General features: G+C 39.3%; 6 protein-coding genes and 1 long non-coding RNA gene across 11 annotated transcripts; 3 read left to right on the forward strand and 4 right to left on the reverse strand.

The window, feature by feature from the left end:
• Positions 1–15,684: 15,684 nt before the first annotated feature.
• LOC109419320 (cardioactive peptide) lies at positions 15,685–28,777 on the forward strand. 2 transcript variants are annotated; one of them, XM_029871802.2, is made up of 3 exons: positions 15,685–15,818; positions 27,715–27,861; positions 28,053–28,777. In XM_029871802.2, exons 2-3 carry the CDS (start codon positions 27,766–27,768, stop codon positions 28,425–28,427), a joined length of 471 nt encoding a protein of 156 aa, XP_029727662.1. In that variant the 5' UTR covers positions 15,685–15,818; positions 27,715–27,765; the 3' UTR covers positions 28,428–28,777. The 2 variants fall into 2 exon arrangements, with proteins under 2 accessions (XP_029727662.1, XP_029727660.1); XM_029871800.2 differs by having other exon boundaries at positions 15,687–15,818; positions 27,710–27,861.
• A 28,463-nt stretch (positions 28,778–57,240) lies between these two features.
• LOC109621667 (neither inactivation nor afterpotential protein C) lies at positions 57,241–94,994 on the reverse strand. The gene is made up of 13 exons (XM_029871362.2): positions 94,933–94,994; positions 82,463–82,830; positions 82,095–82,398; positions 81,751–82,031; positions 81,411–81,686; positions 66,618–67,006; positions 65,445–65,993; positions 65,234–65,384; positions 59,037–60,048; positions 58,730–58,974; positions 58,302–58,675; positions 57,855–58,248; positions 57,241–57,776 (listed from the first exon to the last, which is right to left on the reverse strand). The coding sequence occupies exons 2-13, from the start codon at positions 82,751–82,753 to the stop codon at positions 57,318–57,320; spliced, it is 4,725 nt and encodes a 1,574-aa protein (XP_029727222.1). The 5' UTR covers positions 82,754–82,830; positions 94,933–94,994; the 3' UTR covers positions 57,241–57,317.
• A 14,689-nt stretch (positions 94,995–109,683) lies between these two features.
• Positions 109,684–211,464, reverse strand: LOC109621623 (protein Wnt-10a). Of its 4 annotated transcripts, none has more exons than XM_062849761.1 (6): positions 210,776–211,464; positions 174,208–175,140; positions 151,585–151,811; positions 111,937–112,316; positions 110,685–111,063; positions 109,684–110,618 (listed from the first exon to the last, which is right to left on the reverse strand). In XM_062849761.1, exons 2-6 carry the CDS (start codon positions 174,270–174,272, stop codon positions 110,431–110,433), a joined length of 1,239 nt encoding a protein of 412 aa, XP_062705745.1. In that variant the 5' UTR covers positions 174,273–175,140; positions 210,776–211,464; the 3' UTR covers positions 109,684–110,430. The 4 variants fall into 4 exon arrangements, with proteins under 4 accessions (XP_062705745.1, XP_062705744.1, XP_062705743.1 ...); XM_062849760.1 differs by having other exon boundaries at positions 174,208–175,064; positions 210,709–211,464; XM_062849759.1 differs by having other exon boundaries at positions 210,709–211,464.
• Positions 180,975–196,170, forward strand: LOC115265856 (uncharacterized). The gene is made up of 3 exons (XR_003896954.2): positions 180,975–181,278; positions 195,053–195,306; positions 195,368–196,170. It is a non-coding gene; the product is annotated as an uncharacterized LOC115265856 (long non-coding RNA).
• Positions 188,543–192,051, forward strand: LOC115256994 (uncharacterized). The gene is made up of 2 exons (XM_062854140.1): positions 188,543–189,772; positions 190,518–192,051. Exons 1-2 carry the CDS (start codon positions 189,280–189,282, stop codon positions 190,649–190,651), a joined length of 627 nt encoding a protein of 208 aa, XP_062710124.1. The 5' UTR covers positions 188,543–189,279; the 3' UTR covers positions 190,652–192,051.
• A 24,867-nt stretch (positions 211,465–236,331) lies between the features above and the next one.
• Positions 236,332–237,492, reverse strand: LOC134286066 (uncharacterized). Its single transcript, XM_062847633.1, has one exon. The coding sequence runs from the start codon at positions 237,490–237,492 to the stop codon at positions 236,332–236,334; it is 1,161 nt and encodes a 386-aa protein (XP_062703617.1).
• Positions 237,493–255,337: 17,845 nt separating this feature from the next.
• LOC134288943 (uncharacterized) lies at positions 255,338–258,499 on the reverse strand. The gene is made up of 2 exons (XM_062854874.1): positions 258,148–258,499; positions 255,338–257,917 (listed from the first exon to the last, which is right to left on the reverse strand). The coding sequence occupies exons 1-2, from the start codon at positions 258,401–258,403 to the stop codon at positions 256,101–256,103; spliced, it is 2,073 nt and encodes a 690-aa protein (XP_062710858.1). The 5' UTR covers positions 258,404–258,499; the 3' UTR covers positions 255,338–256,100.
• Between the last annotated feature and the right edge of the window lie 29,859 nt (positions 258,500–288,358).

Consider the following 288,358-nt stretch of genomic DNA (forward strand, 5'->3'; position numbering starts at 1 on the left):
CCCTTCATGTTTTCTAATTCAATTTAAGAAAACAAAGAAAACTACTAACGGAGAATGGTTACTACACAGCAAAATTACTGAAAATTATACCCGACGAGAAAAAATTGACATGCGAATTTCTATATTTAATTTAATTTTACATCAAATAATTTCTTGTATGAAATGTTGAACGCAAGCTTCATACTGAGAGCAAGCTGTAAATTTATAAACTAATGGAAAAATGTGTGCGATACGACGAGGTCCTTTTATTACAGGTTAAATTAAATAGCAATTTTAACTATGTAAGCAACAAAAATGCTTAGTTGTGAAGTATTTTTCGATTATAATTCTTTTGTTTCGTTCAGAAATAAAGAAAGCATTCTAGAAATTTTCAAACATATAGATCAGGATCCAATACTGCTCCATGGAGCTTCGTAAATGCACAGTATAGCATAGCATAGCATAGCATAGCCGACCGTACACATCCTGGCTGTCGATAGAGACGTTTAATGCGCCAGAAAAGTTGCCTGGGACTTGACAAACCTCTCATTTAACGAACTCTCGACACCTGGCCAGGTCCTTACGATCAGCGGGGATGGGGAGGAAATATTGGTTAGATATCTACTCAGAATGTGTCCAAGAACTTGGCCCACTTCATAGATATCTGGAGTTGGAAATTGGATAGGGTTTAATGGGGTGCTTTCCTTGGCGAAAAAGCGTATAAGAAATTGTTATGGTTTAATCATTTACCTGGGTGTAGTGTTCAAACTACTATTATTATGAATATTGTGTGCATAAATCTTAGAGTGCTTGCTGTCACCTACAAGTAGTGGATACATATGTAAATAAATAAGTCAGTTCTATTCAGACCAACGTCGAGTGTACACGTCTCTCTCTGTGATGCATCCAAAAGCCATCTCCCGACACTACATTTGGCTTCGAGGATGAATTTTTTTTTCTACTTTGTGATGAAATCGTACCGGCTTGTTTATTAATTTCGCGTTGCAATAGATTATAGTCGTTTAAAGGACGAATGAATGCAGGCGGTCGAGTGTTCAGTTCAGCGGTTGTGATTTTGTGAAATTTCAAAGCAACGGCGGTGTTTATGGGAGAGTAGAGAACATGCGAACAATCATGGCAAGAAACAGTGCAAGAAAAAAAGGACGAGAGAGTGATGTGTGTGCGATGCTGCTTAGCTTGTTTACCGTCAGCTACGGTCGATTTGGTTGGAATTGTTTTGGTTATGATTGCTTTGTGATCTAGTGGGCGGAAAAGGATAAAAATCACGTATGTGGCAGCCCTAATCCCACCTAATGCATCTGACAGGAGCCAACATCTATCGTGTATCCACAACGGATTCCTTTGTGGATACACAAATGTTTACATACAAGATGTTGGATTCTTAAAAATGGCGGCCTCGCACCCTGGAGATAAAAATCAGGCCAAACATGTCTAAAAGTCCTATCTGCAGAAGAGAGGCTCTCTTTGGTTTCCCTCTCTTTCGTTGATATCTCAGCTGTTTATTTGTATTATGATTGTCTCCTTGCATTGAACGATGGTCAAAACAATCATCTTTTGATTTGTATTGCAAAAATAGTTGAAAAGTGGACCATTACATTTCATTAATTGAAAGAGAAAGTGAACAAAGAGAGCCTCTCAAATGCAGATAGGACCTATTGAAATGTTTGGCCTGAAATATATTATGTTTGGCTTCATAGATGGGGGAGTGAGAGCAGGCATATACGGATAGCGATTTCTGTGTGCACGATGAGGCGAGGGTATCCAAAATTTACGCTTAATGTCCTTTTTGGTTTGTATTGAAAGTGTTTCCCAATGCGTTATGCATTGCGGAATATATTTGTTTGTGGAATGGATGATTTGAGCTAACTTTTCGGACACTTGCCGCGCCAAAAGAAAATAGGCTCAACCGTAATTGAACACACCATAATTGGATACACCAGGCGAAGTATTGAGTCAACGGCCAACTGTAAGTAAATATTTTGTTGATAATAATTACGAATGAAATCACGTTACTTGAAGGTACATGCGTTTGTTTTATTTATAGAGGTTTATGTTGAGTTGCGTTTGATTTATTTTTTTAAAGTGGTGTGTGAAGGGGGTAGCACACCATTTGAACAGTAGTTCACATTGCTAATTTTTACCAGGTACCAGGTTCACTACTTGAGTGCATTGGAGACAGAAATGTGAATGGATGCAGTGAAATGGGTCGAGCACCGGATTCACTTCTGATGAAAAAAATGATGATTCTAGATTGGTTGATTAAAACAAATGAAATGGGTTGTATACCTGATTCATTATAACTAGGTGCATTGTATGAGATGAAAACAAATGCGGTGAAATGAGTCGAGTACTGGATTCACCGGTAGTTAAAAAAAATTGTTGAGGTGAGTTTGTTACTGGGATATATTTAGAAATAGACTCAAATAAGAGACTCAAATATAAAACAATACAGTGAAATGGGCCGGATTCACTGATAATTCTAGGTTATTTGATTGTGGAGCTGATACTTCTAGATTGGTCGATTGAACGAAGTGAAATGGGTTGTATACCGGATTCACTAAGGGTAAAAGAATATAATGCACCCCACCGGGGCAAAACGCCTCGCTTCATTTTCTAGCGATTCAAGCGCTTTTCGCATGCGTGATCGATTAGAAATCTTAAATATTGAAGAATAATTTCCATCAAGCTGGTCCGTTAGCTGATTGGTACAGAAAAGCAATAAAAATATCAAAAAGTCTGAAATCGAGGCTTTTGGCGTAATATTTTACATCTTGTAAGCTGACTTCATTGTAAACGAAGCAAGTCCTGTTCGCTTGTGTTATTTTGCAACTTGTATTCAGTTAAACACTCGTTAAAAGATCCTTCCTAGGATAAGCATGTGGTAAAATTATCCCCTGGGACAGTTTTATCACGGGGCTGGACGTTTTTCTTTTGATGGGGCGTATTGTCCCGTTTGTTTTGAAAAGGTAAATTTTGGAATATTTTCGAAAAACGTTTCAAAGCTTCCATAGCCGCCCCTCCAAAAGCAAAGTTCGCATGCAACACTTCACTGACTTTAGGAACAGCGATTTGCAGTGGACAATAGATGGAATAAGGCGCCAGTTTGAGATATATTGCCATCGCTTGTTTTCGAATAGGATGAATATGGGAGCGTGAGATAACTGATGGCACACATACCCTACATGGTGAAATGAGTCGAGAACTGGATTCACCGGCAGTCTTAAAAAAAAAATAATTGAAGAGGAGTCTTGGATTAATACTTGGATGCATTGTAAATCAGAGGATCCGCAAGCGGTAGGGTAGGCCTACTGCTCATCTTTTGCGAGTGTTTAGTGTCGACTGTCAGCGCAACCTGGGGCCTGGTCGAGTCCTGCTTGGAGGTCGGTTTGTGTTGCTCATTGGGATGGCCCGCCAGGTCGCATTGTGTTATTTGGGAAAGCCCGCTCGATGCATGTTGGGTTAGATTGTTGGAGTTTGACGTGCCTGCACCCTCTCTGTTGTAAATAGCCGAACAGGATAGTGAAATAGTGAAAACAGTGAAATGGGGTCGAGAACCGGATTCACCGGAATATCGTATTCATTAACAAAATGCATTGGATGTGATGAAAATAAATGCGATGGAATGAGTCGTGTACTAGATTCACTAAGTTTAGAAGAGTTCAATAAGGGGAGTGAAGTGAATAGTTATTGAACATAAAAATAATGGATTCAAAGTGCAACAGCGAATACGGAGTAGTGCACAGTGCACTGGATTTCCTGAAGATTGCCTCAAAAATATGGGACTGTTTGAACCGCTCAGGAAGAGAATTGTATGTAGCTGATAGAATCAACAATATTTTTGATTATTGATTTATTGAAGTAATCGTAGAAGTTGGTATGTAGTAAAATTGAGTTTTGAATTGTAGTGACTTTGAAAACAAAATCTTCGCTATTGAATCCTTGGCGTAATTCGTCTTGAAAATGTCTTTGGACCAGATCAGTCAAATATTATTCTAATGTGGATTGACGCCAACATGGATGGACTCATGTGTAGCTTGAAAAATTGTGATGGTCGGCTTTTCAGTTTGAGAGTGAATGATATTAAATATGGTTTTGTTGTAGGACTTTGATGCTCGTAGCGAATTAGAATAGCTTTATTAGATTCATTTTTTTTAGTTCAAAATATCTTAGAAGTGAGAGATTAAATTTGCAGCACATAGTGGTCCAGATTTGAAAATACCTTGCAAAAAATTGCCAAAGCATAGTAGTCTGCTAGTTTTAGTCTAAATGAATGTAGTGGAACATGATTTAGTGCTCTTTTTTTATGTTAAGGTAATTTTCATTATTTGTCGATTTCTTCGAACAAAATCTGAACAAAATGGATGATTTTCATACAATTTGACTGAGCGATTCCACGAACAAGTGGAAAATTTTTCCAGTTTTTATTTTTTGTATTTTTTGATTTGCATGGAACCTTGCATACAAGTTTTTGGGGAACAAAAACGCCGTTTTGCATACTTGGTTCGCCATTTTTAATCTAGCCTTACTTATGAGAAGGGCCTATGAAAAATGCACATGATATCTTCAAAAAATTGTATCTCGAAAACGGTTTGTCCGATCGGTTTGGTGTCTTCGGCGAAGTTTTAGACAATTGTTGGTGCTATATGGAAAAAATATGCACGGTAAAAAAATATGTTTGGTTTTTGTGATTTTAACTAAAATATAGATTTTCCCTCAAAAGTGACATGTCAATATTTTTTTTATTATCCTTATGTTATAGCTGACTGAAAATGCTACCTAGTGCACAGTGGGTTGTTCTGGAGAAAAATAGGTTACAATGAAAAAAAAATGTTTTAAAAAATTACGGTTTTCAAAAAAAGCTATTAAGTAAAGTCAAAAAAGTTTGTCGCCCTAATTTTATGAAAGTACATCAAATTTGCAAGAAAAAAGTACTTCGGTAACATTTTTCTAAGATGCACCGTTTAGAAGATATTACTAATTTAATATTGATTTTTTTGATAACTTAATAAGTTTTAGCCCTTTTCGAATGTACTCCGTGTTTCTCCAGTTTCAAAAGTATTTTTTTCGGAAAGATTGGAAAATTTTGAGTTAAAATGACACTGACAGCTTAAAGATTTGAGTGAAATTCTCTGCCTTAAAAGTATTTTGAAAATCCCACTATGAGGAACAATGATTTCTTCCAGTGGTTTTTGGTGTATTGTGTTGAAAATGTGCATTCAACTCTTGCATATCGCAAGCTCCTCAATTAGCAAGATTGAAAAGAGCGAATAAGGCTTATTTTTCAGGGGTGGTATTTGTGCGCAATAAAAAATAACATTATACTTTGTACATCAGTTTATTTTTATTCCTGTATTTTTATCAAATTATTGTTTACACAACTTTCTTAACAATATCGAATATTTTGGCATCATTGTCAGGGCAGTTTGAATAAAGCTTTGCCTTTATTGTATTTTCTGATAGAGGAAGAAATGAGTGGAATTTTTGAGTTCCTTGAATTGTTTTTGCATTATTATATTGATTATTTAGCTGCAAAGACATATTTTCGTATTCTTCTGTAGTAGAATTTTTTTTTTAATTTCTTTGTATTTGTGAATTTTAACTTATTGCTAATTCTTCACAACTGTAGTAGAATAACAAAATGACAACTTTGTAAGTTCTTCTTCTTTTCGTTTGATTGCCCAATTAAACAACTCTCTTGCAGTCTTTATCGGGTGTTCGCGTTCTTTGGCTAAACTTGCTCTGGTAGCCATGCGTTTTATCGTACCTCCAATAGCATCGCATGGACCTTTTCCGTGCGATGTTGCGAAGAAATGCCATTCAGCGTCAATACCATACTTTGACTTAAACTTACAAAGGCTAGAAAAGTTTTTTCGGTTTTTATACTGTGAAGCAGCACCATCTGACATAAAATAAATTTTTTTCATGTTTTTATTTTGATCAATTTGTAAAAAGTTCATCATTTTATCAATAAACAAATTAACAGCGACTGAATCATGTCTTAGTTCTTCTGAAATTATAATGAAGCTAAAATGTTTAATTTGCCTATTTTCAGTATAATATATTACGAAAGGATGGATTGTGGCCTGTTGCACGTTCCAATGGTGTGATTGAACTTCATCCTGCAAAACGAAGCTGTAATTTTCAGAAAAGTCACAAATAGCCAAAAATTCACCATCTTGCAAGTTTTGTTTTGTAGTTTTCAAAAAATTGGATTGTTCGGTTTTTACAAAATCATGCGGAATCAAACTTTCTAATTTTGAGCTGAAAAATGTAACAAAGTCATCGGTTTGCTTTACAATAGTTTCTAAATCACATCTGTCAGTGGTAACCCATTGTTCGAATGAAAGCTTTTCAACAAAGTTTTCTTCCAGTTGTTTCAATAAACTGTCTTCTAAAACTGAGGTATCTGGGCAGTTTTTACATCTTCGTAGATGGCAATGAGTTGTCTTATTTTCGCAAAGTAATCTATTCGTTAATGTTTTTAGATCATTCAAGACATTGTATTTTTTTAAGCTATGTAGAATTAAATTGACATTTTCATGCGTAGTGCAAACGCAAACATTATGTGTTCCTGTGATAGTCAATAGTTTACATTGCCTTGGCCGGAGGCTTGCAAATAATGAAAACCCTATTTTTACATTGACGTACACTTCATTAAAGCGATTAAAAGCTTCTCTTAATGTCATCATTAACAATCTTTTCTGAACAGCTAATCTCTTATTTCCTGTCTTTACGCTAACAAAATCTCTTTGGCCTGGCATTGCACGGCTTATATCATCGTCCTCAAAAAAAATCAAAACCAGTTCTTTTGTTTCATTACTCAAAGCTTTTCCAGAGCTTGAACCTTGAGATGAATCTAATACATTATTTTTTTTCCTTTCTTGCATCTGATGCCATATTTCTACTAGTTTTAAATTCGTCTACAATTTTTTGATTTTGGTAACAATGATAAAATTGATAGTTTTTCTTGCCTTGTGGCTGAATTTAAAAATTTAATTTTCATATTTTCTATGACTTCATTAAACTCGTTTGCTTTTTCTGTTTTAGCGTCTAATTTAAAAAGATTTCTTCGTACACCTTCGACGATTTCAGCGCACTTTTTTTCAGGATAGTGAACATTTTTAACCTTACCTAAATCTATAGGCGAAACACGAATAGCTGCTATTCCTCGGTTGAATATTTCGACGTCTACAGGCATCGTCATTTGTCATTTGATTGAATTGTGCTTAGCGTTGACGCTGATGGTATCGTGACCAAATTTTCATAGCTTTGCGAATCAGGTACAACAGGTATGGTCTGAACAGTTGGCATCCTTGAGCCACCGGCTACGCTTTGTTCTTCGTTTTGGGTGAGGTGAGCTCTTGAATCAATATGTAGACGGCAAGACGAACAAATACGAAAATCCTTGGTGTTCAGTGTGGATACCTTGGAAAATCCAATTGACTTTAGTTTTTGGATGATACCATCCGTGAGATATCGCAGCTCTTTCGAACACTGAATGTCTTTGAATGGACGAATACATCTGATTTTACTCATTTTGTAATCTGTAACATAGAAAATATTTTCCAATTGTTAGTTTTGAACGAAAATATCACAACACATATAATTAAAATGTGTATTTAAAACTTACCTTTGCACCAAAACGTGTTACACTTTCCTTTACAATTATTATGTTATCAAACAACACTGGATCTAGTTCAAAAACACTGGATTATTAGCTGAAATTACTATGAAATCACTATGCTTCTAGCAACCTTTCTGCATTTACTGTTTGGTTTTCCCTAGTAGATACTGGATGAATTCAGAACCGAGTCAGACATTATTATACAGCTCACGGGTATAAATCATAGAATGCTGGGTAAAGACTGCTGGAAGATAGGTAGAGTTGAACGCTCAGGTATCGTCAGGTACGAGTTTGGAGAGTTGGAGCGAGGTAGATTTGCTGGCGTAGGTATATTGTTATTGAAGAAGATTGTAAATTGTATATACCTGGAATGAATAAAGAGTGCGGCGGTTGTTGATTGAGGTATCAGTCGGCAGCCGTCTAGTTTGATGGAAGGTGACTAATATTATACTAATATTATACCAATTTTAATCAAAATTGGCTGAAATCTTGCGAAAAGCTGGAATTATACTAATGTCATCGTGTCAGACTACGTTGATTTGATCCACTTTTTTGTTTATTGATCTTTGTTCTGCCGCTTGTGTTGTGTGTAAGAGGTAGCGGTCGCGTTCGAATGAAATAAAGCAAGCTGACACCCGACCGCGACAACGAAACGAAGGCAGTGAAAAGTGTCGAATGTTTACAAGCCTGGGCCAGCGTGGCCATGGTGGACTAGTTCCAACAAAGACCATGTTTACAATCACCAACTGTACGTAGTACAGCTAACTGGTATCTAATTACCTGTATCTGTACTTATTAGCACGTTTTCAGCAGAAGGCAATAAAAACCACTGGAAGAAATCATTGTTCTTGATAGTGGGATTTTGTAACTTGTTTCAAAAGACTTCTAAGGCAGAGAATTTCACTCAAATCTTTAAGCTGTCAGTGTCATTTTAACTCAAAATTTTCCAATCTTTCCGAAAAAAATACTTTTGAAACTGGAGAAACACGGAGTACATCCGAAAAGGGCTAAAACTTATTAAGTTATCAAAAAAATCAATATTAAATTAGTAATATCTTCTAAACGGTGCATCTTAGAAAAATGTTACCGAAGTACTTTTTTCTTGCAAATTTGATGTACTTTCATAAAATTAGGGCGACAAACTTTTTTGACTTTACTTAATAGCTTTTTTTGAAAACCGTAATTTTTTAAAACATTTTTTTTTCATTGTAACCTATTTTTTCCAGAACAACCCACTGTGCACTAGGTAGCATTTTCAGTCAGCTATAACATAAGGATAATAAAAAAAAAATTGACATGTCACTTTTGAGGGAAAATCTATATTTTAGTTAAAATCACAAAAACCAAACATATTTTTTTACCGTGCATATTTTTTCCATATAGCACCAACAATTGTCTAAAACTTCGCCGAAGACACCAAACCGATCGGACAAACCGTTTTCGAGATACAATTTTTTGAAGATATCATGTGCATTTTTCATAGGCCCTTCTCATAAGTAAGGCTAGATTCAAAATGGCGAACCAAGTATGCAAAACGGCGTTTTTCTCCCCCAAAGACTTGTATGCAAGGTTTCATCCAAATAAAGATATATGAAAATTACTCGTTGCTGAAATGATATGGAACCGCTCTATACACATATCATCATGGCGCTATTGTTTTGGCAGCTCTTGGCAGTTGCATTTTTCTTTAACCGATTCTACATACATACACGTGCATTTGAACGAAATATCCCCGCGGGGAGTAGAGGGGAGCGTTTTGTAAGACACTTTGAAATCGAATTGTAAAAATTTCTCATACAAATGACATGTAATGTCAATTTTGAAGCCAAAAGTGTTATTTTGATCTCTTGCTCCATTGCAGATGTCTGATATACATAATAACTTACAAATAAACTTTTGGAAGCAATTGAATTACTTATATTAACAGTCTTCTGTAGTGGTTGAACTTGTTTGTGTTCTTTATCAAAAATTCAGTAAATTTTCCATCAGCAACTATTCAGTGCTGTAACAGGATACAAAATCAATATTTCCAATTTTTTTAAAGGCCAGTCCGTGTTCCTGGTATTATAGATGAATGCTTAATATACTGTATCCCATTAAAGACATGTTCAAAAATTGAGTTTCTGCCAGCTTTTTTCAAAATTGGACCTCTGTGCGGCACGCCAGAAATATATTCTTCAATCAGAAAAGACTTGCACTTATTACTATTGGTTTAGTCTGCCTGAGCAAAGGTGATATGGAGATATAAGTTCTAAAGGGCGTTTCATGGAATGAAACGTGAAAGAAGAGATCTAGTGACGAAGCAGTTGCCGGGACTTCCACGAAACGGGCTTCTAAGAAGTGTGCATTTAAATCATGGGGAGGAGAATCATAAAGGATGAAAAAGAGGATAACTGTGTTTTAAGGAAGGCTTTCTAATAGTTATGTTAGTTATAAGTGATTAAGTATTAAGCATTTGTCATTAGGCTGTGTATTTTACTTTTTGACAGTTATTATAAATATAAATGTTGATAGAGTATTAAAACCCATAAGCGAACAGCGAATAATATTAAGTGCTGCAGTTAACGTGATTTCTGGTTATGTTTTGTAATGGTCATAAGTCAGTTGGAATAAAATCAGTCTTTAATGTAAATATGAATCAAAACTAAGAAGGATTAGTCTACGTATCCTGACCCTGGGATGTGAGCCTAGCAGACATTACACGAAGTGGTTGAAGAAGCGATGAAGCTAATGCGGTTCTTGCTGATGTTTTTTGAAAGCCTAATTTAGCTTAAGTCATACCAACAGATAATAAAAGTATAATAAAAATAAATACCCCATTTTCACATATACAGACTGGGGATAAGGCAGGTGGTTTTAACAGTATAATACGTTAAGGTCAAAGTCGATTCAGATTGATTTCAGTTTGTTTAACATATCGAGTCTAGAGTTCTTATTTAGATGCCTGTAGAAAAATTGTGAACTCCTAACAGCAAAAGCACCATCAATTTCTGTTACAGCTGAAAATGAAGTAATCATGGTTACACTATATATTTATAATTACGGTTTAATCGTATGCATTTGTTTGTGTAATCAGGCCGATGCTATTGAATGTGAGTTTATTTGGTATACAATTGATGTTGTGAGGTTAACTTATGAAGCTAGTGTGAAAACTATTGCGAATGGGGTTATAGAGGGGGTTATTATAGGTAGAGTCAGGAAAATACGGAGTATGTATTTCATGTGGAGCGACCCTTGCTCCTCCTGGACTGTGGTACTTACAAGGCTGTAAAATATCTCAATTGAAAATCATAATATAGGGATGAGTTTGACGTTTTAGGAAATTCAAACTAGAGTAGAGTCAAAAGTAGACAGTAATATCCTTGCAGATGTTAAATACATATTATGAATCAATCAAGCAATTGAGTTCGATAACAACGACGTAGGGACTATATTCAGCGAAAAACAGGTCAGTTTATTTCACAATTATCAATGCCTAAACAACAAACGACAGGCTTTAACATTGTGACATCAGTCGAGTTATGTCAAAAACACAAGGCTACGGTGGCGCTATCTGTTCATTTCACAGCGGCCGTTTTAGTTATTTTAATGTTTCATTGGGGCAAAATTGTAAATTTTGTGTGAACGGATTTTGACAGGAAAAGTTCTACATTAAGTTATGTAAAAGGCAGATGGAACAATTGAATCGTTAACTTATAGGCGATTCAAAGTATGACACTGTAGGCTCAAATTTCAGTTGGAAATTAGTAGTGATCCATTAACGATTATCAAGAATTGTACCACATTGTACTGTCCTCATGCATAATGTGACCAAGTATGAAGAGATTAGCCGTGAAGTAATATCATATCGTTCCTTCTACTGGAAGGTGTTGCGTACCATCTACGGCGGAGTGCATATGGAAGAAGGGACTTGGAGAATGCTGAGAGAACCAACCATCGTCCACACCGTGAAAATAGGGAGGCTACGGTGAGCGGGTCACGTCATCAGGATGTCGGATAGCAATCCGACCAAAATGGTTCTCTATAGTCGTCCGACCGGTACAAGAAGACGTGGTGCACAGCGAGCTAGGTGGGTCGATCAAGCGGAGGACAATTAACGGACCCTTCGCAGAGTGCGAAGCTGGAGACACACAGCCATGGACCGAGTAGAATGGAGACGTACAGCAGAGGACATTCAGGCCTTAGTCTGACCGATGATGATGATGATGAAGTATTACCAAACACGATCGGGACGGGAAATTCGGTTGTCTAATAGGAAAAGTGGTAGAAAATATGGACAATCAACTGTTGGAAGATGGCGAATTGGATGAGGAACTAGATGTAGATATGGAAAAGATGGAAAACTTAATGCGCATAGTAAACAATGAGCAGAGGACGTTACAAGCTTAACAGACTTAATCGATTGAGAGGAGTCAGTAGATGTATACCGTGTAGCATAACGTAGATTAAAGCAGCATGCAAGATTACGGAGAACCATCAAGCAATTAAAACATTCAAGTGATTACAATGTAAAAATTAAAAAAAAATCTTATATGTATACAAAGAACTTATATGTGAGTCTTGAATGTGGAGAAATGATTCGAAGAACGGATAGCATTGTTTTCAAATAAATAACTCTAAACAATGTAAAGAAAAGGAGGAATGTAGTGTTCAAACTACTATTATTATGAATATTGTGTGCATAAATCTTAGAGTGCTTGCTGTCACCTACAAGTAGTGGATACATATGTAAATAAATAAGTCAGTTCTATTCAGACCAACGTCGAGTGTACACGTCTCTCTCTGTGATGCATCCAAAAGCCATCTCCCGACACTACACTGGGTACCACTGAAAAAGTAAACATTAGCATTAAGCAAGTCGCACAAGTTTCGTAGGCAGTACAGCCCTAGACCATAGTTATGAGGATTGCCTCCTTCCCGTCGGATACCAAAAAAAACAAAGATTGGAGACTTATCTCTGACTCCTGGACAAGACTGACACAATTCTACAACAGCCGAGAGTTGTCCTGGCCTCGTCCTTGCGACTGCTGAGAAATATTTAAGGATGGTTAGTTGGACACCTAAGAAAGATGTAGAAAGTTCTACGACCTCTCAGGCCTAGGTGTCAAGGGGATATGGGTGTTGTTCTAGGTGTAGTTAGTGGAAGGGTACTCCAAAGGATGCGGTAGACCAAGAGCAGTGGATGTCCAGAATTGGTCCACAAGCACTCTTCATTTTGTCACGGACGGTTGAATCACTGTGAAACACTTCCCGGACGTGCGGTTGCGAAGCACACTTTCGGCAGATTTCGTAAATGCACAGTATGTGAATAAAAATGAGGGTGTTAGAGGGTTTCTTGAAATTAAACATTTACTCGGCATCTTGAAGCATTCAACAATTTTAGACAATTTTTTAATCATTTGAACTGTGCACCGATTCATTGGTTGATTCAAATATATCATGGCTAGTAAGAAAAGTTGTCACTCGAGTAGATTGTGTCGTTTATGTTCTGGTTTGACGTTTGTATAATACCGTCATGTAGTTCATGATTGACCAAACATTGCCTCATAGATTGAAGTTTTTTACCAAATTTTTAATAGATAAAGATACTAAAGTCTACGCCAATCAATTTGTTTGTCAACAAAAGTGATAAATTGATCTTACATTTCATTGTTTTTTTTTATTATTAAATGTCAAAACTTACTTTAATGGTAATGATCTATCCTCGAGTGTACCGGACTGCCTCAATTGTTGTCAACTCAAAAGCTCTATACCGAGCTCTGTATTTATCTTTATGTGACCATTGGTAAACATAATGATCGTCACTGTTGGAATTGTGTTGCCTCTTAGAACAGGATAAGCTTGGTTTAAAGCAATAATCTTTTATCAGCGCGTTAAGAAATTGTGGGCATGGTAAACTCTTGGTTTTAATTTATTGCTCGTACTAATTAGTACATGTTTGTTCCTCTTATCTATGGTATATATCTATTAAAGCTCTGTTAAGTTTTAAATAAGTGCTTCTTCTAAAGCACATTATAAAACATCATTTGTGCTTTTGGTATTCTTGCCTAAGATTGGAGCAAAGTTAACTCCCCGGCTTTGTTCCGAAAAGCAATCCGAGCAAGATTAGCAAAAGGTACATGAATGTTGTTAGTGTTCAATCTACGAAGTATACCGTAATCACGATAACGCTAACGCTAAAGCACATTATACAAACACATTATGCACAGATCATGCTACTAAATATAGGAAAATGATCTCTTTTAGTGTATAGAAGAATCCACATAACAATGAAATTTTAAGCAGCCCAAACACTATAAAATTAAAGCAAAGCTTTATATGTGTAAAGAGATCTTATAGTTACCTGATATCCACTTACCTCTAACGGTTTGCATATGATAGCTTTGATGGAAATGGAAAAAAAATGTTGAAATATGCGTTTGCTCGTTGTAAACTTATCATTTGCAACGCTTTTTAATTACAAATCAATTAATTTCAAAATTTGATAAGTTATTGCATTTAAAAGCAATAACATGTCATAGCTGTGCTGTCAGTCATGCTGGCAGTGTACTGCAATGATCGTGGCAAAGCAAATATGTTGCAATAAGTGAACGGCCGCTGTTGTATATGGCTTCGTATGAAAATATAGCGACTGGCCGTTGGTTTTTCGGCTATATCTCTAAAACGTTAAGAGATTCCATTTTGGCGTCAAAGAATGAAAGGAAGAACATTAGTTTTTGCACCTACAAAAATTTTGTTGAAAATAATCTATGATACAGACGGTACTTTTATCAGCATTTTTAGACGTTTTTTCTCTATGGTGAAAAATTTTCTGAGGAACTTTTTTCTCTGTGTATTTTTATTGGATTGCTGAGGTAATTTGGCGTCAGTTTGTTCTACGATGTATAGTTTTTGAGATATGATTTTTTGAAGTTTAGGGTGTTTAACAAAATTTTGAAAAATCGTGAAATTTCATCTATTTTATGGGCTTCAAGATATGTGCGTTTGGTCTAATCACTCCTCTGAAATATATAATAACAATTCTGGTCCTTCTCGTGCATGTTACTGACAGTGTTCATTTAACACATCAAAATATTTGGGTTTCAGAGCTGGAGGGTCGATTCAATAAGTTTTCAGATTGAAAGCGGTCGGCCCGTGTAGCGCGGATATACGGCAAAACCATTGTGAGAGCTTCAACTCAGTTCAGACACTTGTCGTAATAAAAATTCCAAATGCACTATAAATGTTGTGCTTGCCACATGATATACGAAAGCATAACTGATAGATGGTAAAGAAAGCTCTCAGTTACTTCTAATTACTAGGATTGCTGATACTGAGAATTATGCCCTGTCTAAGTGAGGTCACTACAACAAAGAAGAAGAAGAAGAAGCTTAAACTCTTTCAATTTACCATTATAGAAATCAATCATAACTGAATTACGTCACACAACTTCTTTTGCTTTGAATATTCCAGATCTCTTACTTGTACAAATTGTGAAATAAGTTGGTTATCTTCATTATGAACTTGGATAACCGCAATACGAATAACCATATGCTCCACTGGGTTTGACATAAGAAAGCCTCAGTCAGCAGCACGCATCCTGACATGAACTTGGTACTAGTCTCAGCTGTTTGCAAACTACCAGAAACACATTCCATCGGGCGTGCATTTGCGCGCGAGCCATGTGCAGTGACATTTGTGCAACCAGTCAGTTGCATCTCGTGGCACACGACATGCTTACTGCCAGATGGAGTGGAGCGGGAAGATATCCTCTACAAATCAGAAAAACCGATTGAGTTTCACTCATCTAGCGGAACACAAAATGGGGGAAAGGGACATCCACCCCCTCCAGGAAATTTATGCAAAAAAGTCATTTATGCATTTATATAATAATAACAAGCCCTCTCAGGATAACCGTTGTCGTCGCTTCGCCATTCCTCACCACCCACCAATCCGGGCACATCGTTGATCGGCCAATCGACAAGAAAACCGCGCGCTAGGAGGTCTCAACCCCACACGACGACGGCAATTCTAAGCGTTGTTGTATAAAAGCACCCGGATCAGGACGAAGGGTGTTCAGTGTCGATTGTTCATCCAACCACCCATCCATCGGACCGGTGCTGATAAGAAACAAGTGAAATTCGCGTGCTAATCGCGGAAGAATTGGATTGTAGAACGCAACCGTTTGGAGGAAATTTGCGCCAAGCTAAAGAAGGTGAGAATCGAGGAGCTGGAATGCATTCGTCGACGGTTCGGAATGTTTCGCGATGTGGAGTGCGAATTGGACTTCTAGGGGAATATGGTTGATTACGGTAGCTGGGAATGTGGAAGGATGTGTGGAAGCAGTTGGTGAAATATTCGGCGGATTACTGGCGAAGCATGTTAATTAATTGCATACCAGTTCAAAGCGCGTGTTATACTAGTGGAAGATCGTTTTATTCTAACGGATTTGTACATATAGATGCATGCCGATTTAAGTTGATAGAACTAAAGTGAAATCATTTTACCACTAGTTGTACCTTTATACACGAAGAGAGGAGTTTAATCTGTGAGTCCTCGAACTTCAAATAAGAACTAGTTATGCTGTGAAGACGTAAAGGATAACGGTGTACCACTTTTTAAGATTTTGCTTGCACAGTTTAGTACTCCGGGAGCAAAGTCTAAAGAGAAAACTTGACATAATGCAATCAATAACGAACCAAATTTCACAAAACTACGAATGATACAGTGAATTGGTAGTTCAGATAAGCACTTGACGTTGATTGTGATAACTCCAATACAAACTGAAAGCAATAGCCTGTACTAGGGAGTAATTTTCGAAAATAGTGACAAATATGTCCCCAATTTGGTGTAATACGGAAAAGATAAAATAGTTCGAACATGTGATTTATATCGAAAGTCCTGGATATTCCTTCGGGAACAACTTCAAGAATTTTTTTTGCCGATTTTTAGTGCATTTGTCTGAACATTTCTTTTGAAATTTCATTGCCAATTTATTTAGGAAGTTTATTTGGCAAGTCTGCTCAAAATACGTTTGGTTTCCTTTGAGAATTTTTTTTTATGATTCTTCGGAAACTTCTTCGGCTTTTTCTTCAGGAATCCATTCTGTGTTCCTTTCGGGAATTCTTTTAACAATTCCTGTGGAATTTCATTTGGCAATTTATGGAGCAATTTAGTTTTTTAATCCTTTCGGCAATTCCACATGAAACTTGCAACTCTGAGTTTTCTTGCCGCAATTCCTTATTATTTCTTCGGTATTTTCTGTGAGAATTGATCTGGAATTTTTATTTTCCGAAAACTCATGCCGTAGTTCCGTTGAGAAGATTTGCTTTTATTATTTTTTTTGGAATTCATTCGGTAATTGCTTTTGAAACTCCTTACTATTTTATGTACACATTTATTTGGAAATTCTCTCACAATTTCTTTGGTAATTAATTCGGTAATTTATACGAATATTTTCTCCGCAATTCTTTTGATAATTCATTCCGGAATTCCTTTCGAAACTTCTCTGATAATTCATCTACTTCTGTAGCTTCTTTGAGAATTCGCTCAGAATTCCTGTGGAAGTTTTTTTCTGGAAATTCCTTTAGTGGCGATTGGAATTGCTTCTGTAATTTTTCATTGGCGTAGTTGGGGAGGCACTAGAGAGCCAGCACCCAGCACAAAATCAGTGATTACCACTCCTTCCTCCAATTATTATTATAACGATGGCAAATATCGGTAAACTAGAACCTTTTTATTATGCCATGAGCTGAGCCATGGAATAAATAAAAAATAGGAAATTTTAGCCTTAATTAAGTCAAGGCTTTAATAAAGACCCAAGTAACAATGAATGCTGAACAGTGAGAGTATTAGTTGAACATTGGCTGGTTAATATCGGCAGTAGCTGAATACAATGACAGTTGAATGTTGGTCTGAAGTATTACTTGTTCAACCTCTTTAATCAGCAATACATAGAAGGCTGAATATCAAGTTGAATAGAATATTATCCATCTCTGTAATCAGCTTTGAAATGTACACCAACATGCAGAATTCATCATCTGTTGTTCAACCTTTAATCAAATGTTTTTTGACAGCTGACCCAAACAGTGTTTTCGTAGAGTCCGCAAAGCTTCTTCAGCCTCATCACAGATTTAGTTTATTTTATGTTCTTGATTGTTCAGATACAACTAGTATTGTTCTCGTTTTCGAGGATATGCATACAATTGTGTGTGGTGTAGGTGAAAAGGAGAGTGATTATAAATCAGGAGTTCCGAGTTCAATTCCCAGTTTTTCCGTAGATTAATTTAAACATTCCTAAATATCTCTTCTGGAAATGGAAAGCCGCAAATGGTGAAAATAAGCTTAAAAAAGTTTTTTTTTAATTTTTACCTAAAATCAATAAATTTAATTGATTGCTGACTAAATGTATATTAAGCCTTAAATTAGCCTTCCAATGAGCCTCAAATCAGCTTAAGGTTGAATAAAATCACCAAAAAATAGAGAGCTCGAGAGAGCTCAAAAAATGGAATCCCAAGATGCTTCAGGTGCGTTTCAGGAGTTTGTTTGAGGGGATTCCAGGAGTCTTTCAATGGCGTTCCGACAGCTATCGTTGGCGTTTCAACGGGATTACGGGAACTTCAGGGGCGTTTCAATACTATTGCGTACGGGGGTTTCAGAAACGCTTCCAGACACTTTATGTGCAATTCAAGGGGGAGAGCCCTTAAATTGCATTACTTGGGGTTTCAGGAGGGGGGGCATTTCAAGGTATTCCAGAGAGGTTCAGAGGGTTTCAGGATCGTTTTAATTGCGTTTGATATCATTTCAGAGGTGCTACATGGGGTTTTCAGCTGCATTCCAGAGGGTTTCTGGAGCCTTTTAAAAGTGTCACAAGGCATTTCAGGAATGCTTTAAGGGGTTTTCTGGGTCGTGTCAGGGAAATTTCAGGAACCTTTTAAGAGTGTTCCAAGGGATTTCAGGCAGTGTTGCAAAAACCATCTCATTCGTTTGAATTGAATCTTTTTAGTTATGTTTGCTGCTAGTCATGCATTAAACAGTTTTGATCAACCACAGCACTCTTCCAATACGAAGCGATTTTTTTTCATGTAAATGGATTTTCATGCTGGATCGAAACACGAAAAACCCTTAAAAAATCCGCCAGACTAAAAAGCTATCGGATGTCGGGTAAACTTGCATCGGATAACTTTTTAGGTCTATGTAGGATTTGGTGGCCAAAATAAAAACAGGTCAATGATAGGTTTATGTCAGGTCATACGTCATATTCCAATGGTAAAAATAAATAATAGCTGTTGCCCATCTCAACTTCAGCTTAAATGTCGGTTGATATTGATAATTCGCAACACTGGTTGCAGGGGTATTTCAAATGAATTACGGTGATTTCAAGGGCTGTTTCATGGGATTATGAAGGTTTCAAGGGCATTTAATGGCGTTTCAGGAAAATTTCAAAGATTTTCAAAGTTTTCTTTTTATAGAGGGCTCTCAATAAATTAGGGGCATTCAGGGGTATTTCAAAGGGCTTACGGGCATTTTAGAAGCGTTCAATAGCATGAAGCGCCCCAAAGACCGCCTGAACCCCTTTGTAATCCCATGAGACTCCTCGAAAGCCTCGAAGAGAGCCTCTGATACGCCCCTGAGACCACCAGGAATACCACCTGAGACTCCCTGAAACGCTCCTGAGAGATATCCCGAAAAATCTTCTGATTCCCCTTTGAACGGGCTTGAGATACTCTTAAGTACCCCTGAGATCCCCTTAAATCCCCCTAAGACCTCTAAGACACCCCTGAGATCCTCTGAAACGCCTCTGAGATACCCTGGGACTCTCTGGAATGCCCCTGGAACCCATTTAGACCCCTAGAGTGCTCTTGAGACCCCCTGAAGCAAAAGTGAGAAACCCTGGAGCCATCTGGAATCCCACGGAATTCCTTCAGGCGACCATGAGGCCCCCTAGACGTCCCTGAGGCATCCTGGTACTTCTTGAAACCCTTTGGGTCGAAGAGATTGGAGTGTACATAATAAGAGTTTTTTTTTTTAATTTTTACTGGCTCTCGAAGTTTAGGGGATCAAAATGGTTGGTTTTGTTCTGCTCGACGTTTCGGCACTTTGTATTTGGACTTTTTCAAGGGTGGAGCTGTCTACCATTCGTCGTTAGTGTCTGCTGCCGTTTTGTATATTTGGAGCTACTTGTATGCAGTTTTTAACATTTATAAATTATTGGTAGAAAGGGGGGCACTATCTTAACGACCTGCTCTACACTACACAGTGGTCCACGAACCAGATTTACGAGGAAAGATGCATTCAACGCCTTCAAATGAGTTTTTAGGCAAATATGGTCTTCTACAAAGTTGTCCCTAATAATAAGGCCCTCTCTAAAATGTGCATGAAAATTATGGTGGTCCATATTTTCAAAGAAATTGGTAACCAAACTTTTTTATTTGCAAAAATCACTGTATACATTCTCAAAGTTGTCTAAGAACCATTTTTAGAGCTTCCAAAAACGCACATTTTCGTGCACTAAAAATGTTGCTACGTCATTCCGTTTAAAAGTTATTGATGATGTTGTAGAAAAAATAGGCACTTTTCAAGTATTTTTCACTTGGGTTACAAAAATAACACCCCTGTAATTCTTTGATATGTTTTATAACAACATTTCTTTTTTTGAATGCGGGCAAAAGATATTTTTTATGTTTGCCCCAACCCGTCATAACACCTTTTTAAAAAACTATGATTTTTTTAAGAAAAATGCCTGTAACTTTGGAACCAAAAGAGATAACGACCATCTCAGCGCACGAAACGACGCATCTTCAAATGCTCTACAAGTGTTTCTCGTGAGACTTTGATGAAAAATCGAAACTGAAAAGTTAACGCCAAAAAACAGATTTTTCTTGAACCACCCTAAGTTTATTCACAAAAATACCTCTAAATCGGTCAATTTTAAAGCTACATAAAAAGTGCCTTCAGCAAACTTGCTCAAAATTGATAGATCTACAACTACCCCAAGTGGAGCGAATCTGGTGTGGTGGTTAGAACACTTGACTATCACGCCGAGGACCTGGGATCGAATCCCACTCCTGACAAACTCGCAAAATGTGAGTTCTTCCTTCGGAAGGGAAGTAAAGCGTGGGTCCCGAGATGAACTAGCCTAGGGCTAAAAATCTCGTTAATACAGATAAAAAAAAACAACTACCCTGAAGAATGTATATAGTTATTCTTGCAAATAAAAAAGTTTGGTTCCCAATTTCTTTGAAAATATGGACCACCCTAATTTTAATATATATTGAAAAGAGGGCCTTATTTTTAGGAACAACTTTGTAGAAGACCATATTAATCTAAAAAATCATTTGAAGGCGTTGAATGCATCTTTCCTCGTAACAGATTTGGACCATTGTGCATTTAGCTATCGCTATGGGTTGAAAAGCGCTGGTCAAAGAAGAGCAAATTAGCCTTTGTTTGGGGAAAAACGGTTTATTTTCCATTACTGTAATGCATACAGACAAACTATTGACTTAATTTTAGGCCCACAGCTTGTTTATGTTTTAAAATTTCTGTAGAAGCCTTTTGGTAAGATTGCAGCTTTTTTGTTTTTTTTTTTACATTAAATTTCTGCAGAAACTCTTTCGCAGTATTCTTTAAAAATTAGAACATTAAACTCTTCACAGCTTCCATGTACAACATCGGCCAAAAAAATACCAAATTAACACAAATTTCTCAAGTCTTTATTTCTTTTTTACAAACTCCTCCACAAACACAAATATCTTTGAGATTTCTCAAAAGAAAGAGTTACTCCATATGTAACATGTCTGAATAGACTCAGATTCTTTGGGTAGTTCCTTGGTGAATTGATTCGGCAACAGTCCTCCGCCAATTTCATCGACAATTCTTTAAGCAATTTTGGTAACAAAAACCTTTCTGTTATTTTTATAGACATGCCTTAAATAATTGCTTTGCAAAATAATTCGCAATTAATTCATCAAAATATTTGAAAATTCCTACAAGTCCTTTCAAAACTAGTTTGGGTATTACTTTACATTTCTCGAAAAGCTCTTCGTTATTTGTTGACTGAAGTTCCTTCTGAATTTCTTTCAAAAAATACTTAAGCAATTCCTCTGGAAATTCTTTCAGCAATTTCTAGGAAACTCTATCGATAATTATTTTGGAAATCCCTCCAGCAGTTCATAAAGACCTTTTATCAAAAAAAAAAAAATCAAATCCAAGTGTATCACCTCAAGTATCACCCGTATAGTAATAAATAAATCATGAATAACTTTTAAATTGATAGACAAACGGCATGCATTCGACAACATTATTTAAAAAAAAAAATAGTAAGCTAGGATACTTTTTTATCAAGCCTAGTAAGATGTTGGGGTAAATATGACCCATACAGGCACGCAGGACGTGCATTACGGCAGCGTGCAGCGCCGAACCTCACATCCTCGGATGGTGAAATCTGCTGGTGTGTTAGATACATGTGAATTTTAAGAAAAAAAAAAATCACGTAACATGTTGCTACTTTTTTCCAATGTAGCAAGCTCTCAAAATCATGAAGAAAGTTGGAAAATATTGCCTTTAAAAAAAAAACGCCGAAGCATTGTCTTGAGAATCACATGATTTTTTTTACATTTCTCCCGACGTTTCGTCCATGGGATGTGGCATTTTTCAAGAGATAAACTATATTTCGAGAAAAGCTTAAGTCCAAGAGGTTACAGTGAGATTACAGGAGGTTACAGGATTCTTTAAGTAGTCTTATTTGATCTATCGTTTTCGTCTTTAGTTGCTTATTTTTGTGGTTGTTTGTTTATGGCATTACATCTACCGCAATTTCTCGGCTGCCTTACATTCGATTGAGCAAATTTTGTGTGTGAAATTGAGGTATATAATAAGCTAATCAACTTCTTAAAATCTACTGAATTAGTTGAAAGATAACAAAGTAATTGGCGGGTGACGTAAAGTGAGGGGCACCGTGTGAACGAAACGCATCTTTAGCAAAGTGCTCCCAATTTCATCTTATCTAAAACGAAGCTAGTAAGCGCTTTTTGTTTTCTTATTTATTTTTGTATTTTTGCCTTTCTCGTACACCAAGGTGTACCGAAAGGCTATATGTTCACTCCAAAAATGAAATTTTGATAGAGCCCCCGGAGGGGCAAGTTTCATATACCAATCGACTCAGCTCGACGAGTTGGGATGATGTCTGTGTGTGTGTATGTGTGTGTGTGTGTATGTATGTGTGTGTGTATGTGTACAAAAAAAGGTCACCTCACTTTTAGATAGTAAATATCAACCGATTTTAACGACCGACGGCTCATTCGACGCGGAATCTGGTCCCATTGTTTCCTATTGAAAATGGTTCGGATCGGTCCAGCCGTTCCGGAGTTATGGCCATTTAGGTGTTCCGGATCGGTACCCCTGGAAGGGGCCAGACATGAAAATGCACCAAACTCATGCATACGACCCATCAAACCACGGCATTCACGATAATCTGATGAACGGTAAGCAGGAAAATACTCTCAGACTATAACTGAACCGGTAGTGTTCCAGAACCGGTTCTGGATGTCCCGCCGGAAGTGGCCAAATATCAAATTAAACATAACTCATGCATGCGACACATCAAACAGCGGCTTTTTCGATAATCTGATGAACGGTTAGCAGGAAAACAGTATCAGACCACATCTGAACCGGTAGTGTTCCGGAACCGGTTCCGGATGTCCCACCGGAAGTGACCAAATATAAAAGAGTACCAAACCCAAGCGACACATCAAACAGCGGCATTTTCGATAACCTGATGAACGGTTAGCAGGAAAACAATATCAGACTATATCTGAACCAGTAGTGTTCCGGAACCGGTTCCGGGGGTCCCGACGGATGTGACCAAATTTAACAGAGTACCAAACCCATGCATGCGACACATCAAACAGTGGCATTTTCGATATCCTGATGAACGGTAAGCAGGAAAACAGTATCAGGCCATATCTGAACCGATAGTGTTCCGGAACCGGTTCCGGATGTTCCGCCGGAAGTGGCCAAATATAAACGAGTACCAAACCGATGCATGCGACACATCAAATAGCGGCATTTTAGATAATCTTATGAGCGGTAAGCAGAAAAACAGTATCAGACCATATCTGAACCGGTAGTGTTCCAGAACCGGTTCCGGATGTCCCACCGGAAGTGGTCAAATATAAAAGTGAACCAAACCCATGCATGCGGATGCGACACATCAACAGCGGTATTTTCGATAACCTGGTGAACGGTTAGCAGGAAAACAGTATCAGACCATATTTGAACCGGTAGTTGTCCGGAACCGGTTCCGGGGGTCCCGACGGATGTGACCAAATATAAAAGAGTACCAAACCCATGCATGCGATACAACAAATAACGGATTTTCTGATAACCTGATGACTGGTTATCAAAGAAATAGGTTAGGACCACATTACGGACAGCCGGTAGTGCCGTAACCAGTTCCGGGTGTCCCTCCGAAAGCTGCTAAATATAAAATTGCACTGAACCTATGTATGCGACACAGCAAAGCTAGGATTTTTTGATAACCAAGCAAACAGACTGGTGAAAAAATGTTTTACGTATATGGTCAAATCTCAACCATTACCTAGTAATTGAACTTTACATGTTTTTGACTTTGCTTGTCTTAAACTGGCTATAACTTGAAAATGGTCAAACTTATCGCATTTGAAAGATTATTCAATTTGCTACCAAAAAGATCTTGGAATCTATTGGTTTAGTTAGATAACTAAAGCAAAAAAGCTCTAAAGCAGTGTTTTGCCTTTCTCGTACACTTAGTGTACTAAAAAACTATACGTTCACTCAAAAAACGATTTTTCGAAAAAAAGGCTCTGTGTTTCAAGTCGCATATATCAATAAACTAAGTTCAACGAATTGAGATTATGTCTGTATGTGTGTATGCATGTATGTATGTGCGCAAAAAAAGTTCACTCGCTTTTAAGGCACTTCCCATTGGCCAATTTTTCGGATTATAGCCTGAATCGAACCGGAATTGTTTGCTATCAAAAATGGTCCAGATCAGCCAAGGCGTTCCGGAGTTATGGCCATTTCAGTGATCCGGACCAGCACCGGTAGAACTGGCCGTATATAAAACTGAACTAGCCCCATCATGCGATACATCAAACTGCGGCGATTTTTGTAACCTTTAGCATGGTTGACGAGTTTTGTGCGGAAATCAACACTGAAGACCAGAAGCTCTACGGTGTCGGCTGTTTAATAGATATTTAGGCTCTTAAAGCACGCTATATGGGAATATGTATTTCATATGGGGAATATGTCTGGACTCCTTAAATGGCGACTAGAATATCCAAGATGGCGGTCTGAAATCCAAGATGGTGGCTTCAAATTCAAGATGGCGTCTTTTTAAAAAAGTTTTAGGCTCTAAAACCATGCAATATTGGTATATTTGGTATGAGGAAGACTTCCAGAGTCCAAAAAGGCGATCAGGATATCCAAGATGGCGATCTAAAATTTAAGATGGCGGCTCCGAATTCAATATCGCGGTTGTTTAATGGAGTTTTGAAATTTTTATTGGTATATTTGGTATGGGGATGATGTCTGGATTCCAAAACTGGCAACTAGAATATCCAAGATGGTGGTCCAAAATCCAAGATGGCGGCTCTTAATTCAAGATGGTGGCTGTTTAATGAAGTATATTTATCGTAGGGAAGATGCCTGGACGCCAAAAATGGCGACCAGAACATCCAAGATGGCAAACTTAAATCCTAAATGGCGGCTTCATATTCAAGATAGCGTCTTTTTCTTAAGAGTTTGAGGCTCAAACATTAAAAGGCAGAATAACGATATGATTTCTGATATCATGAAATGGATTTCTGTTAATTGTATGAAAATGCGATTTACATCAACATTTCGCTTTAGTTTTATTGAAATGGGGTTTCCAAGGCACGAGAAAGGCGCCATCACCGCTAGGTGGATTAATTCGGGTTTTTTTAATGAGCATGCATGGTAAAAACAAAAAAAAAGAAAATATAAAAAAAAAACAAAAAAAAAGTATATTCTCACAAAATTAACACGTACAAGTACACACACAAAAACGAAAACTGTTTGCTACTGAATGGCTTTCTATGCGAATAAAGATGTAAAGTAGAAATCAGGAACCCTGATTTCCAACACGCATTGACAACGTTTTGGCGGTCAGACCGAAACTTTTTTTGGGATTGTGAAATTTTAGGACATCGTAATATACAGCCTACGAGTTAAACAGTGCATGATCTAAAAATCTTCTTGTTTTTTTTCTACGGAAATTTATAATCAAAAACAATGACCATTGTAAGACGCTTCACTAAAAGTTTCTATTCAAATCTCTCCGAAATTTCGAGAAATTCTAGACTGTTCTGCCAGTAATCAGTTCTTTTTCCTAATCCTGAGCCCCCTAATTTCCATCGTTGCTTTTTGGCACCAAAGGATTTCAACAATCTCGGAATGAATGGAATTTTATTTGAAAGTGTTTAACTTAGTTAGGTGGATTGAAACTTAGAAAGAATTCGGAAATAATTTGAGTGATCTAACTTAATTGATTCCCATGCCATGATTGTTTTGTCTACCATGGGGTAGACATTCCTATCGCATGATTGCCATATGTCTCAGGCACGACACGAATTTTTCGTACCCCTTCTGGCAAGTTAATATGATTTTAATTAATTAATAGGTTGACAATCATTTTATAATCTATATATATATAAATGCAGCGGCATACGTGGGACCGCGCATAACTTGCGAACGGGTGGTCCGATTTGGGTCGTCTAAGTTTTGTTCTGTTAGTTTTCACCCAAGGAAGGTTTATGAAGCCTAAAACATGGGAAAATTGAGAGTTTTTGAAAATTGGGTTTTCATACATTTTGAACGGGGACTTGGGCGCTTGGCTAGGGACTCGAAACGTCAAAAAACGCAGTAGGCAAGACAAAGTTTGCCGGGTACAGCTAGTGATTAATAAAATTAACGATACCCGAGAGGTCAACGACTGAATTTTTCAGCCGCTGAGTTCATATAGCCAGGCACCAAAATTTTCCCTCACTCACGCGAGTAACGATCTATCACACAGCGATATTATCCGGATAAAGCAGCCTGTGATATTTTCCTTGCACCCGTAGACGATTGAAAAGGCTCTCACTCCGGTGTCTTGGCGTGATAAAAGTATGCTCTCTCCAACTAGCGCTCATTCACAAATCGTTTGTTGTCGCAGGAGAAATTGGTTGCTAAGTCTGCACCAACCCATGTTTCCACCCGGTTGACGTCTGAGCGGTTCCGTGTTATCTAGATGGCCATGAAAACAAGAACAATTAATGTAAACACGGCTGTATCAAACGTCAAAACGTGCATCGGTGGAGACGGTATGTGACTCGGAGACGGAGTGAAAAATTTGATGCTTTGTTGTTTATCCGTGAGTTGTACATGGAGAGAAAGAGAATTATCGCGAGCGCTGGAGTGAGCAACTTTTATTTTTCACCCCATGCAGTGAAAAATCATGATCGCGGAGGTGGATAAATCCGAGGAATCCGATCACGTGAGTGAGAAATTTGATGCCTGTTTATAGCTCAACCATAAAAAGGCGAAAGAATCTGAAAGGAAAAACTTCGTCACCATTTAAGAGCTAAGCGAGCATCTCGATCAAAGTTTTGTGTCAAATCACAGCATCACTGCTCCAGAACAAACCAAAGAATGACGAGAAGAAAACACAACAAATCCTAAATGACACACAGTTTTCCACTAGCCCATTTTCCGAAACATGCTATTTCACTTCCAGGTTCGCGCCGGGATTCCATGTCACAACACTTGTTATCAATTACAGCAACATATCTCTCGTCCCCAACTCAGCTCAGCTCAGCGCTCAGCCAGACGGCGATGGAGCCATTATGGTGGCTGACGGCACCAAAGGCATTTCCTGGTTTCTTCCTTGCTTTACTCAAGATTGATTTCTCGTTTGAATCCTGCTAGTAGTGGAAGCCTTTCATGTTTCCGGGTCGGGACCTTGAATTTTATTCGTGTGGGAAAAATGCGAATGCATGTGATGGATCGGTGTCTAGATGGGCCTCGTAATTAATCCAGTGTCTCAACTGTTTATTCTCCCGATTGCAGAGCAGCCGCGCAACTGATCCACCAGGACGTCGGGAAGAAATACAACGACGACGACAATGATGAATTCCTCCGCAGCCATCTCCATCCTGTTGGCGTTGGCTGTTGCGATGCTCTGTTTGGCGCATGTGATAGATGGCGGTGTTGTGGATAGGGTAGGTATCTGTGATTCTTTCTTAGTTATCCAAGACTCGATTGCTTTCAACTATTTCTCGGAAAAAAGGTTTTCGAAACAATTGATGAGCAATTATGTCTTGCTTCTGTCTTGATGACTTGCCTCTGTCTTCATGTTGAACAAATTTTATTCCCTTTAAATTTCCCTAACACCGAATTACCTAACCTCCAGGAGCCACGTGCCTACAAGCAGTACAACAACGAACCACCTCCAGCTAAACGACCGTTCTGCAACGCATTCACCGGCTGCGGAAAAAAGCGGTCCAGTGTTGTGCCCGTTACGCCCGTTAACATGCACCATCGGCTGGCGCTCACTTCCGAACAGAACCGACCCAAGGTAACGGAAGGATTCGACCCCAACGAGGACTCGCTGGCCAACTTGATCGACCTGAACACGGAACCTGCTGTCGAGGATCTTATGAGGCAAATCATGTCCGAAGCCAAACTGTGGGAAGCCATCCAGGAAGCTAACCGGGAGATCTACCTCCAGAAGCAGGGCCAGAAATCGGACGGGAACTCGTTTCCGGTTTCGTTCAGTACGCAGTGAGATGGGGGGACCCGGGGGAAACATTTTTTGATTTAGGATTTCGGTTAGGATTAGTCTCTCTCACATGTGTGAACTTTAATAATACTCCTTTTGATTGGAACTAGCTTGAATTACGACGAAGGGAAACGGTTGCTGTCCAGAATCACCCTTGCTCCAATGAAAATCCTGTTGCCAAAGATTACCGCCATTCATATACATAGTAATGTGTCTATTGTTCGCTTCAGAATCGTGGAACACTTTTAAAATTAAGGTCTCTCTCTGTAAATAGTGCTCTGATACGAAGTTTCATAAATTTCCAGTTGTCATTCACTTGAGATTGTTGCAATAAAATTTGATTATTAACAGTGTAAGTCAGTGGTTTTATTCTTTTTATATCGTGCATCCCTCATTGATATATGACTTGGGTAAGTCCTCAAAAAATGACCGTTTTAATTACTCCTAGCTTTTTTAATTACAGTCCTAGCCAAAATTCAGTAGGTACTTAGTACAACATACCACCTCTATCTGGTTTTTTCTTCCGAACAGAGTTTTGGAATCATCTTTGAATATCTTGTAGCAGCTCTACGATTAGTGTCACATTTATTAAGACAAATTGAATGTTCAAATCACGTTCAATGATCCGATCACAGTTAGTGATTGCCCTGTGTATCAATCCGTAAGCACCCGGGACGATCTTCTTTTGGTAGGAGGTAGAGGTCAAGTACTGACGATCAAAACTTTATACTGGTATGATTGATTATTATTAATATTTATTAAAGACACTTTACCACTTATGTGGCATTCGTGTCTGAGGTATGATTGAGATAAGAGGTAAAAGTACTGAAAATAATATCAAAAAATTGTTCTTAATCCATCTGACCTATAACAAAATTGGATATTTGAAGACCAATTAAAAAGCTCACTGCTATTAGTCAGGAGCTCAATGTGCCATGATGACAATGTTCCAGGAGTAAATTTCAGCTTTCGTTTTGTACACTTTCACCTCTTATTCATTCATTTATTTAGTTAACATCAAATTCATGATAATACTGAATCAACCATTTGCCGCCATAATACTCGATTTGCAGCTGCAGCTCTCCAACGTCGGTCACGCCCAATACTCGCCAGATCACGCTCGACCTGGTCCACCCATCGTGCTCTCTGCGCTCCACGCCTTCTTGTATCAACCGAATGGTTAGCAAACACCAACTTTGCAGGGTCGTTGTCCGGCATTCTTGCAACATGCCCTGCCCACCGTATTCTATCCCACCGTATTTACCTCTTATCTCAAACAAATAAATATCACATTTTGATCTCCGTAGCCACATATCACAGAACAGATGTGTATCTTCGAACAAATGTGAAGTTTCGAGGTGGAAGTCTTGAAATTGTCACTTGGAAAACTAGATTGGAATGAATTTCCATGGGAAAATAAAAAATCATCAAAGCGTGCTACGCCGCCTCCCTATGCTCGCTGCAGGTTAAAGCTTGACTTCCACCACCAGGTTCGCTAGTGTTGAGCTAACAAACGGGCAGTGCTTTTCGTGACGAAGATTCACCCCCGTGCACATATGCTATTGCTGAACTTTTTTCTTTTACTCGAGATTGCAATACCTTTTTCGTTATCAAATATGTTATCCTGGAGTCTGTTTTATAGTAAAGCGGAATTGTTGTACTAAAAAGTACAGGGTATTTCCCCCATTTGTACCCTTCCCCTTTTGCTGGTAACCACAAATACGTATCTTTTTTGTATTTTTACGAGCTCTACATGTTTAGGCAGCATCCATTTATTACGTAACGCTAAAATCGGCATTTTTTGACCCCCCCTCCCCCCTCCGTAACGCTTTTTTGTATGAAAACCCTAAAATTTTTGTATGGACCGTAACGCGCGGCCGGACTCCCCCCCCCCCCTCCCCCTATAGCGTTACGTAATTTGTGGACGGCGCCTTAGGCTCAAATTTCATCATTTTTCTATTCATCAATGGTTTTCACTGAACCTTGGCATACGATGTATCACTAATCATAATGTTGAAGTTTTCATCCCTGAACTATTCTAAGGCCTTCAAAATATTCTCAAGTTTTAAAAGACACGGACACCGTCTTCAGCCAGAGGCTGCACAGATTGAACGAAACTTAACACTAGACAACGGACCCCGAGCAGAGGAAAAAAGCTCAATAATTGCATATTTTGATACGGAGATCAAAAATTGATATTTGTTTGTTTGAGATAACAGGTAAAAGTACTAAAAACAATATCTCAAATATACTTCTGGAACATCGTCATTATTGCACATTTAGCTCTTGGTAAGATCTAACCAATAACAGTGTGCTATTTGATTGATCTTCTAATATCAAATTTTGCTATTCTTGCATTGCTAAATTTGCATTGCTTCTGTAGCAATGCCCGAAGAAACTCTTAAAGGATGTCTTGGAGGAAATCCTCGGATTTCCCGAAGGACCTTCTAGAGTTCCCGGAGGAACTCTTAGCGGAATGCTTGGCGAAATCCTCAAAAGAGTTGCAGGAGAAATTTCATCTCTTTTGGAGATGAACACAACAACATTTTTTAAGAATCATCAGCATTTTCTTCAATCTTCGGAATCCCTAGATTCTTTTTTCAGCCATCAGTTATCTTCAGGAACCCCCGGTATCTTTGTAAACTCGTTTTAATTCGAAGTACAAACTCTTTCACTTTTTTTGATCTGAGCGATTCCAAGCAACAGCATCAAAATTAAGGAAACTTTTTAATTCATGATTTTCTATTGAACTGAAACTTTGCACAGTTTTTAAGTTCCATCTAAATCGCGATTTTCCAATATCAATTTTTTATTTTGAATCACGACTAACTTTTCAAAAGGGTGTATGTGAAAATGGTTCAAAAATATTCAAAAATCTGCACAGCCAAAATGGTTCGTTCGATTGCTATGAATTTTTCAGCAAAGTTAGATAACTAAATGGCGATTCCTAAGAAAATATACACTGTGAAAAAACATCTTTTTCAACATTAAAAAATATCATTTTTGTCACAAAAACTCAAATATCTCAAAACCCTATCTTTTTACCAACGTATTTTTTTTAGGGAAGACGTTCCATTGTATTAGCAATCTACCATAAAAATTTGGTGATGGTAAACTAATAAACAAAAAAGTTATAACATTTCAAACATTTCACAATTTTCACATTTGGTAAATATTTTTTTCTGTGTAAATTATTTCGGTCAGAAATCGCAGTTTGATGCTGATTTTATTGTTCAGCAAAGTTAGATAACTAAATGGTGATTCATAAGAAAATATACACTGTGAAAAAAATCTTTTTTTAACATTAAAAAATATCATTTTTGTCACAAAAACTCAAATATCTCAAAACCCTATCTTTTTACCAATGTAATTTTTTTAGGGAAAACGGTCCATTGTATAAGCAATCTACCATAAAAATTTGGTGATGATAAACTAATAAACAAAAAAGTTATGACAATTCAAACATTTCACAATTTTCACATTTAGTAATAATTTTTTTTAGTGTAAACTAGCTGTCCCGGCAAACGTCGTACTGCCTGCCTACTGTGTTTTTTGACATGCAGCTCCATAGGGACGTCCCCCGCGAAGTCATCTGTATGGGAGCCCCCCGTTCCAGAGACCGGAGAGGCCTCACACCAGGCTAAAAACCTTCCCCGGTCCCAAACATACCCGCATACAAAATTTGAAGCCGATCGGTTCAGTAGTTCCCGAATCCATAGCGGTCAGACAGACAGACAGACAGAAATTAATTTATATACATATAGATTATTTCGGCCGGAAAGCGCAGTTTGATGCTGATTTTATTGTTAATGGCCTTGCGTGAGTAAAACAATCTGTTTTTATTATGTATTATGTATATTATATGTACAGTACTGTTCCGATTTTATCACGCCCTCCGCGCATTAGTCGTTTATTCATTAATTTGCTGTTAAAAATATTGAAATGGGTATAAATGTTGAAGTATATTTTAAAGCATTTTTGAAAAGGGGCGTGATTAAATTGTTTAAACAGATGTCGCTGATGGTACGGTGGCATGACTCTCTGCACTTATTTCTCAGTTGTTTTCGTTTTCGAACTTCCTGCGCCCTGCTTTACCGATGATATACAGATGGCTCGTTTGTCAAAGTCTAGTCGGCAGGACGTGCAAATGCGTAAATTTGTATTTAATTTGGGCATAACCAGTCTCTTTCAGTTTATCTATGGTGCTTTCGGTGAGATTTCGTAACTCTTTTGAACATTTTTTTTCCACAAACGGTCTACAAGAGAGCGTCGAGTTGAAGACCTTTGAGAAAGCGACTGTTCATGTTGTTCGTTAGATTATAATAAACAAAATCATTTATTAGTTTTAACTGACTAGTTTGGTGTTGTTTGCTAAGACGAAGAAAAAATTTACTATAAAATTTTTAATATCCATAGCGGTAGTATTTTTTTTTTTTGCTTTTTCGTGAGCATTGTCATGGTATGTATACAGACAAACAAACGTAACACTGACGAAATTTTCATTGACCACGCCTTTAACGATCATTTTGAATCTTGGTTGTGGCTTTCATAACCAGAAGAGTGCCCATCGTTTTTCTTTGCGTTTGACGTTTCACACTAGCGCCTTCTGATGACGATATTGCATAACGCAGTGTTTCGTGAAACATTTCCACCAGGTGGTGGTAGTGTGAACTGGGCGATGGATTTTCACGAAAATTGTTCTAGGCGTTTCGTCTGTTTGTCTGTGGTATGTACCTCTCATGCATTTGTTGTTGTTGAAGTAACTCGCATTCTTCCGATCATAAAGTCTGTTCTCTAAGAGGTATTTTTTTTTGCAGGTCAACTAGACGTATACGCGTATATATAAAACTTTTATTATGCAGCTTTCGTCTTCAAAATAAGTTTAATTCCATTTTTCTTATGATCAACAGCTTTTCAACACTATCAAGGGATTTTTTCACCAGTCACGTACAATAAAAAGTATGACACTCTCAATATTTTTGATCACAACACTGGATCGCGTCTAAGGTTCAAATAGATACTATAGTAATTATGAATAATCAAACAAAAATATCATGAAAACAACTTGTTTAATTCAGGCGGTAGCCTTTACAATAAAATCAGCATCAAAATATAATTCTCGAAATAATTTACACAGAAAAAAAAATTTTTTTGTTACTAAATGTAAAAATTGTGAAATGTTTGAAATGTCATAACTTTTTTGTTTATCAGTTTACCATCACCAAAATTTTGTGGTAGATAGCTGATATAATGGGTCATTTTCCCTAAAAAATTGACGTTGGTAAAAAGATAGGGTTTTGAGATATTTGAGTTTTTGTGACAAAGATCATATTTTTTTAAAGTAAAAAAATAAATTTTTTACAGTGTATATTTTCTAAGGAATCATCATTTAGTTTTCTAACTTTGCTGAAAAATTCATAACAATCGAACTATCCGTTTTTGCTGTACAGCTTTTAGAATATTTTTGAACTATTTTCGCATACACCCTTTTGAAAAGTTAGTCGTGAGTGAATATTTTTTTTTTTTTTTTTACTTATTCGTTTATTTGGAAGGCTCGGGCGCCACATGGGCATAACTGAGCCGAAATCTTTTGTTTTTTTTTACAATGGTTATACATTTTACAATTTATTACTGCCTTAAAACTACAGTGTATCAAACAATTGTCCGTACAGCAATTTTTTTGTCAAAATAATTTTTCATTCAAATGTTCATAACTTTTTTATACGTCAATCAAAAACGCTGAAATTTTCACCAATTATTAATCTTATATTAAAGCTCCATTGGTAAAATTTTGAGCGAGACCGAATAAGTTTTATGAAAGTTATAGAACCTTTATAAAAACTTATAAGATTTTTGAACACATTTTTAAAACATTATATCTCAGTATGTACTCGATGCAACATTTTCAATTTTTTTTGTGTTACAGCTGATACCTAAAGCTTTTATATGCAGCTACATTAGAGGTTTTGTATTCACTACAAAATATATGAAAAATGTGCTTATGTAGTTGACGATGTTTAAAAATTTACCATTTTTTGCACATATAATCTGCCAAACGTTTTCCTCCAATAAAAGTGCATAACCTGAATGAAAAATACGTGGGACCTACTATTCATATGTAGTTTTGTAGGTCCTGTATAAAAATATTATATTAAGATAGTTTAAAAACGTTGAAAACACTTGGCACCTTTATGGATCAAAATATGATAAATTTCCAAATGACACTCTGAAGATATACAAATTTTTCATATTTTTTGTAGTGAATATAAAACCTCAAACGAAGCTGCATATGGAAGCCTCAGGTATAAGATGTATCACATAAAAAATTGAAAAAGTTTCATCGAGTACATATTAAGATATAATGTTTTAAAAATGTGTTCAAAAATCTTACGAGTTTTACTAAAAGTACTATAACTTTAAGAAAACCTATTCGATCTCGCTCAAAATTTTACCAATGGAGCTTTGATATATGGTTCATGATTGATCAAAATTTCAGCGTATTTGATTGATGTATAAAAATGTTATGATCATTTGAATGAAAATTTATTTTGACCCAAAAATTGCTGTACGGACAATTGTTTGATACACTGTATGTTAGTTTGGGAAGCCGAAGTACTCGCGGCTGTTTCGAGGTTAAGGATTGAAGAAAAAAAAATGGGAAGGACGGATTTATGGGTTTGAAACTAAATTATTTGCTAACTTATACTAAAACTTTGATGGGACAAATTGTCCATATCTGTAACGGAACCAAAAAGAAAGGACTTTATCGGTAGAAAACGACAAGAAGAGGACAAACGGAAGGGGGTGACGACAGACAGGGGCGAACAACAAAACCAAAAGGCGGACAACGAAAACAAGGAACGTACTACATCAAACTCTGACATCAACACGTTTCAAAAACTGGTAAATCAGGTTCATGTATTCCAAATCAAGTCCTGCCAACACTTCTCTAACGGGTTTCTGTTGTTTTCCTCGGACCCGGAGAATTTCATGTAGCTCAGATCTGACCTCACGATACTCATTGCATCCCCACACGACATGTTCGATATCCTGGTAAGCCACGCCACAGACACAGAGATTGCTTTCTGAGAGCCCAACACGGAAGGTATGTGCGTTCAACAAATAGTGGTTGGACATCAACCGACACATTACACGAATGAAATCGCGGCTCAAATCCAACCCTTTGAACCATGGCTTCTTCGACACCTGTGGAATGATGGAGTGCAACCATCTACCCATCTCTCCATCTCTCCATTTGTGTTGCCAGCTGATCAAGGTCTCCTGACGGGCCAATTCAAAAAATTCGTCGAAGGCGATTTGACGCTCATAAATATCGCCTTCGCTAGCGCCCACCTTAGCCAGAGAGTCCGCTTTCTCATTGCCCGGAATTGAGCAATGTGAAGGGACCCAAGCTATGGTGATGATGTATGAGCGTTTGGACAAAGCACTCAAGACTTGGCGTATTCCTTTCAGGAAGTACGCTGAGTGCTTCATCGGTTTCATTGACCGAACAGCCTCCAGAGAGCTTAGACTGTCGGTAAAAATGAAGTAGTGCTCAGGTGGGAGAGTGCGAATGTACTCTAAGGTGTAGTATATAGCCGCTAGCTCAGCAATATATACCGAACATGGCTTTTGAAGCATAAAGGTGGCGCTATGAAATTCGTTGTAGACACCGAATCCAGTCGAATCATCGGTTTTGGAACCATCTGTGAAGAACTGTCTGGCCCCGCTAACATGCCCGAACTTACTTGCAAAAATTTGTGGAATACCTATGGAACGAAAAGATTCCGGTATACCGGTGATCTCATCCTTCATAGAGAGATCAAAATCCACAGAGGAGCTGTCGAAGTCTGAGAAGTTGTCACGATTGGTGTTAACCGGAGATGGGCTTACCTCCAGCGTCATGTACCAGTAGTACACACTCATAAAACGAGTTTGGGGATTCTGTTCGAGCAGCTTTTCGAAGTTTTCTATGACCAACGGATTCACAACCTCGCATCGGATGAGGAACCGGAACGACAACTCCGTAAAGCGGTCTGTCAGAGGCTGTACACCAGCAAGTACCTCTAAACTCATTGTGTGAGTCGAGTTCATGCAACCTAACGCGATCCGAAGGCAACGGTACTGAACCCGTTGAAGCTTCAGCAAGTGTGTTTTCGCCGCGGATTGAAAACAGAAGCTACCGTATTCTAAAACTGATAGAATGGTTGTTTGGTACAGCCTGATCAGATCTTCCGGGTGTGCTCCCCACCATGTTCCGGTAATAGTTCGCATAAAGTTGATTCGTTTTTGGCATTTCTGTATCAGATACACAATGTGCTTCCCCCAGGTGCATTTGGAGTCGAACCAGACGCCGAGGTATTGTGAAGACATGCTATGAGTGATTGTCTTACCCATCAGAACGAGCGGAAACTTTGCCGGTTTGTGTTTTTTAGAAAAGACAACCATCTCAGTTTTCTCCGGAGAGAACTCGATACCCAGCTTGAGAGCCCAAGTAGACAAATTGTCCAAAGTATCCTGTAGTGGTCCTTGCAGATCGACTGCTATTGATCCCGTTACAGAGACAACACAGTCATCCGCAAGCTGCCTTAACGTGCAGTTTTCCATGAGACAATCATCTATGTCTCTAACATAAAAGTTGTAAAGAAGGGGGCTTAGACATGAACCCTGGGGGAGGCCCATGTAGCTAATTCGTGAAACTGTCAAGTCACCATGAGCGAAACTCATCTGCTTCTCAAACAGCAAATTATACAAAAAGTTGTTAAGAATTGGGGAAAGGCCACAGTCGTGTAGTTTGTCGGAAAGAACATCGACACAAACTGAATCAAAAGCACCCTTAATATCCAAAAACACTGAGCCCATTTGCTGCTTTTGAGCAAAGGCAAGCTGAATTTCTGAAGAAAGCAACGCAAGACAGTCGTTCGTCCCTTTGCCTCTGCGGAAACCAAACTGTGTATCTGACAACATGCCATTCGATTCAACCCATTTGTCCAGTCGAAAGAGAATCATCTTCTCCAACAGCTTCCGTAGACAAGACAACATCGCGATTGGACGGTACGAATTATGATCCGACGCGGGTTTCCCGGGTTTTTGAACAGCTATCACCCTCACTTGTCTCCAATCATCCGGAACGATGTTGTTATCCAGGAACTGATTGAACAAGTTCAACAAGCGCCTCTTAGCGACGTCGGGGAGGTTTTTAAGCAAGTTGAACTTGATTCGATCCATTCGTGGAGCGGAATTGTTACATGAAAGAAGAGCAAGTGAGAATTCAATCATTGAAAACGGCCTATCCATGTCGTCCCTATCGTCGGAAACATCACGAATTATTCGCTCCACGGGCACGGAATCTGGACAAACTTTTTTTGCGAACTTGAGGATCCATCGAGGAGAGCTTTCTCGATCCTCGTTGACCGACGACGCGTTACGCATTCTTCTACCGACGTTCCAAAGAGTTCTCATCGAAGTCTCGCGCGACAAACCCTCGACGAACCGACGCCAGTAACCGCTTTTCTTCGCCTTGATCAAGTTCTTGAACTTGCTTTCAAGGGAAGCGAACCGCTTGAAATTTTCGACCGAACCGCGTTTCCGAAACTCTTTGAACGCCGCGGATTTCTCGCGATATATTTCTGTACACTCACTATCCCACCACGGATTGGGGGGTTTCCTGCGAACCGACGGACCTGGCACTGGTCGACGTTGTGCCTGACGCGCACTACTGATGATCAGTTCTGATAGAAACTGATACTCTTCCCGCGGTGGAAGGACTTCTACCGATTGTTCACCGTCGATAATTGCTTCTGCGTACTTCTCCCAGTCAATGTGCTTGGTGAGATCGTAGGCGATGTCGATAGATGGAGGTTGATGTGACCCATTGGAAATAGAAACAACAATCGGCAGATGATCACTACCATGAGGATCCTGGATAACCTTCCATGTACACTCCAGCGATAGTGAGCTCGAACAGATTGAGAGGTCTAATCGGCTGTTTCTAGGGCTGCCATCTTGAGCTGGAGGTGCCACTCGTGTAACTTCTCCGGAATTCAAAATTGTCATGTTGAAGTCGTCGCAGAGGTCATATATCAACGTTGAACGGCTGTCATCGTACAGTTCCCCCCAGCCTGTACCATGGGAGTTGAAATCTCCCATGAGCAGCCGAGGCTCGGGCATAACCGAGCAGATGTGGGCGAGATCCCTGCGAAATATTGCAGTTCTCGGTGGAAGATATATGGAGGCAACACTGAGGGTTTTACCTCGGATAGTCACCTCACATGCGACGGCTTCAATGCCTGTCATCGGATGAAAATCGACTCTGTAAAATGAGTGCTGCTTCTTGATCCCTAGAAGCACCCCTCCGTAAGAGTCGGATCGATCAAGGCGAATGATATTATAATCGGGAAAAGGTAAGGTTACATCAGGTGTCAGCCATGTTTCGGATAGTGCAAAAACATCGCATTGTAAATTGTAAACTAAAAATTTAAAAACGTCTAATTTCGGTGTAATACTACGACAGTTCCAGTGTAGAACCGAAATCGTATCTTCGACCTCGGTGGTTAAATTAGCCATCGAAAGATACGATTGTCGCAAGGAGGGGCATTTTAGAAGCCAACTGCTTCAAAAGAGGGGTCACGCAAGGAAGAAGTCCTTTTACAATGTTCTTCACGGAGTCTGAAGCATTGAAGAAGCTGAGGATGATGTCTACAATGCCAGAGAGCGTAAACAATGGCGCACCCTGAGGTTGCTCCTGGTGCTCCGAATGCTGTCTTTCCGGTTGAGAATTCGAAAAACGTGGGACATCTGGGATTTTAGATGTTCCCGGGAGTGATGGAAAGTCTCGTTCGTCCTGGATTTTGAATCCCGGAGGGGAACGTTTTGTGGCTTTCTTACCACTCTTCAAATTTGTCATGGTGGGTTGGGGGTCGCTGCTAGGCAGATTCCGAGGTTTTTTGGTGGGTCTCTGGAGCCTCATCCGTTTCCTCGTTTCACCCTTGAAAACAAAGGGAACCCCGTCCCCGACCTCAGAGTCAGAGCCCTGATCATCGAGAGATAAAGACGAGTAGATGTTACGGGATTCAACGGTCGGGGCAGCTTTTTTCAGCATTTCGGCGTAGCTTCGCCGTGATCGCTGCTGCAGCGATCGTTTTTGATGTTTTTTCTGCTGTATGTACCTTGGGCAATCAATCAGATCATGTGGACGGTCGCTGCCACAATAAACACACTTGGGCGGCGTTTTACACGCACCGTCCACATGTCTCTCCCCGCATGTTGCACAGCGAGGTTTATTGCTGCAGTACTGGGCGGTGTGGCCCAGCTGCTTGCAATTGATGCAATTCATTACCTTCGGTACATACAGCCTCACAGGTAGCCGAAGTTTGCCAATCACCAGCAGATCTGGTAATGCAGATCCGGAGAAGGTCACAGAAAATTCTTCAGATGGTGTGTAAACCTTCTTCTCGCCCTCCTGGGACACCGAATGCAGTTGCCGGCAATCCAGTATCTGGACAGGAGGGAGAGAAGGGTTATGGAAACGACCACAGCCTTGCATGATCGTTTCGCAGGTCAAAGATGCGTCGGCGACCTTCCCCGAAATCTCTATCGACGCGCTTGGTAGGTAAACGAAGTACTCAAGTGTAAACAACTCGCAGGCCACAATCTCATTAGCGTGTTTTCGGTCGCCTACTGTCACCCGAAGCTTAGCTGTACCGACCATGTCAATGGAGACAACGGAAGAATACCGCTTAGTCAGATCCTTGCTGATTTGAACGGTGTTCAAACGTTTGCCTTTGGGTCGGAAGAAAACAACATATGGCCCGCCAAAGTCGGGAGGGTAGGCCTTGAGGCGGGGGGACGTCGAAACAGATTTACTGTTGGTGTCCATTGCAGAAGCACCAGGGTGAAGGGAGACAAAGGGATTAGCATTTACATCGCCTTGTTGGCTCGAGCAGTCCGATGCCAATAACGAAGCTTCGTTGATGCGGTACGATGTTCCCCCGCCATCATCATCATCGCCCATTGTGGTAGCTAACTACCACCACGGGTCACTCAAAAATCTTAAACTACCACTATCACAGGGACGAGAAATAATCAAAAAACAAGGGACAAAATTAACGCTACAGGAAAAGTGAGAAAAAACTGCTTATGTACCAAATTAAATCTAATCAAAGAGTCAGTGGAGAGGGGGGAACAACGAGAGGTAACTTTATGTACTTATCTTTGTGCACTCTGTTTAGCCACAGGCTCGACGACGACAGGTCCAAGCGATCGGATGGCCCGCACAGGGAGGAAGCGAGCTGCTGCTGAGCGCCCGACGCTGCGCTGGTGTGCGGCGGTTGAACGCTCTCTGCTCTTCTCTCGGTGGGCTGCTGCTGTCGACGACGATGAGCTTGGGTACTCACTGGAAGAAGCCGATCACGGCCGCGCGAGCGGCGCGGTGTGCGGGGGGTGCTGCACTGATGTGCTCGATAATCGGTCAATGCGCCACGTGATAAAATGAAAACTGAACTTTACTCAAACTAAACGAACTTTTGCGGCAAAAATTGTGGCCTAGCCAACCGCACGCGTCCCACTAGGGATTTTCACTTCAACACTTGATCACTCGGAAAACTAGCACTGGAAAAAGCCACCGAACTGGATAGTATCGGGAGACAAACCGGACGAACGAAAAGTTGCGACTGTCTCGCACGAACGCTCGCCAAAGAGTGTCGTGAGTGAATATGAAGGTTTGATATCGAAAAATGGCGATTTAGATGAAATTGAAAAACTGTGCAAAGTTTCAGATATTTTTGAAATGGTCGCTCAGGATCGACTGACATGACTCCGTGGAATTCCTCATCTGTTATAAATTTGGACCAAAAAAATAGACTGTCGGAAACATTCGTTGAATTCACAATAAAACACTACACAAGCTTTTAATTATTTTTTTTTCATTTATTAACTTCACACTTCGCCACAGACACAACATCTTTTCATAACATCATTCTCAAAACTGATCTCTTTTTCTCAATGTACATACTCACACCAACCATTTTTTCTTTCTCTCTCTTCCCTTCTAATCTAATCTTATCTAATCTAATACAAACGCAGCCAGTACAAGAAAGCATCCTGGAAAATAATCAAGTTAGATTTAGCTCGATTATTTTTCTTGTCAATATTGAAGCTTATGGCATATCAAGGATATGACACAAGCGTCAAAGTGGCCAGGCCTACTGCGCAGTATTTGCCGCAAAGATGATTCTTGGAAATGCCTCGACTTTTGAATGTCAAATCAAGCATTGAAACAATTCTAGAATCTACAGGGGTTGAGGGATGCGTGGACATACCGTACCAAACGCTCCGTATGGGACCGTCCATTAATTTACTGAAACAAAATCAGCAAACTTTGAGTTTACTGAAAAAACAGCAATCCGGGTTAGTTAGCTGAAAATCAGCAAACTCGCCTGGATTGCTGAAATTTCAGCAAGTTTTTCCAATGCCTCGCCGGCTCGGATGGTCAACTGTCAAAACAAAAGAAAAAATACAAAAAATAACTTTGTGCTTCGCTTGCGTTTTCCCCGTCATCAATTCCAGTTTTAAAAATCATTTTTAATTATACTGTACGTGTTTGAACCCGAAATTTCTGCGACACCTTTATAGAACAGGTTGGTATCAAAAGAAAACAGTGTTATTATTCCACATCCGAGTTTTTTCAACGGTAAATACATGTCGAATTTTACCACTTTCAGATGCTATACAGAGTACTTTCCCAGGGTCCAAACGTTCGACAAACGACTGCTAGATGCAATGGCTTTCTTGATGGATTTCTGCAGGATTATTGTCAATTCCAGTCGATGCTGTAGTTATATATGTTGCATACAATAAAGCCATGAAAATAAAAAAAAAGTATCTAAAAGCAAAACTCGAAGGCTGATTTTTATTTTTTTCCGTATAGTTTACGTAAAAATTGCCTTACGTAATAAATGGACGGCCCCTATGTGCAGTTGAATATGTGTGAAATATAAATATAATTGCAAATATAATTGAGTAATCTATGCTGGAACAATCTCACCCATCTGTTGAGTAATGCTTGTTGTCCAAAGGTATGTCAACGAGCCGGGGACTTTGTGATTTTACTGAATGGGTACACTGGACGAAACTGTTATGTTTCTTCGTAATGTTATCTAAACCTAATTTATTTTTTCATATTATCAAGAGCCCTATTTCTACATAGACCACCCCTGAAAACGACCTTACAAATGCTATGTATGCAGATGACTCCATTACTTGAAATATTGTAATGAAATAAATCAAGAAATTTATCAATGCGTTTTTGAGATTGGCGTAGAAAATTGGAGTTCGGCGGCGTAAGCGGTGAACCGAAAATACGCTGCGGCGCCGGCGTGGCGCGGCGGCGCACACCTCTAATAGTAGCTCAAAGTTGGCTATTGAATAATTATACCTTTTTCTCGAATCTTTATAACTACGTGCAGAATAGCCCTATCTCTTTCAAATTTACTTCAAATTTAATTTTTAACTTCAACTTACAGCGAAAATTTGAAATATATTTCGAAAATTTACAGCTAGTTGAACATTTTTTGAAAAGTGAACATTTTGCCTGTCCCGATCATTTTGTATTGTCTATCCCTTGTTTAATCTTTTTTTTTCTATTAGCTTTCAACTGCCTTCAACTGCTTAAGGTCCCATTAGACGTGACAAATAGTTGACCAAACAAGGAGTCAATTGGAAGGATCTTTGAACGAATTTTTGAAGGTATTCTCGTAAAAGCATTTGGACTATCACTCGAGTTGTTCCTGTGTGAATTCCTGATTCTTAAAGAATTTCCTACAGATATTTCAGAAAAGAGAAGGGAATCCCTAAATAAATAGTACCGTAAAACGGGGTAAATATGATAGCGCGGCAGGTATTGTATAGTTTATCTTATAACTATGATTCCTTCAACCAGTTAATAAAAAGGCAAACGTAGATCAATTCTTTACATATGAAAGTTTATCTTAGACGTATTTCCATAAAACTTAGTTTAAATATAACTTTTTGAAAAAAAACCTTAATTAATCCACCTAGCGGTGATGGCGCCTTTCTCGTGCCTTCGAAAACACATTTAAACACAACTCAAGTGACATGTTGATGAATATCGCACTTTCATACGTATAACAGAAATCAATTTCATGGCATCAGAGATCATATCGTTTGTCTGGTTTTTGATTTTTGAGCCGCAATCTTGATGTTTAAGCCGCCATTTAGGATTAAAGTGCGCAGCTTGGAAATTCTGGACGCTATTTTGAGCCCAAAACAGCCGCCATTTTGAATGTTGAGACGCCTTCTTGGATATTCTGGTAGCTATTTTGATCTCCGGTTGTCTTCCCCATACCAAATATACCCATATTGAACGGTTTTAGAGCCTAAATCTTCATAAAACAGCTGCCATCTTGAAGTTTATTATGTTATTTTTGGAGCCCAGATTTCTTCCCCATATCAAATATACCCATATTGCATGGTTTCAAGTCCTAAAACCCCCATTAAACAGTCGCCATCTTGAATTTTGAGACTCGATCTCGGATATTTTGGTCGCCATCTTGAATATTTTAATCGTCATTTTTGGACTCCAGACATCTTTCCAATACCAAATGTACATATATTGCATGGTTTTAGAGCCTGAAACTCCATTAAACAGCCGTCCATATTGAATGTTGAACCGCCATCTTGGATATTCTGGTCGCCATTTTTGGAGTCCAGACTTCTTCCTCATACCAAATATACCCGACCAGAAGCTCCTAACAAGATTATAACAAAATTATTACAACCGTTGTTAGAAATAACACAATTTGATATAATTTTGTTGGAAGGATTCGTACATGTGAATAATAATAACAAAATTGTAACAAAATTTGTTATTATTTTAAAAACAAAACTATAACAAAACTTGTATTATTTATTCAAACAGATATATAACAGCATTTGTTACATTATGCATATCAAAAAAATTGCCTATAACAAAATATAGTAACACATTCATTGTAGTATTTGCTACATTTTTTGTAACAAAATAATTTCAAAATGTGTCAGGTTTTTAATATTGACGCGAAATTGTTTGATCATTTTTGTAATACTGACCACTCGAGTCAAAAGCCATAAAACAAAACTTATAGCATTCATTTAGAACGCAACGCTAAAATCGTCATATTTAACAACTCCCCCTCTTCCGTTACACTTTTTTGTATGAAAGTCCTAAAATTTTTGTATGAACCGTAACGTTCGGTTGTACTTTTCCCTCTCCCTTGAGCGACGCGTAATTTGGGGACGGCGTCATATTTGTTTGAAAATAAAATTGCAACAGAGTTATCATTAAGTTATAATCTGCCAAATTCTTCCCAAACCAGCAGTGCTTTGTAGCGTTTTTAAGAACATACTTTCTGCTGGAAGCTGTGGCGAAGAACCTGATGACGCAACAGCACAGTATTTTCTAGAATCTAGATGATGTTGGGTTAGTTTTGTGGCACAATTTTCAAGTCTTGTCTGGTGTGAAACAAAACAAGTAAACATTGACAATCTTCCCCTTCATCAGACCATTAGCTTTTCTTTCTTCTATGTTAACCTTAGCTTTGTATTCTTCTCTCAATATGTAAGAAGATTCGCTATTTTCATGAGTTAATCGATGCTCCATCAACAACAATATGTTATTTCCAACACATTTGTATACCCAAAAACAATCACTCACTTGATTAGACGAACAGTTCGAAAGTTACAGGGGATAGACAAAATGATCGGGACAGGCAAAATTTTCACTTTTCAAAAAATGTTCAATTAGCTGTAACTTTTCGAAAAGTGCATCAAATATTTTCAAATTTTTACTGTAAGTTCCTCAACTAGTTGTGTATCAGTGGCCAAAATTGGGAAAGATCGGAATTCTTCACGAAGTTATAAATATTTTTGAAAAAGGTAAAATTATCCGATAGCCAACTTTGAGCTGTTATATCTCCGGATTCAATGAACCGAATGCAATGAAATTTTGACCATTTATGACTTATATAATGAGCTATGAAAAACCATTGACTTAACTTAATATTCTTAACACGGAAGAAAATTATAACGATTAGATTATTTTTCCAATAAAACACCAAATTATCCAAAACATCAACATTGTTTCAAAATTCAAGATGCAAATTATAGTTCATTTAGTTTCCCTCTAATTGAATTATACATAAATGCGTTTTGAAGGAAAGTAACAGCATAGCCTCCAATAAATTGAAAAAGTAATGGGATGCATATTAAAAATAGACCAATTTACTAAACAATCGTGAAAAAAATAAAATCGCTATAACTTTTTCGCTTGTTAAAAATTTCAAGTTAAGTCAAATGTTTTCCAGAGTTCATTATATAAGTCATGAATGGTCAAAATTTCATTACAATCGGTTCATTGAATCCGGAGATATAACAGCTCAAAGTTGGCTATCGGATAATTTTATCTTTTTCAAAAGTCTTTATAACTTCGTGAAGAATTGTCCGATCTTTCCCAAATTTTGTCCACTGATTTTGGAAAGTGATAATTTTGCCTGTCCCGATCATTTTGTCTATCCCCTGTATAGGAAGATTGTGAACTTCAATTTGTAGAAACGATTGAAGTTTCTAACGTGGAATGATGATAATGGGTTGTTTTTATCGATAAACTCTAAGTAAGAACAAGGAAATACAACTTTGGAATATGTGAATTCGCAGTTTGTCAATCAATCATGCGTTTTATTGCCTTAAACAAGCGTCATTTCTGCGTGAGCATCTTTATCAATCAGGTTCGGATTTCCTTTATAGTGCTTTATCTGACGATAGTGTTCGCCATCGATTTCCATCGATATCGAAAATCTCTCACTGGTTGACCGGGATGTTTCAGGCAATTTGGCCGATAAAACCCTCAAAACGAATAGAACAATCCTGTCGATAATACCCAAAGTCATCCTATCTAAAACGATGGATATTGCATGTGTTGCAATTTGCGACCGGACGAACAATGTTTCCGTTACATGGAACTACGTTTTGTATGCCTTCCAATACTTTTGAGATGAATTTTACAGTATCTAAACAAAAAAGCAAGCAAAGTAAGCAAAAGTGGAACTAAATAATTATAACATGGAATTTGTTTATTCTACCTATTTTGCTTCGACCTTAGGGAGCATCTATTAAGTACGGCACGATAAAGTAGGAAATTTTCAACCCTCCCTGCCTCCTCTAAAAGTGACGATAAAGTTAATGGATGACCCCTTATGTGATAGATTCCATTTCATTGCTTAAAATAAAAAAAAATAAAAATGTGGCATATAACTAAATTATATCTACAGCTGTTATCATATCTGCATATGATATAATTGTGATATATTAAAACAAAATCACTAACGACAAATCAAGTCTATTATACGTCAACGAGCTCAATGTGACGTCATACTACCCCGCTCGTGTGCGTCTGATACACAAGCATTTGAATGAGGAAACTGGAAATACGTAGAACCAGTAAAGCTTCTATCACCGCTCTCTTGAAGTGTTGTGATGGCCTCATTGTCAAAGGCGTCAGATTCCTACCGATGGTAGGTGTCTTGGTTCAAATCCCGTTCGGATCCGAAAATTTTATAAAGTACTGGAAACTATTTTTTTATGTTATCTACTTTTTCTAAAAATAGAATAACACACTTAAAAATATTTACCCAAAAAATGAGTATAAAATTCAGTTTTTACCCTAAAAGGGCGCCAAGAAATTGTAACACAATTTGTTATAATTTTGTTAAATTCTATCATATTTCATGGAACAAGTTTTGTAATATTTTTGTTATGATCATAACAAAAGTTATTACATGTTTGTTCTTTTCTTGTGGGAATTTTGTTAGAATTTTTGTTATTTTAACTACTAACGGTACATGTTTTATAACAACCCTTGTTATAAAAATTTATTGTAACAAAATAACACAGTTTGTTATAATTTTGTAATGTCCATCTAGTCGGGTACCCATATTGTATGGTGTCAGGTCCTTTAACTCCATTAAACATTCGCCATCTTGAATTTGGAGCCGCCATCTTGAATATCAGGCTGTCATCTTGAATGTTGGACCGAAATCATGGAATTTCTGGTGTCCAGTGTTCGTTTCCGCATAGAATTCGTAAACCATGCTAAAGGTTACAAAAATCGCCGCAGTTTAATGTGTGATGGGGCTTGGTTCAGTTTTATATACGGCCAGTTCCACCGGTGCTGGTCCGAATCACTGAAATGGCCATAACTCCGGAACGCCTCGACCTATCCGAACCATTTTTAGTAGCAAACAATGCGGTAAAACTCCGGTTCGACTCGAGCTTTAATCCGAAACAAAACATGTAAAGTTCAATTACTACGTAACGGTTGAGATTTGACCATATGCGTACACATTTTTTTTCACCATTTATGATCCCCTATGACTCCTTAAAAAGTTTGCATTCATCCATCGTGACCCCCGGAACCGGTTCCGGAACACTACCGGTTCAGATATGGTCTGATACTGTTTTCCTGCTAACCGTTCATCGGGTTACCGAAAATGTCGTTGTTAGATGTGTCATATGCATGGGTTTGGTTCACTTTTATATTTGGCAAATTTCGGCGGGACATCCGGAACCGTTTCCGGAACACTATCGGTTCTGATATGGTCTCAGAGTATTTTCCTGCTTACCGTTCATCAGATTATCGAAAATGCCGTGGTTTGATGTGTCGCATGCATGGTTTGGTTCTCATTTATATTTGACCACTTTCGGCAGGACATCCGGAACCGGTTCCGGAACACTACCGGTTCAGATATGGTCTGAGACTATTTTCCTGCTTATCGTTCATCAGGTTATCGAAAATGCAGCTGTTTGATGTGTCGCATGCATGGGTTTGGTTCTCTGTTATATTTGGCCATTTCCGGCGGGACATCCGGAACCGGTTCCGGGACACTACCGGTTCATATATGGTCTGATACTATTTTCCTGCTAACCGTTCATCAGGTTACCGAAAATGACGCTGTTTGATGTGTCGCATTAATGAGTTATTTTCAATTTTATATTTGGTCACTTCCGGCGGGACACCCACAATCGGTTCCGACACACTACCGGTTCAGATATGGTCTTATACTGTTTTTATGCTAACCGTTCATCAGGCTATCGAAAATACCGCTGTTTGATATGTCGCATGCATGGGTTTGGTTCTCTTTTATATTTGGCAACTTCCGGCGGGACATCCGGAACCGGTTCCGGAACACTACCGGTTCTGATATGGTCTGAGACTATTTTCCTGCTTACCGTTCATCAGATCATCAAAAATGCCGTGGTTTGATATGTCGCATGCATGGGTTTGTTGCATTTTCATGTCTGACCCCTCCCAGGGGTACCGGTCCGGAACACCTAAATGGCCATAACTCCGGAACGGCTGGACCGATCCGAACCATTTTCAATAGCAAACAACGGGACTATATGCCGCGTCGAATGAACCGTCGGTCATTAGAATCGGTTGAGGTTTACTGCCAAAAAGTGATGTGAGTTTTTTGTACACACACATACACACACACGCACACACACACACATACACACATACACACATACACACACACACAGACATCACCTCAATTCGTCGAGCTGAGTCGATTGGTATATGTGACTCGACTCTCCGGGCCTTCTATCAAAAAGTCATTTTTGGAGTGAACATATAGCCTTTCCAGTACACTTAGTGTACGAGAAAGGCAAAAAAGAAATCTCTGCAGGTACTCTCGTGAAATCCATAGAAGATATAAGGCTTCTTATATCGTGAAATCCATGAAGGAATCATGGAGATACACGTGTCTCTGCTGCCAGGCATATACCAATTTGCTGGTACGACTTTACGTACTGGGAAAAACTTGAAAATAAGAAGACACGGAACGTTGATTATTTGGCAAATTGAGTGATAAAATTTTAAAAATAACGCGTTCTGATGGGATTCAAACCCACGACTCTGTATTTGATAGACGGATGATTTAACCAACTAAGCCACAGAACAGGTAACGATTGTGCGGATCAAAAAGGCAAACTGACTCCAAGCCCACACCATGAAAACTTCTAATTTCACATTCTATCTCTCTTTCGGCTTGGATGCCAACCTATCGATACGTTCGCGGTCGTGCCATCTAATTATATTCCTCATTACACCAACAACGCTAGCCATGAAAATGTTTGACAATTCTCAGGTCATTTTGACAGACCACACACATGCACGAAAAAGATGGATCATATATTCTACTTTATCGATCATGTTGCCGTCTTTTTCATGCTTATGTTAAATCTGTCAAAATGACCTGAGAATTGTCAGTCATTTTGAGGTTAGGTTCGTTGGTGTAATAAAGAATTAGCGAGAGCAAATTGTTTCCACATACCTAGGCACCGAACAGTGTTGCCGGTGTCTATTTAGTATGCGTCGAGGGCTCGGTGTGGGCTCGGAGTAAGTTAGGCTTTCTATTCTGCAGAATCGTTACCTGTTGTGCGGCTTAGTTGGTTAAAGCATTGGTCTAGGGAATACGGAGACGTGGGTTCGAATCCCTCCAGAACGTGGTTTTTTTTTCCACTATTTCGTCTCTCAACTTGCCAATTAATCAACATTCTGTTGCTTCTAATTTGTATGTTTTTCCCAGTACGCTTCGACGTACCAGCAAATTGGTACATGTTTGTGAAGATTAACATAGACATATGCAGTGTCTTAATTTATCAAATTACAGTCAGCCCAACCGACGCCCAGAGGCTCTTGCGTAGTAGATTTGTTTTTGTTTTGATTATTGCCTCGACAACCCCTGCGCCACTCTCTGAAGTTCAAGCGATAAAAAATTCATTACCTCGCTGTCTGCTGAATTTTTACCACGGACTGATATTCAAAGTCAGCATATTCATCTTCAATTGGCTTCTTTAGCGGTGTTGAGATAATTCCATATTCTGAATCTGCATGCCAAACTGGGCCGAAATCCAAATTTTCATGAATTTTGGTGGCCGGGAACCTATTTGAAAATCAATTTGAAGTTTGTATAGGAGCGATTTGTTGAATCACCCCTCGTCGCATTTTGTACTGGGCGGAGCTGCCAAGCAGTTGCTCAGCTGTCAAAGGGTGACTTCAAAAAATATCTTTGAAATTGATTTTAGCTATCAAAATAAAGTTCAAAAAATCTGAAAAAAATCATAGTGGCTCATAAAAAGGTGCTCTTTCGTTTAAGAATAAACAATCGATGAATTTTTCTAAATTAAAAAACCCAATTGATTTTTTTGGTTTAAGCACGATTTAAAAGCAAAAAGTGCTGCTGGTGCATACCATTCACTTAAAGCAAGCATAATTACTAGAATTAGGGCAACATATCGACATTTGCGTGCCTTAAATAGCCTAAAATCACAAAAAGTCATTTCCAAATTAAAAAAATCATATTCATATTCACCGAGCTCGGACTGAAGATCAAAACAGAACTTCAGCTACAGTTGATTACACTACGAGGCGTCGCTCTCATTGTCTTGCTTTCTCTTTGTCATGTTCATTCTCTGTGTCATGTTGGTGAGAGACTGCATTTGTTTATTTGTGTGCGTTTTCGCACTGATTGAACATCATTGGGCTGAATTTTTTAGGTACTGGACATATGTACGCTAGTTGCGTTTCATCGGCGCAGTTGGTCATTTAAGCACATCTTATGTGCACATGTCTGACTAATTTTCTTAAAAAAATGCTATCAAAGTTTCAATCAGAAATTGTTCTGAAATTCCAGAACGAGAAGAAAGTTTCCAAATAAATCACGAAACAATGTTTTTGGTGGTACGAGTAGTGGAGTTACTGGTGAAACATGTTTTCCCAAACTGTGGGTCGCGAAGGACGGTAAAATATTTACTGTTTACGGTTATAACGTTTTTATTTGAAAAATGATATGCTCTGATGTGCTATAGAGCAGGTTAGGGGTCCTCCATGAATGACGTAGCTTTTTTTGAGCGATTTTTAATACCTCCCTCCCCCCTCGTAGCATTTCGTCACATATTAAGAAACCCCCCTCTATAAATGACGTAGCTTCTTAACCCTCTCTTTCCCATGGTAGCACAGGTGATCCACTACTTTGCATTGTTCATACAAATAAAGGATAAGTTAGATCATTTCCATTTTTACGTCAGATGTTTGTAAACGTTTAATGAACTATTATGCAAAGTTTGGTCAAAATTTCTCTGCTCGTTTTTGTTCTAGAGGTAAATGATTTAGCGAAAGTCGGTATTTTTTCTATTTTAATTCAAACAATATTTGAATATTCAATATTCCGAAACATGAACATTATTTTCAACGGAAAAAAATACTAGCATGCCCTACAGTATGTATATTAGCACAATAAAATACCGTTTCACAAACAAGTTTACGATAAAACACTAATTTTATGAACAAACATGTGGATCATCAGTGATCCATTGGGAACATAACGACATTTTTATCCTTCCTGATCTAACCTGTTCCTTGTTAGCATGTTTGTTTACATCCAAGACATTTGCCATTATTAATAGTGTATTATGTAAAAATGTCATTATTTTATATAATGTAATCTATTTAGCGCGGCAATAAGTCGCAGGTGAATCCAGGAGGGTTTATATGGTACGAGGAGAGAAGCCATAAATTCGAAGAGGACCATGTCCGAATACCTAACTACTTATGATAACTGCAAGAAGTCCCAAAAGCTTCAATAAATTTTACAGAAGGGCTTGATAAGAATCTCGAGATAAATTCAAGGTGTAATAGACGATTTATAAATATATAGTTTTGAAAAAAAAAAACAATATACAAAAAAAAACAAAATTCATATATGTGCCTTCAGTGCATCCATCTTCCCAATGGATCACAGGCAGGGACGTGCAATTTCGAAAGGAAAACATGACGCACGAAAGCTGTAGCAAATCGTTTCCCATGCGACGGGACTGCTGTGATGCTTCATCTCTCACCCAGCAACACACTCGTTCGTTGCTGCTACAGAAACAAGTGTGTATGAAACATGGAATGATACACTTGGATTTTCGTTTCATTTATGAGTCATTGAAATACTTCAACATGCTAAAAACACTATTTAAACCACATTTTTAAATAGTGGTGCACGCCAATAGAATGATAATTATGTTTTATGAAAGAGGATAACAAATTCGACCACTTAAATCCAATTAACCGGCGCCCGTAACCATTGAGAGACTAGCGCGCACCAGTGAGACACTAATGCTCTGACGGGTGAAGCACAAGCAATGCGACCGGGTGGGAGACTACCGAGTGCTACGATGAGTGGAAAAGTTTTTTTTAACGACCGAGTCATTAGAAAAATGTATGAAACACTTGAAGTGACTCATTCAAATGTTGCATGAAAGTGTATCATTGAAACGAAATTGTACGCCCCTGATCACAGGTGATCCACCCCAAAAATCAAATTTTTCATTTCTAACAATATTTTGGAGTAAAACTATACATCTTTTGTTCTGGTGATTTGTTCAGAAACCATTTTATCTATTTTTAAATGTCAAAAAACCTTGTGGGAAAGAAAGGGTTAAACAACCCCCCCCCTGAAAAAAAAAACATGTCAAAAAAAATACTCAAATTTAGCTCTGATTTCAATTCTAACTTGTATGTTTGTAGAATATTATGAAAAAATAACAGTAGCAAAAACATTGCCGACTGCCAGGATCAGATCGCCGACATAAAGGCCATAGGTGCAACCAGTGGAGATCAACACCAAAGCTAGTGACTCAATAAACCACCCATCGTTCTGCTTGATGCCGAAGAACAGGAAATTGATGCTCCCAATATAGTTACATGCCATATTAGCCAGAGCTCTTCCGAAGATATTAGTTTGCTCACTAGTAAATCTCTTCAGAATTGTAATTATCAAATTGGTTTTATTTAAATTAAATTCACCGCGACATTTGAAGGACCCCGCAGGAGTTTCTTTTAAAATTCTTACAGCAGTTCATTTTTGAATTCCTCAAGGAGTTTCTGAAAATTCCTCCTTATTGTATTCCTTCAGGGGTTCCTTCAGAGATCCCTCCAAAATTTCCTTCCGGCGTTCCTTCTTAGATTCCTCCAAAAGTTCCTTCTGATATTTCTCCAGGATTTTAACCGGAATTTCTTTTGAGATTCCATCAGAACTTCTTTCTGTGTTTCCCAAAGAAGTTCCTTTCGGGATTCCTCCAGGAATTCCTTCTTGATTTCCTTCAGGAGTTCACTCAGATATTCATTCGGAGATCTCGGCAGGAAACCCCACCGGCATTATTTAAAAGCCCTCCCAGAAATTGCTGCTGGGATTCCTCCAGCAGTTTTTTTTTATTCCTTTTGGAATTCCTTCCTGGATTCTTCTGGAATTCCTCGAGGACTTCCTTCTAAGATTTATCCAGGATTTTTTTTCCGGCATTCCTCCATTCTCTTAGAATTCCGCGAGGAATGCCTTTACGGATTGTTCCCATTGTTCATTCTGGAATTCCTCCAGGCTTTCTTTCTTAGATTTAATCAAGAGTTACATCCAGATAATCTTCCGGATTTCCTTTAAGTTACTTTCGGGATTCCTTCAGAGATTCCTTCCAGGATCCTTTCAAAAATTTCTTTCGTGTTTTTTTTTCAGAAGTTGAACCAGGAGTTCCTTCTGAGAATCTAAAAATATCTCCTTCTGAGACTATTCCAGGAGTTAATTCAAGATTTCCCCGAATGGTCCATCTAGAATTGCTCAAGGAACTCTTCACGGAGTTTCTTTTGAAATTTCTCTGATTTCCTTTCAAAATTCCTCCAGGAGTTCCTTCTGAAATTCTTCTGGAAGTTCCTTCTGAGATTCCTTCAAATCCTTTTGGAATGTTTTTTTTTTCTGGTATTGCTAGTAGGAGTTTCTGTGGAAATGTTATCCTTCTTCTGTTGGGGAAACCTATAATGAACGCCATCCCAAGCAACACACATGGTTACAAAACAGTGACGGCAGCGTATGTAAGGGTTGCACAGAAGTTGCTGTGACTTACTGCGCAACCCTTTCATACGCTGCCGTCACTGTTTTGTAACCATATGTGTTGCTTGGGATGAGAAATTCCTCACAAAGCTTAAGAAATTGTTGGAGGAATTCTTCGAGGAAGTACAGTAGAAAAGAACTATAATGCCAAAAATTTAGAGAAATTTCATTTGCAACCTTAGCGGCGTGCAGTGCTCTATAGCAAGCAACAATCTATTGGTCGTGAGAAGCATTTGAGCGATATTGATTTTTGTCTGCAAACTCAATACATTATTCTTTACGCAGGGTTTCAACTTTTTCTCTCAGATACAGTTGTTGCGTCCGATAGCTGCATGTCTTATGAAATGAGGCTGCCTTAAATCTCTATTATTGGTTATTTAGGGTCTGGGACCATTTGGGCAGGAGCACCTATTTTGGGCACTTGCTGCTATAACTTAGTCAATTTTGAACCGATTGACCTGATTTTTGAAACACGATCAGATACGCACATTATCCAGCCATGTGCAAAAATTCAAGTCAATCGGTTTGAAATTGACTGAGGTATAGCAGCAAGTGCCCAAAATAGGTGCTCCTGCCCAAATGGTCCCAGACCCTACATTGATGTGAATGGAAAAAAAATAATAATTCATGCAATATACAGTTTTTTTTATCGATTTTGGCAACACCCGTTTTTGTCTACTCCCGATTTTGGCAACATTTCCTTCCCAATTTTGGCAACAATTTCTTACCGATTTTGGCAACACCCGATTTTGGCAACAATTTTTTACCGATTTTGGCAACAAAAAATTTTGACCAAACATTTTTACCGAAAAATCGTTTGTATTTGTAAATGTATTTATATTTTAGCTTTACTCTTCTTCAAAAAATCAAAATTCATTAAATTTTCCAAAATCAATAATTTTACAAATCATGACGTAATATATGAACGTCACCTACAGGGATCGTTTTATAACTTGTGAATAGTCCATATTTAAAATATACGCCAAACTGACGTATAAAAGTTGAAAATAGTCCACAAAAAAATTACCGATTTTGGCAACACCCTAATTTGGCAACATAAAATTCACCTCGTGTTGCCAAAATCGGTAAGAAACTGTGTATATATTTTTTTTTATTTACTGGATAATGATACTTAATGCAAGTAAAAATTTTATTAATTACGAAATACTTTTTTCAATAGGCTTAGTAGAAAGCTACGTAGCATATCATAAACCCCTACCCCCCTATCGTCACACTTCGTCACAAAATAACAAACACCCCCCTCCCCCCTAAAAAGCTACGTCATTTATGGACGTCCCCTTAGTTGGATACCATGTGTATAAAGAGATGATTTTTTTTTCAAGCAATGAAAGCAACGGTAGTTAACGTTGGGCTCACTGGCGTAGCCACGGGGGGGGTTTTAGGGTTAAAACCCCCCCCAGAGCCAAAATTTCTGGAACAAATTTTCAGTATAAAACGCTTTTTGGTGAAAAAAATTTTCGGCTGCGCCGCTATTTTAAACCTATGTATCAAATTCAGTGTTTATTTTTACGAAATGTGAGTGTCAAATAAAAAATGGCAATATTGAACATCGAAAACCCCTCCCAGAGCAAATTTCTGGCTACGCCACTGGTTGGGCTGGTCATGCAGCACGGATGCTAGAAGAACTATAAAGTGAAGATAATACTCAGTGGAGAGCAAGAGAGACACCGGCGACCGCGTGACAGGTTGTTTGGTAGTACCGCGCATACGATGGTAGTTTGCGGTTTAAGAGGGCATAAGAATAGGGGAGACTGGGGAGACTTGATCCCTTTTTCTTAATTTGCCTGTAACATTAAAAAAAACACAAAACTAGATCCATTTTTCGTACAGAATGGCAGGTAAACATCTATTGCAAGTTTATTCACAACAGAAGAACTTTAAATTATTGTTAAAGTTTTCAAAACTGTATTTTTATGGAGGCATGTCTTATGATGTATTTTAAAAAAATGGGTCACAATTGATCCCCTTTTGAGCACATGTTTAATTTAAAGGGAAAATAACTCCAGAAGCTTCCTGTTCATTTTCTTTTCAAGTTTTCTTACATTTTTGATGAATATGGTGTATTTGAAATTTTAAGATTTCCTTAAATTGTTAAGGATATGCCGTATTTTGAAAATGGGGAGACTTGATCCCCCTTTTAATGGTGTGTAATAAAATAATAATTATCTGACACGTTTTATCATTGAATATACTAGAATTCCGAGTAAATAGAGGCTTCCAAATAGAATTTTATTTTTCACATGTATAATGTGTGTGTAATCCTCGAGGAATCAAGTCTCCCCATGTCACTGTTGTATACACTAAGCTACATTAATTGAAATATTTATATAACAACCTTATTTGGATAAATACATTTGATAGTATTTTATTTATACTATGTGCTGTGAAATTTTCACACGATTTGATTCAATTTTCACAAAGTTATTGAGATTTTTCGGAATCGCCTAAAAGATTTCTGAAGGACTGAAAACAAACCATCAGCCATTAAAAAATAATGCAATACACAATTAAAATCAATTGTAGCCAAAACATTGTCGTCTGTCCAGATGTTGTTTTGGAAAAAATATGCTAGAAGAAAACTGTTTTTGATTCCGAGAAAATATGGGGGGAACAAGTCTCCCGTGGGATCAAGTCTCCTCAGTCTCCCCTACTTAACGTCTAGGTCAAGAGTGACTAGAAATAATTAGATTCCACAACCGGATCCAATAGATAATATTATTCATCCGGCATAGATTCAACGGAACAAATTGTAGATCAAAAAGCAACAAGTGAATATGTGGATTTCTTTACTATCCGTTCCGAGAACAATCTCTCGATGGTGAAACACATAAGGAGCTTTAATCTTGCAGAATAGAATCAATCAACAGTTAAAACGGACTTAGAGGAACACCTATCCCTAGATATCCTCAACGTACCCCTCCATGAATATCCCCGGAGCGATTTCCTCCTGGATATAGTTGTTTTTGTTCTCATCGAACGGAGTTGACGAACGGCTACGGGACGGCCCAGCAACAGCGGCGGCGGCGGCGGCGGCACCTTCGTTGCTCATCATCGCATCGTGCGACAGCGAGTATTTCCGTGGCATCGGCGAGGTTGTTCCGTTGTTGTCATTATCCAAGCCCCCACAGGATTTGGGGCGGTTATCGCCGAATTTACTCTGATAGACCACGTTGGAATCTGACCGGTTGAAACTGTCCATGTACGAGTTGTTGTTGTTGTTCGAATCGTCAAAGTCAATGTTGGATAGGGACATCCGTTGGTTGTCATTCGCGCGTTTCATCGAGGCTCGGTTGTAGTTGGTTTTACGTAGCATACCTTGGAAGTTGAAAGGTGGTTCGTCATCCATGTTATCGTTCTGAAACGAAGTGGTAGTTCTTTTGATAAGTAAAATTTAATAGTCTCTGAGGAAACTCTTTTCTGAAGGCCTTCTTACCTCATCGGCGCTGTTCTTCCTTCCTATCAACTGCATTTCCTTTATGGGGTTGACCTTGCTAGGGGTAACTCTCGGTTCGTAGCTGTATTCCGCACCGGACCTGGGCTCCCACTGTCTGGTTGGCTGTGGAGCAGGACGCTTCTTGTAGTTTCTGTTTTCGATCGGCGGAGACGGTTCCTTATCCATCATGATCGGGGCCTTCGGTGCCGGACGTTTCTTGTAGACAGCTGATTTTAGCATTGGGTCCTCGATGGTCGTTGCGTCGAACTTGTTACGAATGTCGTCGATGCTTTGGCGAGCATACGGAACCGGAGAGTAAACCGAAGACATGTTCACCGGAACGTGGACCGGAGATTTCCGAACCGGGTAGTCGGCGTTGTGTCGAGGCGATAGTCTGCAAAGAGAAGAATTAGAGTCGTAGCTTGAACATAGACATTTAATCAGTACTTCCTAATCGGTAAACTGGGGTCTCGATGAAATGGTTCATTGGCCATGCCGTAGTCCATCTGATCGTTGGGATTGCCACGTTGCGCGGATCTGGTGATTTCTGACGACAGGTTCTTCCTTCGCCGCAATGGAGCATCCCAGTCTTCGGTGTCAGAATCATTTCCTGTGTACATGTAGGATGCAGCTGACGGGTCGCACATGTACGTAGTATCGAAGAACGGAATTTCATCCCATCTAAAGCGTAGTTTCCAAACTGTTGGACGAATCGGTCCAAGTATTGCCCGGTTTCGTTGTGATGGATCGATTTTATCTAATAGAATACAGTTGCTACAAGTTGTAGTGCCCGCTACAACTCGTTGATTGTAGATATGAACCTGGTGAAACATTATTATTTCAATTCACGAGAATACAGCAATAAAACCAATTACCTGTTGCGAGAAGTTAACCAGATCCTGGTAACGGGCGGCACGATACTGTAGCAATATTTGATACATCGATTTCTTTCTCCAACGATAGGCGAAAGGTTTCAAAAACTCCGCCGTTTCACTGTCCAGTTTCCCAGTGCGTTCATTTATCAGCGGACAATACTTTTTCCTGGCAATATGTCCTCGAAACGCAGTTTGAATCCTCAAGGCTGCTTTATCCGGATTTTCGGCTGTCTGCCGCTTTCGAGCTTTGAAAATATAAAACGTTCTTTGTTAACTATTCTTTATAGCCCTGAAAACAACTTCTTACCTGATGCTCTGTGAAGATTCTTCAGCTTTGAAGCGATGTTTCGCTTCGCAAGGAACGCTCGCATCATCGCTTGAACCTTGATGATCTTTTTAACCTGCGTCTCGTACAAGTGTGACAAGTACTCCACGTTGTAGTACTTCAGGAACACCTTCGTTTTTCCAATGACCCATCCTTCCAGCTTCAGCCGAATCAACAGCAACCGACAGTTATCTCTCGTCATCTCGACATTTTCATCGAACTCGAAAGCCAAGAACTGATACCGACGCAGAAACTCCTGGAACGGGATCCTATGCGAAAACCCTTTCTGTCGAGCTTTAACCGTATCCAGTACGGCCATCGCCCGGACCTGTTGTCGAACCATTTCCTTGGATAACCCATTCGGTTGGTACTCCAGGTCAGACCTAATACACCGAACGAAATGCGTCCCGCCACTGTTCGGTCCGATGGCCAGTGTGCGAATCAACTCCAAACAAGTAGCCCGGTACACGTTGGCTATCGTGCGCATCTTGTGAACCTGCGAGTACTGACCCCGGGACAAAGTGTTCATCATTTTCTTGGCTTTGCTCTTCTCGGCTACCAAGGCCGCTCCCCAGCGTTTCTTCTTGTTGGGCTTTTGCGTTTGTTTGCCCAGGGCTTCCTCGGCTGCCATCGTCAGATTCCCGGTCCTCGACAGTGGGTTCGAGAACATGATCGTAACCACGGGTTCACCGGAGTTCCGCAGCGTTTCAATCATCTCCGGTGGGATAAAGTCTCGATTCTTGTCGGCCATGCCCCGGGCGTCATATGTGATACGTCCCGTGTAGTGAGCGATACTGAACTCATGGCCGCTGGCTCGTTTTATGAAGGGGCTATTGTTGGTGTGGATGGAATCGATAATGTAGTTCTGACCGTGGCGACCTCGACTGGCGTCATCGATGAAGCTGAATAAGCCTTTCGGTTTGTTCATCAGATGGTCCACCGCTAGCTTGTTGTCGTAAAAGTGTAACTGGACAACCGGGATTTGTTCCTCTTCCTATGAATAGAAAAAGAAAATATAAATTTGCTATCGAGGCGAACCACATGTTGTGCATTTGAAGTTCTACAAACATCAATCAATTGTTGATCACGGGTATGACTCTTCATGCCCTTGAGTTTTCTCAAGCAAATTGTTCGAATTCGCGGGTATAACATACCGTAATCCGGGGTAACGTAGATATTTTTTTTTTCGGTTTTTCATATTTGATTGTTTCCTTGCACAAGCAAATGTTACATGATTTAATGTTGGTGGCACGACTGGTGTTGTTGTTTGTAGACATTTTCCAGCATTACAGTAAAATAAACCTCGCGTTGATTCTTTTAAATCTTTGCCGACGTTTCGACCCTTTTTGGGACCTTCTTCAAGGCCTAAACTTTATTCGTTATTAATTTTGCAAGGACATTTCAAGAGATACTTTTACAAAATTTCTAAAATTTAACTTACTCGATCCAAATCAACAAATCAAACATGTTTTCTTCAAACAGAAAAGGTAATAGATGGGAAGCGATTTGAGTGTGATGTCTGTTTCTCTGTGGTATTACTATAGGCGAATTTCTCTAGCCAAGACTGCTTGCGTGGGTTTGTATTTTTCGGGTTTACATTAATTTTTCGCTACGCTGGAATTCCGGTATGGCGCTCAATGATAAGTACAGGTGTTGGTGGGCTTTCTCTGCTACTTAACTCCCACCTCACAATAATAATGAATACACTTTAGGCCTTGAAGAAGATCCCAGCCAGGGTCGAAACGTTGGCGAAGATTTAAATGAATCAACGCAAGATTTCTTTGACTGTTACATGATTTATATTTTCAAATCAAGTACTAGAACTCTTAGTACGTGTTGAGCTATTTTAAGATGTATACCGACGCTTTTAAAGATCTAATCTAATTTTTGATTTTGTTGATTTGGAATAATGATAACTTGAGTGAAAAATGTTTGCTTGTGTTGAAACACCCTCACTTACTAAGCTCAGAGTCTTTGATTTTGGGGATGTTGCCCAAATTCTTACAAGTTATGTACTTTTTGAGTTATTTTAGGATTTAAATCGTCTAAACCATGATAAACGCCTAAAGGTAGGCAATTCATTAGGGAATTAAGGACTACCTTTAATAAATCGTCTATTTTAAAAAATAATTGCACTTTCACAAAAGTTTCGCTTACGAAATTAGATTCTGGGCTGTCATATTAAGTTGTTACAGTGACTTCAAACCTCACATTGTATCTAGTATTCATTTATGTCAAGCATGAATGTTTGAGAATGTATCCAATTGCGACACAGCTAAGAAAAATAGATTTATTTATAAGCTTATGAAACTCAATTTTCATAAATTTCATATAATTCAGTAGCTAAGCAATAACAGATTACGAAATACAATTTATGAGCAGGAACAGATGCAATGAAAGCTGCTTGTTTGAACATTCCATGAGATGGGATAAATAGATCAATGTTACCCCGCGGATCAATGATATCCCGTTTTACGGTACTTCCAAAATTTCCAAAATTTCGGGAAAAAATCTTAGAATAATTTGAAATGAGTAATCGGTTTTTCCACAAAAACGGTTAAATATGTGAATGATGTTTAAGAAGGGCAGAAATGGTAAAAAATTGCCCATAAGTAAACATTTGAAACTCAGAAAAAGTACGTCATCCATAGAATTCCTACTGGTATTCTTTGCATGTAAAAATCTGATAAAGTATTTGTTGCATTGTTCAATATAATTAAATGAATATCAGACAAAGATTCTTTTCAGGTGAGTTTCATCCATAAAATTTCTGGAAATAACAATTGAAAATAACATTGATTTATTTAGTGTAACAACTTTACATAGATAAACTGCGTGCACTATGTGTGCATTTTATTATTCGATTCTTGCTCACTTGTGAGAAGCTCAAAATAAGAAATCAGGTGCGCTGGTTTTGTTTACGAAGAGATTTGTGCCCTTGAAATCGTGAGTAGGTGCCAATTAGAAGTTAAGGATGCGCAATGATGATTGAAGAGTGAACAGTTTGAAATGAGAAATGAAGAGGGTGGGGCAGTGATGAGTGAGAAGTAAGCTGTGCGGAGTGAAGAGTGAGGAGTTTATTATCTATTGTATTTAAGAGTGAACTGTTATTTGTTAGAAGTGAGCAGTGAATTGTGAATAATGAGGAGTACGAAGCAATGAGACATACTAAGCATTTAGAAGTTTGAATCAGTAATGAGTGACTACTGTTAATTAGAGTGAAGAGTGAGAAGTGAGGAGTTTGAAGCAGTGATGAGTGTGAAGCAGTTAAGAGTGTGAAATAGTGGAGAGTCATTGTGTGATGAGTATTGAGCATATTGAGCGTATTGAGTGAGGAGTGAGAAATGAGCGGTGCAGGTGCACTGCCATATTTCCGGATGGCAGTGAGGAGCGAAAAGATAGAAGTGAGGAGTGAAATAGTGAAATGCCAGAAGTGAACTGAAAGGAATAAGCAGTGGAGTAATGAATAATGGAAACTGAGGGATGAAGAATGAGTAATGAGGAGTGAGCTTCTAGGAGTGAGGGAAGCACAATCAGTGTGAAGCGAGAATTGAAGAGTGAGAAGAAACTAGTGAGTAGTGAACTGTTAAAAATGTCTCCGATTACCGATGGGGTCAATAAGGGAATAATATCTAGTGTTTAATTTCATTTGGAAACAATAAACGCAAATGTAGACTTGGATGGTTCAGAAATGTTGAATATCTCAAGAACTCAAAAGGAACCTATCGGAAAATCTCCAATTAGATCATGTAGCAACATCAACTATCATTAGGTAATGGAATGTGCAAACTCCCATTGAAATACTTCGTTGAAAAGAAAGTTATGGGGGTGCAAATCGTACTTGGCCTTTTTTTTCAACTTGACCCAGTGACCCACCGGCCTTACTCCGTCCAGAAGTCCAAGAAAATATTGATCCCGTATATTTTAAAAACTATAGTGTTGTGCGAGTTTGTGTTCAAAATTTGGTTAAATTCTGTTGAGCCCCGTAACGTGGGTAGATCACTATGGTGCGTTACGGCGTAAGATCTACCATAACAAATTTTGATCTTGTAATTTTTTAGCTTTGTTAATTTAAATGCAGGAAAATTCCAAGATCACAATTTGGTATATATTTTTTTTTATATTATGTTTTTCATTGTTAATAAACCGTTTGTTTCAGGAGAATTCAGGTAATGTTTGTCTATGTCTAGAGAAATTTATTTCCGAAAATTATGTAACTGTTGTGAGCCTATCACCATTTATTACTATTTTCTATTTCAGATGTATCTACAAGCGGGCAACCCTGAGGTCGAGCCGACGAAACATCCTTCTTATTTTTTGAAGGGTCAAGATCGCCATATCATTCGGTGGCGGGTAGACCACGTTGTCCGCGTCGTTTTTCTTCGAGCCGAGTGTCGTAATGTCGCGGGTGTAAGTGTGTTTTTTTTTTTAGAAAAAATGATTTTTTTTTTCGGATCGCCAATTTTTTTTACTCGTTTTACGCGATCTTGTTTTATTTTTTCTTTTTTTTTTATAAATTGAGATGTTTTTTGTTATTGTTTGACGTCATTTTTTGTTTATTTTTTTCTTTTCTTTTATTTGTCGTAATGTCGCGGGTGTAAGTGTGTTTTTTTTTTAGAAAAAATGATTTTTTTTTTCGGATCGCCAATTTTTTTTACTCGTTTTACGCGATCTTGTTTTATTTTTTCTTTTTTTTTATAAATTGAGATGTTTTTTGTTATTGTTTGACGTCATTTTTTGTTTATTTTTTTCTTTTCTTTTATTTTGTTATTTCTCGAATCATCTTTTTTTTTTCTCGCGTTTCAAACATTGCAAAGTTCCGATGACCCTGGAGGGATCGGTTCTGCTTGGGCCTCTCACTGAGCAGAAACATAATTATTTAAACAATAAATAGGAAAAAAAAAAACTCTTTTGATTGCCAGCTTTCAAAAGATTAAGTTTCAACCAAATAAACAACCAATGCCGTGGGCCCATCGCCAGCTTTTCAGGCAAATTCTTGACCTACATAATACACCTCCCAACCACTCCGTTGTACTTATGGGAGTGTCACTGAGTCGGAGGCCTCTTAAATAAGTGCTATATCAACATTTCCTTCCCCTATCCCAAGTTACGGTAAATATGGGCGTGGCCGGGAATAATGACATTTGTGCTTTTGCCATTCTTGCATAAGATTGGAGCAAAGTTAACTCCAGGTGCTCCGAAAATATCTCAGCTTTGCTATAACATATATTTGCAGTTAGCTTACCCTGCTACAACAAACCATCAGGTAGATCATTCCCTACCGGTATGACTCTGCAGCCATAGGTAATCCTTGCGCTGATGGTGGGTACACAATCATCATCATCATCATCAACATATATTTGCAGTTCGCTGTCAAATTTTCAGCTCAATCGCTAATATGAAAGGGCACATGTGTGTTTTTTGGAAAATTCAAAATACCTGGCGTAACATATAAAACATTCATCGATATATGTTTTATAGTTTTTGAGATCATTTTTTGAAAATAGAGTTTCATATATTTTATTATAAGCTTCTAGAAAAACATTTCAAAGTTAAGAGTATGCACTAGAAAGCATCTATGGAAAATTATTCAGGCCCTTTGGAAAAAAATAATTACTCTTTCCCTTGAAATCCATTAATGGTTGAACCACGTCTCTAAAATGTGCACCGCGAGGCAAATGGTCTAAAAACCTCTGCTACATAGCAAATGATAATTTTAACGACAGTAATACCATAGACTAATTTCAGACTAATACACAGTGTTCTACACTAGTTATTTATGTGACGAGTTGCAAAAAGTTGATTTTTTCAGCACGAGTCGTACATTTATCCAACGAGGCTTGCCGAGTTGGATAAATACGACGAGTGCTGAAAATATCGAGTTTTGCAACGATTAACATACAAAATTTTATGCAATGATTTTTTTCAATATTCAACTCATTTGAGTTGCATAATGTTCATAATGCAACTCAAATGGGTTGCATAATAAACATTATGCAACTATTTTTCATTATGCAACTCATTTTAGTTGCATAATGAACCAGTTCGGAAAAATTGACAATTATGATACTGAAATGAGTTAAATAAAATAGAAATTATGATACCGAATTGCATAAAAATATTTAAAATTGCACTGTAGTAAATTATAATTTCATTATTATCAAACTATGAACAATTACCTGTTCAATCATTTCGTAAACAAAATTTCGCTGATTATATAAATACTGCATCTGCTCATTCAGTGAGTTCACCACTAGCTGATCGAGGTGGTTCCGATGGAAACACTCAAAGCCAAAATGATCCGTTATAGTGATGGAATGCTGGTCTCCACTAAAATTAAACATGTTTATTTTTATTTCAACTAAAATATTGTTATCATAATTATCTTACTAGATGGCCCGCCCGAACGACATCTTATGATTGATTGTATTGATCAGCCAATCCACCAGTCGTGTGTAAATAGTCGCCGCCAGCACATCTCTCGCATCCCTGGCCTCATCGGCGGTATGTCTCCTCCGCTCAGCCGAACCACGAATAATCACACAATAATTCAGCAGTGCCCACTGGAACTTTTTCTCATCAAGTTTGAGCAACGCTGCTACCTTGGTAGCAACCTCAAAATCCTCTAGTTCGGTTACCCCTTCGTGATCTCGGAAGCGCACCTCCCCCAGCAGAAGAACAGCCGCCAGCGTACGGTAAACCGTTTCGAGCAGTTCCGGTGTAAGCTCCAGTTCCAGCAGTAACTGTTCGAGCTCATTGAAAGCCTGTATGTTACCCGTTACGTCGTCACGACAGTAGCGAAGCTTACTTCCGCCGGTCGACTCCGGTATGCGCAGGTAACGATAGTGACGGCCCCTTACCAGCGAGAAATCACGCAGCCGTCCCTTTGCGTCCATTGCGTCGTAGAAGTAGTAGAATATGTGAAAGTTCGATTGGTTCCTGTCCGTGGAGTGTGGAATGGAAGAAGAGGTAAAATCGGTAAGTTAGCTTGGGCTCGAACCTGTTCGAACATATCGGCTAAAGCTCGGCAAGAGCTTGAATCTAGTACGTGCTTGTGCTTCGAGCACTGTAAAAGGGAGTGAAATTGATTTTCGGTAGTAAACTGGTCTACTCGAGTTTGTTTTTTACGAGTCGTGCGATTCTTATTTCATTGACTAAGAGGTCGTTCAAATATGACGTCCATCGTTTAAGGGGAAAGGGGGTCTGAGAAAGTGTGACATCCATGTATAAGGTATATGAAAAAGCGTGACAGAGGGGGGGGGGGGACGTCATAGAATGGGCCCTAACTTTATAAGTTTAAAAAATGTGACTTTGTTTATGAAAGTTAAATGAAATCGGGTATATATACTGTTCAGTTTAACTACAATTATGTATTGGCATCCTATGACAGATGCGTATTTCGATCACAACTGTAATGTCGTCTTCAGTGTCTCCTACTTGAGTCGAGCCAAGAGCGAGACACTGAAGACAGCCTTAAAGTTTAGGTCGAAATACGTAGGCTGTCATAGGATGCGAACACATAGTTGGAGTCTATCTACCGTTTTTTCGATTTTCTGTACTTACATATTGGTGGACGAAATCCGGAGCTTTTCCAGCAAGTACACCCAGAAAATGGCACCGGACAGTTTGCCGGTCGATCCGAACGTCAGCTGAGTTTGTACGATGCTTCGAGTCGAGTCCGAATTCAGCGGCGTTCCGGCGTTGACCAGGGCCGATAGGACCTTATAGCCGGATTCGATTCGTTGCTGCACTCCGGGATTGCCTTCGCCCAGGATGGCCAGATGCTTCATGCACATCTTTACGTTGGTCGTTTTGCCGGAGTAGCTTTCGCCGGACATAATGATGTGTTGGGGTTCCTCATGGTGCAGCATGTCCTGGAAGGCACTGTCAGCAATGGCGAAGATATGCGGCGCGTTGTCCGAGCGGGATTTGCACATGTACTTGGTGTGAAACTGCAAGAGGATTTTTTTTTAGTTTTTATTGTGTATTTTAACTTAAGCCAATTCTACACTAGAGGTATTTTACAGATTAGTATTCGTTACATTTATACCGCCTTGAACTGAAGCAAAACACACATTTTTATGGTCTTCTAATATTTTTTTCAAAGAAGTTTTCACAAAAATCCCTGTGCATCAAAGCCATGGGTATTGGATTTTCCTTAAGGGGTTTTATATGTTGATAGGCGAGAAAATAAGGAAAAGTTTGAACTTTTGTAAAATAATGTAACCATATTTTTACAAATGCTCGTTTCTCATCGTACATAGTACAATATTAAATGTGTAAAATCAGCTTAAGAATATGAAAAATAACCAAAGTTGTAGCATTTTCTGTAAAACGTGTTTTCTTTAAGGTGAATATACAGGGGATACTCAAAATAACTGGGACAGGTAAAATTTTCACTTTTCAAAAAATGTTCAACTCGCTGTAACTTTTTGAAAAGGGCATCAAATATTCTCAAATTTTTACTGTAAGTTCATCAACTAGTTGTGTATCAGTGGACAAAATTTGGAAAAGATCGGGCCATTCTACACGAAGTTATAAAGATTCTAGAGAAAGGTACAATTATCCGATAGCCAACTTTGAGCTGTTATATCTCCTGATTCAATGAACTGAATGCAATTTAATTTTGATCATTTATGATTTATATAATGAACTTTGAAAAACAGTTTACTTAATTTGAAATTATTAATAAGAATGAAAGTAATGGTGGTTTCATTTATTCTATGTTTTTTTAGTAAATTTATCTCTTTTTTATATGCATCCCATTACTTTTTCAATTTAATGCCGGTTATTTTGTTACTTCCTTTCAAAACATATTCATATTGAAGTCAATTAGAGGGAATTTAAATAAACTATAATTACTATCTCGAATTTTGAAACGATGATGAAGTTTTGGATAAATTTGTGGTATATTAGAAAAATAATCCAATCGTAATAATTTTGTTTTGTGTAAAGAATTTTAAGTTTAGTCAAAAGCTTTTAATACCTCATTATATAAGTCATGAATGATCAAAATTTCATTGCATTCGGTTCATTGAATCCGGAGATATAACAGCTCAAAGTTGGCAATCGGATAATTCTACCTTTTTTTAGGACCTTTATAACTTTGTCTAGAATGGCTTGATCTTTTCCAAATTTTGACCACTGATACACAACTAGTTGACGAACTTACAGTAAAAATTTGAGAATATTTGATGCCCTTTTCGAAAAGTTACAGCGAGTTGAACATTTTTTGAAAAGTGAAATTTTTACCTATCCCAGTTATTTTGAGTATCCCCTGTATAACGAAGCCACAGCCAAAATTTTCAAAAGCACAAATCTGATGATCCATTGGACGGTTTACTCTGAAAAGTTGATCGACCACCAGCGGGTAACCAAACGATCAACTTTTCAGCGCAAACCAACACGTGGTTCTTCAGATTTGTGCTCTTGAAAATTCGGGCTGTAGCTTCGTCATATCTTCACCTTTAAGAGGTTTGCCGTGACTAGGATGACAGTCCAACGGCTCAACTGAAAGAACAAACCCAAAAGAAAACCGTTACTAGATGACCTTATGGTGTCCTTGAACGATCAGAATATTAAAAAATGTTTTCAAGCAGGGACGATTTATTAAAAAAAAACACTTTTTGCATGCAAAAAATGTATGAAAGAAATCATAACACTGATATGATTTTTTTTTAAATGTTGATCGTTCAAGGACACAACACATGAACAGCGAAAACTTAAAAAAAAATGGTAGAAATCGGTTGTGCACTGTTTCCGCAATCGTAGTCACCGCATTGACGTTCTTAGAAAAACATAATTCCGAGATAATCGCGTTTAAAGTTTCTAGTTTGCACTACGCGCCCGTAAGGGAGCGAGCCGCAAAACGCTATACCTTTGCTTGTGCTGTTTGGATTTCTATGAAAATTTGATACAACATTTGAACCTAGCTTCATTGATACATTTTCTAATCATTGAAACAAAAATAATCATCCTCTACCATCTTATTTTCTGGTGAAAGCAACTCAAACAAATTAGTTGCATTAGTGTTGAATAATTCAAACAAACGGTTCTGCTGATTCTCATATCTATATTCCGGTGGACAGGGGTTGTCCATTTAATTTTATTTCAAATTTGAAAACTAAATTTTTAAATTTCCCGTTCCCTAAGGGTGCCGTTTAGTTACGCGTGAGAGTGCGAGTGCGCGTGTGCGAAGCCACAAAGAAGAATATCAACAGCAGCAAATCCTTTGGATGCGCACACTGAATCAAAATTCAACCATCGCGCAACAATAATGACAATGTCGCAACCTGAATTTGTTGCGACAATCCACCCAATGCACATTGGATGAAATCGCGAAAAACACGATCGTGGGCTTTTTGAGTGTGAAAATGTGAAAATTTTATAATGATATGTTCTGCAAAGTAGTTACATATTTTTAGGGGCAAGTTTTGATAAGCTTACTCAAAATATAGATAAAAAAAATCTCTTTTCTACATAAGCCACGATAAGTAAATGGTGCCTTAGGCAAAGTTGTAGATAATATCATGCAGAAATATGTCGCTGAAGACACTTTTGTTCTATCTTTTGAAATAAGAAATACATATATAATAAATATAGTAAAAACAACCCCTTCAAACCTAGGAAAACCACAAAATCCTTTATATCTTTTTTGGATGGGGTTTTCATGGCTTATGATGTTCTGAACACTTTTTCAGTATGTTATTATGCATCTTTTTTCTGAAGACAGTGTTGCCTTATTGTTATTCTTTCTACCTGATTTTTTAGTTTTCCTATGAATGAGATATCTTGCAGAGTTGCAAAAATGTCAAAGCATAATGTAATGTTGAATAAAAATGCTATCTTATACAGCTCAACTGATTAGTTGATCTTAGTTTCTTCGATACTTAAATTGTGTTTGAAAATTGTCGTTATCTCACTTTTGAAGGTTGGAATAAACACTAAATTTGTCATATCTCCTTTTAAATGGTTTTCGTTGCTTGGAATGTTCATATGCGTTTTTCAGTATCTCAAAATGCATCTTTTGGCTTGAGACAGTTATGCCACATTTTCATTTTCAGTTAAGCCTTTGTATATTATGCAAAACCTCCAAAAGTCTCAAAAAGTTTCGAAAAAGTATTTGAAATACGGAAATAATTCTTTCAATAAACGCTGCTCCACTGGCATGAACATCCCAAGCAACGGAAACCATTTTAGAAGAGATTTAACCAAGTTAGTGTGGGTTAAAAAACGATCAACGATCAATTCTGACTATACATGTCAATGGTTGCTCCTCCGTGATTGATCTGAACTGGTACCAGTTGCACTGAGATCCAACTGAATAAAGGGCTGGGACATTCCACTTATTCTCAAAGTGCAATTTTAGCAGCTCATGCATATTTGATCAATAACGGCGCCGGCCAAGTCCTTATAGTCAGCTGGGAAGGGAAAGGAATGTTAGAGTGTACTGGTTGTTGCTACTAGAGACCGAGAGCACTCTGCGTCCCCACAATCAGCACGGACTGGGGTATTTGTTAGATGGAAAGGATGGGAGATCTGGGAGTCACCGTTGGGTCGATGATGCGATCCATGGATTGGGGGTTATTTAAAGTGTTCGTGGTAGATTGTGTGGTGAATAAGGTGAATAAGGTGAAGCGGCGCAACACGCTTTGGTTGCATAACTTATAGGCGTTATATATACACTGTGCTCTGAGTGGAAGTTGGAAGGGAGGGAAACGACTTTTTTCAATTCGTTTCTGTTTCTAGCGATGGCTATGAACATATGAATATATATGAGTTGTATATGTAGAGAAGAGAGAGCGAGAGAAAGTGGATAGAAAGATACAAAGTAGGATGAAAAGGACGGGCCAGGGATTGAACCCATGACCTTCTGCATACGAATCAGCAGCGGTAGCCACTAGACCACCAAGCCCATCGATTTAACCAACTTAGTGTGGGTTAAGTAGATAAAAAAAACAAAAAAAACCATGGATGAATTCCTGGAGAAATCTCTGAAGGAACCGCTTGAGCAATTCCTGAAGAATTTGCTGGAACAGCTTCTGAAAGAATCCATTGAACAACTTTTGTAGAAACCCCTGTTGAAATTTCTGAGATAATTCTAGGAATAATAAAGAAGTCGCTAAAAAATTCTTTAGAAAGCTACTTAGAAAAATTTGAAAGATTTCTGAATTTCCGATTCTTAATGTGTCCGTGAATCATTTTCGAAGAAAAATGGAGTATTTTTGAGAAAGTTCATGGAGGATTCTCTAGAGGAATACTTTGAAAAGTTTCTGATGACTCCACGAAAAAAAAAATTAAGAACTTCGTAGATGAATTTCTGGAATTCAAGGAATTCTTGAAGTATTTTCTAAAGAAATCCATTCTGCCTGAATTTCTTTAATTTTTCCTGGGTGATTGTTAAAGTAAATGTAACTACGAGGAGTTTCCAAATGAGTTCTAGGATGGACTTCAGCAAAAAATGAAAGAATTATCGGAAAATCTGTTGAAACCTTTTTAAAGTTATCTATGGAGAAATTTGTAAATAAATCTCTGGAGGAAAATCTGGAGATATTTTTGAAGAAATTATTAGGCGAATTTATAATAGAAGACATGGGAGATTTTCTGAAAGAATCAATCGAAAAACTTGGGAAGGAAACCCTAGGACAGTTTCCATAGCAACTTCTGCAGAAAATTCCCGAATGAATCTCACAGTTATTTTTTTTAAAGAATCCCTTGAGAAATTTCTAAAGAAATCCAAGGAAAATTTTCAGACAAATTGTGAAACTTTTGAAGGAATCCCTAGTGGCATTTCTGAAAAAAAAATTGGAGTTGCTTGTGAATTTTTGGTGAAATTCTTTGGAGAATTTCTAAAGTAATTCCAGATTTTTTTTTCAAAATACTTTAAATACATTTTTTTGAAAACATCTGGAACATTTTCTTAAGGCATCGCTGAAAGTTTTATTAAATGAATCTCTGTAGAGATATTTGAATATTTATTATAGGAGTCCCAGAACGAATTTTTAAAAGAATCCCTGGATGAATTTCTGCTGAAATTCATATTTTTTTTTAGAAAAATGGAGGAATTTCAGAAGTAAATCATGCAAAATGCTTTGAATAAATACTTAGTGGAATTTTTAAACAAATCCGAATACTATTATTGGGTACCCAGACAACCAGTAATCATATAAGATGTTGCATAAGATGATAAAGTGGAGGCCATATGCGTGCGTGCCTCCATTTAGGCGCATGTAATATGTACGCATATCGCCTCCACTTTAACATCTTATGCAACATCTTATACGATTACTGGTTGACTGGGTATGAATAACAACTAGAAAATAACAAGTCCTGTTGTTTTGTAGAATATGGCGACCCACCAGCATGTTTTTTCATAAAATACGTCATTTTTTGCAAATTTGGACTGACTTTTTAATTAAATACAGGTTAAGGTGCCCAAGTGTTCAGCTTTAGTAATCTCTTTGTATAAAGAAATTGAGATAAGCTTCCATGTATATTTAACCAGTCTGACTCGTTTTGCATGAAACATGTCTTAGAAGTTCTCGCATACATTCTAGAAATTAACATTTTGAAGATATAGTGTCGTTTTTACGCTTCTGCAGAATTTTAAAATCTACTTCAAATTGAAAGACCAGGTTGAAAATGCTATAAATATTTACAGCGAGTGGGTGAATATCAAGTAGAGTTTTAGAATCATAGTACTACTGCTATTTTCTTGTCGAAGTTTGACAAGTTTTTGCTGATTTTTTGTATTGGATGTTTAACGGTTGATTGAACGTGTACATCTAACTGGAAATGCAAACTACAAGTACCAACTTCAACACATTTTTTCCAGAACATAAGTATTTAATTAGGATTAAAAAGAATAGAAATGAAGAAAAACCGAATATCTGGAGAAACTCTAGAAATAATCAAGGGAGCTTTTGTAAATTAGAAAATGGTTAGCAATATCATTTTACATAAGTTAATTAAACCATTTATTACAATATTGCCCAACTCTTCGTGACCCACCAAAAATGAGCCCGCGACCCATAGTTTGAGAAATGCTGACCTAGAGGAACCTTTAGAAGATTTTTTGCAAGAATTTTACGAAGAATTCCTAAATAACTATCTGTAGAAACTTATGGAAGAATTCCAAGAAAAATCTTTTGTGAAGTTTCAAAAATTGTTCGAAAAAAAAAATCTTAATGAAATTTCTTACGAAGTTCCTGGAAAAATTTCAGGATAAATACTTGAAGGAAAACAAGAAGAAACACTTTAGGAAATTTCTGAAATTTATTTTGAAGAAATAAATAAAAAGTAATGGAGGAATCATTGGAGTAATTCTTGTTGAAATTATGAAAAAAATGCTACTTCTGCAAAATTTCCAAAAAAAAACCAGCAGGAATTAATGAAGTGAATTTTAATGAAAAACATGGAAAGGAATATATTCCCACAGAATTCCTGTAGAAACAGGGAGCCATTTCTGGAGTAATCCTCAAAAGAATTTCTGGAAAAATCTGCTAGATCAAATTTGGAATTAACTATTGAAGGATTTTTTGGATTAAAACTAAGAGGTTTAGTCGAAGACATTTGGACAGTAAATCCTGAAATAATCGGAGAATCTTAGGTGCTGGGAGGCAACTCCGGATGAAATCTTGGAAGATTTTTTGGATGTGTTTTCCTAACAATTTTGTGGAGAACCCTTAGAAGGGTCCTTGGAAGAATTTCGGGAGATATGCTTAGATGAAGTTTCGATGGAATTCCTAGAGTTTTAATATTAGAGGAATCTTTGAAGTAATTTCCTTTTGAAAACCTGGGAATAATGCTACGAAAATGCTAGGAAAATATAAAAAACCCAAATTAATCCACCTAGTGGTGACAGTGCCTTTCTCGTCGAACATGTTCTCACAATCTTTCCGACAACGTAAGTCAAAGTGTTTCTGAATCCGAATATTTGTATAGAAAAGCAAGCATTTTATCAAAGACATCTTTGAATTGACTTAAAACTTATTGATTGCACATAGTCCGACGTTATGTTCAACGTATAAGCAGGGCTGAAAAATATCAGACTTCTCAGTTGACTGCTTGAGCACTTTGTTGAGCACCTTCACTATTGCAACCTCGAACTTTCCGCTGGTCGAACGTATGGACAACGATTCCTCCCAACATGACAACGCTTTCCTTTCCATCTACTATCAAAACGTTCGTGGATTACGCACCAAGACAACAGATTTGAAGCTGCGCTTGTCTTCCTCCGATTACGACGTTATCATTTTCACGGAAACATGGCTCCGACCTGACATTAACGATTCGGAACTCACGTCTGACTACTCGATTTTTCGCTGTGATCGTAGTGCAGCTACAAGCGACCTGTCGAGAGGTGGGGGAGTTCTCGTCGCGGTCAAATGTGGACTACAATGCTCGGCTGTGTCTCTGGTCGATTGTGAGCACCTAGAGCAAGTTGCTGTTCGTGTGAGATTGCCCAATCGATCCTTATACGTTTGCAACGTTTATTTGCGCCCCTGTTCTGAAGCAGCACTTTATTCAGCGCATGCTATGGCTGCACAGAGGATTGCCGATCAAGCTGCAGAGATCGACGTTATATTGATACTGGGAGACTACAATCTTCCCCGCCTGAAGTGGTGCTTCGATGATGACATCAATGGATACCTGTCCTTGAACGCTTCCAGTGAGCCGGAACTGATTCTTGTAGATTCCTTGTCGTCGTGTGGTCTGGTGCACCTTTGTCAACTCTAGCGGAAACGTGCTTGATCTGGTTTTCTCGAATTCCCCTAATGATTTCGAAGTACTGCAGTCTCCGCATCCGATTTTAACTTCAAAAGATTATCATCCGCCACTCGTACTGCAGCTAGACACTCGCAGCTCTGTGCTTGCCCAGGTTGTTTCGGAATCCAGCACTCCCGAACTTGACTTAAAGCGCTGTAATTATGAGCATCTTAACACCATACTGGCATCTGTTAACTGGGAGCACTACCTAAATGGTTGTTCAGTCGACGCAAATGTGTTCATGTTTTACGACAAGCTTACTGAGATTCTAGCTTCGCATGTGCCTCGTCGACGGTCTTTGGATGCATTAAAAAAACATCCTTGGTGGACGACTGAACTGCGTAATCTGCGAAACAGACTCAGAAAGGTGCGTCATCGCTTCTTTTCTGATAAATCTAACGAAAATAGAGAGATGCTTCGCTCGGTTGAGTCGGCGTACAACGAACTGCTCACATCGACCTACCAAGGATACGTAAGTAGATTAGAATCCAACCTTAAGCGTACCCCTACGATGTTTTGGAAGTACGTCAAGTCCCAACGATCAGGTAATCGAGTTCCGTTAAACGTGACATACGGCGATGTTACGGCTAACACACCCGAGGAAGCCGCAAATCTGTTTTCCAGTTTTTTCCAAAGCGTGTACAGGGCGACGGCCCCGCAACTTCGGCCAGGGTGCTTTAGTCAAGTGCCTTCCTATAACGTTGATCTACCGCCTTGCAATTTCTCCTACGACGATGTATTACGAGCACTGACAATGTTGGATGCTTCAAAGGGTGCTGGCGTCGACGATCTGCCGCCGTTACTATTGAAAAACTGTGCCAGATCATTGGTGGTGCCTGTAATGCTGCTGTTCAACCGTTCCTTAGAGGAAAAAACTTTCCCAAGTTTATGGAAAATCGCCTTCATGATACCCATTCATAAAACCGGAACATTGAGTAATGTGGAAAACTACCGTGGTATCTCGATTCTTTGTTGTCTGGGTAAGGTTTTTGAAACTCTAGTACACGAGATTGTGATCAACGCTGCTAAACCGCTAATCTCGGAGTACCAACATGGCTTTCTACCTCATCGCTCTACCACGACAAATTTGTTATGCTACACTTCCGTACTATTCAAAGAAATGGAACGCCGAATGCAAGTTGACTCGATCTACATAGACTTTTCGAAGGCGTTCGATACTGTTCCTCACAGGTACGCCGTTGAAAAATTCAAACATGTTGGTTTTCCCGATTGGTTTACTGAATGGCTGATGTCGTATCTTTCTGATCGTAAAGCATTTGTAAAAGTGAATTCTGCGTGCTCGAATTCCTTTGACATACCATCTGGCGTTCCGCAAGGTAGTGTCCTAGGCCCCCTAATCTTCGTGCTGTACATCAACGATTTGTGCCCTCGGATCTCCTCAGGAAAGCTGTTGTTCGCTGACGATATGAAAATGTTCAGAGTCATTGCCACGGTTCTAGACTGCCTTGCACTTCAGACGGATATTAACGAGCTGTTGCGCTGGTGCCACGAAAATGGAATGAACGTGAATATCAGTAAATGTAAGGTTATAACGTTTAGTCGCAAATGCAACTCGGTAATCCACCAGTACCAGATGGGTTCCATCCAGTTAGAACGTGTGCAGTCAATTCGCGATCTGGGTGTGACCATTGACAGCCAACTTCGTTTCAACGAGCACGTGTCCGTAACAACTGCGAAAGCATTCTCCGTTCTTGGATTTATCCGCCGCAACGCAACGCACTTCACCGACCCGTACACGCTTAAGTCATTGTTCTGTGCCCTGGTGCGTAGCATCTTGGAATATGCAGCTCCGATTTGGAATCCGTATCACGCTTCGCAGATAATCCGCATCGAACGCGTCCAGAGGCGCTTCATACGTTTTGCGCTTCGCAATCTACCATGGAACGACCCTGAGCATCTCCCGGACTACCCTGCACGCTGCCGCCTAATCGATCTGGAACTGCTCTCTGATAGGCGTAAAAAGTCACAGCAGCTAGTCGTGTTCGATTTACTGCAGAACAATATTGACAGTCCGGATCTCCTACGGCAGCTGTCATTGAATGTACCGACGCGTCAACTTCGACAAAACGACTTCCTTATTGTTCCTGGGCATAGAACTAACTACGGCCACAACAATCCTTTGAGTTCCTGCATACGAGTGTTCAATGAAGTTAGCAACATGTTCGATTTTGGCATGACGAAGGAGAACTTTAGGAATAGGTTAATAAATTAGATTAAGAACCAGTCTGTACGATTTTATCGAAGACATAGTAATAATAAATAAAACACTGGAGGCTGATCAATATCAAGACGATACTAACAAGCTAAGCGATAACTCTTTACACAATCACAGATCACAAATTTTTTTCTGAACATTTGGGCTATATCTTATTGACCGTTGAAAACAAGAGCGATAGGTAGTGAGTATAGTACGACGTCTGTTTGTATGTGGGTTTAATTTGTAAGATTTTGTTCTCTTACACATATTTAGCGCTTGCTTTGATTTTATTTACTTTCGTAGTTCCGGCGAAGCACCAAACGCTAGTTGTGCAACCCTACCGGTAGTCTGTAATATGGTGTGAGCCTATTTTCTAGTAAACCGTTCCTCGGGTTATTCAAAAAGCCGTGATGTAATATGTTGCATGGTATATTTGGTTACTTTCGATGCGGTACCGGAACAGGTTCCGGAGCACACCGGGTCTCCCAAATACAGTCTGAGACTATTTCATTGCTAACGTTCATTAGGTTACCCAAAAAAAACGATTTGATTTATCTCATGCATGGGTGGGTATAGATCACTTTTACATTTGACCACTTCCAGTGGGACACCCAGAACTGGTTTCGGGACACTACCGGCTGTCTAAAATATGGTCTGAGGCTATGTTCTTACGAATCGATCATCGTGTATTCAAAAAAGCTGCTATTTGATGTACTGTCAAACACTTATTTGTGCATTTCGCCAGTTCCGGAGAGACACTCGAAAGTGGTTCCGGTACACTACCGGTAGTCTTGAAGTGGCCTGAGACTTTTCTTGCTGATCGTTCTGCGCGTCATCGAAAAAGCCGATATTTAATGCGCGGTGAGCATGCGTTTGGTTCAGTTCTACATTTGACCACTTCCGGCGGAGCACCTGGAACCGGTTTCGGCATAGTATTGGTTTTCCAAAGTGTGGTCTATGATTGTTTCTCTTGTTAACCGTGCATCAGGTTACCAAAACAGCTATTTATGGGGATGGTTCTCCTTTACATTTGATCACTTCCGATGGGGCACCCTTAAACGGTGAGGAATACTACCGGTTGTTCCAAATATGGCCGGAAACTTTTTTTTGCCAATCAAGATACCTAAAAATCCGCGATTTGATTTGTCGCATGGGTTTGGTTCACTTTTTTGTTTGGCCATTTCCGGCGGGACACCCGGAACCGGTTCCGCATCACTACCGGTTCAGATACATATGGTCTGAGAATATTTTCCTGCTGACTGTTCATCAGGATAACAAAAAAGCCACTATTTGATATGTCGCATGTATGGGTTTGGTTAACTTTTAAACTTGGCCACCTCTGGCGGGACATCTGGAACCGGTTCCGGAACACTACAGGTTCCGATATGTTCTGAGAATGCTTTCCTGCATACTGTTCATCAGGTTATCGAAAAAGCCGCGGTTTGATATGTCGCATGCATGGTCTTAGTTCAATTTCATATTTGGCCACTTCCGGCGGGACACCCGGAACCGATTCCGGAACACAACCGGTTCAAATATGGTCTGAGAATATTTTCCTGCTTACCTTTCATCAGGATGTCAGAAAAGCCACTATTTGATATGTCGCATGCATGGGTTTGGTTAACTTTTATGCTTGGCCACCTCCAGCGGGACATCTGGAACCGGTTCCGGAATACTACCGGTTCCTATATGGTCTGAGAATGTATTTCTTCTTACTGTTCATCAGGGTATCGAAAAAGCTGCGGTTTGATATGCCGCATGCATGGGTTTAGTGCACTTTTATGTTTGGCCACTTCCGGCGGGACACCCGGAACCGGTTCCGGGACACTACCGGTTCAGATATGGTCTAAGACCATTTTTATGTTAACCGTTCATCAAGTTATCGAAAATGCCGTAGTTTGATGTGTCGCATGGATGGGTTTGTAGCGTTTTTATATCTGGCCCCTTCCTGGGGTACCGATCCGGAACACCTAAATGGCCATAACTCCGGAACGGCTGGACCGATCCAAACCATTTTCAATAGGAAACAATGGGACCACATTCCCCGTCGAATGAACCGTCGGTCATTAAAATCGGTTCAGGTTTACTGCCAAAAAGTGATGTGAGTTTTTTTGTACACACACATACACACATACACACACACATACATACACACACACATACATACACACAGACATCACCTCAATTCGTCGAGCTGAGTTGATTGGTATATGTGACTCGACCCTCCGAGCCTTCTATCGAAAAGTCATTTTTGGAGTGAACATATAGCCTTTCCAGTACACTTAGTGTACGAGAAAGGCAAAAAATATTCCTGGATAAATCCCTAGAATAATTCTTGGGGAAACCCTTCGAAGAATTTCTGAATAGATCCTCGGAAGAATACCTGAACAAAAATTTACCTGCAAAAATTTATCAATGAATGCTTGCAAGAATTTCTGGAAGAATTCTCGAAAAAAATCCCGGACCTCTAGAAGCACTCCTGATGTAAAACTTGATTGAATTGCTATTTTTTGGAAATATCCCCGCACAGGCATCCACAAGCTAAACAAAAAACTTCGGAAACACGAAAGAACATGTCGAAAAAGCCAAACAGAACGATCAGGTGTCGGAGTAACTTCTATAAAAATCCATAACGAAATTTTTATAACTAACCCGAACGAACAACTGAGTAAATTCGAAAAAAAATGAAATACATCCTGGAGGAAAACTCAATGATTTCCATGGAAATCAGAAGAGTTCCTGGAAAAAACTTTGGTAAGCATTTACGAAATTTACTCCTAAGAGGAATTTCTGAAGGAATTTACGCTGTATAGACAAAACCTATTTGAACACACAGAAAAATTTCCGGAGCAACTCTCAGGAGAGTTTGGAAGGAAACTTCTGAAAGTTACTCACTTCTCCGTAACCAACGTTCCGATTGAGATTATTTTTTGCAAATCTCTAAAATCTTATATTTAAAATCAACGTTGAGAAAGAGTTTTTGAATTTTCTTTTTCTTTTTGAAACTCTTTCTTTGAAATTGTGGAACATCATCTCATAATCTCACCAATAACTGAAACTCCTGGTTGGGTTTATTGGAGCACGAACATCCGAAACACTTAGTTTATCTATGAACTTTGAGTTAGCTCTTCTCTCTTCTTTTTGTAACTTTCAACTTCATCTCGAGTTTCTCAGCTGACTTCGGTATTGTCTACTAAGTGATTCAGCCCCTTTCGGTTGCTAACACTTTCCAACTGCGTAAATTTCTTTTGAAAATTTAGAACATTGAATATTGGCTTCAAAATATTCACTGCCATACTTAATTGGAACATTAAATTTCAGGTAATTTGGTCGACAGTACCCGTTATAATGAAAAGAGCAAACCCTAGAACTCCTTGAGATACCCTTCGACGCCATTGAGACCCTCTTAAATGCCCCTGAGATCTCCTGGTACCCCCTGAAATACCCCGAAAACTACCTGAAACGCTCCTGAGACTCTCCGGAACTCCTCTGGAGCCCCCTGATCTTTTTTGCAGCACCTCTGAGGCCCAATGCAACCCCCTGAGCTCTTTTGCAGCACTCCTGAGGCCCAACGGAACCCCCTGGAAAAATCCTGGTATCACGCGGAAACCCGTTAAGCACCCCTGAATTTGGCCTGAAACGCTCCAGCAACTTTACTCCTCTATAAACGCCCCCTATGGGCCCCTGGTATTGGCATAGAGAATTTTGAGCTCAACGCACGAATCCCATAGACCTTTTTCAATTCAAATGAAGTTTTGCTCATGTATGAATTCCCATTTGAAAATACTTTTCATGTCATTTGTTTTACAATATTCTTCACACAACTTTTGAAAAAGGCGTTTGAAAAAAACCCTATGTTCTTCAAAATATTATAATTTGGAAACGGTTTGTTGGATTGAAATGATGTTTGAGATATTTGAAGGCCTTTTAGAAAAAATACCATTTGATTTTTTTTTAAATATTTTTTCTGTACAAAGCTGACTTCTGGCCTCAAACTTGGCCACTGGAAAGTTCAAACATTTGTGTAAACTGACATATTTTTAATCATCACCAATATCATATCAGATTGCTGCCAGATTATTCGACGTTGTAACCTCTGGGACTGCAATGGGCCCCAATCCATTTTTTTTCTGTTTGCGTTCGTCCAGGAATTCCTCAAGGGACTCTTTCATGTGTTACTACAGGGGTTTCTCTGAGAATTCCAACGGAAATCCCTTTGGGAATTGCTCCAGGGTTTTCGTTTGTGAGTTCACTAAAATCTTCTTAAAATGTTCAACTTTTTTGAATTGTCGTTATTGATTGATACACTCTCTATAGGAAACGACACAGTTAGATTTGTCGATTTGGTTAAAGCAGGTAAAGCTACTCACCCCACGAACATACTCCGGCGGAGGTTGGTTGGCATTCATGGAAATCAGCACATCCCCTACAAAAGTATACGTTGACCCGTTCTTGTAGCGTTGGATCAGCTCTTCCAAAATAGATTCCTCCGAGACGGTTTCCAGAGCAGCCAAATCCTCAACGAACATCTTTTCCGTCTTGTTTTCGGCCGCCTTCAGTGCTCCCTTGATCAGTTTGAATTCTTCCTTTTTCGGGACATGGACGTGACCGACCGAGTCGGCGAGCATCTTGAGTTCTTGACTGATCTGAATGGGAAAGAATGAACAAAAAATCTAATTGAATTCTTCGGGAGGATAATGGGATTCTTACGTGATAATCATTTTCCGGTAGTTCCGTTAGGAATGGATGTTCCATGATCTCCATCATGAAAGGACGATGATCGGGATTCTTCTCCAAGCACTCCGTAATGAAGTCGTTGTAGTTCTGGGACCAATTTGCCGGTCTGTATAACGTAGGTGGTGGATTGCGTACGATCTGGAACATGGTTCTAGTGGGATGCATATCTCCGAACGGAGGTTTACCATCACCAAGCTCGATCGCAGTTATTCCAAGAGCCCAGACGTCCGATCTGTTGTCGTAGACTTCGTCCTCTGTTGATTAAAGGATACGTTATTGTAGATTACGCTTCACCGTGATTGTCGTTTTCAACTAACCGTTCTTAGAACTGCTGATGACCTCCGGAGCCATCCAGTTCGGTGACCCAATGCAGGTTCCACGTTTACCCAGCGTAGATTTGTTGTCTCGTGATAAACCAAAGTCACACAACTTGACCTCTCCTTCCTTACTCAGCAGTATGTTGCTTCCTCGAATGTCTCGATGGATCACGTGGTTCTCGTGTAGGTACACTGCCGCCTTGGCCGTTTCCCGTAGGATGTAAGCAAGTTGTTCCTCAGACACTCGGCGATTGGATGCATGGATCTTTCTGATCACATCAATCACTGGGCCGTGGTCACAGTACTGAAATTTATTAACACATTGTGAATCATGGTTCAAGCATTACGACGAACCAAATGTTACTCACTTCCAGTATAAACCAAATCTCATCTGCATCACCAGGAACCCGCTTTCTATACACCCCGTAAAAATCCAACAGGTTTCCATGGTTGGAGAAATCTCGCAGAATGCGGTACTCCTCCTGAATGGCCGTCTTCAGCTCCGCCTCGTACTTCTGGATCTTGACGGCCACGTTCTTGTTGCTCGCCTTGGTATCGATCGCTTTGTACACCTTGGCACAAACTCCCGTCCCAATAACCTCCCCGAGCTGATAGCGGTTGCCCGGCTCGGGCAGGGTGTCTATTTTCAGATTCAACATCTTAATTGACGGGGACTTTCCGCTTCCGATCGGTCCATGCGCTGATGCGAGGGTAATTGCAGTTGCAGTCAGCTGGGCTAAACCGTACCGAAAGGCAAACAAATCGTATCATTCAATTATTATTGACCTGCGGTTCTGTTTCTCAATCAATTTAGTTAATCATTATTGCTCAACACGCGGCAGCTGTGTTCTTGGAATGATACAAATTTTCACGCATCATTAATGATCATACGAAAGGTCGTGACTGGGGAGCACGTCATTTGTGCGATCGATGGGAGAGACTGGGTTAAAATAACTCTTTCTAAGAAATATTACATCATAGGACATTGAAGGAGTATCGGGTTTTACCACTGGAAGTAACCTTTCTTTGAGAGACAACTAAATGTTTGACATATTTTGCCCTACACTCCCCATAGACCCTCCAGACATTGACACTAATCGTTGGAATGACATACATTCCACGTGCAGTCAAGATATCCCTGCGGCATGGCCAGCGACTGTGTGGTAGCAGCGAGACAGACAACTTCACAAAAAGCAAAACATAGGTTCGCTGCTGGTAGTCATCTTGCCGAAGCCTATCAATTTACATTTTAATCGATTCGTGCGAATGCCATTTTTGAAATGTACTCACAACACAACACATTCGAAGAGGTGTTGCGGTCAATCAAACTAATTGGCCGGTGGCTGACTGCACACCAAACACTACTGCGGCGAGTGAGCATTCGTCACGTGTCGGCATGGGTGCGTTCTCAGAGGTAATTCGAGATGCGTTCCAGATGTGTCGGAATTCGTTCTTGGTTGGGTGTCTTGCAGACGACATGGTGCGATGTTGTTGGAGACCTGAATCAGATTATTCTACTCCAGGAAGAGGTCAATTGCTGACGATCAAAACGTGATATTGGTTTGATGTGGTAAAATACTAAAAATAATATCAAAAATAGGTGTCTGGAAATTTTGAACAATTGCAAAAATTTGATATTTGAAGATCAAATGAATAGCTCGCTGCTATTGGTTATCTATCTATCTATCTATATATATATATATATAAATGCAGTGGCATACGTGGGACCGCGCATAACTTGCGAACGGAGGGTCCGATTTGGTCCGTCTAAGTTTTGTTCTGTTAGTTTTCACCCAAGGAAGGTTTATGAGGCAAAAAACATGTCAAAATTGAGAGTTTTTGAAAATCGATCTTCTGTACATTTTGACCGGGGACTTGGTCTTGGCTAGAAATTTGAAACGTCAAAAAACGCAGTAGGCAAGACAAAGTTTGCCGGGTACAGCTATCTATCTATCTATCTTTGAGGCAACAAAACTCACGAACGGCCGAACCGATCAGCATGACCCTTGCACGTTTCGATTCGTATTCATGGTGGCTGTGTTTATATGTATAAAAAGTTACGAAAATCAACTAGAAAAGTAAGAAAATTGATAAAGTACTGATTTTTTATGAGCTGGGAAGGAAATCAACACGATCGAAAATTAAATCAATCTAGAGTGCGGTGCTTTTTTAAGCTCAACAGTTGTCAAACCACCACAAGACGGCAAGACAAAGTTTGCCGGGACAGCTAGTATCTTATAAAATTCAAATATGACATGATGATGGTTTTCCATGAGTATTATGTCACGTTTTTTTAATCCTTATTATACTTGATATTGTTCAAATCAACACAAAACGTCTTTATATGACATCGAACAATATTTTTTTTGCGAAATTTATAAACTGCACCTGATATATGATACTTTATATGAAAAAATGAATATTTTTTCTTAAAAACGCTATATCTCAGGAACGACGCAAATTACCATGGGGAGTTAAGCTTTTTCGATAGAAAAACGTCTGATAAACACGATGGAATCAAAATTTTTAAAATCAAAATATACGTATTTTGAGAAAAACCGATTTTTAGTTTTAAAATTGAAAAATATGATATCTGGCAACACTGTATCCAAAAAATAATATTTTTTCTGGATTCCCTGAACGATTTCCTTTAAAAAAGCCCAAGGTCGAAAATGTGTATGTGCAATCGTTTCAATGATAAAAATAAAAGAAAGAGAGGATAATTTTCGTATCGGCCAAAACGAGGGGTGCTGCCACGGGCCGAGGGGTGATCCGATCGGCACCAAAATTTGGATTTTTTTCTTTTTCTATCTAAACAAATGTTTCAACCAAATTTGGTTCAAATCCGTGATGGTCGGTTGCAAGTTTTCACATTTTCTCGGTCACTTCATATGGAATGACACGTATGCTAAATTTTAATTTAACCATTTTCCATATAAAATTCACAATTCGCCATAGATCAGCATATTGTCATAATTTAGTGTTGCAGAAGATTATAGTTATGGAGAGTTTTAAATTTTTTTATGGAGCAATTCACATTTTTTTGGTGCAGTTTGATAATAGTTATGGAGCATTTATCTCTTTTCTATGGTGCAATTTCAATTTTTTATGATGCATTTTGATTTTTCAATGAAGCAAAGTTCAATTTATTATGGGGACAATTTTAATTTTTTTTGGTGCATTTCCATTTCAGCATTTCAGTAATATTTATTGGTGTAAAATTTCACTTACAATGAGAAAATGTTGTTTTATCAGTATGGAACGTTTTCAATTATTTATATGCTGTATTACGCATTTTCATGGAGCAAAAGTTCATTGCTTATGCAGCAATTTTTGATTTTCTATGCGCATTTGCAATTTGCTATGGTCGCAAAAAATCTGGTATATCCTCTAAGCATAACTCTAAGATTTTCTTCACGTATACTTCGAGGAATTAATACAGAAATTCCTATAGAAATATTAAGCTTATCTAGGCGTTTTGCCAGGAATTCTTACAGAAAATCCTTCAGTAATTCGTTCACAGATTGTTCCAGGAATATTTGTTCAAAATCCTCTAAGAATTTTATAGAAGCATTTCTTCTGGATTTTTTTTTCAAAAAATCCTCAATAAACTTTTCTAGGAATTATATCAAGAATTTCCTGAGAAGATGTTTATAAACTGCTGCCAGTATTATTCCTTTAAATAAAGAAATTCTTTCAAAAATACCTATTGAGATTTTTACTGGTATTCCACTGAAGATTTCCTCCAAAATTCCTTCCAGGGGTTCCTACAAAAATATCTCTGGTTTTTTTTTTATGTATTAATAAGATTTTTAGCCATTGAGTACTTCATTTCGGGACCCATGCTTTACTTTTCTTCCGAAGAAAGAACTCATATTTTGTGAGTTTGTCGAGAGCGGGATTCGATCCCCGGTTCTCGACGCGATGGTCACGTGCTTTAACCGTTACACCAGGTCCACTCCACGAAAATCTCTGGATACATTTTTCAGAATTCCAGAGATTTCTTCAGGAGTTTCTACCAGGGATTTATTCCAAAGCTCTTCCATGGAATTTTTTCAAACATGTATTTAAAAATCCTACAGAGGTACCTCCCGAAATTCTTCCAAGGGGTGCTGCAATAGTACCTACAGATTTTTTCTAAAAGATTCCTGTAGAAATTCCTATAAGATTTATTTAGATCACTCCTACGGTTCCATCAGAAATATCTTCTTGGATTACACAGTAGATTTGTAGGGGAATTGTTTCAGATATTCCTCCTGGGATTTTTCCAGAAGTTTTTCCAAAATTTACAAAAAAAAATTCTGTGAGAGTTCTTTAAAGGAACTCCTTCTCTGAAATCCTAGAAATTCATAGCAGAAATTCTTTGAAACTTTGTAAACCTTAACCTCAATGTCTAAAACAATTTCTGAAGTTATCTGTGGAGAAATTCCTGAATCAATGTCTAGGATAATACTTGAAGAAACTTCTAAAACTTACATGTGAAACTTCTGAAGTAATTCTGGAAACGGTTCTAAAAAAATGCTTGACAAATTTCTCAACTCCGTAGGGAGATTTCTGAACTAATCTCTTGCAAAAATTGCAGACAAAGGAATTCTTATATAAATTCTTCCCTAGAAGATTTTCTGACGTGGTCTTTTGCAAAACTGTTGAAGATGCCTTTGGAGGAATTTTTACAAGAATTTATTTTACAACTGGTACATGAAAATCCCTACTACTACAAGTACTACCTGCAGAAATTTCTTATGGAAATTCTGCAGAAATAAAAAAAAGTGAAAGAAATCTTTAGAGAATACCGAGGAAATTTCTGAAAAAAGCATCAGTTTCTGAATGAACCTCTAAACAACGGAAAGAACTGGAAAACGAGTTGCTAGTATTCATAGCATTTATTTGAAAATACCTTAGATAATGCCAAGGAATAGATTCTGGATTATATTTTGCAGGAATTACAGAGAGAATCTTTGGAGAAATTCCTGAAGCACAACCGAAATAATTTCTGAAAGAATTTCTGAAGAGAGATCTGAAAGCAATTCATGAAAGAACTTCGGGAAAATCTCTGGAGGAGCTTTCAGATGAATATCTCGAGAATTTTCTAGAGGAATATCTAAATAATTATTTGAGAGGATGCATGAAGTGATACCTGAAGGCACCTTTGGAGTAATTTCAACAAATATTTCCGGAAAAGTTCAAGAAAAAATATCAGAAAAATTTCGAAAGTAAATCTATTTAGAAATTCGGAATTTCTGAGAAAAAATCCGAATTAATGTGAGAAAAATGTCCTGAAATAGCATATTAATTTGAAGAAATTTTTAAAGAAACCCCTGGAGAAATTCATTAATTATTTTTTGTCAAATTTCTAGAATAATTCCTTTATAAATTCCAAAGAAAAACTTCGGAAGGAATTTCTTCCAAATTGTTTAAAGAAGTATATGAAGGAATTCATACACAAAGTTGTGTAGCATTCCTTGAATTTTCCTAATACTCCCTGAAGTAATTCCAGGTGTAATAACTGAACTATTTATTGGAAAAAAACTCGTGGAGTAATTTTTGGGTGATTTTTTTTGAGAAATTTTCTGAGAAACTCTTCAAGAAGACCCAAGACCGGAAGAACCTATGCAGGATTCCGAGACGATTTTTTTTTAAATCTCACGCATTGATCTGCTATCTACAAAAAATAAAATAAATAAAATATTTTTTTTGAAAATCCTGAAAGAACCCAACAAATTGTTTGGCGGCGTCTTTGGAGGTAACCTTGGCGAAAATTCTAAAAAAGTACACGGGAAGAAATATATTCTAAATAACTTCTCGTATGAATCTTTAGAAGAATTCTTGCTGACTCTTGATACTGCACATTAATAAAGTATTTTCCACGGGGCGTACTAGTATAGGGGGCGCTGAAATTTGGAAATCTTGAGTAATAAGCAGTACTGACTGCTGATCATTGATCAAGCGTTCTGTGTGCGGGTAAAACAAGACGAAGAACTGACTACATGACATTGCGTTCATCTTTGAGACTCCCGGATAATCTAAACTATTCTGAATTTGAGACATAATATGTTTGCGGTGAAAAAAAGAGGTTTTGATGAAACGAGAAGAAGTGTAAACTGGTAGTTTTGTGTAAGGAGTAGAAGGAGTGAAATTACTCAAAGAATCTTGAAATCACTGAAGGAGTCACGTAGTTTCGAAGAAAATTTAATAATTCTGCTAGAGAGTTCAAGAGATAGGCTTATGGTAGAATTTTTTTTCCGGAACACATTCTGCAAAGTGCTATTTTTAAAAATGCAAAGTTGGAGTTTTTAACCTATGATATAAGAATAAATCTGATCTCTGAAACTTTTTCTCTGCAGAATGATAACAGTTGTTCAGATTTATCCAGTAATTTCTTCAACCAGTCACCAAAAGCTGCTTTTAGGAATTCCTCCTTAGATTCTTCCAGAGCTCCTCTACGAATAATTCAAAGAATTTGCCCAGGAGACTATACAAAACATTCTTTAGGCATTCCTCAAGGAAATATTCCAGAGATTCCTCCTAAAATTTCTCCAGAAGCTTTGCCATGGATTTCTCCAAATTTTGCCGGAGATTTTATCAGTTTTTTCCAATAAGTCATCCCCTCCAAAAACTCCTCCATGTATTTTTCTAAAAATTTTCTAGGAATTCGTCCAAGTTTTCGAGCAGGAATTCCTCAAAGAATTCCACCAGGAGTTTTTCCAGGAATTTCACCTAGAACATCACCAGGAATATTCCACAAATCTCACCAGGATATGCACTACGAATTCCAGACGGAATAGCATCATTATTTCCAACAGGAGTTCCTTCAGAAATTCAACCACCAGGAATTCAACAATGAATTCCAACAGGCCTTACATAAGAAACTTCTACAATAATAACACCACGATTTCATCTAGGAATTCAACCAAAAATAATATCAGGAATTCCACAAGAAGTTTCTCCATGAACTCCATTAGGATATCCTCCATGAGTTCCAGCAGAAGTTTCTCCATGAACTCTTCCAGAAATTCCTTCTGGATTTCCCTCAAGAGTACCACAAATAATTCCTCTACGAATTCCACCAAAAAATTTCCCCATTAATCCCTCTAGGAAATCCACTAGGAATCCTCCTAGGAGTCTACTAGGAATTGCTCCAGGAACCCCATCTGGATTTCCACCCAAAATTTCTTCCAAAATTTTAATCAGGATTTCCATCTGGAACAACACCCGGAATTCTTCCCCGATATTAACTTGTATTTCCACCTGGAAGAATACCATAGATTTCACCAGAATTCAGCAACAAATTCTGCCAAGAATTCCTCAAGAAATTTTGTTAAGAAATCCTCTATGAGGCACTAGGAATATCCTTCTGGAATTCCATTGGGGCTTCCACCAAAAATTCCCTGGAAATTCCTTCAGGAGTTTTTTTTTGAATTGCACTAGAAAACCCTCCGGAAATCTATCATACATTTCTTCAAGATCCCCCACTAGTTTTACCAAAAATTTCTTCCGAAATTTCACCAGGAATCCCCCTAGGAATTCCATCAGAAATTGCTCTTGGAATTCCACCAGGATTTCCTCCAAGAATTAAACTAGGGAATCCATTAGAAATTCAAGCAAGAATTTCTAAATGAGTTCTTGGAGGAACTCTGACAAATATTATGAATGAATTTCACAAGGAATACCTTCATGCACCTTAGACTAAAATCTTCAAAGAATTACACCAGGAATTCAACAACATATTTCACCAAGGAATTCAACAACATATTTACACAAGAAATTCTTCAAGGAATTGTACAAGAAAATCATTCAGGAATTCTGTCAAAATCTCCAGCAGGAATTCCGCCTTGAATTTCATCTGGAATTTCACTAGGCATTTCACCAAGATCCTACCAGGAACTTTTTCCGGAATTATATCATCAATTCCTTCAGAAATTCCAGTAGAAATTCCTCCAAGAATTATTCCTGAAATTCCATTTAGTAACCTAGTATTATTCCAGAAATTCCACCTGAAAGCATTCAACCTAAAATATTTTCAGGTTTTCAACCAAATTTCTCTAGAAATACCTCCAGGATTTTTCCTGGACATTATTAGAATTCCCGTAGAACCACCTTCAGGCATTCCTAGTGAAATTCCTGGAAGAATTTCTAGTAGAATAACTCGAGAAATTTCTGGTGGAATTTCTGTTGGAATAGCCTCCTAAAGTCCTATCGGGATTCTTGTTTTAAACCACAATATATGGTTCAAGAGTACATATTTCCTCATTTTTTGACGTTTTTATTAACCGTAGTTGAAAATACATATTTTTTTTAGCCTTTTGTCTCGTCCCTAGCTTATAACACATATTTTGAGTGATTTTTTTTCACCGTGTATGTCAGATAGGAACATTTTTGAAATCCCAGTGCGAAAAATGTCGAGCTCAGTCACACAAGGTTGACCTCAAATGTCAAAGTAGAACTATTTACCATTTTTCTTATTTCGAATTGTCTCATTATTCCTTTGTTTTTCAAGTTCGAGTAAAGTACAATTCCGATTAGAATACCATGCTTGATCGTATTATTCAATATAATCGAGATTTCGTCTTTAATTTTAGGACCCTATTGGTGATGGAATTTCTTTCGAAATTTTTGAAGTAAATTCTGGTAAAATGTCTGTAGACATTCCTACAGATTATCTACTCAGCTAGATAATTACATCATGTTTATATCATATTGTGTTATGATGTTATAATATTTTTCTATAACATATTTTGTTATAAAGTAGGGTATGTGTGCCATCACTAATCTCACGCTCCCATATTCATCCTATTCGAGAACAAGCTATTACGGTGCCGATTGATTCCGTTCTTTTTGTTTTCATGGGTGCGCACATCTATCAAAAAATACAAAAATAAGAAACAAAACAAAGAGCGCTTCAATCCTTTGTTTTTCGTAGGATGGCAATGGGAGCTACATGCTTAATAAGGGAACAAATACCCTACATGCAAGATGATGTTAACCTTCACGTACCCGACCCCCAACATATCATTTCAAAATGCTGGCATTTCGTCAATTTCCATCCATTTTTTTGAAGTCGCCCTCAATCGATCATAAATTGGTGCAAGTTTAATACACGCAAGTGGCCATGCAATATCCGGAACTATTTCGGAGATATTCCGGATTGTACTGGGGTCAGGGGGGGGGTGCCGAAGTGGCTAAAAGTGATTATTTCATGTGTTATTGTGTTTGAATAATCGATTTTCAGCGGAATTTTTATTGGAAACAATACAACACAACTTCGATAACCAGATTTGAATAAGTTGGTCCATCCGGATCACCATGACAGGTTCCGCGGGGGCCTCATTGGGGACATTTCTGGTTTTCATCCAAAACATGTCGTGCGACATATCAAACTTCGTGATTTCGAATGACTGAGTCAGAAACGATGCCCTGAAGTCTGTATCAACTAATATGGCCATCCCGGAGCATCTAGCACAGGTTCCACGGGGTTGTCATCGAGGACATTTCTGGTTTGCAACCAAAACATGCCGTGCGACATATCAATCTTCATGATTTCGAGAGAATGGGGCAGAAAAAAATGACTGAAGTATGTATCCACTGATGTGGCCGCTCCGGAACACTTGGAACAGGTTCCGCGGAGCCTCTCAATCAAAATAACACGCGAAAAAATCACTTTTAGTCATTTGGCAAAACAGAACCCTCCCCCACCCCCTGAACCCAGTACAATCCGGAATATCTCCGGAATGGTTCCGGATATTACATGGCCACTTGAGTGTAATAAACTATCACCAATTTATGATCGATTGAGGGCGACTTCAAGAAAATCGGATGGAAATTGACGAAATGCCAGCCTTTTGAAAATGAGTTGTCGGGGGTCGGGTACGTGAAAGTAACTGAAATTGTAACAGAAAGTACACAGGTTGAATCAAAATTATATCCTGTTTTGTTATAAACAACACAATATTATAACAAAATATGATATAAACTGAAGCTTCAAGACAACTTGTTTCTGCCAAAATTTGATACAATTTTGTAATAATATTTTTTAAATGTCGAAGAATCAAATCTAAATTACATTAAAGTATGTTATTCAACATCGTAACATAATATGATAAACTTGAGTTATAATATTTTACAAACACCAAAAATGTTGATCATGATTATCACAAGGAGTCACAAATATCGTAGTTTGCTTTAATTTTGTTATACACTGGAACCACTTTTTATGTACATAGCTGGGACTGCATAAATTTAAAAAGGGTGTAAAAAGAGGGAAATTTGTACATAAATTAAGTTTGGGCTTTAATAAGGGAATCTAGTTTGCGATAACAGATCTTCCTCCTGGGCATTTGAGGTGAGGCTAAAGGGGTTTCCAGAAAGTTCCCAAAGAGCCAGAAAAGGGGGTTCCATGGGGATTTAAATTTGTTTTAAGGGGTTGTTTCTGGGGCTTTGAGGAGCATTTTTAGTACGTTCTTTCAAGATTTGCTGGCGTTTTAAGGAATGACGAGGAATTCATGGGGTATTATAATAGTATTAAAGGAAGTTTTATTGACGTGTCGCGGGGCTTTAAGGGCAATTCAAGGGATCTCAGGAGCATTTAAAGGGCGTTCCAAGGTATTTCAGAGTCATTTCAGTGCCATTTACAAGAGTGTTTCAGGAACGTTTCATTAAAGGTGTCGAAAGGGTTTCAGAGGCATTTCAAATTGATCATGATGATTTCAAGGGCGTTTCAATGGGATTACGGAGATTTCAGGGACTTTTGAGTCAGTTTAGGCCAGGATCGTAGAACACCATTATATAAAAGGGTTTGTCAGGGGCATTTCAAAACATATCTGATGAGGTCTCTAAAAATTTTCTGAAACTTCATTAAATGCCTCCAAGATCCCCCAGAAACCCCATAGGACCCCATGCAACGCACCTGAGAGCTGCCGAACCCCCCGAAAACTCTTCCATATCGCTTGCGTAATGTCTCTGAATCTCGCAGAAAATGCTCTGGAACTTCCTGGAACGTTTCTAAATTCATCCATAAACCCCCTCGGTTTCTTTGTAACGCACCTGGGAGGCTCCAAAACCCCCGAAAACTCCTCCGAAAACCACTCTGAGATTTCCTGGTATCCCGCTGGAATCCATTGAGATTCCCTGAAACGCCCCTGTGACCCTCCTTTACTGTCTTCTATGAACACCCCCTGGCCGCCGTTGCACAATATTAGTTCTGAACAGCTTTCCCTCTTTTCATGCAGGGCATAAAACGGTGCATGAACATAACATGCATAAAAACAGTTTTAGTGTATTTTTTTTAAATCTTCTAGCCGGGTCCCCAGTGGGGTTCCAGGTGGAATTGCTGGAGGTAGTCTTGTTAAAATTCCCGAAGGAATTTCTGGTGCAGTTCAACCCTGAAGGAATTTTTGGAGGATTTCCTGGAGCAATTTCTGGTGAAAGTCACAGAAAAAAATCGTGATGGGAATCCCAGATAAATTCTGGATATTCTGATAGAATTGCCAGAGAAATTTCTGGTGGATGTCTTTGTAAAATTTTTGAAGAAATTCCGGATGCATTTCCAGATTGAAGTCCGGGTGAAATTTATAGAGGAGTTCCGGGAACGGTTTCAAGTGGAAATCCTTGTAAAAGTTCTGGTGGAGTTCCTTGTAAAATTCTTGGAGGAATTACTGGTAGAGCTCCTAGAAGAATTCCTAGTAGAATTCCATAAATAAATCGTGAATTTAATTGGCGGTTTTAACCAAAAGGAAGCTACTATGCATATAAATTTGGTAAATTTTCGTTCCAAACATCACTTTGCTTTGGTACCGCTGAAAACCTCAACTAGGATGAGAAATTGTCATTTTGCCATCCTAATTAACTACATTGATACGTTGTAATCGGTAGCTATAAATGTCTGCGGTTGATGCTTCGTAACCGGATCGCGATAACCAGAGCCGATTTGATAAACTTGCCAAGTTTATTATTCAAATTTTGTTTTTACATATTTTCACCGTTTGGTTTGATAAACTTCACTGTTTTTGATACATCCAGATCACGTTCACAGTTCTTCCTGGTAGCACTTCATCTCGCACTCAGTTGAAGTTTCTTACAGTTGCTCCACCGATGTTCATGTAACCGTATCGATCGCAAGAAATTGGATTGCGGCGTCTTCGTGTCTTTTAATCCTGTTACGGTTATCGATTTTCACGGCACAGTTCACTGCAACTCAAGGCGCCGCCTTAGCATGGGTCGTTGAAGAAGTTCTGACTGTATTGAGACAGTTTATGTAAGATATAATAATTTTGTTGCTGAATTGCGTAGTATAGATGCTATTGAACGTTCTTGAAAATATGTTTCACTAACATATCACTTCGACTGTTCGATATAGCGAAAATTTTAGTTGATCATTCCTAACTGAACTGAAATATTTTGTTGACAATTCAATGCAATTTCAACTTTCTTATTTATTGAGTTATGGCTCACGAAAGTTTTAGGTTTCTTTGCTTCGTTAATTGAATAAACTACGATGAAATACTTCACTATTCCGGGTTAAATTCTCTATGGCATCATTAGCACTATGGCAACAGTTGAAGTTTTTTAAATTCTCTTCTTTCCGGAATTCTAACCATCACACTTTATTATTCATCTTCCTTGTTGGTACTTTTTTTTTTAATAATTGTGGAATTGTGATGCGTTCGAAAAAACAGAGTCCATGATTTTCCAAACATACTAAATTTGCTGCACCGCACCATCGTTAAAACTTTCAATGTAGTTTTGCTGAACGACTGAGTCTTTGCCTGCGTAGCAATTTCCACACAGCAACCATCTAACTGTAACTTAGTTCCAAACCCTTCAATTTATCACTTTTACCTACCGCGGACTATTCCTTTAGGTTTTAGATTTCCGACCGAACCGTTCAACTAGAAAACCGTAACTAAAAGTTCTCCCCAGGTTTTGCCCACCAGGAAAACTCCGTCGGCCGAACGGAGAATCCCTTCAAGTGTCCCCAGCGGATCCTAATTGAATTGTGTCGGGGTTATCCGTATGAAAACAAAATCGATCAGCCAGCGAAAGCACGTTAGAAAAACGTTTTCCCGAGAAGGCCAGTCGCTGAAAATAACACAGCTTTTCCCGTGACAATGTATGCGGTGTCTGGTTGTGGTAAAAGAGTTGGAATGCAGAACCTACGATGGAGGTGAGGTAATAGCTGATGCTAATCCGGTGCGCTCGTAACTTCGGCTCCCCGTACAGGCTGGAACACCACGTGAAGCCAAGTAGACCCACTTAACTGTGACCTTTTAGTACAACTATGTGAAGGTTGCTTCAAGCTGTCATAGACGTAAACACCAGCAATTATGCAATTTAATTGGTTTATCGATGTCTGACGTGGTTGAAACTTGAACGCGATGATAGCCTATTTGTCCAGTGGAAAGATTTGTTGAAATTGGAGAAAACATGTTTCAACAGGCGCCTAATCCGATCAGCCGGCGCGACACTACTTCAAACTTATCAGACAGCTGCGTTAGGTGAATAGTTCAAAGTCAAACGGCGTGAAATTCCTTCCTGCTTGATTTTGCCCCGTAGTTCTGCCCAGAACATAAATGAAACATTATATCTCATCGACTACCGATGAGATTTCACCCAAAAAAGGACAAAAGAAGATCTTGCCTGGCGATATGTGCTAGGAGGAACTGGACCAAAGAGATACAAATCGCCTTTACGGTTCAGCTAGTTTGGCTGTAAGGAGGATGGGACGAGTGCGTAGCGCTACTATTGAAGTTCTCACACAAACGGTAGCAGTCGAGCGGGTAATTCAATCAGCAGATTATGAGTAGTCTGTTTGGGTAATGTTCTTTTGTGATGTGTTGATTTGGTAATTCCATTTTCGCCTTGATCGGTATCTTCAAAGAGAGGTGATCTATGATGATTGAGGCATGCTAGAATCATTTGCTTTGTTCTATTCACGTTTCGATTCGAAACATTTTATCTGGCAATAAGGTTATACTTAAGGAGGGCAATAAAAAGTCGTTTGAATTGAATATAGATGAGATCTACTTTTATAGACGGAATGAAGAATTATAATTAGCCTCAACTTATCTACCGTGATAACTTGTTAGCTACAAAGTAACTGTACTCCAACGTCGAGCGTATAGTAGAGAACCATCTTCGTCGTTCTTGGGAAATGTTCCTCCAGTTTCCCGGACGTGTAGGGATCGCAGATTTTCCTCAACCGCGTGCAGCCAGCACATTCGCGGCCGCCCTAGAAGTCGCTGACCTCTACCTGGTTCCCTGCTGAATATTGTTTATGCTATTCTTTTGTCCGACATTCATACTACGTGTCTAGCCCACTGAAGTCTGCTGTATTTTATACGTTTTACAATATTTGCATCTTTGTACACTTGGTACATCAAGTGATTCATGTGCCTGCGCCACACCCCATTTTCTTGCTTCCCGCCGAGAATTTTCCGCAGAGGGCAACCGGAAGAATCAGCGTCTCATATAGAGCGTCTTATATAGGGGTATCCAGATAGCCTAGTGGTTAAGGCTATGGATCGCCAATCCGGAGACGGCGGGTTCGTTTGATTCCCGTTTCGGTCGGGAAAATTTTCTCGACTCTCTGGGCATAGTGTATCATTGTACTTGCCTCACAATATACAAATTCATGCAATGGCAGGCAAAGAAAGCCCTTCAATTGACTGTGGTAGCCCAAGTAACACAACTAGTATTATAGTAGTTCAAAATTCACGATTCACACATAGTCCGCTGTTCATTTCCTGCATTAATGACTCTAAATCAAACACTTATATAAGCAAAACAGCGCAAAAAATGACGGCTTATAAAACATCTTACAGGTTATTTAAGGTGCACTAAAATACACTTATATAACTCAAAAGGTACGTTTAAAGCAACTCTCCAATATTGATAAGTTTGAATCGAGTCATATATCAATTAGAAAACTTGCAAACATGTGTAATGTTTGTGTTATATGTGTAAATCAATCACAATTAAAGGTTGAAATTAAGCTGTTTCCAGGTGATAGGGATATGTAGAAAACTTTTATAGTGCTTCTTATTTTAATTTTCGTAATTAAGGACAAGGTATTTGGAGTACATAGCTCAAAACTTCTAGAGCACCGTTTTTTAGAACCGTTAAACGGATTTGGATGAAAATGCATCACGCTAATTGTTCAGTGGTTGTCAACAGCGTGATGCATTTTAATCCAAATCCGTTCAACGGTTCTAAAAAACGGTGCTCTAGAAAATTTGAGTAATGTACTCCAAATACCTTGTCCTTAAGCTATTTGAAAGTTATATAACTTGAAGATTGCATATATATGACCAGTCCCTTAAGAGACCCGACTGTACTCAAAGCGTGGCTAGTTCCAGAAAAAAAACATGGAAAATGAAAAATAACAAAAAAACATTTATTTTTTCTGAACACATGAAATTGGATTCTTTAACATGAAGACAGATTTTCAATAAGTGGAGCTGATGATAATTAAATATTTTAATATCGAATAATAAAATGGGACATGTTCCGTGATGCTAGAGGATTGCTTAACTTGCGCTTCAAAATTTATAGTGAAACTTATAGTTTCAGTCATTAATAATTTATGCGCCATTGATTTGAATTAAAAAATGTAGCATAAATCAGCCATTTGATACTGTTTTGTTGGTTGTTTTTGATGAGCACGGAAAAACCAATATGGAAGATTGCCCATGGAGCTTGTAGTGCTGTTCAAAATATTTTGGATGCAATTGTAATTTTGGTTCATACATTAAAATGGACCCTTGACCCGTTCTAGATTAACTATGGCTCACAATAGAACATTATTAAACTTTAAAGCAGCTTCTTTAACGACGATGAGCAAATCAAGGAATATTTTATAATGTCATTTTGTTTCATACTTTTATTACCGTACTCATATTTTCATTTGGCACTGTAATTCGAACCATTTTTCCTATAGAATAAAGAGGGACAGAAAGTACAAATATTTTAAGAAGTTTAAATTTCATTAAAATTACATCTCGTGAGCAACTATATAGCTAGAGCTTGCCAACACATTTGTAATACATTTAAATAACAGCTTTTCAACATGCTAACTTTTTTGTTTGTTTTGTGATAATCACTACAACGCCAAAATAACTATATTATAACTAGTTGGTTGATCTGTCAGTGTCAAAACAAAATCAATAGTAATGGCGATTAATTATGCTGATTGAGGCTCATAGTTGTATAGAATAATCGGTAAAATTTAATGTGCACAGTTTACAGAAAACGGTGATACCCGACTTGTTTATGCAGGAGAAGACAACCAGTAATTGGATGGTTCCTGAGTGTGGAGTACTTGGCAGCAACTATGAAATGCAGCATATGAAATCAAAACAGAATCTTGCTGGTTGTTGACGACTTTGTCGACCGTGTTCCGGCTGCTGATTTGGCTTACTAATGGACCGTAACGCCAAGTGCTCTGGCCGGATACTTCTCAGTAAATGTTGACCCTGTTTGCACAGGGACGATAATTGCGACTGCTCAAAAGAACTTGGCGAGGGGAATGTTAGTTTTCTTTATGGGAACTCAGCGCTGTATCGAGCAGTCGACCTTATTGAAACTAAACTGGTCCCGGTTCAGCTGAAGATCTTTTTTATTTAATATCTAACCGACTAAGTTGGTTTACTGCTGATTTTTGCCGCAGGCAGATTTTCCCCCGCATCACTTGGGATAGCCTTGGCGGATGAAACTGATTAGTCGAAGGATGACCGCAGTATGGTTCATAAACAAACTTCGAATTAAAACGTAAACAATTATTGCTGTCAACATTGAACGGGGATAGTTGAATATTAGGATAGTTGAATATTAGAATTTTATACGTATTTTTCCGTGTTATACAACCAAAGATATTCTTTTGCTATTAGTCAGCACCTTGGTCAGCACGCAACAAAAATGAACTTAAAAATAACACTTGATGTTTTCTAATGCTTTTATAATACGTTCATAGAGCATCTTTTGAAGTTTTTATATCTGAAGATGTTTTCTGTGTTACTTGGGAGGCCAAGTGTCAGTGAGGACGTAGAGCCAAAAAGAAGAAGAAGAAGAAGAAGAAGAAGAAGAAGAAGAAGAAGAAAAAGAAGAAGAAGAATAACTTAAGTGCAATTTATTCCCTGTCCGTATTATAGACGATAGAACACAATTGCTTCTTCTTTGAAACCCAAAAAGCGCAGATTCTGAATCGTTATGCAACTTAAATGAGAGGGAATGATTCAAAAAAGTAAAAAAAAATATTTTGTCCAGACTCGCGCCATGGACACCAGGAGTATTAACTACTCACCTAACATACTACACCGAACGCTGAGAGAATTGCAGCTCAACACTGAAGTTATTTGTTCCTTCATTGCGCCTTCTTTGTTGGAGAATTGCCAAAATGAAAAGACGCGCAAGTTTTTTGCAACACATTTGGTACATAATCTGTACAAACAAACCAGAGTTAGATATTGCATGACTGTAACATAGCACATCTAATGCAAGCTGACAGTTTTGTCACTTGGGAGGAACATGTAAGCTCCGCCTCCTCGAATCGATGTCAAACACGAGGTATTTGGTGATTTATATGAAACAATGACGAAACTTTACGAAAAAAATTGCGTGTGCTTTCAGTGCAACTCATTGAGACCAAAGCATAGAAAGCCACATTTTGGATGATGTTGTAGGTGCTGCCTGGGACTCGTAATTAATGCGTCTGCGCCACACTCCATTTTCTTGTTTCCCACCTCTAATTGTCCACAGCATTTTGCGCTCGAAATCTCCGAAAGCTTTTTGGTCCATCTCCTCTAACGTTCATACCTCGTGACCGTAGATGACAACCGGAAGAAACAGTGTCGTATATTGAGTGGATTTCGTTTGCGCTTGCAAGTTACGGATCTCAAGCTGCATTATGCCTTATCATTTCACGGGATACGTCATTGTCACATATCACAAGTGTTCCAAGATAAACAATTTCTTCCACAACTTCAAAAACATCCCCATAAATCACTACCTCAGCACTAACACCACTGGGCATGCCTCTGTCTCTACCCGCTACCATGTACTTCGTTTTGGTAGAGTTAATCGTCAAACCTATCCTAGCTGTCTCTCTCCTCAGATGAGCATAAGCTTCCTCCACTGCCCTACGATCGATGCCGATGAGATCAATATCGTCCGCAAAGCCGAGGAGCATTTGCAAGTGCCCAAAATAGGTGCTCCTGCCAAAATGGTCCCAGACCCTACTTAAGGACGGGCAATAAAAAGTCGTTTGAATTGAATACAGATGAGATCACCTTATTTAGACGCAGCACAGTGGGAAGAAATCAAAAAAAGTGGGACATGGGTATTTACTCAGAAACTATTGGATTGAGCGTAATGTGGTCATCTACAATGTTTCTCCATTTTTAAGTACTTTATTTTGATGTAATAAAGTTTTCCTTAAGGGTGGTATACACTTAGATAAAAAAATAACTTTTATATTTTACGTTGAAATTGAAAAATGTCTATGAAAACATTGTAGATAATGTATTTAGAAGAAACTTTGTCGAAGGCCAAAAAACTCTATCTCACAGTTTTACAAAGTTATAGGGTAAAAATGGTGTATATGTCCCTTAAAATTGATTTTTCAAAATATATTTTTAGAATGAATTTTCCCAGTTTTGCCATGTTCGGCAAAGTTGTAGATACTGCAAAAATACACATTTTTTTCTGAAGACAGAAAATGGCTATCTTTTCGTTTAAAAGACTTAGGAATGTTTTTCTTACTTTTTTAAACCAACTTTAGGGGGATAGATAGCGGCTATTAGCAGCTAATTTCCATGTTATGTTGTGCATCAACTTACCTCCTTTTCATACATACGCAAATATCAACGGGATCGAGCGGGATTCACTACACTTTTTCAATTTATGTATCGTCAGATTTTACCACAAATACCCCACTTAACAAACAGTATGTTTAAAAAACCCAGATTAATCCACCTAGTGGTGATAGTGCCTTTCTCGTCGAATATGTACTAATAATCTTTCCGTCGACGCAATCAATCTTGCCTTAGAGTCAGTGATCAGCCCCAAAATTTGGGGCCCAAATCTCTGTGCTTTGGTAACGGACGAGAAGGAAGAAATGCTCATAACAGCCATTTGGGACTGTACCACCTACGAATTTCTGAATCATGAGAATACTTTATTTAGAAATTCAAGGTCAGCATCGAATTGGCTTTTTAAGCGATGTTGAGATTATTCCATATTCTGAATCTGTACGCCAAACTGAGCCTAAATCCAAATTTTCATGAATTTTGGAGGCCGGGAACCTATTTAAAAATCAATTTGAAGTTTGTATGGGAGCGATTTGTCGAATCACCCCTCGTCGGGTTTTGTACTGGGCGGAGCTGTCAAGCAGTTGCCCAGCTGTCAAAAGGTAATTTGAAGAAATCTTTTTGAAATTGATTTTATGTATCAAAACAAAGTTCTAAAAATCTGAAAAAAATCATAGAGGCTTAGAAAAAGGTGCTCTTTTGTTTAAAAGTATAAAATCATTGATTTTTTTTTTCTAAATTTAAAAACCCAATTGGGGCACTTATTCCTACGTTATGTTCAACGTATGGACAAAGCCGAAAGTATCAGACCTTTTAGTTGACTGCTTGATAATCTTCACTGGAGGCTGATTCATACCAAGATGACAATTACTAGCCAGGATTTAACTTTTTCACAGATCATTTTGACAAAGTTTAATCTGCACACTTTATGCTATATTTTTTATCATTGCTTACAAGATCCATGTAAAATTTGTTATGTAGTAATGTGAATTGCCAATGTTATATCACATTCAAATATGAACCACATTACAGAGCTCGCTCTCCAGTCGCATCAAAATTTTGCGCAGTAATTTTAGACGCAAATAAAGAATGTTCGGGGCTCAAATTTTAATTTTAATTTTTCCATATAACATATAAATTTTAATTTTTCCATATAACATTGACCCATCCCACTGTAAATTTACGTCTCAGGAATCTAAAATTGTGTGATTTAATGAGATCGCTTTATTTTTTTTAGGTTTTTGGTTCTCTCACACATATCCATCGCTTGCATTGATTTAGTTCACTTTCGTAATTCCGCTGAAGCACCCAACGCTGCTTCTGCAACACCACCGGTAGCCTCTTATGTAGTCTCAGTCTATTTTGTATTGCTTACGAGACCCCCGGAAATGATTACGAAACACTACCTTATGTTCACTAGTTTATGAAAACTGTTAATCAGGTTACCCGGATTTAAAAACACTACCGGTGGTAACTTCTGTGGACTGTGCCTATTTTCTTATTATCCACGCATCAGGTTACTGACAAAAAAGCGATTTGATACCGCAAGCATGGGTTTGATCCACTTTTATATATGTCCACTAGCTGCCCCGGCAAACTTTGTCTTGCCAAGCTGTGGTTTGACAACTGTTTGGTTCATTGCAGCACCGCATTCTAGATCGGTTTTATTGCGATCGTGTTGATTTTCTTCCCAGTTCATGAAAAATCAGGTTTTTATCAATTTTATTACTTCTTTAGATGATTTTTACAACTTTTACTATTTATAAACACAGCCGCCATGAATACGAATCGAACCATGCAAGGGTCATTCTGGTCGGTTCATCCATTCGTGAGTTTTGTTGCCTCAAAGGGTCTTCAAACTCATTTATATATATATATATATATATATATATATATATATATATATATATATATATATATATATATATATATATATATATATATATATATATACATATATATATATATATATATATATATATATATATATATATATATATATATATATATATATATATATATATATATATATATATATATATATATATATATATATATAGATTTCCAGTGGGACACTCTTAACCGGTTCCGGAAAATTTACATGGTTCATTTTTACATTTGACCAATTCCGGCGGGACACCTGAAACCGGTTGTGGAACGTAATCTCAGCTGATTTTCTTAATAACCGTTCATCAGCATATCGAAAAAACCGCAATTTGATGAAGCGCATGCATGGAGTTCGGTTCCCTTCTACATTTGACCACATCCGGAGGGACACCGGGAACCGATTCCGGGACACTACTAGTTCTCCCAAGCATGGTCTGGGATATTTTTTCTTTGTAACAGTTCATCAGGATACCTTAAATGCCATTTGATGTGTCGCGAATATTTTTTTAGTTTGTTTTTGCATTCGGCCACTTTCATGTGGGCTTAGCTTATTTTCTTGCTGATCGAAAAGGCTACGATTTGATGTGTCGCATGTATGAATTAGGCCACTTCCAGCGGGACATCAGGAACCGGTTCCGGGATGCTACCAGTTCAGATATGATCCGAAACCGGTTCCGTAACACTACCGGTCAGATATAGTGCACGACTATTTTCCTATTTACCGTTCATCAGGTTATAGAAAAAGCTGCGATTTTATGTGTCGCATGCATGGGTTTGGTTCACTTTTATATTTGGCCACTTCCGGCGGAATACCCGGAACCGGTTCCGGAACACTACCAGATAAGATATCAGAGACTATGTTCTTGTTTACCAATCATCAGGTTACAGAAAAAGCGGTGATTTGATGTGTCGCATACATGGGTTTGTTTCACTTTTATATTTGGCCACTTCCAGCGGGACACCCGGAACCGGTTCCGGTATGCTACCGGTTTAGATATGGTCTTAGACTATTTTCCTGTCTACCGTTCATCAGGTTATACAAAAAGCTGCGTTTTGATGTGTCGCATGCATAGGTTTGGTACACTTTTATATTTGACCACTTCCGGCGGGACACCCGGAACCGGTTCCGGAACACTACCGGTTCAGATATAGTCTGCGACTATTTTCCTGCTTACCGTTCAACAGATGAACGAAAATGCCGTGGTTTGATGGGTCGCATGCATGGGTTTGTTGCAATTTCATATCTGGCCCCTTCCTGGGGTACCGGTCCGGAACACCTAAATGGCCATAACTCCGGAATGGCTGGACCGATTAAAACCATTTTCAATAGGAAACAATGGGACAATATTCCGCGTCGATTGAAACCTAAAGCGTTGAAATCGGATGATATTTACTATCCAAAAGTGAGGTGACATTTTTGTACACATACACACATACACACGCACACACACACACACACATACATACATACACACACACATACACACACACAGACATCATCTCAACTCGTCGAACTGAATCGATTGGTATATAAGACTTGGCCCTCCGGGGGTTCTATCAAGTTTTCATTTTTGGAGTGAACATATAGCCTTTCGGTACACCTTGGTGTACGAGAAAGGCAAAAATATTTCAAAACATTTTTTTATTTTGTCTTTGATTAATAAAGTTGTAGATACATAGAAACACACTACCCGGCATAAGTATAGACTCACAAAAAGTATTGCAACAATATTGTTTCACATTGACTCACTTCGATACCTCCAAAACCTGAGGACTTACAAAGATGCTGTCTTCAGCAAAAACAACAACTTTTCTGAAGGCGGCATTTTGGAACGTGATCTGGTTTAAGATACAGGGGATAGACAAAATGATCGGGACAGGCAAAATTTTTACTTTTCAAAAAATGTTCAACTCGCTGTAACTTTTCGAAACGTGCATCAAATATTTTCAAATTTTCACTGTAAGTTGATCAACTAGTTGTGTATGAGTGGACAACATTTGGGAAAGATCGGGCTATTCTGCACGAAGTTATAAACATTGTTAAAAAAAGGTATAATTATCCGATAGCCAACTTTGAGCTGATATATCTCCGGATTCAATGAACTGAATGCAATGAAATTTTGACTATTTAAGACTTATATAATGAACTTTGAAAAACTTTTGTCACAACTTAAAATTCTTTATACGGAAGTAAGTTATTACGATTAGTTTATTTTCCTAGAAAAACACCAAATTTCCTAAAACTTCAACATCGTTTCAAAATTCAAGATTCTAATTATAGTTTATTTAAATTCCCTCTAATTGTCTTTAATATAAATATGTTTTGAAGGAAAGTAACAACATAGCCTTCAATTAATATAAAAAGTATTGGGATTAATATTAAAAATAGACCATTTTACTAAAAAATCAATAAATAACTTAATTCGCTATAACTTTTTCTCTTGCTAATAATTTAAAGTTGTGTCAAACGTTTTTCAGAGCTCATTATATAAGTCTTAAATGGTCAAAATTTCATTGCATTCGGTTCATTGAATCCGGAGATATAACAGCTCAAAGTTGGCTATCGGATAATTAAACCTATTTCTAGAATCATTTTAATTTCGTGTGGAATAGCCCGATCTTTTCCAAATGTTGTCCACTGATGCACAATTAGTTGATGAACTTACAGTAAAAATTTGAGAATATTTGATGCACTTTTCGAAAAGTTACAGCTAGTTGAACATTTTTGGAAAAGTGAAAATTTTGCCTGTCCCGATCATTTTGTCTATCCCCTGTATATCGAGGTGAGTCAGAGTGTGTCAGAGTGTAATTTTTGCAAGTGGTTTCTAACCATTTTAATGTTTAATATTCAAAGGTCAGAGTTGTTTACTGTTTGGTTTAAGGCTGATTTGAAGGAAAAAAGTGATAATGTTTTGGAATATGCGAGGAATTAATTTTCATACATCAAATCATACAACGCTCTATTATCGAATTGCTTTTACTTATTTTGGAATAAATCGTAAAAGTAGGTATCATAAGTAATCGACAAGTATTCAGAACAAATACATGCATACGATACATTTATTTGTTCAACATCACATTTAGGACAATACTCGGTTTATGGCTGCCGCTGTCCATTCTCGGTTACTACGCCCAATGCTCGCGAGGTCACGTTCCACCTGGTCGGCCCATCGCACAGTGGGACGAAATAAAAACAGTGGGACATGGGTAATTAGGGTAATTCGCTAATTGTTGATCACTACCTAAATGTTGAACAGTTTCTGAATATTTTATTATAAATCTTACTTAAGTAACTTTCATCCAACTTAAACGTATGATGTAGATGCATATACATGTGGGTCACGATATTGCTCTAATTAAATTACAAAATTATACAGCCGTTTTTGCATCTAGTTATCTTTAAACAGATTTCAGTCCACTAGAGCTCTCTTCAAATGTGCGATTCTTTGTCATTTAAATAAATTGTCACTAGCTCGGACTAGCTGGGCACACAATACAAAAAAAAAACTGGAAAAAAGTCCGCCAGGGTGAAAAAATATCGGATGTCGGGTCAAAGTCGGGTCAATTTTTATCAAATGTTGGACCACTGTTGGACCCACATCGGGTAACTGTCGTGTCTATGTTGGGTTTGGTGGCCAAAATAAAAACAGGTGAATGATAGGTTGATGTCGGGTTATACGTCATCAATTACGAACAAATCTTCAACCGTTCAACAATTGGCGAGAACCGTCCAACATTAGGATGAGCTAGCTTAAGGAAGCGTTCAACATTTGGGTTACAGACTTCCCATATAAAAGTTCTATTTTCTCTTAGAAAATGGAATTTAAGGGAATACAAATTCAATGGGCAGTATAAGGGATAAGTAGATCTAGACGTTCACTGGATATTTTTCAACTAAAGTGGAATTATGCACGGAAAACAAACAAAAACCAAAATGCCGGTACTAACCGTTCAACAATTGGCGAATTACCCTACATCAGGACCTATCGTGGCGCTAATATCGACTCTGATCACTACCTGATGATGGTCAAACTGCGCCCAAAACTCTCCGTTATTAACAATGTACAGTACCGGCGACCATCCCGGTACGATCTAGAGCGGCTGAAGTAACCGGATTTCGCCACCGCATACGCGCAGAATCTCGAGGCAGCGTTGCCGGACGAGGGTGTGCTCGATGTGGCCCCTCTAGAGGACTGCTGGAGTACAGTCAAAGCAGCCATCAACAACGCAGCCGAGAGCACCATCGGGTACGTGGAACGGAGTCGACGAAACGATTGGTCCGACGAGGAGTGCAGAGCGGTTCTGGAGGAGAAGGACGCAGCGCGGGCGGTAATGCTGCAGCATGGAACCCGAGAGAATGTGGAGCGATACAGACAGAAGCGGAAGCAGTAGACCCGTCTTTTCCGGGAGAAAAAGCGCCGCACCGCTTGGAAAAAGCGGAGTGCGAAGAAATGGAACTGCTGTGCCGTTCACAAGAAACACGCAAGTTCTACCAGAAGCTCAACATATCCCGCAAAAGCTACGTGTCGCAAGCCGAAATCTTCAGGGATAAGGACGGGAGCCTCCTGACGAACAAACGTGAGGTGATCGAAAGGTGGAAGCAGCACTTCGACGAGCACCTGAATGACGAAGAGAATGTAGGCATGGAGGGCCAAGGCAGCGGAGGAAATGACTATGGTGGTGCAGCAGAAGACGGGAACGAACCAACTCCCACGCTGAGGGAAGTTAAGGATGCCATCCACCAGCTCAAAAACAACAAAGGACGGTATCGCAGCAGAACTCATCAGAATAGACCCGGAAAAGTTGGCCACCTGTCTGCACCAGTTAGTAGTCAAGATCTAGGAAACCGAACAGCTACCGGAGTAGTGGAAGGAAGGGATAAACTGTCCCATCCACAAGAATGGCGACAAGTTAATGTGTGAGAGCTTTCGAGCGATCACTATTTTGAATGCTGCCTACAAAGTGCTATCCCAGATCATCTTCCGTCGTCTGTCACCAAAAGTAAATAAGTTCGTGGGAAGTTACCAAGCCGGTTTCATCGACGGCCGGTCGACAACGGACCAGATCTTTACCGTACGGCAAATCCTCCAGAAATGCCGTGAATACCAGATCCCAACGCATCAAATGGACTTTCCTGCCTACTATTCAACATCGTCCTCGTCGTTTTATGCGTCGAGCCGGGCTCAAAAGCCGGGGTACGATCTTCACGAAATCCGACCAATTTGTCTGTTGTGCGGATGACATGGATATTATCATATTATTGCAAGAACATTTGGAACGGTGGCAGAACTGTACACCCGCCTGAAACATGAAGCAGCAAAGGTCGGACTGATGGCCTGATGGTCAATGCGGCTAAGAAAAAGAGTACATGCTGGTCGGTGGGACTGAGCGATATGTTACGATAGACGGGGATGTTTTCGAGGTGGTAGAAGAATTCGTCTACCTCGGTTCCTTACTAACGGCTAACAATAACGTGAGCCGTGAAATACTAAGGCGCATCATCAGTGGAAGTCGTGCCTACTACGGGCTCCAGAAGAAACTGCGGTTAAAAAAGATTCACCTACTCACGAAATGTACCATGTACAAGACGTTAACCCTAAAAGGGATACCTAAAGGGCCATTGGACCCCAGGCGCCTTTCAGAGTTCGTCTTTGATGGAACACACTCAACAAGGTGACGAAACTGGGGCCATGAAGGTATCCCTTTTAGCGTTCATAAGACCGGTGGTTCTCTACGGACACGAGACATTTTTTTTTCTGTATTAACGAGATTTTTAGCCCTAGGCTAGTTCATCTCGGAACCCACGCTGTTTTTGCCTTCCGAAGGAAGAACTCACATTTTGTGAGTTTGTCGGGAGTGGAATTCGATCCCAGGTCCTCGGCGTGATAGTCAAGTGTTCTAACCATCACACCAGGTCCGGGTCATGGACGATGCTCGAGGAGGACCTGCAAGCACTCGGAGTTTTCGAGCGACGCGTGCTAAGGACGATCTTCGGTGGCGTGCACGAGAACAGTGTGTGGCGGAGAAGGATGACTCACAAGCTCGCTGCACTCTACGGTGAATCCAACATCCTGAAAGTGGCTAAAGCTGGACGGATACGGTGGGCAGGACATGTTGCAAGAATGCCGGACAACAACCCTGCAAAGTTGGTGTTTGCTAACCATCCGGCTGGTACAAGAAGGCGTGGGGCACAGAGAACACGATGGGCGGACCAGGTGGAGCGTGATCTGGCGAGCGTTGGGCGTGACCGACGTTGGAGAGCTGCAGCTGCAAATCGAGTATTATTGTGGCAAATTGTTGATTCAGTGTTATCGTGAATTTGATGTTGAGCTAAACAAATGAATAAATGTACTGAAAAAACTAAAAAAAAGCAATAAAGTTTATCCTCACTTTTCCAAGGGTATAACTTTATTACCAGGCGGTGGATCATTTTTCAATCTTCGACATATAGTCACCTACAGTAATATCAAAGAGTTTAATTGTTGAACGCTTACAGTGCCAGCTAGCGGCAAAAATCGAAAATTTTGAGATTTCTGTATACATTTGGCCAAGTTTTCTCAAACAAACTTCAAGCTTGTTGAGCGCCCCCTTAGGCTTGATCGATTTTACTCAATTTTTGAACGTAGCTTCTGGAAGTCTAAAACAACTGATTTAGGAGGTAATTTTCGTAACTTTTGTTTTTTTATATAAGTGTGGGCCACCATTGTGCTGATGTTTCAGTGGAGAACACTCAACAACGGCTACAAATCTTCATCAATAATTCGTGCACTGCTGCCTCACAATTGGATCTCCAACGTGGAGCTCCATCGTCGATGTCATAAAAAAACTGATATTACCAAGGAATCATCTGGTCATTTTCGTTCAAAGATATCTATGGATTTCTTTTGTCATAACTTACTCCAATGTTTTTCACTAACTCAGCACTAGCACTGAAATTTATTTCAATTATCATTTCATAATATGTACTTCAATGGCCTAAAAGCTCCTTTACAATCATTCTATATTGTTCATGCGTTGGAATCAATTCACCACAATTTATTGGCGTATTTCGAGAAAATAGAGTGTAACTTGCGAAATCGCGAATCGTCAATTCAATGTATGTACAGGTACAGACGGAACAAATAAATAAAACTAATTAACTTAAATAGGAGGTCAGTTGAATACGATACTCGGTTTCACTAATAAATGTACAATAATTACGCTTAGCTAACACTATTAGTAGTTGGCTGGATTCCCATCAATCTGTCTCTCCGGCATTCTGTGGTCTGTAATACTGTTCGATAGAACACGCCATGTTTCTGCTAATTCTCGTTTGTGCTTGTTTGAGATTTTTTATTCAAACATTAATTAGTGTCACATCGATTGCTTTCTACAACTGCAGTTACATTAGATTTGTAACTTGCGTCACGCGCAAAGTGGCCTCTAATGTTCAACATATATGGGGTACAATCACTTTTATCCTTCTTCGAGCCGATCACTTTCAAGTCCTCAATGTTCGATATTCGACGCACGCGGGCGCAATTAGAGTCTATTTTTTTTTTTTGTCGCGCACTACGATATCAGCTCATATCTAAGGGGTCCCACAGCTATTCCAACAATTATCTCGCAACATGATAGCCGCCAGTTGCTGCCCCACTCGGTAAGAAGCGGTCTTAGTTGCACACACTAATCCACTCTTCGATTTCGCAATCGTCGCACTCGACGTAGCAGCACCAGTGGAATTTGCAGTTGCATCGGTCCACCCGCTTCTCGCGGATCAGATTGTAGCCCCGGCCGCAGCACATCGAAGCGCACCCATCGCTGCCGACGCTGGTTCGATTGCACCGGCGGCCAACCGTTCCTGTAAGATAAAGGGGTTGGTAAGGTTTTAACTTTCCGTGATAGTGGTCAGATTCCCCCTTGTTACCTGGTATGTCGGACACCTGATCCCGTTCGCAAAAGTTGGGCGATCTTTGGTAGTAGAACAGGGCGTTCTCCATCTTGCGGTTGGTGCGACTCACCGGAATCAACTGTCGTTGCTGCTGCTGATGTTGACCTTTGTCCTTCGTTCGCCTCGGAGGACGAACATTGTTGACGTGTTTCCGTTTCTTTGGTTTGTGGTATACAATCATCGGGGGCCCATTGCCCAGATTGGACTGATCGACGAGCACCGCCCGACGGTACTGCTGCTTCAGTACCTTGCCAACAACGCGAAAATCCGGGGCCGATTTCCAGCAAGTTTTCAACTGACAACTGCCGGACATTCCGTGGCACTTGCAGCGAACTTGCATGTTGTTGGAGACTGCCTGGAAAGAGGAGAAGGCGAGAATAATAGATATGAACTCGTTGTCAAATTGGTTCAACACATTTTAGTAAAGTCAGACAACAAAAAATAAAAGAAAAGAAGATAGAAGATAGAAGATAGAAGATAGAAGATAAAAGATAGAAGATAGAAGATAGAAGATAGAAGATAGAAGATAGAAGATAGAAGATAGAAGATAGAAGATAGAAGATAGAAGATAGAAGATAGAAGATAGAAGATAGAAGATAGAAGATAGAAGATAGAAGATAGAAGATAGAAGATAGAAGATAGAAGATAGAAGATAAAAGATAGAAGATAGAAGATAGAAGATAGAAGATAGAAGATAGAAGATAGAAGATAGAAGATAGAAGATAGAAGATAGAAGATAGAAGATAGAAGATAGAAGATAGAAGATAGAAGATAGAAGATAGAAGATAGAAGATAGAAGATAGAAGATAGAAGATAGAAGATAGAAGATAGAAGATAGAAGATAGAAGATAGAAGATAGAAGATAGAAGATAGAAGATAGAAGATAGAAGATAGAAGATAGAAGATAGAAGATAGAAGATAGAAGATAGAAGATAGAAGATAGAAGATAGAAGATAGAAGATAGAAGATAGAAGATAGAAGATAGAAGATAGAAGATAGAAGATAGAAGATAGAAGATAGAAGATAGAAGATAGAAGATAGAAGATAGAAGATAGAAGATAGAAGATAGAAGATAGAAGATAGAAGATAGAAGATAGAAGATAGAAGATAGAAGATAGAAGATAGAAGATAGAAGATAGAAGATAGAAGATAGAAGATAGAAGATAGAAGATAGAAGATAGAAGATAGAAGTCATCTTACTTTTAGATAGATAGATAGAGAAACTTACCCTCCTGCCAGCGTGATTATTGTGCAGATTGATCTGCGACTGAATATCTCCGCCTTTCTCCCGGGTGTCCAAAAACAATTCCGAGAACTCCACTCCGAATGCCATGTTATGCGAGCAGCCACCCCATTTCCAGCGGCTCGCTTGTTTGGTTTTCAGCTTTTTGAGGCTGTCGTCTACCAGGATGCTGTTTTCGTTGATCGCGTCCAGGAAGCGTAGTTTTTCCTTTTCCAAACTTTCACGGAGCGACTTGGTCATTCCCTTCCGGTTGACCGAGGGGTCACATCCACATGATATCAGCCGGCCCTGGGCGCAGGCTCGTGCCACACTGTGCGTCACGCCGGCAGCAGCGACTGCGTACGCGAATGCACTCTCGCGGTAACCTGGGGGATAAAAAAAATGTGAACAGTTTTTCAATACTCAGGAAAATGAATTGCATATTGAGAATTATTACAGAATGAATTGAAATGTAGAAGTATGGGTTTTTAAAAGGAGGATGGTTTTTCAGTATTTTTAAGTCGATCATTGAAAGTTATGCTTCCAGACGGTGCGGCATCTTATTTACTTTCAAACTGGCAGACTAGATGTCGTAAACGTTGCTGCAAAGATTATATACTTAAGCCCAATTTCGAATGAGAATTATTTCTTTTCTGATATCTTGACCATGATTCATATGGACGTGATTCTGCTTTTCAATTATAATTAGAAATTTTCTTAATGGATGCTGCTGCAGTACAATTGATTTGATTTCACAACTCATCCCAACAATAACATACAATTGATGTGTTTTCTAAAAATATGTCTGCGATTGGAGTACTGAAGATTTGGGATAAGGATAGATTACGGCTGAGAAGCAGCGTGGAAATTTAAGAGGAAATTATGATATGTTTAATGGTAATGAATGAAGGGGGGTTGGGACTATTCAAAGGTCCCCAAAAACTTTCTTCAGCATGCATTACTTATGATCCCTAGCTTCAATAAGTTTTATATTTACAAAAACTCATACATCTATGTTTCACCTAGCTAAGCAGCATCCTAGATGATTTTAGACACCTTCTCCTTCGTAGCATATTTTCCCATGGTTTCCCATGGTAGCTTTTTTTTTAAATTTCTTTGTATTTGTGAATTTTAACTAAAGCTAATTCTTCACACATCTTCCCATGGTAGCATAATACGTGGTTCGAGGCATAAACAGAAATTCTTCTCCTTAACCCTTAAATACTACGTCATTTATGAATGCTCTCCCATGAGTTCAATGACTGTTCAAAAGTATCCGAGAACTTGTAACCTTCTCATAACCAACGGCCTAGCGAAAGCTTCAATGTTGCTCAACCAAAGCCGTAATAAATGGAAGCATAGGTTCTTCTTACCATGTTAAATACACCACACTTACAACATCACAACAGAACATAACATTCCCCACCGAAAATGATGATTGCGTATCAAGAAGCCCCAGTTGCTACCGCTCTTCTCTACAAGTAACAGGATCTCACTGCCTACTGATAGTTTGCTTATATGTCTACTTGACCACGATGTAAGAGTGCCATCAACACACATCAGCGCTTTAATATTTGATCGAAGTGGATCATCAGTTCCCGGTTAAATGCAAAGCAGGCATAACGCGTGTTAATGTTCGTGGTTGTTCCCATAAATAATTAGCCTGACCGATATAGAACAATTCCAATTAAGTGCAATAGTAATGATTAGGGGCCATAGGGCCCATATAGCCGAGGCGGTAAACGCACGGGTATTCAGCATGACCATGCTGAGGGTGACGGGTTCGATTCCCGGTCGGTCCAGGATCTTTTCGTAAAGGAAATTTCCTTAACTTCCTTGGGCATAGAGTATCTTCGTGCCTGCCACACGATATGCACATGCAAAATGGTTATTGGCAGAGGAAGCTCTCAGTTAATAACTGTGGAAGTGCACGTAGAACACTAAGCTGAGAAGCAGGCTTTGTCCCAGTGAGGACGTTACGCCAAGAAGAAGAGGAGAGGAGGAGTAATGATTGTGTGTGAAGTGGATAGTCGGTAGTTCTGGCTGCCTTATGGCAAGGTAACAGTGAAGTGAATATTCAGAATATTAGCCTTGATTTCCAAGTTTTTATTATTCAGCCATCCCGAACCACGATTTTGTGCATGCAACTCATAGAGCAATAATGGAGTAGAGAAAGTGTTACAAGGAGATCGGTAAGAGTGAACGCCTGAAGCCAATCCCAAATGTGGTGAAAAGAAAGATTTTGATGGCCCCCATCATGTCCATTTTAATAGGCCTTTCGTTCACGACCAAGCATGGGTGGCAGAGCGAGTAGCATCCTGGTGCGATGTCGGTTTGGCCTACCAGCCCTGGAGTAGCCGGCATGTCACCGGCGAGCCAACTTCTGTCCAGGCGGGAGCGTCACGCAGGAGTCGTCGCCAGATAAACTCTACACTGACGCCCATCAACAATAACAACTGTAAAGGTAGACGTAGGTAAAGGTGGAATTAAAACATAAGTACACTAAGTACTAAAATACACCATTTATTTCACTTGCATGTAAAATTTATGCTTTCATTTAACTATGGATAAACTCGGTTCCTTTTCGTGAGTGGTTCCACTGGATTTGAACCAATTTTAGGCTGGGTAAGGTACATGAGAATAGGGAATTAGTACTTAAATTGTCTCCGTCTCATGCAACCTTTCTTTGGGGAAGGTGACAAACTTTCTGGAGTTATCAGTTGTCTTGAGCCCTTCAGAAAGTTGAAACGCATTTAAATGCCTCTGAAACTCCCCCTGAAGTACACCTGAAAGCCTCTGAAGCCCAAATGGCCAGATGGCGTTCGTCTAAACGATATTCGGCCAAACGGCATTCGGAATCTCTCCTAAATACCGCTGAAACCTATGAAAACATCCTGAAACGTATTTAAGCCCTTCTGAAACCCCCTGAAACGCTCTGAAGCGTATTAAAATGTCTCTGAAGCTTATCTGAATTCACCTGAAGCTCGCCTGAAAACCTTCATGCCCCCAAAATTGCTTTGAAACGCCTCTGAAACCTTGCATTAATCCCTCTGAAGCTCACCTAAAACCTGTGAAGCTTCATATAATACCCTAAAACCCGTCAGAAACCCCCTGAAACCCTGAAACGCTTTAAAACGCATTGACATTTTTTTATGAAACCCCAATGAAGCTGATCCTCCAGGGATTCTTTCCAGGACTTCTCCTGGAGTTCCACTCAGGGTTTTTCCGCGATTCCTTCAAGTATACATTAGAAGAATTTCTCTCGTGACTCTTTTAACGATTTATACAGGGATCCCTCACGAATTCTTTCAGGGATTTCTCCCGGGGTTTCTTCTCGGATTTCTCTCAGAGTTCCTTCATTGATTCATCCCAAGTGTTCTTCAGAGATTTCTTCAGGAATTTCCCCTGGGATTGCCGCCAGGGATTCTTTCTGGAATTAGATCGGAGATTTATCCCAAGATTCCTTAAGATTTTCTTCCTGACTTCAGATGTTTCACCGAGGTTCCTTTCTGGGATTCCTTCAGGGATTCTCCCAGGATTATTGAAAAAAATGTCATTTCCTCAAGGATTTCTCTTGGGTTTCCTCCAGAGAATACTGCCGGATTTCCTCCCGGAATTCTTCCATCGTCGGTTCCTTCATTGATTCTTTCCACAGTGGTTTCACCCCCATATAAGGGCAATCATAAATACACAGCAACACAATTTTTGTGATATAGCATCATTTTATCTAAACATTAGTCACGTCGTAAAAGTGATCATCCTTTCCACGAAGAAAATTAGCCATCAATCGCTAGAACCGGATTGGCAGCTGAATCATGTAAAACTATAATATTGTCATGGATTCGTTCACTGTTCTACCGATTGTGAAGCATAGCCTTTATTTCTCGGCTATTTCACCGAGTAAGAATGTCTAGTCTTGAATATGATGTTGAGCAAATAAATGTACTTACAGTGAACAGCTTTATATTTATTATTTTCTTCAGAAGTCAATAATCTACTCAAATAACTCAATCCATCTCAATCTACCATCGGAATTGTCATTCGTCATCGAGGAGTTGGGTCAATCATCGAAAAACAACCGGTAGGTATAATTTGATGTTAATTCAATTCGATTCGCATATGTAAATGTCGATCATGTCAATCGAATGTCACTGGGCTGCGTGCGCCTGTCTGCCTACCTGGGACCGGGGGCAAAATTTATATGCACAGAAAACATAATTTGTCATGGCGTATACATATGTCAGCCAGTCAGTCAGTCAGTCGATTACGAATTGCATCACACTAACTACCGACCGACGACCAGCCGACCGACCCCGTGGAAGTTCGTAGAGTCCGAGTGCCGATCGACCGTCGTCAGTCAAGTCAGGCAGCCAGTTCGTCATTCAGCAGTCCGTCCACCAACAATCAATCGGCAGCGCAGTGGCCCCGGGGTCTTATTTACTCACACTCGACGCGCAGTGACATTTGGTCCTCCCTCCCTGCTGTATGAATGGCCTGACTGAATTTCCCCTCCAAGGGGTTTCGCACGGCTTTCCATGTTAGTGGCCGCGTGCCTAGTCCTCTCGCTGATATTGGAGATAATGGAGTTAAATGCATTTTTCAATTGCTTATGCTAATTCCAAAGAATATGTCAAAACCAGCTGCAAACACGCTCGCAGTTTTTTTTTTGCTGAGCAACAAAGTCCCGACAAAAAATCTTTCTAAATTATTCTAGCACATGCTCACTGCTTTCTTATCGAGCCTTGGGCCAGGGAAACTTAAAAAACTAAACAAAAAACTCCCGGCATGGAATCTCTCAAATCCAACCGCGAACATGCGGTCAGGTCCTTTCCAAAGATCAATACTCGATGAGTTAGTTTGTTTCCTTTCCTAAAACGGCGCATTCCACATCAGAATCCCCCCATATGAATACCGAACAGCAACCCGAAGAAACGAATTGATGCATTTCCCGCTTGCAACATTTCTCTTCTTTGCATTCGGCGAGCAATCGATCAATTCGACAAGCCGGGCCACAATGTCACTGGGATGTCGCGGTTAAGTCATTCGTCCATCCATCAGAGCCCCCGAGTGAGTGGCTCCCGTCCGTTTGGGTTGGATGGGAAAGTCCCGGTGACAACAAGACAGACGGCGAACCTCCGAGGCTGGCGATTGATGCCTTCGATGTTGGATGCTACAGAAATTATGCACCCCATAAAACTGTGGCGGTAGCCAAGCCACTTGGTGGAACAATCGAATGGTTTGTTAGCAGGTAGCTACGTAGCTACCTATTGGAGATGCATGGCTGCCACCAAGCAGGGAACTGAAAGGGTAATCGTCAATGCAGTCAATGGGACTGGGACAGTGCAGTCAGTGTCTCCCATTCAGTCAGCGCTATTCGGCGTCACGTAAGCTGACGAAATCCTCTGTTTGGAAGCTGTGCTCATTCAAATGAATTTATTTGAATACACTTATAGACACACTTGCTTTGATGTACAACGTGTGACGTAATAATATAATGGTTGATGGAAGTATAGACATTGAACTGCTTGGATAAATTTGTCTGAGAGCTCAATTCATCTTCTAGGGAAAAAATGGTCAAGGTTTCTGATGCAAAAAATGCAGTGAATTTAATTTTTATATTGCAATTGGATGCGACCTTGTATGTGCATTTGTAAAAAAATGTATATACAAGTATTAGGGTCCAACCATGTATATCCATAGAGAACCTAGCAACTTAAACCACTCTGGAATGCAAGTTTATGATCTACAGACTCTACCATCATTTCTGTTCACATGAAATTCGTTCTAGTTCATGATCGCTGGACCTTCCATTATTCGTGAAACTTGATATTGTGGTAGTTGCAAATTCCATAAAATACAAATGGCCTCCAATACAGTTTGAAATTTGGGTTACTATATCAATATGTAATTAGACCTGTGCGCCGCCGCGCCACGCCGCCGACATTTTTTGTCCCACGCCGACGCCGACCGAGGTATCGGCGGCGCGCCATACGCCGCTGTTTGTCACGCCGCCGATTTTAATACATATTTCGCACTGGTATTCAGCACACGAACAACATTTAGTTTACATAAAGTTACGATAAATCATTCCCACGAACCCTATTATAAGAGTTTGACTGCAACAATTGATTTCTCATCATCGATTTTCTCATTTGTAAATTTAATACGATCATTAGCGAAAGAGAAAATCAATGATTCATATTCGGTTCGCAAGTCAAATTATTCTCAGATTACCATAAGATTATCCGAAACGGTTCGTATTTTTTCGAAATAATACTATTAAGAAAATATCAATGAAAAAAGAAACACTGAAGTTATGACCTTATGCTATTAAAATTGAAAACAGTACGTTCGAACAATTTGAAGTCTGGTCATTGGAACCTTGGTCTGTCTATTTTTTTTTTCTTTCTTTCTATTGTTTTAGGCAAACTTTGAAAAATACTCTTATTAAGAACTTCTGAAGAAATTCAAAAATAAATTCCAGGAAGTCCATTCAAATACGAAACTCTAGGAACTTGTCTTTCATTAGATGTCATTCATTATTCATAATTCCAGAAAATTCTTCAGGGATGCCTCCAGGAGTTTCATCATTGATTTTTTCCATAAGATCTTGACAAAAGTACCATCAGAGAAAACTCCAGTAGTTCCTTCCTTTCCGGAGGATTGCCTCCTAGAAATACATCAGAGATTCATCCGGAAGATCAAGATTAGTCTGAGAGTTCCTTTAGGGATTTCTTCTGAAGTTTCTTCAGAAATTCCAACAGGTATTTTTTAGGAACTAGTCCAGTTGTTTCCTCAGAGATTCCTCCAGAAGATCCTTCAGAAATTCCTCTAGAATTCCAACAAGGGATGTTCTGCAGGGGTCGCTCAATGAGATCCTTATGAATCCCTCTAGGAATTTTATCAAAGGTTTCTATAGGAATTCCTTCGGGGATCCCTCTTGGAATTACTTCGGGATGCCGCATGAAAAATTTTCAGAGATTCTTTCAGGAGTTCTTTCAAGGGTTGCTCTAGAAGTTCCTTCGGTGATCTCTGCAGGAGTTCTTTCAGAGATCTCCCTAATAGCTCCAGGAGGATTCAGGGATGCCTCCAGGTGATCATTGGAAATACTTTTAGAAATTCCTTAAGCTATTTCAACAGGAATTCGTTCAGGTATCCTTCCGGAAGTCCCTTTAGGGATTCGTCCAGGAGGATACATAAATGCCTCCTGGAGATCCATCAAGAATTCCTTAAAAAGTTTCTTCAGAAATTCCTGCAGGAGGTCTTTAGACATCAGTTCAGATGTTCCTGCAGGGATTTCTTCGGAAGTTCCTTTCGAAATTCCTGCAGGAGTTCTTACAGAAATTAGTCCTGGAGTTGCTTCAGAGACTCCTCCAAGTGGTTCAGGGATTCTGGCATAAATATTCAGAGATTCCTACTGAACTTCTTCAGGGATTCCTGAGAAAGTTCCTTCAGAAATCTCTCCAAAAGTTCTTTCAGAGAATCTTATAGAAGGATCCAAGAATTAGGGATTTTCCCTGAAGTTTATTCAGCGATTCCTAAATAAATAAAAGTTCCTTCTAGGATTAAAAAAAACTAGTGTTCTATGAGCGATTCTACTCTTATTAACTGAGAGCTTCTTTTGCCAATAACCATATTTCATGTGTATGATTTTTTCCAAACCATAGGCTTTTCTTTCTAGTATCATTTTTAAAATAGTTTTGGCAATAAATAAAAGTTGAAGAAGATTAAAACAACAGATCCTTTTCCCGATAACTGGTAAATTACAATTCCTCCTGATGACAATTCGGCCTAATGACCTTCGGCCTAATGGCCTTCGACCAAATGACACTCGGCCTAATGACCCTCGGCCTAACGAGTTCCTCCAATAATTTCCTTAGGATTATAAACAGGCACATGTATCTCCAGGATTTTCTTGATGGATGTTTCACGGAATTTCTACAAGAATTCCTGCTGGATTTCCTTATGGAATTCTTAGGGGAATTCTTTAGGGGATACCTTCTGCAAATCCTTCCTCATACCCGGAAAGATCCCCTTTGGAAGATTCCGCTGAAAATTCTTCGAGTATTTCGTCTGAAAATCCTTCGGATATTCCTATCGGGATACCTTCGACAATTCCCCCTGGAATTCCTGCCGGGATTTCTCCAGTTATTTCTTTGTGGATCCCTCCTGGACTTCTTTCAGGGTTTCCCCTGGACTTCCTTCGAGGATTTCTCCTGGATATTATTCGATGGTTCCTCCTAGAAATCCTTTGGGGATTCCTTCTCGAATTCATTTCAAAATTGTTTCTGGAATTCCTTTGGGGATGCCCACTTTCATGGATTTCTCCTGAAATTCTTTAGGGGATTCCTCTTGATATTCAGTCGTGGATTCCTCTTGGAACCTCTCGGAATTTCCTCCTGGAATTCTTTCGGAATTTCTTTCTTTAATTTTTTCTGGTATTTCTCCTAGAATTCCTTTGAAAATTCCTCCTGGAACTCGGGGATTCTTCCTAGAGTTCCTTTGGAGTCTCCTTCTTGAATATTTCTTTGAGGATTCCTGCTGGACTTCGTATGGGGATTCCTCTTGAAAAACCTTTGAACATTCCGCTTGGAATTTCTTCGGAGATTCCTCCAGGAATTTCCCCAGTGGTTCCTCCTGGGATTTCTGCAGGGATTTCTCCTGTTATTTCTTCGGAGACTCCTAGATTTTCTTCGGAGATTCCTTCTGGAATTATTTGGGGAATTCCTTTTGGAATTCCTTCGAGGAATCTTTCTGGACTTCCTTCGAGGATTTCTCCTAAAATTCCTTAGAGGATTCCACCTGATAATGCGTCGGGGATTCCTCCTGGAATTCCTTCGACAATTCCTTCTTGATTTTTTTTTCAGGGATTCCTGCTGAACTTCGTATTGGGATTCCTGTTAGAATTCTTTCAGGGGTTCTTCTTGAAAAACCTGTTAATATTCCGCTTGAAGTTCCTTCGGAGATTCCTCCCGGAATTTCTTTGGTGCTTCTCCCTGAGATTCCTGCACGGGTTTATCCTGTAATTTCTTTAGAGATTCCCCCTAGACTTCCTTCGCAGATTCCTAGTGGAATTCCTTCGGGAATTCTTTCTGGACTTACTTAGAGGATTCCTTCTTAAAATTCTTCCAGGGATTCCTCCTGGAATTCCTACGTAATTTTCTTATGGAATTCCTTAGGTAATTTATCCTCATTTTTTTGGAGAATCCTCCTTGAATTCCATCGGCGATTCTTCCAAGAATTCCTTCGAGAACTCCAGGAGATAGGGGCCGTACAAAAATTACCTCACACTTTTAAGGGAGAGGGAGGTCTTTCAAAACGGTATGACTCATACAAAAATTGGCGAGGTCCCATACAAAAAGTGTTACATAGGGGGAGGGGGGTTGAAAAAGGTCGATTTTTGCGTAACATAATTTGTGTATCACCCCATATTCTATCGGGGATCCCTTTGGAATTCCTTCGGGGATTCTCCTGGGGGCTCTTGCATAGAAAATTCCTTCGTCGATTTCTTCTGATTCCGTCGGAGATTCTGCTGGAATTCCTTCGGGATTCTCTCTTGCAATTCCTTTGGTGATTTCTCTTTGAATTTCTTCGGAGATTACTCCTAGAATTCAGGGATTTCTCCTGGAATTACTTCAAAGATATCTTTTGGGTAGTTTTCGTTGTTTCTTTCTAGAAATCCCAACGGGATTTTTTCTCTAATTGCATTAGTAATTCCCACTTAAATTCCTTCGGGAAATCTTCCTGGAACTCCTTTCAGGATTCCTGCTGTAATTCCCTTGGGATTCTTGCTGAAATGTATTTGAGGATTTTTTTCTGGATTTCCTCCTGATTTCTACAGAAGTTTCTGCAGGGACCTCTCTAAAAGAGATTGTGAAACCACCAGAGATTTCTGCTGAAGTTTCTTCAGAGTAAAGTAGTTCCAGCAGAGATTAGTCCAGCATTTTCTTTATGGATTCGTCCAGATGTTTCTTCACGGCTTCTCCTGGAATTCCTACTGAGATTCCTCCCTGAAATCATTCGGGGATTTCTTAGTGTAAACAGCGTGACCTTATTATGAAATTTGATAGCTTCTGAAAGTCCAGAGAAAACAAAACAAACTATAACAAAACCGATATTTTATTGTCCTCCGTTTGCGATGGAGTAATGCAGCATGCACTAGGTACACTAAGGATACGGGTAAAGTCACAATAGATAAAATCACTGGTCACAGTGACAAACCTGTACATAAATAAAAAAGGTTTTGATTCAAACGTAATAGTTTAACTTTTAATGGTTTTGGCTTGCGGTCACAGAAATAAGCGATTATATTTTTATTTCATCGCCGACGTTCTGATCCGCAGGTTTGGATCTTCTTCAGGGCCTATATGGTTTATTGATGGTAATAGTTTAATGGCCATGAAAATGCTCACACTGCAAATTCTAGAACGTAATGACAACTTCTTTGCTTTGCCAATGTTGACATTATGATCAAATTTTGGTCACGCCGATTCACGCTGCCGCCGCCGTCACCGAAAGCTGCCACCGGCGTGACGCCGATGACGCCGCCGCCGCCGGCCAAAAATAGCCCTTACGCCGTCGCTGAGCAAAACATTGATTTTGCCAGATCTCATTGAGATCTGTTAGCCTCTGCTTATTAATCTCTCTCCTTACCTTCGCGTGAGCGGGCTACGAGTAACCTTAGGGGAATTCGGGCTATCTGGGATATTTGGTGATGGTCAAACTGCGCCCCAAACTTTCCGTCATCAACAATGTACAGTACCGGCGACCGCCACGATACAAAGTAGAGCGACTGAAGCAAACGGATTTTGCTTCAGAATACGCGCAGAATTTCGAGGTAGCGTTGATAGACGAGGGTAAAAGTTGACTATCTTCCTGAAACGGCTAATAGTCTGGATCTGGAAGACCTAACATCCACCGGAGGAGTGGAAGGAAGGTAACAAATTGGAGTGTGAGAATTTCCGAGCGATCATAATTTTGAATGCCGCGCACAAAGTGATATCTCAGATCCGTTTGTTTATTTGTCCGTCGTCTTTTACCGAAAGTAAAAGAGTTGTGATAACTTCAAGCCAGCATGGTTGACGGCCAGTCGACAACGAGCTCCCCTGTTTATCGCCCTGGAAGGTGTTAGGGTATTTTAACCAATAGTGGACCCCTTAGTAGCTGAAAATTGTTCTGATCGTTAAAACAGTATGATATTCCAATTAAATTGCCCCTGTCAACGTTTGCACAGCAAGTTCTATGTCTTTCCTGCACATTGCACACAAAAACCTTACCAAACCACCCTATATTTCCCATAAAATAATCATTTCAAATCTGGCTCAAATTATCCTATAGTGGTCCCCCCGGGGTCCACTATAGGATTGTTGGGGTCCACTATAGGATAAATCGTATACTCTTACCATGTTAAAACGGAGACAATAGTGGACCCCCTTGGATTTAACCAAATCTGGGGTTGTTTGCATTTACAAATTTGTTCAAAAAATCAAATTATTGCTTTCCAGCGTAGCTCCACCACTTGTAACTACTGGCTAGGAACATGATCCATCGTCTCCCGGTGGAACTTCACCGGTAAAAACAGATTTAAGCAGGAAAATTAGGAAAAATATAAGGGGGTCCACTATAGGTAAGGGGTCCACTATTGGCTAAAATACGCTATACGACGAGCCCTCAACAGTCCAGGCAAGATTTTCTGTTTGTTCTGTTGAAATTTTCGGCACAATATTCAGCCGAGGTTGAGAGAACCCAATGAGAGGGCAAGCTATAGAGTAAATTTTCGTCTTATTCAACTTACAACGAAGCATGTAATTTCACATAGAAGTAAAAAAATTAAGTACATTCGACACTAAAACCAATACACCACTACGAACTCAAACTATTTAAGCAAATCTTGATTTTATTACGGTTCCCAATATCTCTTGCAAGCAAATTGTTAATTACCAATGTTGCTTAAGATCCCAATCATAAAGAACACTACAATGCTTTAAGCATCAAAATGTATAGACCGGTATCAATCGGTAACGGTTCGTAGCAAACAAACGTGTGCCTTCCAATTATTTACAACTCACGGGGGTCCCGTCCCGGGTGTCTCTAGTTTTGAGCCGGCGGCCCAAGTGATTGTTAATTAAATAATTTATTTACAGCATTATTTATTGGAAGTTGGTTTGTGGTCACGATCCACCTCCGGAGATCCCGCGTCCCGTTGGTTGGTTGGCAAGATCAAGACAATGATCGGCGGACGTGTGCTGATGCCTGGAGATGATGATGGCAAAGGAAAATCGATGAATATTACTTGCTTTTCCACGACCGACGACCGACGTCTCCTGATGCCGGTCGATCCGGTCGTGCTGTCGTTGTCAGTCGCAGTCGTACATATAAATATATTGGGGGAGGGTGATCTACGACCGATCAGATCCCACAACTTTGGCCCGTTGCTTCTGCGGAGGCTTTGGGATTCTCCTGTACGTATGTAGGTACAACCGGAGTCCGGAGAGTGTCGTCAAACGGGCTGTCAGGCGTAGCCAGGAATCGTTTGTGTGCGATTTTTAAAGGAAGTCTGATGAGATGTTTGTGTGCATATGCGAGCCTAAATAGGATGGGCGAAAATAAATTTGAAAAGCTACAAATTTGGATTTTAGTTTAATTCTTTTAAAATATTATCAGCTCTTCAGATTTCTTCAGGAGAATTTAAGAATATTTTAGTTTAAGAGAAATTTGATGGAGAAATAATCTACTAGCGGAACTGAATATATGCCACGAAAGTCTGATCTTCCTGTTGGTCCATCCTGTAACCATTGAGGGGAGCGAAGAATCCCGTACTCGACATTGGATGTCACTGATCGTCGTCTCTCGTGTGGCTGCTGCGACGAGACGACACGACATCTCCTGGTTGTACCTAACTATAATATCGTCGGTCTCCGATCCATCCGGTGTGGGATGCAGTTGAAATGCATCCAAGCGAACCGAAAACAATCAACCAATAAATTTTGCCGCATTTGTATGGAAATTAAATTGAAAACTGCCTCTCGGTTGGGCTGCCAAGAGAGGGAGACCCTCGTCGTCGGATGGATGGTGCTTGGTGATTTTTGAATTATTTATTACATCCAGCAGCAGTTTGCTGAGCTGTGGTTGATAAGATTGTTGCTGCTGCTGCTGCTGCTTCGGGTATTGACTGTCAAAGGATCAGCCACTTTGTTCGCTGAAATGTAGACTGGCGTTTCACTCCTGCTGTGGCGAGGAGACCGACTCCGAGGAGATTATGGTCGGAATGATCATTTTTGCACCCATTGATATGTTTTGTTTTATGAAAGCTTACTAACAATGAGATGTTTATCATGCTGCAAGAATCGTAACATATACATAGTTATTTTGCTGCCATAATGTGAGAATATGATGACATATCGAGGCAAATATTTCTCTCCCACTTATTTCGAACTTAGCTAGTGAAGTAACAACAATAATAACATACAACCTTTTATTTAGTAACAATTTGTTGGTCCCAAAAGTGACTACAGGTCGGACTCGATTATCCGGGTGACTCCAAAATTATTTCACCCCGGATAATCGAATCACCCGGATCAGTGATCCAAAATGTACTGTCAAAAACTGTAGTTTGCATGATAATCGTGGGTGTATGGTCTTGACTATCATGCATCAAAACATTCACGTATGATCAGATGAAATATTCATGGGTGACTGTGACATTTTTTTAATCACTGCAAAAAATGTATTGGATTGACAAATTGAGGGAACTAATGAAATCCCAGTGGTTCCGAAAACTGCGAACGGGACATGCATATAACTTAGGCAGTGAAGAGAATTGTCAGACAAAAGAGGCACAAAACAAGCAACAAAGAAGATGCGGCGATTACTCTTTATCTCAACTGGTAACAGATAATGACATGATCTCGAAATTTTTTGTTGCAGACAAAACGGAAGCTGAATTTGTTGCGTACTTTTCAACTCGGGAATAATCAATTATAATTAACCCAAAATCGAAATTTTTTGATGATACATCTTCAGCAGCGTTGTAGTGTTTGCCGACTCGAAGTTACCGCTCAAAAATTACAATGCAAGGCTTAGAAATCTCTCAACTAGTGGTGCACGATCATTGTCCTATTCTGTTCAAGTTGAGACAAACCTTTGTCGGTAGAATGTCACAACAAATTCAGGTTGCGACATTGTCGATATTGTTGCACGATGGTTGAATTTTGATTAATTGAACTTAGGAACCGGAAGTGTGAAGAAGCGGAGACAAAGATTTTCGGATTGTGCGTTCCGAGGGTCATAACCACCAATGGAGCAGGGGAACAAAAGTCAGTCGCTCCCAACTGAATAGTTACGGCCCACAAATCAAAAAGTCTCATGCCATACGGATATTTTCGGACTTGGCTAATTGAGTTCAGTAACAAATTTTGAAAACGACGTATAATCAATGCTACACCATTGATTATACGTCGTTTTCAAAATTTGTTACTATTGAAACCCGATATCCTAGGCCCTTTTGGAATTAAATATGGCGCTTGGGGTTTCGGGGACAATATAGGGACACTACTGAGGGTTTCCGCCATCCTCAAAAACGCCTCTGTAACGACTTTGAAATCAAATCCGCTGAAAATGCTCTGAAGCTTCTTGGAATGCCTCTGAAATCTACCTTAAACCCCCTGAAACCCCATGTAATGCACCTTAGATCCTCCAAAACCCCAGAAAACGCCATGTAACGCCTCCGAAACGTTTCTGAAATCCTCAGAAAATGCTCCGAAGCTTCCTGGAATGCCTCCGAAATCCCCCTAAAATCCCCAGAAACCCATGTAACGCACCTCACACCCTCCCAAACCTTAGAAAACGCCATGTAACGCCTCCGTAACGTTTCTGAAACCTGCTGAAAATGCTCTGAAGTTCTTTGGAATGCGTCCAAAATCCCCCTAAAACCCATGTAACGCACCTCAGACCCTCCGAAACCCCAGAAAACGCCATGTAACGCCTCCGTAACGTTTCTGAAACCCGCTGAAAATGCTCTGAAGCTCTTTGAAATGCCTCCAAAAGCCCCCTAAAGCCCCCAGAAACCCCATGTAACGCACCTCAGACCCTCCGAAACCCCAGAAAACGCCATGTAACGCCTCCGTAACGTTTCTGAAATCCGTCGAAAATGTTCTGAAGCTCTTTGGAATGCCTCCAAAATCCCCCTAAAACCACCAGAAACCCCATGTAACGCACCTCAGACCTTCCGAAACCCCCGAAAACGCCATGTAACGCCTCTGTAACGTTTCTGAAAACTGCTGAAATGCTCTGAAGCTTCTTGGAATGCCTCTGAAATCCCCCATAAACCCCCTCAGACCCCAAGTAACGCCCTTGACACCCTCTAGAACGAGTTATCCGCATTTTTCATTCGCAGTTTTCGCAACCACTGGAACTCCAGCTCTACATTTCAAAACTGTCATTTCGTACTCCCATCATCTTGATTTGTGTTACAATTATGGCGCCAAATGTTACATTCATGGTAGACGACATTCATGCATCGACGGCAGCATGAATGTAGTGTGTGACGGTAGTATGCAACATTAGTTATGACGGTAAAGGCGTTGCGACGATAATGAAAAAAATGTACTACACGGTTCACTGACCCGGATAATCGGGCCATGGTTCTTTTTTTTTATTCTTGATGTTCTTCAATCAAAACTGTTCGTTAAATATAGAAGCTAACATGCATGATGTTGAAGTGCTTAAACTCAATGTCTAATATTATTATAACCATGTTTTTTGAAAATGAATTTTGTGAAAAACTAAAAACATTTTTTAAATAGGCTAAATCCCATTTACAAGTGTTGTATTTGATGTTTTTATGTATATTGACATATTGTTATCTAAAAAATTGTAAACAAAGCAAAAACAAACTTTTTCCCGGATAATCGAGCCATTTTTGCCGGATAATCGAGCCCCGGATAATCAGGCCCCCGGTTAATTGAATCCCCGGATAACACTGCTCGACAAAATTTTACAAAATTTGGTGTTATGGGATGAGAAAAAAAAACAGGGGTTTGGGACCCTAGAAGTGTCAAAGTTAAAGAATTTTTGAAAAATATTGGACCGGGCCTTCACAGTTTAAAACCGAAGTTTGTATGGAGAACTTGGGGTGTTCAATTGATATGTGCATTAGAACGTGTCGTGCATATTTTTAGTAAGGGTATGCGGTATACCGAAATGTTTCGCCAAATACACCTCGAAACGAAATTCCGCGGAATTCCACGGAATTCAACAAGGCGAAATTTGTGATTTTGAATTTCGTTTCGTTTCGTCAAATTCTAAAAATTTCGCCTTGAAAAATTATAATTTGACGAAATTAAACGGAATTCCGCGGAATGTTCAATAAATTTCGAAAGCAAGTTCATAGTGTAAATGTCCATATCATCTATCGTAGATCTTGCTAATCTCAATTTACTGAAAAGTGTTATAAAATCATTTTGAATATCGAGAAACAAACCAGTGCCAGGCTGAAAGTCCCTATAATAAAGACAAAAAAAAAACTCGAATACCTCTTACCTAGGACCTACCATAAAGACATTTTTCGAAAATGTTTTCATCGCGTGACCATAACTAATATTAAAAAAATAAATTAAACTAAATAAAAATTTAAAAAAAGTCTCCGTATTAGATTCCCGGTAAGTTAAAAAAACACGGAAGCTCTCTCAGGAGATATCGCTATAAAAATATTGGAAATCCCAGTAGAATTCGATTCAGATATATTCGGCTTGTTCCATGGAAAAGTTTGTGGTTAAACCCTTTTGAAAAAGTTTAAATTTCCACTTGAACTGTTGAAAGAAATTCACCATTAAAACGAGAAATTGACCTCAAATGGAATCACTCAAATAATTTTCCCTTTTTAAAGGAATTCGAAATCTTTATTTTTTTAGAGTTCGTAGCGGTATTCTTAAAGTTATTCATGTGCATCTGGAGGAGTTCATGCCGATGTTTTTTGACGAATTTCTTTGAAGGTTTTCAGGTGGCCATGGGCTGAAAGTCTCTTAAATAAAGACAAATCAATCAATCAACTTTCAGGTGTGAAAAGGTAAGATGAGCACGACAAATGATAACTGCGCTATGTGCTCAGCCAACTTTTACACTAAGGGAACTTCCTAAACAGTCCAAGTTGTTGCGTAGAGTCCAATTTCGTGTTAAGGTTCCGTTCAAGAAAATTCTTGAGTCATTCCTGGCAGAAACATTCTACAAAGACAACCTTTTGAATTGTCATTCTTTCAGAACTGCACAGATCGAAAAAGGAGTTTAAAATTCTGTGACATATGATGCACATGTTTGGAGCGTGGGATATCACAGAAGTTTACATGACATATCATGTAAAAGTCATAAAATATCATGTAAATTTCCATTATATGTCATGTAATTCAGCATGACTCTGAGTGTTTACATGACATGTAACATAAATTTACATGATATATCATGTAAACCATCATAACACTAAGTTTACATGACTAATACGAAGTTTAGATGACGTGTAAATCTCATTATTTTTATCTGTGTGCGTACTGCGTTCGAAGAAAAAACGGTTTCTTAAGAGATTCAGACAAGGAATTTCTCATGCATCAAGATGGACCGGAAAATTCCTTCTGAACTGCAAACGATCCTTAAACCATAACCTTCTGCTATTTGAAACATTCCCTGAAACTGCGAATGAAATAATCAAAGATTGCCTTGGTGATCGCGACGTTTAATCAAAATAATCATTAACCAGCAGTTTACGCTGTTAAGTGAATACCCCTATTTAGTTCGGTAAAACGACGTTTGTTAGCTGGAATCGATCAGGTCTTTCGCCAACAAACTCTAAACTAGTGAAACATTTTTTTTTAATATGCGTAATTGTGAAAAAAAATGTTTTTTTTTTAAATATTTTTTTTATCATCTATTTTAACAACATAACTCCTAAGCTAGTTTACTTTGGGACCTTAAGTACCGAATCGAAAGACTGAAGGTTGAACACACACTAGGCTGTTCCAAAAAAATCGATCTTCGAAAAGTCAAGGTGCTCAACTCTTAAATGAGACATACGCATATTTGAAGCATTTTTGTAGAATATTTCGTTTTTTTTAAATCGTTTAGAGGTTCCACCAGAGCAACTAAAAAAAAAAATACCAAATAAATTAAATATTTTTTAGAGGCATGACGCATATGAATAGTTCTATCAGATAAAACTTTCATGGTTGAAAATAAAAACATATATTTCTTTCTTAGTAAATTTTGATGAAAAATGCTCAAAAAATAGACCTTTTACCAGCCCTGGCGGAACCTTTAAACGATTTTTTTTAGAAAATCGAAATGTTCTACAAAAATTCTTCAACTATATCTTTCATTTAAGGGTTGAGCACCTTGACTTTTCGAACATCGATTTTTCTTTTTGGAACATCCTAACACACACTTGGTTTACTGGATATTTTTTGAGAAATTCAAGCATCTATCAACTTTTTTGAAGATTCTAGTTTACAAGCTTTCTCCAGAAGTTACGCTATCCACAGACCACAGAGCTTGATGGTAAACATCTAGTTTATGTTTCTTATCATATGCCTCAGAGTTTTTTTTCCTTGCGTTTTAAACATTTATTGCAAAGTTCCGATGACCCTGGAGGGATCGGTTCTGATTGTACCTCGCACTGAGCCGAAACATACTTATTTATACAAAAAAAAAAAATATCTTTTGATTTTATTTTCGTCCAACTCGTTTTACGTGGTTTTTTTAATAAATTGAGATGTTTTTTTTTTCGTTATTTTCGCTTTTTTTAATGTAAATTGAGGTTTTTTCTCGGATTGCCATTTTTTTTTTTACGCGTTTCAAACATTTATTGTAATGTTCCGATGACCCTGGAGGAAACGGTTTTGCTTGGGTCTCTTACTGAGCACTGCAGAAACATAATTATTTAAACAATAAATAGAAAAAAATCTCTTTTGATTGCCGGCTTTAGAAAAGATTAAATTTTAACCAAGTAAACAATCAATGCCGTGGGTTCATCGCCAGCTTTTCAGGCGAATCTATGACCTTTCAATACATCTCCCAACCACCCACTCCGTAGTACTTATGGGAGTGCCACTGAGTCGGAGGCCTCTTAAATAAGTGCTACATCAACATTTCCTTCCCCTATCCCTAGTTACGGTAAAGATGGGCGTGGCCGGGAAGAATGACATTTGTGCTTTTGGTATTCTTGCATAAGATTGGAACGAAGTTCACTCCCCTGCTTTGTTCCGAAAAGCAATCCGAGCAAGATTAACAAAAGGTACAATGTTGTTAGTATCCAATCTACGAAGTATACCGTAACTACGCTAACGCTAACGCTTATCATATGCCTCAGAGTTATGATAAACAATCGGCATTAGAGCATTTTATAGAGCTTTCGATTCCGGCGCTGCAGGTTTGGGGAATTGAAACGAAAATTTTAGATTTTCCCAACATTTCGACTGGTATTAGAGTCTCCTTCAGGGGATAATTCTGGCTAACCGTTTTTCGTTTGGGCTGCTATAAAACTATCGGTGTCTGAACCAAGGTAAGTAAAAACACCTTAGTCTGAACTACTGAACATTAGATCTTTCGATGTTAAGTGAAACGTAGCGGTTTTACCTAATTTCACTTAATGAAGCAATTGATTGCTTTGCACTCTAGTAGAGGTATCGTTTGGTTTAAACATGATGGCTCGTTTGAAGTTCGAGCATTTTATAACATCATCGCAATGATGTAACGTATTCATTAAGTCGTTGGAGCAATATTGTTAAGATATTAATGTAATTGTTAGAGATTTCAATATCTGTGGTTTAAAATTGTAAGAAAATAGGATCTGGAACAATTTTGATAGGAGGACCTACTAAGGGCACTTTACGCGCTAACACAGTCAACTTTGCACCAATTGACTTGATTGTTTGCATACAAGAGATGTGTACAATATCTAGTCACGTACAAAGTTTCAAGTAAACTGGTCCCCCTGCCCAAATGGTCTAATACCCAAATGTGACAAATGAAGTCCAGGGAATAAGAGTCTTGAGGGAAACACAATGCACGCCACCGGTACGAAACAAAAATGCAAATACCAAGTGAATTCTGATTCCGTATCGATCTCACGAAACATTTTTGAATTTCGGTTCGTTTCGTACCGCATCGCATCAAAAAATTCACATACCGTTTCGTTTCGTATCGCTTTGAAAAAAATCCCATACCGCATACCCTTATTAGGCGTTTTCGGTGTTTGGGTTGGTTTCGTTATTGCCTAACGCCTAAATATATGCACAGCGCGTTCTAATGCACACATCAATTGAACACCCCAAGTTCTCCATACAAACTTCGGTTTTGAACTGTGAAGGCCCGTTCCAATATTTTTCAAAAATTCTTTCACTATGACACTTCTAGGGTCCCAAACCCCTGTTATTTTTTTTCTCATCCCATAACAAAATTTAGTGTTGAACGGTGTAATCGAGTCCGACCTGTATCCACAAGCTTTCTAACTCTATCTTCGTCATCTGCCATTCAATTTTAATTCTTCTTTGCTCATTTTAAACATTTATTTTTTATCTTTTCAACGACAATTACATCTCGGTATCGGTACATCTCGGAACCCACGCTTTACTTCCCTCGAAGGAAGAACTCACATTTTGTGAGTTTGTTGGGAGTGGGGTTCGATTTCAGGTGCTCGGCGTGATAGGGTGACGGGTTCGATTCCCGGTCGGTCCAGGATCTTTTCGTAAAGGAAATTTCCTTGACTTCCTTGGGCATAGAGTATCTTCGTGCCTGCCACACGATATACACATGCAAAATGGTCATTGGCAGAGGAAGCTCTCAGTTAATAACTGTGGAAGTGCTCATAGAACACTAAGCTGAGAAGCAGGCTTTGTCCCAGTGAGGACGTTACGCCAAGAAGAGAGAGAGAGGCGTGATAGTTAAAAGCTTTAACCATCATACCAGGTCCGCTCCTTATTTTAAACATAGGAATTAATAGCAAATGAAATACTGGAAGCAGTTACGCTAGTAACGGAAAAGCACGTTTATCTTAGCAATACGTAAGCACAGTTCCTCAACGAACCCTTGGATTAATTCATCGCTGAATCCCAAGAAAAATCTTTGGAGGAATCTCTGCAGAAGAATCCTAGAGAAAACCTAGGTGATATTTCTGGAGGAATTCCCAAAAGAATTCTTGAAATAACTATTCAAGCAATTACAGGACAAAACCCTACAGAAATTCCATAAGGAACCCGTTAAAAATTTCTGTAGAAACTTCTAGAGAAGCTCCCGGCTTAATCCCTTAACTAATTTATGAAAGAATCCCTATTGCAATTCCCTAGTTGTAATCTTAGAGGAATTCCTGAATAAATTCCGGAAGTAATTCCTAGAACTATCATTTGAGGAATTCCTATTGTCGACTTTGGAGGAGATCATTGTTACGATTCAAGATGAAAATCCAAGAGAAATCCACGGAAAAAATCTTGAAAAAAGATCTGCGGGAATATCTGGAGTAATTCTCAAATAAATCCCAGAAGAAAAGGCTTGAGAAGTTTGAGCATAAATACTACGAGACTTTTCTGCAAAGATTCCTGGAAGAATCTCAACAAGAAATATACCTGTAGAAATTCTAAGAGAATGGGATTTTTAAGAAGGATCTCCGTAGAAATTTGGGGCACATCCACGGCAGGAATGCTTGAAGGAGTTCCTGAATGAATTACTAGGAAAATCCCTAAATGAAAATGCATACATCCCTAGAGAAGTTCCTGTTGTCATTCCTGTAAAAAGTCCTGCAGGATTATCAGCAAGAATTTCTGGAGGAGCTTCAGCAGGAGTTTTTAAAGAAAACCCAAGAAAAGATTTTGGCAGTATGCAAGATTACCTAAAAAACTGTGGAAAATATCTGAACGGATTCCCATAGAAAATCCCGAAGGAGTTCTTGGAGGAGCTTAAAGAGAAATATCTAAAGAAATCGCAGCAAGGATTTCTGGAGCAATCCCAAAGATACATTTATACATTTATGGTGTAATCTATGAAAAAAAAAATTTTAAAGAAATACTGGAAGAAATTTTCGAAAAATCTTTAGAAGAATTTTAAGCAGCAATTTCTGAAACAATCCCAGCAGGAAATCTACACCATAAATCTCAGCATAAATTCCTCGAGCAATATCAGCTAGTATTCCTGGAAAAACTTTAGTTGATATCTTTGGAAAGAAGATGCCAATTCTGCATTTTTCCGGTACGGGATTCAGTTAACCTTCTTAACGTTGAGAACACCTTACAGCCGTAGTGTATGGTTTGGTAAAAAATGACTCCAATGCAGAAGACACCAAAAGGCATCTAAAGACATCAACTGGATTCATATTGATTATAAAATGGCAATGCTGAATGAAATCCCAAAAACACCTAAAGACGCCGAATTATTTTTTTTTTGCGCGGGGGATGTGTACCGTTTGATTCAAAATTCGAAAAGCCGTACAAAACGTAGTTCCTTTGTTAATCATTTGAGTAGTTCCTCAAGCGTTTTATTTTTAACTTTGTCAGCAATTCTTTTGGTATTTCATTTAGTTCCTCCAGCAGGTTTTTTTGGACTTTCTTCGAAAATGTCTTCGGCAATTCCTTTGACTTTTTTGAGGGATTTTCTTCGGTACTACTTTCGAATTTCTTAACCTTTATTATTAAATAATACTTCGACAATTTCTTTGGGAAATCTCTCGGCAACCTCTTTGAGAACTTCTTCGGTTATTATTGTATAATTCCCGTCTATGATAAATTCGGCAATTCTGATGAAAATTTCATCAGACAATTTTATTGGAGACTTCTTTGGCCATGACTTTCGGAAGTTTTTCTGTAATTCCTTTGGAAATACCTACTACAAATCTTTACAGAATTTGTCTCGGGATTTCTTTAAAAAAAACATTTCTTCGAAATTTGCGCGAAATTTCCCTCAAAAGAAGTTTTTTTTTATTGTTTCTGATATTATTTGAGAAATTCTATTGTTGATTTTTCCAACAATTTATTTGAGAAATTCTATTGTTGATTTTTCCAACAATTTATTTGAGAATTTCTCTGGCATGGCCTTTCGAAAATTATTGCCATTTTTGCCATTTTTATTTATAGGATTTGGCCAATTGCTTTGAATATCTTTTATAGTTTCTCCAGGAATTATAAAATCCCTTTGGAAATTATTATAGGATTTTTTGTTTGTTTTGGAAACTAAAAAGGAAATATTCTTAGAAAGAAATCTGGCAATTCTTATGAAAAAATTTCAGGAAATTTTTCGATTCTTTCTCTGAGAGTTGCAAATCAATTTCAATTTCCATTTTTCGGATATTCTTTTGGAAACAGCTATTTCTTTGTAAATTCCTTTAGTTCCATTGAGATTGTTTTGAATTTCCAAAAGAATTATCTGACAAATTTCCAAAAGAATAATTCAAAAAATTTCCGAAGGAATTCTCAAATAAAGTGCCGGAAGAACTCCCAAAAAATATGCTGAAACAATTGTGGAAGGAATCCCTGAATAACCTGTCTGAGGAGTTTCTAAAGTAATGGCCCGAGGAATTTCCAAAGAAATGGCCTCAAAAGCGTCCTATGATATTTTCGAAGAAGATTTAAAAGGTATTCTCCAAAAATATTGCTGAAGCAATTCCCAAAAAGAAGTGCTGAACACCGAAGTAATTTAGAAGGATCTCCAAAGAAATTTTTGATGAAATGTCAAATGCAATTCCCAAAGAAATTTCCGAATAAAATTCAGAATAAATTTAGAATAAATAAAATTCGGAATTCGGAAAATTTAAACTAAACATGAAAAATTAATAAATAATGATAGAAGGAATTACAATAATTTGCAAAGGAAATGCCAAATTCAGAGGAATAGTCGTGGAAATATCAAAACAAATAACCTGATATTGCTGCTCGCATTCGTTTCTCCGGCTGAAATCATCGCACTCGCAACGCTGTTTTCTTGCGTTTTGGAACTAGTCTTGACACTCTCTTTATGACACTTCGGTCTTATCCGGACTTGGTGCGCTTCGGAAACATCCGGACTTGCTACCTCTTACTTATCTCCAGTTCGCCTTTCTCTTGCACAGCAAACAAAATATTAGACCACTGAAAATGCATACCGGATGCGCCAAATTGTAGACTCGTCCCAGGAAGCTTCGGCTTCATTTACTCATTTGGACAAGTGAACTCCTTTTCGCTGAATTCCTCTGTTCACTTGATATGCCGTGCTAGCTCCGCTTCAATATTTGTAAGATTTGTAACCACTCTGATTATCTTTTTCGTGTTTTTTCGTTTGTTATTGAAGACGCTGTCATTCGCCCTGCTACACTCGACCAAATGCCTCTCTGATATTTATTTTTATAGCTCTATAGAGGTAATTTCTTATTTTGAAGCTACACGCCACACTGGGCAGGAATCTAAATATTCATGAGTGTTGGTACCCCTCGTCAAACTTTATACAGAGTCGAGCTCTCAATCTTTATTTCTCAGCTGTCGAAAGATGATATAAAAAACTCTTTGAAATTGATTACAAGTATTAAAAAAAAATACTAAGCATTCAGAAAAATAATTGTAGGTATTTTTTTTTATATTGGGCAACCAATAGGCCGTCCCTATTTTTTTCAAAAGTTGGAAATGTTAATAGTTCAAATTTGCAAAACCGATTAGGCCAAAATTTGGAGTCCAGCTAAGTGGTCCACCAAGTTCTCAAAAATTGTATAGAATCACAAAAAAAAACATGTCATTATTTTGACGAAAAAAATCTCTATTCTACTAAAATCGACGACTTTAAGACCCTAAAGGACCAAAAATAAGCTCAGAATTGTGATATCTCTTTTCGATTTTGAGTTATCCAGCAAAATATGGTAGGTTTTCTTTGGGATCTCAAAAAATGGTCAAAATATTGATTTTTCAGTAGTTTGACAAAAAAAAAATAGATATCACAACTCTGAGCACATTTTCGGCCCTTTAGGGTCCTAATATCATCGATTTTTGTAGAATAGCGTCTTTCGTCTAAAAAACTCCATGTTTTTGGTGACTCCATTAATGTTTTTTAAACTTCAGGCCCCACGGGGGACAATTTAGCCTTGAGATACGGACTCAAAATTTCAGCCTGATTGTATTTTAGCTGAAACATTTGCAATCTTGATTTTGTTAAAATAGGGATGGCCTAGTAACCAATCAAATCGGATCTCTTAAAATGTGCATACCAGTGAAGAGGGGGCAAGTTCCATTTTTTTTCAGCTAAATGTTAAATGACTCTACTGTGCATATCCAGCAGATGCAAGGAATCGGCAGAATATTGCATCGATCCGTCTCTTTCTGTATTCGAAAACGGTTACCAAGTATACCCATGACGATACCATCTATGACATCTTACAACAAGTCGACTCTAACCCTGCCAACCCTTCGAATTACCTTACAATCTCACCTGGACATGTAAAAGGCATTTGTTTTGGGCTTGTCGTCCGTCACACTAGCTGGAGAAGCTGGACGAGATGTGGGTTCAGGGTAACGATGCGTGCCTAGCACTGGAGACTCACGAAGACTTCAGGGACGAGAATGAGTTCTAGACTATTCTAGGTAGCTATTTGAAGAAACGGACAAAGTTTACTAAGGGGGAACAAAACGAAGAACGAACGTGAGATAATTGCTACTGGAATCCTTGGAAATTGAGGAATACAAAATAAAACAATCCATCTGCAACCTGGATACATCACAAGAATCAACCGTCGAACACATACGAATTCCACAGATCAAGTTTCAGACCTTTGAGGGCAATTTTGATGCGTGGTTGAGCTTCCATGCCTATGTTTTTTTTACTGAATCATTTATTTGGAGGCTCATGCGCCATTAGGCATAACGGAGCCAAGTTCATTTGAAATTCTTATTTTTACAATTTCGTGTTGTTTTCTTATACATTATGTTAGTTTTGGGGAACCGTAAAACTCGCGGTTTGGTCGAGGTTAGGGGTAGCAAAAATTGTTTTGGATGGGATGGGATTATAGGTACTTTCCGTTGACATTCAGCAGCGTAGAGTTTAGGCGTTCGCTGCTGGTCAAAGGAAGAGTGGACAAACGACCTGTAACGATACAAACAAACGCGTTTCGAGGGGGGAACGAGGGGGATAACCGAAGCGATGACAAGGGATCAAACAACTACATCAATTTAGCTTAAATACTCGTAAACGAGCTTCATGTATTCTAGGTCCAGCTTACCCAAAACATCTCTAATGTCTTCCTTTTCTGGTTTCCCTTGGGTCCTTAGGGATGCATATAAATCGGATCTGGCAATACCGTATTCGGGACATTCCCACACAACATGGTTGATATCTTGATAGCCTGCACCATAGCTACAACGATTGCTATCTGTGAACCCTATTCGATGGAAATGCGAGCCAAGAGAGTAGTGGTTGGACATAAGCCGACACATTACCTTGATAAAATCTCGACCTATGTCCAAACCCTTAAACCACGGTTTCTTCGACACCTGCGAGAGAATGGAATGTAACCACCTGCCCAAATCTCCACCATCCTATTTTTGTTGCCAACTGATCAAGGCGTGTTGCCGAGCAATAGAGAAAAAAATCTTCAAAGGCGATTTGTCGGTCATAAATATCGCCTTCCATAGCGCCCACCTTGGCAAGCGAGTCCGCCTTCTCATTGCCCGGAATCGAGCAATGCGAAGGGACCCAAACCAAGGTGATATTATATGATTGATTCGATAAAGCACTCATAATTGATCGTATTTCATTTAGGAAATACGGGGAGTGCTTCACCAGCCTCATTGAACGAATAGCCTCTATGGAGCTGAGGCTATCCGTAAAAATGAAGTATTGATCAGAGGGAAGAGAGGCAATTCGCTCTAATGCATAGTGTATAGCCTCAAATTCTGCGACATATACTGAGCAAGGACTTTGAAGTTTATGGGCGGCGCTATGAAACTCATTAAATACACCAAATCCAGTGGAATCATTTGTTTTTGACCCGTCCGTGAAAAACCTTTTGTCGCAACTAACCTGGCCAAACTTGCTTGCAAAATTTTTTGGAATGTGCTCTGATCGTTGCTGATCTGGGATTCCACGGATTTCGTGCTTCATGAACAGCTCAAAAACTATAGTGGAATTGGAGAAGTCGTGGGAGCAACCATGATTGGGTATAATGAATATCTTCAAAGAAGGGTTAACCTCCAGAGTCATGTACGAGTAGTACAGTGTCATAAATTTGGTTTGATGAATTCGTTCGATTAGCTTTTCAAAATTTGCAATTACCAATGGATTTAGCACTTCACAGCGGATGAGGAACCCTATGTTGCTGATTTACTCGAAGACAGACTCATCCGACGTACAGAACTTCCGCTGTATCAACCTTCGAACAGTTGCGTTTTATACCACGCTTTTTCATGGTGCATATGCTCAGTGCGTGAACGTCCGCTCCCGCGTTAAGAAGTGCTTAGAAAGTGATGCAAAGGCACTGGTGCACTCCCACGCAATTGCAAGGACAAACTACCAAATCTCATAGCACAACTTAACAAAACCCTATAACTATAGCAAGCAGCTGAAGGCATCGTTTAGCCTTCCGAAGCTGGCTGAGTGATCAGAAACGTGTTGTAGTCATTGCTGGAGAGTTTTGTACATATAACGCAGACGCTGGATCAGCTGGTATAGTCCGGGAACTGGTGGACGGACGTCCTTTGCGCCTTTCTGGACACAACAATGGAGAGAAGTTGCGAGGAACTTTCGTTAACCAAGGACTAGAACACTTAGATTGAGAGCATTAGAATAATTGGATTCACACTAATGCAACACCTTCGTTTAAACAACAAGAGACATATCTTGGGCCCCTCATACTACTTCCCATAAAGGTAGAATTTTGTCTGTACTAAAGGATTTTCTTCTATATGCACTCCACAGATTACGTTGATCATAATCATCTTGGAAGACACGTGGTGAGACCTCGTGAGATCCGTATAGTAAACTATTAAAAATAATAAAAGAAAATCAACTTTTAGTCATACCAACAAATGGGATAATATGACATAGTGGGAGAACGACATGCATAGTCGCTTTGACACGTTTCGATTTGAAGCACTTTTTCCCTATTTCGATTTCAAAAGAAACAATTTACTTTCATCCACCCAAGAATCGCCATTAAACGCTTCAAATGGATTTTCTGCATCAACCCATTGATGAAAAAGCATCTCGTCGATAGGCAACCAATAGGCAATAGACATTGAACCATTAAATTCAATTATAATTTTCTTGACCAACTCTGATCGTATCGATTGACGGGTTAGCCAATCATGATTCGTTGTGCAGCAGCAGCAGACTGAAACTATGTTTCATTATGGTAGTTATGTACTTTTCTCCACCAGCATTTCAAGCCGGAAAATCTACTGCAAATCAACTTTAATGCCTGTGTGCGTGTTGAAGGGATTGTTGAAAAAATACATATGCAGCTAAAGTTGCTAGATGCTGAGCTCGAGGGATCGATCGGAATCCATAGATTCCCAAATTTACATAAAATTCTTAAGTTTTGGATCTCGAAACCGTGCGTGGTCTATGAATGGCCCCGCCGACAAACCCGTACTAAGTAATCCGTTCGATAGTTCTCCCACTCACTGTCCACCAATGATAGCGCAGCAGCAAATGTTGCAGCTTCATATTTTTCCTCAAAGAGCAGAAACGACGGCGCCCGTCTTGCCGGCCTTAATCGATTATCCGCATTTCTTTGTACCCACTTGGTACATACTCCAATCCAACAGAGGGAGGAAAAACCACCGATCGACCCCAGCTCGGACTCCATTTGCTACGTTGAGCTGGTGGTGGAGGAGTAGAAGACCCCGGCGGAGAAACCAACGGCTAAGAGGTGCAATTTGAGTAATGTTTCAAATTAAATTCAATTTTATTTAATATTGCGCTTTATCCTTTTGCGTTGCGCGCTTGTATTCTCCGGTGTGGAAGGCACTTCGGGTTTCTCCTCCCGGGGTGGAATGTGCGCTTTACGCGATTAACGATAATGATCTCGTTCACTTTAGTAAGTTATTAAATTAAAACAAATAATGGCGGAAGAAAACGGAGAAGCGCCTGAGAGCTCGCAGGAATTCAGCAGGCTGACAGACAGTGAGTGCAGCGTTCAGGTTTCAGGTTTCATCGTGCAGGAAAGAAGTGAGAAACTGGAATTGGCTGTTGACGCGAGATGAAGCGATATTCGCGGCTCGGTAAGTAATCGGCAAAGCATATCTCTGGATCATTAGCCTAGCTAACTTTAACTTTACCCAGAGCACTGGGCAGAATATAGAGCGCATTGGCTGTTTTTCATACAAAATGCTCAAGTTTGGGGGTTGAATCTCAGCTTCGAATGCACCGAATGATCTCAATTTTTGTCTGAGCATTCTAGTAACTTGAAATTTGATGTGTGAACTCCTCCAGGAGTTTTTTTCCGGGATCTTCAAGGAGTTCTTGATGAGATTCTGTAGCAGTTCCTTCTGAGATATCTTCTGGGAATCTTTCTGAGATGCATCTAGGAAATAGGGGAAATTACCTATTCTCGGCCGTTTTGTTCTCTTCGTCTTTGGGGGTTTTTTGAAACCTATTGAACTCAAAGTTGGTCTCAAATCCTTCCCAACTAAGCTGAATTATATGGTCAAGTTTCAGGCAATTTGGCTGACAAAAACCCCCCATGACGAAGAGAACAAACCTGCCGATAATACCCATTGTCACCCTACTTCCAAGAATTTCTTCCGATATTTCTTCAAGAACAGGAAGAAATCTTTCCAGGATTCTTTCAGAAATTACTTACGAGATTCCTTCAAGAACTCCTTCCATGATTTCTGTGGAAATTCCTCCTAGAACTCTTTCCAGAATTCATTCAGAAGTTTTTCAAAGTGATTTCCACATATGTCTTGGAGGACTCCTCCAGGATTTTCTCTCTAGATTTCCAGAGAGTTCTTTATGAGATTCCTCTCGGAGATTTATTAAGAATCTACTCCGGGACTCCTACAAAAACGACTTCCCGGATTCCTTTGGGTATTCCTTCGGAAACTCCTTTCCATAAATTTATTCCAGGAGTTTTCTAGGAGTTCCTTCTATGATTTCTCGGGGAGCTCCATCTGAGATTCTTCTTGGGATTCCTTCTGAAGTTTTTTTTTTTGAAATTCTTCCAGGAGTTTCTTTTGAGATGCAAGAGACGAGCCAGCCAAGGGCTGAAGGTCTCTTAAATAAAGACAAATCATTCAATTTTGAGATTCATAAAAAGCTTCAATTTAGAATTACTGTATGAACTCCATCCGTGATTTCTTCTGAGATTCCCCCAGGAACCTCCATGGATTTCTTCCAGGTTTTCTCCAAGACTTCCGAGAATCCTCTAGGAACACCTTCCGATATTTTCCTAAAGGTTTCTTGGGCAATGTCTACAGATGTTTTAATTTTCGAGGATTCTCAAGTAAGAATTCATGGAAAATTAGATTTTCAGCAGGAACTCAAGGAGGAAAGCCACTGAAATCTTTCGAAAAGCCTTAAACAACACGCCTCAGAAAATTCGTCTGAGACCCCCACATGCTTCCCTTGAACTAAACACAAGCGCCTTGTAAGCTACTGAATCTTCTTGAATTCCATTGAACGCTTTGGACCCATCAAGAAATCCTACAAGACCTCCTGGAACACTAATAAAGCCCTCTGGATCTCCCAGAAACCTCGCAAATGCCTTAAAATGCATTGAATTGTTTTGAAACCCCCTGAGACCTTTAAACTCTACTGAAGTCCCCTGAACCCTTGCGATCCTCGGAAGTCGTGGGCTCCGTGGCCGAGCGGTTAGCGGCGTCAGTCGTTTAGGTGTCTCGTTACCCGAGCAGAAGAAAATAACAAGTGGATAACATATCGAGGTATTTATCTTTAATACTACCACACCTTGGTATGCCCTTCATTAGGTGGTAATAAGAGGCAAAATAACAAAAACGAATACCAAAATTTAGTATGAATAACCCCTAGAAAATAACAAGTCTGATTATTTCAATAATGAATGCATACCTGAAATTTCAAGAGCTGCATTTGTTATTCCAAAGTTATTGAATAACAAACTAATAACATTTCTTGTTATTAAATATTTTATATGTTCGATGACTTCATGATGCAATGGCAAATCTTGTTCTTCGGTTGTTTTCATTGCTAAACCATCAAATACCACATCAATACCAAACTCCGCTCAAATACCTTTAACAGTTATTGTGATGTTCTCATAATATTTCGTAGAATAACGCAGCAATAACAATTTCAGGTATTAGATCACATGTTGCTATTCGCATGGTATTTGTAAGGTATGCCCAAGTAACACAGAAAACATCTTTTAAAATCAACGTATTAAAAGATGTATTATAAATGTCGTATATCTGTATTAGAAAACAACTTGTGTTAATATTAAGCTCCATATATGTTTGTGAATTACAAACAACATAAATACAATTTGTTTTCCTCATCGACTTCAATATGTATAAAATGAAACAATTTTACTTGTAAATAACCCTTCTAGAACATAAACAAATCGTGATAAAAAAATCATTCTTCCAACTTCCAACATTTAACTTGAACAACTTCAGGTGTATTCTGGACTCTGCTCCAACTGCAAGGCCAGAACGTCAGTAGAACCTAATCGCTGATCCACCCGCGTCAGCTAGAGTTTTACTAGAGTTTTTGGTAATGCTCTTTATCTCCCTTCAGCATTTCATCAGCACCGATAATAGCTGCTGATTGCCGATTGTTGTACAGGATCATGCGCCAGCGGGTTTGCAGTGTACTGGGGTTCTGTCGCAGAGATCCGATGCACTCAATCGTCATTTCAAGTATCCTCGTGTTGCTAGTAGTTGAAATAGTAGTTTACACAACAAGGTGCAGAATGAAGATTTTTACAGCACGAGTCGTAGATTCATCCAACGAGGCTTGCCGAGTTGGATAATTACGACGAGTGCTGTAAAAATCGAGTTCTGCACCAAGTTGCGTACAACGTTTTTTGCACCTTCATAAATTACCACTTTAGGATAGTTTTCAACTAAACTTTTTCATCAGACTGCGCACTGATGTTCATAGCCATGATTAAGGAAGTCTGATCATAGCAGGTTATACTGTGCAGTTGTCACAATTTTTCAAACCTGCGTCCAGAAAGCAAAACTGAAAACTGTAATGGTTCATTACGCAACGCAAATCAGTGCTGTAATGAACCATTACAGCACTGTTAATTTGGTGTGGGAAAGTAGGCCTTTTCCTGTCAGATTTGCGTGAGGTAAAATGGCCTATTACGATGAGAAGTTGCAAAAATTAATTTCCTCACTCGCGAAATATTTTGTACGCGTTGACCCATACGCTGACCAGGTTAATAGTCCACGATTATGCTAAGAAAGCTCGCGGAAACCAAAAATTGACGAGGGTGATCACCATCAACAAATTAACATCACGATGCTTGACAATAATATTTTGACATTTGGCTAAGGTTTAACCTCACTAAAAAATAAGTTGTAATGTGGTTATTCCAATGTTGTAATGACATCCTCAAAACAAAATTAATATTTTGATATGCGCGTGTTGAATTAACGCTATCAAGACGTATTACAAAACTTGATGACACATGCCCCCACAATTAATTATTGGATTGCTATCATAACGCAATTTCAACGTTGTTTCAACTTAACAATCATAATGAAAATTTATAGAAACGAATAAGTTTTTCAGCAACAGTATCGGTCAAAAACAAGTTAACATGTTCTTAATTGAAAAGAAAATGTTCAGCTAAATTAGCCATATTATTTCCTTTGTTTGCGAATTAAACTATTATTATCAGTTCTAATGTAAAGTTTTGTTAATGGAATTTCATTAGAGACATTGTCTGTGATAATCATAGTAATTCAGATTGTAAATTTAATCATAATTGTTATTATGATAGTTTATAGCATTTTGAACGGCACTGTATGTGTTTCGAAAAGTCTGCCATATTGCTTCTGCATGTGGATTTACAATTAATACTAAAAAATCAGTATTATTTTGTTGGGACATGCGATGGTTTCAGTTCAATTCAGTGGCGCATAATTTACGGGTGACTAAAAGCAATGATTCCACGATAAATCTTGAATCGCATGAAAAACATCTGTACTACCATCGAGTAATGCCCATTTCAGAATTTGTTATCTGAATAGTTATGAAAAGCCAATGAATCCATCACTTAGAATTTGTTTTGAGATTGAAGAAATTAAATGTATTCATAAATGTTTATTTTTCTGACAAGTTCTACATTTAACATTGGTGTTTTTCTTGATTAGTCATGATCGTAAGTAATATAACTCAGAAATAGCTTAGTCTCAACATCTCCATATGGTATGACATATAAGTGTATTTTCTAAGTTATATCACTTGAACGCTGCCTTTTTTCAACTACTTAATATGATTGTATTTTGATCGTATTTTACAAGTTTGAATTGCAAACAAATAACTGAATTACAACTTATAATTACTCAAGCGTTTATTTGAACGTGCTGCGGACGTCATTTTTGGTACTATAAGTGTATTCGAATACACATTATACAACTTGTGAGATGTTTTATAAGCCGCCATTTTTTGCGCTGTTTTGATTATATAAGTACACGAATTTAAGTAAATTTAACAAGAATAATACTTCTCAATAAGCATTAAAAGTGACATTTTAACTGTTATATAACACGTTGTGTTACTTGGGTGCCCTTCTGCTCGGGAAGCCTCGGAGTGTGGGTTCGATTCCCGCTCCAGTCGGGGAAAACTTTTCGTCGGACGAAAAATTCTCCACTGGGCTACTGGGTGTTATATATGTTGTCCGTTGTCAAATTTTAGTATTGTTCAGTCTGTAGAGGCCGCAAGGTCGAAGACGGTATAATTGTCTTTAAAAGTCCACTGATACGCATTGAAACCCCTTTGAAACCCCCCTGAGACAATTATGGAAGCACCATGAAAAAAAAACTGGTACCTTCTGACACCCTATAAAGCTCTCCTTGAGACCTTTAATATATCCAGGAACGCCTTGAAATTCCTTTCAGAGCTCTCTTGGAAGCCCCCTGATAGTCATCTGAAATATTCGAAAGCGTTTTTAAAACCCCTGAAAATTTCACGAATCTCTATTGAAAACTCCTTTAAACTTCATTGAAATCCCGTATAGCATCATCTTGAGTTTTCGTAACCAATCACCCTCCTTAAACTTTTTGGGGCCGAATTGTATCACCATCACTATCACAACTTCGCTGTCCTCGAACACGTTTGTTATGCTCGGTTTCATCGGAGGGTCATATATGATCCCTCAGGCCCCATAGGGTTGAACTACCCTGTAATCTGCAAATCGGTGTCCGGCCATTTGGCCGAATGCCGTTTGACCGAATGTCGTTTGGCCGAACGCCGCTTGGCCGAATTCCGATCAAAGGATTTAGAGGAAGCTTTTGACATTCTAACTACCAATATAATCATCAGAAATAATTCCTTCTTTTTATCATAGGCTATACTTTCTAGTTTTGACATTCAGGTATTAGTTGGCGTTAATATTTTGGCGTTATAGATTTATCAAATATTTTTCCTTCTTTGAAACATAGGCAGTTAATTCGAGTTATACTGATGTGAGGAACAGTGGCATGGTCACTTAAGTTCATTATTCATTTTTCGGCCAAATGGCATTCGGCCAAACGACCCTTTCGGCCAAATGATCCGTAACCCTATTTAGGCAATAAACTGAACATTTTTATCTATAGGATTTGTCCTTGATATATGTATTTTTCAACATTTTTACTTGCATTTCTGTAGGGATTTCTTGTATGTACTGATATGATTTCTGGGAAATTTTACTTCTACCATAATTCCTCTTAAAACTCATCCGGAGAGGTTCCTGGATTAATTTCGGTAGTAAGAATAATTCCTCACTGTTTTGTCAAGGTATTCCGGGGATAATCTCAAGGGAAACCCAAATGAACATCCCGAAAATAATCCGCAAGAAAAGTCAAGACTAACTCAATACGAAATCTTGTAAACAACATCGGAGGAAATAATAGATGGAATCAATGCATGAATTTCGTGTAGAACTGTGAGAGGAATCCTGGAGGATGAAAGAAGGATGATGAGAAAACCTTTGGAACCAGGAAAGAAACTGATGGTTCCGGGAGGGATTCTGGACGTAATTCCAGAAATAACCCTCTAAGAGATTTTATGAACTCCGTAGTAAGTCTTGAAAAGTACAGTCTGAAAATAGCCCGGAGAAAACAACCCGAGGAAACTCTGGGAGACATCCTAGACGAATTTCTTGCAGGTTTTCCGAGAAAAGCTGCTGCAAAAGTTCCAGGATAAACTCCTGAAATACTGAGATGAACACTCGAAAAAAAAGGGATAAAACTCTGGAAGACATCTCCGGAATACTCTAAGAGAAATTGCGGTATGAGTTGGAAAAAATCTCAGGACGAATTTCATTTCGTCAGAAATTCCACAAGTAATCCCAAGAGAAACTCCATTTTAAAACCCTGAAAACAATCCGTAAATCCGAAAGGAACTTCACGAGAAATCTTAGAAAAAAAAAATAAGAGTGAATCCTGCAACTAACTGCGGGAGAAATCCCGGAAGGAAGTTTTGAGAATATTGCGGGAGGAACTCCGATTGCAATCCAGTGATTCCTATGCGAATTCACTTTACAAATATCCTACAAGACAATCCAGAAGAAGACTTTTGAAACCCGGGAGAAAATTTTAGGTGAATCTGGTGGAAACTCCGGAATGAATTTTGAAAAAATGCCGTGAACGCCATGATAAATCTTGGAAAGTTTTCTGGAAAAATCTCTGAAGGAAATTCCGAGTAATACTGAGAACTGCTGATTTTATGCCACAAAAGTTCAGCTTATTGGACGCAGTGGCTGAATTTTCTCAACAGGGGAGAAAAAAGAAAAAACAGGAATTGCTGGATTAAATCACAGAAGAACTCTGGAAGAAATTTCGGGAAAAGTGCATGAGAAAGAACCTCCAGAAAAATACCATAGGGAACTCGGAGAAATTTTGAGATAAATGTAGGGACAAATTCCTGTTGAAATTTTGGAAATAACCCCAAGGGAAATTCGAGGAGAACCTCTGATAGAAAGACCCCCAGTGTGCAGCGTGACATCCAGAATGAACTCCTGATTTTCAGGAGGTAATCCCGAAAGAAACTTCATTGGAAATTTTGGAAATAATCCTAAAGAGAACTTGGAAGGACTCAGTGAGAAATATTTGAAAGAAATTAGAGGAATTCCCAGTAACGAACATTGGGAAAAATCCCAGGACGAATAATTGGTTGGCATACTTAAGAAAATCTTTCATTTTTCACTAAGAATTGTGGAGGTAATCATAAGAGTAGCTCCATTGAAAATTTGGGAATGAATCCGGAAGAAAGCCTGAAATGAACTCAGTGCTATTTTTTTTTTTTTCAAAAATGTGCAAACCATTGCAAAAAACTCCAGCAGAATTCCCGATAGGAACTTCTGGAGGAGTTACTGAAGAAAAATTTAAGAAATTTATTTTAGACTACTGGGCGAAAACACTTTTAAGAAATTGCACAAGGAACCTGGAAGGAATCCCGGGAAAAAATCTGGAACTTTGGAGAAAATCCCAGGTGATGGAAATTCCGCTAGAAATTCTAATAGCAATTTTTAAAAATTCTCGGAAAGATCCGGTAAACTCCAAAATCAATTTAGAGAAAAAATCTGGAAGAAATCCCAGAAGCGACTCTAGAAGAAATCCCGAAAATTTATCGAAAAATTTCCGGAAAGAGTCTTGAAAGGATTGCAGAAATCTGGGCAAGCAAAAACTCTTAGAGTAAAACTGAGAGATGGTCCGGCAGAAATCAACAGAAGGACCTCCGCAAGAGATCCCTTGAGATTCCGGAAAAATCTTTGGAAGACATCTCGAAAGGAATTTCTGTTCAAAACCTGAGACTAACTCCAAATGATGTCTCGAGAGAACCTCTGATATACACCAAATGAATTCTGGATGAACTTCCGGAAAGAAATCTCAGAGAGATCCTGCGAGGAACTCCGGGAGAAATATCGGAAAAGCACTGGAAACAATACTGTGAACGAATTCTGGAAGAACCCGGACTGAGAAATAAATTCTAAGAAGAACTCTAGAAGAATCACTCGCAGGAATTCTGGTAGAAATCACAGACTGGATACTGGAAGTAATCCTCGGAAAACTCCAAGAGAAATTCCGAGTGATATCCCATGAGGAACTCGAAGAAATTTAGAAAAAAAGCATAGAACCATATAAATTTTGGAAGGAAATACTGTAAAATTTCTGGAAGTATCTCCGAATCAAAACTCGGGAGAAGCTCTATTTAAAACCCCAGGACCAGGAGGAATTTTGAATGAAAATCCGAAAAAAAAACTTTCAGAGAGCCCTACAAGTAACTTCTTAAGAAATGCCGCAAAAACTTCTGGAAGCAATCCGTGGCGCAGTTCTAGAAAAGCCTTGGAAAAGCCTCTGGGAGGAATTCCATGAAAATCTCAGGGAGATGTACCCAAGAGAAAAATTGCAGAAATCCCTGGAAGAACTTTTGAAGCGCGTGGGGACACACCATGAAAATGCTGAGGATGACGGGTTCGATTTTCGACCCATCTCCAGGAACTTTTAATATTGGAAATTTGCTTGACTTCCTTGGGCATCTCGTGCCTGCCACACGATATATACACGATGTGTAATATGGTCATTGGCAGAAATCTGAGGAAGAACTTTTGGAGAAATACTGAAAGTAGCTCAGGCAGATATATTCGGAGGGAAACTTTATGAAGTGTCAAAGAAAATTTATTAGAAATTCCGGAAGGACCACTGGGAAAATCGTGCTACGAAGTTTGAGCCAAATTGAGCAGAAATTCCGGATACCGAGATAATCAGGATGAAGCTAGACAACTGACAAATTTGCAGGACGAATACCAGTCAGAGAGGAATTGTGGGTAAAATAATGAACCGAAAAAAAAATCCGGGAGGAATTATAAAGATTCCTGAGAAAAAATCTGAATGGAAATATGTAAGGTAATTTTGTAAAATACATTGAAAATAATGCAACAGTTTTCATGAAAATAAGACTGCACTTCATTTCACCATCAAGTTCTGTTTATTGATTCAAATTTAAAAGAATTGCAGGGCATTTGTTAAACGAATTTCAACCTGAGCTTTGTGGCATGTGTGACTTTCAAATGGTTTTCTTCCTCCTGTCTCGCTCCGAGGAATTTAAATAATCATAAAAATTGAAATATATCTTCCTTTCCCGAACAATAATTATCCAAAAATGGAAGTGTCATCTTGTTTCCAGGTTTCTCACCCGGACAGGATATCCACCGCTCGGGCTAGAAAATTATAGACCCCGAAAGAGACGGACATTAGTCACGCGTACTTAGGCCGCAAGCGCGCCACATCTTCATAGTGCCTCGTAGGTAGGTACCTAGGTGAATAAGACGTCGTCATCGCCATCCACCCAGCCAGCAGTAGGAGCTAAACGGGTCTTTGGGCAGGGAAGGTGAGAAATAAATTTCCGACGTGTCAGCTAATGAACTGACCTTTTCTCAGTCAGTCATCATCGCCGGGTGTGGTCCTTGCCCTGGTCCGGTGTGCCACCCAGAACGACGAGCGATTCTATGTGTCTAATTTTTAATAATCTCTGCTGCTGCTGCTGCTGCCGCCGAGTAGGCAACAAAATTATACGCAGCCCGAATGGTTTCGTTTGTCAAAAGGTTTTTGTGAAATTACAAATGCGATCATTTGAAACCTAAAATGTTCTTCTCTGATATTTGGATAGTTCCATAAATCTTTGTTTTTTTTTCAAGAATTTTATTTGAAACTATAAAAAGTCATGTGTTCAACATGAGCAGCTATTTCTAAAAAAAAAAGGATAGCATTTATACATAACACTAGTTTACAGCATTTGTACTCGGTAAGCTGATGATCATTTTTGGTCTAGAATCATGCCCTAAGTTCAAAATCACGAATGAAAAAAGTTACAGTAGAGCGGAATTTGTTTCAACTTTCTATAAATACAAGGTTGATGATTTGAAATCGATTTTCGTTCTATTTTGGTGTAAAGTCGCTCACTTCACAGATCTCATTCTCCGTAATCATTGCTTCGATTTTGCTGATTTTTTTTACTGTAACTCGCCTTTATATGATACGCCAAATAAACAATGAGAAAGATTTTTTCATTGTTTATTTTTTAATTAAAAAATAAATAAATAATTCTTTTATATTTTTTGGAAATTTTGGTTAAATTTAAGAAGATTGTCCCTAAAACTCGCAAATATCTTGAATTTCATCAATCTGATGCAAAACCTGCATTCAGATGATCGAATGGTATTATATTGAGCTCTTAATTTATGGAAAGATTTAAAATTGGTTGAACAAAATCCAAGATATTTGAAATTTAGTAATTTCAATCTTTAAAAAGTTGTAAAACTCAATATTGAGCTAAAACTCTAAAACTGTTCTACTTAATTTTTTTAATTTTATTTTGTAAAATAGTGTAATTTTTTTAATTTTTTACTAAACTTTGAAATATTTAATAAATCTTATTTTGTTTTTTAGAAAATTTACTTTTTTTTATTTGATAGAAGTAGTTCTCTCATGTCTGTATTCTACGACTACATTTTACCAGAAGGTTCCCTCAGCTTACCTCGTTTCAACATGCTGGACGTGTGCGGGTTGCGGCTTTTGGTACTCAGCGACGAGCAGTTCCACCGGTGCCACTGAAACTGATGCTGACACTCGCGTACACCGAGCTCCAGTCCCTCGATGGCTGCGGCCGTCACATCGCTCGCCCTGTAGCAGAGTTCCAACTGTTCGCGCGTCAAACCGGGCACCGTGCGGCATGTGGCACGGACATCCGGCATGCAGAGGATTCTGTTGAGAACAGGGAGGATAACAAGAAGAAAATGAGAGTGGACGGTATTGATACATAGTGATTATCATATTATTAAATTGAAAAAAAAATGAGTGTTTAAACCACACAAGCTTGCATGTGTGTCGCAAACGATCTCATCAAAATATTCCTGCATTAAAATTGGAGGGGTGCGAAGTAAAGGAAGTTAAAAAAATGAGAATACTGGGGATGGTTTTTGATAATATAGTGAACTGGAACGCGCATATCGAGAAAGTTAAGGCGGATGTGAAGCCGAGAATCAACATACTGCGATCCATCTCTGGGAATCAGTTGGGAGGACATCCAAAAATTCTGCTAAATGTCTACAGAGCCATCATTCAGTCTAAACTTCTTTTTGGCTTGTCTGTTTAAAGTGGAGCCAGTGAAGCTCAACTGAGAAAGCTGAATGTATGCCAAAATAAAGCAATAAGGCTAGCTATAGGTGCCTTCGTAACAAGCCCCATAGAAAGCACTATGTGTGTTAGCGGTATTTTACCGCTCAAGTATTTGATTTGGGAAACTACTATTAAAAATCTAATAAACTTAACATCCGTTAAATCAAATCATATATGCCATTAGACAGCCTAGGCCGAGCTCGTACAGTCGCTATGAATAACCTTAACTTTGAGTCCGCCTAGAGCCCTACAACACACATTCCAAAAACTGGGCATACAAGAGACCCCAAATATGTTGGAAACTGAAAGAAGCCGGTGGTCGAAACCTTAACCGTTCAAGTGTGCGACCGACGTTCCTTCGTTTACAAAACGAAGATTTTGTTGCAGCCGAATTCATCTTCACAGATGGGTCAAAACAACAGAAAAAGTGGGAGCTGGGTTAGTAATAGAAGATGAATCTATTAGTATTGGGATTCCCCCGAGCTTTCTATATTCTCAGCTGAAGCGTATGCTATTCTAGAAGAAGTTCGTAGACCCAAAAATAGATTTAGCCAAAGAATAATCTGCACCGATTCTGAGAGCGTCGTTTCAGCTATCGAAAATTGACCCTCAAAACACCCCTGGATTCAAGAAATTGAGAATTGTCTGTGTCTTGACCAAAATGTGATTCTCTGTTGGATACCCGGGCACAAGGGCATTAGCAGGAATGAAAAGAAGATGCCGCTGCCAAAGCAGCCCTTGAAATGCTATCAAGGGAAATGGCAATTCCACCAAGCGACTTGAAGAGAGAAGTTAAATCAAGAATCCGTTGGGAATGGGAGAAACACTGGGACCAGTTAAGGGAGCACAAATTGCATGAAATTAAAAACAACACCGTCGCTTGGATTCCTTCAGGCAATCGGAAAGAGCAAACTGCCATTACACGACTAAGAATAGGACATACCAAATTGACACACAAATATCTCTTCGATAGAAGTGATCCAACTTGCGAAACTTGCGGTACTCATCTACACGTTAAGCATGTTTTGCTTGATTGTCGTAAATACGCAAAAGAAAGGCAACAGTTTCACATACAGGTATCTCTGCAGGAAATTTTGAGCCAGGATCGAGAAAACGAGCTAAATTTGAGGAATTTTTTTAAAGAAACCAAACTGCTGGAGCTCATATGAAACTGAAATTCCCCGATGGTGGCCGTGCGGTCGTAGAAGTCATGTTCGTCGCTACGCCCTAATCGGTACACGTCTCGTTGGAGGATACAGTCTGAGACAGAACCGGAACCGTAATTTGTTGGAGGCGTACAAGTAGCAGAAAGGAAAGCAGTAAGATCGGGAAAACGGAAACTGGAAAATGAAACGGATTATTAAGAAGTAAGAAGAGAAGAAGAATAACATATTCGTTAAAGAAGAAGTAACAAAGAAGATTTAAGAATGAAGAAAGAAGATGTGAAAGTCAACGAGGAAGAAGCAGTTATCGATGCAGCGAAATTTGAAGTTACCTGGAAGCAAATAGGAAACAGTGATTAAAAAAGAAGAAGGAAGCTCTAAGGAAACCAAGAAATGATCAACCAACACCATGAGGTTGGCCGTGCGGGCGTAGATGTCATGGCCGTCGCTACGCCCTTATCGGTACACGTCTCGCTGGTATACGCTTTTTACGACACGAGGGTGGCTGTGCGGAGGAGGACGTTAAGTTCCTCGCCTCTTCCTAATCGGTGCATGTCTCGCTGATCAAAAGCATACTGGACGAAATCAGAAGAGACAAGAATGAGAAGTCAACAACGGAAACCATCGAGATAGTAAAAGCGGAGAAGCAGGAAAGAGGAAAGAAGGAGAAGGAGGAAAGAAGTAGGAGGAGGAAAGAAGGAAGAAGATTTGAAACGGAAGATCAAATAGCGAAGAAAGAAGAAACAAAAAGGAAGTGTTAAAAGAAAGTATAACGAGTGCCAAAAAAAGTGAGAACAAAGAAAACAACGAACCATGTATGAAGCAGAAGGCAATAGTGACTAATATAAATAAAGAAGCATGTAAACAAGTTCAAATAAACTGACAAATATCAAAAGAAGGAGCAATTTACAGATAAGTAATTTTAGTTTTAAGTTTATCCAAAATCGAAGGCCGCCTCAGGCGGTAAAGATTAAATAAATAAACAAACAACAAAACATCGGATTTCCGTCCATACAACGTCATTGTCCGAAATGCTTTCGGTCTTTCGACGTTGCACTGCTCAATCAGTGCGCACCTCAACTCATCTTCGGTCGTGGTTTCGTCCAGATTTTTGACTTCAACCACCGCCTTCTGTGTCAAGGGTCTCACGGTTATTACAAGCGATTCCCTGAATGCCGTACTCCTAATCGCCGGATCTTTCTTGAGCTTGAACAGCATCTCTCCTCATTGAGTGCGTCTGGTTTTCACCCAACTTCTTATTCTGTTTCTTCTTGTTTTTTTTTTCTTTTCCGTTCGCTACTTCTTCTTCTTCTTATTTGTCTGTTACGGTGACTACTCTTCGGCGTCTTCTGATGTTCAGCCGCAGCTCATTCCGTGGTTTCCACCATAGACTTCTTGACTGTTTCCGCTCTCAACTTGAGCGCCTTCCGGGGTGCTCATATTAGTTGATACAGACTTCAGTCTATCGTTTCAAACTCGGTCATACGAAATCATGTAGATTGATATGTCACACGGCATGTTAAGCTTGAAAATCAGAAGTGTCCCCAATGAGGCTCCACGTAACATGTCACGGGGATCCGAATGGGTCAACTTATTCAAATCTGATTATCGCAGTTGTGTTTCACTTTTTGCAGTAAAAAAATCGCTGAAAATCGATGGTTCAAACACAATAGCACACTAAATAATCACTTTTTAGCCATTTTGCCAGCAGAATCCGGAATATCGCCGGAATGGTTCCGGATATTACATTGCCACTCGAGTATAATGAACTTGCACTAATTTATGATCGATTGAGGGCGACTTGAAAAAAAAAACGGATGAAAATTTATTTTGAGAATGAGTTGTTGGGGGTCGGTTCCAGTTACTGACAAAAAGTCAGCAACTTGGCTTAGTTTTCCTGAACCTATCGCTTCAGTAGCAGTTCCCACGCTCCTTCACATTTGATCTGATTCCAAGAGTTCCAGGAATGGGGATTCCATGGACGCCATCCAACGGAACGTAATAGCATCAACAATCGAGACCCATTCCGGACCAAAACCCGACAGAACCATTCATCATAATTGTAGTCTCGATGTGCAAAACCTTGCACTAGATTCCAAGCAAATTTCATCCACTCTGAATGCCCTTTTCCGCAGAAAATCCTCCTCTAGCAGAACGCAAACGTAAGCAACCTCGATGGCATTCTCCTGGTATTCCTGACAGTGCTTCTTGTGGCAGCCGACCCGGACTCTGATACAATGGTGTTGACCGACCAACCGGCCCACCGACCGCCGATTCAATTCACTGCAATCAAATCCTTTCCAACCGGGCTCCGGGCGGAGGCCGTGAGAACTTGGCTCAAGGTATTTTTATGATATTCCCTTTGCTTACCGCGCACTTTCGGAGTGCGGTTTCATCCAATTGAGAAAACGTCGTCGTCTTCGTTGCAACCGCCACCAAGCCCAAAGGGCTAATGAAACAAATTCCGAGGATTTTTCCAACTCGACAGATTCAGAACTGTGAACTGGAGGGTGCATCCTGGCGGCGCGGTGTTCGGTTGCAGTGTGGGGAGGGAAAATTTTTGCTGGTGGACTGGGTCTAAATGTAGCAATTGATTCTCACACTTTGCCCACAGTGGGATTGCGGGCACGCTGGCCACGGTTGAACGCTGTTCCGGGATTGGGCGCAGTATGCAAAGTACAACATTCAGTCATGGATTCCAACGAGGCGATGACACGCTACGGAACACGCTGGGTGAACAAATTTGTACGACAATTAAAACTATTTCAGTCCCGCAGCCAAGGATGGGACATTCTGCGGGTGCCATTCTGGTGAGAGGATTATTTGAAAGCTTGGGTAGGGTTTCGAAAAATCGTATTGAAATTGGCTTGCATAAAATGCATTTTTTAACTAATTTTGTCAAATATTATGGCGCCGCAGCACATTCACTACATGAATAACTGTTTCTTATTGAAGGATACAAGGATTGGTACACCGAAGGCTTGTGGAATTTGTGGTAGATAATTCTGACATTGTGTAGGACTGATTTAAGAAACCAACTCCTTGCAACATGGAATCAGCAACACCTTCAGTGATTAGTGATAATCTTACTAGAGAACGATTACACCACGGCATCCTCACTGTTATCTTGGCAAGAAGTTTGTTTTGTATGGTAAGATTCGTTTAGTGTACGTACTATCGAAACGTACGTACTATCGAAACGTACGTACTATCGAATCACAATTTTTTATTTCAAATTTCATTTTCAAATCAAAGAATGTTATTTCTTGAACGACTGGATTGCAAAAAAAAATATATGTGACCTAAGGGTCCGTTTATTAATTACGTATTTTTGCTTGTTTAGGATCCTATCTTTATTGGAAAAATCTTCTTGTGCTCTGGGGATGCTTCGTAGAGGCATCTCGTTTCTGGGAATTTATATTGATTTTATTTGAATTATCTTTTAGAACCATCCAAACTGGTCTAGATATAATTAAATCGATCTAGATCAGTTATATCTTGTTATAGAAGCATTCTAGAATTATTTTCTCCTGCAATATTTATTGCCGTGATATTTTCAAAACATTCTGAACATTGCACCTTCTAGGACACCTCCAAGAGTTTAATTTTTGTACGAGAAGGGATTCCTAGAGGTATCCCGGAGCTCTTGGAGGAATCCCGGAATTCTTGGAGGAATTCAAGGAAAAATTATTTGATGAATCTTAGAAAGAATTCCTGTAGGAATCTCGAAATGAATTTCTGGAGGAATCTTGGAATGAATTCATGGAGAAATCCCGGAACGAAATTCCTGGAGGAATTCAGGAAGAAATTCCTGAAGAAATCCTGGAAGTCCCGAAAGTATTACAGAATGAATTCTTGGTAAAGTTTTGGAAGGAATCTCTGGAGAAATCTCTGAAAGAGACCCTGGAATCTCAACAGGAATCGCAGAAGAAACTCTGGAAGAATCCCTAAGGAATCCCAGAAAGAATTCCTGGAGAAATCTCGGAACCAACACTTAGAGGAATTTCGGAACTGAAAGAAACTTGAAACTTGAAGAAATCCCTAAAGCAAGCGAGAAAGCGAAATGTCTTTCCCCGAATCCCACATTTCGGGTTCACCCAGAAACAATTGAATTGGTACAGCCTGTAGGACAATGCAAGCCGCGGTTGCTAAAGGTTTTTTTTTCTAAGTTTTTGATGTTTTGTGACCTTTTTGTTTACGTACGGACTTCAAGAGATTTCTTCGAGAATTTCTCAAAAAGTTCCCGGAATCTTCCAGGAATTTCATCCGAGATTCTCCGAACAGTTTCTTTCGGGATGTCTCTGGATTTTTTTTGGGCTTCTAGGTTGTATTCCTGTAAATTCTAGCAACTTCACCCAGAATTTGTCTAGGAGTTCTTTCGGAAATTGTATCAGAAATTCTTACCAAGATTCCTTCAAAAACTCCTTGCAATAATCCGTAAGGATTTATTCCTGGAATTTCATACGAGATTCTTCCCGGAGTATCTTCTGGGAATTCTTCAGGAATTTCTTCTGAAACTCTTCCAGAAATCCTACAAGATCCCTGACAAGAACTTCATGCAGTATTCCTCTAAAAACTTCTCCGAGATCCATCCAGGAACTTCTTTCGTTTTTTTTTCGGGAGCTACTTCTGATTTAAGTATTCCTTCTGGGATTCCTACAATAATTTTACCAGGTAAACTTTCTGGGATTTTTCCTGGGTTCTTTCGGAAATTCCTTCCGGAATTCCTCCGTGAATTTCTTCTGGGTGACTGTCAGGAATTACTTTTCAGGAACTTCTTCCGGGATTCCTCTTAGAGCTTCTTCTAGGAATTCTTTCAGAAACTGATTCCGGGATTTCTTCGAGAACTTTTACCAGGAATCATCTAGGGACTCTTTTGTGGTTTCTACCAAAAGCTCCGTCAGGAATTCTTGCAGACGCTTCTGGAATTCTTTCAGATGTTTGTAATGGAAATCCTCCTGGAATTCATTATGATTTTTTTGGACTATTTTGTTTTTGGAAATCCTCATGTAGTTTCTGTATGATTGTCTTGAATAAACAAAAAGCAACTTAGTTATAGCTCCCTCCTAGAGGAATTCTAGAATAAGTTTGTAGAGAAACCACGGAAGTAATACCTGGAAGAGTTTTAGGAAAAAATACTAAGGTAATACTAGAAGGAGTAATGCTGAATGAATCTCGAAATTAATTTCTACAGAAATCCAGGAATCTGTGGAAGAATAGCGGGGAACTTCCTGGAACAATGCTGGCAAGAGTTTATAACGGAACCCCAGGCGGAACCTCTTAAGGAATCTCAGAAAAAAAAAACTCCTGGGAAAACTTCACAGGGAACTTCTGAAGGAATCCTAAATAAACTTCCGGAAGAATTTCATTAAGAGCTTACGGAATCCCAGAAGAACGGACTGGAACAAATTTGTGGACAAACCACGAGGGGAGTCCCGGATGGAATTCTTGTGGAATCCCGGAAAGAACTCCATGAGGTGAGCCACCAAGCCACCATCAAGTTATAAAACAGCACACGCACGCAAACCCCCATTTTGAACTAAATCCAACCACTCAAGATAAGCTGGTGAGTTTTTTTAATGCGAGAACTGACGATTTTTTTAAGTCCGGATCGTTAACAACAAAGCCACGAAACGTTAAATACTATGAACATTTTCCTTAGCAACCGCGGCTTGCAGTGCCCTACGGCACTCAAAGTTGTTAAAATTTCCGAACTCATGGAAAACTGTCAAATATTTTATATATACTTATAAGTATCGCAAAAAAAAAACATTGATTGTTGGAAAACGAAAAATAATAACAAGTAAGTGAACTGAAATCAATGGTTTGGATAAGTAACTTGATGGGTTTGATTCATGTTTTGGAGAACAATCTTCGCCGATAAATTTAGTTTTTTTTTATTGCCACACAAAATAGAACCATCATATGCCTTTTTATTTTATTACAACGTTCTATTGGTAAAGCAAGCGTTTAGTTAATAACTGTGCAAGTGCTTATAGACCACTAAGCTGAGAAGCAGTCCTCCCCAGCTGGGATGTAACGCCAGAATGATGATGCCAGATATTATGGCTGGCAGAAAATATCTCTGTAAAGCGAAGAATACTGCAATCATTACATCAAACGTAATCGTTCATGTCTTCCATTTCGCTACATTTTAAAACTGCTTATAGGTTCCCAAACTTTTTAGGTGCGCGACCTCCTTTTGTCAGTTGACGTGCTTTCGGCGACCCACCATAGAAATTCCCTCATTTGTTGTCTGTTACAGTCAGGCTCGGATTAAGTATTGTGGGTGCCCAGGGCCCGAGCGGATGCGGAGGACCCTCGGAGAGATGACCAAACATGTTTTTCCTCATTTTCGAACAGTACTTGAGAAATATGAAAAATAAAGTTAATGTTAGCAACCAAAAAAGGTTTTTGTGGGGGCCCCTAAAATGTGGGAACCCGGGGCCCGGGCCTCCCCGGCCCCCCCCCTTAGATCCGGCCCTGGTTACAGTAAATTATTCAACTGACTCTCGCGACCCGCTGGATGAAGGCCGGCGACGCCCCTGGGGGGTCGCGACCCACAGTTTGGGAAACCATGGCTAAAAATCCATGTTATAGGAGTCTGCATAACACAAATTCATAGTATCGGAGTCTCTGCTATACGTCTACTAATGATTCGAACCCATTTTTGTAGATTAAAAATTAAATAAGTTTTGGTGTATGTACTATCGAGGCAAAATGTACGTACTATCGAGGGTACGTACTATCGAGGGTACGCACTAACGAGGATACGTACTATCGAGGTACGCCTGTATGTGGTACCGATTTATCGAACCTTCTAACGAGCTGTCCATTTATTACGTAAGGAAATTTTCACAATTTTTCAACACCAACACACCCCCTCAAATTTTTTTGGTTTTGTACCCAAATATGTTTGTATGGCACGTAAGATTTCTCAAACCCTTCCCGCACCCCTCTTAAATTCTTACGTAATCAATGGACTACCACCAAAGAGTTGATTCTCTTCAAATAAGTGAAATGAATTTTGATGCTTTGCGCCGTTAGATGTAACTTTCTCATCAATACAACCGCGCCGACTGCTACTGAAAGCTTACATTTGTCCAGATGGTTTGCAACGAAATTCTACCAGATATGATATCTACACTGCGAATCGCCCATCCTCGACGTACTACGTTAATCCCTTCAAATCACTGTCTCCGCACCGGAGCTCAATGGCCGAGAACACGATTCAATGCGCGCTTATCTTGATCTTGAAGCCAAACGGCCAAACAGAGCCCATCAGTTGGCTAAGTTCACCCATATCCAGATCGGTATCCATCGATAGCAGGATGTCGATTGTGAGTATGAATGTCACAATACTTGCCGAAGGCTGCTAGCTGCTTATTTAGATCTCTCTAAGCATATTTGACAGATCCGGGAGGGTCCTCCATCGATCCGTTTTTGAATGGGATATTCTTCATCTGTTTGTGCAGCCAGCGGCGCAGCAGCATCTCCTGGCCTGATGCAACACCGACTCGGCAGCGGAAACTGGGAAAGTAGAGTACTTCATACAAACATGAGATGGTCTGCTTAAGCCGTTTCCCTGCACAAAACAGCAGGATAAATGCAGCGTTTCTTATCGGTGGTCGTCGATCTTCTGGGAAACTGACAGCAAAACGCACACAAGATGAATAGCACCAACCTACTGGCACACGTTCCAGGATGCTGGACGCAGGGGCTCGCGGTTGCAGACGAGGAGAGAAGCTTTCGTCAGGGCAAGAATTATCCACCGCCCGGAGATAAATGTGAATTTTGTTGTTTCATGCGGTGGAAGTTGGCTGGCATGATGCAACGCAAGCTCGAGCTCACTCACAGGAATTTAATTCACAAATTTGTATTCATTACATGAGCTTGAGCTCGCAAACTTTGCTCGGTCAACATCCGCTAGCCAGCCAGTCAGTCAGCCCAGTCGGGAGATAAGCTCTGGCACTGCTCTTAGCGTTGAAGTCCAACAACTTGACGAATTTGCTGATGAAAGATTCGCGCTGTTTTGCTGCTGAAGGGGTTGGCAGTTTTGTGGAAAGATTTTTGTTTTATAGATTTAATAAATTTGATTTACGACAGTGCTGGTCCACTGGCCGAGTCACGGAGTGTTTGCTTTTGGCAGCGAGACGGTTCATAACCCAAAAATGGTGGGACGTTTTTGCTTGCTCTCCCGACCCCATCCTCCCTCGGCCCGGGTAACAGGTCATGAAATGTCAATAAATCACATAATCATGGACATAAAACATATACGGTAGCGCCAGCCAACTCGGCCAGTCAGCACTGACTGTGTCTCAAGCCGGTGGATAAGATGCCGGAGCTGAGATTTGGCACCGAAAGATTTGCGTTGAATCATCCGAACGGGGAGACCTAAAATTCCGCAAATATCGGCGTAAAATGAGCTCATGGGTGGAAGTATTTTGGGTTTGTTGGTAGCACGCGGAAGCATTAGAGTAAACAGATTTAGTAATAAATTCGTCTAGGAATGCAGTGTTTATGGGAAAGTAAGACCTCCTACTGTGAGTTGAAAACCTTTTTGAGAGGATCCAATAAAATCTTTTAATTTGGAATCCGTAATTGGTAGCTTATGGGTTTTGGGAATTCAAATAGATTCAGTGAAACCGACATAAATTACTCGACTAGTAGGTTACTCAAATACAGTTGGGTCTCCCACTATACTCTGTCACCCACATTGGGCCCAACGTAACTACTTGGTTATCTTACATGCGAATGATTGAACTTATAAGTAAGCTTTTAAGCAGCTCAAAACGATAATCGGAAATGCTTTTATCCAAAATGTGTAAAAAATATCTTCAATGGATTCGCAAGAACTTTTTCAATAACTTATCATGAAACGTTTACTGCAATTTGTTCAGAAATTTCAAAGAAATTCAAATAAACGTTTGGCTTTGACAGGAAAACTTAGTGAAGGAACTAAATACATATGTCAAAAATGATGGCACGAATATCCCAGAAAAAAAACATTGTCGATTTTTGATAAATTATGCTTCGTTCCCTTGTCGTCTTTTCTGTGCATGGGTCTGTAACCAATGATAATAAAAAAAATACGCTAAAGTGTGCAGAAAAAAACTCTGTCGACATTCAGTGCTAGTGAAGGTGGTCAAGCAGTGAACTGAAAGGATTGATATTTTTCAGCTCTGCCTAACGTCGCAATATAAGCCATCAATAAGTTTCCAAATTCGTGTATCGCTTTGATAATACCCAAGTAACACACTTGTCACAGAAGAGTCACGGCGGCGCAGGTTTTTGTTACGCAGAAGTCACTGTGATTTACTTCTAACAAATAAACACCTACTTGCTAGAAGTAAGTCACAATAACTTTTGCGCAACAAAAAACTGCGCCGTCGTGACTTTTCCGTGACAAGTGTGTTACTTGGGTATTCCTGTTCTTCTGAATAAGACTGAAACATTTTTTGATTTTCTATTGTGTTATCCCCAATCTCCCGCTCCCTTAGATAAATTTTGGTTTGAATTCCCCAAAAAATTTCTTAACGCTTTGTAAGCGATTTGCCTAATTGTTTAGGATTTTTTTTATCAAATACATATTCAAGAAAATATTCGACCATAACGTACCAATAGTGATGCTATTAGTAGCACCTTGTAGTAAAATAATTATATGATATCGATAATTCCACAAAATGAAAAGTCTCAAAACATTAGTCGCGGCTAGTCGGTAGTTTTTCATGTAAATTTGCTAGATTTAATTTGCTAAAAACCATTGTTTATTTAAGTTTTTGCTAATAAATCACTTGCACCAACTATAGGTACATGGTTCCTATTATGGTGGTAAAATTTAACTTTGGCTCCTTTAGTGGCGCATCCCATTGAATTCCTATGGGCCCCTCCAATAAAGGAACACTACCACCAGTATAGGTGCAAAGGAGCAAAAATTTAAAGAAAATAATTGTTTAAAATATGTTTTTGGGAAAATCCTTTAAACAAAACTGAATTAATCTCATTAATTAAGTAGGATAAATGTACCAATACTGGTGCTATTAGTAGCTCCTTGTGGTAAAATAATTAAATAAAACTGATAATAACACAAAATAAAAAGTCTGAAAACGTTAATTGGTAGTTTTTCACATAAATTTGCTAGGAAAAATGTAAAAACCATTGTTTATTTAAGTTTTTGCTAATAAATCACTTGCAACAACTATAGGTACACGGTTCCTATTATGGTGGTAAAATTTAACTTTGGCTCCTTTAGTGGCGCATCCTATTGAATTCCTATGGGCCCCTCCAATAAAGGAACACTACCACCAGTATAGGTGCAAAGGAGCAAAAATTTAAAGAAAATCATTGTTTAAAATATGTTTTTGGGAAAATCCTTTAAACAAAACTGAATTAATCTCATTAATTAAGTAGGATAAATGTACCAATACTGGTGCTATTAGTAGCTCCTTGTGGTAAAATAATTAAATAAAACTGATAACACAAGTTTACAAAATAAAACGAAAGTCGTGAACTTCTGTCAACGACCAAAGTTTTTGAAGCACAATTTAGTGCTAATTTCGAAACCGACCTTCAAAAAATTTTAAGTAGAACAGTTTTTGAGTTTTAGCTCAATATCGAGTTTTGCAACTTTTCAAAATATGTAATTTACTAAAATTCAAATATATTGCGTTTTGTTTAACCAATTTTAAATCTTTTTCCATAAATTAAAAGCTGAATACAATACCATTCGAACATCTGAATACAGGTTTTGCATCAGATTGATGAAATTCAAGATATTGGCGAGTTTTAGGGATGATCTTCTTAAATTTTAGCAAAATTTCCAAAATTTTTTGAGGAAATGTATTTTTTTCAATAAGAAAAAAACAACTTAAAAATTCTTTCTCGACGTTAATTTGACATATCATATGTAGGCGAATTACAGTAAAAATTTCAGCTCAATCGGAGCATTGACTACGGAGAATGAGATGTTTGAAGTGAGCGACTTTGCTTAAAAATAGAACAACAATCGATTTCAAATCATCAACCTTGTATGGAAAGTCGAAAAAATTTCCGCTCTACTGTAATTTTTTTCCTTTGCGTTTTCGAACTCAGGGCATGATTCTACACCAAAAACAATCATCAGCTTACCGAGTTCAAAAATGCTGTAAACTAGTGTAATAACACAAAATAAAAAGTCTGAAAACGTTAATTGGTAGTTTTTCACATAAATTTGCTAGGAAAAATGTAAAAACCATTGTTTATTTAAGTTTTTGCTAATAAATCACTTGCAACAACTATAGGTACACGGTTCCTATTATGGAGGTAAAATTTAACATTGGTTCCTATAGTGCCCATTGAATTCTTATGGGACCCACCACTATAGGAACACTACTACCACTATAGGTGCAAAGGAGCGAAAAAAATTAGGGAAAAAAATTAATTAAAATAGTTTTTTCGGCAAATAATGAACAAAAAACTGACTTTATGTTATTAATTAGGTCTGATGCACCCATTAAAAATGTAATTTGCAAGCATTTTGGTCGAAATAGTGTTAAATTGTCACTACCACCACTATTGGTACTACGTGGAGGTAGGGAGCTTTTACTCTATAATCTTCTTCTTCTTCTTTCTGGCTCTACGTCTGTACTGGGACTTGGCCTGCCTCGCTTCAACTTAGTGTTCTTTGCGCAGTTCCACAGTTATTAATTGAAGGGCTTTCTTTGCCTGCCATTGCATGGATTTGTATATTGTGAGGCAAGCACAATGATACTCTATGTCCAGGAAATTGAGAAAATTTTCCCGACCGGAACGGGAATCGAACCCGCCGTCTCCGGATTGGCGATCCATAGCCTTGACTACTAGGTTAACTGGAGACCCAAAATTTACCCTGTAATGCATCTATTAAAAATGTCGTTTACTAAACTTTTGGTTGGAATAGTGCTAAAATGCCGTTATTATAAAATAAAAATGTCCATCAAAACTAAGTTCAGGGATCGAATCCTGGTGCCATTCTGCACCTCTGGGCAAATTTTTAAAATAATCCCTAGGAGGAATCTCGAGAAATCTCGATTTGATGTTTTATACTAAGAAATTTCGAAGAAATCCATGTTCAGATTGGACAATATCGCTTAAATACCTACACAAACTTTCCCTAAAGTGTTCAAAGATGTTTCAAACCCGTATATTATTTAATAACGTTACTTCAATTATACATATTTACTATTCATCTAAATCAATTAACTGATTAAACTGACTTACCAAACATTTGGCAGTGTACAAAAATCTGAAAAAAGATGCAAAAAACGTTGCTTGTCATGTGTGCTTTGGATTACACTAGTTTACAGCATTTTTGAACTCGGTAAGCTAAAGATCGTTTTTGGTGTAGAATCATGCCCTGAGTTCGAAAACGCGTAGGAAAAAAAATACAGTAGAGCGGAATTTTTTTCGACTTTCTATACGGGGTAGATGATTTGAAATCGATTTTTGTTCTATTTTTAAGCAATGTCGCTCACTTAACACATCTCGTTCTCCGTAATCAGTGCTCCGATTGTGCTGAATTTTTTACTGTAACTCGCCTACATATGATATGTCAAATAAACGTTGAGAAAGAATTTTTAAATTGTTTTTTTTTCTTATAGAAAAAAATAATTTTCTTCATATATTTTTGGAAATTTTGCTAAAATTAAAGGAGATCGTCCCCAAAACTCGCCAATATCTTGAATTGCATCAACCTGACGCAAAACCTGCATTCAGATGATCGAATGGTATTATATTCGGCTCTTAATTTATGGAAAAAGATTTGAAATTGGTTGAACAAAACGCAAGATATTTGAATTTTATTAAATTCCATATTTTAAAAAGCTGTAAAACTCGATATAAAGCTAAAACTTAAAAACTGTTCTACTTTAAAGTTTTTGAACCACGGTTTCGAAATCAGCGCTGAATTATGCATCAAAAATCTTGGTCGTTGACAGAAGTTCATGACTTTCATTTTATTTTGTAAACTAGTGTTACCCACATTGGGATTAGAAAAACTGGAGTAGGTCTTTGAAGGCAGTTTTCTTAAAATGAATAACGTTTTCAGTCACAATAGTCGAAAACAAATTTATACTTTTTTTTTGATATTGCTTAGCATTTTGAACAGGGGCGTTAAGTGTTTAGCAATTGTATTGTTCCTTGCTGTAAATGTATCGCTCCTATATGGGGCGAGTATAACACATAATCGATCCGATGACCGTTAGGACGTGGCCAGCGCCGTCATTGACTTTCAAATGTCAAAGTCTCGAATTGTGCCTTGCTTTCATTGGTTCTCTGTGCAACTCTGGTCAATCACGGAGTAGCAACTACGGTGTGTACGATTATCTTCGATTTGCTTTGCCTAGAATTTTGAACATTTTTTTGAATGAAAAGTGCTACATATTCTTGCACATGAACACTAGAAAATTACTGAGAAATATGTGTTAAATAAAGATCTAATATTACACCACTTTTGGAAGAACAGGAAACTACGAAGTATATGTAATAACATGGGACACGGTTTATATGGGAAAATATATAAAATGCAAAAAACTCTAGTTCTTGTATACTTTTTGAGTTCCATTTTGGTCCCATATCAACTGTGCAAAATATCAGGTCGATCGGGAAAACTATTTTTTTGCGCCCGTTATTATTAGTTTTTCAGACGATTTTATGAGAAAATTTACTTCTTCAATGAAAAATCGCTTGGGGTCACCACTTGGTCCCCAAAAATAATTCGATGAATGATTTCTGTAGCAAGCTCCACGATGAATTGGACCTCCGAAAACCGCAAAGCGATGCGAAGTTCATGGAAAAAAGTTATGAAGCCTTACGCGATCAATAAAATGACGAGATTTGATTATTTATTGTTATTCCTTACATGTTAAACAGCGTTTCCATGCTATTCGGTTTTCAATCAATAACTTTTTCCACATATCTTAAATCCCTTAGTGGTCTTCGGAGGGTTGGTTCCTCGTAATATAGTAAACATGTTGTAGAATTAGGGAAAATTTTAATGTATAACACTGGGATGTGTAATATGTTCATAAAACAATAGGAAAAACTTGCTTACGTTGCTTACGTTAAAACCGATGCATGGCTTGGAAAAACATACTTATGACAGTTTAATCAGTTAATTGATTTAGATGAGTAGTAAATATGTATAATTGAAGTAACGTTATTAAATAAATACGGGTTTGAAACAACTTTGAACACTTTAGGGAAAGTTTGTGTAGGTATTTAAGCGATATTGTTCAATCTGAACATGGATTTCTTCGAAATTTCTTAGTATAAAACATCAAATCGAGATTTCTCGAGATTCCTCCTAGGGATTATTTTAAAAATTTGCCCAGAGGTGCAGAATGGCACCAGGATTCGATCCCTGAACTTAGTTTTGATGGACATTTTTATTTTATAATAACGGTCTGTGGGGGCACCGTGGTACTACCTTCACTAAGAGAGCGTTTACCCTATCACCACTAGGTTGATTAATTTAGGTTTTTTTTATGAAAATAATACAGCTGAATTTTTCTTAGAAAGTTCAGAAAAAAATATCGCAGGATCCGTGAACAAATTTTAATAAGAACGAAAAGTTATATTTGTTCAATAAATTTCTTGACCTTACGGAAGCGGGTCACACAGGAGTTTTAAAATTTGTGGTTCGTGTCATCTGCTGTTGATCAATCAAACTTCTCTATCTAGTAGTGATGAGTTATCGATCAGAGAAGAGGAAGCTGTTTGTATGAACGATGCCAACCAGAGAACAATAGAACCAACATCGGACACTTCAATATAGTTAGCAGCATCGATAAAGGCAATAATATACAAAGGGCCAGGATCGCAATCTACTTTGAAATGAAACATTTTCGGTACATGGTGTCTTCAACTATGTTTTTTGTAATGATCAGTGGCATTAATTGGCAAGAAATTAGTGGTTCGCAAATTATCCGCATAGATGGCGCCACCATCTAACTCTTTAGATTTACGTCCCAGAGAGTTCGACAACTTCAACAAAGTTGTTCGTTATGATATAATAACAACTCTCTCTAGGCGTCCACAGCATACTGTTTTAAGTTATTTTAAAAATAAATTTCAATAGTAAAAAAACAGTTCTCTGAACTTATTTGGGTGTTTTTACGAAAAACCGTGTGAATTTAAAATACAGTCTGATGCAGATATGTCAAATAATAACTTTCTGACAGAAATTGGTGGAGTATAACAATGAAAATTGGAGAAAAAAATCATAGACCGAAAATATGGTGCAGTTTTCAAATTAATATTTGTAAGTACAAAATATCGCAACGTCAAATTTTTAGAAAATACACATCTATACTTACTAGGCAATCATACTGTCAAACATTTCAAGAAGTATATTTTGGTGCTTTTGAGATATTCGACCTTTTGTAATAGTATTAGTAAAGGTGGTGCCAGCATCTAACTTTTGACCATGACACTATATAGATTTGATTTCTTCCAGAAAATTGTATGTTTTGGTAAAATAAACAACTCTTTCATAGAAGTCAAAATTTAATGGCCTATTGTTTTCGGATTATTATAAGAAAGCGTTATTTATGTTTAAGATAAGCGTTATTTATGTTTGAAGTATATGTTCAGAATAAACTACATCTGTCAATAACTTATAAATAGTAGGCCTTGTAATTTTGACGTCTATGGAGGAGTTCTCTATTTTATCAAAGCAAACAACTTTCTCTAAGAAACCAATTCTCTATAGTGTCAGTTATTATTTGACTTTCCTGCATCAGAATATATTTCAAAATTCATATGGTTTCTTCAAATAAGCTAAAAAAAACTGATTTTTTACTAATGATATTTGTTTTTCAAATAACTCCAAAACAGTAGGCTGTGGAAGATACGCAAACTCTCAAGAATGTAAAACTAAATAGCTCGATGGTGCCGCCACCTATACGGATCATTTGCAAACCACTAATTTCTCGGCAATTAATGCCCCTGATCATTATCATAAACTTTGTCGAAGACACCATGTGCCGAAAATGCTTCGTTTCGGATCCTGGCCCTTAGTGCACTGGTTTCAAAGCATATCATAACTACAAGAAAAGACATCAGGTTCATCCGAAGATATTACATCCACACATCCAGGGAAGTGTGTGCTGAATAAGCATTCCAGGACTTCCTCATCAGAGGAAGTAAGATCGCCATTTGGCAAACGAAAATCGTTCACTCGGAAATCCTTAGATTTCGCAAGGATTTTTTTAACCGACTGACTTTACTCAAGCTAGAAACATTTGTACAAATATTCTTCCAGCCGGATCGTTCAGCAGACTGGAGAGCTTTCCTGTAGGCCATGCGAGCCGACCTGAATGCCTCCGAACCAGCAGAACGTCGTCTGTTCCAACTCTTTCTACATTGTTTCCTGAGCTTCGCGGGATCAGAGTTACACCAAGGGGTTCCTCTTGTGGTCTTCACAGACCGAAGAGGGCATGCTTCTTCAAAAGCTTCCATGACGAAGGTCGTTGTAGTATCAACGGCATCATCTTAATCACCTGGTGTGTAAATGGATGGTGAGTATCCATGAAATTTGGCCGCAACCAAATCAGTAAAAGATTCCAGTTGGTTGACCGGGGATTCCTGAAACGCAAAGTTTGCGAAGTAACATTTAAATGTTCAAAAAAGATGTAGCGATGGTCAGATATAGATTCTTCATCTGAGACATGCCAACTGGCCAGCTCGTGACTAATTCTACTAGAGCAAAGCGTTAGGTATATCTAACACTTTCTCTCTAGCAGATACCATGAAGGTTGGGCGGTTGACTATGTTAAGTAATGCAAGATCTGTACTACTTAAGTACTCCATTTTTGGAGTGTTGGAGCCTTTCAAGTTTATATCTGAGCTACCCCAGATGATATGGTTAACATTAGCATCACTTCCAACAATTATCGGAAGGCCTTTTGAAGTGCAGTATGCGATGACTTGTTTGAGAGCATCCTTAGGGGATGGTTCATCATGCTGTAAATACACCGAACAATAGACGTATTTCCTGTTGAGGTTTCCATCAGATACATCAATTGTGGTGGCACATACATCTCTGGTGGTTAGTTCAGAGATAAGTATAGCAACTGTTGCGTTGTTGACTGGTACACAGGCTCGAGACACGCGAGTTTGCCATTTCATGATTACTGAAAGTAGCAAACACCGGATTCACAAGATTTCCTAGATAGAAATTCCCCTTGCGAAAGTAAAGTTCTTGTACCAAGGCCACTTGGGATGTACCATTTTGCATAAGTTTGCAAAGATTGATCGTTGCTGTTCTTTTATGCTGAAGATTGATCTGAGCTATCCTAACCGTAGCCACAACGCAAACTAGGCAAGATAAAACTCTTCGCTATAACAGCACAATAAAGAACAACAGCAATAAAGGGCGAACACGATGAAATTGCCACACAGAAAATATTGTATAACTTTTGATTGCGTTCGTCAAAATAGCTGATTTTTTGACCATGAATAGTATATTATGTGTAGCTAATACCATAAAATTTTCATTAAAATCGGTTGAGTATTGGCGCATATATTGTCGATATCATAAAATGAGATTTTAGAAAATTTGTGCACCCATTTCAAAAAAATACTTAGGCTATAACTTTTTTGTTACCTCATCAAAACGTTTGAAAATTTCACTCGATATTCTTAACATAGTATCAATTAAGTGGTAAAAATTTGATCGAAATCGGTTCAGGACTTTTTCTAGTAAATATCCAAAGCTCAAATCGCTTCAAGGTAAATTTTAGGTACTTTTTGACCATTTTTAATTCCGCGTGCACTATTTTGACTGTAGAACTGGTAACACTGTCCCGATTTTTAAAAAACTTTGACAGTGTAAAATTGTTGTGTTAAACTGTTTACAGTGAAAATTTCAGCCATTTTTGTTGAGTACTTTCAAAGTAAGAGTAGTTTGAATTTCACTGTACCAAAAACCACATCTGCTTATTGTGACATAGTGCGACATATATGGCTATAACTTTTTAACAGTATGATCAAATTGAATGAAATTTTGACAAACTACTTCTACATACATACTTTACGTACATAAAAATTTTCATTGAAAACGGTTCAGTATTTTTGGCGCCAGCGTTGAAACGACAAAAAAGTGATATTTTCCAAAATGTTTGTTTGCACAAGATTCTCAAGTGGCAATTTCCTTGTTTCAACGATATCTCCGCCAATACTCAACCGATTTTAATGAAAATTTTATGGTATTAGCTACACATAATATACTATTCATGGTAAAAAAATTATCTATTTTGGCGAACGCAATCAAAAGTTATACAATATTTTCTGTGTGGCAATTTCATCGTGTTCGCCCTTTAAAACCAGATCGGTATCGATTGGAATGCATAATGCGAAACCATATAGGTGAAAATTTAAACTAATTAACAACATCTTCATAATACCGCCCTTATTTAGCCTCAAGTGAGACTAAAGAAGGGCAGCTGATTGTCTCGGAGAAACACAAGGTCCACTGCACCATTGCTCCGTTTGCTCCGGTTGACGCAGTAAGAGCAACATACTGTGGAGGGCACCCTGGTACTCCACAGGCTCCGTTAGCTGTTAGGTTTTTATTAGACCCCCCCCTAGCCATTCATTCCTAGGCACGGTAAGCATAAATCCGCATCACACCATGATTTAGGGGTCACCTTTTAGTGGAATCTAAGCACCAGAACAAGCGGTCCGTAATGTTATTCTTAGCCAATTGAGACAATCGCTACCGACACTACACAGCTATCTAGGCTGATCGAGAAAAGAAGTTAATATTGATGATCAACTTCATACGGGCTCGAACAGCCGGTACTATGTACTCAACAAAATTGCCTGTTTAAAAAAAAAATAAAATAAAATTGAATGGTTTTCCATCAGAGTAATTCAAATACCACGGTCAGTCCTTTTTTTGTCTGTATTAACGAAATTTTTAACCCTAGGCTAGTTCATCTTAGGACCCACGCTTTACTCCCCTTCCGAAGGAAGAACTCACATTTTGTGAGTTTTTTGGGAGTGGGATTCGATCCCAGGTCCTCGGCGTGATAGTCTTGTGTTCTAAGCACCACACCAGGTCCACTCCAGTCCTTTTTAAACCTAAATTATTGATGTACGAATAAATGTGTTTTACAATGACAAAGAACTGATGGTATATCAGTTCAGTTCGTAAATGGAGTGAACAGAATTGGCCCTACAATTGAGCGTTGATCAGATTTGACATCACTTCATGAGAACGCACAATTCGTTAGCGATTATTAGAGCTTATAAAATAATTGATTGATGGCTTTAAGATACTCGTTCAAACGCTGCAGAAAAATCGAGCAACACCAATCAACTGATGCCATTATCTAGACAAGAGTGTAAATCATCGTACACACTTAGAAATTCTGAAATTTGCACGAAACGGAATCACCAAAGAACGTAAATGTTTTCAAGACTGAATCATAATTTGGACTCAATTTTACGCGCATCATGTAAGTGCTTGTTGGTTGCGTTAAATGTCAACAAATTCGTTTCACCAGAAACGTAGAAGCAGTATTACGTTCATCAGCCACCTTCTAACTCGGTGAAATAGCCGAGAGGTAAGAGATGTGGTTCACGATCAGGAGATCCGGTGTTCGAATCCATGCATGGCATTATTTTACTTTTCTATGTTTTATCTGTTAAATCGGTTTTAGCGATTGCTAGACGCTAAGAAAAAATAAGCTTTATTTTGGAGTGTCTTGAAAGACGTAAATTTACATGTTTCAACCTCTAAATTTGTGTTTTTGGAGATGCTCGTATATGTCAGGTTCAGGACACTTAAAATTACATGATATTTTCTAGGTGTGTAGTTTCAATTGCTTTGCCCGAAAAATTGATGAATACGAACTTTAAAGTTGGATTCTGTCCTAATTTAAAACTTCAGTATTTTATCGAAAGCTTCGGAAATTGCAAAGTGAGTACTGATAGATCGAGAATTATCCAAATCAGTTAACCCTGATATTTAAGAAACCAAAATAACTTTTACAACCTGGATTTCGAAAAAAAATCCTTAAACGTTTTGAGCATATTTAATTAAGTTTATTTTGAATAATTGTTGAACTGATAATTTTTGAACTGATAATACCATTCCCAAGTTACACACTTGCCATGGAAAACTCATGGCGGCGCAATGTTTTTGTTGTGCAGAAGTCACTGTGGCTTACTTCTAACAAATAAGCTATTACGTATTGTGAGGCAAGCATAATGATACGCTATGCCCAGGGAGTCGAGAAAATTTTCCCGACTGGCACGGGAATCGAACCCGCCGTCTCCGGATTGGTGACCCATAGCCTTAACCATTAGGCTAACTGGAGACCCCGACCTGGAGATTTTTGCAACACCTTTAGCAAAATTCTTTCAAGGTGTTGGAAAATTTCTAGCATGGTGAGATTCTTTGCTGAGAGTTTCTCTGAAATATTTGGTCTCTATTGCAAAAAATATCATTCGAAAATTTTGAAAGTTCATTAATAACAGCTACTGTCAACATTGAACGATTTCAGCAATGAACATATTTCAAAATTAGGCCAGCTCATACAAGTTTTTTGGTTTAACTTTTTCAGGTAATGCTGGACTGATGTTTACATAACTTCAAAATTATACTAACAGATCATTAACATAAATTAAACGGTCGCTATGAAATGAAGTACCGTAGCTTAATGTGTTTGACATAACTCGACTGCTGTCATAGCGTTGCAGCCCAAATACTGTGGCTCTTTTGTTTTTAGCGGCAACTACCAGAAAATCTTGCGTCAATCATCATTACAAAATATAACAAAATAACAAATACTCACCTTCCAAAAACTTTCAAAACGAACCAAACAATGATAACGTTGGACACCCTGCGCGCGCTTCTCATTGCTCAGGTCCTATTCCGTGTGAGACGCAATCTGTCCGGCTGTCTGATTCCAATCCCAAGAGTGTCCTGTTTTATCCGATCAGCATGTCCATGTGTGCGGTTAATCCATGCTCTAACAACGGTTTTTACCTTCGGTGTACAATCCCGTTCTCGTGTTAGCATTTCAACTGTGTTTCTCACTAATCACACATACGAAAATAAGAATTGAAACTAAAAACAAAGGGTTTCACACTTGAAATCACTTCAGATGATTCATTCTCATTCGGCACGATTTTGGTCACTTTTCTCACGCGACACTGGGAGTTCGGTACCCTCCCGGCAACTTCCGGATCCGATAGCAATTTAATTAATACTAGATACACTGTGTAGGGAGTCTCTCGCAGAGTCGAAGGCGATTGGAAATAACTGATTTTGAGCCCCCTTGGCCGATTTAGTGTTTTTCTTCCTTTCCCACTGTAGCACCACCATCAGGGTACACGCACGCACACTCGTTTTTCTCGTCGTCACTCTCCTCGGGGTCGGTTTCGAGACCTCCTCCCTTCTTCTCGCGAGCGATGGACGACTCTCGAGCGCTCCTCGGACGTTATTCGCCCAGTAGTTTGCCCGTTTCGAAAATATTTGTTGTTTTCCTTCACTCGATTATCTTCGTTTTTGGGCTTTTCTTCGCTTCCAGCTGGGAGCAGTCAGCAATTGGTCTTCTTGCTCTTGGGAAACATCATCGCCCGCCGCGCAGCTACTTCGAAGGTGTGATCATTTTAGGCCATTAGGGGCCATCGAATTGTAGTGAGCGAGCTATGGACGAACACGCGGACGAACACGTTGAACAGTCGACCGACAGACAGACAGAGAGAGAGGGAAAGAGACTTGGCTAAAGGGAAGCAACCACAGGCGATGAACCTCTTCTTCTGGTGGACACTCAATTCGCGCGCGCGGGCTTTCGGTTCCGTTTGGTTGGAATGTTGGTGGTCCTGGGACGCGACACGAAACGGTACAGGAGGGTTAGGCGCTGCTCTGCCTGAATGGAATCTGTTTTTGACGAATCCCACAGTTAGCACAGTTCTTCTCCTAGGTAGGTAGGTAGGTAGATAGGTAATATCTCGGCCTCGAAAAGTTTTTGTGTTGTTGGCAGCTGCGACTCTCGGCGGTCACTGGAATGGGCGCCTCTCGAGTCAAGGGAGCTTAGTGAAAGATTATCCACAGAATGTTGCGCTCGCGATGATCATGTCCGTCCAGCGATGATGGGAGAGGGTCTTTCGAGGGTCCAACAATGTGGAAAAGAGATAAAGTGCACAACTGCGCGTCATCAATTATATTCAAATTGATGCGGACTGAAAGGGCAGGGGTGCTCGATGCTACGCAATAGAAAATTGGAAGAAAGCGGCTTTTGGCTAGGAACGATTTTCGTTTTCCTTCGTTGGTTTTTTCCCTAAGACGAAGCAAAACCGCTTTGCATCGAAGCGATAATATGATAGAGCAGCTATCTTCTGTTGGGTTAGTGTATAACGGCCTCAACCAGATATCATGTACATTGAGGATGGTCTTGCAATAGGTCTGAGGGCATGTTTTCCGGGTTGGGTTGATACTAATCTGATAATAAAGGTGATTTGCCAATTTATAGTACACAAATCAAATGTTGAACAGTTTTCAAAGATCTTATCATAAACAGATTTTTTTTAAGGCATGGACACGTTCAATACTTCCAGTGAGCTTTTTCGGTCTTTTAAGGAAGCACGACACTAGACAACGGACTGGCATGCAACGCCCAGTGACACAACCGAAAACTTTTCCTGACAGCTGTGGCGGGAATCGAACCCACGCTCCTTAGCACGATGCGACTAAATGGCTGACAAAACAGGATTTTTTTTTATTCTTGTACAAATGGATACGAAGGTTCTCAGAAGAATTTGCGTCACCTTTGCGTCACCAACGTATTTTTCGCATCCAAATTTTTATGCATTTTTGGCTCTAGTTTCTGTTATTTTCAACCGATTTTGATGAAAATTTGACACAACATCCGGAAACTAGTGGCATTCCGTAAAATATGTTGGTTGGTCAAGTCGAATAACCGGTTCCGGATTTATACGGAAACCCAGGAATTCCTTTGGGGATGCCTCCATTTATTACTTCTGGAATTCCTTCACGAATTTCTTCAGGGATTCCTTCAGGATCTCCTTCAGGGGTTCCTTCAGGGTATCCTTCAGGAAATCCTCCAGGGATCCCTTCAGGATTTCCTTCAGGGATTTCTCCAAGGATTCCTCCAGGAATTCCTCAAGGGATCGTCCTGGGACTCCAATAGGAATTCTCTGAGGGATTTCAGGCAACATTTTTTCAGGGGTTCTTACAGGATGTTTTTTCAGGGATTCTTCCCAGAAACCTCTTAAGAATTCCTCCAGGATTTTTGGCAGGGATTTCACCAGGAACTCCTTCCGGGATTCCTCCAGGAATTCCTTCCGGGATTCCTCCAGGAATTCCTTCCGGGTTTCCTCCAGGAATTCCTTCCGGGATTCCTCCAGGAATTCCTTCCGGAATTCCTCCAGGAATTCCTTCCGGAATTCTTCCAGGAATTCCTTCCGGGACCCCAGATTGGACTTCCGCAGGGACCCGCTAAGAAACTTTCGAAGGAATCCCTGAAGGAACTTCTGGAGAAACTTTGAAAGAAATCAGGAAGAATCTCTGAAGAATCATCTGGAAGAATTCCTGTAACTCCTGGAAGAATTTTTGAAGGAACTCCGAGACTAATGCCTGAAGGACCTTCTGGAAGAATCACTGTTGGATCTCCAAGAGGCATTCCTGAATCCTCCTGAAGGAATCTTTGAAGAAACTCCTGGAGTAATCTCTAAAAAATCCTTCCGAAATTCCTGAGAGATTTTCTGAAAAAAAATCCTACGAGGATCAATGAACCCTCCTGGGCAGTGATGGAATTACTCTCATCATGAAGCAATTCGCGAGTGTAAAGCCAACACAAGGCTTACTCACGATTCCGAGAGCAAACAGTGTGTGAGTTTATTCGCACCCACCTGCTTCGTGAGTAAGAAGCAAAACAAGTTTTTATTCGTGAAGGACTAGTGGAGGTGAGGGAAGTGCACTTTATTGTGGTTATAATTGCAAATCCAGTGATTATCCAACATAAACTAATGCTTTATGCTTCACTGTTCCTAAAAGCAGCACAGACAGTCGTTAAAATACGTTTTTCGTCAAAATGCAAAAAAAAAACTCACGAAGCTTCGCGAATCACATGTGAGTGCTTGCCAGCTTCGTATACTCACGAATAAAGAAGTGCGAGTATTCTCGGGCCCCTGTTGTTCACGAGTAGGTTTGTTTTGGTTTGTGTCTGCTCAGCTGCAATCTTCATCATTTTCCATCTCTGCTCCTGGGTGAATCTATGAAGGAACAAGTGAAGAGAAGGGAACTTCTGGATAAATGCTTGATTGGAATTTTAGAGGGACCTTTGAAGAAGTTTTAGGAGAAATTTTTGAAGGAATCCTGTTTTTAAGTGAGGGGTACAGATCCAAAGGAGTGTAAGTGATCATTTTCTGAATTTTGAGCTGAGCATATAAGATTTCAAACTTTCAGAATCTTTTTAAGCTTATTTTAACGATGATTTGAAAAAATAACAATAACTCGGGACAAACTGGGTTGATTTTAAAACTCCATACAAAGTCTACGCGCCAAACAAATTTCAAAGTTTTTGTATGGGAGCGTCCATGAACGACGAAGCATTTTTGGCCGATTTTTTTCTTCTTGTTTACTTTTCAGCTGATTTAAGAGTATTTTTCACAATTAAAAATAATATTCTCTCAAAAGTTTCTTGAAAAATTGCAAGCCTTTCTTCCCATTTTTCTTTCCTATAGTTCCAAAAACGCTATTGTGAAGTTTTGAAAATACCTTAATTCCTAGTAAAGTTTCCATTCGTGAGATTTTATAAAATTTCACATAGCACTTATACATTGTTTTTTATTCTGTCTTGAGTACAATTATTTTATTTGCTTCAGGAGTATTAACATATATTTGTGGGAGCGGACCTGGTGTGATGGTTAGAACTCTTGACCATCACGCCGAGGACCTGGGATCGAATCCCACTCCCGACAAACTCGCAAAATGTGAGTTCTTCCTTCGGAAGGAAAGTAAAGCGTGGGTCCCGAGATGAACTAGCCTAGGGCTAAAAATCTCGATAATACAGATAAAAAAAACATATATTTGTTGTTGTATATAAAATTGAATAAGTTGTATATAATAAACGAATGAGCTCGAGAACGGGTCAACGGATCTACAAAATTCTTTCAATGTTGCATTCGTCCAGGGCTCCGACATGTTCGTACGGAAAAATAATTGCAAAAATCGATAGGAAAAGCAACAAAAACAGGAAAACTTTAAATTTGGAAGTTTTTGGATCAATTCCCCTCAGAACTGCATCTCAAAAACATAGTAGCAGGCAATACGACGTTTGCCGAGAAGGCTAGTATTGCATAGGGAATCTTAAAATATGTGTTTGTTTCACATTTTGAACTAGATATTTTTTCAAAAATAATTTCTGATATTTAACCAGGAGTACTCTGATAGTCTTCAATTTTTCCACAGATTTTTATACAGTGTATCAAGCAATTGTCCGTACAGAAAATTTGTTGTCAAAATAATTTTTCATTCAAATGTTCATAACTTTTTTATGCGACAATCAAAAACGCTGAAATTTTGACCAATCATGAATCATATATTGAAGCTCCATTGGTAAAATTTTGAGCGAGATCGAATAAGTTTTCTGAAAGTTATAGAACTTTTAGTAAAACTTATAAGATTTTTGAACACATTTTCAAAACATAACACTGAGCGAAACAAGAATAGCACCACCCTGTTTTTTCATACTATTTTTAGTATTTCTGTATCAATTATGCTATCTTTGGTTTAGAATGGTAGTACAATCTGTTTCGCAACTTTACAGCTGATTACGGTCATATTATTGTGGACCATTAACATTTTAACCGAAAAAATCATGAAAAAATGAACGAAATAAAAATAGCACCACCATGTAATGGAAGCATCCTGTAAAAATGTTGACAGATTTTTGTATTGACTTTGAGTCAGTTGCAGTCAGCTCCTATCGGGTGGCAGAGTGTTATTCAAAAAGTGGCGAAAGAACCCTTTGCTTCCCAGTATTTAAGTAGTAATGCGTCAGGTGCAATCTGACCTTCGAAGAAAGGGTAAAGCTCAAACTATACCATGACGCAGGCCTCATTTCCAGAGAAATCGGTTGCAAAATCTTCCGATCACATACCGTAGTCGTGAGGTTTTTGAAACATTCCGAAAATGTTCATCGCACAGACGAACGAAGAACAAAAAGTTTGCTCCCGGAGAAAGATAGGCGAACAATTTACATAGAGACAGTAACTAGAAAAGAACGCATCCCAAATTCGTGCAGAATAACAACTTCCGGTGACAACACGACGTGTGCAACAAATCCTGTTAAGCAATGAGAACCTGAAGTGGCACAAAAGGCTCAGCAAGCCCAACTTGCCAGAGTGATATAAGGTGAATCAGTTCAGTTTTGCTGAAAAGTATGTTTCCTGAACGGACGAGTGGAAAAATGTGCTTTTTTCTGATGGATAAAAGGTGAACCATGTTGGTCCAGATGGTTGGCAATACTACTTGCATGATCTGCGAAAAGAACCGGATGTTAAGATGAGACGGAACTTTGGTGGCGGTACTGATGGTTTGGGGAGCTTTTTTATTTCGGGGAAAGCTTCCATTTGCGTGGATCTCAACGAAGAAGAAGTCAGAGTACTTCATTGAAACGCTGGAAATATGCTTTATCGAGCACGCTAAGTCATTGATGGGCCCAGATTTCATTTTTCAGCAGGATAATGCAGCGATTCACAACTTCAAGACTGACTAAGGACTGGTTTTCTGACAAAAGCATAGAGGTTCTCGAGTGGCCAGCTTGTTTTCCGGATTTTAATCCCTTAGAAAACCTTTGGTCCATTCTTGCTTGCCGTATTTATGAGAACCGCAAACAATTCGACAACGTTAACATGCTGAAACGTCGTATTCGTGAATGATGGGAGCAGATCGAGTAGGGAATGATGAAAAAATTGATTTTGTCCATGAAATTGCGGTTTGTTGACGTGATTCGAAACAATGGCTCCTATGCTCACTACTAAAATCTAAAAAATGTGTTTGAATTTGTTGTTTTGTTGGAATATAAATAAACGTTGATCAAAAGTTAAAGTGGTGCTATTTTTATTTCGTCTTTTTTTTCATGAATTTTTTGACTTAAATGTAAATGGTCCATAATAATATGACCGTAATCAACTGAACAGTTGTGAAATAGAATATACTATCATTTTTATCCGAAGATATCACAATGGATATGGAAATTCAAAATATATTGTGAAAAACCATGGTGGCGCTATTTTTGTTTCGCTCAGTGTATATCTTAATATGTATTCGATGAAATTTTTTAAATTTTTTTTTGTGTTACATCTTATACCTGAGGCTTTCATATGCAGCTTTGTTTGGGGTTTTTTATTAATTACAAAAAATATGAAAAATGCGCTTATATAGTTGACGATGTTTAAAAGTTTACCATATTTTTCACATATAATCTGCCAAACATTTTCCATCAATAAAAGTGTATTGACTTAACGAAAAATCCATAGGACCTACTCTTCATAGGTAGTTTAGTAGGTCCTGTATAAAAATATTACATTAATGGTGGTAAGCTCCACAGCGTCCTAGACGCCAATCACGTATTATCCTCGATTTTCTCAAGCACCAAACGGTATTATCCTTGATTTTAATCTGAGATTTAACTTTAGTGCGCCGATTTCGGCGCACTAAAAATAAATCTCGGATTAACAAAACTGGCTGCGTGCGGAAATAAATTGGCACGCATACTACGCCATCATGTTGGGAAACGTCAAACAGGGAAAACAGCAACAAACCAAACAAAGGAAATCAGCAACAATCTTCGGTGATTTTTTTTTGTAAATCCGCCCAGCTGCAGGTATTACAGGTATTACCAGTGTTTCTCAGGATGGATCCGCACCAAAATGCAACGGAAAACGACCAGGAATCTTTGTTCCCGTCCTCCGGTGCTTTCCAGATCTCAACGACCGCGGTTACAAAATCTCTGCAACGTATGCGGATTGTGAAATGTTGTGATGTCTCAAAGGCCAATATCCACTTGTTCCCGTACCCTCCGCGGACAGAAATAACGGAAATAATCCAGGGATTATTTTCTTACCGCTGCCTGGTAAATTAGTATCTGGCACGATTGATAGAGCTGCGCATAAGTTTTTGATTTTGTGATTATTTGTGATCATCTAAAGAAATTCTAGTTTCTTCAAGAATTTCCAAAGTGTTGTGCTAAAAATACTCCCATGGATCCCTCCGTTAATAGCATTTACAAACTGCATTCATCCAGCAATCCACTGCTTCTTACGGAATACGGCGAGAAATGTCTACCGAGATTCTTCCCTTCTGCGATTTCAATAATGTGGTTTCTTTAATACATAATATCAAAATAATATTTCTGTAATTACTGTATCGCACACAATCCAAGCTTCCTCCATAGGTTCCATCAGGGATTTCTCTAGAACTCTTGTAGCATTCTTCTAAGAAGTCTTTCAGACATTCCTTTTGGGATTTATGAAAAAATTTCTACATGAATTACTTCCGGGGCTCCTCCAGCAACTACCTTCAAAATACATTGAAGATGTCTTCTGGAGTTGTTTCTGAGATTCCTACAGGAATTCTTCCAGGCACTCATTCTTTCAGATTTTTGCATGGGATTTATGGAATTCCTTTAGGGATTCTTGAAGTAAATCCATCCAATATTTGTACAATTTTATTTCCAAGGATTATTAGAAAAAAATCAGGAATTCCACCAAAATTTTCTTCTAGGAAATCCTTCCGCAAATCTCCCAGGATTGCTTCTAGAGTTACGTCAATAATTTATTCAAAAAATTCCTTACACATTTTTCAAGGATTTTTCCAGAAACTCTCCTTGAGTTCCCACACAAATTCTTTATTGATTGTTTTCAAGATTATTTCTAAATTCTTGTGACGCAGCAGTTCCCTAAAAAATCCTCTTGAGATTCCTACAAAAAAATCTCTGGGATTCTTCCTGAAATTCCATCAGGAATTATTTTTGCGATACATCCAGAAATTCCTCCAAGGATTCCGCTAGTACTATGTATGGGCTTCCTCCAGGAATTTTCTCTTGGATACATTTTCCAGGAAGTCCAACTAACATTCTCTCTGCAATTCCTCATGGATTTTTGGGATTTCTTCAGGAATTCTTTCTCAAATTTCTCCTAGAATTCCTACTATGTATGAATTCCTTTGGGATTCCCGAGAGGATTCCTCTAGGAATTCCTTTTGGAATATCTCCATGATTCATTTTAGGATTCCGACAAAGATAATTTCTTGAATTCCTCCAGGAATTGACTTTTCTCAGGAGTTCCCTCTTAATTGCTTCCGGGATTCCTCATGGATTTTTAGTAGGAATTCCTCCAGGAATTTCTTCTAAAATTTCTCCAGCATTTCTACAGGACTTCTTTTAGGGATTCCTGAAGAAATTACTTTTGGTATTTCTCCAGGATTTTCATGTGATTCCTCCAAGAATTTCTTCTTAGATTTCTCTAGGAAATGCATCCGGAATTTCTCCAGTTTTTTTCGATTCCTTAGGGATATTTTTCTGAAATTCCTCTAGGAATTCTTTCAACGATTCCTTCAGGATTTCTTTTTGGATTAGTGCAAGAATTTCTTCAAAAAATTCTCTACAATTTTAATGATTCCTTCAGGAATTCCTCCTTGAGTTTCACCAAGAATGTATTCTAGGATTTCTTTCTTCCTCCAGAAGTTCTTTCTAGGATTTCTCCAGGATTACTGCCAGTGCTGTCATGGTAAAATCAGAGCTGGTTACTCAAGAATTCCACATTTCAGTGACCCCTTACTACCCCATAGAAATTACGTCAATATTACGTAAGAATAATTTCGGAGAAGCTCCTCCATGAACTATTTTTTCATGGATTTTTTTCTGTAACTATCGCGGAAGGAGCAGCAGCATTCTTGGAGGAAATCCTTCCTCCTTATAAGTTAAGCAAGAATTCTTATTAAAAATCCTTCGAGAATTATTTTAGAATAGATTGCTTCCCATCAACTTGTTTAGACTTTTTTTCTGAAGGAATTCCTCCAAAAATATTATCAGAATATTTTGCAGGAATTTTTATTTGGATTTCCCCAGGAAATGTTCTAGAAATTTCTTCAAAGTTCTTGAAGGAATTTTTGGATCAGTTTCTCCAGGAATTCCACCAAAGATTTCACCAAAACGTGCAATTCCACGAGGAATTTTTTAACGAAGATTCGGAGATTCTATCATTGATTTTTTTTAGAAAATCCACTGGAATTTTCCTTAAGAAATTTACATTTCTCCAGAAACTCTTTCAGAAATTATTGATGGAATTTCTCCAGAGGTTCCTCCATATGATCAGTGATTCTCTCAGATATTCATTCAGAAATTCCTCTAAAAACTCTTAAGAGATTCTTCTGGAAGTTCCTTCAGGTATTCCTCCAAAATTTATTCATATCGTTCTTCAGGGAAATTTTTCCAGTCATGCTTCACCAATTTCTCCAAAGAATCTCTCAGCAACTCCTGCAAAAATTACTGCAGAATCAATTCCTTGGCATTTTTCAAGAAATTCTTCTATGATCATCTGCAGAGGGGTTTACCGCTCTCCCAAAGATTCCTTAAAAATTTTTTTTTTCTTCAGAAATTCCTTCATTTTTTTCAGTTTCTGCAATATTTGCTTCAGAAATTTCGTCTGATAGTATTTCAGGGATTTTGAAGAACTACTCCCTTCAGAAATTATAAAATAAACTCTTCCAAGAATTCCTCCACAGGTCTATCTAGGAGTTCCTCCAAGAATTCCTCCAAAAAATCCTCCAGGGAACCCTCAGTTACTTATTGAGAAAATTCTTCAAGAATTGTATGCATTTTCTGCAGGGATTTATGCAGTCATTTTTTAAAAGATTCCTTCAGATATTCCTCTACTGAATTTTCCAGAAATTTCTCAAGCATTTTTTCCTTGGCATTACTTCCAGAGTTCCTCCATAAATATTTTATGATTTTTTCTAGGAACTAAGGAGGTATCTTAAGGGATTTTCCAGGTATTATCCCAAGTATTCATCTAGAAATTTCTCCTAAGATAACTTCAGAATTAGCTTCAGAAATGTTTGTCCAGGACTCCCTCCAGAAAATTTGAAGAATTTCTTCTAAAAATCTTCAAGGGGTTTACCAGCAGTTTTGAGGGGTTCCTTCAGAAAATTATCCAGTGATTTCTTTAAAAGTTTCTTCGGCAATTCTTTTAAGATTTCTTCCAGTCAAGTTCTGTGCAAGTTTGAAAGAATTTCTGCAGGAGTCATTGAAGAAATCCCATTAGATATTTCTGAGGGAATACATGTTTCTGGCACAATAACAATTTCAAAATATAATCCTTGTAGGAATTCCTGCAGGAATCCCTGAACAAATTTCTCAAGAAATTCTTGAAGGAATCGTTGGAAGAATTTCCAAAGAAATCACGGTAAGATTTAAAATATATTTGAGATATTTCTGAAAACTTTCGCAAATATACCTGAATCCCTAAACTTCTGAAGAAGTCTCTGGAAATATTTCTGAAGAATCTCTGAAGGAATTTCAGAAGGATTCCGAGTAGGACCTTTGGTCAAATTAAAAAAAATATTAAGGAATTTTTAGGAAAAAATTCAAAAAAAAAATAGTTTTGAAATTCCTAACGGAAATTTCGAGAGCAATGACAGGGAAAAAATATTAAGAAGTTCTTCGGTTAATTCCTGTACGAATTACTGGGGAAATTTCTTAGGAAATAACTGGGGGAATTATTAAAGGAATTCCTGGGGTAATTGTCTTATGGAAATCCCGATAAAATTCCTGGATAAATCTCTGAAGAAATTTTAGCAGGATTTTCTGGGAAAATTTCTGAAGTAGTCCCTGAGAAAATTTCTGAAAGGATTCATATATTAAATTCTAGGAAGAATCCATGAGAAATTTCCTAATGGAAATCCTGGGGCAATTTCCGGAGAAATCTCTGGGGAACTCTCAAAGAAATTTCGGAGGGAAATCCTGGATGAATTTCCTTAAGGAATTCCTGGGTAATTTCTAGAGAAATTCCAGGGGTAATTTCTAGAGAAATTCCTGGGAATATTCTTGAAGGAATTTCTGAGAAAAATGCTGAAGGGATTCCTGAGGACATTTTCTAATCGAAATCCTGATGAAATTCCTAGAGGAATTTTAAGGGTTCTTGAAAAAAATTCTGGAGAAATTACTAGAGAAATTCCTGCGAAATTTCCTGGAGGAATTCCTGGTAAATTTTCTGGAGGAATTCCTGAGAAACTTTCTGAAGGAATTCCTGAGAATTTTCCGACAGAATTTCTGACGGAGTTCTCGGAGACTCTCCTGGGGAAATTTTTGATAATATTATTGAATTCCTGGGGACATTTGAAGAGGAATAACAGGAGAAATTGCTAAAGAAGTTTTTGGGAAAATTCTGAGGGAATTTCTGGTGGAACTTTCAGAGGAACTTCTGGAGAAATGGTTGAAAGAAATCCTTATGACATTTTTTAATAGAAATTTCTGACAGAATTTCTGACGAAATTCCTGGAGACACTCCTGGCAAAATTTCTGAAAATATTCGGAAATTCCTGGGCACATTAAGAGGAATATCAGGAGAAATTTCTGGAAAACTTTTTGGGAAAATTTCTGAGGGAATTTCTGGAGGAATTATCAGAGGAATTCCTTGAGATATTCCTGAAAGAAGTCCTTAGGCCATTTTTATATTGAAGCCCTGGGCAAATTCCAGGAGGAATCTCTGGGGGAACTTCAAAGAGAATTTCTGTGGAAATTTCTGGGCATTTTCTGGAAAAAAACCAGGAAAATTCATTGAAGAACTCCTAAATCATTTACTGTAAAAAATTCTGGAAAAAAATCCCAATGGAAATCTTTGGGCATTTTCTGAAAAAATCCTAGGGAGTTTCTGAAAAAAATCGTGATGAAACTTCTGAAGAAATTCCTGGGGACATATTCTAATCGAATTCTTGGTGATATTCCAGGGGGAATTTCAGGGGAGTTCTTGAGGTGATTTCTTGGAAAGATTCCTGGGATATTTTCTGAAGAATTTCCGACAGAATTCCTGTACAAAAATTTAGAGGGGCTCCTGGGAGAATTTCTAAATGAATTCGTGGGGAAATTCTTAATGGAAAACCTGGGGAATGCCCTGAGGAAATCCCTGAAAAAAATCTTGGAAAAATCTCTAGGAAAGTTAATGCAGGAATTCTTGAGGAAATTTCTGAACAAATTTTTCGGGAAGTTTCTGAACGAATCATTGAAGAAATTCTTGAACGAATTCCTGAGGAATTTTGGAGAAATTCCTGAGGAAATTTCTAGAGGATCCCTAGGGTAAATTTCTGAAATGTCTGAACAAGTCTATGAAAATAACTTGTCAGAATTTCTTAGAGGAATCCCAAAGAAATTTATTTGGAGAAGTTGTTGAAGAAATATTTTGAGTTTTTTGAGTAATAATTCATAAAAGTGCAGCAATTCTTCCAAGAGCAATTCTTGGACAAAGTCCCACAAAGCACTTGTACAAATTTATTGATTCATTTTGCAGACATTCCTGAAGGATTTCGTAGAAAAATCCATGGTGATGGAATAATAAGAAAATTCCCTGAACATAAGATATCGCAGAAGAACACAACCAGTCGATGAACCAATTCGTTGGGGAATTCCTCCAGGAATTATTCCGGGAATTCCTCCATTAATTCCTCCAGGAATTTCTCCAGAAATTTTTCCGGGGATTTCTTCAGGAATTCCTCTGGAGATTTTCCGGGGATTTCTCCAAAAGCTCCTCTGTCGATTTCTCCGAGGTTTCCTCCAGAAACTCCACCATGGCATCCTCCAGGGATTCTTCCGGGAACTCTTGCAGAAGTGCCTCCGGAGATTTCTCCGGAAATTCCTCTGGCGATTCCTCCGGGGATTCCTCCGGGAATTTCTCCGGGGATACATCCAGAAATTCCTCCGGGGATTTCTCCAGTAATTTCTCCGAATATTGCTTCAGGAATTCCTCCACGGGATTCCTCCTGGAATTCCTCCGGGGATTCCTCCAGGAATTCTTCCGGGGATACCTCCACGAATTTTTCCGTGGATTTCTCCAGAAATTCCTCCGGGGATTCCTCCAGGAATTCTTCCAGGGATTCCCGGGGATTTTTCCAAGAATTTCTCTAGGGATTGCTGCAGGAATTCCTCCCGGGGCTTCCTCCAGAAATTCCTTCGAGGATACCTCCAGGAATTCTTCCAGGGATGCCTCCAGGAATTTATCCGTGAATTTCTCCAGGAATTCCTCTGGGGATCTCTCCAGGAATTCCTCCGGGGATTCCTTCAGGAATTCCTCCGGGGATTTTTCCAAGAATTCCTTCGAGAACTCTCGTCGAAGTTTTTTCGGAGATTTCTCCGGAAATTCCTCTGGCGATTCCTTCGGGGATTCCTCTGGCGATTCTTCCGGAGACTCCTCCAGGGATTTCTTCGGGGATTTCATCAGGAATTTATTCGTGGATTCCTCCAGGAATTTACCCGTTGATTTCTCTAGAATTTCTGGGGATTCCTCCAGGAATTCCTCCGGGGATTCCTCCTGGAATTCCTCTAGAAATTCGTTCGGTAATACCTGCAGAAATACCTGCGACGATTCTTCCAGGAATTCCTCCACCGATTCCTCCAGAAATTCCTCCGGGGATTCCTCCAGGAATTTCTTCAGGAATTCCTGCGGGGATTCCTACAGGAATTCCTCCGGGGATTTCTCCACAAATTCCTCCAGGCATTCTTCCGGGGATTCCCCCAGGAATTGAGCCGTGGATTTCTCTAGAAATTTCTCCGGGGATTCCTCCAGGAATTCTTCCGGGGATACCTCCAGGAATTAAGCCGTGGATTTCTCTAGTAATTCTTCCGGCGATTTCTCCAGAAATTCTTCCGGGGATTCCTACGGGAATTCCTCCGGGGATTTCTCCAGGAATTCCCCCGGGGACTCCTTCAGTAATTCCTTCGGAGATTTTTCCAAGAATTCCTCCGGGAACTCTTGCAGAAGTTTCTCCGGAAATTCCTCTGATGATTCCTTCGGGGATTCCTCTGGCAATTCTTCCGGAGATTCCTCTAGGAATTTCTCCGGGGATACCACCAGAAACTCCTCCGGGGATTTCTCGAGGAATTTCTCCGGAGATTGCTTCAGGAATTTCTCCAAGCATTTCTCTGGGGATTCCTCCAGGAATTCCTCCGGAGATTCCTCCAGGAATTCTTCCGAGGAGTCCTCCAGGAATTCTTCCGGGGATTCCTCCAGGGATTTATCCGTAGATTCATCCAGAAATTCCTCCGGGGATTTTTCCAAGAATTTCTCTAGGGATTGCTGCAGGGATTCTTCCGGGAACTCCTGCAGAAATTCCTCTGAAGATTTCTCCGGAAATTCCTCTGGCGATTCCTCCGGGGATTGCTGCAGGAATTCCTCCGGAGATTCCTTCAGGAATTCCTCGTAGGATTTCTCCAAGAATTTCTCCAGCAAATCTTCCGGAATTCCCGGAGATTCTCCGAAAGTAACTCCGGGGATTCCTTATTTTTAATGGAAATACTGGGGACATTCCGAAAGAAATTTCTGGCGATTTTGTGAGCAAATTTCTGGTCATGGCAATAAAATTGTTTATCATCATTATGAAACATAATGTTAACCCGCTGTTTCATCATACCCCACCCGTTACAACTTGCCCCGGTATACTATAGTTTTTTGAACCATATTACTCAAAACTGGCAATCGTTTTTGCCAACTTTATATTTTTCCGTGCTATGTATTAAGGTCCAAAGTAATCTGTGAAAGTTTCATGATGATTGCAGTATTTTCTAATTTATGCTGTTTTTTAATATACATAATATACACAAATACCTTTAACACTTCCAGGTGTTATGGATGTGTCCGCATTAACCTCATCTGATTCCGAGTCGGAGGAAGAGTTTTTCGCCCTTCTGGACGCTGCGTGTTACATTCCGGCTGTACCGAAGAAGAGGATCGTTCGCGACAGAGTCGATTTTTTTACAAAATATGACGATTATGAATTTGAACGAAGGTTTAGGTTGACGAAGGAGATGGCACGCCAAGTGGCCGATCTCCTTCGGGATAAATTAAGTCATGATTCAGATAGAAATGACCCAGTATCAGTGGAAACACAAGTATTAATTACCATGCGATACTTCGGAAGCGCTAGCTTCGAAGAAGTTATCGCAGATTTACAAGGCATACACCAAACAACAGCCGGCCGCATAGTGAAGCGAGTATCTCACGCAATCGCCGCTCTCGCCGACCAGGTCATCACTATGCCAGCGGAACAAGAAATTCAAGGCATCAACCAACAGTTTTTCCAAATGGGAAAAATTCCACGAGTGATTGGTGTCATTGATGGTAATTATTATTTTTTGTTTTTTTAAAAGAAAGTTCATGTCTTCTTTAAAATCTATACTTCTGTTATGCTTACTCTATCATTTGCTTCTGTTATGTTCTTCCTAAATGTATATTTTGCTCTCGCGTTTTTGTTTTCGATTTGTGTCTTTTTCTAGACATTCTCAACCACCCCTCAGAAGGCAAAATATAATAAAACACCAATTCAGAGTATTTGCTGTATTCACTATTAACGCCCTGATCGTACCAATTTAGGTGAATATGGATTTTAATGTAATTCGTCATTTCCTGCCAGCCCCTCAGGCATTGCTGTTGTCTATCCTCCCATTGTCCATGGCTCTCGCAACCTTCCACTACTATGGGCTATACCGTGGGCTATACAGACCGATATAGCTGGTAAATATTATTTAATTATAACTACCATGTTCGTTTTTTCTCTCAAAATTGCGAAGTTACTTTCTTATACATTTTCAACGGCAGAACAGTGAGCACGTGTTGTTGTTCCTAATCAGTCGATCCATGTTCGAAAATCAAAGCATACTACTCTCAACTGAATAACTAGATCCTTAATTACGATATATTATATATGTGTAGTTAAACAATAAAATTTAGTAATGTAGTTAGTTTTAGATGAACTTTACCTACGTAGTTTTAGTTTTCGTACTTAGCAATATGTTAATGTAGTTAGAAACTTGTCATGTTTTTATTTAAATATTGTGAAGAAATTAGTTTTATGATTAAATTCTAGGCTGTCACGTCCCTATTATATCTCCTGGAGGAGATAATGCGGAAGCTTTCCGTAATCGGAAAGGATGGTTTTCGATTAATGTGATGGCGGTTTGTGATGCTGAAATGAGATTCAGGAACATTGTTGCAAGGTAAAACGTGTGCAATATAATTTATGTTAAATGAGAGGTCCTTCTGCGTAGCTGATTTCTTTTGGCTTAAATATAAATGACTCATAATAAAATGATCATTTTCCATAACAAAATCAGAAATATTCAATAAAGAAGTAGGGGTAGGAGCAATAATAAACTATGAAAGCTCCATAAACATATCAAAAAGAACATAAATGAATCAAAATTTCTGAATTCAACGATTGCCTGTTGAACTACACCCATAGTTTTTTGCCGTCTTTTCAGTCTTTCTATCATAGTTCTATGATGTAGTATGTTTGAAATCATTTGTTGGGAAAAATAGTTTTTTTTATTGCTCTTGTTGATTTATTTGTGGAAATTCTGACCTTTTTTATTGCTAAAACATCAATTAATTATGAGAAATTTTAATTTATTTATGCACTTTTTGATTTGTTTATGGAATTTCTATAGTTTATTATTGCTTTCACCCCTGTTTATTTATTGGCAATTTTTAAATTACCGTCATGCGGGGCTTCTTTATACACTTTTTAAAGGTTTTTCAACTTTATGACATTATAACTCCCAGAGTAGTGAATGTATTTCCACAATTTTTACACATAATAATTGTGAGTATGTATGTAGGATGCATGCAAAATTTGAACTAAATCCATCAATAAACAAAATCGCTCCAAATGCCCCCTAAAACCTCCTAATCTCCATAGAACACCCGGATACCCACCTTAAGGCGAAACTGGAAGCATTTCCTCACTTTTTGGTTTTTGATTTTTTATTAAATAACGAAGCAATATTTTCAAAATCGGTTTTCGTATGTAGAGTATGGATCAAGTTATTTTTTTTTGTAGGGGAAAATGTTTTTCGTTTTTGCAGAAACCATTTTTGAACAAAATCTATATATATACTAGCTGTCCCCGGCAAACTCTGTCTTGCCTACTGCGTTTTTTGACGTTTCAAGTCCCTAGCCAAGCGCCCAAGTCCCCGTTCAAAATGTAAGAAAACCCGATTTTCAAAAACTCTCAATATTCCCATGTTTTAGGCCTCATAAACCTTCCTTGGGTGAAAACTAACAGAACAAAACTTAGACGACCCAAATCGGACCATCTGATTTCAGTTTCCCATACAATTTATTATTTTAAAATGTTTTCGTATTTATTCAAAACAAGTTTGCAGCACATTGTTGATTGTTTTCTTTTCAAAGAACAACAAAAAATCATAAAACTACGATTTTTTCAAGAAGAATATTCTATTTTAATATAATTTCAAATTGATCTCCAAATCCCAAAAACATTTTATGATTTTAAAATATTTGTGTATTTATTCAAAACAAGTTAGCAGAGCATTGTTGAAATTTTTTCTCCAAAAATGCCACAAAAGTTCATCTTATTAGACGCAGTGGCGTAATTTCCCCAACAGAGGAGGGAAAAAAATCTCCAAAGAACCACAAAAAATCAGAAAACAACGAATTTGTATAACAAAATAATACAATCTTGTTATAACTTCAAATTGATCACAAAATCCTAGGCATTTTATGATATTGAAATATTTGCGTATTTATCCAGAACAAGTTGGCAGAACATTGTTGATAGTTTTATCTCCGAAAAACTACAAAAAAAATCAGAAAAGAACGAATTTTAAAAATACTTGTTCTGTATAAATGTGCAACTATTTTGAAATCATAATATGTGTGACATGTTGATATCAATTTTAAGATATAATTAAAATGTATGTCATCGGAAAAATTAGTAGTTTTCTGAATTTTTGTAGTGTTTTGGCCAGCATAATATCAACAGTGGCTTGCAAATTTGCTTCGGAAAAATGTGCATTTTTTTAATCATAAATGTATGAAATATTGAGATCTATTTGAAGTTATAACAAATTTGTATATTTTTCTCGGATTTTTCCGAATATTTTTGTTGTTTTTCAACCGTCCTTTTACAAGCCACAAGTTTTAAAAATGTAACGGCAAGCACAAACTCATTGATACAAAAAGCAAAAGAGTTAAAAAACGATCCTTTTTATGATTCGTGCCAAAAAATTTACAATTTTTTCTTGGATAAACTTGATGATATCAACACAATCCAAGCAAAACATCCATTGAATGAATGGGATCAAGTGTGGGAAAATATTAGTAAAAATTATATCTCTTCAGAAGCGAAATCGGTGTTATTTCAAGTTTTTAATGACATAATCCCTAATAAAGTAAAGATGTACAACCATAGAATAAATAGCTCAGATAACTATTGGTGTGAAAAATGTGGAGAAATTGATAACAATGTGCATAGAATTAAAAAATGTTCTGATTCTAAGGATATTTGGGCTTGGGTAGAAAATTTAATCAAAACGAAATTCCAATTGAACTACAGGATTCCTGAACAAGTGTTCGTTGATGAAACAGTAGATAAAAGCAATATTAAAAAAGTAACTCTGTTCATAGTCAGCGAAGCAATTAGTTACAACATAAAACACTATAAAAACTACAGTTTGTTTGATTTCCTTAGGAAATTACGGAATATTCGGTGGAATAACAGAATATTTTTGGAAAAACAGTTCGGTTCTGCTCTCAAATCGTTTTAAAAAAATGTTTGTATGGAGAGAGAACAAATGGAAATCAATAAGGTTACTTACAAAATATTTGTTGGTAAATAGTACTGTAAGTAGTTGTAAGAAGTATGTATTATAACGTTTTTTCGAAAGACAATGTTCAATAAATGAAGAAAAAAAAAAAAACCAAAACTATATCAATATTGTTCATCAAACTTGTTTTGGATCCATACTAGCCTGGGACACGGTTTATATGGGAAAAATATGAAAAAGGAAAACTTCATTTTCTGTATACTTTTTGAGCTCCGTTTCGGTCCCATATCAACTGTGCAAAACTTCAGATCGATCGGAAAAACTATATTTTAGCGCCCACCATTCTTAGTTTTTCATACGATTTACTATGGGGAAAATTTACTTTTTCAAATAAAAATCGCTTGGGGTCCCCCATTGGTCCCTGAAAATAAATCTATGGATGAATTCTGTAGAAAACTTCATGAGGAATCAGACCTCCGAAGACCGCAATGCGACATTCGTGGAAAAAGTTATTAAGCCTTACCCGATCGCTAAAATGACGAGATTTTATTATTTATTGTTATTCCTTACATGTTGAACAGCCTTGGCATGCCATTCGGTTTTCAGTCAATAACTTTTTCCAATTCCAATTCCAATAGAAATCATTCATCGATTTATTTTTAGGGGTTAAGGGGCAACCTGTGGTGATTTTTTTTTTTAACAAGTGATTTTCTAAAATTTCGCTAAAATATAGTTTCTCCGGTCGAGCTGAAATTTTTGACAGTTGATATGGGGCCAAAATGGAATTAAAAAAGTGTACAGGAGTAAAATGTCTTTTTGTGTCCCACGCTAATGCATACGCAAATATTTTAAAATCATAAAATGAATTAAGAATTGAGATCAACTTGAAGTTTTTAAAAATTGTGTATTTTCCTCAAAAATTCATAGTATCTGTTTCTTTTGTAGCTGATCTTTTGATCAGAATTATATCAATCTTATGTTATTACAAAATGATAAATTTTCCGAAAATATTCGTAGTTTGCTGATGTTTTGTAGTTTTTTTGTCCGAATAATATGAACCATATTCTGCAAATATATTTTAAACAAATGTGAAAATATATGGAATATTGAAAACATTTTGAGATTATGTATATTATTCCTGAAAAAATCGTCGTTTTCTGATTTTTTTGTAGTTTGTTGGGCAACATTACATCAGCAATGTTGTGCAACTTGTTTTGCTTAAATACACAATCACTTAAAAAGCATAAAACGAATGGGATTTTGAGATCAAACAAAATTGTATGTATTTCCTGGAAAATTTGGAATTTTCTTAACTTTTATATTTCTTTGATCAGAATTTAATCAACAATGTTTTACAAACTTGTTTTGGATGTATACGCAAATATTTTAAAATCATAAAATGTATGGGAAATTGAAATCAATTTGAAGTTATTCCAAAATTGCAAATTTTTGTTGGAAAAATCGTAGTTCTCTGAAATTTTGTAGTTCTGTTAACCCTTCAGCGCGCGCGCTGTTGTAAAAAGTACAACACCACCAAAAAACCTCGCTCGTTGTATACAACGAGCGCGCGGTGTAGTTTCGGTTGCTTCATGGCGCGCGTCCTGGAAGGTTAAGAGAAAACTATGAAATATGTTCTGGATAAATACGCGAATATTTTAAAATCATAAAATATATAGTGAATCGAGTCAATTTGAATTAGAGCCGGTCACGGTATTTGTTATGGTATACAAGTCTACTTTTCATAAGTGTTATCATCGCGGCTTTCTAAAACAATTCCGTACTAAAGCACATAATACACATAAACATATGTAGTAATATTCGTTTGCACTTTCAGATGGCCTGGAAGTTCTCATGATCAAACTGTTTTCAGTTTGTCGCAATTGAGGGCAGAATTTGAAAGAGGATTGTATGGGACCAACATAATACTCGGAGATTCAGGATACCGTTGTACTCCCTACCTGGTAACACCGCTACTGAACCCTACTACGGAAGCTGAAAAGAAATTTCAGAAGGGCTTCATCCGAACGAGAAACATAGTGGAACGTGTGTTTGGAGCCTGGAAGAGGAGATTTCCAATCGTTGGAATGAGTATGACAGATTTGTCAATGTCATCCACCTAATATATTTAGTTATTTTTACTGTATTTTAGAACTGAGACTCAATACCGAAGAGGCACTGGTTGTGATAATTGCCACCGCAGTATTGCACAATGTGTGCATAAGAACTAACCTGCCACCACCTATACCTTATGAGGAGCTGATTCAACCGAACGATGTCTATAATGGACTAAACAACCAAGCACGCACACGCAACGCAATAATCGAGAATTATTTTAACTAATATTTATATGAACAGACAAGTGAACGATAGAAAAATCTATCGATGTTGAACACAATTACGAAAGCATCGTCCATTGTTAAAAAAACCTATACTTTATCAATCCATCATTTAAATCAACCGCTGAGCAATAACGTGTGTGTGTGTGTGTGTGTGTGTGTGTGTGTGTGTGTGTGTGTGTGTGTGTGTGTGTGTGTGTGTGTGTGTGTGTGTGTGTGTGTGTGTGTGTGTGTGTGTGTGTGTGTGTGTGTGTGTGTGTGTGTGTGTGTGTGTGTGTGTGTGTGTGTGTGTGTGTGTGTGTGTGTGTGTGTGTGTGTGTGTGTGTGTGTGTGTGTGTGTGTTTCGCGTTGCGCCACATTCATTGTCAGCTGAATGCTTCTCTTTTTTCATTCAATTTTCTGCATACATTTATTGTGAACTTTTGATTTTTGTACCTACATTTAATAATGAAAAACATTTAAATGAAATGAAAATGAATAATAAATGAACATCGAAGAACATGAAAATACATTTAATTTATCATACAATTTATGTACATTTTGTATACATTTTAGGTGTTGGGTTCGTGAGTGCAAACTTTTTAAAAGGGTGATCGAGGACCACTAAAGGTGAAAAAGAAATCTAGATTGAGTTTAAATAAGGGCGAAAGTAACATGAGAGAGTTCTCTTCATCGACTTTCTCTTCTTCAAATTAAAGTGACAAGATGCAAGTATGGTTGCACTTTTTGGTCATAAATCGCTAGGTTGCGATGCAATCTAGCGTCTAAATGTAAAAAAGTTCGATTGAATTTGCATCTTGTCACTTTAATTTGCAGAAGAGAAAGTCGATGAAGAGAACTCTCTCATGTTACTTTCGCCCTTATTTAAACTCAATCTAGAAATGTTCTACGCATATGGTCAAATCCCAACCGTTACGTAGTTATTGAACTTTCCGTGTTTTGGAACATTGCAAGTTAGAAGTTTGGTGTCAAAGAAGGAATTGTAGAGTGGAACAAGGGTCACAACCACGGTTGCAAAAATTCCGAAGCTTCCAACGAACGTGAGTTTTTGTTTTTGTCTTTTCACCACACCGCTTCTGACGTTGAAGCCCCTGTCCTTCACGGAGGCAATTGAAAAGAGAATAAAAACTCTCTCTTCGCTCACACCGAGGAGATGGCGAGGTTCAAAAGCAACATTTTTCCTGTGACCGGCACTCAAAAGACAAAAATTCACCACGTTTGCTTATGGGCAAGTCGCATTCATGCGGCCGGTGGTGAAATGAAGCATCCATCAGCGCAGAGCGTGTGTTGATGATGGTGCAGTCATTACCTCCACAATGTAGTTGAATTTTTCTGCGTTCACTTTCAAGTATCTCACAGCGGAGCTGAAAATGAATACAAAAAGCATTCAGTTCAGCAGAAATTCATTCAATTGAATGAGATTTTTTCAACCCTGGTCACAACTTTGCCTAAGAGAGATTTTTACACGTATATGACATTCCTATTCCCACCCAATAGGATTGTTTGCAGCCAACATCAATTGGGTTCCCCCATTCACAATGCATCTGGGTTCCCTTGGTACAAGAAGTGGGAATCGAAAACGTGACGTCATCGCACCTCGGAGGATTTTTAATTTATAGTACCTACGTTTTTTTTCAAATATAATTGACAAAAACAAATTTGAAGCACTACTTTTGAGCTATTTTGTTCTAGAAAACTTAGGTCTTTAACTAAACCAATCGATTTTAAGATGTCATTTGATAGAAAGCTCAACAATCTTTCGAACAAGGGTACACAACTGCGACAACAAGTTTGACCAGGGTACCGTTTATCTATACATATAAAAATGAGTTTGATGTACCTTTGAGGCAACAAAACTCTCGAACGGGTGAACCGATCAGCATGACTCTTGCACGGTTCGATTCGTATTCATGGTGGCTGTGTTTATATGTATAAAAATGTTATGAAAATGAACTAGAAAAGTAAGAAAATTGCTAAAATACTGATTTTCGTGAGCTGGGAAGGAAATCAACACGATCGAAATAAAACCAATCTAGAGCTCAACAGTTGTCAAACCGCCACAGCTTGGCAAGACAACGTTTGCCGGGACAGCTAGTACTAAATAAATTACAAATTACCAGCAATCAAATTACCATTTTCAAGTTATAGCCAGTTTAAGCAACAATAGTACAAGACATGGAAATCTCAATAACTACGTAACGGTTGAGATCTGACCATATGCGTAGAACTATTTTTTTTTTCACCATTCGTGGTCCTCTATCACCCCTCAAAAAGTTTGGTATTCACGAACCTAACACTCTGTATCTATATATATATATAAATGAGTTTGAAGTTCCTTTGAGGCAACAAAACTCACGAACGGGTGAACCGATCAGGATGACTCTTGCATGGTTTGATTCGTACTCATGGTAGCTTTGTTTATAAATAGTAAAAGTTACGAAAATCATCAAAAACAGTAAGAAAAATGAAAGTGCTGATTTTTTATGATCTGGGAAGAAAATCAACATGATCGAAATGAAATCAATCTAGAGTGCGATGCTCATTGAGTGCAGTGTGTCGATTCACCACAAGATTGGCAAGACAAAGTTTGCCGGGACAGCTAGTATTGAATAAATATACTGCATTTAGTTCACCACTGGACTGCGCACTGAGTCTTCATAAGTGCGAAAACGTAAATAAAACTGCGCGATTGCATCAAATCAAATTGATGTCTTCGGCGCACTATTTCTTCGGTGTATGCTGAACACCAAGTTGATTGAATGCAATCGCGCACTTTTATTTGCGTTTTCGCACTCGTGAAAACTAGTGCGATAGTCCAGTGGTGAACTAAATGCGCTATATTAAAATAATATTTACAAAAACTGATTATACTACAGAGTACCGTGAAGTGTCCACTTTTTGGAAACAGATGTACATCTTCATGAAAATAGCAGTGAAAGCCGAAGCATTGCTATTGTTCTGAACAATTTCACATAGTGCTTAACTTTTTCCCACGACCTACGAAAATTCTCTGATTTTGCTATAACAATATTTACCGTATTTGTAGTTCGCTGTTAAATTTTCAGTTCAATCGTTCATAGGAGAACAAAGTAACATCATGTCAAAGTTGGTCATTTTGTATTAAAAACGGCTTTCCTTGCTATTTTTTTAACACAGCTGTACAAATCGACTCAATGAGCAAATAGAACAGATAGCTAGAATTCCAATGAATTACTATACACATGTTTTGTGATAATTGAAAGAATGTCGGTCGCTACGGTCCTGTTATGTTTCTCAGTAAAAATTTTCACTGTCAGAAAAATTAATGAATGTGTTAGAAAATTCATTCACCAAAATGAATTTTATTTTGACCCCTCAGTCTAGAATTTTCAAAATTCATGTTGATAGTACTCATTGACAATGAAAATTTTAAACTCTGATTTAACACCTCTTGACAGCAGTGCTGAAAATTCCATTTCAACATATCTAAATTCAGCCATCTACAGCTCATCTTAGAAGCTGAAGCTGAGAACATGGCTTATGAAAAACTTGTGCGGCTAGACCAGTTCTGGTGAATATCGATTGGCATGTTTCGCAGGTAGTCCGTGAAACCTTAAAAATTCGAAAAAGAGCGGTTTTCCGTAACTTTCTTGTAGAACTGGTCGTACAAATTTTTCATCCTACTATTTTTTCAGGTCCAGCTTTTGAAATGAGCAGCAGTTGGTTGAATCTTGACCTTTCGAACTGACATTTTCAGCACTGCCTCTCGGAGTCCAATCCAAGATCGTTCACTTTCAAATTACCAATAATTTATTTATACATGGATTATTGCATCATGATTAATAAATATGGGAAAGTCAAAGCCAAAAGTATCACGTGGAAAACGCTGATGAAAACGGAGATATGCTCTATGGACACCAGATCTGCACCATGTACGAGGAGAACTTGCAAGCACTCGAAGTGTTGAGTTTATTACCATCTTTGGCGGTGTGCAACAGAACGATAATAACAGCAAAGCAGGAACCACCAAATATGTGGGGGACACCTTGCAATGTAGACGAATGTAAGACGCGACCGAGGATAGAGAACTGCGATCACAAATCGATTGTTGTTGCGTAGAGCTGTTGATTCGTTTTTATAAGTTTATTGTTACACTAATTAATTGGAATGAATGAACGTACAAATGACAAATACTTCATTATCAATGCAAATCATGTATAGCTTAAGCGAAAATACGAGCTACAAAATGGATCAATGCAAACATGAATTGCAAGAAGAAATAGTTCACTCTTGTGAAGTATTTAGTTCTTGTTGCAGTTTTTGAATTTGCAGCTCCAGAAGCTTATTTTGGAGCTCGTATTTCCGCTTTTTCAGATCTCCCAACTCTCCGACGTATTCTCGGAGAGTGTTGAAGTTAATCCTTTGTCTCTTGTTGTTTCGAATAGTGTTAGGGCCGACAGGAGTGGGCCTTGCTTCTGAAGCAGGAGCAGGCGGTGTAGCAGGAGTAGGTAAACCGACAGAAGGCGGCATATCGACAGGAGCCGGAGTATTGTTACTGCTTCCAATGTCTTCCAGAGAATGTGGTGGGGTATTTCCTGATTCGGTGAAATCCGGATACGCTGGAGTGTCGTCACCCAGCATTGCTGGATCGCCGCCGAGACGAATGAACTCGTTGTACGCCTCTTCATGTTTGTTTCGAACTCCACGACTGGTTGAAGGTTGATTGTTCTGAAGAAACACATTGAATATTTTATTATTTAATTTTTAACATTTAATTTAAGAAAGGTAAATGAAGACAAAATATACATATACTTATTATACATACATCGTTATAATAATCATGGCTGCTGTCGTATGGATTATGAAGCGGGGTTATCTCTGCCTGGACAATCTGTAGCAGCGGGGAATCATGTTTTGGTCGCACCGTTGCTGTTCCACCGCCAGTACGAAACGAATCTGCCTTTTCTTTCGCAAGTTCTTGTTTTAGTTTAGATTTGGTGTTCTTGTAAAAGTTCCGTAGTTGCTCTGCTGTCCGTGGATGGGAAGCTGAAGCCGAAAATTCGATGGAAATGCTTTCCCAGGCTTCGTTTTTCTGCTTAACAGTGACGCTATCTGTTTTTTTTATTTTCAATTACATGTTTGTACCGGAAAACCAGCTCCGTGAGTAGTTCTACATCATCTTGAGTAAACTTTCTTGCTCGTTTCTTCTCGATGTTGGCCATGGTTTGCCTAGTAATAAAATAAATTCGTTAAATGACTGCCAAATGAAAAGTTTGCTGAAAGTTTGGCGTCCCTTTCGCCCTCCCATGTTTTCAATATTTGAAAGAAATTCCGGAAAATATTGCGGAACGCATTCCTGAAGGAATCCCGAAAAAAAAAATCCGAAAGCATCCCGGAAGGAATTTCTTAAGGAATCGCGGGATGAAACCTTGAAGGAATCTCAGAGAAATCCATGAAGGAATACCAGAAAGATTTCCTGCAGAAATTTCATATGAAATTTCTGAAGGAATTCCGGAAAGAATCGTGGAAGAAATTCGTGAAGGAATCTTGGAAAGAATTTCACAAAAATTTACTGAAAAAAACCGAGAAGCAAATCCTGAAGGAATATCGGAAATAATAACAAAAGAAATTCCTGAAGAATCTATGAAGAAATTCCTGAAGGAATCTGTAGAGAGTTAGCTTAAGACGTCTGTCTTTACTAGTGGTTAGAGAAGAACTGAATTTATTTTCTAATTTGACATTACAGCTATATATATCAAGGCTTGCTGAGATTTGTCTTCAACAGAATCCATGAAGTAATTCATAATTGAATCCTCGATGTAATTCCAGGAATATTTGCCGAACGAATGCCGGATGGAATTCCTGAACGCATCTCAGAAGGAATTCCTTAAAGAGTCTCGTAAGGAATTCTGGAAGAAATTCGTGAAAGATGCCCTGGGAGGTTTCCAGACAAATTTTCTGAAGAAATGCCATAAGCAATCTCTGAAGAAATCCAGAGAGGAATTCCTTGAGGAATCCCAGAAGGAATTCTGGAACAAATCTTGGAAGGAAATTCTGCTGGAATCGCGGAAGGAAATCCGAAAAGAATTGGGGAGGAACCGCGGAAGAAGTTGCAAAAAGATTTACTGAGCAAATCCCAGAATGAGTTCCTTAAAAAAGCGGAAAGATTTCATGCATTTCATGACTTCAGGTAGGAAAGCCTGAAGGGATCCTGAAAGATTCAGTAGAACTTCCTAAGTGAATTCCGGAAGTACTTCCTGACAGAATCCTGGATATGATTCAAGAAAGATTTCCTGAATTAATTCTACAATCCTAAAAGTAATTCCTGGTGGATTCCCGGAAATAATCGCAGACAAGTTTTAAGGAATTTCTGAAGGAATCCCAGGAGGAACTCTTTGAGGAATATCAAACAGTTACAGAAGAAGTCACATGAAGCGTGCAGAAGGAATGCTAACAGGAATCGCGCAAGAAAAGCAACTGGAAAGAACTGGGGAATGAATCTCAGAAGGAATCGTAGAAGAAATTGCGGAAAAAATACTGAACAAATCCCAGAAGGAATTCGGGAAAGAATAGCGGAAAGAATTCCCAAAGGAATCCCGAAAGTGATTCCAAAAAGAAGATCAGTTGAACTTCCTGAAGGAATTCCACAAGTAATTGCTAGCTTCTCAGCTGTTCTTTCAGCACTTCCACAGTTATTAACTGAGAGCTTCCTCTGCCAATGGCCATTTTGCATGGAGGGGGGGGGGGGGGTGTTAACCCCCTCCCCATTCCCCCAATACCAATGCTCCATGCACTATGCGCCCCTCCGCCTTTTACCGAAATTGGGAAAACCCCACCCTTGGCGCCACTTGTGTGCACAGGCCTGGCATGGAAAGAAACTGTGAAGGAATCCCAGAAAGATTTCATAAAAAAAATCCTATGAGAAATTCCTTGAGGAATCCCGGAAAAAATCGGCTGAAATCTCGGAGGGAATTCCTGCCGAAATTTCATGAGAAAACCCGGGAAAATGGAAAAAGAATCCTGAGGAAATCGCGGAAGAAATGGCAGGAAGATTTACTGAGCAAATCCCAGAAGTAATTTCTGAAGGAATCTCAAGAGTTTTTTCGAAAGAATTCAGAAGAAATCCCGGAGGGAATTCCTGTAGAAATTTCGTAAGGAAAACCGGGAAAAAATGGATAAAGAATCTTGGAGGTGACGGCGAGCAGAGTCCGGAGGCCAACGCAGTGGAATACAACGCACTCGGAAATTCGGAGACGATAATATACGGGGGAACTCGCGAAATTACGTTATAAAAACACGGACACTTTATTGAAAAGTTAAAAACAAACGCATTACATAACTAGCCCGTTCGATAGTCTACACTGAAATAAATTTTGTTGTGGAAACTACCGATTCCATAGTAAAATTACTAACCGTACCTATGATTCTCAACCGACAACAAAATCTGTTAAGGTAGCTGAAATATGCTTGAAATTACAATGCATTGTAGTAAATTCAACTAAAAGCATAGTCGTCTCAACAACAAAACATTGTTAATGTTTCCAGGACACGCATTTTACAACACAGTATGGTTAAAAATACAATACTCATTTGTTAAATTAAAATTATTTTTGGTAATGTTAACTACACTGCTAGGTAAGTTGACAGTGTTTTAGTGGAATTAACTGGAAAATGTTGTCGGTTGAGAATCATAGGTACGGTTAGTAATTTTACTATGGAATCGGTAGCTTCCACAACAAAATTTATTTCAGTGTAGATAGAACTGAAGTAGGTCGAGAACTGTCAATCAGCAGTATACGCAAAGAAGATGATGCGTACGGCAGATACGCATACACGGGGTAGGACTGCAGAACAGCGCAAGGTACAGTGAAGAGATACATAATGCACCATTCCACAGGAGGAATCGCGGAATAGATTGCAGGAAGATTTACTGAACAAATCTCAGAAGGAATTCCTGCAGGAATCCCGATAGTAATTCCTAGAGGAATCCCGGAAAAAATCCTTTAGCATGAGGTGACCGTACAATGCGTAGGGTAATTCGCCAATTGTTGAACGGTTAGTACCGGCATTTTGGTTTTCGTTTGTTTTTCCGTGCATAATTCCACTTTAGTTGAAAAATATCCAGTGAACGTCCAGATCTACTTATCCCTTATACTGCCCATTGAATTTGTATTCTCTTAAATTCCATTTTCTAAGAGAAAATAGAACATTTGTATGGGAAGTCTGTAACCCAAATGTTGAACGCTTCCTTAAGCTAGCTCATCCTAATGTTGGACGGTTCTTGTCAATTGTTGAACGGTTGAAGCTTTGTTCGTAATTGATGACGTATAACCCGACATCAACCTATCATTCACCTGTTTTTATTTTGGCCACCAAACCCAACATAGACCCAACAGTTATCCGATGTGAGTCCAACAGTGGTCCAACATTTGATAAAATTTCACCCGACTTTGACCCGACATCCGATATTTTTTTCACTCTGGCGGTTTTTTTTCCTGGTTTTCCGTGTTTTGTGCCCAGCTAGTCCGAGCTAGTGACAATTCATTCAAATGACAAGTAAACGCACAATGGAAGAGAGCTCTAGTGGACTGAAACCATTTTAAACATGACTAGATGCAAAAATGGCAGAGAAGATTTGATTAGAAGCGAAAACGATAGAAGAAAAGTACGCCTTTAAAAGCCCCTGAAACTCTCCTAGAAACCCATGGGACCCACTCAACCCCCAAGAACACTCATGGGACGACCCTGAAATCCCTTGAAAACTCATGGGTTGCTCATGAGCCTCCTGGAACGCCTTAAAATATTCCTGGGAGCCCCTTAACACTCTGAATTCCTCTTGAACACCTCTGGAACGCCCTTGAAACCCATTGAAAACCACTGGAATCTTTCTGAAGCCCACTGGTACACCCCTAGAACATCCCTGGAACGCCCTTGAAACCCCATGAAATACACGGTAAGGTTAAGTGAAAAAAAATTCTAGCAGTCATGCTAACATCGTAGGTTATGCCAGTGTTCAACAATTGGATCATGGATGCATAATGATAGTGTGATAAGAAAAATATTTTTTTAACTTAAATTACAATGAAAATATGATTTTAAACAATGTTAAACTGTTAATGACATCCTTCCAGTTTTTGTAACTATGGTGTGCCTTTGATATTTGTGGTCGATTTGCCCGCAAAGCTTATTTCTTAAAATTAAGAATTGTGCAGTTTTCGCGTCATCAGCGGTACAAAATTTTCAATCATTTTTTTTTACGTAAAATATGTGTAATTATGTAACTTAATTAAAGCAATATCGTAACCCACATGTATATGCATCTACATCTTACGTTTACGTTGGATGAAAATTACTTAAGTAAGATTTATAATAAAATATTCAGAAACTGTTCAACATTTGGGTAGTGTTCAATAATTGGCGAATTACCCTAGTTGCTACTTACTGATTAGAACAGTTAAAATTGTACATGGAATTCCGGAAGAAATCCTCCAAGGAATTACTAGAGAAATATCGTAGGGAAAGAATTAGGAAAAGAATCCGAAGAATCGCAGAAGAAATTGCAGGAGGATTCACTGAACAAATCCTAGGTGAAAATCCTGAAAGAATCGCGGTTAGAAAGCGATTTCTAAAGGAATCCCGAAAAGAACTGTAGAAGAAGAATAAAATTGGGGAAGATATTTCGGAAGGAATTCTTGAAGGAATACTGGAATGAATTTCAGAAGAAATCCCTGAAGGAATTCTGAAGGAATCCCGGAGAGAACTGCGAAAGTAATCCCTGAAGAAGTGCCTCTTGGAATCGCGGAAGGATCTCCTTAAGGAATCCCGGAGGAAATTTCTGAAGAAATCGTGGAAGGAATTTCGAAAGTGATCCCTGAAGGAACTATTGAAAGAATTGAAGGATTTTTTGAAGAAAACCAGGAAGAAATTCTGGAAGGAATCACAGAAACCAAGAAAAAATTCTGGAAGGAATCACGAAATTATTATGGGAAGCAATCCTGGAAGAAGTTCTCTAAAGAACAAAGATTGAAAATGTTTAAATTTTCTTACCAATAATCGCAGGCAGGAGACCGGTGGTGATGGTAGTAGCTCCAGAACCTACCAGAAATCGGATGGGCACCGGCTGGTAGCTTCGCCGAGACGGTCGGTTTAGATAAAAAAGAGCGGTGTCTCGCCGCTCGCAAACGCTCCAGCGAGGCCTTTTCGCCGAGCGCGGTTGATTAGCCTTTTTGCTAGCGTTTGCAATGATGACGTAACAAGCTTTTCAGGAAAACGGCGGTGGTGGTGTCCACTCCAGGAACTTCCTATCCAAACGTTCCCCGGCGAGCAACCGCACCGAGATTCTTCTGCAAGAATATTTGATGGAGAAAGCTGTTAATAACTGAGCTCAAAGAAGTTGAGAATCTGGCTTTGCCTCAGTTGGGACGTTGCATCAAATAGAGGTGTTCCAAAGATTGAGAATTGAAAAATTTAACATTTTCTTACCCTGATCGTCGAGGATCTGTTCCAATGATAGCAGGTAGGAAACCGGTAGTGATGGTAGCAGCTCCTCAGCCTTTCGGAAATCAAAAGTCCACCGGCTTCACCCAGACGGTCGGTTCGCAATCGCTCCCGCGAGGCCCTTTTGCCGAGCGCCGTTAATTTGCCTTTTTACCAGCGGTTCAATGCCGGTGCACACACCCGGCAGGAGGCAGGAAAACGGTGATAGCAACAGCTCAACAAACTTCCAGATTTCTGAATTCGGATGTGCTTTCGGGAACAGCTTCACCGAGACGATCACTCACTGACTCACTCTATTCGGATTGGAAGTGCCGACGGTACCAACAATGATTCGCGGATCACACCTGGAAATTATTATTTAGGTAGATTCACCAAACAGAGCGGACAAAACGCGTGAAAACAAAACAAACACTCTGGAGTGAAATCAAATTAGCTGTCACTTTTTTTTTGTTGTCGCCTGCCTTTCGCATACGCACACATTCATACTCAAGTTTGACGGCTGAAAGTGGCTGCGTCCTTACAGTGTGTTACCGATTTTGGTGCTTAACGCACGGGGTATTAATTTTAATCTCGGATTTGGTCAAATCCAGATTAAATCGCGGTTAAGACGCTGTGGAGCTTATCACCATAAGAGAGTTTAAAAAGTTGAAAACACTTGGCACTTTTATTGAACAAAATATGATAAATTTCCAAATGACACTCTGAACACATACAGTTTTTTCATATTTTTTGTAGTGAATATGAAATTTTAAACGAAACTGCATATGGAAGCCTTAGGTATAAGCTGTAACACAAAACAATTTGAAAAAGTTTCAACAAGTACATATAGAGATATAATGTTTTAAAAATGTGTTCAAAAATCTTATAAATTTTACTAAAAGTTCTATAACTTTCAGAAAACTTATTCGATCTCGCTCAAAATTTTACCAATGAAGCTTAATATATGAATTATAATTGGTCAAAATTTCAGCGTTTTTGATTGACGTATAAAAAAGTTATAAACATTTGAATGAAAAAATATTTTGGCCATAAAATTGCTGTACGGACAATTGTTTGATACGCTGTAGTTAGTTCCAAAAAATTTTATGGAGTTTTCCAAAAAGTGCTTACCAAAGGATCATTCTGAAGTTTTCAGTATATTTTTCCAAATATTTTTCAAGAGGATACTCATACAAAAATAATAAGATTAATTCTACTTGAAATTATGTCTTTTGTAGTACATCTAAACAAAATACGTGATGAAACTTTTAGAATAAGAAAAACAACGTGTATAAAAGAAATGGTTGGTAAACAGATGTTATTTACCATAAAATATAAATATTATGCATAATATTTTAGACGTATTTTACATTTTTAAGATAATAAAAAAAGCCTAAAAATGCTATGAGAAACCTTAACCTTAAGAAACATTTCCAGGTAAAAAAATTGCACGACTTCCAGGTCACCATCTGGATAATTTTATTATAAGGGGCTGTCCATAAACCACGTGGTCATTTTTTTGGGACTTTTCAACCCCCCCCCCACCGTGGTCATTAGTCCATGCAAATTTTTTCATTTGTCCATACAAAATGGTCATTGGCCGAACCCCCCCCCCCCCCCCTCATGACCACGTGGTTTATGGACAGCCCCTAAGAAGTTGTAGTAATACACGAGAATAAGCTTCTTTAGGAAGATTGAAATGTAACGGACGTAAAAACTTGAAGTATTTTTAGGCAAATTACGTTTAATTGGCAAATTAAGAGATAAATTTGTGAAATATCACTTGTTTGAAAAGGGTCAAAGTCATTTAATTTCCATTACATGAATATAACACAACAAAAAATGATCTTTTGAGTAAAATAAGTAATTGGGCTTAGTGTTTTTTTTTATTTTTCATGGATAAAAGATGGTAGATTAATTTTAAATTCGATTTGTGTTTGCGTCAATGAAAACTTAAGAGTTTTTATCCAGTGGATATTTTTTATTTTTTTCTCCTAAAAATCCTAAAAGCCACCCATACATCATTGTTTTCTAGGTCTTCCTAGTTTTGAGTTGCAATAATTAAAATAAATCGGACAATAAAACTTTAGCCCTTATCAAATGTGAGTCTAGAAAAAAAATGAAAAAGCGAAGTATGCAAAGTTGCTTTAAAATCCAAGACTTGTTACCAGTTTATTTTTCTGTTACCTGTTCGATTTTAGCTTGTGAATATTCTACTAATTATAATTTGCATTTATAGGGTTCTTCCATCACTCAGGAGAAATATAGCCCTAGCAACCGGAGTGGTTGCATACATTAAGGTCATTTCTGGCGACAAATGACTGCAAGACAGGCAAACCGCTCCCTAGCAGGGACATCAACATGCAGCCGTCTTGCATTAAAACCCGATTTGGGATGGCCAATTGGGATTAGTTTTCCTAGACACAAATAAGCTATGAAAACAGAATAAATACTGTTAACAAAAATGGAATCAGCCAAACAAAACACTGTTTCAGGATTGACTGATGGACCAAAACCAATAAATGAAACCTCGTCATCCTGTGATCGTAAATTGTTATTCCTTTGAGGATAACTGGCCACTTTTATGTTTTGTGTTGTAAATGTGAATTCGTGTAGTTATAATTTAATGTGCATTTGAAATGTTCTATTTATTTTTCGTAATGAAGAATAAAATAGAGCATTTATAGGGTTCCATCATTGTTTGTCCGTAATTTGGCACCCAACGCGGGCAATTGATTATTATATTTTTTTTTTATTTGTAACAATGGCGCCCAACGTGGGGCCATTGATTATTATATTTTGTTTTATTTGTAACAATGGCGCCCAACGTGGGGCCAATTATTATATTTTTTTTAATTTGTAACAGACTTCATACTCACAAAGTTTCATTGGGTTCTGCGAGGGTGCTGCCCACCACTGGATGAGTTGGCTGGCGCGGAATTCGCCTACTTTCGAATTCTGTGAAATTTGAATCATCGCCATGTGTGATGTAAACTTTAAAGACTTATTTATTAGAATCCCAAAATGGCCTCCACCATGGCCTACTTTTGCAACTACTTACTATATTAAGTGCACAAATCTCATTATAAAAAAAAACCAGCGCACCTGCTCCTCATATTTCAAGCTTTTCACAAGTGACCAAGGAGAAAATAAAATTTTCGACGTTGTTCGAAGCTTGATTCTTGTGATTTGTATATTTGAAGTTCTGGTGCACTGTTGAACCGGAACTGCAAGGTGTTTGTCCTAAACTTCAACATTTTTCTCATAGGACAGACAGAAGACAGATTTCTTTCTGGCAGCCCGAACATATAGGTAAAAAACACACACAGTTTCCTTTGAACTTCGAGGTTAGGTAATGATTAAAAGTTGACACTGTATCAATCGAAGCATTGTTCAACAGTAAGCTAAATAAAACTTTTATTATTAAAAATATGCTCTGTATTGAGAAGAATCAAGAAGAAAGAGTTCATCTATAATCCTAACAAGATAACTGGAATTCATGAAATTCCAGGGAAATAATTTATCACATTAGAGGAGCGGACCTGGTGTGATGGTTAGAACACTTGACTATCACACCGAGGACCTGGGATCGAATCCCACTCCCGACAAATTCACGAAATGTGGGTTCTTCCTTCGGAAGGGAAGTAAAGCGTGGGTCCCCAGATGAACTAGCCTAGGGCTAAAAATCTCGTTAATACAGATAAAAAAAAATATCACATTACATTACATTGACATCAAACTTTCACAAATTTACTAAAAAACATAAAAACATCGAAAAATTATCGGTATTTTTACCGCTATAAATGGAAGCTTGAGTTCGACTTATGTAATGTTGTTGGTAGTCAAACAGATAAAGTTTAAGACAAACAATTTAAAAGGCCGCATCAAATTTGTGTAAACAATCACATAGCAAATATTAACAAATTTACCAAAATTTGGGACTTCCTGATATCAAGAGAGGAGAGAGGAGAGGAGCTCTTCTTGGCGTAACGTCCTCACTGGGACAAAGCCTGCTTCTCAGCTTAGTGTTCTATGAGCACTTCCACAGTTATTAACTGAGAGCTTCCTCTGCCAATGACCATTTTGCATGTGTATATCGTGTGGCAGGCACGAAGATACTCTATGCCCAAGGAAGTCAAGGAAATTCCCTTTACGAAAAGATCCTGGACCGACCGGGAATCGAACCCGTCACCCTCAGCATGGTCATGCTGAATACCCGTGCGTTTACCGCCTCGGCTATATGGGCCCTCCTGATATCAACCTGTATATCTCAAATCCAATAACAGAGAAGCTACGCTATTTGTTATTGGTGTTTAGATGGGGCGGATTCTAGATTTCTCTAAATTGATCGCAATGTGATTGAGTTAGCACAAATCTTGAGTTGGCATAAATATGCTTAATGCTTAACTGTCACATTTTACTATCGCTTTCAAATAGATTCAAATAGTTCAAATAGTTTAAATGAAGCATATAACAAAATAAATAATAAAAAATATGATTATAGGATGGATAAATAAAATAGATCAATTTTAACCGACACTGTTTTTAACAAAGTACTTGTAGGTACTCTCCAAAAGACTGCACACATTTGACTGTTTTAGTTCGGACATCCCACCTGAACGATGAAACAAAACCTGACCCAACTCAAGCAGCACACATAACCCCCCTACCACCACTGCACCTATATCCCAGGACGCACCACATTCAAACCAAACGCATTGCCGCGAATCTCCCACGGAAAACAATCACAAAACAAACTCCCGAACCGGAACTGTAATGTACACCTCGACTCGTCAAACGCGCGGAATAAACTAAAAACAAAAAAATCCACCCAACTGATCTCGCTCGCTGTCTCTCTCCCAGGGCCGGGGGTTGTTATCCCACGCGCCGTGATTGGCAGCGCAGAGCCTGGGCCAGGGCGGTCGCCCTTCGTGTCACAATCAATGTGCAATATAAGCGCACAACTCCTTCTTGCACTAGGTGGTATGGTGCCGAACCGGTGACGACGACGACGACGACAACGACGATGACGACCGCGCGACGATACGTCTTCGGCGCGGTGGTTGGCGGGTTTCTGTTTCCGCTAATAACCGACAATCAATGTTGGTAATCGATGTGATGTGCTCGGTATTGGCAAGAATCCGAACGATGACGAACTCGCGCGGTGACTCGGTCTTCTGCTGACGAATGATTGCACCCTTTACTTACCTACCCAGCTACCTACTACTGTTTATCCTGCTGTGAACGATGACGATATGCTAGTGCTGGGACGTCGTCGTCACTGGTTCTATGCTTGCGTACGGGGGGTTATGGGAGGATGACAATGCTTACAATCGCGTGCGCATATCCTGATATTGCGCCCTATGCACAAGAAGAGAGCACGATACCGAAGGATGGACAGATTTTTGTGGGAAAGTTATTACCTTGTGCAACATAGTTGTCCCATGTTAATAGGGAGTCCCATAGAACATGAGACAACTCTAGACGAACATTTGAAAAGGGCCTATCTGCTTTGCGTAAACGAACATGTTTTTGTCTCTATAGGGCATATCTGCATCCACCCACGCACATCAACATCCTTATCAGAAAGAGTGTTCTTCAAGCTATCTGTTAAAGGTGTTGATGTGCGTGGGTGGATGCAGATGGGACCTGCAAAGACAGAAACATGTTTGTTTACAAAAAGCAGATAGGCCCTTTTCAAATGTTCGTCTAGAACTGTGCTGCACACGGCAGTATAGAGTATAGAAATACTGTAGTAGATCAATCCTGGCCAATCTTTTCTGTGCACGGACCCATTGTTAGAATCAGATCAGCTTACGGACTGGACATGATATATTTTTTTTGTATAAAAATCCAAAGATCATGCCTTTTTTTCTTCTAAGAAATGCACAATGGTCCGAATCCTCGTTTTACCAGGAAAAAAAAATCCTATCTCTGTTAGCGTAAATTTTAGGCGTTTAGAGTCTTCAGAGAAGTTATTTGCTGCATCTTTAAAAAAAAATGACTAGGGTGGTCCTCGTCTTAGTTCAAATCTGGAACAGAGCTTTTTAATTTTGAGTCATACGCGATCCAGTTCTTCAGCAAAGTTGAAGACAGTGCAATTGTTAGCAACTTTGCTAAAGACACCTTTTATCTAGCTCCTATTTTTTTTATTTATTTTTATCATTAGAAGAGCAAGTAATGACCCATATTAGTTCTGAACATTGTATGTTGCTGAGTCCTGGGGGTACATGAAGGAACGTACCGACATGGGGCCCCCAAGTAGCACCTGCAACATTATCTAAAATGTGGCTTTCTATGCTTTGGCTCAAATGAGTTACTCTAAAATCACATGCAACTTCCATCTTGTCAGTTGAGTTGCATTTAAACTCCGAATTTCGTAAAGTTGCGGCTGTGTTTCATAGGAATCACAAATTACCTCGTGTTTGACATCGATTCATGGAGGTGGAGCTTAGATATTCCTCGCAAGTGATGATACAATTAGCTTGCAATTATGATGCAATTAGCTTGTGCTATGTAACCCACATGAAACATCACACTCTGGTTTGTTTGTTCAGATTTGGTTTCAAATGTGTTGTGGTAAAGTTGTGCGTCTTTTCATTTTGATAGATCTCTAGCTTGTGGTAATGAAGTAACACGTAACTTCAGTAGCTTTTATGGTGTGTTGAGCAGCGATCTTCTCACAGGGCTTCTGGTGTAGTATGTAAGGTGAGTGGTTAATATTCCTGGTGTCCATATGGTTGGGTCTCCATCTGCCCTCCTTGCCAATGACTCCTTTCCAACCGCGGTCTCGGATCCATCCCAGCAGACCAACGCCATGACAGCAACGCTACTAGGGTGTTCTCCCCACTTAATCGCTGTAAGGCTCGATTTCAACCGCAGGGCACTGGTATGACCTACGTAGCCGATGTCCGACCTGCATGTGGCCATATCTTAGTATACTGCCCCCACTCGCATAACAGTCCCATCTTTGCTGGATTCCTATTCATATGGGACAGTTATGCGAGTGGGGGCAGTATAGGCGTGGCGATACTAGCCAGAAGCTTACGCTTGCTATGGCATGCACCATAAAACACCATAAACACGTTCCTCACATCCAGAGTCACTACTACACAGCAGCGAATCCCTCATCTCTCACGCTGGAGCGCTACCTCAGTGGTTTTTGTAACCGAAAATATAGCGTTGAACCCCTTCTGGAATTTGAACCCGTTGTTCAAGAGATCATTTACACCCTTGGTGTGCTTCAACATTCTGTTGTGGATGATCTTCTCGTGCACCTTCCCCGCCGTGTCGATTAAGCACATTGGTCTATAAGCCGACGGGTCTCCGGGTGGTTTCCCCGCCTTTGGTAATAGTTCCAAGCTCTGCCGCTTCCGAACTTCTGAAAAAAACTCCCTCTCTCAGGCAGTTCTGCATAGCAGACCTCTGCAATAGCTACTGTTAAGTCCAGATTCAGAACTTCGTTCAGACCAGGGATCTTACCAACGCTAGGGGACTTTGCTATCTCCGCAAGTTCCTCATCGGTGACCCTCTCCTCATCGCCAGCTCCAGTCCCCAGCTGTCCTTCCAAAGGAGGTCAAGGACAATAATTAGGACGCGGAAAAAGCCCCTCGATGATCTCCTCCAACATCTCTGCCATGGCGACTGCTCTGTAGGAGCCATTAAACTTCTTGTCTTGTTCATCATTATTATGTAGGCATCACTCCACAGATTCGCATTGCCATGGCATTCTGACAGAGACCCTGTAAGCAGGCCTCCCTAAATACCCCTTCATCGAAGTTTGATCGCTATCGTCTACTCTCCAGTTCGAACTACTTGTTAGGCCAGGACCAGTGAAGAGAATAGTCAGACAAAAGAGGCACAAAACAAGCAACAAAGAAGGCGCGACTATTACTCTTTATCCTTACTGGTAACAGATAATGACAAGATCTCGAAAATTTTTGTTGCAGACAAAACGTAAGCTGAATTTGTTGCGTACTTTCCAACTCGTGAATAATCAATATTTACTAACCCAAAGTCGAAGCTGTTTGATGATAAATCTTCAGCAGAGTTGCAGTGTTTACTGACTCGAAGTTACCGTTCGAAAATCGCAATGCAAGGCTTAAAAATCGCTAAACTCGTGGTGTACGATGTTTATCCTATTATTTTCAAGTTGGGACAAACTTATGTCGCATTGGGTGGATTGTCGTAACAAATACAGGTTGCGACATTGTCATTATTGTTGCGCGATGGTTGAATTTTGATTCACTTGCCAGGACTACAAAAATTAACGTTAATAATCGACTCCACACCGTTCCGACTACTAGTACTTCGCCGTGGTATAGCCTACAAAGCTTGTTCATGTGTAGGTCGTTGCAGTATCATGTCTTGTGTCCTAGGTCCAGACACCTGAAGCAAACCTCCGGTGGCTCGTCTAGCTCAGTTGGCATACTGACCAGCCCACCCTAAGCTGGAGTTACATACTTGTGTCCGCTGTACCAAGGCTACCTGTGATCCCGCCGGGCCCTTCCGTAGCATAACGACAGCGGTGGCAACCTGCACCTCGCACTGTTACTTCTCTTAGAGCTCTCACTTTGACACCCTCGCCAAGGTCCTCTTCTGCCAGTCTTTTGTAGGCGCTGCCCTAGCGCTCCTTGTTGCGTTTGAGCTCGAGGATCATTTCACCCGTACTGCGCACGTTGGCTCCCAAATCCACGAGCTTGGTGTCGCACCACATCGCCTTCAAGACTTCCAAGTACTTGGACTGTCCGGTCTTGATGACGGGCGCGTCGCCCTTCTCGCGCTTGACACCTTCCCCCCTACGTTTCCTGTACATCCAGCAATTTCTTCTTTCTCCACTTCGATTGAACACGGTCCAAGGGGATCTTTACGCTGATCAACCCTAACGTGTGGTTGCTGAGGACCAAACAATGGTCACAACACCCTGTTCCCTTCAATTCGGGATAGGCCGGCCTTTTCAGGCTCACATTCCCAGTTTTTTGGGACGATTAGCTGAGGTCCAACTTACCGGCATTATAACCAGGGTTCACAACCGCCTAGCCTTTCGGGCGTCGCCTGGTAGCTTCTCATCTGACGGCTGCCTCACACGCTTCTACGAATGCTTGTTTGGCAAGCAGTCGCATCCGTACCTTTGGGCATACTCGCGAACTCGCGAAAGTGAAGTCTTCCGTCTGGGTAGACTTCGTAACTTTTGTCTTCCCGGGTTCTACCACTGCCGCAATTTCCACGGGTATCCAATGGTATTGCTTGGCTTCCGTTATTGACTTTCGAAGTCTCCGCAGGGCCTGCTTGAGGTACTTGCTGATGCTGGACTTCGAGGACGCAACGTCAATGATGGAGTAAAGGTGCATCGCAGAGAGCCCATTTCGATTCTTGTTAATGGCCCTCATCAACCAAACCAACCCGAAGAGGCTAAACTAGCCACCGCTACCCCCACTAGATGTTTGATCTTTTTTAAATATTATCAAGCCATTACCCAGTGTTAGTAAAACACTCAAAGCATTACTCATGAACCGCTCCTGCGTAAGCAAACTCGCGCGTGATTCTGAATCATTTCAAGCAAAATCTCGCTCTCATGAGTCAAGCGCCAAAATGTCGTTCGATTGTAAAACGAATCCAAATCAATTTGAACGGCATTCAATGTTATTGTACGCTAGATTTCTTTTTATTCTATAACATAATCCTAAATGATTTTTTCAGCGGTAAGTTTGGCGAGTCAAGAATCGCGCGTGAAACAACTCAACCATGAGAGAATTTGAGTTTTTACCAATCCAACACTGCCCTTACCGCGTTATCAGGGATAAAGGTGCCTGCCTCCTCACATAGTATCCCCACGGGTTCCGTTAATGATCGCACATCTTTTTCACTCCTTCGATCACTCATGTTTTGGCACGGATCGCTTGACACATTGAATTATTTGGATTAGCAGTCCTATTCTTAGCCGGCAACTACACGCAATGATCATCTGGATCGCAACGTCTTTTAGGGGGCATCCGTAAAGTACATCACGCTCGTACGGAGGGGTCCGGATAGTGTGACAAGCAATTTATTAGATAAACAAAAAACCCGTTTGAAGGGGGAGGGGAATCAAAATTCCCAAATTTTACGTGACGTACTAAATGGATAACCCCTTAGACATTCCACATGGAGAGAGCTTAGCCATTCATTCCACCAGTATGCCGTATGTCGGAAGTTTCTCGGCTCAAACTTTCTCGGCATGGTTACATCATAGGCCCATATAGCCGAGGCGGTAAACGCACGGGTATTCAGCATGACCATGCTGAGGGTGACGGGTTCGATTCCCGGTCGGTCCAGGATCTTTTCGTAAAGGAAATTTCCTTGACTTCCTTGGGCATAGAGTATCTTCGTGCCTGCCACACGATATACACATGCAAAATGGTCATTGGCAGAGGAAGCTCTCAGTTAATAACTGTGGAAGTGCTCATAGAACACTAAGCTGAGAAGCAGGCTTTGTCCCAGTGAGGACGTTACGCCAAGAAGAAGAAGGTTACATCACATGCTTTCGTTACTGCTTCCGTTGACTCCTCACAGTCTTCAGCATTCAGAAAGGGAGTGTCACTGTTTACTCGAAGTGCTTCGACAAAGAGGTTCTCATCGAGTTAGTTCATTTTCCACTTCCGTTCATGAGTCCTTCGATCGTGCGATACTGAGGATGTTCGCTGACCGATGCTGTAGTGGATCGTCTGATGACTTCGCCAGAGCTTCCAGCCAACTTCACCTTCTTTGGTTTTTCAGTCTGCTTCTCCACTCGTCTGCCGAAGCGTCAAGGCCCCTCAGCGTGTCGGTTAATATGTTTGACATCCGATTGTACTGCTCCTGAGTCTACCGCATAACAGCTACTCATGAAGACATCATTGAGCATTGATCTGGGCGATAACAAAACCTTCGTGATCATTATCTACTATTTATTGAATGTGAAATCCGCCCGAAACCGTAAATTGGAAAAGTTTTTGGCCTACCTTCACATTTTTATACACTAGGCATTTGAAGCCGCCGGTCATGTGCTCGTTTCCGTGTGTGTCTTGCATAACATGCACTTCGGTTGCTTCGTGTACTCTCGAGAAACGCGGCCGTCTGCCGCAATTCCAACAGCGGACTCATCAAGGTCGTTGAAATTCCTCGGCTAACGAAGAAAACCCCAACTCGATGAGTGACATGCAGAGTGCAAACCGACCATCCGACTTGTATCTTATCAGTCTACATCAGCGTGTTAGCAACATCTACCAGTAGACGAATCGCCTCCGTCTAGAGGCTTCCAAACGCATTCCTTATCCGAATTTGCATTGGCACATCCAGGTTAAACTGCTCGGATAGTGTGAGCCTCAGCTGTCCTTTCGTTGTAATCCTTGCACTTGATCACCGCCTCCTGTGAGAGTGCTCTGACGCTTGCTTCGCTTTCCAGGGACTTCGCAACTATTTCCCGGTAATCCAAAACTTTACGAATAGATCTTTCTCCAACTGGAAGATCATCTCGCCTATCTGTGTGCGTCGTATTCTAGTCACGTTCACTCCGAAGCCGTTTCGCTCTGGGAACTCACACATTATCTTGAAAAGAGCGGCGTATGTTTTTTGTGTTGTATCGCTGCATCTTTTCTCCGAACGAATGCTCCGGTGGCTTTTCGGTGTCTACTGAATTATACCGTAGCTAGTTTCGCAGTGTCTACTGTATCTATTCTTGTTCTGAGCGTCTTCTGCTCACGTTCTGCAGTAAAAAAGTCGACTTGGTGCTCGTGACCATGTACTTTATCTTCAAGTGTAAATTGTGATTATCCTTCACAAACTCATACAGCTCGTTCACCTTCTCCTTGATCTCTGCAACGATCTTGAAACCTCAAATCTCGATGGTTTCCTTGTGACTCGCTTTGAGTCACGACTTCTTTCGGATGTTGTTGCTGCTCCTGTTTAGCACTTTCCGTATGCTTTGCACCACGCTTCGTTGCAGAATCCCTTGTTATTTTTCTTCTGCTATTGATGATGCCTCATCATCTTTCTTTGAAGAACTGGTTCGCTTACTTTCCGCTGTTGTTGTTGTTGTTGTTGTTGTTGATTTCACCCTTGTCAAAGTCGGTCTCTTGAGAGGACACACTTGACGTTAGGGCTAATAGAGGGTCAGTACCGTTGCGGCCAATCGGCATCATTGGGGCCCATGGTAGACTTTGACAGGGAAGGGAAGATGGGTACCACACACCTTTGATTCCGTGGGTCGAGGCGGTTGAGTTTTGCTGGCTTCGGGTACCCATTGGGCACTGGCCACGTAGAGAGCAGGCTGTCCCTTGGTACACTATGTGGGCTAAAAGAATGGATAAACAGTCAAATGGCCACGATGCCGTGGGCTTTCTCATCGGCTGGTGGCCGATCAACGGTCGACGAGAGTGAACCGTCTCACGGACTGCTTCGTTGGATGACAATGCGGGGTCCGTGCATTGCGTCGATCTGGCGAAGCCCACAGAGATTGCTTTCAGTCACGGTCGGAAACGGGCCACGAGGAGGCCGTACCGTACCCACGGACCGCTTCGTTTACTGAAAGGGGGGGGGGGGGGTTTGTTCCATACATGGCGTTCTGTACGAGGCGTCGATCCGGCGAGGCTCACCGGTCTTGCTTCTGACTAACGGGCCGTCTCACGGACCGCTTGAATGGCTGATTGAGCGGGTTTTGTCTGCTGTAGATCCAGGTAGTTTCACTAGGTTGCGCATGGCCCATTCAGTAATCTAACTGAGTGATATCGTGTGTGGAGTCGAATTTACGGGCCAAACTTCTTGCCACTTGTTACGCGTTCGGCGGATCAAACCTCACTGCCTCCCCCGTTTCTCCCCCTCCATGCTTTCCTCCCTTTTCCTTATCGCTCAGGAAGTTGAGATGCCATCGTTCCTTTTATTTCGCCGTCAAATAGGTGACAGCTGCGTTAGAGAGGGTTCAAATGCTTAAGGTGGAATAAACAGTGAAATGGGTAATTTTCAGTGTTTTTTCTACATGCGAAGTCTCACATAATTGTGATGTTCAGGTATCAGTAGATTTGATTAAGGAGCTGTTCATAAACCACGTTGACCAAAATTTGGCAATGTTAGACCCCCCCTCACCATTCGTAGATTTTTTTCCATATGGAAGTTTTAAAGTTTGTATGGAGCGTAGACTTTGGCCCACTCAATGTTTCAAAACGGTACCATCCTTCCTCACTGAGGGAACAGAACAGCAGCCTATCGTCATCGTAAACCTGAGCCAGTATATCATAATCAGGATGTTACTTGCATCAATCCTGATGTGCCGGTTGGCACTCCGAGTATTTGGGCCAAAGTGCTTTAAGCGGAATTGATTCGCTTTCTGATTTTGGATTTTTGTGGTTGTTTGTAAGAGTTCAACGGTCCAACATGACCCGCAGCCCCAACTCCACCACATCAACTCTCCAACTCGCAACTCAAACTTAAAGATTGATTGTCACCTTTTATGATGAATTAACGCATAATCCTGCGACACAAATCAGTTCTCTAGCTCATAGCCACCAGATTGTAGAACATCGTTCATTTTCCCATGAAAATACCATGGGCATACCGCGACTCTATTTGAGTAACCCATTATTGACGCTACACATTCTTGAGCTATTAACACCGGAACGGGACACACGGCTAGAGAGACAAGAAAAAAAACAGGGTCTCCCAAAGCTGGACCAGCATCGAAGCATTAGTCATTCTTCCTCATCCGAATCCGAACCGGCGGCGATGGCTACGATGGAAGACGCTAAAAAGAACTATGGTGATGACCAGCCTGCAAGTAATTTGTTTACGTTTCTCATTAACCGCAGCGACTGCGCCGCTGGGACTGTGACCGAGTGTGGGGTTTATGAGCGCCGGGGCTAACAGGTTATGCAGTTTACCAAACACCCAACAACGACGAATAGACGCAGTTCCGGTCGATCGGTCCCGATTCGTTGTTGCTGTTGTGTGTGACTAGACGCAGCGCAGCACTGTCTTTTCGGGCTGGGCCTTTGTTTGATCCGTTGTTGGTTGTTGGAAATAAAGATATCCCAGCCCAAGTGCAATGATACGGATGAATGGTTGGCGCGGAGCGGTGAAATGAAACATGGAACTAGCTTTTGGTGTTTCCCGCGGAAAGTGTTAATTGGGATGGGCGTGTAATTGCTTTTCGAGCTTTGTTTGAACTTGGCAATCGAACAGGTGAGCTGGCGAGCCGTTACCGGAGAGTGATGGTCATAGTTGCGGCAGAGTTGCCAGATGCACAGGAAGAACAGACATAGATAGGAGATGAGGTAGAGAATATATCTGACATCCCTGAATCCATCAGTCACATCTAGAGCGTCGTAGGTTGGATGCATGTGTAATGGATTAAGCGAGCATAATTGATGTCCCTGGGTCGGAATAATCCTTCACGCAAGCAGCGTAAATAGGGAGAGTCGGAGGATCATGCTGCGTTTCCCACCCCCTGACAGCACCCCTTCCCTCACACAATACCATCGCGGATGAAGATTGAATTGTATTCCTTCATTCACTACTTCATCCCGAAATCCTCTAGCGGGTATGAATTACAGGGCACACGCACGTTTCCATCCGCTTTGTAGAACCGGTCGTTTGTACCATCAACTCATAACATGATTCAAACAAACCCCAGAAAAAAAAAATGACAACAATTATTCCACAATGCAATGCAAAAGGAAATGGGACGGGTAAATCGGTTAGTATTATTAGCAGAAATGAAGGATAACCCCTTGTCAGACGCTGTGGGTAAGCCACGCGGGAAACGGTTTTATTGTTGCCCTCCTCTCCGTTGCCGTTGTATGTGGTTGTTGACGACAAAGATGATGATATGATGATGATGTCCGGAAATCAATTCATGGGCAACGAAACGAAAAGGACACGCTTTTATTATGCAAATAGGCTGGTCAATAGGAGAATGAATGTTTGTATTTGGGTGATGACAGGGTACTCCAGCTTTGGTTTATGAACTGAGTCCTGAGGGGAGAAAGATGACATTGATTTATACATATACTTTCCGGGGAAGTGAGCAGCCTACGGGGTGAAGTTTGAAGGGTTACACAATCTTATAGCATTTTAATCTCAATAATTAAAGCCATTATTGTTTAGAATATATCATTCTTCATGTAGGAGTAATGTCTCAACTAAGGTAAGCATAATTTATTCGCTATTTTTAGTCTCTTCACAAGTACAGCCACTAATGGTACCACGTAAAAAATCGCGTCATTAAAAAAACCCGGATTAATTCACCTAGCAGTGATAGTGCCTTTCTCGTCGAATATGTACTCATGATCTTTCCGTCGACGTTAGCCGAAATGTTCCTGAATCCTGAGAACAATTTATATAGAAAAGCAACCATTTTAACAAAGCCAACATAGTTTTGGGAAATTTATTGATGGCACACATTCCGATGTTATGTTCAACTACAAAACAGAGCTGTTAAATATCAGACCCCTCAGTTGACTACTTGACTGCCTTAACTTTATTCAAAATCACAGATCATTTACGATCTTCGATAAAGTTTTTTCAGCACATTTTGGGCTATATTTATTAGTCTTGGTTACACGGTTCATGTAAAAGTTGACCCAGGTAGTCTGGGTGCCTCTATGGGAAAAGGACAAACGAGTTACCTCCTGAACAATTCGATACTTATGAGAAAAATGCAGAAAATGGAAATTTTCTTATCAAATTTCAATCACAATGAGAAGAGCGAGGGCTTAACCAGCCGCACCTAAATTGTGAGCTAAAATACTGCGAAAGGACTGGATAAACTGTATTTGGTGTTGATGCGATCAAATTATAATTTTCCCATTAATGGTTGATCCATCCTATTATATATTTACCTCGCAGGAATCTAAAATGATGTGATATGATGAGATCGCTTTGGTCACGATTTTGATATTTTGCATATATGGAACCTTGAAAATTTTTTAACTTTTAATCTTACACCAGGCTATAAAAAATCCACGATTTGAGTTATCGCCAACATTGATTTTGTTTACTTTCATGATTCCGCTATTTGATGTGCCGCATGCATGGGTTTGGTTCAATTTTACGTTTGACCACTTCTGGCGGGAAACCTGGAACTCATTCCATGATACTACCGATTGTCCCAAACATGGTCTCAGACTGTTTTCTTGTCAGTTCATCAGGTTACCTAATAACGCCTTAAAATCCGCGAATCGATGTGTTGAATGCGTGAGTTGACATTTGACCAATTCCGGCGGGACACTCGGAACCCGTTTCGGATCACTACCGGTGGTTTTATAATGTGATCTGAGACTATTTTCTTGCTAACCCTTCGATAAGCTTTTGAAAAAGCCGTGATTTTATGTGTCGCATGCATGATTTTGCTTTACTTCTCTATTTAATTACTTCTGGTGGAACACCCGTAACCGATTCCTGAACACTATTATGTACTAGTCTTAGATGTGGCGTGCGGCTATTTTCTTGCTGATCTTTCATCAGATCAAAAAAGCCGCTATGGTTTGGTTCCCTTTTATATTTTACCACTTCTGGCGGGACACTCGTTACCAGCTCTGGAACACTACCGGTTCTCCCAAATATGGCCTGGAACTTTTAGCTGACTAACTGTTCATTGGGCTATTGAAAAAGCTTAGATTTGATGTGTTGCATGCATAGGTTCGGACATTTATATTTGATACCCAAAATCGGTTCCCGGAATCAACCTGTTATTCCAAATATGGTCTGAGACTCATTTCTAGCCAACTGTTCAACATGTTACCTTAAATTAGATCCCTAATGTCGCCTTAGCCTACTTCCTTGATTACTGGTCAACAGGTGTCGCATTCATGGGAGTTCACTTCTACATGTGGCCATTTCCGGTGGGACACATGGAGCCGGTTCCGGATCACTACCGGTTCAGATATGGCCTGAGACTATTTTCTCGCCAACCGTTAATTAGGTTATCAAAAAAGCCGCTCTTTGATGTGTCCCATGCAAGGGTTTGGTTCACTATTATATTTATCTACTTCCGGCGGGACATCCGAAAACAGTTCCAGAACACTATCGGTTCAGATATGGTCTAAAACTGTTTTCTTGCTGTTTTCTTCAGGTTATCAAAAAAGTCGTGCGTGGATGTGTCGCATGCATGGATTTGGTTCACTTTTATATATGGCCACTTCCGGTGGGTCACCCGGAATTGGTTCCGGATTACTATCGACAGATACCAATGTGGTCTGAGCCTACTTTCTTAATAATCGGTTATCAGGTTATTCGAAAAGCTGTGATTTGATACTATTATATTTGGCCACTTTCGGTGGGACACCGAGAACCGGTTCCGGAACACTACCGGCTCAGATATGGTCTGCGGCTAACCGTTCATCAAGTTATTGAAAATGCCGCAGTTTGATGTATCGCATGTATGGGTTTGGTGCATTTGCATGTCTGGCCCTTTCCAGGGTTAGCAATCCGGAACACCTAAATGGCCATAACTCCGGAACGGCTGGACCGATCCGAAACATTTTCAATAGGAAACAATGGGACCAGATTCAGCGTCGATTGATACCAAAAGCGTTGAAATCGGATGATATTTACTATCCAAAAGTAAGGTGACAATTTTGTACACATACACACATACACACGCACACACATACATACATACACACATACACACACAGACATCATCTCAACTCGTCGAACTGAATCGATTGGTATATAAGACTTGGCCCTCCGGGGGTTCTATCAAGATTTCATTTTTGGAGTGAACATATAGCCTTTCGGTACATTTTGGTGTTCGAGAAAGGCAAAAACGTCGTAAAAACACGTAAGATGTAAGAGATGAACCAGCCTAGGGCTGAAAATCTCTAAAATAAAGTAATAATATTAACCCTCAAGAGGATACCTTAAATGAAGGTCCGTTTTGGGATCCTGGGGTCCATTGGACCCCAACATATATTCTCGCGTATCTCGTGATCCTTACTTTTTGAAAGGGTGATGTTTTCAGCAAAGATGTTAGGAAAGTCAAAGCCTATCTAGTGATGAAAAATTTAGTTCGGGAAGTTTCCGCTAGGTGGTGCTAGTGAGCATTGAAAAATGTCCCCGATCTACAGGATATAACGTACCTAAACAAGCGGACAAGGACAAGACGTACCGAAACAATAGGGTAAATCGCACTGCTGTAGACGAGTAGACATATATGTCCAGCTGGTCAAAAGGGGTCATTCAAATATTACGTAACGCAAAGGAGTGGGAGGTGGTCTAGTGCTGTGTTACGTTTCATTAAAAATTTTCCATACAAAAGTTGTTGCACGGAGAAGGGAGGAGCCCTTAAGTTGTCAAATTTTGCGTTTCGTAATATTTGAATAAATCCAAGAGGAATCAGAGACAAACAGACGTAACACTATTAAAATTTAAATCTCATATATCTCAGGATCCTGATTACTTATATACAGGAATGGGATCATTTATTTGCAAAGAATTACATTCATTTGCTATTATCTCAGTTCAGAAGCATGCTATCAAAAAACAATGTATGAACTAATGCAACCTTGTAGTTTTATCTGAAAGTTTGCCGAATAACATTAGGGTCGCACACGCGTACCGAAGTCGTGAGCGAGCTGTGAAGGTAACTCTCCACGCCGTGAATGTAAATTACATTCACGCTGTGGAGAGTTGCGTTTGCTGCTTTCTGTAGCCATCAATATTGATGCTACGCTTGTACATTGTTCTACAAAGTTTCAGGTAAAACAAAAATGAAAAAGTGTTCCATACATTGTTTTTTGATAGCATGCTTCTGAACTGAGATAGTAGCAAGTGAATGCAATTCTTTGCAAATGAATGATCCCATGCCTGCTTATATAGTTGATGTCTTCGACAAAGTTGTTTGGTTGGTCAAGAACTTATAGATTATGGACCGTTCGATTCGATATTCCACCACTAGGCAGTGCTAGATAGCATGCAAATTTTTTTATCTCATAATATCTCGGGATCCTGATTTTTTAGAAAAATGGTGTCTTAGTTGTTGGGTAGGTCAAAAATGTTCAGTTGATGAGCCATTTGATACGAACTCTCTTATTGGGAGACGCTGGTGCGGGACGCTTATTATTTATAGTGATGGTGTCTACAGCTGTTATTTGGCAGGACATGGACCTACCGCAGAGGTTCTCAAACTTTTTCAGCCTGCGACCCACTTTTGATTTTCAAAGAATTTGGCGACCCACCAGCACGAAAATTTATGAAATAAGTCAATTTTGCAAATTTTAACTGCCTTTTTAAATAAATACATTTTATCACTTTCATAGGTTGTGATAAACTTACGTTACGCAGCTCTCGAACTAAAAAGAAACTTTTTTTTTGTTTATTTATAGTGCTCTTTAAGTTTTTTGAAAAAGTCTTAGTAAGGTAGTCTTTAAAATTTGAGATAAGATTCCAAGTTTCTAATATATTTAACCATGCTTCAGATATAGTTATAATTTGATGCTCCTGCGGAAATTTCAAATCTACTTTAAAATTAAATATCGATTGAAAATGCTATATATATTCACAGCTAGTGGGTGAGCATCAAGTATATTTTAAAATTTGGGTACTGCTGGGTGGTCGGATGAGCCCTTTTGAAATTTTTAAAGATATCCTCCATACACACTTTTTATTTCCAATTTTATTGAAATCCCTTTTTAGTTGTTCTGTTAAATTTCAGATTATCGACATTCATCTGAATTTTACAGAAGTTTAGCTTTACTGAAGTTCGGGAATTGTTAGGTTTCTTGTTGTAGTTTGGTATATTTTTTTCTGATATTGTTTTTTTTTATATTTTAATTGCGTGTAAGTCTAACAGAAAATGCTAACGGCAAGCAACAACTTGAACTCATTTTTTTTTTCAGAACATACGCAAAATCTAAAATTTCCCCCCTGAAGAAGAAACTAACCCCGTGTCGAAACGTTGGGCAAGTAATAAACATCGTTTGCTAATTTCAAGACTGCGTAGCCATTTTTATTGATAGTTTAAATTTTACCCTAATCTTAAAACTTCCGATTAAAAACTCATAGTTTTTGAATCGATTTCAGAACTCAGACAGTAGTTTCAATATTCAATTGACAAGATTTATGATACAAAATGTTGGATAGAATTAAGGACAGACTTGTTAGAAGCTCAAAATGGCCGCCACAATGGCCGACTTTTGCACCTAGTCAAAATTTAAAGCGCACAAATCTCATGAAAAACAAAACCAGCGCAACTTATCTTCTTATTTTAAACTTGTCACAAGTAAGCAAGAGCAAAATAAAAATTACACTGTTGTTCGAAGCTTGCTTCTTGAGATTTGTGCATTTGAAGTTCTGGTGCACTGGTGAACCTGGATTTCAAGACGTTTGTCCTTAAGAGAAACCGAAATTGTATTCAAAAAAACTCTTCTAGAAATGGATTCTCCAAGGGAATATTTGAAAATTAGAAAATGGTTAGGAATTACATTCGACATAAGTTAATAAAGACATCGCGACCCACCAAAAATCAGTCAGTGACCCACCAGTGGGTCGCGACCCATAGTTTGAGAAACGCTGACCTACCGAATATAGACACTATAGAATCTACAGACTTGGGGAGAAAAAGTTGAATTACGCAATTTTAGAGTGTTTTATAGTGAATTTAGTGTGTACTAATAGAAAATGACGTCACACAACCCACAGTCGTTATCGTTCCGTAAGTCTCGTTTGGCTAAACGAATTGACAGATCGCTTGGTTAGGGGCCATCCATAAATGGCGTAGCATTTTTTCTGACGATTTTTGACACCCCCTTTCTCCCCCTATTTTCCCATACCTAATACATGGCTCGTAGCATAATCAGAGACTCTCCCCACCACCCTAAAATGCCACTTCATCTATGGACGGCCCCTTACAGTTGTCTGCACCTTGGAAAGCATATGGAATCTATAGTGTCTATATTACAGATTATGGGATATATACAATTATACTTTGATCATAATATACACAATTTTCCACAGCATAGAGATCAGACATCCAAGCTCAGTTTCAAAATTGTGTAAGGAAATAAACGTTCATTTGAAATGGAAACACAAGTGGCAACATCGTGGTGGCGCTGCTATCCCAATGTTCCCACGCTGTTGTCGGTGGTGAATATAAAACTTATGTAGATATGCGTACTCACCACTAATTGTAGCAACTTGCCGCATAGGTGACGCTAGTGTTGTCAACGCTAAAAAAATTGAATCCTTGCACAGCTTTCGAGACAATTTTCTATAGGCTTGGATGTCTGTTCTCTGTGATACAAAATATATTTTCATGAAAAATCGAATAAAATGGAATGTAAATTTCAACGTTTCCTTCCCGTAACCGGGAGGAACTCCTGGAAAGAAATTCCTGGAGGAATCCCGTGAGGATTTCCTGGAGGAATCCTGGAAGAAATTCCTAGGGGAATCTCGAGAGCAACTCCTAGAGGAATCCCGGGAGAAATTTCTGGAGAATCCCGGGAGAAATTCCTGAAAGAATCCCGAGAGGAATTCCTGGAGGAATGCCAGGAAGAATTCTTGGAGGAATCCCGGGAGAAATTCGTTGAGAAATACCGGTAAGAATTCCTGGAGAAATCCCAGGAGGAAATCCTGAAGCAACCCCCGGAGGAATTCCTGAAGAAATCCCAGGAGGAATTTCAAGTGGATTTCCTAGAAAAACTCATGCAGGAAACCCGGGAGAAAATTCTGGAGAAAACCCTGGAGCAATTCGGAGACAAATTCCTGAAGAAATTCTGGGAGGAATTCGTGGAGGAATCTCGGAAAGCATTTGTGGAAGAATCCTTTTACGAATTCCTAGTTGAATCCCTGGTGGAATTCCTGATGTAGTTTTGGGAGTCATTTCCGGAGGGCTTTTAAGTGGATTTCCCAGATGAAATCGTAGAGGAACCTCGGGAGGAATTACTGAAAGAATCCCTGTATTAATTTCTGGAAGAATCCTGGTAGGAGTTCCTTCAGAAATTTTGGGAGGAATTCCTGGAGGTATCCGGGTGAGTCAATTCTGAAGTAAATTATCCACCAAATTGGAAGTATTGGTATTGCGAACAGAATGTAATTATATTGTGTTATTCTCAAGTTGCTTTAATCACGACTGTTGCAGTTATACTCTTGGGATCTTTTCGGCGTATCAGTCTTCTCGTAAAAATCAAAAACTACGGTTTGATTTCTTTCTCCAACGTTTCGATCCTTATTGGATCTTTATCAAGGATTCGAAATAGTTGTCGTTTTTTCGTCAAACAGATTTTTAAACCTTTTAACCGTCATTTGATGTTTTAGAATTCCGTCCGTTTTTAACCGGAAAACCATAATTTTTCAAAATTTGATAGTCGGAATTCGGACCACTGTTCGCTATTTCTTGAACACAGTGTTCAAGAAATAGCGAACAGTGGTCCGAATTCCGACTATCAAATTTTGAAAAATTATGGTTTTCCGATTAAAAACGGACGGAATTCTAAAACATCAAATGACGGTTAAAAGGTTTAAAAACCTGTTTGACGAAAAAACGACAACTATTTCGAATCCTTGATAAAGATCCAATAAGGATCGAAACGTTGGAGAAAGAAATCAAACCGTAGTTTTTGATTTTTACGAGAAGACCGATACGCCGAAAAGATCCCAAGAGTTATTCTCAAGATATTCACTTCAAAAGAAGCGTACTTTTTTGAGGACGCTTGCCACTCGGTAATCTAAGATGCTGGGCATATACGAACTAATTAGCGCCATTTTGCAGAAAAACTTTAAAATAATTTTCATTACCAAATAATCCTTGATGTATTGAACACTTTTGCCGAAGACACAAACTTTCTATACATTCCGAATCTCAAGATATTCAAGCTAAATTTAACTTTCAATCCAAAATTTGAATAAACAATCGCGCCACCTACTGCGCTAATTTCAATTCAATTTGTTTGTCACAAGGCCCTTGATCTATTGAACAATTTTGTCGAAGACAGCATTATTCTAGGAAGTGACGATCACAAGATATAATCATTCGTGTCGTGGGGTCCAATAGACCCCAGGGGACCAAAATCGCTCGGTTCAACTTTGACATAAAAAATATTCTATAGTACGCCATGAAATATTTGTTATTTATGCTCAAATAACTCATCGTGGTGTAGTTTGAAGGTACTGTGAAAACGGGACCGATGTGTCAATCCAAACTTGTTTGCGACCACTTCAAAGTGGCTCTGGGGTCCAATGGACCCCAGGTATCCATTAGAGGGTTAATAATTAGGGTGGCTTTAGGGGCGTTTTAGAGGATTTCTAGGGGTTTCTAGGATGTTTCAGGGAGTTACAGGTCGTTTCAGGGAGGTTTCAGAGGCGTTTTAGGTGGTTCCGCAGGGTTTAGGGGGTTCCACAATGTTTCAGGGGGGATTTTATGGTCGTTTCAGGGGCGTTTCAAGGGGCTAAAGGGCGATTTAAGGAGGGTTCAGAGGCACTTAAGGAGGTTTCAGGGGCCTCTGGGGGTTCCAGGATGGTAGGGGGCTTTTTGGGGTTTTTAAGGGGTTACAGGACGATTCAGGGGGTTTAGGATGATTCAAGTGGATTTTTAGTTACAGGACGTTTCAGAGTGGCTTCAGAGTCGTTTGGTAGGGTTTCGGGGGTTTCCGGATGTTTCAGATGGGCTTTTAGGGGCATTTCAAGAAAAACCCAATGAAAATCGCCCAGAGCTCCCTGAATTCCGTCGGACTCGCTTAACGTACCTTATTTATACTAAGTGTTCCTCCAAGAATTCCTCCAGCAATTCACTCAAGGATTACTCCAGGAGATCTTTCTGGGATTCCTTCAGGATTTTTTCCATGAATTCTTTCAGAAATTCTTCCATGAAACTATCCAAGTCTTCAACTAGGAGATATTCAGGGATTCCCTTGAGATTGCTGCCGGGATTCCTCCTGGAGTTTATTCAGGAATTTCTCCAGGGCTTGCTTCAGGAACTGCTACAGGATTTCTCCAGGAACTCCTTCTGCGATTTTGTCATTACCACCTTTTGGGATTTCTTCAAAAACTCCTCCTGGGATTCCCTCAGGAATTCCTCGTGGGATATCATAAGGACTTTTTCAAGGAATTCCTCCAGGAATTCATCAAGAGATTATTCTGAGAATTCCTGCAGGAGTTCCTCCAGTATTTGCTCTAGATATTCCTATAGGAATTCCTGCTCAACATACTAGGAATTCCTTCTGGATGTGCTCCAGTGATTCTTTAAGGAATTCGAATTTATGCATGGATTTCTCCGGGAATTTCTAGAGTCATATTTCCAGGAATTGCCAGGAAATCCATCAGGCATTCCTTCAGAATTTAATTTGTTCAGGAACTCCTCAAACAAAACCCTATTCCAGGATGATAGTTGGACCAAAATCAATAAATGAAACTGAATCATCCTGTGATCGTAAATAGTTGGGGGCCGTTCACGTAGATTTTTTGGAAGGAGAGGGGGTCTGGCCAAAGTCTACGCTCCATATAAATTTTCAAGTTTTTGTATGGACAAAAGTCTACGATGGGGGAAGGGGGCGGGGTCTGAGATGGCCAAATTTTAGTCTACGTGGTTTATGAACAAGAGTTACGAATTCCAAAAGTTTCTCTGTTTGGCATGCATTGACTACGAAAAAGCTTTCGACAACGGAAACATGTGGAGAGCCCATCGGCGCAAGGGTGTCCCTGAGAAAATCATCGACCTCATACAAGCACAGTACGGGGCGGTTTCGTGCAAATTATTGCACAACAGCGTCTTTTCTTATCTCATCTGTATGTATACTATCGGCAGACAATTAAACGTTCCATAATAAATACAAAATTTCCCATAAATAATTCGAAAAGTCCCAGTGAATAAACAGGGGTGTAAGCAGTAGTAAATTACAAAAGTTCCAAAAACAACTAAAAAAATGCATAAATAAATCAAAAGTTTCCATAAATAGTTGATTTTTGAGCAATTCAAAATGTCAAAAATGCAATGAATAATTCAACTGTTACAATAAAAAAAGCCATTTTTCCCACCAAATAACTTCGAATTTTCCATGAATAAATCCTATTTTTCCATAATAAATTAGAAAATTCACAATAAAAAATATCTAAAAAGCAAATAAAAATTCAAAAAATGCAATAAAAAACGACTAAATTATCCATGAAAAACAAATGCAGGAAAGTATGAGGCAGTGAAATGCTGAATCGCACTTATATGACTGTAACGACTGAAAAGCCTGCCTAACTATGATTGCAATTTACCAAACAATCGCTTGCTGTCCAAACTCGCTATCGCTTGTCGGACCTAAAAAAGGGATAACATCTATGTTTGCATTATACCGGGAAAATTCTTGGATCTGTGGTTTGCCTAGAACCGAAACGATGCAGTTGCGGTGCATCGGATATCGGAAACTTTGGTGGCCTTCTGCCGCCTCAGTTCCTCAATCCTCTATGCGGTTTCGCCGCATGGTCTATGTATTTTTTTGGCTCAAAATGCATTTACGTTTATTGCTCGTTTTTTGATATTTATTATTTATTTATTTATTTTATTTGATCGGCCGCCAGCACTACTAGGGCTATATGGGCCGTAGGTTTCTAACTACCTAATTACATGGTATAAATTTAGAAATTACAATTTTGAAAAAACAAATAAAGTATTTACATATTAAATGTAGTTGATTCCTTAATTTTAAGTACATCGATAAATTTGAGTGTTATTGAATAGTAAGTACGTATTTTTTTTAACATCTTTTTTTTGTGTTTTTTTTTTTGATTTTTTTTTTTTTAAATTAAATCATACAAATTTACCTCTTTCATAAAACGAATAACATTTTTGATACTATCAATATTATCTTCCAGATAATTTACTCCTTGAATACAATATTTTTCTCTTATAATAGAATATTTGGGACAATCAAAGATATGTCTGACAGACATTATTTGCTTACAAGAATCACAAGATGGAGGTTCGTCTTTAGAAATTAAATATGAGTGGGTGTAATGTGTGTGACCTAGTCGTAATCTTGTTAGAACTACTGAATCTCTCCTTCCGAACATATTGATACACGGTAGATAAGATGTTGAATCACGAATTTGACGATATTTGTTATTTGTAGTATTTTTCCATATGTTTTCCCATGAATGCAATAATTTCGCTTTTGCTAAATTTCTGAAGTCTTTCGCTAATAGTTCCCCCTGCGGAGTTGACTCTGACAATGCCTCTTTTGCTGCTTTATCCACTGTTTCATTGCCAAGAATACCGATATGGCTCGGTACAAAAAAGAATTTTATTGTTTTGAGAGTTTGTTGACATAAAAATATATTGTCAAAGATATTTTGTAATATTGGATGATTAGAAAAAGGGTTTGACAGTGCCAGAAGTGAGCTCAGTGAATCAGTAATTATTATAAATTTGTCATGATGAGAAGTAGTAATTTCCATGATAGCGTGTAGTATTGCTGATAACTCAGCGTTGTAAATTGAACAGTTATTTGTAAGTCCAATTTTTCTTACTGTTTTTGAATTTTCATTAAAAACTGCACAAGCAGTGACGGAGTTCAATTTTGATCCATCAGTAAATATGAGATGATAATCAGAGTTTTTATGAATCATTTGACGGAAGATCGCTTTATAAACATTAGGACTTGTAGTATGTTTAGGAAAACCACTAAGCTCAATATTAATATCAAGTTGAGAAAGCAGCCATGGTGAAACTTTACTACATTGTTCAGTTTTTATGGTTGGCAATTGCACATTTAAATGGTTCAAAATTCGTGTACACTTTGAAAGGAACGTTCGATTTTTATCGCTACAGTCAGCTGGCGCATTTTTTATCATATTCAACATAGGGTGAGATTGGTGTTTTAAAATTCGGGACATTTGAAACAGGGTGTGTTGTTCTCTTCTAAAGCTCAATGGTAAAAAATTAGTATCTACTAATATGCTGATTACTGGAGATGTCCGAAACGCTCCACTTGCCAAACGCAACCCTTGATGATGGACTGCATCTAAAGACTTTAAAAGTTTCGATGAAGCGGAAGAATACACGCAGTCTCCGTACTCTAAGCGTGGTAGTACAAGAGAGTTGTGAAGTTTAATTAGAGTTTTTCGATCAGATCCAAATTTAATACTCGACAACGTTTTAATGATATTCATAGCTTTTAAAGAATTTTTCTTCGCATTTTCAATATGGGTTCGCCATGAAAGTCTTTTATCAAAGATCATTCCAAGAAATTTTACTTCCTCCACTTCTTTGATTGGTTCGTTACTGATAAAGAATTTCAAATTTTTACTATGTTTTCTCCTTTTACAAAAGTGAATGCAAGATGTTTTTGATATAGATATTCTAAATCCGTGATTAGTGAGCCATTTCTGCATTTTATTGATTGATGATTGTATTCGTTTTTGGATAGAGTTTAGGAAATTTGATGACATATACAAGACTATATCATCGGCATATAGGAGTATTTTGCATTTTGAGTCTATTTGTTCGATAATGTCATTAATTGCAATAAGAAACAATGTTACGCTAAGAACAGCGCCTTGAGGAATCCCGTTTTCTAATTCATATGGAGTTGAGTATGTATTTCCTTGTAAAACGCGAAATTTACGATTTTTGAGAAAATTATTAATGAAACTTAACATGTTTCCATCTATTCCAGCTGATAATAATTTGTTCAAAATTTGCCGACGCCATGTTAAATCGTATGCTTTCTCCAAATCAAAAAATATGGCGTAGGTATGCTGTTTCTTCAAAAAAGCTTCTTGAATATCAGTTTCAATGATACTCAAACTGTCAATGGTTGATCGCCCGCGGCGAAAACCAAATTGGAAATTGGATAATATTCTGTTGGTATCGATGTGCCATGTTAATCTTTTGTTAACTATTCTTTCAAGGAGCTTACACAGGCAACTTGTTAACGAAATTGGACGGTAGCTAGATGGCAAGGAAGGGTCTTTTCCAGGTTTGTTAATTGGAATCAAGATTGCAAGTCTCCATTCATCGGGGAACATTTGTTGTGTCCATATACGGTTATAAAATCTCAATAAATATCTTTTTCCTACTTCCGGCAAATGTTTTAACATCTCGTAGTGGATCATGTCAAATCCAGGAGAGGATCCTTTTGTCAAGCTCAATGCAATTTGGAATTCGAGCGAGGAGAATGATTTGTTATAAGATTTGTCGTTATTAGTAATTATCAGGGGAGCTTTCTCGACTTTTGTTTTGTGTCTTTGAAAAGACGAGGAGTAATTATCAGAAGATGATATTCGAGAAAAATGTTTTCCTAGCAGCTCAACAATGTCAGGACGGTTTGAAAGAATTGAGTTATTTTGTTTCAAAGAAGTGATTAGATTGGATTGATGTCTCCCACTGATGCTCCTTATTTGTTTCCAAATAAGGGTTTGCGGGACATTAGAGTTAATGGAAGCTACCATTTTTCTCCATGATTGCTTACTATGATACCGCATAAGAGCCCTAGTCTTGGATTTAAGTATTTTATAACGTTTTCGTTTTCAGATGTTGTGTGTTTCTTGAAGAAATTTAAGCTATGTTTTCTGTCTTTAACTGCTTGCGATATAGTATTATTCCACCAAGGAACAGACTTTTGCCCAACTTTACCGGATGATTTTCTGATCGACTGATTGGCTGCATTTATAATCGTTTCTACAATGTGTGAGTTTTGGTCATCAATTGGTTTGTCGAAGAAAGAATCGTCAAATTCTACTAGAAGTGAAAACTTGTCCCAATCAGCCGTCTTTAAAATCCAATGCGGTCTTTTTTCATCAACTAAGCGAGTATTGAGAGGTTTTATAAAAATAGGGTAATGGTCACTATTGCAAGCATCGTCGTGAACATTCCATGAGAAAAGGGTGCTCAGTGAAGCTGAACAGATAGCAAGATCAATACATGTTTCGTTGCCGTTGCTCGGATTTAGGCGCGTTCCTCTACCATCGTTAAGAATATTTAAATCAAAATTAGTTATTAAATTTGCAATAATTTTTCCACGGTTTGAATTGATCTTCGAGCCCCACACGTAATGATGGGCGTTAAAATCTCCGAGGATTATGTACGGTTCTGGTAGTTGTGTGATTAGTTTAGCAAGGTCGTCATACTGGATTTGTTCGTTAGGAGGAAGATAGATGTTACATAGCGTGAATTTGAAAGGGTATAATAGCTCAATTACCACAGCTTGTAATTGAGTATCTACTAGACCGGCCCAAATACAAAAATGTCGAAAAATTCCACGGGGCACCCTCTAGAATCGTGCCTTTGGATGAGAAGAACAATCTTTGAAAGATTGAGCTCAATCGGTTGAAAACTGAGCTGGCGCAAATGAGTTGAAGGTTTGTATGGGATTCTCAGTCCAAATATATGGGAAATTGGATGACCTCCAGTCTCTCATACAGCACGCCAGTTTGGCGAGTTCGATGTGACTCAGAATTGAAAGAATAGCAGTTGATACCCTAATGAACAACTTTGTAGAAGACCATATCATGATAAAACTTAATTTAGTTGCGGTTTTAGCCAAAGAAACCAGGGTGAGGACATCTTCCCCCGTTTACTCTCGGTTGTTATATGCAGCACGTGTTTGTCGGCCGCAGCTTGCGCGCTACATCATAGGCAGCTATGTAATTCTACATTGTCTCGATACTCACCCACATGCGTGAGCAATGAAAACGAAGGACAACATAGCCGCCTATGATGCAGTGAGCAAGTTTTGAACGGCAAACACGTGCTGCATGTAACAGCCGAGAGTAAACGGGGGAAGATGTCCTAATCCTGGTTTCGTTGGCTAAATCCGCAACTAAATTAAGCTTTATCTTGATATGGTCTTCTACAAAGTTGTTCATTAGGGTATCAACTGCTATTCTTTCAATTCTTAGTTAAATCGAACTCGCCAAACCGGCGTGCTGTATGAGAGACTGGAGGTCATCCAATTTCCCATATATTTGGACTGAGAATCCCATACCAACCTTCAACTCATTTGCGCCAGCTCAGTTTTCAACCGATTGAGCTGAATCTTTCACAGATTGTTCTTCTCATCCCAAGGCACGATTCCAGAGGGTGCCCCGTGAATTTTGAAAACTTTTTTTTCGCTTCATACAAATGTGGGCCGGTCTAGTATCTACGTTTAAGCTACGAGAGACAAATTGAGATCTAACCAAAGTCAATACACCACCACGTGCTCTATCGTTCTCGTTATCAGATATAAAGTCGCGTCTATACAGGTCAAAATTTCGAAAAGAAGCAGCATTACGGTGTTTAAGGTGAGATTCTTGTAAGCAAATAATCATTGGATGATACTGAGCATCCAAGGTTTTGATTTCCTGAAAACTATTGTAAAAACCGTTGCAATTCCACTGGATTATTGAGTTTTTACAATCCATTACTGGAGAGAGAGACATCATAGGCAGATGATCTGCTACTACCACTTGAGGATGACGGAGCAGCTTTCATTCTTTTAACATCGTGTTCATATTCGTCGTGATCGTTAGTGTTGGGAGAGAGAGAGCGAGATATCTTGGCTACTTGATAGTCCATGGCGGTTGCACCTTCGAGATCTGAGTCTGTGTTCGTTGTGTTAGTCGGTGAGAGTTGAGAATCTGATCGTTGTTGCTGAGTGACTGAGCTTTTTGACAAGTCTTTGGGATCATTAGCGGGCGGTTGAGAGATTGAGATCTGTACCTGACTGTTCCTAACTACTTCACTGTATGTGTTTGTGTTATTGGGGTACCTAGCTTTGTACAACTCGCGGGCCTCCCTGATGCTAACGTTTTCGGTGACCTTGATACGTGTAATCTCTTGTTCGGCCGCAAACACTTTACATTTGTTCGACCACGACGCATGTTCTAAGGAACCACAGTTCCTGCACAATGTTTGACCAGAGCAATCCTTAGATGTGTGACCTACCTGGCAGCAGTTGCTACATACCTCTTCCCTTGAACAGAACTTAGACGAGTGACCGAAAAATTGACACTTGTAGCATCGCATCGGACGGGGGATGAACAGGCGCACACTTAGGTGATGGAATCCTACCTTGACGCTCTCGGGAACTCCAGTTGACTTGAATGTAAGAATGTAACTGTTCGTAGTGACCAGTTTGCCATCCTTCTTTCGCTTCATGACTTCAACACTGGCTACTCCTTGGTCTTGAAGATCTTCCATGATTTCCTCTTCCGTAGCGTACCGAAGATCGGCACATGTCACGATTCCTTTCGTTTGGTTGAGTTTAGCGTTTTCCTCTACTGCAATCTCCATGTCGAACATCATTTTACCACGAAGCAGCTGGTTTGCCTGGCTGATGCTTTTCGTTTTGACTAGCAACGTTCCGTCCCTCAGTTTGATGATGTTGAGTGGTTCTCCGCAGATGCTTTTGATTCCCTTGTGGATGAAGATCGGGCTGACCTTTTCGAAGGACCCATCCATAACATCCATACGTTTGACGACGACAAATTTGGGACCTTCGCGATGCCCGTCAAGCTTGGGCTGCGCTTCAGATCCCTTCTTTTTCTTTCCACCTCCCTTCGGAGGGGCCATCTTGCTGGTAGGAATCCTCCTCGGCGCTGGCTGATGATATTTCACGGCTTTCACAGAAACAATAGGCGGTAACTCAATAAAGCACAGTATCAAGACAAAAGGCGAAACGAATCGAAATTTCTAACTTTTCAGAAGAGCTCACTTGATACACGTCCTACTCGAACGAGAGTTCAACTGCGAATGTTTGATATTTATTGATAATTTATTTTTGCATTTATTGCACTTTTTAAATTATTTATTGCTTTTTCGATATTTTTTTATTGTGAATATTCTAATTTATTATGGAAAAATCGGATTTATTTATGGAAAATTCGAAGTTATTTGGTGGGAAAAATGGCTTTTTTATTGCAACAGTTGATTTATTCATCCTATGTATTCAAACGAACTTCCAAAATTTGTATTCAAACGAGCGTGACGTCAAGATTCCAACAACACTGATGGAGCGCATGACGTCATATTCAACAGCCTCGCTCTTGAAAAATACTTTTCACACGCTTGTAACATTTCACTCGGTGATGTCCGCATATCTATGTTTATTCTACTATCTACAAGTTGTAGGGCCTGGTGGCTTCACAACTGGACCTCGAATACTGAGCTTCATTGAGAGTGTCATCAGAAACCAATTTCACCAGAAATTCGAGAACATAAATGGAGGTGGGTCGGGCAAACAATTCGAAAGAGCTGATACGAAATCTGCAAGCCGCCCAGAATGGAGATCCTTTACGTTGGCCTTATATACCCCCATTTCTATAGGATTATGCTCTGAGATGAGTATAAGCAGTATATGAGTATATACAACTGTATTTATGGAAATTCCGGCAATAATGTTCTCGGATCGGAACAATACAACTGAAAGTTTATCTTTAGAGGACCCCTCCCTTGGTACTTTACCGAAAAGCTGGCTACGCCCTTGTCTCCGTCCACTGAAGGCGTAGAGCTGAACTCGATTCTACTATCGTACATGGGTTTCCTCCTTTGTTCATCGAACACGTGTTTCTGTTGTGTACACCTGGATGTCAAAGCGTTTCAAACATTGTGATTTCCACTTGGCTTGGTTAGCCTAAATAAAAATCAAGAAAGGCCCCACACAGCCACAGCTGTAAATGCGTGGGTATTCAGTATGACCATGTTAAGGGTGACAGGTTCGATTCCCGGTTGGTCCAGAAACGTTTCCTCGACTTCCTTCAGTTTAGAGTATCTACGTGCCTGCCACTCGATATACACAAGCAGTCATAGGTCGAGGAAGCTCTCAGCAAAAAGCTGTTAAAGTGCTCATAGAACACACAAGCTGAGAAACAGGCTTTGTCCCAGTGAGAACGTTACCCCACGAAGAATAAAGGAGGAAAAATCAAGAAATTGGCACCCAGGAATAGCCAATTACCACATTTCAATCCTTAACCCTAAAAGGGATACCTTCATGGCCTCAGTTTCGTCACCTCGCTGAGTGTGTTCCATCAAAGACGAGCTCTGAAAGGCGCCTGGGGTCCAATGGGCCCCAGGTATCCCTTTTAGGGTTAATACCGCTCAACTCAAGTAATAATGTTAATCACCGCCCGATAATTGGATTAACTCAAAGTCTCAAACCACCCAGTCGACGTTCCTACCTTACCGAGGTAACATTTCGCCCCACATCACGACCGAACCATAAATTCCTCGCCGGTCAATGCTCGCCTTCCCGAAAGCTGTGAATTATTAGCAACCCAATCTGAACGAACCCGCCTTCGTCGTCGTCGTCGTCGTCGTCGTCCACGTTAGCACTGCTGGCGCGGTCATAATCAAGCCCCCGAGAACAAACACAATCGAGACCTTTATTCTCGTCTGCTCGGGCGGGTCGGGCCGCTCAGGCGTTCGCACAATATTAATTTCGCGGCGGCCACTGCCCATACCCATGTGAGTCTACCTCAGCAGTTTGCGCCTCACCCGAAGTGGGCGCATAAATTATATTGCCACCACGAAGAACGGGGGTCCACGAGTGTGGTGGGTAGACGTGTGCGCCGAAGCAGTTTTCACCGGCGGCGGCGTACAGAGTAATTTGAGGCAGCGGCGGCGGCGACGTCGGCGCCACGCCGTACACCCTATTCGGCGGCGGCGGCGGCGGCGTAATCGGCGTGACCTTATTTTTTTTTAGTGGAGTGCTATTTATAGTCATTAAAAACGTCAATATTCTCAAATTATTCTTCACAGAAAAAAAATCAGCGAGAAATCATTTATGTGCATGGAATGCTAGAAATGTTGCACTTTTACATGAGATATAATGTAAAATTACACTTCCATCGTGTAAATTTCCACCAACCATCGCGTAAACCATCATGGACTCCAACCGGTTACGTGACTATTAGCGGAAGTTTACACGATTACACGTAATTTTACATGTTATCTCATGTAAATATGTACTATCTCTAGCATTCCCTTTATGTGCATGATTTCTCGCTGAATTTTACATGAATATTTTTTTCTGTGTTGTTGTCTGTACCATGAGTACAATTTTTATCTATTTTGTAAGAAAGGTTTTAACGTATGTAAATCAGAGGTTTCAATAAAAGCTATCCTCATATGAATTATGCTATGAATTTCAGAGAGAATCCTTGAGAATGTTTTTCAGCAAATTTATAAAGGATTCCTCTACATAGAAATTCACAACGTCGCATGTCTTTCCCAAGAATATACATTACTGAAACTCATTTTAGATCAGTGGTGTCATGGTAAAATCTGAAATTTTTGTTGGAGATCTGTAAGGGTTCTTTTCAGGAATTTGCTCCAGGGATTCTTTCAGGCGTTTCTTCAGGAATTCTTCCAGACAATTTTCAACAGATTCTTCTGGAAGATACTGCAGGGGGCTTCCTAGAAGATCTTCAGATATTCCTTCATGTGTGGGATCGTAAACTTCTCTAGAGGTTTATAGAAATCTTCCTTCAAGGATTCTTTCAGATTGTTTTCGGTGACCCTTAAAAATCCATTCAAAGATTTTTTCAGGAGTTCCTTTACAAAATACTTCAGGATTTATTTTCTGACGTTTCTTCAGGAATATCTCAACAATATCTCTTCTTAGAGTTACTGCACAGCATTCTCCAGTTTTCCAGGAAAAAAATTTTTTTGCGATTCCTTTAAGAATATTTCTTCTTAGTTCTTCTAGGGCAATTATATCAGGGTATTTTATCCCTGATTCTTTCAAGAATCCAGAAGTATTTTAAGAAGGTCTCCGGGGTTTAAAAATTAATTAGGGGATTTAATGAAGAATTATTTTGATACCTTTGTCTGCAATTTATGAACGGAATACCGGAGATTTTTTTTTTCAGGGATTCCCTCAGAAACTTCTTCATGATTTAATTCAGAAACTCCTCTAGGATGTCCTTTAAAAATGTCTACGGGGAGTTTGTCAGATATTTTCCAAATTTTCTCATAAATTTCTTCTAGAAATTCATCCAAAGCCATCACAGGAGTTTTTTTGCTACCCCTCTTTTGGGGAAAATTAAACTTTTACGTCCAATTAACTGAACATTTGTGGTGAATCTCAGGAGTGCCTCCAGGTAGTCCCCAGGGACTTATTCAGGTGCTCCTTCAACAATTGTTTCTGAAATTAATTCTCATCAGGAAATTTTTAAACAGTCTTTCCATCAGATAACCATCGAAGAAAATCTCCTACATCCTTTATGTAATTTCATAAAATACTTCTGTAAATTTCTGTGGAACAATGTATCATTAAATTCCCGGAAGAATCTCTAAGGAAATCCCAGGAAATATTTTTGAAAAGACTGCAGGAGGAATTAAAAAAGGAAACCTTCAAAGCATTTCTTCAGTTACCCCTGACTAAATTTTCTAAGGGATTCCTGCAGGACCCTTGGCATAAATTCCGAAGAAATCTCTGAAAATTCTCAAAAATTTTTTAAGGTGATCTCTTACTGACATTCATGAAAAATCCTAAATCTACTGAAGGAGTCTCAAGTGATATTTCAGAAGGAATTCCTAAGTAAGTTTTGGATGAAATCCATGGAGGAATTTCTGGAAGAATCCTTGGAGGAATTTTTGAATAAGTTGTTTATCTAATTCATGAAGATATCCCTGGAAATGTTCTCAAATGAACCTCTGCAGGATTATGTGAAAGAATCCCTGGGAATTTTCCGAAATAATTCTTAAAAGAGGTGCTAAAGAATTTTCTGGAACTCTCCTTCAGAAACCCATAGAATTCAAACGAGGATTTGTTAATAATTATTTAGACAAAGTCCAAGAGAAATCTTTTACCAAAATTCATGGAGAATGTTCGGAATGAATTCCTGGAGTAATCCATGAACATATTTTTAAAGGAACCCCTGGAAGAATATCTGTAGAAATACTCTTACTTCTGTTAAGGTTCTTGAAAATTCCAAAAAGAAAGTTTGGAAAACTTTCTAGGAATTGTTACTGAAGATATTTCTAAGTTTCTTTAAAAAAATCTCAAAAAATCCTAGTAAAATTCATAATGCTATCCTTGGAGGAATTTTTGGAGGATACATGGAGGAATACCCAGAAGAACTCATACCGGAAACTATATATGATTTTGTTTTACAATAATAAGAATATCTGCGGAAATCACTACACACAATTATGGAGGAATTTTTGGAAAATTTACCGGAGACGCTCTATGAATGAATTTATAGAAGAAGATTTATGAAGAAACTTTTAAGCATCGGCGTGGGGAATTTTGCTCGGCGGCGTGAAAAAATATGAACAGCGGCGCGCCGGGTCATTTTAACTGGCGGCGGCGGCGCGGAAAAATCGTCGGCGACGGCGGCGCACACGTCTAGTGGTGGGTCCGTCAATATGCGATTCTTCGAGATCGGTAAGGCGCGCGAATTGTGGGCGTGAAAAATATTGTATAAACCGAGTTTCTGCAAGCGAGGCCGGCAATGTGATGTGATGTGTGGTAAGGCGCAACCATGGAAGAAGACCTGGGCGCTGATTCCCGGTTGGGCAATACATTCGCGCGCTGAATCAACATTCCTTTCTAAATGTGGTAGAAAAATCGTGTCAAAATGTAGATGAGCGAAAACCGGACGGAAATGGACCTCCCGATTGGAAGCGATGCACAGTGGTTGGAGATGGCTTAAAAAGGTAGAAAGTTATGCTTTTTTATTGGTTCTACAATAATGAATGTAAATTTTCCAAAACATACAGAACACAGGGCCGATATATTCATAGCTGTAAAGGCGTGGTTATCCAGCATGATCATGATGAGGGTGACGGGTTCGAATCCCGATCCATCCAAGAACTTTTCGTTAATGAAATTTCTTTGACTTCCTTTGGCATAAAGTATTTCCGTGTATTTCGTGTGGCAGGATATTCATTCATTTCATTTATTTAGTTCTACATAAAATTCATGATAACTCGGAGTCAACAATTTGCTGCAGCCATGCAACATCGGTCCACTTGGACCGCCTGATCGTGCTCTCTGCGCTCCACGCCTTCTTATGCCAATCGGATGACTAGCAAACACTAACTTTGCAGGGTTGTTGTCCGACTTTCTAGCAACATGTCCTGCCCACCCTATCCATCCAGTTTTTGCCACCTTCCGGATGCTAGGTTCGCCGTAGTGTACAGCATGGTCGTGTCGTGGTTCATCCTTTGCCGTCACACACCGTTCTCCTGCATACCGCCAAAGATGCTACTAAGCACCCAATGCTCGAACACTTCGAGTACTTACATGTAATCATCGAGCATAGTCCAAATCTCGTGCCCGTACCAGCTGACTTATAGTTCTTGAGCTGCTGGATGGCTTCCTTAAGGTTGAAGGATTTGTCATTGACATAATCGTCATCATTGAAAACTCGAAAGCAGTTTTCTCGTTCAAACCTGAAATTTTCGCCGTGAAAATGTATTCACTGTATTGTGGGTGAAGAATGGAGTACAGTGAACACATTTTCACTGCGAAAATTTCAGTTTTGAACGAGAAAACTGCTTTCGAGTTTTCAATGATGACGATTATGTCAATGATGAATCCTTCAACCTTAACTTCCCTCAACATGGAAGTTGGCTCGTTGTTTATCTCCACTGTACTGACGTGGTCATTTCTTCCACTGCGTTGATTCTCCCTGTCTGCGTTCTTCCAGCTTTCGATCACCTCACGTCCGTAATTCAAGATGCTCCCGTCCTTATCCCTGCACATTTCGGCTCGCGGCCCAAAGCCTGCAAAAGAGTGAGTCGAAAAGGAGAGCGTCCAACATAGCTCTAGTCTTCACAGGTTCCTACCTCATGCTTCCTCCATGTTCCCGAAACCCAAAAACCGTTACAGAAACCGAAAATGGAAGATTACGAACTGATTCAACGGCAACGGCTTTAAGCTAGCACAAAGCCTTTGCGGGATGAGCTTCTCGTAGAACTTCCGTCTTTCTTGTGAACGGCACAGCAGTTCCATTTGTTCACATTCCGCTTCTTCCAGGCGTCGCTTTTTCTTGTTACGTTTGTAAATTGTTGTAACATTCTTCAGGAAGAGACGAGTCTGCTGTTTTCACGATCGTTCATATCGCTGCACGTTCTGCCGGGTCCCGTGCTGCAGCATGACCGCTCTCGCTGCGTTCTTTTCTTCCAAAATCGCTCTACACTCATCATCGAACCAATCGTTTCTTCGGCTCTTTTCTACATACTCGGGTTGGGGGCAATTTGTAATAGATTTGTTTCGATTAAACGATTTGTTGTATCTATGTTAAAGCCCCACAAAATCGACCGAATCGAATTTTTACATTCGATTTTTCTTTCGATTCAATAATATAAAATTTTCATTTTTCTTCAGAATGCATTGTCTCAACGTTATATCAATTTTCGACACATAGTCGTTAAATCATTGGCGTAGCTAGGATGGTTCTATGACAAAAGGTCGAAGGTCAAAAGGTCGAAGGTTATAGGTTGAAAGGACAAAAGGTCGAAGGGTCAAAAGATCGAAGGGTCAAAAGGTCGAAAGGTCGAAATAAAAAAAAATAACTAGGACAAAAGGTCGAAAGGTCGAAATGACAAGCGGTCAAAAGGTCGAAAGGTCGAAATAATAATAACATAACTAGGATAAAAGGTCGAAAGGTCGAAGGGTCAAAAGGTCGAAAGGTCGAAAGGTCAAAATAAAAAATAACAAGGCCAAATGTCGAGAGGAAGAAGGTTGGAAGGTCAAAGGCTCGAAGGCTGTAGTTAGTACTAAAACTGAAAGGCCAGGATTCGTTAGATACGAAAAGCGGATTGCAAATTTATTCAAGTACCTGCAGCGCGATGGTTTACGCCATAAATATTTTTCGCATTGCGTCACTCATAATCAATATGAGTTTTTGGATGGAATAAAAAGAAATGGCCAAAACGAATACAAAAATTACATATAAAGTATCGAAAATGCAATGTCTAATAAGTACATTGAACTAGAGGTTATTAAAAAAATAAAACGTAACGTTGATCTTCACATCTTTTGATATTTAAGTAGATATTTGTAGGAGATATCTTTGGACATATTTAAAAGCAAATTTTCAAATAATCGCTATGATAGTACAACTAGAAAGAACGACCTATTTTTAAAAGAAGGAAAAATATTATACACAATTATATTATTATTAAGAGACGAACCAGCCAAGGGCTGAAAGTCTCTATAATAAAGATGAATCAATCAATTATATTATTAGTAAGTACGCCAAAAATCATCATAAAGCATGAATAGCCTATGTTCAAAAGAAGGTAAAATTATATAGGAAAAAATAATGGTAGTCACGCCTATATAGCTGTTAATATGTTACATCAAAAAATAAATAAAAAAAAAACAACATAAAAACATGATTTGAAATAGATTACTTATTTATTGAATTCATTGCACAGTAATATCTATGCTAAATTACTATGCCAATTTAAAAACTCTTAAGGACTAATGCGATTCCTGTTACATGATCTGAAATGTTGCTGGGCGAGTACTTGGACACCAAACGTTTAACGCATAATAACCAAATATGTGCAAAAATTGTCAATGTCGCTTACATCACTTTGCAGAACTACGCCAGTGAAGGAGATCACTTTGAAGAAAATATTGCGAGTTTTAAGTAGACAAAAAATGTCAAGAAGCAGTACTAGAAAGAACAGCCTATGTTTAAAACAAGGCAAAATTCTATTTAAAATATTATAGTAATAATGTCAACAACTGCCAAAAAGCATTACAAGAAAGAACAACTTATCTTTGAATAAAAGCTAAATTCTATAAAAGAAATTAATAGTAGTAACGCCAATAATTGTTCAAATGAATCATGCATTATACAACAAACTAGTACTAGGAAAACGCCAACTATTATAAAAACCCATTGTAATTAAAGGTTGGATTCCCGTTCCGGGCAGGAAATATTGTCGTCTTCTTATGAATATTGTATGCTTGTCATATAATATAAAAATTCATACAATGACAGGCAAAGAAAGCCCTTCAATTAATAACTGCGAAAGTGCTAAAAGACCACTTAGTTGAAAAGATGCAGGCCTAGCTGCAGTGAGAATGTAAAGTAAGAAGGAAGAAGAAAGAAAAGATTTATGGTTATTTTGATCTTCTGTATCATCGTTATTGTTCCCTTTCATCCATTTTTCAATTTGAAATTTCGACCTTTTGTCCTAGTTTATTTTTTTTTTTTTTCAATTTCGACCTTTCGACCTTTTGACCCTTCGACCTTTCGACCTTTCGACCTTTTGTCTTTTCGACCTTGTGTCCTAGGTATTTTTATTATTTCAACCTTTCGACCTTTCGACCCTTCGACCTTTTGACCCTTCGACCCTTTGACCCTTCGACCTTTTCACCGTCGACATTTTGACCTTCGACCTTTTGTTCTACAACCGCTAGGATTTTTTTCTGGAGGGGGGCCAGGGAGGTTGGCTGATTCCAGATGACTTTTAAGCGGCATGGGCTCCCGTTATGTCACTAGAGGTTATTCAAAAATTAATCCAGGAATTACTGCAGACATGGATTTTTTCAAATTGCATACATAAATTCTTCTAGGAATTCGTTAAGAAAGCTCTCGGCAGATTCCTTAAGGAGTTCCGCAACGGATTGCTTCCGGAATTCATCATGGGGTTTCCTCTCAAATTTCTCAAATGTTCCTCCAGGGATTCACCTGTGAATTTCTTCTGTTATTCTTTCGGGAACAACTTCCAGGATTATTTTGAAAATACCTCCGAGAACTATCTTAGGGAATCCTTCCTGTTTAGAGATTCGCTTAGGAATTCCTCTTGGGATTGTTTTCAAGCTTCCTCCTAGGGTTTCTTCAGGAACTCCTCCAGGGATTCCTTCAGGAATTGCTCCAAAAGTTCCACTACGTACTCTTTTTATGATTCTTTAAAGATTTCCTCTGGAATTGCAGAAATTTTTTCAGTACTTCCTCCTGGGATTTCTTCAGAAACTCCTTGAATTCTCTAAGAAACTGATCCTTGGATTTCTTCAGGAAATCTTCCTGGGATTCCTCCAAAAATTCCACAAAGGATTCCTCCAGGATTCCTCTGGGAATTCCCACATTGGTTCCTCTTGAAATTCTTACAGGGATTCGTCCGGGAATTCCTCTAGCGAATTCTCTAGAGATTCCTCTATGAATTTTTCCAGAGATTCCAACAAATATTGCTCTTGAGATACCTCAAGGAATTCCTCCTGAAAGTGCGCCAGTCGTTCTTCAAGGAAATGCTCCAGGATTTTTCCAGGGACTTCTCTTAGGATTCCTCCAGGGATTCACCATGGAATGTATGCAGGGATTCCTCCAGGAATTCATCTAGTGATTTCTTTAGGAATTTATTTAGATATTCGTCCAGGAAATCCTACAGGCATGTCTCCAGGAATTTCTCCAGGAATTCCTCAAGGCATAACTTCAGGAATTTCTCTGGGGATTGCTCTTAGCCTCCAGGAATTCCTTTGGGAATACCTTCACGATACCTACGGCAATTTCTCCTGAAATATCTCCAAAAATAATCCTCTAGAAATTCCATTAGAGATTTCCCCAGGGATTCCTCCCGGAGGTTATCCGTGAATTATTCAAAGAATTTCTCTAGCAATTCCTGCATAAATTTTTTCTGAGATTCTTCTAGGAATTCCTTGAAGTATTTGTTCAGGAATCCTCCTGGAAATTCTCCAGGGAATTCCCACAGGAATTGCTCCCGGAATTTATCCAAGACTTATTCTAGGCATTGCTCCAGGCTTTCTTCCAGGATTTCATGCAGGCATTTCTCCAAGGACTCCTCTGGGAATTCCACCAAGAATTTCTCCAGGGATTACCCCAGGTTTTTAATCCAGGAATTCCTTTTTTCGGAAATTGCACCAGCAATTCATGCTGGTATTCCAGGGTTTCATGCAGGAATTCCTCTGGGAACTCCTCTAGGAATTTCTTCAGATTGACCTTTAGTTCTTCAGATTGATGCCCTTGAAAATTCTTGGTGTGACTTCGTTATACTTTCCTACCTTTTTCAATTGTTTTAAATTTTATATAACACTACGTATTTGAAGATTCAAAAAGTTTATCTTTAAGCATTTTCCTTAAAAACAATTTTCAAAAATTTTAAACATATTTCAGGATACTTTCTTCAAAATATTCCTTATGGTCATGATCTGCTTGATCTGCAGCCACTGTTAGCCGAATCTTGTTTTTCGCCAAAGGAGTGATAACCTGCATTCAACTTGATGATGCGCAGTGAAGACAAAGGTTAACATTCTTTCTTCTTAACTTCCAAACAGAAAAAAAATCGTTTAGTTTGCGGTAGGATCATAATTGCCTCAAGATGGAGTAAGCAAGGGAACTGTTACGTTAGGGACTTATATGGTTGCTCGTCTACCTTCGTGATTTTAGAACAGAACTTTGGAATGTGGTTGGATCGACTGTTCCCGGTTTCTGCTACGCCATTGGCATCGAGCTAAGGATGTGCTGTAGCTCCAAGTCCAATCCCAAGATGGCCGGGGGTTGTACGTTTTTATTGGCGCAAAGCTTTTCTGTAGAAATTCAAGAAATGGACAAGAGAACAACGTGTAATTTGTGGGTTCGTGGTTTCTTGCCTGCATCGAGTTCGACTTTGGAAGACCTCACAAGTGGAAAAGTGACGATTAGCATACATATTGAGTGCGAACGCATGGGTGAAAAGGCGGGAAACAATTCGCTCCCTTCGTGTCAGAAGGGTATTTCTCTTGCACCGGTAATTGCTACTCAACAATGTTGTTTCAAAGACGTGTTTCAATGAAACTTGAAAACTTTATCAAATCTTTTTAAAGATTTGTAAAATGAATAATTAAAAAGTAGAATTCCCGACTTAAAAAACATGGTGGTGTGCTTATTATGAAGTTTTTTTATATTTAGTTCCTTCTTACAACTAATCAAACATTCAGCATCCATTTTCATTGGCTCTTGGCCTTTGCTCTCTAGGCTTGGAAGCCCGTCCGTCCATACCTACCTCATTTGGAGGCCAACGAGGCAAATTACTCTTTTTCGCGCGCGCATTTTCATCGACCAAGCATCGTCGTGTGCAGTGCATCGTTGAATGATTAACCCCTGACTCGAACACGACAGACAGAAGAACCTGCCACGGAATAAATCCACTTATAATCGCACTTGACGAAACATCAAAGGAATTTCAAATTTTTCAACCTCCAACCGAGTTAGATCCGAGAGTCCATGAACAGCAGCAGCAGCGCCACCACTACTGACAGCTTGGCTGCTGGTGCAGCATGCTGATGAGGTTTTTCCCCTTCCTCTTCAATCCACCGTAACTGGAGAATGCCACTAAGCAGAGTGCCTACTGACTGCCACCGATGTGCGGTTGAAAATATCCTTGAACAAGTGGTTCATCTCCTCGGCGAGCTACCCTCACCTCTCGTTGACGAACCCCCGTTGCTGACACGAGGAGCATCCACCAACCTCTCTAGGCCCTGAACAACGCGTGCGATGAAAGGGGTTGCTCAACAATGCCCGGGCCACTCTGCTGCGCTGGCCTGTGATCTACGACAGGCTCGATGACTCGTGATATGGTTTATTTATACGATTATTGAGTCTTTTATGCTGTCTCTATGGCTAATAAGTTGCACTTGCGTTTTTTCTCGCCACTACAGTGTTCCCCTTCCTCGTTTGTAAGGCAATTGCTAAGGATGTAAGACGCAACGGCTTGTTTGTTTGCTCCACATACGATGCATGGTAACTTGAGATCTGAGACTCGTGGCGATCATAACAAGTAACCTTGCATGATGAACGACGATGATTTCAGTCAATTGATGGATACTAATAAAGTAGGATGGCACGGTAAAGGCTGGGTATGCTGCGCAATTCAGATCCCATTGTGATCCACTAGCCTCTGCCCAGCAACTCCTATCCCTACCTCCACGCGGTACCGGCCGGAAACTATGAGCAACCTTAGGGAAGATCGGGTAACCAACCCCGGTGGGAACTTTGGTCGTAGGCTGACAGGGAAGGGGAGGGTTTGCTTCGGCAAACCTGAGCGTCTGTTCTCCAGGAGGAGCGGCTCACAACAGCGTCTGATCCCCATGTTAGGGGCGGCTGATCTACGTCCGAGTGCCAGGGAAGGACTCTAAGCTCAACTGTGCACTATGGTCCTCCGGAAAGTAGGGGGTTGGTGTCAGGCCCTACGAGCCAGCCGTAAAAACCATTGTAACGGAAAATCAGCAACAGAATAATACGAACCGAGACCAACGGCAACGACCCCAGCGAACAAAAAGGACTTGCGATTGGAAACTCGGTACGTGGAACTGCCGATCTCTCAACTTCATTGGGAGCACCCGCATACTCACCGATCTACTGAAGGACCGCGGGTTCGGCATCGTAGCGCTGCAGGAGGTGTGTTGGACAGGATCCATGATGCGAACGTTTAGAGGTAATCATTCCATCATACCATCGTGATGGGTGATATGCAGAGGCGCGTGATCGGTTGGTGGCCGATCGACGAAAGAATGTGCAGGTTGCCAAGCCACGACGTCAAGATCATCATAGGAGATTTGAACGCTCAGGTAGGCCAGGAGGAGGAATTCAGACCGACGATTGGTAAGTTCAGCGCCCACCAGCAAACGAACGAAAACGGCCTACGACTCATTGATTTCGCCGCCTCCAAAAATATGGCCATACGTAGCACCTTTTTCCAACACAGCCTCCCTTATCGTTACACCTGGAGATCACCACAGCAGACGGAATCACAAATCGACCACGTTCTGATTGACGGACGGCACTTCTCCGACATTATCGACGTCAGGACCTATCGTGGCGCCAACACCGACTCCGACCACTATCTGGTGATGGTCAAACTGCGCCCAAAACTCTCCGTCATGAACGATGTACGGTACCGGCGACCGCCACGGTACAACCTAGAGTGACTGAAGCAACCGGATGTCGCCTCAGCATACGCGCAGAATCTCGAAGCCGCGTTGCCAGACGAGGGCGAGCTCGATGAGGCCCCTCTAGAGGACTGCTGGAGTACAGTGAAAGCAGCCATCAACGACGCAGCCGAGAGCACCATCGGGTACGTGGAACGGAATCGACGGAACGAATGGTTCGACGAAGAGTGCAGAATGGTTTTGGAGGAGAAGAACGCAGCGAGGGCGGTAATGCTGCAGCAAGGGACTCGACAGAACGTGGAACGTTACAAACAGAAGCGGAAACAGCAGACCCGCCCCTTTCGGGAGAAAAAGTGCCGCCTGGAAGAAGCGGAGTGTGAAGAAATGGAACTGCTGTGCCGTTCCCAAGAAACACGGAAGTTCTATCAGAAGCTCAACGCATCCCGCAACGGCTTCGTGCCGCGAGCCGAAATATGCAGGGATAAAGACGGAGGCCTCTTGACGGACGGACGTGAGGTGATCGAAAGGTGGAAGCAGCACTTCGATCAGCACCTGAACGGCGTGGAGAACGTAGGCACGGGAGCCCACGGCAACGGAAGGAACGACGACGCCAGTGCAGCGGAGGACGCAAATGAACCAACTCCCACGCTGAGGGAAGTTAAGGATGCCATTCACCAGCTCAAAACCAACAAAGCAGCTGGTAAGGATGGTATCGCAGCTGAACTCATCAAGATGGGCCCAGAAAAGTTGGCCACCTGTCTGCATCGGCTGATAGTCAGGATCTGAGAAACCGAACAGCTACCAGATGAATGGAAGGAAGGGGTAATCTGCCCCATTCACAAGAAAGGCGACCATTTGGAATGTGAGAACTTCAGGGCGATCACTATTTTGAATGCTGCCTACAAAGTGCTATCCCAGATCATCTTCCGTCGTCTGTCACCTAAAACAAATGAGTTCGTGGGAAGTTATCAAGCTGGCTTCCTCGACGGCCGGTCGACAACGGACCAGATCTTTACCGTACGGCAAATCCTCCAGAAATGCCGTGAATACCAAGTCCCAACGCACCACCTGTTCGTCGACTTCAAAGCGGCATACGATAATATCGACCGCGCAGAGCTATGGAGAATCATGGACGAAAACGGCTTTCCTGGGAAGCTGACTAAACTGATTAAAGCAACGATGGACGGTGTGCAAAACTACGTAAGGGTTTCGGGTGAACTATCCAGTTCATTCGTATCTCGCCGGGGACTGCGACAAGGTGACGGACTCTCATGTCTACTCTTCAACATCGCGCTGGAAGGTGTGATGCGACGAGCCGGGCTCAACAGCCGGGGAACGATTTTCACAAAATCCGGTCAATTTGTGTGCTTTGCGGACGACATGGACATTATCGCTAGAACATTTGGAACGGTGGCAGAACTGTACACCCGCCTGAAACGCGAAGCAGCAAAGGACTGGTGGTGAATGTCTCAAAAACAAAGTACATGGTGGTAGGCGGAACCGAACACGACCGGATCCGTCTGGGTAGTAATGTTACGATAGACGGGGATACTTTCGAGGTGGTGGAGGAATTCGTCTACCTCGGATCCTTACTGACGGCTGACAACAACGTGAGCCGTGAAATTCGGAGGCGCATCATCAGCGGAAGTCGGGCCTACTACGGGCTCCAGAAGAAACTGCGGTCGAAAAAGATTTACCCACGCACCAAATGCACCATGTACAAAACAAAACGCTAATAAGACCGGTAATCCTCTACGGGCACGAGACATGGACCATGCTCAAGGAGGACCTACAAGCACAGGAGGCTACAAGCACTCGGAGTTTTCGAGCGACGCGTGCTAAGAACGATCTTCGGCGGTGTGCAGGAGAACGGTGTGTGGCGGAGAAGGATGAACCACGAGTTTGCTGCACTTTACGGCGAACCCAGCATCCAGAAGGTACCCAAAGCCGGGAGGATACGGTGGGCAGGGCATGTTACAAGAATGCCGGACAACAACCCTACTAAGCTGGTGTTTGAAAATGATCCGGTTGGCACAAGAAGGCATGGAGCGCAGAGAGCACGATGGGCGGACCAGGTGGAGCGTGACTTGGCGAGCATTGGGCGCGACCGAGGATGGAGAGCGGCAGCCAAAAACCGAGTATTGTGGCGTAATATTGTTGATTATGTCTTGTCTTAATGATGTTGAACAAATAAATGTAAATGTAATGAAATGAATTCATACAAAAAATATGCAGGTAATGATTATTTTTTATTCAGTAGCCTACACCCTTAAATGAAACAACACAGCGCACGATTAACTTTCACGCAGCGAGCAAAAATCCAAAGGAATTTTCACTCATATTTGTGTACCTACGACTGGATCAACACAAAACATGTGCTGATCCGGTGTTACACAAATCTGCGTGAAAATTCTTTTGTCTTTTCGGTCGCTGCGTGAAAGTTACTCGTTGCGCTGTGTACATCGAGTTTTGCGTGTACTGACTTCAAAAATATAGAACAGATAATTACCATTATTTTTTATTATTTAGTGAATCTAAACCATTTTACTGATAGACACATTCAAAAAATTGCTAAATATCATTCTCGCTATGCCGATGCCAATTATAAACTTGAACTCAAATGCTCAAACGTTTCCTTCTTGCATCAATCAGCTTACTACATGCTGATTTTCTTGTCATGCTCAATCGACCCCTTTGTGAATATCCCAAACCCTCAAACCAGCACTCGCCACACTCAAACGATACCCACCAAATGAACTGCCCTAATGATGGTGTATCTCACTCTCAGGAGTGCTTGCTGTCTTCTCCCGAGAACCACTGCACTAAAGCACATCGTTATTCGAAATTCGAACCTTTCCGAAAACCTAACCCGTCTGTGTGTTTGTCTGGAATATGAGCCAATCAGCATGGGTGGAGCCAAATTGGGCTTCTCGATTATCAGCAACCAGCACCATCATCATCGGTGGTCGTCGTCATCGTCTTCGGTTTGCTGCTCGCTCATCATTAAAAGAGCTCGCACACAATGCGAGGAAAAGCCAAATCGTCAAGCAATCAGCTTGGTGGTTAATGCTTTTATGCGTGGACTCGCTCGTCAAGGTCTTTCTTATGAATGGTTCTTACGGGTGGTGATGGTGAGTCTGGTTTATTTTTTTTCTTTTCTGAAGGCAAGATTTTGATCGCGTGAGAATCGCTTTTCGCTAAGAGGCAACAGGTCTTTGAACAATCCTCAATAAACTTGTGAACAGTCGATGGAGAATTGGTTTCCCAGATGAGTCACCGATGTGTGGGAAATTTGGACGCAGTTATTTGAAAAATTTGTTCATGGGAATGGATAATGTTTTTAGACCTACATTGGAAATTGCAAGTTCAAAGGAAATTGGCAGATCTTCTTATCTTTTGGACACGCACTTAAAGTACACATACAAAGTACAATAAATTTCTAGGAGAAGTTCTGAACAATATTTCTTCACGACATCTTATATACAAAGATTTTAAATTTATAGTTATTCTTGAGACTGTTGCGTTTGTTATAAGGTCAGAGATTCACCAACAAAAATAATCGAGAAGATGAAACACTTTCTAATAAAATCAAGCTGGAATAAGGCTACGAAATAAACCGAAGTTTTGATCGCTGAAATTTTTGAAATGTATTTTTTTTCGTTACTGAGTTATGGCCAATTTTGTGTAAATGACCATGTAAGGCTATATTATATGGTCATTTTTCACAAAATTTGTCACAACCCATTCTAAAAATTTCAGCGATCAAAGCTTGTGAAATTATCTTCTCAAAAGTATTTTTTAGGAAATTTTCCGCGAGTTCAGACATAGTTTTTCCGGCTTTTCATTATGAGTTTTCTCAACGGATGAAAATTTGGTAGAAAACTTTTTCCACTTCATATTTTTGAATTTCTAAGAAAATTTGCATTCATTTTCATTAAAAAAAACTTTGTTTCTGCGATGCATCGTTCTTGAGTTATGATTTTTCAAAGAAAACGCTTTTATGGCACATCTGGACATTTTTGAACAAAATTGGCCATAACTCAAAAACGAAAAAAAAGTGCATTCCAAAAATTTCAGCAGTTGGAGATTTTAAAATAACCATCTCAAAAATATTTTTTTTAATTGTCCACGAGTTCGGGCATAGTCAACTGTGGAAAATTTTGTGAGAAACTTTTTCCAGTTCATATTATTTTTTTTGATTCCTGAGAAAATTTGCTTTCACTTTCTAAGAAAAACTTTGTTTCTACGATGCTTCGTTCTTGAGTTATGTTTTTTTTTCAAAGTAAGTAGTGTCAGGGAAAAACAAAAAAATTCCACCTGAGTTTTCCGGGAAAATAGGTGAGCCTGAATTTTTCTTAATTTTTTTTGTTCATATTTCCATGAGCCCTGCCTGTGGAAAAACCTTTATGAAAATCTGAGACCCTTCGGCACAAACCCGTACGGTAATAAAAAAAACCCCTTATGCTATTGTGGAAATAAATCCACTAAATGCCAAATCCACAGTATTTTCTAGAATGACAAAAGGCACAAGCACACAAAATAAATATGTTAAATACGAACAATGACGGATTTCGCGCCAACTCGAACAAATGTTGGCAGCACCCTCTCAGATTACAACGAAACTTTCTTGGTGTGTAGACCTTGCCCAGATAAGCCACTTTGCATACTCATTTTTCTATTTTTTTTTTCTCGACTGACTTTTGAAAAGGGCTAAACTTTTTTTTTATGGATTTTTTAAAAATGTTTTTAATCAAAAAATGACTACTCCTACAAAAAAGTGTTGTATGGGTGATTATCACAAAATAAGTCAAATTTTAAGAAAAAATACTGAAAATAATCCAAAATGAGCCCTACACTGAAAAAAATCATTTCTAAAAATTCAAAGTTGATTTAAAAGAAACACCATTTTTGATTTTGATGAAATTTTGTCTCAAGACAGGTAATTATGTTCCCTACCAACCGTCCATACATCACAAGATGGGCACTTTTAAGGAAAAAAAGTGTTTTCTAACAAAAACTTTTTCTTGTTCGAATGATTTTTTTTCAGTGTATTTTGTTATCAACAATAAAACCAGTGAAGGCCATAACAATCCCAGAATCCAATGAAACTCAATTTTCTAGGAGATTTTGTGTTATTTATTCAATCATTTGGAAGGGTTTTCCTATACATAAAAAACTTCAAAATATTACAAATGTATTTTCTTAGGAAATGTAATGTTTGATCGCAATATGTATTGAAGTGCACTTTTAAATATACAATTATTTATAATTATGAATTTTTCAAATATATATATATGTGTCTTAAAGCCAATTTCAAACATGTTCTTTTCTATTTTTTTCCGATCATACTAAATATTTTTGGTTCATCTTCTGAATTAGAATACCTGTTTGCCTTTACTTTGTCGCCAGGAATAGGCAAAAAACTATGGAATTTCTGAGTGCCTGGTATTGTTTTGGCGTTATTATATATTTCTTCGAGATCTTCTGACATTTTAATGTACTGTTCAGTGGATACGTAACAGAAATTTAATTTAGTTATATTTTTATCTGTCTGTACAACTGCCCAGTTATATAACTCTCGTGGAGTTGTTATGGTATTACCATAATCTCGAGCAAGACTTGCTCTCTTTGCCATTCGCTTGAGAGTGCCACCAATAGCATCACATGGACCTTTACCGTGGGACGTTGCAAAAAAATGCCATTCTGCTCTTAATGCATGCTTTGACTGGAATCTACATAGACTAGCAAAGTTCTTCTTATTTTTGTATTGTGATGCTGCCCCATCAGACATAAAATAAATTTTAGAAAAGTTCGTTAATTGTTTCATAAAATCTATCATTTTTGAGATGAACAACTGGACCGCAACTGTATCGTGAGCCACTACTTCCGATATGATAATGAAGCTAACATTAACAAGTTTATTATCTTTCATATAGTAAATTTCAAATGGGTGTATTGTTGCTTGCGAGTTGTTCCAATGATATCCTTGAGCAGCGTTTTGAATTATGAATGAATAGTTTTCAGAGAATTCACAAATCGCAAGAATTTCATCATCCTTTAATGTATCTTTTTTATTTCTGAGAAATGATGATTGTTGTTTATGAATAAAGTCGTGTGTTATAAGTTTGTCAATTTTATCAACAAGATACGGAACAAATTCATCAACAGGTTTAATAATCGTTTCTAAATTACAGCGATCAGTATTCAACCACTGCTGAAATATAATCTCTTCTTTGTCATTTGATTCTAATATCAATGTAAGTTCCTCTTCAATGTGTTCATTACAAGCACACTTTTCACAAGCACGGAAAAAGCAATTATCTGTTCTGGTGGAAATATCGCAAAGCATTTTTTGTATTATTTCATCTTGTGACACAATTCTTATACTGTTGAACATTAAATTTACATTTTCATGAATAGTACATATGCATACATTATGTATACCAGTAGAATCAAGTAAAATACAATGCTTTGGTCGCAACTGTGTAAATACTGTGAAACCAATATTCACAGTTTTGTACATATCTACAAAAATCATATAAGCCTCTTTGAGCGACATCATCAAAAGTCGTTTTTGAACTTGTTGTTTTTTTCCATTTCGAACCTCAGAAACAAAATCATTTGTTCCTGGCATTGGCCTGCTGATATCATTATCATCAAAAAATTCTCTTACTATTTGTTTTGTATCGTCATCAATACCATGCCCCCTTCTTTTTTCGGTGGTACAAAGAATACCCTGTTCATAAACAAGATCCTTCACCTGCCTCGCCATATACATTGGTGCGTTAAACTCTCTTGTGATTTTATTTACCGACCAAGACTTAGGAAGTACAGGTAGTATTTTAATCTGTTCGCTTCTGTCAGTTGTAGGGTGATTGAACTTATCCTTTAACTGCATAATTATCTCGTCATACGCCTCCACTTTGCCAACATCCGTTGAATCTATTCCGAAGATATTTTTTCGAACTGCTTTCGTAATCTGCAATGATTTGTTTATGCGATATTCCATACTTCTCATGTTTCTAGATGAGATTGGCGATAAACTCAATGTTTCAGCAATGGTATTAAGCTTCTCAATATTATGGGGACCCTGTAGTTGATCTGTTGACGGAATTGACTCCAATGATGGAATAGATGGTACCATATCTGTAAGATAAAAGTTGAAGTTAACAATATAATAATGAATGCAGTGGAAAGTTAATGATAGTTATTTATGCAACGAGTTGCAAAAATGATTTTTTTTCGCACAAGTAGTACATTTATCCAACGAGGCTTGCCGGGTTGGATAAATACGAAGAATACTGAAAAATGTAGTTTTGCAACGAGCTGCAAAATGAGTTATATAAAAGAAGCTAACACGTTGAAGGCTTACTTACCCAGCTCATGTTCGATTTGTTGACCACTCGTTGACGGTTCTGGTTCTGGAACATCATGATGTTGCTGCCCACTAAATGATGGTTGCATAGTTTCGTTGTTTCCATCCGATCGGCGTTTTTTCGTATTCGGGCTTCTGTTGTGACTTATCAATCCACGACATGACTCACAAATACTCATCGATTCGTCGATTTCATGTGTATATCCCATGGAATGAATTTTATCTATCAATCTTAACCCTAAAAGGGATACCTTCATGGCCTCAGTTTCGTCACCTCACTGAGTGTGTTCCATCAAAGACGAGCTCTGAAAGGCGCCTGGGGTCCAATGGACCCCAGGTATCCCTTTTAGGGTTAATGACATGCCCCGTAGATTATGACGGTTGCACTTTGGATTGTTTATTTCTGCACTGCACTTGAATTTGTTGAATTTTGATTTATACGATTGATCCATTACTTTTCAGAACTGCCTTTAATAACCAAAGAGAAGTAACACGTTGAATGATACCGATTCATTTTCTTGTTTTGTTCATATTTGCTTTAGGTACAACTCTTGATTTGTTTTTTTTTTTTTCGATTAGGTAGTTCGAATCTAATAAATAGCCTTACCTAATATTAGGTAAGAACATGGAGTAGAAACGTTTGGGTAGAAATTACAGCAGCACGTATGAAATGCGTGTTCTAATTGTATATTGTTTCGTACTTCTAGAGTGCTGCTGCGTGAATATGGGTGCATTGCATTGTCGCATATGACACAATAAGTTTCATTGCATTTTGAGATTACTAGATAACCTTCACTGGTTTAGTTTGTTTTTAAAAAAATACACTGAAAAAATAATAATTTGGACATGAAAAAGTTTTTGTTAGAAATACTTTTTTTCCTTAAAAGTGCCCATCTTGTGATGTATGGACGGTTGGTAGGGAACATAATTACCTGTCTTGAGACAAAATTTCATCATAATCAAAAATGGTGTTTTTTTTAAATCAACTTTGAATTTTTAGAAATGATTTTTTTCAGTGTAGGGCTCATTTTGGATTTTTTTTCAGTATTTTTTTTCTTAAAATTTGACTTATTTTGTGATAATCACCCATACAACACTTTTTTGTAGGAGTAGTCATTTTTTGATTAAAAACATTTTTAAAAAATCCATAAAAAAAGTTTAGCCCTTTTCAAAAGTCAGTCCAGATAAATTTTGAAGAAACTAAGTATGCAAAGTGGCTTATCTAGTCTTGGTGTACATACCCAGAAAGTTTCATTGTAATCTGAGAGGGTGCTGCCAACTCCGAATACGATTTGGGGCGAAATTCGTCCAATACAACAATAATTTTATAAGTGTAAGAAGGGTTCTTTTCACCATAGGCGGTTTTATACGAAGATCTACTTTTTCTCTTCGTTTAATTCATCCACATTCATTCAGTTTCTTCAGTCTGTTCCCAGTGGAATCTCTGGATGATTTCCTACAGGATTCGTTAGAGTAATTTCTAGAGAAATCGCTTTAGATAATGCTTTGTGAAAACTTTAGGAGAATATTATACATTCTTGAGATTTCTCCAGGATTTCTAGAAGATATCTCACCATTTCTAGAATTTCCTCCAGGTGCTCATTGAAGAACTGGATCAAATATTCCTATGTAAATTCCAACAGATTTTGCACGGTAAGTTGCGTAATTATTCCAAAAACTCGTACCGACATGCTCGAATTCTTTCAGAGATCTATCCAGAAACAATTGCAAGCAATTATTCCGTAAGCTCCTCGAGAAAACCATCCAGAAATGACTCCAGATTTCTCCAGGGATTTTGTTTAAAGAGACATGCAGGAATTTTCGGAAAGTTTCATTAAAAATCCCCCAAAAAATCGTTCAGGATTTACGCCGAACATTGTCCCGAGGATGCCTTCATAGTTTACTCCAGTGATTCTTTCAGAAGATTTTTGATAGCTTTCTTTTTCTTTTTTTTTTAATTCAGAGCGATCACTAACAACTAAGGCTCAGAAACCTCTAAGATTATCTTTGGAGATTTTTACAAGATTTCTTTTTTCGATATACAAACCAGGGGTTTGTAACAGTTACTCATAGGCTTTTCCTATGAAACTTTCAGAAAATGCTGCAGAGGTTCTTATGAAAATTAATCCAGGATCTAAAAATCTATATATGAAGTGCCTGATGGAAACTCTAAAACAATTTTTTGAGAAATCATTTGAAGTATCCCTGGAACAACTAGGTTCTGGGACCATTTGAGCAGGGGGCCCTATTTTGGGCACTTGCTGCTGTAACTCAGTCAATTTCAAACCGATTGACTTGAATTTTTGAACAAGTCAATCAAGTGCCCAAAATGGGCCCCCCTGTTCAAATGGTCCCAGACTCTATTAGGGAAAATACTTGAGAAATTCCATGAGGAATTTAGGTGGGACGATTTTCTGTCAGGTTTCCCAAAATATATTCTGGAAGATTTTAAATATAAGATAACTTTGGAAGAATTCCTAAATAAATCACTGGATGATTTTTAGAAATAGCTCTGCATTCCTGAGAATTTGTTAGGCAATCCCTAGAATAATTTCTGCAGGAATATGTAGTGGAGTATACAAGTGAACTTTTCAGGAATTCCTGCAGGAATCTCTACAGGAATTCTAGACAGATTTTTCGAGAAAAGTCGTCTAGGAAACTCTGAAGGAATATCTAGAGAATTTATAAAAGGGATTCCTGGAGCGGTCTCTTGAGCATTTTTATGGTGCCTTGGAGAAGTTCTCTTAGATGGAGCTGCTAAAAAAATCTCTTCATGAGGAGTCCTTGAAGAAATTTCTGCCATCGCCATGTTGTTCCAAGAATCCTTAACTTTTTCAAAAATAAAAACTCTATGGCTCTTTAACTCTAATTGCTTTTGTAAATTCTACAAGAACACTTTAACTATTTTTTTGTTCCTCAGGCTATTTCTTTGGAAATTTCTCACAAAACATCTTCGACGATTCCTTCGAGAATTACACATGGAGTTCCTTCTGTTATGTTAATTGAGAGTTAGTTTTGGGATTACATTTGAAAAATTGATACTTAAACTCCTTAAGAACATGCTCTGGGCAATTTTTTTTTTCAGAAATTCATTTGAACATTTCTCAAGCAATTCTTTTGCGATTTTTTCCGCAATTCGATCGGTTATTGTTTTAAATTTATTTGCAAATTGCAATGTAAATTCCTGCTTAAATTTCTGTGAAAATTATTTTAAAAACTGCTTTTGAAACTTAATATACAAGCTTTTTGGGAATTAATGTGATCAACTCATATGAGAAATTATTCAAGACATGGCCTTTTTTTCAGTTTTTTTTTAAATTGATTTGATTTAAAAATTGGCAAATGCTTCTGGAATTCCATAGTAAAATTAGCAGTTCCAATTGAGAATTTCTAAATTAACAAAACAATTGTCTCATAATTAAAAAAAATATAGCCAAAGGAATTAACAAATAGATTGCCAAAGGAATACGTTGAGAAAAGCTTAGAAATTTCTGAATGAATAGCTCAAGAATTTTCCTAAGAATTTTTCCAAAAATAAATTTGAAGGATTTTTTAATGGAACCTAGGCGTATTCAATGATTTTTTTTTATTTTTGTTAAAATACAAATAAATTACGAAATAAGTACTAATTAAATTTGCCTAAACAATTTCCAAGGCATTGAAAAAGGAATTACCAAAGAATTTGCCGCATGGATTAACTTAGGAAGTATCGAAAATGTTCCCAAAGGAATTGCCGGAGGAATTTGAAAGGAATTGGTGTCGAAGTTTACAAAGACATTTTTTACTGAAGATTCAAAAGAATTTCTTAAGGAGTTAAAAAAATGCTGGAAAGAATTGTCAAAGAAGTAATTGATTGTGTTTTTATTGCACCAAGTTTTCTAGTTTTCAAGAATACATTTGCCATCTTAGCTACAATATAAATGTATATTTCCTGTAGGAGAAAAAACCGAGTTCTAGCCAATTTAAATAACAGAAACTGGGTCAACTTTGTGTGGAAATATTAAAATTAAAAGGAAATTGTGTGGAAATATTAAAAATTAAAAGTTAAAACGAACAGATTGTCTAATAATGCATAACCGTTATTACCCAACGTGTCTCACTCTTTGAATTCTCAAATAAAATTAGGAAGGCAGCTCTTAACGAGTTGAAGAGATGATTACTAAGTAGATTATTATGCCACAAAAGTTCAACTTATTAAACACAATGGCTTAATTTCCCCAACAGGGGAAAAAAATGAAAAAAAAGAATAGAAAAAATAATGGTCAGATTATATTACGGCTTACTACAAAAATGCTAATCTATCTCAAAAACTTTTCTTAGATTCCTCATACGCTTCCACTATTATTTGGAATCTCTGGAGGAGTCCCTGAAAAATCCAGAAAGAATCGCGGCAGAAATTCTTGAAGGAAATTCTGGGAGCATTTCATTAAAGAATCCTGGATGAATTCCTGAAAGAATCCTCGAAGAAATCCCAGGTCAAACTCAGAAGGAACCCGAGGAATCCATAGAGGAATCTCTGAAGAATTTCCGAAATGATACCTGGAGAAATACTTACAATAGGCTCTTAAAAATCCCTGATAGAATATCAAGAAAAATCTCTAAATCCCTAAATGAATTCCGTGAAGATCCTTGGAATTTAAGAATGAGGAATCCGATTATGAATTTCTTGAGGAATTTAACGAAAGCCCGAGAAAAATCAATGAAGGAACCAGAAGGAGTGCGGGAAAGAGTCATTAAATAGAGTAATGAAGCCCGGGGGAAATCCCACGAAGAATCTTCGGAAAAGCTGTGTAAAAATCCTGAAAGGAACTCTGAAAAATCCTGGAACAAATTTCTAAAATATCCCGGAGAGAATCAATGAAGTACGGTAGGAAGGAATTTATAACGGAATTTCAGAAAGAATACCTGGAGAAGTGCTTGACAGAAACCTGAAGGAATACCGAGAGGAATTCCTTAAAAAACAGGGGAGGATCAATGAAGGAATCCCGAAAAGATACTGGAAGGAATCCCGGGAAATCGCAAAATGAATTCCAGAAAAAAGCGTAAAAATTTCATTAAATAATCCGGAGAGAAATCAATGAATTAATCCTGGAAGTAATCTTTGAAAGAATCCAGAATGGAATCCCTCGTGAAATTATTGACGCAAACCCAGGAGAAATTTTCAAAGAAATCCCTAAAGGAAGAAATCTCTGAAAGGAACCCTGAAATAAAAAAACCCTAATTAATCCACCTAGCGGTGATGGTGCCTTTCTCGTGCTTAAAAATATCCTTTCAACAAAATTCGAGCGACATGTTGATGACATTGACATAAATACAAAATCAAAACTGCTTGCTAAATCTACTCAATATGGATACATTTTATATTAGCATAACATCCAATATTCAGAAAATATAAGACAACGATCCAAAACTTAAACCAAACAAGTGTCATGAAGCCGCAAAATTTTGAAACGTCATTTTAGATTTTCCGATCATCATTTTATGACTCCGGATATCTATCCCAACTAAACTAACCGCCATCTTGAACATTGAGACACCATCTTGGATGCTCTGGTATTCATTTTTGGACTCTTCACCTAAAATTACATAAAATAGTCACCGTATTGAATTTTGGCATGTCGTTTATGATTTTAAGGTTACCAGTTTTGGACGAAGACCGCCATTCTTCCCCATTCAAACTATAGTCATATTGCAGACCTTGTGAAACAGCGCACAGCTTGGGTTTTCTGATTACAAATTTTGAATTCTGGACATATTTTCATACAAAATATGCCCATAATGCAAGAATTAAAAAAACTATAAAATAGGCACTAACTTGAACACTGGGCCATTATCTTGGACTTTGGACCGCTATCTTGGATACTCCAGTGGACTCCGAACATATTTCCCATACCAAATACACTTATTTTACATAGTTTTAGAGCTCAAAATTCCTTAAAACAGCCACCATCTTCTGTTGACGCGATCAAATTCTTATTTTTCCATTCAACGTTGACCCATCCTGCTATAAATTTACACCTTAGGAATCTGAAATGGTACGATTTGATGAGATCGCTTTAGTTTTGTCTATATTTTGTTCTCATATATGAGGACTTAGACCTATTCGTCACTGTTGTTCATACCTAATGTTTATCAGGCCATTAAACAAAGCCACGATTTATTTTTTCACATGAACGTTGGTTCATCTACACAACAGCTAGTCTGTAATGTGATCTAAGGCTATTTTCTTGCTAACCGTTCATTAGATTATCAAAGAATCTGCGATCTGATGTGTCGTATGTATGGGTTTGGTTCATTTTTATATTTGGTAATTTCCGGTGGGATAGCCGGATCTGATTCCATGAGTCATGGACCATGACACTACCGGTTGTCCCAATTATGGTCTGAGAATATTTTATTGCTATTTATTCACCTTTACCTAATCACCGCGATTTGATAACTATATCGCATGAATGGGTTTGCTTCACATTTACTTCTAACCACTTTCGAAGTCACAGCTGAACCCGCAACACTACCGGGAATCTAATGTGGTCTGACCCTATTTTTTCATCAGATTGTAGATAAGTCGTGATCAGTCTTGTTAGAGATTACAGTCATTTGAACCTTTTCGTCGATATTCGGCCTCCTTTGTCTCCGACATTCGCAACACAAGCAATCAAACTACTGTTCGAAACAAAAATGTCAAACGAATGCACTTCACCACGATAGCGGCTTTCGGAGACGGTTCGGCTTTTGTTATTCCTGTCTTCTTCCATAATAAGAGCTATGTTGCCCATCTGTGTGTCGTATTCAATCCAACATGCAATAATAAACTAATATTAACATTCATAATCGGAATTGGCTGAAAATCTATGCGTAAAGCTAGAATTAGACACATGTCATCGTGTCAGATGACATTGATATGACCCTTTCTTATGTTTATTGATCTTCGTTCTACTGCTCGTGTTGTGTGTAGGTAAGAGGTAACGATAGCGCATGAATGTAACAAAGCCGACTGACACCCGACTGCGGCAACGAAATGAAGGTAGTAAAAAGTGTCGAATGTTTACAAGACTGGTCATGATTTGATGTACCGCATCCATGGGTTTGGTTAAATTTTACATTTAACTACCCGGATCTGATTCCGGGTAACTACCGGCTGAACAAAATATGGTCTAAAATTATTGTCTTGTTAACTGCTCATGGGTTAACCAAAAACGCTGCAAATTGAAGGTGTCACATGCAGGGTTTGACAATTTCGACGGGACTCTCGGAACCAATACCGGAACACTACCAATTGTCTTTAGTGTGACGTAAGGCTATTTTCTAGTTAACTGTTCATCAGGTTATCGCAAAAGCTACGATTTGATGTGTCACATGCCTGGATTTGGTTTACTTTTACATTTGGCCTCTTCCAGCCACTCAAAACCGATTCCGAAATACTTGCTGGCCGATCATTAGGTAATCTAAAAAGCCGCTATTTGATGTGACGCATGTACGGGTTTGTATCTCTTTCAGATTTAACCACTTCGGCGGGACCCCCGGAACGGGTTCCGGAACACTACTGGTTTAGATATGGTCTGAGATGGTTTTCCTGCTCATTGTCCATCAGGTCATCGAAAATGCCGTGGTTTGATGTGTCGCATGCATGGGTTTGGTTTAATTGTATATTTGGCCACTTCCAGCGGGACGCCTAGAACCGGTTCCGGAACACTACCGGTTCAGATATGGTCTGAGATGGTTTTCCTGCTCACTGTCCATCAGGTCATCGAAAATGCCGTGGTTTGATGTGTCGCATGCATGGGTTTGGTTCAATTGTATTTTTGACCACTTCCAGTGGAACGCCTGGAACCGGTTCCGGAACACTACCGGTTCAGATATGGTCTGAGACTATTTTCACCGTTCATCAGCTTATCGAAAAAGCCGCTATTTGATGTGTCGCATGCATGAGTGTGGTGCACTTTTATATTTGACCACTTCCGGCGGGACACCCGGAACCGGTTCCGGGACACTACCGGTTCAGATATGGTCTGAGACTATTTTCCTACTAACCGTTCATCAGGTTAATGAAAAGGCCGCTATTTGATATGTCGCATGCATGGGATTGTAGCATTTTTATATTTGACCACTTCCGGCGGGATACTCGGAGCCGGTTCCGGGACACTACCGGTTCAGATATGATCTGAGACTATTTTCTTGCTTACCGTTGATCAGATTATCGAAAAAGGCGCGGTTTGATATGTCGCATGCATGGGTTTGTAGCATTTTCATATCTGGCCCCTTCCTGGGGTACCGGTCCGGAACACCTAAATGGCCATAACTCCGGAACGGCTGGACCGATTCGAACCATTTTCAATAGGAAACAATGGGACCAGATTCCGCGTCGAATGAACCATCGGTCATCAAAATCGGTTGAGGTTTACTGCCGAAAAGTGATGTGAGTTTTTTTGTACACACACATACACACACACATACATACACACACACACACACACACACACACACACACACACACACACACACACACACACACACATACATACACACACACAGACATCACCTCAATTCGTCGAGCTGAGTTGATTGGTATATGTGACTCGACCCTCCGGACCTTCTATCAAAAAGTCGTTTTTGGAGTGAACATATAGCCTTTCCAGTACACTTAGTGTACGAGAAAGGCAAAAAGAAACAGTAGAACCTTCGAAATAGTTCCAAAAGGAATCTAGAGAAGAATACCTGAAAGAATGTCGGATGGTATTCTTAGAGAAATCCTTGCAAGAAACTCAGGAAAAATCAATGAATGTTGGAGTAAATCCATTTAAAAGCTTTGAAAAAATACCAGTAAAAATCTTTGGAATAAGCCCTGGGCATCTTCGAAGGAATCCCTAGAAGAAACCCGGCAAAAACCAATGAAGAAATCACCGAAGATATCAGTGAAGGAAGCCTCAAAGGAGTTCAGGGGGAAACCCCCGAAAAAATATTCAACATATCCCTGATGGAATATCAATGAAATTTCAGATATTAACTGGGAGAAAGCCTTGATATAATCCTGGACGAATCCATGAAGAATTATCAGGACTTAAGCAAACACGAGAAGGATCAGTGGAGTCATCCCGGCAAAAATCCCGAAAGGGACCGTGTGGAGGAAATTTCTAAGAGAATCCCGGAATGCGAAGTGGACCGGGTGTGATGGTTAGAACACTTGACTATTACGCCGAGGAACTCTGGGATCGAATCCCACTTCCGACAAACTCGCAAAACGTGAGTTCTTCCTTCGGAAGGGAAGTAAAGCGTGGGTCCCGAGATGAACTTGCCTAAGGCTAAAAATCTCGTTAATATAAATAAAAAAAAGAATCCCGGAAGAAATCCATGAAAAACCTCTGAAGCTATCTCTGAAAAAAAAAACCGGTAAGAATATCTCTGAGAATACCGGGAAGATTAATTAGAAGAGATCCTAACCTGATGAAGAACCTTGAGTGAATTGCCGAAAATTTTACCATTTCCACAAGCTAATATCTAGCGCAAGCGCATATTTGTCGCCAGTTTTATCCAATACAGCACAAGATCTAGTTAGATAAATTTGAACTTGACGTTTGTACTAGCCAATGTAAAAATTTAAAAAGTGTGTTGAAAACTGCAGTGACGCGTATATCGACTATGCAAATATGGGAAATTTTTGTTCACGACCGTGACCGATCATAAATTTATCTAAATCTCTGTACAAAAACTGAAGTTCTGAAACTCCGGATGCCGCTTAGTTGTGGAACTGGTTAGAAATTTAGCTGAGAGCAGGTAATGCAATCGATTCGAAGATTTTCCTAGCCATGGAACCACTTAAAACTAGTTAGATAACTTTGTCTAAGTTGAATAAAACATAACGGCACACAAAAACCTCTTCTCACATCATTACTCATGTACATATACAGTAGTTGGTGTCAGATGACTAGCTTCCTGACACAGATCATGCGGATCTTCATAGCCAGAAGAAAATATTGAAACAGAAGAAAACCGCCAAAGGGATAGAGACCTCCGAAGATGTTTCTTTTCTATTGTTCGCACTGCTGTTAATATAATTAACACCCGCTGCGTAACATTTTTCTTCCTTCTATGCTCGAACGCTGCTTGCGCGCTCATCCCGCCCGTGTTGTGCGGTGTCTTCCGAAGGGATGACACAGACTCTCTTTCGGCGCGCGCTGGTAGGAAGCTGCTACATAGCCTGGTTCAGGTATGAATAACACACATAGCCCCGATCGGTTGGTGATGATGGGCCACTCTGGCTGCTGATGCTGCGGCTGCTGTGGGTCTTCAATTCCTGCGGACAGACCTACTACATGGAAGCACATTGAATGCTGAATGGGCTGTTGTTTCATTGTAATTCGTTTTTTTTTTAGTTCTGAACTGTATCTCCTTGTGCAGCATCTTGTCGAGGCCAAAGTGGAAGAAAGGAAGGAAAACAAATTAACTACAAAGATTTCTGTTCACAGTCCATTCTAAGCCACGAGAGAGCTTTGTTCCGAGTCTGCCCGGCCAATGAAGATCGGGACGAGTTTTTTTTGGGTAGATTTCTAAAATGTAGGTTCTTCACTGGAGCGTGCCTAATTGTATTCTCACCTAGTGTGCTTTTGAAAGTTTTCCTTCTTTTTTTGGTTTGAGATGATGGCTTCATTCAAGATTGCTTTCTCATAAGCCACCCAAATTAACATGTAGCGGATATATCCGATGACAAACAAGTTACTGAATGGCAGCCTAATTATTGCACCCATAAACAAATCGAAACACTCCATAGAAAATCAAATAGCGCTCCATAAAGAATGAACATATGTTCCATGAAAATGTGCAATGTTACCCATAAATAATTGAAAACGTTCCATACTTTATAAAAAGTGTACCGGTAAAACATAAAATTTTCTCATTAAAAGTGAAATTTTGCACCAACAAATAATACTGAAATGCTCCATAGTAAAATACAAATGCTCCATAGAAAAAAGCAAATGCTCCATAAAAAATTAAAACTGTACCCATAGAAAATTGAATATTGCTCCATAGAAAAATGAAATTGCACCATACAAATTGAAATTGCACCATAGAAAATAGATGAATTTTCCATAAGTATTATGAAACTGCACCATAGAAAATATGAATTGCTCCATGAAAAATTGAAAATTCTCCATAGATAAGCTTATTCTCATAATTTAATTCGATTGGACTGAATTTCTTTACATTGTACTGCTTTAGTGGTGCAAATGTGTAAAGATATCGAGAATTTTCAATATTTTATGGAGCAAATTGTATTTCATGTGGTGCAGTTTGATAATACTTATGGAGCATATGTCTATTTTCTATGGTGCAATTTCATTTTTTTATGGTGCAATTTCATTTTTCTATGGAGCAATATTCAATTTTCTATGGGTACAGTTTGATTTCTTTTATGGAGCGTTTGCATTTTTCTATGGAGCATTTGTTTTTATTATGGAGCATTTCCGTCTTATTTATTGGTACAAAATTTCACTTTTAATGAGAAAATTTTATGTTTTATCGGTACATTTTTTATAAAGTATGGAACGTTTTCAATTATTTATGGGTAACATTGCACATTTTCATGGAAGTATGGATCGTTTTAAATTATTTATGGGTGACATTGCACATGTTCATGGAACATATGTTTATACTATATGGAGCGCTTTTTGATTTTCTATGGAGCATTTGCAATTTGTTATGGTTGCAATAACCTTTTGCCGTTACTGAATAGGTGACACAAATAGTTTCGCAGCAATTTGCTCAGCCACGCTAGGCTAGGGGGGAATAAATATCCAACCCATCAGATCACATATGATGATCCGTGTGATAAAAAGCGTCGCCTGACTGGCTAGAGGCGTATGTTTGCTCGTGCCAACCTAGTTCCACGCCGATGATGATGATGTTGATACCTTGACTTGAACAACATCCATCAATTTCTCGCCTGGGATAATTTTCGCACCGATCCGCTCGCTCAACATAGGTGGTCAACAGCCAGGAAGGGGGATGCATGCCGATGAATAAGATAACGATTTATTAACATGTAACAGTTTACAGAAAATGCAAATGTGAAAACTGCACGGCACACTACACGCCGTATTACCTGGGCAGTGCGCAGGCTGTTGTGGCGACCTCACACGGAGTCAAACACGATACGATCGGGCAATGAAGGGGTTTGTGCCGTGGCGGTTGTTCTCCAATTATCGCCAATTTGCACACTAGCACGATATGTGTGCAGTACGGCCCTGTGTCCACTATTAGCGTGCAACGGTGAAACAAGGGTTGTTGCTTTCGAGTCGTCTTATGCACCAGGATCGATCGTATGGGCTACACTCTTTGTGTGGTTTTCTATGGTGGTTGGTCAGCTATAGGTACCGGAGGAAGTGGGCTGCACCACGTGTCGTTTGATGACCTACACTTATCTACCAGGGACCGTTTTGTTGGAAATTGTGCGTAACACAAACATCAGCAATACTCTTTCGAAAAGATTTTGAAGGGTATCACAGCTATTGAGTGACATTATTCTTCTCCTTGTTGTCTATGTTACGTCCCAACTGGAAGAGGGTCTGGTTCTCAGCGTAATGTTCTATGAGCATTTCCACTGTTGTTAACTAAATAGGGTAAGAAATCAAACTTTGAACTAGTCAAATTGTAATCTTAATTTGAACCATTTCGAAATTCTTTAAAACGACGTACTTTTTATGCAAATATTGTCCCGAAAAAGATGTTAAACAACTTTCCGTAATATAACCTGATAACATGGACTTTAAAAGCATTGAAAAAAGCGTTTTTGTCATGGAAAACAGGCAATTGAAAAATCACTGTGATTTCAACCCATTTCCCCCCAAAGAAAGCCCATTTTCGGTGCACTCGTACAGCTCTTGCATTGTATCACACGCAATATGTGAACACGTCAAATGAAAGCTTATTTATCATAGAATCGACCAACCGAATAATATTCCGCATTATTTGTCATAAAACTATCAAATTTAAGTAATTCTTACTTGGAGAATGTTATCTTAAGTTGAACCATTTGAATTCTAAATTTGAACTAGTAAACGGGGGCGAGCTTCCAGTGTTGGCCTGCAGACTGCGCTAGTGGTTGTTTTGTTTACTCGTGGGGGATGAAAAATTCCAAATTTAGTTTCCAAGTTCCTGAAGAGTTTAGAACATTCTTAGTTGAAATTCCACTGCCTAATGAAAAATAGTTATGGGAATTAGCAGATCCATGTGTTTTTCTATTGTTCAGCACGAAATTGGCTGTTGTGGGAGATGCTCGAGCTGCTGCCGCCAGTAGATCAAATTAAGATTAAAATTGGTTCAAATTATGATTACGATGCTTCAAATTAAGATTAAAATCATTGTTGACGAATAATCGAATTTTTCAATGAAATTCGGCGCAAATACAAACTTTAGTTCAACTTTTGATTACCTACCTTATATGCTTAATCTACCAATGAACCATTTTTTTTTTCGCACATCCTGTGTCAGGCGTGACGATATTTCTTTCATGAAATTAGTAAATAAAAAGAAAATCGCGTTAAGTACTGTTCCTTTGAATTCCACTAAGAATTTGCATCCTTTGACAGATACGTATTTCGACCTCAACTGTAAGGTCGTCTTCAGTGTCTTGTACTTGGCTCGACTCCTTGTTCTGAGTCGAGTCAAGTACAAGACACTGAAGACGACCTTACAGTTGAGGTCAAAATACGTATCTGTCAAAGGATGCAAATTCTTAGTGGAATTCAAAGGAACAGTACTTAATGCGATTTTCTTTTTATTTACAGATATTCCCCTAACAAGCCCAGGTTAATCATCATGAAATTAATGATAAGTATGTCCTCCAAAGATTTGTTAGGGATATGCTTGAAAATCTATCCAGAATTGTTTCGAAATGCGTTTGAGGGTTTCCTCCGAAATTCTATTCAGCATTCTTTCTTGTATTCCGTACGGGATTTCTCCTTGGATTTCTGCCGCAATTCCTTCTTTGAATTCTTACGCAGTTTCTTTCTAGATTTATGGAGGAGTTTCTCCCAAGATTTCACCAAGAAGTTTTTCCTGGAATTTTTCGGTGTTTATTCTGAGACTTCTGAGAGTTCTTCCTGGCATTTCTACCAAAGTTTCTTCCAGGATTTCTGCAGGATTTTTTGCGGGGTTTCTGCTAGAGCAATATGCGAAATTTCAAATTTCAGAGGTTCTCCCTATTCCGTCCATTTCCTCCTACTTTGTATCTTTCTATCTACTTTCTCTTTCTCTACTCTACATACACAACCCTGTACATGAGTTACACAGTTTACTGGCTTCCGTGATATGACAGGTCAAAAATAAGTTGTCTAAAAATAGTGTTTTACGATAACGGTTCTAGTTTTGTGAAAGATTAACTAATCGGGCACAAATGGTGCACACAATATGACGACAAACAGTCAAAATTTGAGAATTTTTGATGCACTCTATGAAAAGTTACAGCTTGTTGAACTTTTTTGTATCCCCCCTCGTAGACTTTTGTCCATAACAAATTTTCGAAATTTGTATGGAGCGTAGACTCCCACGTCCTTCCCTAAAAGTCTACGTAGTTCATGGACAGGCCCTAGCCATCTTCAGAGCCAGAAACGGATTGAGAAAGCCGCTTCTCTTCCTTCCAACTTCCAGAGCACAGAAGCATAGTGTCTATCAAATGTATAATGACTACAAGTTATGCAATCATCACACCCCAACATTCCTTGTCCTCCCGAACTGGTTGTAAGGACTTGGTCAGCGTTGTTATTGATCGAAAAAGTATGAGCTGCTTAAATTGCATTTTGAGAATAAGTGGAGTATTCCTGCTTTTATTCATTTCGATCTCAGTGCAATTGAAATCAGATCAGATCTATCACCAAGAAGCAATCATTGACATGTACAGTTTGTCTAAGCAAAGGCTTAGAAAGTAAATTTAGGTCTCAGGCAAATGAGCAATCTGGTGGGTCATAAAGGGGAACAATAGAGGGCCAACGAGAGGATTTTACATGGTTTTCGGGGGCATTCAGGGAGTCTCAGAGGCGAATTTCAGGGAATATCAGAAGGATTTTGGGAGTAATAGGGCTTTCACAGTGTCTCAGGAGCGTTTGTGGAGATCTTAGAAGGCTCATGGGGGTATCAGAGTGACTCCGGTGATTTTTTAAGATCTAAGGAGAATTCAGAGGGGTTGCAGGATGGCTCAGGGGGCAGGGGATTTGTAAAGCGTTTCAGGGAGGCTAAGGAGGTCTCTGGGCATCTTAGGAGGCTCAGGGGTCTCTGGGTCGTTTCAGAGAATTTCAGCTCAGGGGTCTAATGGACTTTTTAATGCAGTCTTAGGGGCATTCAGAGCGGTTTCGAAGGATCTCTGGGAAGTTTCAGAAGATCCCAGGGAGGACTTAGGGAGATTTCAGGTTAAGATATGACGAAGCCACACCATGAATTTTCAAGACAAATAGCTGCAGAACCGGCAGTCGGTTTGTGCTGAAAAGTTGTTTGATTGATTTCCAACTGGTGATGACTAATCGATCAACTTTTCACTGCAAACTGACATTTGGTTCTTTAGATTTGTGCTCTTGAAAATTTGAGGTGTGGCTTCATGATGTATTTACCTTTAGGAGGTCTGAATCCCCGGAAACCCCTCCTTTAAGGCTTCCCTGAGGAGTTTATTTAAAAAATGTGCATTTGGCATTGTAGCACTGCACGACCGTGTAGGACAGGATCCATTATAGGAGCGTTTTAAACATTCATAACGCAGTAGCAACTATGCCTCCTCAAAAATTCGTTCCCAGATCCATACGCTACTAACAAACAGTCTATCCTGACAGAACTGCGAAGATGCAGCGATTTTATGTCTTCAACGTGAACAACGTCAACAATGTTTATCTTATAAGCATTCCTTCCCTTCCTGGATTGACTGAGTTATAGCAGAAAGTGCCCAAAATAACAATACGAAGAGATGATTTCGTCTTTCAATCACCTCACGTCCTTCCGTCAAGTACTTCTCGTCTATATCCCGGCAGATTTCGGCTCGTTTCAGGAAGCCGTGACGTGACGGTATGCGTTCCATTTCCTCGCACTCCACATCTTCCTGATCAAGTTCTGCCGGGTAACATGCAGTTTCTTCTGGGACCCGTAGTAGGCCCGATTTCCGCTGATGATGCGCCTTCGAATTTCACGACTCACGTTGTTGGCAGCCGTCAGTAAGGATCCGAGGTAGACGAATTTCTCCACCACCTCAAGAGTATCCCCGTCCATCGTAACATTACTACACAGACGGATCCGGTCGTATTCGGTGCCGCCTACCAGCATGTACTCACCCCCAGTCCGACCTTTGCTGGTTCGCGTTTCAGGCGAATGTACAGCTCTGCCACCGTTGCAAGTGTTCTGTCGATAATGTCGACATAACCGCAAAGCACACAAATTGACCGGATTTTGTGAAAATCGTTCCCCGGCTGTTGAGCCCGGCTCGTCGAATCACACCTTCCAAAGGGATGTTGAAGAGGAGGCATGAGAGTCCGTCACCTTGTCACAGTCCCCGGCGAGATTCCAATAAACTGGATACCCCGATACCCTTACGCAGTTTTGCACAACGTCCATCGTTGCTTTAATCAGTCTAGTCAGCTCCCCAGGAAAGCTGTTTTCGTCCATGATTCTCCATAGCTCTGCGCGGTCGATACTGTCGTATACCGCTTTGAAGTTGATGAGCAGGTGATGCGTTGGGACTTGGTATTCACGGCATTTCTGGATGATTTGCCGTACGGTGAAGATCTGGTCCGTTATCGACCGGCCGTCGATGAAGCCGGCTTGATAACTTCCCACAAACTCATTTGTTTTAGGTGACAGACGATGGAAGATGATCTGGGATAGCACTTTGTAGGCAGCATTCAAAACGGTGATCGCCCTGAAGCTTTCACATTCCAAATAGTCGCCTTTATTGTGAATGGGGCAGATTATCCCTTCCAATCACTCCTTCGGTAGCTGTTCGGTTTCCCAGATCCTGACTATCAGCCGATGCAGACAGGTGGCCAACTTTTCTGGGCCCATCTTGATGAGTTCAGCTGCGATTCCATCTTTACCAGCTGCTTTGTTGGTTTTGAGCTGGTAAATGGCATCCTTAACTTCCCTCAGCGTGGGAGTTGGTTCATTTCCGTCCTCCTTTCGTCGACGACGCTTCCTCCTTTGCCGTGGTCTCTCGTGCCCACGTTTTCCACACCATTCAGGCGCTGATCGAAGTGCTGCTTCCACCTTTCGATCACGTCACGTCCGTCCGTCAAGAGGCCACCGTCTTTATCCCTGCATATTTTGGCTCGCGGCACGAAGCCGTTGCGGGATGTGTTGATGCTTCTGATGGAACTTCCGTGTTTCTGTCCGTGCCACGATCTGTCGGGTCCCTTGTTGCAGAATTACCGCCCTCACTGCGTTCTTCTCCTTCAAAACCGTTCTGCACACCTAGAAAATATCATGTAATTTTAAGTGTCCTGAACCTGACATATACGAGCATCTTCAAAAACACAAATTTAGAGGTTGAAACATGTAAAATTACGTCCTTCAAGATAAAACTTATTTTTTCTTAGCGTATAGCAATCGCTAGAATCGGTTTGACAGAAAAAAAACATAGGAAAGTAAAATAATGTTATGCATTGATTCGAACACCGGATCTGCTGATCATGAGCCACAACTCTTACATCTCGGCTATTCCACCAAGTTAGATGGTGGCGGATGAACGTGATACCGATTCTACGTTTCTAGTGAAACGAATTTGTTGACAACTAACGCAACCAATCAGCACTTACATGATGCGCGTAAAATTGAGTCCAATTCGTGATTCCGTCTTGAAAACGTTTACGTTCTTTGGTGATTCCGTTTCGTGCGAATTTCAGAATTTCTAAGTGTGTGCACTCTATGTCGAACCATCCGTTCTGTCGTTTCCGTTCTACGTACCCGATAGTGCTCTCGGCTGCGTCCCATCACGATGAAAGCTGTTCCCAGCACGCGTGTGTTGCTGCAGCTCTGTCCAACACACCTCCTGCAGCGCTACGATGCCGAACCCGCGGTGCTGCAGTAGATCGGCGAGTATGCGGGTGCTCCCAATGAAGTTGAGATATCGGTAGTTCTACGTACCGAGTTTCCAATCGCAAGTCCTTTTTGTTCGCCGGGGTCGTTGCCGCTGGTCTCGGTTCGTATTATTCTATTGCTGATTTTCCGTTACAATGGTTTTTTACGGCTGGCTCGTAGGACCTGACACCAACCCCCTACTTTCCGGAGGACCATAGTGCACAGTTGAGCTCAGAGTCCTTCGAATGAGTGTAATCAGTACCTTTTAATTCCGCCCTATTTTGCTTATCCTGGCGAAATTAAAGGGTACGAAACTGATTACACTCATTCGAAGAGAGTATTCTGCTTAGAGGGTTCGAAAATTCGGTACATACAAGATTAGAGTCCTTCCCTGGCACTCGGACGTAGATCAGCCGCCCCTAACATGGGGATCAGACGCTGTTGCGAGTCGCTCCTCCTGGAGAACAGGCCGAAGCAAACCGTCCCCCTATTCCCTGTCGGCCTACGACCAAAGTTACCACCGGGGTAGGTTATCCGATTTTCCCTAAGGTTGCCCATAGTTTCCGGCCGGAACCACGAGAAGGTAGGGATAGGAGTTGCTGGGCAGAGGCTAGTGGATCACAATGGGATCTGAATTGCGTAGCATACCCACCAGCCTTTACCTTGCCCTACCGGGTTACATGCTGCAGCATTACCGCCCGTGCTGCGTTCTTTTACTCTGCACTCCTCATCGAACCGATCGTTCCGTTGGCTTTCTTCCGCGTAACCGATAGTGGTCTATAATGCATCATTGATGGCTGCTTTTACTGTTCTCCAGCAGTTCTGTATCGGGGGCACATCGAGCTCGCCCACGTCTAGCGATGCCACCGCGATATTCTGCGCGTATGCTGAGACGACATCCGGGTGCTTCAGTTGCACTAGGCTTAGGTTGTACCGTAGCGGTCGACGGTACTATACATTGTTGATGACAGAATGTTTTGATCTCCAGGTGTAACGGAAAGGGAGGCTGTGATGGAAAATGGTGCTACGTATGGCCATGTTCTTGGAGAACAGAAATAAAGGATTTATCGTCTCACCATATAAAAATCCAGCTCAGTGATGAGCTACAAAAACAGCACTCTACCGATTTCGTCCCACTTCTCCAACACTATCGATGTCATGAGTTGCCGATGCCCTAACAATAGATACGTTGATAGTAAAATGGTGCCCCAAACTATTATTATCATATGTATTACTCTATTTTCAACAATGGCAGTGTGAAGCACTAGCCATAAGTTGTAATTCACGACTAGTTATTTTAAAAAAAAAACAATGAGTGAAGTGAACGTGCAACAAAACAGGGAATTTTAGAGGATTTCTTGCAATTGTCAGAATTCGTGGCGTTCAATAAACTTTACAGCTCTCACCTTGGAGTTTTCTTGTCATAATAAATTCTTCAAATGAAATACGTAATCCTCTTTGTCAACAAACTTTCAAAGTAAGAAAACATCCCGATTTCGACTCACCACAAATAAGCTCGCTCATCAGTCAGACACCAGACCTCATAAACTCAGCTTCGTACGCGTACACCAACCGTTCAGTACAAAGTTACACACTTAACGATCGAGGAAATTGACTGTGAAAAATATTATAAATGATACGAACATGAAATGCACTTTCGAATGGATGGTTTTCGCTTCCCTCCTCAGCCGCACACAATTATTTCGTTCCCACTGTTTGGTGTGGATGCTGGGCGGCAAAACCACTGCCCTGTGTTCGTTGTTGCTGCGTTTGAACCTATGGAATGCTGCTGTTGCCGGTGAGAAACCTCCGTTGAGCCCAGGTGAGGGTGACACAAGTCAATCAGTCGCACATTTAGGTGGCACCCCAAGGGCCAAACCCGGGCCGTTGTCGAGTCGAGTTGAGGTAGAACATGAACCATTCGAGTAGCTGTTGGTATGTCGGTTTTTGCGGTTTGTGGACCATCACACGCAACGCGGCCCCGGATGGCTCCTTTTTGTCACTACTCGCGCTGTAACTACAAATGGATGGGCATGGAAAATTGTGGACGTTTGGTTCTTGATCAAACAGTGGGTAAACGACGACTTTACGAAATATTCCTGGTTCATTTCTTTTTCAGACAGATCAGAAAAGTTCACAAGACATCCTTCTAGATTCGTCCATAACATCCCTCATGAATGCCTGATAGGTACCAAGAGTTTAATCTTTTCCCAGTATGACTCCAATAATTCTGGATGGAGTTGAGAGATGAAGGATGTTATGGATGAACCTAGAAAAGTCCAAAACTTCTGATAATAAGTGTTACGTAACACAGGCTTATCGCATCTCTTAGTTGTTAATTTTTGCCATAAATCAACTTATACAAAGCCCAAATAATATGTTTAACAAATGTTTAGTTTAATGAAATAATCTGTCCGTTTTTTTTTTTCAAACAATTAAAATTATGTAAAATTTGTGCGTTAGTTAACAAAAAAAATCTGTACATAATGTATTATAACGAGGTTTGAAGATATTTGAAATTACCAATTTGTGAATAAATCCTTATTTTATATTCCGACGTACACCTCTCTCTCTCTTCTTGGCGTAACGTCCTCATTGGGACAAAGCCTGCTTCTCAGCTTAGTGTTCTATGAGCACTTCCACAGTTATTAACTGAGAGATTCCTCTGCCAATGACCATTTTGCATGCGCATATCGTGTGGCAGGCACGAAGGTACTCTATGCTCAAGGAAGTCATGGAAATTTCCTTTACGAAAAGATCCTGGACCGACCGGGAATCGAACCCGTCACCCTCAGCATGGTCATGCTGAATACTCGTGGAAACCGATACTCCAAGTCCTAGTATAATATCTAATAAAATGTATTAATTTTGTCTGGTCATTTGGTGTCCAAACTTCATCGTCCGCACCCCTTTATACCTTTGCGAGTATTTCAGCAGAGCTCTCTTCGTCATCATTCCGATGCGGTTGGCAATGAGATGACAATTTATTATGTCAGTTTTATGGAGGAGTTCATTGTATGGTTTGTTCGCTGTCAGAATTGGTTTTGTCATTGATGGGTGGTTTTCGGTTCGGAAACATTTGCATTCCTTGGCGTGCGCGTGAGTTTTTCTCTCCAGCACCATGCATACTTACTTGAGTGGAGGTGAATGTTAAGGTCAAGTCGAGGTAAAGAACTGCGCCGCTACCACCATCGCCGCCCATGTTGCTGTGGCGTAGGCGCATTCCTCGCTGCAGCAATCAATTTTAATAGCATCGAACTAATAAATCCACAAATATCTGGGTTGTTCAAATAGACATTAATTTTTGCACCTTATTCCATCGGCTCTTCGGAGGAGATTCATCCTGTCCGGTCCGAGCTGCGAGATGCAGCCAGCATCAGGTAAGGTACAAAGTTGCGCCACTTCAAAGCGAACCGCGGTACCCATAAAACCCGGCTCGTAATTGGCGATTTAGAGCTGTTAATTGATCGTTAAAATAGTCTACCGTTCATGTTGTTGGTTGCGAGGGGAACGAGGGAAATTTTCAATGCTGCGAAGAATCCACCACACAGCAGCAGCGTCGTCGGCTGGAACTGCTGGAAACTCTTTCTATTTTCGGTCTCTCTCTATCTATGGATTCGTTTCGTTCAAGTGGATGATCGCGGTGTTGTTACCTGAGGTCAATTCTAAATCGATACCTGTTACTGGTATGTTTATGCATGAATAACTCAAATGGATTACTTTGAAGATATGCCATGAATCACGATTTCTAACGAGTTCCCTAGAGTTTCTGGTTAATATGACCATTTATTGAAGAACCGTAATGTATCACCGGACTAGCTGAATAGTCTTCGAACAGTTACAATAAGACTGTGTTGTACAAAACTGAGCTTTGCGAGCTAAGGATTGCTTTGTATTTCAAATGTCTTGAGTGTTTCTGGGCTTGCAGAAAATTTAGGCCTGTTACTTGATAGGTCAGCCCCCAATTTTATCAGCTTTTGTCCCGATTTTGTCAACCTTTTTTTGAAGTAGAAAAATAAATGTTTTTATCATTCAGCATTTCAATTTTATAATCAATATTAATGCAGTTGATGACTTTAGGCGTCAGAGAAAAATTACGCAATGAACAAAGCTCATGTTTTTTTTGAAAACGGCCAAACTTTTTTTTGCAAAGTTACACTTTTATGCCTTTTAGTATCCAACCCCAGCCAATGTTTTAAGTCAATATTGTTTTAAATTGCTTAAAGATTACAGCTCTCTCTTTTTCTTGACGTAACATTCCAACTGGGACACCGCCTGCTCCTCGGCTTGGTGTTTATGAGAACTTTCACAATGTTAAACTGAGATCCCCTACAGCCAATGTCTATTTTGCATATGTATTAGCGTGGTTCAAAAAATGGTTTTTGCTCCACACCGCTTATTCGATTCGTAATCAGATTCTAAGCCTTCTTCCAAAAAATGAGCTGATTTGGTTGAAAATTGAGAGTGCACAAGCCCTTCACAGTTTGTATGGGAATTAGTATGGGGAAAGGACGTTTTTCATTCAATTGACCGTAGCATTTCCCCAAGTGCCCTAGAGTGTTAGTTGACCCTTGGTACTCTTAGGCTACTCTATCAGTTACAACTTTGCCGAAGACCACATTTAAATCGGACGCCTCATTAATTAGTTAGGGAATTAATTAGGGAAGATCGAGTAACCAACCCCGGTGAGAACTTTGGTCGTAGGCTGACAGGGAATGGGGGGTTCGCTTCGGCAAACCTGAGCGTCTGTTCTCCAGGAGGAGCGGCTCACAACAGCGTCTGATCCCCATGTTAGGGGCGGCTGATCTACGTCCGAGTGCCAGGGAAGGACTCTAAGCTCAACTGTGCACTATGGTCCTCCGGAAAGTAAGGGGTTGGTGTCAGGCCCTACGAGACAGCCGTAAAAACCATTGTAACGGAAAATCAGTAACAGAATAATACGAACCGCGACCAACGGCAACGACCCTCGCGAACAAAAAGGACTTGCGATTGGAAACTCGGTACGTGGAACTGCCGATCTCTCAACTTCATTGGGAGCACCCGCATACTCGCCGATCTACTGAAGGGCCGCGGGTTCGGCATCGTAGCGCTGCAGGGGGTGTGTTGGACTGGATCCATGGTGTGAACGTTTAGAGGTAATCACACCATCTACCTGAGCTGCGGTAACACACGCGAGCTGGGAACAGCTTTCATCGTGACGGGTGATATGCAGAGGCGCGTGATCGGTTGGTGGCCGATCGACGAAAGAATGTGCAGGTTGAGGATCAAGGGCCGATTCTTCAACATCAGCATAATAAACGTGCACAGCCCACACTCCGGAAGTACTGATTATGACAAGGACGCATTTTACGCGCAGCTCGAACGCGAGTACGATCGCTGCCTAAGATCATCATAGGAGATTTAAACGTTCAGGTAGATCAGGAGGAGGAATTCAGACGTACGATTGGTAAGTTCCCGACTAGAAGATTCTAACAAAAATATAACATAATTATAACAAACCATGATATGTATAACTCATTGTGATATAATCATGTTTAACATCTTTGATGTTTAAAAATATAATAACTCATATTGTATCATATTGTGTTATAAATGTTGTTCTATAACTCATTGTGAAATAATTTAGTTTTGATTCATTGACATTCAGAACATCATTTTACACAATTGTATCAAAATATGATAGAAACTAGTTTTCTTGAAGCTAAAATTTATATCATATTGTGTTATAATTTTGGTCTGATTATAACAAAATAGGTTATTATTTTGATTAGACCGGAGTACTTTTTGTTACGATTTTAGTTATTTTAACATCATCCTGCATCTAGTTTATAACATAATAAGTTATTGAAAAATTTCATAACATCATAACACAATGTGTTATAAACTTGATATATTTTTCTAGTCGGGTTCAGCGCCCACCAGCAGACGAACGAAAACGGCCTACGGCTCATTGATTTCGCCGCCTCCAAAAATATGGCCATACGTAGCACCTTTTTCCAACACAGCCTCCCTTATCGTTACACCTGGAGATCACCACAGCAGACGGAATCGCAAATCGACCACGTTCTGATTGATGGACGGCACTTCTCCGACATTATTGACGTCAGGACCTATCGTGGCGCCAACATCGACTCCGACCACTATCTGGTGATGGTCAAACTGCGCCCAAAACTCTCCGTCATCAACGATGTACGGTACCGGCGACCGCCACGGTACAACCTAGAGCGACTGAAACAAGCGGATGTCGCCTCAGCATACGCGCAGAGTCTCGAGGTCGCGTTGCCAGACGAGGGCGAGCTCGATGAGGCCCCTCTAGAGGACTGCTGGAGTACAGTGAAAGCACCCATCAACGACGCAGCCGAGTGCACCATCGGGTACGTGGAATGGAATCAACGGAACGAATGGTTCGACGAAGAGTGCAGAACGGTTTTGGAGGAGAAGAACGCAGCGAGGGCGGTAAAGCTGCAGCAAGGGATTCGACAGAACGTGGAACGTTATGAACAGAAGCGGAAACAGCAGGCCCGTCTCTTTCGGGAGAAAAAGCGCCGCCTGGAAGAAGCGGAGTGTGAAGAAATGGAACTGCTGTGCCGTTCCCAAGAAACACGAAAGTTCTACCCGAAGCTCAACGCATCCCGCAACGGCTTCGTGCCGCGAGCCGTAATGTGTAGGGATAAAGACGGAGGCCTCTTGACAAACGGACGTGAGGTGATCGAAAGGTGGAAGCAGCACTTCGATCAGTACCTGAACGGCGTGGAGAACGTAAGCACGGGAGCCCACGGCAACGGAGGAAACGACGCCGCCAGTGCAGCGGAGGACGGAAATGAACCAACTTCCACGCAAGGGTGCCATTCGCCAGCTCAAAACCAACAAAGCAGCATGTAAGGATGGTATCGCAGCTCAACTCATCAAGATGGGCCCAGAAAAGTTGGCCACCTGTCTGCATCGGCTGATAGTCAGGATCTGGGAAACCGAGCAGCTACCGGAGGAGTGGAAGGAAGGGGTTATCTGCCCCATTCACAAGAAAGGCGACCATTTGGAATGTGAGAACTTCAGGGCGATCACTATTTTGAATGCTGCCTACAAAGTGCTATCCCAGATCACCTTCCGTCGTCTGTCACCTAAAACGAATGAGATCGTGGGAAGTTATCAAGCTGACTTCATCGACGGCCGGTCGACAACGGACCAGATCTTTACCGTACGGCAAATCCTCCAGAAATGCCGTGAATACCAGGTCCCAACGCATCACCTGTTCATCGACTTCAAAGCGGCATACGACAGTATCGACCGCGCAGAGCTATGGAGAATCATGGACGAAAACGGCTTTCCTGTGAAGCTGACTAGACTGATTAAAGCAGGGATGGACGTTGTGCAAAACTGCGTAAGGGTTTCGGGTGAATCTCGTAAGGGTTCTTTCGAATCTCGCCGGGGACTGCGATAAGGTGACGGACTCTCATGCCTACTCTTCAACATCGCTCTGGAAGGTGTGATGCGACGGGCCCGGCTCAACAGCCGGGGAACGATTTTCACAAAATCCGGTCAATTTAAGTGCTTTGCGGACGACATGGACATTATCGCTAGAACATTTGGAACGGTGGCAGATCTGTACACCCGCCTGAAACGCGAAACAGCAAACGTCGGACTGGTTGTGAATGCCTCAAAAACAAAGTACATGCTGGTAGGCGGAACCGAACACGACTGGATCCGTCTGGGTAGTAATGTTACGATAGACGGGGATACTTTCGAGGTGGTGGAGGAATTCGTCTACCTCGGATCCTTACTGACGGCTGACAACAACGTGAGCCGTGAAATTCGGAGGCGCATCATCAGCGGAAGTCATGCAGAGAGACATGCAGAATGTCCTGAGCTCATTTCATAGCCTGTCCCTTTATATCTTTCTCTATTATCTCTCCCTCCTTTCTACATATACAACTCTTGTATATGTGCACATGTTCATAGCAATCGCTAGAACATAAACGGATTGAAAAAGCAACGTTTGCAGCACAGTGTCAATCTATCATATAATGCCTAGGAGTTATTCAATCAAGCGAACTGTGCCGCATTATCTTCAGCGTAATTAACAGTAAACACACTAACCTTTCACCTCACGCCTGGCATCCATGCACCTATGTGTGAAGCCTCTGTGAACCATATTCCACCAACACTCCAGCATCCGCATGAATTTTTGCAGATGCAGTAGTATATTCGGTCTGCAGTAGATACAAATTATTGCAATCATCACTTCCTTCCCCTTCCCCACATTGATCTGAAACCTGACATGGCAGGCGGCATTGTCGCTTAAAAATAGAAGATCACCAACGCTCACACACTGAAGATGCCTGCTTAGTACCCGTAGATATCTCATTGATTCCTTGTGTGAGTGTAGCTGGTTTGGCGATATTGGAGTAGCATCCTTACTTACCTTACCGATCAGGCTAAGGCCGGGGTGGCCTCTGCTGTACATACACTCCCGTTCAAAAGTTTGGGGTCACCCCCTCAAAAACATGTCATTTTTTTTAGGCTCATATCTTCGCCAATTTGCGTCCGATTTCAAAACTCTTGGTCTCATTCAAAAGATAATAAGTCAAAGAAACTTTACGTATCATGAATATCATACAGTCAATTGATTAGAAAGTGGATGAGTTTCAGCAGCAAGTGCTCAAAATAGATCCTACTGCCCAAATGGTCCCAGACCCTTAAAGGTTCCAGACGCCCCGTGGGATGTGACCAAACTCATGAAAAAGTCTCCATGTATCGTCCTTGCCTAATTTCGATTCGAAGTAAAATATTGTTTCCGAAATCGGCGAATTACATACATAATTGAAATCAGGAAAGCCATTATACCGAGACGAAATCCAGTGGGAAAATACCTTGGACGCCTATCAATTCCCATACCCAGAGTTGAAATCGCTGAACACAAATCACACAAGTTCCGAAGCGCAAAAAGCAATTTCAGCTGGTAGCCTTTTAAGGAATTTTGAAAACACCGAAAAAACGCCTCAAAAGTTCAACTGTCTCGTTCCGAGCTTTGATTTAACATGACAAAAAAGTTGACCACTCTGCCTCGGCCGGCGCAATTCCATATCTCAAGAGGAGGTGACCAACGCTGACCGACCATAGCGACAGTAGCATTTTTATGCTCCAATGCTTAACGGAAACCCACGGGCATGTGATTTTCATTTTTGTGCTCATGAAGAGTGTCGTCACAAAAACGCGCATGCATTTCCCCGTCCCCTCCCAGACGCAGCCTCAATCAAAAAGTATCTTTTTATCGGAACCTTAAAACCAACTAACCAACTCTACAAGTGAGCTGGCTTTGAAATGACGATGATCCAACTCCACTATAATGATGGCAGCAGCCAGCAGTCCCAGAAGCGTGAGAGAGGATGACAGCAGCAGCCGCAGCAGCAGCCGGAGAGCTTCTAGGGACTTTTTGCTCGGGATTTTATTCGTATTTAAAGCTTTTTTGTTATCTCGGTTTCATTTGTTTATTTTTTCGGCCCAAACGAGCATTCGCCGTCTGTCTGTCGTCCACTTTGCTCTGCGCTGTGGCATGGACTCACAGAAAAATGTTTCACCGTCAGCAGCCTTCAACTGCTCCCCTGTTCCCCCAGCCAGGCTATATCATGGTCTACCGTCCAGCACTTACCGACCCCGCTAGTCTCGCCACGCTGTTCTGTGTGACCTTTTCTCATTCTATACCTTGAGACAGTTTGTGTATCACCGTGAATGGGAATCAACGCCAGTAAGTCAACAGAAATGTAGCTCCAGGGTTGAAGGGAGAAGGGTGTTCTATACGGATTCACATGTGAGTTATGTGGTGATATGGCTTTTGAAACAATCTTTGTGTATGATCCTCAGTGAAAAGAATCTTCTTCTTCTTCTTCTTCTTCTTCTTCTTCTTATTCTTCTTCTCCTTCTTATTCTTCTTCTTCTGCTTATTCTTCTTCTTCTTTTTCTTCTTCTTCTTCTTCTTCTTATTCTTTATGGCTCTATGTTCCCACTGGAATTTGGTCAACCTCTCTTCAACTTAGTGGTCTTTGAGCACTTCCACAGTTGTTAATTGAAGGGCTTTCTTTGCCTGACATTGCATGAATTTGTACACAGAGAGGCAAGTACCATTTCATTCTATGCCTAGGGAGTCGGGAAAATTTCCCCGACCGGAACAAGAATCAAACTCGATTTCTCCGGATTGGCAATCCATAGCCTTAACCACTAGGTTAACTGGAGACCCCAATCGTCATGAAATTTATTTTTTCGGAAAGTGCGTTTTATTGTATTATACCTACTTTTTTTCTACAATTCTTCCCTTAACTTCTCTTTGGGTTTAATATACAGATATGAAGTGGATTTTCCAGAAACAATTCCAGATATTTCTTCAAAAGTTCTTGAGCCATTCGTATTTTCACATTAAAATCTTCCAGTGCTGTCATGGAAATATTAATGCTGGCCACTCAAGGTTTCCAAATTTCAGGGGCCCCTTATCTGGTACGACCCCATGAAAAATACTGAAACTCTTCCATGTATCATTTATCACGATTTTTTCCTGTACTTATTGTGGAAGGGGCATGCCTGTAGGAATTCCTTTAATGTTTTTAGCAAAAATTCTATTAAAGATGCCTTCGAGAATTATTTTAAAATGTATGCTTTCTCATGCACTTCTTAAGAATTGTTTTCAGAAATTTAAAAGGAATGGCATTTTTGTAGAATCCCCTTTAATGTTTTCGCCAAGAATTCATCCAAAGATTACTTTAGATATCCGTTTCCGTCCATGTGTTTCTTTGAAAACTTTTACAGAGATTTCTCTAGAGAATCTTTTAGGAATTCCTCCATGACTTTTCATTGATTTTTTTTTTCAGAAGCTTGTCAAAAAACTTCTCAAAAGTTTCATCTTGAAACGGATTTCCTCCTCTAAAGTTTATGTATTCAAACATTTTTAAGACATTCTTACACTAATATTATCAGAATAGGCTCCAAGCGTTTGTTGTTGGAATTTTGGGATATGGAAGATTTATTTTTCACATAGATTCGGATATTGTTTTAGAAATTTCTCGAATTTTCCTTTGGAAGTTCAGATATTTTCCCAGGAAGTAGTTGTTTGCAATTTCTCTAGTCCTCTAGTTCTCCTTCTAGTAGTGATAATTTATTCTCCCAGGCAATTATATCTAAATTCCTCCATTAAACTCATAAGAGATTCTACTGGAAGTCTCTTTTGGGGTTTCACCAGAAGTTTCTCAAGGTGTTCCTCCAGAAATTGCTAAGGATTTACTCGAACCTTCCTTCAGAGATTATTTCAGATATTTCTGTTCAGAGATGCTTCAGGAATTTCTCTAAGGATTCACTCAATAATTCATGCAGTTACTCCAAAATATATTCCATGACATATTTAGAGCAATTTTTCAAGAAATTCTATGAATACCTGCAGAGAGTTCTCCAGTTCTTCCAGAATATTTTCAAAGATTTATTTATTTATTTTATTTTATTTTTATTTTTTTTAATTATTGATTCTCTAAAGATCTCCTTCAACAAATTCTTCAGACAGTAAGTACTTTAGGATTTTTGTGTATTAATCTCTTCTAGCTTGTATAAGATTTTTTTCTAATTCCTCCAGAGATTTTAAGATATTCCTAATGAAATTTATCAAGGAATCTCTTTTGAAAATGCTCAAGCATTTTTTTCTGCTCCCTGAAGTTTTTCATGATTTATGTTTTCAAGCAGCCCGGGAGCGGTCACGTCGATGTAGCTGAAGGTCGCCAAAGACACGACTGCTTGAGGGTTAAGAAGATACATCCGAGAAGCCCTTGAGATATTTTTACAGGCATTCATCAAAGAATCAGAAAATAACTTCAGGAATTTTCGTAATGAAATCCCTCTAGAAAATTTTCTTGATTCTCCAATCAGGAATTTCTAACGATATTACCAGGAGCATCTTTGCATCATCAGCATTCTTTGGAAATTCTAAGTATTCTGTATAATTGTGCAAGTAATTTTCAGTGCAATTTCTAAATGATCTTCTGCATAAGTCCTAAGAGAAATGTCTGAATCCTGCAAAAATTTCTCAAGAAATTCTTGAAGGAACCCTTGAAAAAATTTCTGGAAATGTTTTAACGAAAATTTTAGATGAATTTCTGAAAAAATCCATGGAAGAACATGAAAGTATGCACTTGATGAAT

The sequence above is a fragment of the Aedes albopictus genome, chromosome 2 (genome assembly GCF_035046485.1).
Source record: "Aedes albopictus strain Foshan chromosome 2, AalbF5, whole genome shotgun sequence".
Taxonomy (NCBI): Eukaryota; Metazoa; Arthropoda; class Insecta; order Diptera; family Culicidae; genus Aedes; species Aedes albopictus.

Excerpts from the sequence above, each read along its gene's own strand:
- LOC115256994 (XM_062854140.1), top strand. The coding sequence starts at position 189,280 with ATGGATGTGTCCGCATTAACCTCATCTGATTCCGAGTCGGAGGAAGAG. Across the intron at positions 189,773-190,517 it reads AGTGATTGGTGTCATTGATG|GCTGTCACGTCCCTATTATA; the intron begins GTAATTATTATT and ends ATTAAATTCTAG.
- LOC109621667 (XM_029871362.2), bottom strand. The coding sequence starts at position 82,753 with ATGTTGAATCTGAAAATAGACACCCTGCCCGAGCCGGGCAACCGCTAT. Across the intron at positions 67,007-81,410 it reads CGCCGGAGTATGTTCGTGGG|TTTCACACCAAGTACATGTG; the intron begins GTGAGTAGCTTT and ends ATCCTCTTGCAG. Across the intron at positions 65,994-66,617 it reads CGGATTTCGTCCACCAATAT|GAACCAATCGAACTTTCACA; the intron begins GTAAGTACAGAA and ends CTCCACGGACAG.
- LOC134286066 (XM_062847633.1), bottom strand. The coding sequence starts at position 237,492 with ATGGCCCCTCCGAAGGGAGGTGGAAAGAAAAAGAAGGGATCTGAAGCG.
- LOC134288943 (XM_062854874.1), bottom strand. The coding sequence starts at position 258,403 with ATGAAGGTATCCCTTTTAGGGTTAAGATTGATAGATAAAATTCATTCC. Across the intron at positions 257,918-258,147 it reads ACAAATCGAACATGAGCTGG|ATATGGTACCATCTATTCCA; the intron begins GTAAGTAAGCCT and ends TTTATCTTACAG.
- LOC109621623 (XM_062849761.1), bottom strand. The coding sequence starts at position 174,272 with ATGAGAAGCGCGCGCAGGGTGTCCAACGTTATCATTGTTTGGTTCGTT. Across the intron at positions 151,812-174,207 it reads GTTTTGAAAGTTTTTGGAAG|AATCCTCTGCATGCCGGATG; the intron begins GTGAGTATTTGT and ends TGTTCTCAACAG. Across the intron at positions 112,317-151,584 it reads GTCCAGCATGTTGAAACGAG|GTTACCGCGAGAGTGCATTC; the intron begins GTAAGCTGAGGG and ends TTTATCCCCCAG.
- LOC109419320 (XM_029871802.2), top strand. The coding sequence starts at position 27,766 with ATGATGAATTCCTCCGCAGCCATCTCCATCCTGTTGGCGTTGGCTGTT. Across the intron at positions 27,862-28,052 it reads ATGGCGGTGTTGTGGATAGG|GAGCCACGTGCCTACAAGCA; the intron begins GTAGGTATCTGT and ends CCTAACCTCCAG.